General features: G+C 38.8%; 10 protein-coding genes across 17 annotated transcripts; 2 read left to right on the forward strand and 8 right to left on the reverse strand.

Annotated features, from left to right (window-relative positions):
- Positions 1–19,929: 19,929 nt before the first annotated feature.
- Positions 19,930–24,517, reverse strand: LOC127436203 (troponin I, fast skeletal muscle-like). Its single transcript, XM_051690222.1, has 8 exons — positions 24,139–24,517; positions 23,687–23,945; positions 23,026–23,058; positions 22,743–22,779; positions 22,477–22,605; positions 22,239–22,328; positions 20,421–20,597; positions 19,930–20,277 (listed from the first exon to the last, which is right to left on the reverse strand). Exons 3-8 carry the CDS (start codon positions 23,031–23,033, stop codon positions 20,188–20,190), a joined length of 531 nt encoding a protein of 176 aa, XP_051546182.1. The 5' UTR covers positions 23,034–23,058; positions 23,687–23,945; positions 24,139–24,517; the 3' UTR covers positions 19,930–20,187.
- A 136-nt stretch (positions 24,518–24,653) lies between these two features.
- Positions 24,654–32,109, reverse strand: LOC127436204 (troponin I, fast skeletal muscle-like). The gene is made up of 7 exons (XM_051690223.1): positions 32,014–32,109; positions 30,798–30,830; positions 30,661–30,697; positions 28,281–28,409; positions 27,725–27,814; positions 25,378–25,554; positions 24,654–24,941 (listed from the first exon to the last, which is right to left on the reverse strand). The coding sequence occupies exons 2-7, from the start codon at positions 30,803–30,805 to the stop codon at positions 24,858–24,860; spliced, it is 525 nt and encodes a 174-aa protein (XP_051546183.1). The 5' UTR covers positions 30,806–30,830; positions 32,014–32,109; the 3' UTR covers positions 24,654–24,857.
- A 19,427-nt stretch (positions 32,110–51,536) lies between these two features.
- LOC127436202 (troponin I, fast skeletal muscle-like) lies at positions 51,537–60,826 on the reverse strand. Its single transcript, XM_051690221.1, has 7 exons — positions 60,730–60,826; positions 55,444–55,472; positions 53,910–53,946; positions 53,657–53,785; positions 53,459–53,548; positions 53,201–53,377; positions 51,537–52,105 (listed from the first exon to the last, which is right to left on the reverse strand). The coding sequence occupies exons 2-7, from the start codon at positions 55,449–55,451 to the stop codon at positions 52,010–52,012; spliced, it is 537 nt and encodes a 178-aa protein (XP_051546181.1). The 5' UTR covers positions 55,452–55,472; positions 60,730–60,826; the 3' UTR covers positions 51,537–52,009.
- Positions 60,827–62,963: 2,137 nt separating this feature from the next.
- On the reverse strand, positions 62,964–72,643 carry LOC127436205 (troponin I, fast skeletal muscle-like). The gene is made up of 7 exons (XM_051690224.1): positions 72,577–72,643; positions 69,754–69,775; positions 69,520–69,556; positions 69,269–69,397; positions 64,274–64,363; positions 64,001–64,141; positions 62,964–63,280 (listed from the first exon to the last, which is right to left on the reverse strand). Exons 2-7 carry the CDS (start codon positions 69,759–69,761, stop codon positions 63,185–63,187), a joined length of 501 nt encoding a protein of 166 aa, XP_051546184.1. The 5' UTR covers positions 69,762–69,775; positions 72,577–72,643; the 3' UTR covers positions 62,964–63,184.
- A 6,943-nt stretch (positions 72,644–79,586) lies between these two features.
- On the reverse strand, positions 79,587–100,289 carry LOC127436192 (uncharacterized). Of its 2 annotated transcripts, XM_051690201.1 has the most exons (5): positions 100,252–100,288; positions 99,714–99,802; positions 95,818–95,904; positions 85,424–85,605; positions 79,587–83,527 (listed from the first exon to the last, which is right to left on the reverse strand). In XM_051690201.1, the coding sequence occupies exons 1-5, from the start codon at positions 100,257–100,259 to the stop codon at positions 82,655–82,657; spliced, it is 1,239 nt and encodes a 412-aa protein (XP_051546161.1). In that variant the 5' UTR covers positions 100,260–100,288; the 3' UTR covers positions 79,587–82,654. The 2 variants fall into 2 exon arrangements, with proteins under 2 accessions (XP_051546161.1, XP_051546162.1); XM_051690202.1 differs by lacking the exon at positions 95,818–95,904 and having other exon boundaries at positions 100,252–100,289.
- Positions 100,290–104,798: 4,509 nt separating this feature from the next.
- LOC127436193 (synaptotagmin-1-like) lies at positions 104,799–134,839 on the reverse strand. Of its 2 annotated transcripts, none has more exons than XM_051690204.1 (9): positions 134,724–134,839; positions 126,742–126,895; positions 126,349–126,515; positions 125,472–125,567; positions 120,526–120,693; positions 109,951–110,118; positions 107,596–107,713; positions 107,224–107,357; positions 104,799–105,820 (listed from the first exon to the last, which is right to left on the reverse strand). In XM_051690204.1, the coding sequence occupies exons 2-9, from the start codon at positions 126,863–126,865 to the stop codon at positions 105,581–105,583; spliced, it is 1,215 nt and encodes a 404-aa protein (XP_051546164.1). In that variant the 5' UTR covers positions 126,866–126,895; positions 134,724–134,839; the 3' UTR covers positions 104,799–105,580. The 2 variants fall into 2 exon arrangements, with proteins under 2 accessions (XP_051546164.1, XP_051546163.1); XM_051690203.1 differs by lacking the exon at positions 134,724–134,839 and adding an exon at positions 134,039–134,172.
- A 633-nt stretch (positions 134,840–135,472) lies between these two features.
- Positions 135,473–140,335, forward strand: LOC127435718 (cytosolic 5'-nucleotidase 1B-like). Its single transcript, XM_051689334.1, has 6 exons — positions 135,473–135,476; positions 137,410–137,466; positions 137,552–137,671; positions 137,754–137,876; positions 138,022–138,185; positions 140,189–140,335. Exons 1-6 carry the CDS (start codon positions 135,473–135,475, stop codon positions 140,333–140,335), a joined length of 615 nt encoding a protein of 204 aa, XP_051545294.1.
- A 155-nt stretch (positions 140,336–140,490) lies between these two features.
- On the reverse strand, positions 140,491–179,932 carry LOC127436191 (ras association domain-containing protein 8-like). 3 transcript variants are annotated; one of them, XM_051690200.1, is made up of 5 exons: positions 179,669–179,932; positions 152,080–152,283; positions 146,364–147,322; positions 143,980–144,115; positions 140,491–141,940 (listed from the first exon to the last, which is right to left on the reverse strand). In XM_051690200.1, the coding sequence occupies exons 2-5, from the start codon at positions 152,180–152,182 to the stop codon at positions 141,819–141,821; spliced, it is 1,320 nt and encodes a 439-aa protein (XP_051546160.1). In that variant the 5' UTR covers positions 152,183–152,283; positions 179,669–179,932; the 3' UTR covers positions 140,491–141,818. The 3 variants fall into 3 exon arrangements, with proteins under 3 accessions (XP_051546160.1, XP_051546157.1, XP_051546158.1); XM_051690197.1 differs by having other exon boundaries at positions 143,971–144,115; XM_051690198.1 differs by lacking the exon at positions 179,669–179,932 and adding an exon at positions 159,065–159,112 and having other exon boundaries at positions 143,971–144,115.
- Positions 155,128–205,987, forward strand: LOC127436201 (GTPase KRas). Of its 4 annotated transcripts, none has more exons than XM_051690220.1 (5): positions 155,128–155,146; positions 191,319–191,436; positions 191,766–191,944; positions 192,056–192,215; positions 204,042–205,987. In XM_051690220.1, exons 2-5 carry the CDS (start codon positions 191,326–191,328, stop codon positions 204,156–204,158), a joined length of 567 nt encoding a protein of 188 aa, XP_051546180.1. In that variant the 5' UTR covers positions 155,128–155,146; positions 191,319–191,325; the 3' UTR covers positions 204,159–205,987. The 4 variants fall into 4 exon arrangements, with proteins under 4 accessions (XP_051546180.1, XP_051546177.1, XP_051546178.1 ...); XM_051690217.1 differs by lacking the exon at positions 155,128–155,146 and adding an exon at positions 184,641–185,009; XM_051690218.1 differs by lacking the exon at positions 155,128–155,146 and adding an exon at positions 185,096–185,294.
- A 66,844-nt stretch (positions 205,988–272,831) lies between these two features.
- On the reverse strand, positions 272,832–285,416 carry LOC127435719 (zinc finger protein 469-like). Its single transcript, XM_051689335.1, has one exon. It carries the CDS (start codon positions 285,414–285,416, stop codon positions 273,948–273,950), a length of 11,469 nt encoding a protein of 3,822 aa, XP_051545295.1. The 3' UTR covers positions 272,832–273,947.
- Between the last annotated feature and the right edge of the window lie 2,942 nt (positions 285,417–288,358).

Consider the following 288,358-nt stretch of genomic DNA (forward strand, 5'->3'; position numbering starts at 1 on the left):
AATATTTAAAAAAATTGGTTTTAAAATATACACTGGTCTTTTGAAGTTCACACAGTACAGCTAGCATTTTGTATAATTATATAAATAACAGGCAAAGTCCACACCTCACATATTATTTGCCACAAACTAGATTTGTGCAGTGCCCAAATAGGAAATCACCTGTTAGATACAATATGGCAAGGACTGACAAAATGTATGTACCTGTATTGTAGTAGAGAAATTAATTAGATATTCATACCAAAATAGTTGCAGTTCATGAGCCCTGGTCACTTTTGAAAGAAGATAATTAGAAGATTATTGCCCAAATGACAAAATAAATGAAAGATTTAATGACTCCGCCATTCGAGTCTTCCACAGCTCCGCCCCTTGAGTCTCCCATGGCTCCGCCTTCCATGGCTCCGCCCTTCGAGCCTTCCACGGCTCCGCCTTCCCTGGCTCCGCTCCTCAAACTTTCCATGGCTCCGCTCCTCGAAACTCACGTGGCTCCGCATTCCATGGCTCGCCCCCTCGAGCATCTCCTGGCTCCGTCTTCCACGACTTCGTCCCTCGAGCCTCCCATGGCTCCGCCTTCCATGACACCGTCTCTCGACCCTTCCATGGCTCTGCCTTCCGTGGCTTCGTCCCTCGAGCTTTCCACGGCTCCACCTTCCCTGGCTCTGCTCCTCGAACCTACCGTGGCTCTGCCTTCCATGGTTCCGCCCGTTGAGCCTCTCCTGGCTCCGCCCTCAGAGTCTTCCATGGCTCCGACTTTAACACCAGAAACTCCACCTCCTACAACTCCGCCTGCTCCTACTCCTGTTGCTCCACTTCCTGACCCTGTCCCTGCTCTAAGGCCGCCTCCCAGGCCTCCTGGCCCTGTCCCTGCTCTGTGGCCGCCTCCCAGGCCTCCTGGCCCTCTCCCTGCCCTGTGGCCACCTCCCAGGCCTCCTGACTCAGCCCCTGCCTGTGGTCACCTCCCTGGCCTCTTGATCATCCGCAGACTGCTCCTTGGCCACCGGATCATCCTCCCATTCCTCCTGATTGTCCTCCTGGATCCTTCCTTGTCATCTGTTTCCTCCTGCCCTCCTCATCCATCTTTGGGCACCAGGAGTCGCCCTTTGGGGGGGGGGGTTCTGTCACGGATCCACCAGACTCCCTGTCTCACTCCGCACTCCGCTCACTCTCCCCTGAGTTGATCATCATCAGTGACTAATCAAGGACTTCATTTATACCCAGCTTTCACACACACTCATTGTCTGTTCTTGTCAGTGTTTACGGACTCCCTAGTTTTTTCTAGAGCTTCCTGTGTATATACTTACCCTGTTATTGTTCCCCTCGTCAGAGTTTTGTGTTGGTTCATCCTCCGTTTATTCCCCAGTGCTTGGACTCTCCTGTGTTGTTTACATTTCCTGCATATATCAAAAGACTGTTGTGAGCTTTCATCTGCACATCACTATATTTCCCTGTTTGGAATTTACTCACCTGCTGTCTGCATCATATCTGTTTCTGGATTGCCTCACCTGTTGTTTACATCACTACTTCATTAACCTGTTCAATAAACCCCGCAATTGAGTCCATATCCCTGCCTCCGTGAGTTTCTCAGTGACAGCTGCTGTGTGGTGCTGGAATAATACACTAGTTTCCTGCTTAACTTTTATGAAAATTAAATCCTACCATCTTTGATTTGATTGGCCACCTCAAACAACATTGATGAGCAGTTATAGACCACAAAGCATGCTTAAAAATGTTAATTTTATAAATCATTATGTAATCTCTTCAGCAACTTCATGACAGTTAAACAGCAGTGCATATTTGACTGCAGAAAAAAGATAATCAGTTATATGGGGGTCAGTGTCTATTGTGGTTACGGCCCTGCTGTCAGCATAAAGACTCATACTTCACACAGTTCATCTGAATATATATAAAGACACAGGGGGAGAAACAAAAAATTCACTGTAATCTCAAGGTACCACATTCACTGTAATTATAATGTATCACAGTCACAATAATCTTGAGCGCCACTCTCACCAAAATCTCAATATCACACTTGTAATGTGTAGGTACCACACTCACTGTAATCTCAGGGTACCACACTCACTATAATCTCAGGGTAAAACACTCACTATAATCTCAGGGTACCACACTCATTATAATCTCAGGGTAAAACACTCACTGTAATCTCAAAGTTTCACACTTGCTATAATCTCATGGTATCATACTCATTGTAATATCAGGGTATCATTATTGCTGTAATGTGAAGGTACCACACTCACCATAATCTCAGGGTATCATATCCACTCACTCACCATAATTTTAGGGTATCACACTCACCTTGATCTCAGAGTATTACACTTTCTGTAATCCCAGGGTACCACACTTGCTGTAATCTCAGAGAATCATACTCATTGTATTTTAGGTCTTCACTTTCATGATAATCTGAGGGTTCCACACTCACTGTAATAACAGGTTATAACACATACGGTAATATAAGGGTTCCACACTCCCTATAATCTCAGAGTATAACACACTGTAATCTCAGGGTAAAACACTCACTGTAATCGGGTTATAACACTCACTGTAATCTCAGTGTAAAACACTCCCTCTAATTTTAGGGTAACTCTAATCTCAAGGTATAACACTATAAATTTAGGACCTCACATTTATGTTTTCGCTGTAAGAGAGAACAAAGTATGAATCAGAAAGCAGAAACTAGTTTAATGCACATTATGCCTACATGGTATGATTTTTTTTTTACTTATTTCTATTGCCTCAACATAAAGCAATAAAGCACAAAGGCAAGGTATCATGTACTGACAGCGTAATGTCCAAATAATCTGTCCCCAGTGTGAAGAATGCTCTTCTCCAGAGGTTGTTAACCCTGCTGTGTTTTTGGAATAGAAATAGTGTGCAGGCACATTCCAATATGCTGAGATAACAGCACAGAGGTGATACTGTTTTCTAATAGGGAAATCACATGCCATGTGGTTCACTTATAAGTGGTTGAGTGGGTGCAAATGGGGTTGACATCATTGAATGTTTACACGTTTTCATTTTTATGGCCAAGACCAAACCTTTGTGAGAAATTTGGCATTTCAGAAAGACAGAATTTTGGTGGAATTATCAAACAACACCATATTTGGCTTGACAGAGTCTATTCTAAGAGAATAAGAGAGCATGTAAAGTTAAGAGGCTGCTTATGTTCACTGTCCGATCCTAGAGTTTTGATGGGAAACATACATGTTTTAGTTCTTGAATTAGCAAAGTAGCAAGCATAGGTGTGGGTTATGTACTTAATACAAGATTAATTGATTAAGAACAATTAATTTATTAGTTAAATAAAAAATGTCATCTTAGGAGGGCAGAGAAGCAAGCCAAAATATGGTCAGTTAGGATTTTATTAAAAAACGTATTTATTAAAATGCATTATTTTAATACCCATATTTATTTATTTTTACTTACTAAGAAGCATGGAAAAAGCTCATAGAATTTAACATTTATATTTAAAAAAAAAATTTAAACACTGAGAAGATGGAAAAATGAATTTGTCTGACTGTAATTCTCATGACTAAACCAAAGAAAACTCCATCTTTTATTCATAATTTTTAGGAGTCATAAGCCCATTAGATGATGAAATATAATTTGCTCTGCCATCGCGATTGATTGTTATCATAATATAATTCTGGTTAAATATTTAGTGCAGTTGGAAATATGTTGAAACCATCCAATTAAGGGAAAGAAATGTTAAATAACAAACTGGATTTCACCACAAGACCAAGAAAAACTAAGAACATTTCAAAGAGAGTCTCCCATGGCATCTTAATATCATCTTATTTTAGAATGCCATTAAGTGTTTGTCATTTTTGGTGCCCTTTTAAACCCCAACATACATATATTTATAGTCTGAGATTCAGTTTGAAGGAACAAGTATTTGTTAGCTTATCCAGAAATACATTTTATTTTGTGACTGTTTTAATTTCAGATTACATGAAGAAAGACAGATGGGCATTAATACTGGACCAAAATGCTACTTAATTTGAACTTTAAATATTCAGTTATAATTTACATATAAAATAAAAATAACATTTATTTCAGATATTTAATTATTTTTATTTTTAGATTCTAATTAGATAGATTTTTAGATTAAATTTTTCTTTTACTTGTCAAACAATGCATGTGTCACCTCAAATTACAGTTCTTTATAAAATGTTAACTGATAAAATGTTGACTGACATCAGATTACAAATGTTTCTAAAATGGATCGCATTTGCCAATGTCTTTTGAAACAATGCATGTGCACATACTTTTTTGTTTTACTTATTTATACTTGTTTCATATGTGGTAAAGAAAATATAAGTGACGTGGGTCCATCTGCCCTCTAATGGCCAAATACACAAACACAAGACCAGATCCAGCCACATTCCTATTATGCTGATGTAATCACATTCATTTTCCATGGGAAGAGAATATCCTTTTTATTTTACTCCCAGCAAGTGCAGTGTACACAAGCAAGACACAAGGTGACATTCTCATGGCCTGGACCCACAAAAATATAAAGTCTAGATTGGTAGATCAAGACTGTACAAAAATATTGTGATTTGGAAAATGCATCTGGTATCAGAATATCATCAGATTGTGTTACTGGAATAGTTCAGCCAAAAATGAAAATTCTGTTGTCTGCAGAACATCTGACATTTAGTATCATAAATTTCATGATGTGATGTCTTTGTTATGAATGGCCAGATGGTGGTAGAGTTAGGGTGACCATATTGTGGTTGTTAACAAATTACATTTATTGTAACGTATATATTTAAAAATGTATAATATTTTTATACATTTGAAATGTGTAAATCTTGTTTCACCCCTCACATGGCCTGATCTGTGTTTTGTTTTTGTATTTTCTGAATTTTTTAGCACTGAAGTACCAGCTTTACAGGTCAAGTACAGAGGTTGCACTCCAAATATCAGAGGAAGGGGTTGTAAAATTCTAATCATGGTCTATTTTATCCGTCCTATTAGTTTCCCTGATAAGTAGTATATTTCAAAGTCAACTTTTTATTTTTCCGCAACTTACATTATTTATGATTCTGGTTGAGACCGCAGAGCACGTCTGGTGATATCTTGCCTGCACACATACAGTGTGCAGCTGTGCGTGCAGAAAGCAAATGGGCGGGAAAGAGAGAAAGAGAGTTTTTGTTTTTTATAATTTTTTTTTATTAAAGACAGCACACTTAGGGTGCTTCTCAAACGGAAAGCTGCAGCTTAGTAAGGCTGTATCCTTCCTAGACCAGTCCTTCTGAGGCTGTAGGCTAGAATGAGTCAGTCTAGTAAGTGTGCATGGCGAACCATAAGATTAGAACCATGTGATATTTTACTTTGTTTAGAAAACCCATATGCTTCAGAAAACGAGAAATAATTTATGTCCTTAATCCCTTAATTATTTTAACAAAATGTTTTATTCACAAAACTAGAGTCACTCAAAAAAGCCTTTATATAAAACATTTTGGAATGCTGATCTTAGAATTTATATATAAACCCTTTCAAATATGAAGAAACAGAACCCTAGACTTGTAAAAACCATAAAAATTTTAAAGCTTTTCAAATTCATGTAATTGCCCTTTTATTAATTGTATTTATTTTTTCTTTTTGTGCTTTGTATCTTCTAATTTGTTGTATTGCCTAAACTACTTGCATTTTTTATTTTTCTACATATTGTCTTGGTGCAAATGTGAATAAAACTTGAAGAGAGAAAATAAAAAAGCAGCGTCATAAAGGTTTCCGCCTCCGTGGTCATGCAACTCGTTTTCCACCCTTTTTTTTTTTTTTATAATTTGGGACATGTGCAAAGGATTGTGGGTGACTGAAGGCCACAAAGGATACACCCGATGTATCCTTCAAAATATGGCAAAGAAGGCTGTGAAACGAGGCTGCCTTCCAAGAGTCCTCACAATTGAGATGGCCTTCAATGGTGCTTGATGTCATGGCAGCCGAGATATCCAGCCTTACGAGGCTGCAGCCAAGCAACCTTAGTCTGCCGCATGTGAACACAAAAATTGGTGCAGAGAATCAAATACACAGAATGTATGAGATTCCTAACTGCACGTAAATATGAAGAAAGCCAACTCCAGACATTTATAGCCAATTTTGAAATCCTGGTCTAAAAAAGAGGACCCTAAGTAGAGTTGACCAGCTCAGAGGAACAGTAGAGTCTCAATTAGACTGGCAGCAGCCCACAGGGAGCTGTCATTAAAATCCTGAGCCAAAACCAACACTAAAATCTCATATGGAACTCTATGCATGGCAAAGAGTGGGTACTGAAAACATCTTGTAATCCGAAATAACTCACTTAGACTGAACTAGCACTTGTCATAAAAACACAAGACATATTGTTAAAGGGCTAAAGTGTACATAACATAAACACTAGATTTGACATCTACAGGGTCAGTGTGTTGTAAGTGGTTGCCAGGGTGTTGCTACAGTATGTTGTTTCTTTTTTTATCATCTTTTCTCCCCATTTTGGCATGCCCAATTCCCAAAGCTCACTAGGTCTTCATGGTGGTGATGTTGCTCACCTCAATCCGGGTGGCGGAGGACAAATTTCAGTTGCCTCCACTTCTGAGACAGTCAGCCCGCGCATCTTATCACATGGCTTGCTGGACACGTGTGAAGGCAATCACGCTATTTCCCGCAATCACAGCACACAACCTATCATGCGTCCCAATAACAATTCCATTCTTGTTGAATGTATTACATGATTTAAACTAAAGGCTCTGATACAACACTGCAATGTACTTCTTCGTTCTTCGCTGAGAGCTAAAAAGATGGTTAAAACAGCTAAGCAATGGTGTACTGATTGTGAACATTCGGACAGTGGAAAGAGCATACTATTCTGACAAGAGACCACATGTAAATAAATGTGACATTAAAATGTGTTCTCAATTCCTCATTCTATAAATAGAATCCACATGACAGCAGTAAAATAAGCTGCTATAATCACTCTGTGATGATTTTAAGTGATACATATGCAGTAGATAGTGTGTAATTTGTCATGTTTACATTCTGCATTTATGGTGCTAATGCTAGTGCTAACACCCAGTGGGTGCACCGTTTACTATCTGTTATTGTGTTTTATGATATTTTTGTGAAAAGAGTTTACGTAAGGTCACAAAAAGTTCTTTATTTTTTTTTATTTTTATAGAATGACAAATACTACTGCAAAGATGTTTTTAAAGGGTAGCAACCATGCACTCCAATGAATTCAGTGTTCATGTCGACTAATCTTGACTGTGTGAAGAAATTAACATCTATGTCCATAGATTGTCCATAAATGTGACTCTGGTCCCTTCTTCAATGTAAGTCTATTGTTTTCTGCCATTTTATCGTACACCAGGCAGAAATCGTCTTAGAAAGGTATTAGCACTACTTTCCTCAACAAGTCACACATTTTTCATAGTACAAACTAGCAGGATAAATACATGTCAAAGTTTAACACATAGACCCAGTTTACACTATGTGTCATGGGTGATCGGATCACATGTGGGCAGGTGAGACACATGACTGTTTACACCTGATCACTTAAATGCATCTCTTGTGACCACTTGTGTCGGATTTGGAGGTGAGGGTCTCTGTTTCATGAGGACATACATCAATCACTATTTCATTGTGTTACTGCATGATATTGAAAGTGCAAAAGAAACAGCATGCTGTTTCTCCCAGATGTGGCTGAAATTTTATCTAAGCACAAACGCAACAAAATAAGCAAAATTATCAGTTATTTGAGTGGATTACCTGTATTAAAGGAGCTTCAGATATCCATGCTTCTCATTTGTTTCTCTGCATGTTGACAGCAGACACAATAAACAAAGGCCCTATTTAGGGAGGCTTCAGCCCACCCCAAATTTAATCTCAGCCCGCCTAAATATCTGTGACTCTCTGATCAGACGGATGCAAATCTGTGATCATACATTGTGAGCTCTAGTTTGCAGCACGAGACTGCTTTGGTGACTTTTCTTGCCTGTAAAGACTGAAAAAAAAAAAAGCACTATCAATGCAACAGAGTGGAAAAGCCAACATTAAATGCACACATCTTACAGTGTCATTGGGACTGAGCCCCCCTAAAATTCAAATCGTAGAATTGCCCCTGAAAAGAACATCCGTGAAGCTCTTGTGATTGTGTATGTATCAGCTTTTTTAAATTTTCAGATCAGACAGCTTTTTCCTTTTAAAGATGCTCGTAACCGGCAAACTTTAAATTCTTGTTTTAGCGTAGCGGTTGATTGACAGATGAGGGGTGGCTCTTCACTGCTGCCAGGACGCATACAGGATGGATTAGTGTTTACACCTCAAATGTGATGTGGACAACATGTGTTTTTGACCACATTCGTATGTGGGGGTTTTTATCCAATCACAAAATGCTTTAGACCCTGTTTAGACCTGTATTTAGTGTTGACCGCATGTGATCAGATCACCCAAAATGCATTTTAATACCAGGTGGAAACGTCTAGGTTACTGTCGTAACCCCCGGTCCCTATCTGTCACTCACTTGACGTTGTGTCGATGTAGTGACACTAAGGGTCACTCTTGGGAGCCCCAAACACCTCTGATGTTTTAGAAAAGGCCAATGAAAACACACCGGACCAAACTCTAGGCACGTATCGCAGACAGAGAATGCATGCAGGTCCCCAACCCTCTTGATGGAGGTGAGCGCAGTCAGGAGGGCCATCTTCAAGGAGAGGGCTTTCAACTCATCTGACTCTAAGGGCTCGAAAGGGGCTCCCTGTAGGCCCAGCAGGACCACAGAGAGGTCCCATGAGGGAATGAGGTATGGCCTAGGAGGATTCAACCTCCTGGCGCCTCTAAGGAACCTGATGATCAGGTCGTGCTTCCCTAAATACTTACCATCCACTGCATCGTGGTGTGCCACTATAGCGGCTACATACACCTTCAAGGTGGAGGGGGTCAGCCACCCCTCCAACCTCTCCTGCAGGAAGGAAAGCACTGATCCGACTGCACAACTCTGTGGGTCTTCACCTCGGGAAGAACACCAATTCGCGAATAGGCGCCACTTCAAGGCATACAGTCACCTGGTAGAAGGGGCTCTGGCCTGAGAGATAGTGTCTACCACCACGGGTGGTAGGCCACTCAGATCTTCCACGTCCCATCCAGGGGCCAGACGGGGAGGTTCCAGAGGTCTGGTCATGGGTGCCAGATTGTGCCTCGTCCCTGAGAAAGAAGGTCCTTCCTCAGGGGAATTTGCCAGAGAGGGGCTGTCGTGAGGAGCGTGAGTTCCGAGAACCAAGTCTGGGTGAGCCAGTAGGGCGCTACCAACAGGACCTGTTCCTCATCCTCCCTGACCTTGCACAACATCTATGCAAGTAGGCTCACTGGGGGAAACGCATACTTGCGCAGACCCCGGGGCCAGCTGTGCGCCAGTGCGACCGTGCCAAGGGGGGCCTCATCAGGGAATACCACAGCGGGCAGTGGGAGGATCCCCAGGAGGCAAACAGGTCTACCTGTGCCTCGCCTAATCAACTCCAAATCAGTTGGACCACCTCGGGGTGGAGCCTCCACTCTCCCCTGAGTGTCACCTGCCACAACAGCGTGTCTGCTGTGTGATATGAGTGGTCCGCAGCAACTTGAGCCGCTGCTGGCTCCAGAAGAGGAGATGGCGGGTGTGTTGCGACATGCGGGGCAAGCGCAACTCGCTGACATACCCGCAGAACGGGCGCGATGGGGCGGGAAGTGCTACGTCAGAGGGTTTCATGCTGCAGACCTGTGATCAACCTGGTAGCCCACTGTGGTCTGGAGCCCAGACACGTAAGGCAGTGATCGTGACCGTCAGAAGCAGAGAGATAACGACCGCAACCAGGAAGTGCACATAATCGGAAAGGCATCTTTAAAAAGATGCTTTCTGTCGGTGCCCACTCTTTTAGGGAATATATATTCTTTTAAAGGAGAAATATACTCTTTTAGCATTCAACACGCACTGCCGACATGCCTGAGGGGGAGAAGCCGCTGTGATGCGCTGTAAAATCCAGCAACTGCGGAGATCACTTTTTGCTTTCTCTTGCAGAGGTGAATGGATTGGCAGTGGAATACATCAACACCGCTCGGCTCCGAAGAACAAATCTGAATGAATGGTTGCACACCAGCTCCTTTTATACCCGTATGTCCGGAGGAGTGGCGAGCAAATTCCACTCGCTGTTTTCATTGGCCTTTTCTAAACATCAGTGGTGTTTGGGGCTCCCAAGAGTGACCCCCAGTGTCACTACATCGACACAACGTCAAGATAGGGAATGGGGTCTTAGGTATATCCGAGCAATAATAATATCTAATAAAACAGCAGCATCTGCTTTGAGAATTATCTACAGTAAGTTCATATTTATTGGCTCTACAGAAAAATTTATTATATAGATCAAGCCTATCAACTATTGTCAATTTCCTTTGTAAGAATCAACAACATTTTGTTTATATTGAGGAACAGCAGCTGACCACTGGTGTTCCTCAAGGATCAGTGCTTGGACCCCCTCCTCTTCTCGATATACATCACTCAGACCAATCATTGAGGCACATGGCTTTTCCTACCACTGCTACGCAGATGACACGTAGCTCTACCTGTAGTTCCAGCCTGATGACCCTACTGTCTCAGCTTGTATCTCTGCCTGCCTCTCGGACATTTCAGCCTTGATGAAGAAACGCCACATTCAGCTCAACCTTGCCAAGACAGAACTCCACATTATCCCAGCCAACTGTCAACCACAACCTCACTATTCATCTTGGTTCAACTACACTAACACCAACCAGAACAGCTTGGAACCTGGGGGTGGTAGTAGATGACCAGCTTAATTTTACTGCCCACATCTCATTAACCAGCTGGTCTTGCAGATTCATGCTCTGCAATATCAGGAATATCAGACCTTTTCTGTCTGAATATGCTGCACAGCTCCTGGTCCAAGCTCTGGTCATTTCAAAACTGGACTACTGTAATGCTTTGTTGGCTGGCCTCCCAGCTAACACAATTAAGCCACTGCAGATGGTACAGAATGCAGCATCACGTCTGGTCTTCAATCAGCCAAAGAGGGCTCATGTCACCCCACTCTTGATTTCACTTCACTGGCTACCTGTAGCTGCCCGCATCAAATTCAAGGCTTTGACTCTGGCCTTCAGGACAGTCAATGGATCCACACCCTCTTACTTCAATTCACTTCTCCAGGTCTATGCTCCAACTCGCACTCTGCGATCTATGAACGAGTGGCACTGGTGGTCCCATAACAAAGAGGCTCAAAGTCTATTTCATGATCATTTACTTTCTCTGTTCCTCTGTGGTGGAATAAGTTTCCAACATCCACACAATCTGCTGATACCATCGCAACATTCAAGAACCAGCTGAAAACACATCTGGTTCACTAGCATTTAACCAATCCACACTAATTGCACTTACTGTACACAAAAAAAAAACAAACAAAAAAAACGTATGTCTCTTTCTTCTGCACTAGCACCTATACTACTTCATCCTTGAGAGCTTGGCAGTACAACACTGTAGATGTTTGTAGAGCTGAGGAGGGCGGGGCCGGGCTGGAATGATGCACGCCCGGTCCCCAATCAGCCTGATGGGGTGCGCAAAGGATAAAGGCGGCCGGGGACGACAGTTCGAGAGAGAGAGAGAATGACAGGCAGCTGTACTGTGTGTTTATAGTTGTGTGATTTGTTTAAGTTATTTATTAAATTATTATTTATATTCTTAAGCCGGTTCTCGCCTCCTCCTTTCCACTGAACCCCCTTACACTTACCGGTATCTGGTACGCTCCGGCCCGGTCAGGGGCAACCTGTGGGAGGTCAGAGACCCGCACCACCATCCCCAGCTCCATCAAAGGGCACTGATCTCGGAAGTGGCCCGGGTCTCCGCACCTCCAGCAGGCCGGCCCAGGCGCTACGCCCGCACTTGAGTCGGTGGGCGCCCTCCCCTGAGGTGTTGCCTCCCACACCCTGGAAACTGGTCTCAGTGGCTGAAGTCCTCCTCGTCTGTGTGGGGCAGGAATGGGACCTGGAGAGAGAGCAGAACGAGAGGAGATAGGGGAGGGGAATGAGACAGGGGGAAGAGAGAGAGAGAGAGGGAGGGCTCTTCCGCCCTTGGGATCACCGCCATGTGGTCCTCCATAAGCCGGATAGCTTCCTCCAGCAACGCCGGGCGGTGGCACTGGACCCACTCCGCCATCCCTTTTGGCAGTTGATGTACTAATTGCTCCAGTACCACCTGGTCGATGATCCCGTCGACGCCATGGTCCCCCACTAGCAGCCATCTTCGGCAGGCATCGCGAAGCCGTTGGGTGAAGGCAAATGGGCGGTTGGAGTTCTCCAGCTTCAGGCTCCGGAAGAGCTGACGACTTTCCTCCGGACTCCGACCAACCCGTTGCAGGATGGCTTTCTTTAAGTCTCCATAGGCCAGGAGGTTCATCGCTGGTAGTTGTTGAGCCACGAGTTGGGCTTCCCCAGACAGTAGCAGTATGAGTCGGGCCGCCTACTGGCCGAGCGGCCAGCCCCAGATCTCGGCGGTGCGCTCAAAGAGATCCAGGAACGCCTCTGGGTCGTCCGCTGCCCCCATCTTTTGTAACGCAAGCGGGGGTAACGGCGTGTGGGTGTCCGGGGTCGCGGCTGGGGATGCCTCCTGGCTGAGAAGGCTCCGGATCGCCTGTCGGTCCTCTGCTTGAGCACGCATGAGCTCCACAAACCGGCGGTCTTGATCTTGCTGGAGCTCAAGCAGGGATTGCTGGTGGCTCCGATGTAGGCCAGCGAGGGCTTGGAGGATCTCCGCCAACTGGGAGGACTCTACGGGGCGACTTCCATCCATCTTCAACCAAACTTCAGTTCCCGGGTTTCAGCACCAGTGTAAGGGGGTTCAATGGAAAGGAGGAGGCGAGAACCGGCTTAAGAATATAAATAATAATTTAATAAACAACTTAAACAAAACACACAACTATAAACACACAGTACAGCTGCCTGTCATTCTCTCTCTCTCTTGAACTGTTGTCCCCGGCCGCCTTTATCCCTCACGCGCCCCATCAGGCTGATTGGGGACCGGGCGTGTGTCATTCCAGCCCGGCCCCGCCCTCCTCGGCTCTACACTCCTCCCGGCGTTGCCTCAGGCCGGGGAGCCCCCGGCATAACGTACATCCCCCCCTTCCTCTCCGGGGGGCGTGCCTTGCGCCCCGACTGCCAGCGGGTCATCCCCGCCTTCCTCGACCTGGGAGGAGACAGGAGGGGAAAAACAACAAAACAAAGTGGCGAGGGAAAGGCCAACACAGAGCGACAGAGAGAGAGAGAGGAGAGAGAAAAAGAAACTCACCGGTTCTCTGATGCGCCGTCGCGTGGTCCTCGATCACTACTCCACCCTCTCAGGCGGACGGCAGCCGCTACTCCCTGGGTGGACTGGAGTCAGACCTCCGAACCCCAGCAGACAGAACGCCCCTCCGCGTTCCCGGCGTCCCGTGGGGGCAGCGGCCCTACCACTCCAGGCGGTCGGGGAGTCGCTTCCCTCCTCCCCCCCCCGCGGACGGCAGTCTTCTCTCGAACCCTCCTCATTCCCGGGGGATGGCAGGGCACTCCTCCGCCCCCGGCAGCGGCTCCCTCGCTCCAGGCGGACGGGGAGTCCCGTCCCCACTCGCCTCGCAGACGGCGGCCGTTCCCCGCATCCGGGTGGTCGGATGTCAGCGGCGCTCCCCTGGGTGGACGGCAGTGTCAAGGACTCTGCGACGGGAATCCCTCCTCCTTCCCGGGTTTCGGCACCAGTGTAAGGGGGTTCAGTGGAAAGGAGGAGGCAAGAACCGGCTTAAGAATATAAATAATAATTTAATAAACAACTTAAACAAAACACACAACTATAAACTCACAGTACAGCTGCCTGTCATTCTCTCTCTCTCTCGAACTGTCGTCCCCGGCTGCCTTTATCCCTCGCGCGCCCCATCAGACTGATTGGGGACCGGGCGTGCGTCATTCCAGCCCGGCCCTGCCCTCCTCGGCTCTACAATGTTGTTGAACTTTGTATGAAAAATTGCTTGCTATGTTCCTCATTTGTAAGACACATTGGATAAAAGTGTCTGCTAAATGACTAAATGTAAAAAAAATTTAAAAAAATGTAAATATATATATATATATATATATATATATATATATATATATATATATATATATATATATATATACACACACACATTTCAATCAAGCTGTTTCTAATAAGTTCATGTGACTGAAAAAGGACAGAGACCACTGATGGGTCATGACTGACATAATAATGTGCCAGTTTTTCACAGGCATACCAGGAAACTAGACCCAGTTAGCCAATTCAACACTCTATGTTTACATTTTGCATTAGATTGCTCACTGCAATCATTTCTTTATATCTTGTTTTCCAGCAAAAATATCTAAACATCAAGATACATTTACTTAAGAAGCAAAATTACAAGATATGAAGTCCTGTTTTCTAAGAAATCTTACAAACTCTTGTGAGTTTTTTGTATAAGCAAGAAAAACTTTTTGCCAATTTGGTAAGAAAAATAAATTATATTCCCCTTTGAATTGTCTCTGCTTTTCTTATCCCAATGGCAAATAGTTTTGTCTTGTTTTAAGCATAAACCCTCTTAAATGTTTTAACATTTCTGTAAAATCAAGACTTAATATCTTATATGATTTTGCTTCTCAAGTACAGTAAATATACAGTATCTTGTTTTAAGGATGTTTAGATATTTTTAATTGAAAACTGGACTAAAAAGTATTTTTGAAGTGTATTATGGATGACAGTGCTAGTAAAAATATCAAAATGTTGCTCTTAAATTGAAATTGAACTCTCCTAATGGTCCCAATGGAGACCAGATTCCATGGTGGCCATTTTCCAAATGTCGTAACCCTTGTTTAAGGTTTCAGGGTGTCTAAGTGGAAATGATGTGCCCTCAAGATAGTTTGGCATCTTATTGCATTCAGAGCAGCAGGGTCAGGGGATATACTTAGCAAATGGACTCCTCAGTTGAACATTTGAGCTCCTTGGAGAAACCTAAGCGGGACTCTGAACCATATATGGAGGCAATGGACACTCCAGAAAAAGAAGATTGCTAGGTGTAAAAGTGCAAGCCTGAAATAGTTTGAGTGTTGTAGTGAAAGTGCAGAGGGTGTTCCTAAACAGAAAATTAAGTAATGTTTTAGGTTAGGGGTGTGTTGTCTTTGGGAAAAGGGAAATGTTTATGTCTAAGATGTTATATGTTATATGCGGGAAAGGCTGAGGTGATTATGATAATGACACACAATGGCAATGGAGTTTTATTTTTAATATCTTAATATTAACCAGAAATTATCCACAAAATGTAGTGGGTTATACAAATGCCAATAGCATTCCCAACATTAAGAAACCCAACAATAACAACAACAAAAAATGAATAAACTGGGTATTATGAAATAAACACACTTTCTCTCTCTACCTGAATAAAGGTTGTGCTTGCTGACCTGTACTTTAAGTAGCACGAAGTAAATACTTACATGCAAGTAAACATTTTACTGTATTGCAATAGTGTAAATAAGAAATTAGAGTGTAAACTCAAACAAGATTAGAGATGGCCACTAATAATTTTCAAAAGCAGGAAGATCCAAATCTTGCAAACAAACTACTTTTCAAGATATTCAGTTATTTAATTGTTTGTCAGGTTGAAAAGTAGAGGGGTTGCTTTTAGAGCAGTTTTTCTATCTTGGAAACAACGTAGCCTACACTTTACAATGTCAATAATTTAGATATACTATGATTAAATTTCTGTAACATAATGAATAAGTATAGGCTTCAAATATGGTAATCAGTTATAACATCACTTACAAAAAGGTACCAAAAGTACCATGGTATTGCAATGTTTTGATTTGTTGTTGTTTTATTTTTTCATGTTGTCATGGCAATTATATGTTTTCCGGACATGTGCCATGGTAAAATTATTCTATTCCTAGGTATTCTTTGAAGTTCCTTGGATTATTATGTAAATACAATGGTATTTGAATATGGTAATTATTCAGTATCTTGGTATATATCTAAGTACCATTTTATTACCATTTGATACATCAAAGTGATCAAAGATACCAGTCCTTTTTTAATATGCATTGTAGTAAATTGTTTTCTCAGCCATCAATATTTACATACTTTTTTGTACCTGATTAGAGAGCGATTATGATTTACTTTGCCAAAATAACATACATTTAAATAAAAAATAAAAAATAAATAAATAAAAAAATAAAAACACACAAAGGAAATGCATATTGTTAGCCAAGTTAATTCTCATTAAGCACAGGTCTGAACTAAACTTAAGAATGGAAAACTTTCATCCACACATTCAAAGGTGAAACTAACAAACTTTATTTAAAAAAGGTATTATCAAAGTCTCTTTCAAGGCAAGTCAGTCCATTTGGCGGCCATCTTGGGAACGCTCCCAGGGCAGCTACTTTCTAAGAATAAAGGTACAGCTCCTATCTGCTTGAATGTGGATAGACCGAAATCTCCAAAACTGTTGGTCAAGATTACGATCAAAGAACATTTCTAATTAGCAGTATAATCTGACAACAATGTTATAAATTGTGCTTCTTTAGCTCAGATCATGCAACAACAACAAAAAACGCTATTTTTCAGACTGGCTCAGCTACTGCGCATGTGTGTTCTCAATTTAACTGACAGGTGATGTCTGTATCTAAAAGGTAATTAGATCTTTTACCTGTAGGGCGGGACATCCTTTTCTTCACCCGCCATATTGAGTGTTCTAATTTCACCTATTCATTTTAATATAAGTGGTCTGTCCTAGCCAAACTGTCTCTGGTGTTATCACTGATGTTTATAATAACCTAGACTTAAAAGTACCAAAACATGGACATTGTACTATGGTATTCTTATAAGTGTCTTGGAGTACCATGTAAATATTGTGGCACATTAATGGTAACCATTTAGTATCATTATTTATATCCAAGTACAATGGTACTTGATACAATCAAAGTGATGAAAGAAACCACTCCTTTTTGTTATATGCATAGTTGTAAATTGATTTCTCAGCCATTAATATTTACGTAAATGTTTAGTCCAGGATTAGAGAGTGATTATAATTAACTTGGCTAATGTAACTAAGAAATCTCAAATATACAAAAAAATTAAGGAAAAGCCATTTTCTTAGCCCAGATCATTAGCACAGGTCTGAAATAAAGGTCCTTGAGTGGTATGCTCAGTCTTTTTTGTTCTGGTGAGAATCCTGGCAGCAGCATTCTGAATGAGCTGCAGCTGTCTTTTTGGTCTTTTTGGGAAAGCCGTTGAGAAGTCCATTGCAGTAATCCACTCTACTGGTGATGAATGCATGAATAAGTTTCTGTAAGTCTTGACTAGATACAAAACATTGAATTCTCGCTATATTTTTGAGATAATAGTAGGCTGATTTGGTTATTGCTTTGATGTGACTACTGAAACTAAGGTCTACCTCCAAAATGACACTAAGATTCCTGTGGCAGACACACCTCTTGTTCATTGGGAAAGGAGGAAGCAGGAACCGGGTTATAAAACCAAAAGACTTTTAATTAAACAAAACACAACATAAAACTGCTTTCCAGCATAACACAAAAGTGCACACACATGAACACTGCTTTGTGTGTGTGTGTGTGTGTGTGTGTGTGTGTGTATGTGTGTCTCTCTCTTAAACTGGTGACCCCAGCTCCTCTTTATCCCTCTCCCAGCTGATTGGGCTGATTCAGCGCCGGGCATCCATCGTTACGGCCCGGCCACTCCCTCCTCCTTGCCACACATTATTCAGACCAGGAAAACCTCCGGCCTGACTTACTACCCCTCTCCCTTCCTGGAGGAGTGATGTTGCCCTTTCGGCTGGTCTTCCCCGCCTCCTGGGAATCTGAGTAGGATGAGGGGAGGGAGAGGGAGAGCAGGAGAGCCCGAGAGAGAGAGGGGGAAGAGAGAGAGGAAAAACAAAAAAAAACTCTGGTTCCCAACCACACTGCCACATGGTCCTCAACCAGCTGCACTGCCCCCTGGCCGGATGGCAGCTGCTCCTCCACCCCCTGGCAGATGGCAGCGGGTTCCTCAGGAACTGGGTTATACAACCAAAAGACTTTTAATTAAACAAAACACAACATAAAACTGCTTTCCAGCATAACACAAAAGCACACACACATGAACACTGCTGCGTGCATCTCTCTCTCTCTCAAACTGACATCCCCAGCTTCTCTTTATCCCTCACCCGGCTGTTTGGGCTTATTCTTTACGGCCCGGCCACGCCCTCCTCGTCATCACAACTTACTTGATTTTTTGTCTTTAGACCCTTGGAGTCAAGGAATTTGTTCACCTTGGGAATTTCACCTTTGTTGCCAAATACAATGACCTCTGTCTTGTCTGTGTTTAACTGAAGGAAGTTTTGGCAATCCAACTGTTAATTTCATCAAGACACTGGCACAGGAAGTCTATGGGGCTGTAGTCACTCGGAGATAGGGCTAGGTAGATCTGTGTGTCATCTGCATAGCTATGGCATGCAATTTTGTATTTTTTTTCATCATTTGTTCCAGTGGGAGCATCTACAGGTTAAATAGAAGTGGTGCAAGAATTTAGCCTTGTGGGACTCCACACATCATGGATGTCCACTCAGATTCATAGTTTCCTACGTATGTTCACAAAGTAACCCCTCCCATCTAGATGAAACAGCTGAGGGCCATCCAAGAGAGCCCTAACCAGTTTTCCAGTCTGTCTAGAAGTATTTTGTGGTCGACAGTGTCAAATGCAGCACTGAGATTCAATAAAACCAACACTGATATTTTGCCTGCATCCGTATTTAGCCGGATATCATTTATTATCTTTATGAGTGCCATCTCTGTGCTGTGGTGCTGTTGAAAACCAGAATGAAAATTGTCCAAGTAGCCATTTGAGATTAAGAATTTGTTCAGCTGATTGAAAACAAAATTTTCAATGATCTTGCCTATGAAAGGAAGATTTGAAATTGGCCTGTAGTTGTTTAAGATGCTGTTATCCAGATTGCTGTTTTTTAGAAGGGGCTTGACAACTGCAGTTTTCAGAGACTTTGGAAAAGTGCCTGAAAGGAGTGAGGCATTCACTGTCTCTAAGAGATTGGTCTCTACCAGTTAAACACATTTTTGAAAAAAGATGGTGGGAGTGTGTCAAGACAGAAGGTAGATGTTTTAAACTGCTGTACTGTTTCTTCCAGGGTTTTGCCATCAATTGCCTCAAAATAGATATACTGTCTAATTTCTGAAGTTGTTGTGGTGGGTGCTGTCCAACCTCAGCGCAACATGAGGACGAGCTGATTACCATTCTAATGTCATTGCATTTTCCAAACTCGCTGCATTTGCTGTCAGAGTGTATTTCAGAGTATGGGTTCTTTAGCTGATCAAGCTAAAAAATGCTATCTTTAAGGCTGATTCAGTGAATGCACATGCACATTCTCGAGTTGACTGACAGGAGATGTCTATTTCTAAAAGGTAATTGGCTCTTTTACCTGTTGGGCGGGACTTCCTTTTCTACATCTGCCATATTGGGTGTTCCAATTTCTCCTATTCATTTTCATACAAGTGGTCTGTCTCAAAACATGAACATGGTACTATACCATGTTATTCTTATACGTAAGTACCTTGGAGTACCATGTAAATATCATGGCACATTAATGGTAATCATTTAGTACTATGGCATTTATCAAGGTGCCATGATACAGCTGTAGTACATTTTTGTAAGGTTGTATATTATAATATTGTAGTAAGATGCTTTGATAAATCAACAACTTTTTAAACCGTATTCTATACTTTCAAAATGTATATTCCTTTTAGGACCTTTCATCAAATGCAAACAAATACTGCTGAAAATGCAGTATTTATTTATATACATATGTCTAAATGAAGTAACAAAAATCTTAAAACATCTACAATTGTTACATAAGCATTTTATTGACGCATACTTACATGTTAATGCTATCGCTAAGCTGTTCAGTACTACGGAACTCTAATTGTTGTGAGCAAAAACACAAAGAGGCATGTATGACGTACACACTAATCTTTAATGCCATACAACACTGTGAGTAACTATGTAAGATGTTCAAAATAGTTCAGGAAAAAAGTATTTTTATTGGAACGAGAGGTTGAAAGGGTAGAAAGATTTTTGTCCGAGAAAATGTAAGACATATGAGAGAATAAACACAACACATCTTAAGCCTCGGACTCAAACATCTTCTTCCTGCCATCCATCCCAGCCTTATCCTCGATGTTCTTACGCCAGTCACCGACTTGTTCTACAGACTGGAATGCAAAAACAAACATGAATACAATGTGCTGAAAGGGAAATTAAAGGTCTCAAAATATGATTACAATGAATTTGACTTTGAGAAAGTCTGATACATGCTAAAGCAAAGAGATTAAATATTTATGAATCTGAAACCCACCTCTTCTTTGGCCTCCTTCTTGACTTGTTTCAGGTTGGCTCTAAGATCCATGGACACTTTGTGTTTGGAGCCGAGCAGAGCTTGAAGCATAGCATCAGCGGACATACGCACTTTCTTTAACACGGGTTTCTTAAACTTGCCCTTTAGGTCGACCACCTTAATTTTCAGATCATCAGTCTGATTTGAGAAGGAAATGGATGGATAAATCAATAAACTGATGGTGTTAATGGTATAACATGAAGGGCGTAACCCTGATAGCACACGTACATCACCCAGACGTCTTTTTGATGTGTGTGTTTACATTTGGAAGATGTATTTTTTAGGTTGTTTGCTCATCTGCAATACGTCTGTTTAAGATTATTAGCTAATGTTAATTTGCTTTCCAGATGAAAAGGTGTAAAACAGACATCTCGGATATGTACTTCAGCTATCTTGGAAGCCATTCACAAACAAAATGTACACTACCTATAAAAATTTTGTTGCAGGCCCTGTGAATTTAACTACGACACTGGTGTTATGTTATGTAAGGTGGTGTTATATAAGGTTTCTTGTTTTAGCTCGATAAGGACACTAATGAGTAGCGATTAATATGGGTTTTTCAATTGGCGATGCTAATACAATACCTAGAGAGCAGGGAGGTCAATGACTGATATTTAATGTAGATATATACACTCACTGAGCACTTTATTAAGAACACTATGGTCCTAATAACGTTCCCAACATGGTCTTCTGCTGTTGTAGCCATCCGCCTCAAGGTTCGATGTGTTGTGCATTCTGAGATGCTATTCTGCTCACTACAAATGTACAGAGTGTTTATCTAGTTACCATAGCCTTTCTGTCAGCTCGAACCAGTCTGGCCATTCTCTGTTGACCTCTCTCATCAACATGGCATTTCCGTCCATAGAACTGCTGCTCACTGGATGTTTTTTTGTTTTGTTTTTGGCACCATTCTGAGTAAAGTCTAGAGACTGTTATATGTGAAAATCCCAGGAGGTCAGCAGAAATACTCAAACCAGCTCATCTGGCACCAACAATTATGCCACGGTCGAAATCACTGAGATCCACTTAGATTTTCCCCATTCTGATGATTGATGTGAACATTAACTAAAGCTCCTGACCTGTATCTGCACGATTTTAGATAATTGCATGAATAAGTAGGTGTACAGGTGTTCCTAATAAAGTTCTCAATGAGTGTAGCTATATAATACAATTTAATATTAGCTAATGCACAAAAATAGCTAAAATGACACTTATTTTACACAATATTTACAATATTTTTTTCAAAATTATTTTTTTCAATGTAAATTGACAGGATCTTGGTAGATTTTGGAAATGAAACAAAGGGGAACGACCACTACAACTTAATAGGCCAAGTGGATACGGTTATCGGTCAATTCTAAAACTCTCAAAAGGGCCAAAAAATGGCTGACATATCAGTCTATGAATATAAATGAGTCCTGATGTGCTTTTCCACCAACAGGTCGAACTATTCTGAGCACAGTGAATAACGGTTCCAGTAGCATTTCCACTTGAACATGATTTGGTATGGTACGAATAAAACCGTTTCTGGCCCAAATTTCTCAGAACGGTTAGCTAACCGTACTCTGGACAGAGAAATGTTTTGGTGGAATGTTTTGTGACGTGGCGACTCGCGATTGGTCACTTGCTCAGTCTGTCCATTCTAATCCTGATTTCGCAGCACCACATAGGAAAAAGAAACCACAACCGTGCTAACAAGCCCAGAACAGTACAGAATGGCACGGTTGTGCAACGGGATCCATTCATCCCTGATGGTAGAATAGTGCCTGCAGTCTTTACCTCCTTGTTTGTTTTGGCAACCTTGGCTTCCATGTCATATCTCTCCTCATCAATCTTGTCGATCTGTTGGTGCAGCTTCTTGCACAATTCCTGGGACAGAAAAACAAGACTGTTAATATAAAAAAAACCACATTCTAATTCAAAACATAAAACCAGTCATCAATATGGTTGCTAATTGGAAGCCACTGCTTAATGACTGTCCAATTTTATAGAGCTGCTTATAGAACTGAATTCAGACCTGCAGATCTTGCACAGATACCGGCAGATCCAGAGAAGAGCAGTGCTCGTTCATGTAAGTCTCCTTATCGACAACCAGCTGCTTGGCTTCAGTCTCCAGCAGCTCCAAGGCAATGGAGAGCACCAGGCTCTAAGAACATAGAGAAAGACACTAATGTAAATACAATAAACAATACACTTTCAACACATATTTCAAAATATAGCACTTTAAGGTGATTTATCAAAGTTCATTTCAATTTCTGTAGATGTTAATTTTGTTAATCTCACCTTCAGATGCTGCCTACGGCTAGAGGTCATTTTTTTTCTGTTAATAATAAAAATTAAAAATAAAATAAATCCAGCATGAGTGCCAGATTAAGATCTATACACTAATACACTTAGATACAGTCTTATGGATTACTCAGAATACAAGAGAATGCTTGACCAAAACTACTATTTGAAGTAAAGATTTTGAATCGTACTAACATTCAAGGGATTGAAGTTTTACGCTAAGCAGCATTTTAAACCAATAAAGAACCCATTACAACCCTACATGAATCAGAATACTTACTCTGACATCTTGGAGGTTTAGTGTCTTCTCACCCTGCATGGGATAGAAATCAGTCATTAGATTTGACTGGCTAACTTTCTCATTTACAAAGCAGTCCAAACCAGATGTAGCATTTAAGTAGTTTAAAACTATATGCTTTATCTTACCCTAAGATCACAATTTATGCACTTTATGGGAGCAAGACAAACTCTATTGAGTCCATTGTCAAATACAATGCAATTTATGCAGAATACACTGGCATTTCAACAAAAGCAGATTAAAATAGAAATATTTGGAAAATATTTTAAATGAACTTTTCAAGAGAAAAAACTCAAAGTAGAATTTAAATAAAAAAACAAATCCATACAATTCACAAAAAAAAAAAAAAAAATTAAATTTAAATATTTCCTTTCATCAAATAAAAAAGAAAGCACATACAAAAGGCAACAACAGAACTGCCAGAAAATAAAACTACAAATAAAAAATAAAATGAATAAAACCTTTACCAAGTACTTCATAACTGCTGAAAAAAGCACAACTAAAAAATGATATTTTTGTTTTTTTTTGGTTTTTGCCATTCTTTTTGGCATTGTTTTTGTGCTTCTTCTTAATCCTTGCATGCATGTTCACATTTATTTGCATGCCTTTGTCTTGTACAGATAGAGAGTGGATTGAAGCTCACCTGAGAAAAGAAGAGGGCAGGACACACTTGGAAGAAGAACTGGACAGACTGGTGATCCCCAGAACGAGAGAGAGAGAGAAAAAAAAAAAAAAAAAAACTAGGATATATATGGTGTGTTCTGATGTCTCAGCAAATTTTAGGAGTCCTGTTTAAGGAAGTGGATTCCACCCCAGGCCAATAGGCCAGCGAGATCCTGAAATATCCGAGCCCATCCTCGGCAAGACTCTTAAATCTCCCTTCATTCAAGACTTACTCTTATCTGTAAATAGAAGCAATGCTTAGTACATCAAGATATATTACAATCAATTATGAAAACAAAAACAAAAAAAACAGTAATGTATATCTGATCAAAGGAACAATAGCTTTGAAGTAGATCAGAGTGTTGTATTGTCCTTAATTAAAATAACATAATAGATATTTCAGTGAGAAAATGTGCATTTTAAGTAACTCACCAAGCAGCAAAATAAGATGCCTCCATAAAGATTAGCTGAAATGACACCTCTCTTTTTTGTAGATGTTGTGTAGCAACACTATATTGGTAACAATAATAAGCTATTTTTGTTTTAAGCCTCTTTACATTTAATTTGACAAATAAAGGAAGAAGATGATTGACTGACAGACAGATAGACAGACAGACAGACAGACAGACAGACAGATAAGAAAGAAAGAAAGAAAGAAAGAAAGAGAAATAAAAAGTAAAGGGGAAAAATGAAAAAGAAAGAAAGATAGAAAGTAAAGGGGAAAATTTAAAAAGAGAAACAGAAAGAAAGAAAGAAAGAAAGAAAGAAAGAAAGAAAGAAAGAAAAAAGAATGGCTGTTGTAAAGATAGCACTACTGTCTCTACACATTCATTTTCTTAACAAAAATTAAGGTAGCTGTTCACACACACTCTCTTAGAACCAGTAATCTTAGAGCAGAAGGAAGAGAAAGACCCAAATTTGTGAGGAAAAAACTAACAAACATGAGAGCGTTTTTCCTCAAAATGTATTTAATGGTAGTGGCTCTGCAATGATACAGATTTCTCTTTCAGGACATACATACTGCTGAAAACAAATGCTGGTTTGAGGCACTGACACCAGAAAAAAAAAACATACAACTATTGCAAAAAGATGAAAGACTGCACAGCTCTGAAGAACTCCTACGACAATCAAATGAAGAAATGTCCAAGAATTTAGGCCTCGCCCTCAAACATCTTCTTCCTGCCGTCCATACCGGCCTTGTCCTCAATGTTCTTACGCCAGTCAACTTCTGGGACCTGCATCACAACAGAGAGAGATTGAGTGAACGAATAGTCACATAGACAAATATGAGATTAATTTGATTTCTACCACCATTCATCTAGATTCATTTTATATTTATACTGCCCTTTAAAGACTCCTTATACTAAAAGACATGGGTCACTGACAATTAAGATGATAAAAATGAGAATCTTTTACAAATTTAGTTTAAAATGATTTTCTTGTATCTTGAATACATATGAGTGTACATAACTTAATCGTTAATTTCATAAACGTTTTCAAACATATTTTTGAAGGTATTGTTTGTTTTGTTTTTTTTTTACACTGAAATTTGTCTGTGCTGTTATACGAAATATCAGACCTCTTGCTTACCCAATCAAATTAGTGGAGGTGGAACTAACTTTTATATATTTTAAGTACAAAAGTATAGTTACAAAGTCACATTTCACCCACCTCTTCTTTGACCTCCTTCTTGACTTGTTTCAGATTGGCTCTCAGATCCATGGACACCTTGTGTTTGGAGCCGAGCAGAGCCTGAAGCATCTGATCAGCGGACATACGCACTTTTCTCAGGGCGGGTTTCTTGAACTTGCCTATCAGGTCCACCACCTTGATCTTCAGATCCTCAATCTATATACACATTAAATTGGGATTAAAACAGAGCTCAGATAACCAAATAAGCCCAATATATAGACTCAATATATACTGTATATACATTATATATTCAGTACTGTGCAAAAGTTTTAGGCACTTGTGAAAAATGTTGCATAGTGAGGATGTCTTCAAAAATAATGACATAAATTGTTTTCATTTATCAATTAACGTCGTACAAAGTCCAGTAAACATAGAAAAAAGCTAAATCAATATTCGGTGTGACCACCGTTGCCTTCAAAACAGCACCAATTCTCCTAGGTACACCTGGACACAGTTTTTCTTGGTTGTTGGCAGATAGAATGTTCCAAGCTTCTTGGAGAATTCACCACAGTTCTTCTATTTATTTAGGCTGTCTCAATTGCTTTTGTCTCTTTATGTAATCTCAGACTGACACGGTATTTAGAGGGGGACTTTGTGGGGACCATGCCATCTGTTGCAGGGCTCCCTGTTCTTCTATTCTGTTCTATTTGCAAAAGTAATATTTGGGAGTCTAACCTTTATATTTCCTATTGACACACTAAAGCTGAAAATATAAATAACCATCTTAAGACAAATGTTTTTGTGTAGCATCTTATGTGCCTAAGACTTTTGCACAGTACTGTATATACAGGCCCAGTTCTACAGGGGTGCCAAGCACCCTCAAATGTACCTTAGAGCACCCTCGGTTGCAGACCAGGGCAAACTGCTGCCTGCGGGTCGATTTATCATGAACGTTTTTTATTAGATCTTTCATTTATCTGAATTTGGGTCCTATCGCGCATCCATAAGCTTTCAATATGCTCAGGTTTGCCAGATAATAGATGCAGCACCCCAGTCAGAGATTTATACTTGCACAAATAGGAAATATTTCGCCTTATGTCATACTTAATTTATGCAATGTGGCAACCATGCATGCGAAGGCACGCATTTTCTCCCCTTCAAAACAAAACAATAAATGCTCAACAGTGCAATATTATGCTCAAAGAAAAGTGTGATGCAGACACTCCGTGTCCATTCATGATGCTGTGTGTGCTGTTTAGTGCCAAGTCTGCAAAAAAACCTTTTCAATGATGAACTAAAGTAAAATCGAAATAGATCTTCGCATCATTTGCACGCAGAGGGTACACGCGAGCAAATCCAAGTGAGAGAGGAAAATGTTTGTTCTTTGTGTTATTTGTTAAATGCTGAAGTCCCTCACACCTGTATGTGAATGTTACTCTGGCAGTAATCATTTATCAGTGTCATGCAGCCTGTTTTATTCAGTTGTGTGCTGAATGGGATGCCAAATAAACCATTGACGAGACTCAGATCATGACCCATGAGCATGTAAACAGGTTGATAATGTTCTGAGAATAAAACAAATGTGTCCACTTTACGGCCAACATTAAAATAAGCCTTGAGAATCTATAATTTCCAAATATTTTATTTTACTATTAAACCAGACTCCTGATGTAGAGTGTTAAATTGAATACTAAATTACCAATGCATTGAAGTATGGTAAAATAAACAATTAATAACTCAGTTTTACTAACACGTAATAGAAATATAGCAGCAAAACTTCAAGCAATCGCAGAATGGTCCCATCAGAATACACTGCAGAAAATTGTGCATCATTCACTGAGTGCATGAGTGCACTACTACTTCTGAGCTTAAAAGATACAACTATGCAGACATTTTTATCTTCTCTCTTTCATGTTCTACTTAACGGCTGATGTGGCCCCTGTACCAAAACAATTGCACACCTCTGCTCAATTGAATATGTAAGTCTAATACCGTAAATTGGCAAGCAGATTTCCTTGAATCCCATTAAACACACAAAAATCCCTGCAGTTTGTGAACATACAATCACTGTATCAAAACATATAAACGTGTATGATTGTGCAAATCAGTATGTCCTAATCTGCAGGCACAGCATTGCATGTGAATTTTCATGTGAAAAAAAAAAACGAAGCAATAAATGTTTTGTACATAAAAAAAACTGTTATTTATGTTGTTTTAGTAGCATTTAAACATGATTTAATATATTTAAAAAATTTGTAATTATGATACATCTCCACTTTATACAGACCACCCCCACTATTTTCAGAAGCACCCTCAGTGATTTTGATCTGGAACCGGGCCTGTGTATATACTACATTATAGTCGATATTTATTTAAGTTATAATACCTCTTTCCCTGCCTTATGTGCTTTGGCCTCCAAGTCGTATCTCTCCTCATCAACCTTGTCAATTTGCTGGTGTAGTTTCTTGATGTATTCCTAAATGGAGATTTGTAAAGAGTCAACCTCTAATCATCCTTTACAATGTAATGTCAAACTCTCTCATTAGTCTAAACCAGAGTTTCCCAACCTTAATTTCTCTGTTTTATGAATCACTGGACTAAACAATTGCGGTAAGTACACATATATCACTGAGACATCTGTGAAATGTCATATTTGGGAACAAACATCTGAGGAACATCTTTAAAAAGACAGATTCACATGCATTAAAAATGTATACAACCATGCTTTTATTGGACATGTATAATACCACTGAAAGTAACATTATATTACCATCTGATGTATCTCTGTTTTTTATCTCCTGATGAAAATCTTTTAGATGAATTAAACACTTTAAATAGACGTCTTGGAAACATATGTGTGCTATGAGGGAATGTAAATGCATGTGCTGTGTTTCCTGTAACTTTTTAAACATGTATAATGTAGGTTGATTGAGGTGGTAGACCTGCAATTCCTGTGTAGATCCGGGCAAGGACAGAGGGGGGCAGTTTTCTGCCATGTAAGCTTCCTTGTCCTTAATGACTTGAGCGGCTTCTTTCTCCAGAAGAGTCTTAGCAATGGCAAGCAATATACTCTATGGGTGCAAAATACTTCATTTAGATCCTGAACTTCACACCATTGTTGTAATTCAGTTACAGTGCTGTGCTTGGTAGGGATGGGCGTATCGATCTTAAAGCACCAATACTTCAAATACTCTGAATCAACCTCTACATTATAACATAAACATTAATGGTTGAATTCACTGAACAGTTGCGGCACTTTTGCATGTGGTATTTCAGCTCAAAAACATGCATCTTATTCACTTACACAATCTACAGTAGTTTAAGCAGGAGCAATCAGTGCTGAAATAGTGCTGCGTCTTGACTATTTAAAGTCATTAACATTTCTTACCGCACAAACACAGCCCTCTCCTAGTGGAAGCCTTGAAGGTTAACTAAAAAAATGAGTAACCCGGTGGGCTCGCAACAGGGAGATGAGGCTGTAGTATTTAAATCAAAGTCATTGAAGAAAATGCCTCAGGAGTAAGCTTAATAAACTGCTTTTGTGAGGAAACAGCTCATCACTTAATAAACTGACTTCCTCTTTGCTAATCTTCAACATGTTTGTCATTAAATACAAATTTGGATTGAATTATATGTGGAGTTACTGCAAAAAAAAAAAAAAAAAAATAGCTGTTTCATAAGAGGTGTCAGGGACAATTTTGCGATATGTTGGATTCATTGTAAGTTACTTCCCATTTATTTTTAACATATCCGTGAATGGTTATTTAGTGTCGTAAAACTCTGAATGCAGTTCAGTGATGTTAGGGTCATTATAAGACCGGCTTAAAAGGCTCACATGATTCAAGTTGGCCATGACCATTTAGCTCTAGAGGGAGAACTTGTATTGAAATGAATGGGAGAAATTGGAATGCTTAAAATGGTGGATTTAGATAAGGAAGTCCTGCGTTGCAGGTAAAAGAACCAATCACCTTTTAAAAACAGATATCACCTGTCAGTTAATGTTAGGGTCATTATAGGATTGGCTTAAAAGACATGACTCAAGTTGGCCATGACTAGCTCGTGAGGGAGGACTTGTATTGAAATGAATGGGAAAAATTGGAATGCTCAAAATGGCTGATTTAGAAAAGGAAGTCCCGGCTTACAGGTAAAAGAACCAATTAACTTTTAAAAACAGATATCGCCTGTCAGTTAACTCGAGAACGAGCATGTCTATTAGCTGGACCAGCCTGAAAAATACTTATATTTAAATAAGCACAATCTTATTTTTTCAACTTTTACTGCTGATTTGAAATATGTTCTTTGATTGTAATCTTGACAAACCGTTTTGGAGATTTTGGGCTTTCAAAAGTAGATAAGTTCAAGTAGATAGGAGCAGTACTTGTCGCTTGGATCCATAGAAAACACAGTAGCTGCCCAGAAGCATTTCCAAAATGACCACAGAGTGGACTGGCTTGCCTTGAAAAGCCTTTCCAATAATACAGGCATGGAGGTTACTATCTTCTCTTAATCCTCCTTTCTATGTTAATTAGGCTCATTATAGACTGCGCTTCATTCAGTAACTATTTGCCCACCAATAAACATTGTGCTATTACTACCTGAGGAAAGCAGGCGGTAAACTGAATTTTATTTAGAAGAGATGTTTGTGTACATTTTCTATCAATCATGGAGGTAGTAATTCATCAAATAATTTAGCACTCAGAACCAACCTACAAGATCAGAATTGTGCCATGCAAATTGTGTTCACCACATGTTTTGTGGGTGCATTTGCGTCGTTGTCTGATCTACATAATTACTTTTGTGAATCGGGTGCTAAACCAGCGTAGACAGCTCTTGCAAATAACCGGCGCTTTTACAGGGCGCAGTTCATTCTTAGTGAAATCTCCCCAAAGAGTTTTTTAACTAGTGATTTCATTGTACATTTATTATGATTTTTGCCATTTTTTTACCAAGGCTACGGCTACGACAAATTATGTATGAAAATTAATGTGTACAATAAGCTTGAAAGTGATAAACGAAGCAACACCTGGGATTATTTAACTCCACTAAGTAACAACAAAGCTAGTGTATATGTGACATTTATTATAATAGCCACATGTTCTGTGATTGTTGTTACTAAATGATAGACAAAAACGGACAAAATTTAGAAGTATCAATATGGGAATCAATACGAGATAGTACTTCAGTGTTGGATCAAAAAGAAAATAAGTGGAATCACCCATCCCTAGTGCTTACACCCATTATACACACAGGCAAATCTGCAAACAGTGATAAGACACCATTTTTAACAAATCCTTAATTCTTCCTTCATCAAGCTTTGTTTACCTTCAGATTGTGCCGGCGACTCGATGTCATCTTTTTTCTGTAATGAGACAATGGAAGAATTAGGATTAGACAAAACAGGAAGAGATTCACATATCTTCAATAGCAAATATAAATTACTTAGACATTTATATACTCACTCAGACATCCTGGCCACCTGTTTTATTCACACCCTGCATAGACCATAAACACAATTTATTTGACTTTTAAAGCAATCAACAATAACAGTATATTTGGGCATGTTCATCAACATAGATTTCCAATACTTGTTATAACTGTAATTATATATATATATATATATATATATATATATATATATATATATATATATATATATGTATGTATGTATACAGTATATCTATCTATCTATCTATCTATCTATATATATATATATATATATATATATATATATAGAGAGAGAGAGAGAGAGAGAGAGAGAGAGAGAGAGAGAGTGTCATATATAGTGTGCTCTATATTTTCTGCCTTCCTAATTCGAGACCAGTGCTTTGAACCAAACTGGAAGTGTCTTTGTAAGCAAGCCCACGGGAGGGGTGTGAATTTCACTGTTTGATATCTAGTATCCTATCCTTTCAGCTTCTGAAACAATATCTCCAGATGCCAGCAATTTAGACCTTATGAAACAGTGTCTGCAGACAGCTGTATAAATCATTGCTATTTGATTCTGCTGTTTCCAGATGCCTTTGGATTTACATATACATATCTTAGAGCTGGAAAGCATTGCTCAGTTCAACAGAGATTTCTACGAGAGGGTTCAAATTGGATGAATCTGCATGCTTCAAAGATGATTTTGGCATGTACGTTTGTTCTTTAAAAACCAAACCTATTAGTTAAGGTAGAAATATAATTCTGCCATCGCCCGAGGAGCATTTTACAAACATTCATGCCAATATAATATACATTTTTAACTTAATTGGTGCCAAGTTCACATTGCCAGCCTAACATGCATTGCAAGGTATTCAACTTATCCTAACGTCATGTATCATAACTCAGCAGCAACTAAATAAAATGTATGGGAATATGACAACAAAACATGCTATTATTAATGCATGTACTATTGGGATTAAATAATTAGTGCAAAATACTCAAAAATGACTAAAATAATCTTTTGACAAAAAAGGTTTAAAATCATCCAGAAAGCTATAAACTGCGTACAGAAATTTTTTGGGGGGGAAACCGCTTATTAGAAAAAAAGATACAAATCCAAAACAGGAATTTTGTTGTCGTAATATTCCAGGGAATAATGCCCCAAAAAGCAGTTAGTCAACCAAAAATGAATCTTGCGATGAGAGGCCAAAACAAAAAGTACAAACAGTCAAATAAGTCGGTTCTCCTCACCTATATGAGAAAATACGGCAGTGGTGCAGACCTGAAGGGAGGTCTGAGGGAGGCAGATGAATCTTAGTGGGACTGCACTTAAGTACGATATATAAGCCTGGCATCATCATATGTCTCCCCCTCTTTATGGTAAGGCACTAAACACAGTTGGCTTGCCAGACCCTAGAAATATCCACTTCCAATCTCTGCCAATTACACTGCTTAAAATAGACTAATGAGAAAGACAAAATTCAAGATGTCTGTAAAATGAAACTAAGCAGGAGAATCAGGGTAAGCGGTTGTTAGATATGATCAGAAACGGACCGCTAGGAGTCATTCGTCTACCGAATGTATTGTTTAACATGCAGGGTATTATTGTTGCTATGGGTCTGTTATGAGGGTTGTTCCATTTTTGGTTTTCATTGATAAATCCTAATTTGAATTTTGTTTGAAGAAGAGACATTCTGCCCTGTAATGATCAAGTTTAATATAATTTTATTTCAAAACAACTACTGACATTTATTGTGTTTTAAAGGTTTTTTAAAAGCGTTCCCTCTTCCCACTTTGACCTAACATGATCCTCAAGCCATACGCTGCAAAGTCAGCAGTGCCGACTAATAAACATAAGATCATTTACAAATACTAACACAGTTGTTAAGCTGGTAGTGTACTATTTTCAGAAAGCTCTTTAGAGTGCATCTCTGTGTTAGTTATAGTGATGATTTAGATATATAGAATATGGTATATATCGACATGTATATTTATCACAAAGTGTTATCGTTTCTAATTTTGGACTGTGGAATTGCAGCTATGTGCAATTGTGTGAGTTATTTTGAAGTTATTTTCAGCAGGGAAAGATTCTCTTCAACCAAGGTAAATAAATATAAATGACATAATAGCATGCTGAACTAAATTCTACTGCCTAGCTTGTTCTGTACCTAACATGAGAATTTATTTAGTCACATTTAAATTATTTTCATGACATAAGTGGATCCTTACATTGTCATCGATTCTTGGGTTTGTTACTTAAGAAAAACACTTTTAAGTAGTTTCTGATCATCAGTGGTAAAAAAGTAAAAAGTGTTTAAGTCAAGTTAATTCAAGGATAAATAGCATGGGAAATGTGAACTCTGAATCCATCAGAATACATTTCAAATCACGAACAAATAGCAACAGACTGTTTAGACTTACCATCAGCTTCAAAGTGTCTTACAGAATGTCACATTATAACAGAAGAGGAAAAGTGGTGATTCTGGTCCCATTCCTCTGATGATCTTCCTCTCTTTGTTACCCATCCCTCATTAGTGCTGATGATGTCTACGGGGTAAAAGAAGTGATGAGTGAATCAAGACAGTGGTTGCTGCATTTAGAGAGCACTCAGCTAGTTGTTAGCGTATGCTACTTTACTAAGGGTTCACTAAGGTACCTTGTTACATGGCTCTCTGGAAATGCTCGATTCTGATTGGTCAATCGCATCATCTAGCAGTCTGATATTTCAGAGTAAAAACTGCACATCTGGAAATTAAGAGATATCAGAACAGTCATCCGGGTATTGCGAGTCATCTTTCCTACTTCTCGTATCACTCTGCGACCTCTGCAAGTGAATAAAATAATTTCAACTCAAAGCAATGTTTCTTGTCTATTTGTTTATTTATTCGGCAAGTAGTTGTGTAATAAGCAGGATAATGAGCAGCCAGAGCAGAGGGTCATTTTCGCAAAATAAAAACCAACAGGACTCCGATGCACACCAGAGGTGCAAATCAGCTGTTCAGTCATTTCTTTCTTCTCACATAATAACATAACTTCAACGCAAAGCAATATTTAATGTCCATTTATTTAATTATTTGGTAGGTAGCCATGTAATAAGTGGTTGTCCGATGTGGTAATAACGACTCTCATAATGACGACATTCCCAGGGGCACTTGAAGGCAGCTATTTACACCCCAGTGCAAATAATGGCAAATATTAGGCTACTTGCCCACCCACCACCATTTGCACCTCTAATTAAATACTAACAGTATAGGGGCATCACTGCAGTGTGTTTATTGTGTTTATTTAGAGTCCCACAGACACCCTACTCTCTACACCAACCCCTACCCCTATAACTAACCCTAACCTTCCTTTACAAAATTAACCATAGTATCACCATGGTATTTTGTAGTAAAATCATAGTAACCACAAAATGAAACATGGTTACTATATTAACACCATAGTACTGAAGTAATACCATTGTTAATTGCATCAAATCTATGGTTTCTGCCAAAAAACATGGTTACTACAGTATTACTATAGTAAAACTACCTTTATTTTCAGTTTTATGTATTATTATAAGTAGTAAATAGAAAAGTAGAAGTAGAAAATATTAAGAGAAGAGACAGTAAACAGAATGGGAAAAAGAGTGCGACAAATGCGGAATCGAACCTGGGTCGAAAAGTCTCACTGGCATTACACTCCACAGCACTTACAATGTAGTTTGTCATATGTATATGTTTCCAATAGACTACTGGGATGCAAATAGCTGCGCTGTGTGGCAGGTGTTATTTACACCTAGGTGCAAATTGTCACTCCGATAAATTAATCATAGGTGACCAATGTTAAATCCCTCAGTGAAACATAAGCAGTAAATACTTAATGCTCCTTTAAAAGTGACATACTACATCATTACGCCACTCCTAAAGTCTAGTGCACACTAAATAACTTATGACTGTCACCTTTGATGTTTTGAGTCTGTGACTAGAAGTCTCAGATTGCACATGACCGTCAGTCATGTAGTCCACACTTTTGTGACTCGCTCCAACAAGTCATAGAAGCTACGACAGAAAAGTCAATGAAATATAGAGAGAGAGCACAAGAGGAGAGCAAAGCATAAAGTCTTGTAGTGTGCACTTGAATTTATAAAGAGTGACACTGCGTTCAATTGATACTTCTCTGAAAAGTAACCAGTTACATACTTGGGGTTACTTTTGCATTTAAAAGTGTGTGGGTAGACTATATTATAATGCCATCTTTACACTGCAAAGACAGCACAAAAGCTGCATCTTGACAATGTTGTGGCACAGCTGACAGAAAATAACACAGCAAGCATGAAATGTCTTAACAAGATTTCACAACTTTGCATTTTGGTTGCAGTTAGGTTATGCTGAAGTACACTGTAAAAAGACATGCTGTTTAATTGAATTACCAACATGATCAATACCAAACTGTAACTTTAAGAAAAAACATTTTAATCGCAAATACTTTTTATGCAACGAAGATAAAACAGTTTTGGTAAAGTTGTGAAAATACTGTAGCTTACCTTCCAGGTAAGTTTTCTTTAAGTTGCCTCAAAACGTGTTTTACTATGAAAACAAAACTGCAAAGTTTGTGAAATATTTTAGTTAGGTTTTAAAATAAAGCAATTACATTTTTTGTGCATTTTTTTCAAAAAAGAACTGAAAAGAATTTTGTTTATATGAATGGACATTAAAGGGATAGTTCACCCCAAAAATGAAAATTCTCTCATCATTTACTCACCCTCATGCCATCCCAGATGTGTATGACTTTCTTTCTTCTGCAGAACACAAATGAAGATTTTTAGAAGAATATCTCAACTGTGAAGGTACATACAATGCAAGTGAATGGTGACCAAAACTCTGAAGCTCCAAAAAGCACATAAAGGCAGCATAAAAGTAATTCATTTGACTCCAGCAGTTTAATCCATGTCTTCTGAAGCAATCCAATCCATTTTGGGTGAGAACAGACCAAAATAGAACTACTTTTTCACTGTATATCTTGCAGTCTCTAGGCACGATCATGATTTCAAGCTCGATTATACTTCCTAGTGCTTGACGCATGTGCAGAGCGCTTGGTGGCACTAAGAAGTGGAATCGAGCTTGAAATCATGATCGCCAAGAAGACTACAGATGTCAAGATTTATAGTGAAAAAGGAGTTACATTTTTGTCTGTTCTCACCCAAACCCGATTGGATCACTTAAGACGACATGGACTAAACCACTGGAGTCATATGGATTACTTTTATGCTGCATTTATGTGCTTTTTGGAGCTTCAGAGTTTTGGTCACCATTCACTTGCATTGTATGGACCTACAGAGCTGAAATATTCTTCTAAAAATCTTCGTTAGTGTTCTGCAGAGGAATAAAAAGTAATACACATCTGGGATGCCATGAAAGTGAGTAAATGATGAGACAATTTTCATTTTTCGGAGAACTATTCCTTTAATGACCAAAATACAGCAAGGACACAAACTTTGTGGAGCTTTTACAACAGTTGGCAATTCTTTTCAGTCTCAAGTCCTACAAATGGCAATTTACGACAACCCTTCCAAAAAATTCGCTTAAGTAAATTGTGATTAACATGATTCAAAATATGTAAATGGAAGAGACGCTTCTTTGAATGGGTGCTGAACACATACATTTGTCACTCGCGCTACAGCGGCAGAAGCGGCGCGAGCAAAGAAGACAGGAGGACCGTTTCCAGATGTTAAACACAATTACCTCACGACAAATGATAACAATACCTTCTTAAAAGATAATAAAATAACACATGAGTAATGTCGTAATAACATTTAGGTGTTACTAGAGGTACGGTTAATCAGATTTACCCAGGCTATGACATAGGCCTAATTTGAATTCAGAACAGCCAGCGAATTAATGAGAAATATTACAACACTGGGGTATTTTTGTTCGCTTTCACTCTCTCTGCCTCTTTCTTAGCCTATATTTCTAATATTTTATTGGTAGGCTACTTTACTTTTAAAGAAAGTAAGTGGCAAAACACCTCGGCTGTGAGAAAGACACGATTCATTGAGCAGCACAGGCGGGGGCTTTTGCCCTCATCATTTAGTCAACTAACAGCTGACAGTAACAGTAGTTTTAAATAAGAAACAGTACTTTGGTATTATGCATCACACACAGGCATGTCTGTTAATGTTGGTGTGTATACTGTATTCGTGCCCGGATACAGAAGGAGCGCGTGCAGAATTACCTGCAGTTCGAACGATGACCAATAGATGTCGTCATAGACTTATTCACTCTCTACTGCACTTCACTATACTTCTGGTCAATTTCATAATCCCTACAGGAAAGCATCAAGAACGTCAAAACTTCACAACCAAATGCCCCAAAGTAAACGTTCTTTAACTCGAAACACATTGCCAACATGCATTAATATGGTTGTTTCCTTTGACATATACATTCAGTGGCAACAGTTCAGTGGGTAGTTTAGCTGGCCTGACAAAAAACAGCATTCGGCTCACCTTCTAATTAAACATACAATTAAAGCTGCTGTTCACAATTTCGAAAAATGTTTAGTTTTCAAACAAATCGCTTTCAGCTGCTTTAACTGTTTATTAAATACACTGGATACACATTAGACGTGATTAGTGATATGATGGATCTATGCATCTCACACTAGTTTCCAAACAGATTAGCTCAGAGGATTGTAAAGAAGGCTTTTCCCCTTAACAAAATGTACAGTGGTTGTACCAAGATGTTATTAGATGGTAATAGCCTGGTACTTGTTTTATATTTAATGGTTCTGAATAATTATCATATTCATTTTCCGTGGTATAATATGGAAGAATAGCCTACCATTGTATTATTATGGTGTTTGTGTGTTTATGTGTGTGTGTGTGTGTGTGTGTGTGTGTGTGTGTGTGTGTGTATATATATGTATATATATATATATATATATATATATATATATATATATATATATATATATATATATACATACAGTTGAAGTCAGAAGTTTACATACAACTTAGCCAAATGCATTTAAACTCAGTTTATTCACAATTCCTGACTTTTAATCGTAGAAAACTTTCCCTGTCTTAGGTCAGTTAGGATCACTACTTTATTTTAAGAATGTGAAATGTCAGAATAATAGTAGAGAGAATGATTTATTTCAGCTTTTATTCCCAGTGGGTCAGAAGTTTACATACACTTTGTTAGTATTTGGTAGCATTGCCATTAAATTGTTTAACTTGGGTCAAACATTTTGGGTAGCCTTCCACAAGCCTCTCACAATAAGTTGCTGAAATTTTGGCCCATTTCTGCAGACAGAACTGGTGTAACTGGGTCAGGTTTGTAGGCCTCCTTGCACACACATGCTTTTTCAGTTCTGCCCACAAAATGTTCTATCAGATTGAGGTCAGGGCTTTGTTATGGCCACTCCAATACCTTGACTTTGTTGTCCTTAATCCATTTTGCCACAATTCTGGAGGTATGCGATGTTGCTTCAATATATCCATAATTTTCCTTCCTCATGATGCCATCTATTTTGTGAAGGTGCACCAGTCCCTCCTGCAGCAAAGCACCCCATCAACATGATGCTGCCACCCCCTTGTTTCACAGTTGGGATGATGTTCTTCGGCTTGCAAGTCTCACCCTTTTTCCTCCAAACATAACAATGGTCATGATGGCCAAACAGTTCAATTTTTGCTTCATTAGACCAGAGGACATTTCTCCAAAACCGCCATAAAAAAGCCAGACTACAGTTTGCAAGTGCACATGCGGACAAAGATATTTTTGGAGAAATGTCCTCTGGTCTAATGAAGCAAAAATTGAACTGTTTGGCCATCATGACCATTGTTATGTTTGGAGGAAAAAGGGTGAGGCTTGCAAGAAAAAGGGTGAGGCATCTTTCTTGCTGAGCAGCCTTTCAGGCTATATCGATATAGGACTCATTTTACTGTGGATATAGATACTTGTCTACTTGTATCCTCTAGCATCTTCACAAGGTCCTTTGCTGTTGTTCTGGGATGGATTTGCACTTTTCACACCAAACTACGTTCATCTCTAGGAGACAGAATGTGTCTCCTTCCTGAGCGGTATGATGGCTGGGTGGTCCCATGGTTTTTATACTTGTGTATTATTGTTTGTACAGATGAATGTGGTACCTTCAGGCATTTGGAAATTGCTCCCAAGTATGAACCAGACTTGTGGAGGTCCACAATTTTTTTTCTGATGTCTTGGCTGATTTCTTTTGATTTTCCCATGATGTCAAGCAAAGAGACACTGAGTTTGAAGGTAGGCCTTAAAATACATCCACAGGTACACCTCCTATCAGAAGCTAATTGGCCAATTGTCTAAAGGCTTGACATCATTTTCTGGAATTTTCGAAGTTGCTTAAAGGCCCAGTTAACTTCTGACCCACTGGAATTGTGATATAGTCAATTAAAAGTGAAACAATCTGTCTGTAAACAATTGTTGAAAAAATTATTCATGTCATGCACAAAGTAGATGTCCTAAACAACTTGCCAAAACTATAGTTTGCTAATATTAAATCTGTGGAGTGGTTAAAAAATTAGTTTTAATGACTTCAGTCTAAGTGTATGTAAACTTATGACTTCAACTATATATAACTATATAATACTATGGTACCAGAATTATACACCACTGTTTTGTAAATGTCATGTAGTTGATGAACTGGACAGTTTCCACCTAAGTGGGTCATACCTATTAGCTGAAATATACTACTTAGCATATATACCACTACTACTATTTATTATTATTTCCTTTTAAATCACCAAACAATGATTTGGTTATCTGTTTGTGTTCTTGAATCTGTTAAGCGAAACTGGGTTTTCAAGTGTTGTTTTGTTGTTTCTGTGTTCAATTTTCTAAATGATTTTGCATGCTGAACTATATTATATATTGTTTTAGCTAGCACCACAAATAATGTTGATATTCAACTCTGAAAAGGATAAACAGGAAGGCCTAAACAATATTTGCAATAGTTTAGCTTGGGATGTTAATGATTAATCGATTCATTGTCATTAAGAATTTGATCGATTATGCATATCAATCGTCCATTAATTAATTAAATTAATTTGAAAATTCATGCCAGCAGACTCTGATAAGGCTGTCTATACAGTCATCCACAGCTAGAGGGCGCTGGCCACTGCATGTCACGTTTTCTCTGCATACCAGAAGAAGATGTGCAGATGAAGATGAAGCAGATTTGATTTAAGACTCTGTTAGGGTGCAACAAGAGGAGACACCTGTGAGAAGTGGAACTCAAAGCTAAGTCCACTGGAGGGTGGTGGTTACACTAATTGAAGTAGCTAATAGCTACTTCTGGGTGATAGACAATGGAAAAGGATTTTTTTATTTATTTTTTTGGAGTGATGATGGAGGACATACTGATAGCATGGGAGATAGCGATGAGGAAGGGTTTCAGTTAGTCCAATCCAAAGGCTCAAAGAGCAGAAGTGGGAGAGATGGATTTAAGGCTAGCTGTAGTGAGGAAGAACATAAGTGTAATAAAGAGAGAAGGGTTGGAAATGAATATAAAGTAATCATCAAACCAAACAGAAACAATGGGTCAGAGAAATTGAACTCGATTAAACTTGCAGATTCACTTTGAAACAAGATAGGAAATATTTTGAATGCTAAGGTTCTTGCCATTGGAACTTTACTAGTGATTTGCAAATCAGATGCACAATTAAAAAAGGCATTGTCAATTAAACATCTAGGAAACTGCCCTGTGGAAATATATCAACAAGGAGGAATCAATAGTTTCAAAGGAGTGATTTATGGTGTCCCACTAGATAACAGTGTGTCAGAAATAATTAGAAACATCAGAGGAGGAAATGTGACTGAAGCAAAATGATTTCAGGTGTTTAGAGAGGGAAAGAAAGAAGACAGTCTTAGCGTGTTGTTAACATTAAATGAAGATGCAATGCCAAGTAGAGTTGGATTGGGCTATCTGAGTTTTCAGGTGAAACCTTATGTTAGACCTCTGCTCCGCTGTTATAATTGTCAGAAATTTGGCCATGTAGCAGCGGTTTGCCGAGGAAGGAGAAGGTGTGGACGTGTAGGGGAAGATCACTCACATAGAGAATGAACTTGTGTTGTGCTAATTGTGGTGAGGAACATAGCGCTGCATTTAAAGGATGTAGACATTATATTAAAGCTATGGAAGGACAACGTGTAAGGAATACAGAAAATATTTAATATGCTGAAGCAGTGAAGAAAGTAGGAACAATTCCGAAGAATGTCAATCAACAACATAATGCCCAGAAAACTCGAGTACAAAGAGTGCAAGCACCTCCAGCTGACAGTTTAATTGTTAAATGCGTAGACTTCCTAGCATTTATTACTAATGTGTTGGCAGGTTCTACATTAACAAAGACTAGATCAGATCTTATCAAGCTTATTTCTTCAGCTGCTGGAAAATATCTACATCTCAATGTCCCACCTAAGTCCCTGTTTGAATTTCTTAAAAAAAATCAGAAGGCAGGGTTATAGGAACACAGGGAGAAGGAGATAACCATAGGAGAAATGTAGGAGATTAATGGCATTCCATTTACTACAATGGAATGCTCGCAGTTTAATAGGAAATGGACAAGAATTTAAGAAATTAATTTCCTCTAGAGATTTTGATGTTGCTATCATTTGTGTGCAAGAAGTATGGTTAAAATCTTGTTTGGATTTTATTATCCTAGTATATATAGGAATTTGATTAGACAGAGTAGATAAGACAGGAGGAGGATGTGCAGCGTTTATTAGAAATGGTATTCAATACCGAAAAGTACCAATTAAAACTAATTTGTAAGGTATTGTTGTAGAATTTTGGGATACATTGGGGAGATTCAGTGGAGTTAATTTTTACAACCCATGTTTACGTTTAAATATAGAAGATTTTGAGAACATTATGAATCAGATTTAAACTCTGGTTATATGGGCTGGTGACTTCAATGCGCATAATAGTCTCTGGGTAAAGGACTGATACAAATGGGATTATAGTGGAATCATTCCTTAACCAGTATAATATGGTATGTTTAAATGATGGAAGACCTACTTGGTTTCAGATAGATACTAATAAAATGTCATGTTTAGATTTGATATTAGTTTCTGGAGAACTAGCGGGCAAAAGTTAATTGGATGTTTTAAACCAAAGTAATTTGGGTAGTGATCATTTCCCAACTGTGAGCTCTTTTGGATGGCAGTTGAAAATTGAACAGGATGATCCAGTGGAGAGGTTTAATTTGTTTAAAGCTGACTGGAGAAGTTTGAAACCGTATGTGATGAACATATGAGAATGTGAATCAGTGGAATGATTCATTGAACAATCTTTTATTACAAGCAGCATCAGTAGCCATACCTAAGTATAATAACTCAAAAGTAAGAAGAATTGTTCCCTGGTGGAATGAGGAGTGCAATCAAGTAATAAAAAATTGATATAAAGCTTTTAGAATACTTGGGAGATATCCCACTGTAGAAAATTTTATTAAATATAAATATTTAAGGGCATTAACAGGAAAGTGATTAAAGCAGCCAAAAGAAACAGTTGGAGGAAATATTGTAAGAAGCTGGGAATTGATACTCCAATTACAGAAGTTTGGAAGGCCATAAAAAGAATGAATGTTATAAATAGGAAATATGATATTCCAGTTTTAGAAGGGGGATTATAATGTAGCTATTTCTTGCCATGAGAAAGCTCATTTATTTGTTGAAGTATTCGAAGAAGTTCATAGCTCAAAAAATATAGAGCCAGGTAGTCTTTTACTAAGAAATACATTATCAGAGAAGGAAATATTTCCTGAAGATAATATGGTCACTACTCTTAACCCTATTAATATATGTATATTTCTCATTAGAAGGACTTAAGCAAGCTATCAATAAGGGAAGTAATTAATCCAGGTTGTCTGGATGGACTTTTATATGAGATGTTTAAACATTTACCTGACTCATAGCACTCACATCTGTACTGTGTAAAATTATGGAAACCACCCTTTCCATAATTTATTCTGTAACCACCCTATACATAATTTTACACAGTACAGATGTGAGTGTGAATGTGACTTTTTTTAGACATTAAATATATTTTAATGATTTATCAAAATGGGCTTAGAAAAATTAGATCAACATTAGATAATATTATAGCAATAGAACATGAAGTCAGAAGAGCTATGGCTAATAAGGAAAGTTTAATAGCTGTATTTATAGATATTGAGAAGGCTTACAATATGCTTTGGAGGTAGGGTCTGCTTGTTAAATTAGCAAAATATGGCACTAGAGGAAGAATGTATTGGTGGATAAATAATTTCTTTCAAAGTGGGTAATACGCTATCAGATATTGTTCATATAAGTAATGGGTCCCCACAGGGAAGTGTGATAAGTCCAGTAATGTTTAATATTATGAATAATACAATTTTTGCAGATGTTGGTCAAGGTATTGGGACCACACTATATGCTGATTATGGGGCACTTTGGGCGAAAGGAAAAAATAGATTGTATGTAATGAAAAAGCAACATGGAGCATTAAAGAAGGTGAAGACCTGGGCAATAAAATGTGGTTTTAAATGATATATTTCTAAGACAAAAGAAATTATTTTTAGCTGGTCTAGGAAAAAATTAGAAGGTAATTTAACATTATATGGTTCTCCAATTGAAAGAGAATACACATTATCAAAATAATAGAAAAAAAAAACCCTAACAGAGTTATAAATATCATGCAATGTTTAACAGGCTACGAATGGTGGGCAGATAAGAGTACTCTTTTACTTATCTATCAAACTATGATTAGGTCTATTTTTGATTATGGGTGTCAAACTTATGGATCAGCTGCAGAATGAAATTTAAAAAAGTATGTACAGGCAAATGCACTACGAATATGTAGAAGTGCTTTTAAAAGTACTGCGATCCCTGCACTATTAGTTGAAATGGGGGGAAAGCCATTATGTATAAGAAGAAATAAACTAACTTTACATTTTTGGAACAAACTCAGGGAAAGAACTGAGGATTATCCTGCTAACAGAGTACTATATGAATGTTTTGAGTTGGTCAAATCAAAGAAAAAGTTAGTATGTTATATAAGGCAATGTTTAATACGGGCTGAAAAGTTTAAGATTTTAAACATTGCTCCTGCTAACAATCCTGGAAGGGCTTTCAAATCAATCAAGTCAAATCACTTTTATTGTCACACAGCCATATACACAGGTGCAATGGTGTGTGAAATTCTTGTAGTCCCAGGATGGCTACTGCCTAAGTAGATGTGGATTTTTTCATACTTGATAAAATTCATGATGATGAAGTAGATCTGTCTCCCAAAGAAATAGCTGATGATGATTTTATATATATATATACACTATATGGCCAAAAGTTTGTGGACACCCCCTTCTAATTAACGAATTTGGTTACTCCATTAAATCCAGTAAAGAAAAATCTTAATGTTTCTTTATGGAATGGCTTGGGCTTTGTGTGCTTCCAAATTTGTGGCAGCTGTTTGGGGATAGCCCTTTTCTGTTCCAGCATGACAATGCCCCTGTGAACAAAGTGAGGTCCATAAAGAAATGGTTTACTGTGTCTGGCGTGGAAGAAATTGACTGGCCTGCACAAAGCCCAGACCTGAACCCCAGTGATCACTTTTGGGGTGAACTGGAACAGCAAATGTAAGTCAGGCCTCATCGACCAACATCAGTTCCTGACCTCACTGATAGCCTTGTGTCTGAATGAGTGCAAATCCCTGCAGCCATGTTACTACATACAATATAGTGTTAAATCCTCCCAAAAGAGTGGATGCTGTTATTACATCAAAGGGGGAAATTGATGCCTAAGGTTTTGAAATCAAATGTTCGTCAAGTACATATGTTGTCCACAAACTTTTGGCCATATAGTGTACATATATACTAAATGGAATTCAATTATTCAAGTTTATACCGATGGATCCAAAGATCCTGATATTAATCAGACTAGTTGTGCTATGTACAGGTGCATCTCAATAAATTAGAATGTCGTGGAAAAGTTCATTTATTTCAGTAATTCAACTCAAATTGTGAAACTCGTGTATTAAATAAATTTAATGCACACAGACTGAAGTAGTTTAAGTCTTTGGTTCTTTTAATTGTGATGATTTTGGCTCACATTTAACAAAAACCCACCAATTCACTATCTCAAAAAATTAGAATATGGTGACATGCCAATCAGCTAATCAACTCAAAACACCTGCAAAGGTTTCCTGAGCCTTCAAAATGGTCTCTCAGTTTGGTTCACTAGGCTACACAATCATGGGGAAGACTGCTGATCTGACAGTTGTCCAGAAGACAATCATTGACACCCTTCACAAGGAGGGTAAGCCACAAACATTCATTGCCAAAGAAGCTGGCTGTTCACAGAGTGCTGTATCCAAGCATGTTAACAGAAAGTTGAGTGGAAGGAAAAAGTGTGGAAGAAAAAGATGCACAACCAACCGAGAGAACCACAGCCTTATGATTGTCAAGCAAAATCGATTCAAGAATTTGGGTGAACTTCACAAGAAATGGACTGAGGCTGGGGTCAAGGCATCAAGAGCCACCACACACAGACATGTCAAGGAATTTGGCTACAGTTGTCGTATTCCTCTTGTTAAGCCACTCCTGAACCACAGACAACGTCAGAGGCATCTTACCTGGGCTAAGGAGAAGAAGAACTGGACTGTTGCCCAGTGTTCCAAAGTCCTCTTTTCAGATGAGAGCAAGTTTTGTATTTCATTTGGAAACCAAGGTCCTAGAGTCTGGAGGAAGGGTGGAGAAGCTCATAGCCCAAGTTGCTTGAAGTCCAGTGTTAAGTTTCCACAGTCTGTGATGATTTGGGGTGCAATGTCATCTGCTGGTGTTGGTCCATTGTGTTTTTTGAAAAGCAAAGTCACTGCACCCGTTTACCAAGAAATGTTGGAGCACTTCATGCTTCCTTCTGATGACCAGCTTTTTAAAGATGCTAATTTCATTTTCCAGCAGGATCTGGCACCTGCCCACACTGCCAAAAGCACCAAAAGTTGGTTAAATGACCATGGTGTTGGTGTGCTTGACTGGCCAGCAAACTTACCAGACCTGAACCCCATAGAGAATCTATGGGGTATTGTCAAGAGGAAAATGAGAAACAAGAGACCAAAAAATGCAGATGAGCTGAAGGCCACTGTCAAAGAAACCTGGGCTTCCATACCACCACAGCAGTGCCACAAACTGATCACCTCCATGCCACGCCGAATTGAGACAGTAATTAAAGCAAAAGGAGCCCCTACCAAGTATTGAGTACATATACAGTAAATGAACATACTTTCCAGAAGGCCAACAATTCACTAAAAATGTTTTTTTTATTGGTCTTATGATGTATTCTAATTTTTTGTGATAGTGAATTGGTGGGTTTTTGTTAAATGTGAGCCAAAATCATCACAATTAAAAGAACCAAAGACTTAAACTACTTCAGTCTGTGTGCATTGAATTTATTTAATACACAAGTTTCACAATTTGAGTTGAATTACTGAAATAAATGAACTTTTCCACGACATTCTAATTTATTGAGATGCACCTGTATATTTCTCAAATAAGATTAAGATATGGTAGTAGACTATATGATGATTTAACTGTTTTTACAGCTGAAACAGGAGTCATTTTGTGGGCATTAGAATGGGCGGAGGATGTTAGACCAAACAGGATGGTTATTTGCTCTGACTGTTCTTCAGTTTTAACCTGTATAAAGAAAAGACAATCCACTGCAAGGCCAGATCTTATTTTAGAACTGTTTTTAAGATTGCACTGGATTACTCATTTTTTTATGGGTACCTGCACATAATGGAATTAAGGGCAACGAAGAAGCAGATAAACTTGCTTAAGAGTCATTAAAACAAGTGAAAGTAGGCATTAGAGTGGAATTCGGAAGAATCGAATTAAGAAGTAAACTAGTGTCAGGTATTGGGATACTATGGCAGCAACACTGGGAAGAAGACAGTAGGGGGAGACATCTTTTCTCAATACAGCCACATGTTAAAACTCATGGTAGATACATTTCAGGAAATAACCGATTCCAGCACAAGTATTGTTGTCCAGACATAGGTTTGGCCATTGTAGATTGAATACAAATCTTTATATTATAGGAAAACATACGGATGGATTATGTGAAGTATGTAGAGTGTCTGAAACTGTATCCCATGTATTACTTGAATGTTTGAAATCTGGTAAAGCGAGGAAGGAATTATATGATAAATTAAGGAAAATTGGTGTAACCACCTGTTCCCTATCCACACTTCTTGGCCCAAAGGACAAAATATCTGAAATCTAAAAATATGTTAATAGAATTTTTAAAGTCTTCTGGCCTTAGTGCCAGGATTTGACAAAATACCTTTTTTTTTCATGAGGTTTAAAATGTCCTTTTGGTGGCGGTAATGCGATGAATGGCATTCAATCTGCCATAAAACTCTAGAAGAAGAAGAAGAAGATGATGAAGCAGGTTCAGTGTAAACCATTTTGGAGCGTTTTCTATAAATGAACATTATGTTTTCTGCATACACCGTGATAGTGTGTTAAAGTACAACATGAAAGCAAGCACAGTTAATCTGTTGGTATCCTTGTTTCCTCTCAACCTACAATTACGTCAGTGATCACCCGGGAAAGCACATTTAGCTAACATCTCACCACCTCAAGAGAAAAACAGTATGTACCGTTTTTACGCAGCATTTTATGATTTGACTTCTTTTCAAATAAAAAAAAAAATAAGTCCAAAGATCCAAAATATTCCAAGATCCACAATGTGAAGTTTTAATGAACTCAAATATGTATCTAGTATACTAAGTTATTATTAACAGTAATTAATTAACAGTAATTAAACAATACACAAATGTGTACCAAATATAGCCTAAATGTATTAAAATACACTGAACTAAGAATATTTAAAGAGCTAAATGCCAATATTTGAATTTTTTTTAGTTTATTCATTATAATTATATTTGAATAGGCTACATGCAAATATTATTTGGAGCCCTCCACATGTGTTTTGAATTACGGAAAATGTATGCATGCTTACATAAATTTTTAGCAAATGGAAACCAATGAAATCATATCCGAAATAAGATCCTCACAGAGGGGTTTGGTTTCTAAGTGTCAAATCATCAGTTCATAAGTCATCGAGCAACACGCTATTAGCTGCACTGAACTAGTTTATGCTTATGGTGGCAAATTCCATAAAGAGTATGTAAATGAGGTCAGGTCAGCACATTACATTCATAATTCATAACTATCAAAAAACTTAAGTATTTGTCACAATGGTATGTCAAGTAATGCCAATTAGCTACACAACACTCCATAACATTACATCAAGTCCACAACACAGTCACACATTTGCATGACATTTAAATATGTCCTGACAAAAATCATTACAATGGCAATAATAAAGTATATTTATTATCGCAGTATTAGTATCTTCATCATCACAGGCCTACCAGACATTTACTACGACAGTAGACAAACACCATTTGAAGGTATGTATGCAATCTTGCTCAGATTACATGGCCAAATATGCTATTGTCAATTTTGAGAAAATAGATTATTAGCTGAATTACATGTTTAATCCCAGGAGCAGGTGTTTGCCATTAGGTCCAGCACAGAAAGAGCATGTTAAATCCTTCAGATCCAAGGAAAGATTCTGGGGAGTCAACTGAAAGGTGCACACCCAAAGGAGATGGCAGCGAGAAGGATCTGTACATGCTGTTGAAAGGCAATGAGGGTTTTTAATGGCATTCTTTGATGGCTCAGCAAAACCTCAGATTTCTCTTTAAGGAACTGCTGTGTTGCAAAGCCTAGTGGATCATAGCACACATATGAAATTCAAGCCACAAATACCTTCCATGTTCCGTTCTTATAAATAACTCAACCTTTTAAATGTTATTCTTATTATTTATTTATTTATTTATATAGTTGGACACTTTTAAAAAATGTACCACAACTTGACTAGTAATGTCTACATTCAGTTAGTACATTAATAAGATGGAGGTCATTATAGTTTAAGATGAACAAATACACAGCATTAGAGTCAGACTTCAGTGCACACTTCTTTGAGAGATGTTTTGGGTTTTACTTACCCAATCATCCATCAAGAAATGGTACTATAGGACATCATTCTGCAAAAATTATAAAATATTGTATTCAAATTTGAACCTTAAACTGAATATTAACTGTATAGCAAAGATACACATTTGGAAAAACAACATAAGGAACCTTACCTTTGTAATAAAAGAACAATTTTGCAGCTGACTGAAAACTGAAGTCAGTTATATAGAATGGTAGTTTAGAATATATTGTGTGAACTGTACAGTTTAATTTTAAGAAACTGAAGAAAGACCACTTAAGCAAAGTTGTTTAAAAAACAGAAATTGCAAAAATTATCACTATTGGGCTAGTTATTTAGAAAAAGGCATGATTTTGACAAAACAGTTGAAAACGTCATACAACTAAAGCAAACTCATTTTGGGGGTAAGAGTTTTTTGATGCGTCATCAGTGTTGGGTAAATTGCTCAAAAAATGGTAATCCACTACAAATTACTAATTATCTCTCAAAAAATTGAATCAGATTACGACACAATGGAAAAGCCACAGTACAATGAAAAGAAGCCACAAAACAACGAAAAAATCCATGGCACAACACAATGAAATAAGCCACAACTCAACAGAAATAAGCCACAACACAACAGAAATAAGATACAACACAACAAAATAAGCCACAACACAACAGAAATAAGCCGCAATGAAATAAGCCAAAACACAAAGAAATAAGCCACAACGCAATGAAGTAAAGTCACAACACAACAAAATAATGCCACAACACAATAAAATAATTGTGCTGAAAAAAAAAACATCATTGTGTTGGGGCTTTATTTTATTATGTTGTGGTTTCATTCCTTTGTGTTGTGGCTTTATTTCGTTGTGTTGGGGATTTATTTAGTTGTGTTGTGGCTATTTTGTAGTGTTGTGGCTTTTCTGTTGTGTTTAGGGCTTTAATTTTATTATGTTGTGGTTTAATTCCTTTGTGTTGTGGCTTTATTTAATTGTGTTGGGGATTTATTTAGTTGTGTTGTGGCTTTATTTTGTAGTGTTGTGACTTTTCTGTTGTGTTTGGGGCTTTATTTTATGATGTTGTCGTTTAATTCCTTTGTGTTGTGGCTTTATTTCGTTGTGTTGGGGATTTATTTAGTTGTGTTATGGCTTTATTTTGTTATGTTGTGGCTTAATTCCTTTGTATTGTGGCTTTATTTTGTTGTGTTGTGACTTTATTCTGATGTGTTGTGGCTTTATTTCATTGTGTTGTGGCTTTATTCTGTTGTGTTTTCGCTTTATTTCTAGTTGTGTTGTGGCTTTATTTCTGTTGTGTTGTGGCTTAATTATTTTGTGTTGTGGCTTTATTTCATTGTGTTGTGGGTTTTCTGTTGTGTTGTGGCTTAATTTTGTTGTGTTTTCGCTTTAATTCTGTTGTGTTGTGGCTTAATTTTGGTGTGTTGTGGCTTTTCTGTTGTATTGTGGCTTTATTCTGTTGTGTTGTGGTTTTATTCTGTTGTGTTGTGGCTTTATTTAGATGTGTTGTGGCTTTTCTGTTGTATTGTGGCTTTATTCTGTTGTGTTGTGACTTTATTCTGTTGTGTTGTGGCTTTATTCTAGTTGTGTTGTGGCTTTTCTGTTGTATTGTGGCTTTATTCCATTGTGTTGTGGCTTTATTTCATTGTGTTGGGGCTTTATTTTGTTATGTTGTGGCTTAATTCCTTTGTGTTGTGGCTTAATTTCATTGTGTTGTGGCTTTATTTAATTGTGTTTTGGCTTTTCTGTTGTGTTTTGGCTTTATTTCGTTGTGTTGTGGATTTATTTAGTTGTGTTGTGGCTTTATTCCATCGTGTTGTGGCTTTATTTCGTTGAGTTGTGGCTTTATTTCGTTGCGGGTTTATTCTGTTGTGTTGTGGCTTTATTTAGATGTGTTGTGGCTTTTCTGTTGTATTGTGGCTTTATTCTGTTGTGCTGTGGTTTTATTCTGTTGTGTTGTGGCTTTTCTGTTGTGTTTTGGCTTTATTTCGTTGTGTTGGGGATTTATTTAGTTGTGTTGTGGATTTATTTAGTTGTGTTGTGGCTTTATTCCATTGTGTTGTGGCTTTATTCCATCGTGTTGTGGCTTTATTTCGTTGAGTTGTGGCTTTATTTTGTTGTGTTGTGGCTTTATTTCGATGTGTTGTGGCTTTATTTCAATGTGTTGTGGCTTCATTTAGTTGTGTTGTGGCTTTATTTAGTTGTGTTGTGGCTTTATTTCGATGTGTTGTGGCTTTTCTGTTGTACTGTGGCTTAATTACGTTGTGTTGTGGCTTTATTTCATTGTGTTGTGGTTTTTGTTGTGGCTTTATTTTATTGAGTTGTGGCTTTTTCATTGTGTTGTGGCTTTTTTCGTTGTGTTGTGGCTTATTTCTGTTGTGTTTTTAGCTTTTATTTGCTTTGCTAATTTGTTTGTGTTGTGCACTTCTTGGCTACTCTATCTGTCACAGAAACACAAACAGGTGTACATTTGAATATAATTCATGTTTTACATTTATTGTACATCATTTTAGAAATATGTGTAACCCAAGTAATGTAAAAGTGATTGATTGAAAGTCAGTAACTGTAATTATATTTGAAGAGTTAATGCTTTACATTTTTTGGACTAAAAATTAATTTAATTACAGTAATGAAATACTTTGTAATCTAATTATTTTACATTGGTATATCTAGAGACTATAATTGGATTTATAGTACCAGTCAAACGTTTGGACACATGACTTAATATTTTTTTTAGGATCTTAAAGACCTTTTGATATGCAGGCATAATTGCATAATTGTTTGTATATATGAATTTCTTTACAAAGCAAACATTTTTTTTATTTTTTTTTAATGGATGAGTTGGAACAGAGCGAATGAAAAGCAGCCAACAAGTGTCCAGCATACATAGGAACTCCTTTAATACTGTTTAAAAAAAACACCTCAGAATGGGCCTCATAAAGTTGTTTGAGAGTATGAACAGAGGGTGGCTACTTTCTGGAGACTAGATTATCAACAAACCACAGATACTTTTGATTTGTTTGACACTGCATAATGCCCATTCTTACGTTTGTGTTATTTTATAGATTTGATGACTTCACTTTTATTCTAAATTGTGAAAAATAGTAATACATAAAGAATGAGTAGGTCTGGTACTGTCAGTCAACACGAGATGATGACAGGACACTTATCATTGGTTTCCAATTACAGTGTTCTTCAAGATTCAGACTCAAACATCTTCTTCCTGCCACCCATGCCAGCCTTATCCTCAATGTTTTTACGCCAGTCACCAACATCACGCAGTTCCTTATCCTGTGAAGAAGAGAACAGAGAGGGAATGAATAGAGTTTTGCATGCTTTGTGTGACCTGAAAAATGTATGACCCTGGTACAAAGCAAAATACACAAGTTGCACTTTTCCATACAACAAAATAGTCAATAGTAACTATGGCAGTCAAGCTCCAAAAAGGATGGAAAGTACCATAAAATTGGTACATACAACTTAAGTCACAGTGATTGCTAAGTAAGACTTGTGGATCAACATCTTTTGATATTCCTGGAACAATATTCCAATCAAAGAAACATAGGCCCTATTTACACCTTGCATTAACATGCGTCTCCACTGTGATCGGATAGAATTGTATTTTACAAAATGTAAAACTCTACTTACATATGATCAGAAGCTGATGTGGTAATTGGAAATTATTTTAGCAACTGTTTTTGTTTTTTCACTTAGCAATAGCAGAATAAACAGAAAAAAATACATAAAAAGAAACCCCAACACAGCCCCTAACCATATCCTACCACTAAAATTACTGGAATTACTGGAAAATGATAGGATGATGAGACTGGCGTACAAGTCCATAAACCTAGCCTAATCCTAAGGGGCCGTTCACACCGTACATGTCCTTGAGCTAAAAAAAGACGTCAATCTAGCGCATATTTACATTAAAAAAATAAATAAATTGACAAACAGTGCGGATAGTGTAAACAGTCCCTAACCCTAATGTTAACCCTAATAGAGATGTGCACGAATAGTTTTTCACTATCTCGAATCACTAATCAGTTATTCTACATGTGCAATAGAGGTCTTCAACCCGACCAGAGACCGATGGGACCCAACAAACAAGACTGTGAGTAGTGTTTGACGCATTTCTGTTGCAATAAATGTTCTTTATTCCCGAGTCCCTACTTCCAACGAATAGCTGTTTGAGAACCCTTGCTGTTATCCTAATATTACCATGCACATCCCTATACCCTAACCCTAAAATCTGATTGGTGGATAGGAATGTTGTTTCAGGACCAACAAGGATGTTGACCCAGGAACATGTGATATTTGGCAATTCAAATTAACAATGCTTCAAGCCAGAGTCCAGAAGGTTACGTTCTACACTCAAATCTCACTCACCTCCTCCTTGACCTCCTTCTTCACTTGTTTCAAGTTGGCTCTCAGGTCCATGGATACCTTGTGTTTGGAGCCGAGCAGAGCTTGAAGCATAGCGTCAGCGGACATTCGCACTTTCTTCAAAGGAGGTTTCTTGAACTTGCCCTTCAAGTCGATGATCTTGATGTTTAAATCTTTGACCTAAAATACATACAGTAAACAAGAATCTAAAAATGACCTCGCTGATGTACCAAATAGAAGAAACACCAAGAAACAGCTTACCTCACTGACAACCATGTTGGCTTTGTGCTCTAGAATATATCTTTCCTCATCGATATCATTGATTTTTGAGTGTAACTCTTTGCAAAGCTCCTATTGACAGAAAAAGGTTAAAGATCAGGCTCAAGCTTTTAATGTACAATTTGCATTCACCAGCTTTATTTTAATAGTAGTAATAATTAAATGGGAATTAAATGGGACCTGCAGTTCTTCCTTGGAGCTTGGGTATGACAATGCGGGACAGTGTTCTTCCATGTACTTCTTTCTTTCCTCCTTCTTTTCTATCTCTTCTGAATCCAGTAAGTCTTTTGCAACTTGGAGCATCATGCTCTACAAGCAGATGTGATTCAGTGAGAACCTTAATCATATTTCAGCTGTAGTTATTCTTTTAAATTGAATTATTTGCTGTTGTTTTGGTTCAACACTAATCAGCTACCAAGTTAAGTGGTCCTACCTTCAGGCTGTGTTTTTTACTACTAGACAACCGTTTGCTAATAAAGAGGAGAAATAAAGACATGTTTTACATTTGGATATTCATATCTTTACTGTGCTATCTATTGTAGTTCAAATTTACTTTGTTTACACTTATGTACAACATTTACAGTGCTTGTAAGACAGTACTGTACTAAAATTCCTGAAACATTCTAGTTAGGGGTCTATTTTAAGCCCCTAAAGACGGGATCACACTACACAACTCAAAGTCCGCACCCAGTGCATATGCAACAACTTGTTGTCTTTTGTTTTCGGTCATGCTGTTGCACACACTACATGACTGATCACAGACTGGGTGTGTCAACTATGAGACCATTCGTCCTAGGGATGTACGATAAACGGTTCTGATGCTGCTAGTCAACACTGGAATTACTAGTCGGTCAAAACGGTTCAACATTTTTACACATTTATGTTTGGCTTTATATTTTTACAAAGGCTGCGCTTAAATTACTGTCAAGTTAATGTTACATTTTAAATATAATTAATACAATTATTAAAAAAGAGGATATGGAGCAGATGTATACAAAGTCTAATTTCACCTAGGGGCTGCGCGTGCTTCTTCCCTCTCTCACAAAAATATTTTCTCTGGGAAGACGAGTAAAAAATCTATGGAAATCACTTCGGTTACTGTGTTGGTGTGGGAAGCGGATTTCATAAACATTGGCTTGTAAGTCACTATGGACGTTTTCAAATTTAAGTCTTGTTTAAATCTGTGTGTGCTTGCAAATTATTTTCCTGCCGAAAATGATGTTGATTCAACGAATGCATGCCATGTTCTAGATTTAATAAACAATGATCATAATGCTAGGCAAGAACGTCGCAGATAAATGCCCTTTTCAACTGAATTTAGGGTCGGATTTGGCTGTTGTTGGAATAGAATAAGTCTTTTAAATGGGTCGCATAAACACAAAATGTTTCATACTTTTTAGACTAGTCGACTCACTTAAACATCAGTGAAATGAGTTGTTCTGCACATCCCTAAATCTTCATAGACTGAAGCTAAGAGCCCAAAAAACTCATTTCAATACTTTACCCAAGGCTGCATTGAGTAAACAATGACAATTTAATTGCTTTATTTACTCATTGATTTGTTTGCCGTGGGACACAAAGACAGTTTTTTTTTTTTTTTTAAATGTCTGAGTTGCGTCTCCAAAATATTATAAAAGCAACATAAAATGATCATTAAAATAATCCATAATGTTTGTGCGCTGTACTCCTTATCTTCAAATGCCGTGTGATTTAAATATAAGCCTTTTATGCAGCTATCAGCGTCCCTATCCACTGTGAAACTCTTTAGCTGCCTTGCAAGCACTGGGATTTCTTTTAGGAAGTGCAAATCTAGTTTCCCCATATTGTCAGTGTATCCAAATCAAGAAATATGGAATTTGATCACAATACATTTTCTTTTCACATTTTGAGAAGAAAAGTGTTACCTTCTCAACTTCTCCGTTTTTAAGAAATGGAATAATATGTGGCATAATAAATGGCATACTTACTCCGACATGTTGAAGATGTTCTTTTGCACCTTTTTCACAGGAAGACAAGAGTTTAAAGAGTTAAAAAATCACATATGTTAATCTTATAACAGGAGGACTATTTATCTAAGGCCAATACAGGTGCATCTCAATAAATTAGAATGTCGTGGAAAAGTTCATTTATTTCAATAATTCAACTCAAATTGTGAAACTCGTGTATTAAATAAATTCAATGCACACAGACTGAAGTAGTTTAAGTCTTTGGTTCTTTTAATTGTGATGATTTTGGCTCACATTTAACAAAAACCCACCAATTCACTATCTCAAAAAATTAGAATATGGTGACATGCCAATCAGCTAATCAGCTCAAAACACCTGCAAAGGTTTCCTGAGCCTTCAAAATGGTCTCTCAGTTTGGTTCACTAGGCTACACAATCATGGGGAAGACTGCTGATCTGACAGTTGTCCAGAAGACAATCATTGACACCCTTCACAAGGAGGGTAAGCCACAAACATTCATTGCCAAAGAAGCTGGCTGTTCACAGAGTGCTGTATCCAAGCATGTTAACAGAAAGTTGAGTGGAAGGAAAAAGTGTGGAAGAAAAAGATGCACAACCAACCGAGAGAACCACAGCCGTATGAGGATTGTCAAGCAAAATCGATTCAAGAATTTGGGTGAACTTCACAAGGAATGGACTGAGGCTGGGGTCAAGGCATCAAGAGCCACCACACACAGACATGTCAAGGAATTTGGCTACAATTGTCGTATTCCTCTTGTTAAGCCACTCCTGAACCACAGACAACATCAGAGGCGTCTTACCTGGGCTAAGGAGAAGAAGAACTGGACTGTTGCCCAGTGTTCCAAAGTCCTCTTTTCAGATGAGAGCAAGTTTTGTATTTCATTTGGAAACCAAGTTCCTAGAGTCTGGAGGAAGGGTGGAGAAGCTCATAGCCCAAGTTGCTTGAAGTCCAGTGTTAAGTTTCCACAGTCCGTGATGATTTGGGGTGCAATGTCATCTGCTGGTGTTGGTCCATTGTGTTTTTTGAAAACCAAAGTCACTGCACCCGTTTACCAAGAAATTTTGGAGCACTTCATGCTTCCTTCTGCTGACCAGCTTTTTAAAGATGCTGATTTCATTTTCCAGCAGGATTTGGCACCTGCCCACACTGCCAAAAGCACCAAAAGTTGGTTAAATGACCATGGTGTTGGTGTGCTTGACTGGCCAGCAAACTCACCAGACCTGAACCCCATAGAGAATCTATGGGGTATTGTCAAGAGGAAAATGAGAAACAAGAGACCAAAAAATGCAGATGAGCTGAAGGCCACTGTCAAAGAAACCTGGGCTTCCATACCACCTCAGCAGTGCCACAAACTGATCACCTCCATGCCACGCCGAATTGAGGCAGTAATTAAAGCAAAAGGAGCCCCTACCAAGTATTGAGTACATATACAGTAAATGAACATACTTTCCAGAGGGCCAACAATTCACTAAAAATGTTTTTTTTTATTGGTCTTATGATGTATTCTAATTTTTTGAGATAGTGAATTGGTGGGTTTTTGTTAAATGTGAGCCAAAATCATCACAATTAAAAGAACCAAAGACTTAAACTACTTCAGTCTGTGTGCACTGAATTTATTTAATACACGAGTTTCACAATTTGAGTTGAATTACTGAAATAAATGAACTTTTCCATGACATTCTAATTTATTGAGATGCACCTGTAAGTCATAACACTTTGCATAACATAGTTCAGACTATTAAAGCTGATGTGTGTGATTTTTATTGATGTTAAAATATTTTCTCCTATCTCAGCTTAATATGTAGACAACTATTCATAAACCTTTTGTAAGTTGATTTCCAGAAAAAAAAAAAAAAAAAAGTGTAAACACTATGTCTCTTTGACACTTTCAAACATTGAACTGTTTATCTTAACAGCCTGTTCAGCCCGACATAGCTCAACCAGTAGCGTGAGATTGGGGTGGGACTATCTGTTTGTTTGATATATTGCAGAAGGGGGTGGGGGGGGGATGGGGATTCCGATTTTTTTTTTAAACAATGTATATTTTCCCAATCTGTTTCACAGAAATTACACACTTCATCTTCAAGTATTCATTTAGCCAATGCATTTATTCAAGTTAATTTAATTATAATAATTAATAACATATTTTTTTATTTATATAGTGCCTTTCAAAAGCTCAACCACACTTTACAATCAATTAAATTAATGCAGGAAAAAAACAAAACAGGGTTGAACCCTGCAAATTTAAGTAACAACCTAAGGTTAAGCCCCTTGCGCAAGGGATAACCCTTTTCAAGGGTTAAACCTTACAGCTTTTCAGTTACTGACCACTACATCGTACCACCTCTAAGTTCACAAAGTGTACATTATTCCATAGCATCTAATCCATAAACGTTCAGGGGTGCATTTCCTGTATAAAGACATAACTCATTGCTTAACCACCATAGTACGATGCATCGTTGTAGAAATTAACTAGCTAGTCACGACGAAACCGTGGTAAATATTTAGCATATCCATCGTTAACTACGTTGGTTGAGCTGTCATTCATGACATTACGTTTGGGGTGGAGTAATAACTTCTAAAAATATAAAATTATAAGATCTCATTTACACGTACACCAGAAAGCCGTTTAATGCAAGAAAGCTGCTGATGACACAAAACCATTTTGTAATGCGACAGACTTTCACGCCTTAAACGGCTGCACTCGCATTTACATGATGTTTAAGAACGCCGCTTTCTCCAAAACCCCGGAATAATTAGTTTTCTTAAATGCATGTAAACGTTGTCAAAGTCTTGACAGAATGAAAGATGTAGTGGAACAAAAGATATAGAAGCCTCAGCAATGTCAAATTATGTCCACACAGAAAACTAACAATGAACTATGCTTCTAAACATAGGTGGAGAGCTGTACTTCCAACCACACAACTTTACAATGCAGTTTGCAAATGCTCACTGGAACAACGGTTTCTGGACACACCAAATGAACTACACTGGTAACAATGGAAATTGCGACCATAGTTGGATAATGATGCTTAGAGCATCTTACTCAGTGTCTGGCAACTGTGTACATTTTAAGAAGTCCAAATGGTTCCCATTCTGCCTTTGACTCATACGAGAGGATGTTTTCAGAGAGGTCATTGCAATATGACCTGAAGGCCTGTACACATTCGCTGCAGACACAACTCTGTCCTCAAGAATGTCTTTGGGATGTCAAAGGTATGACAACACAGCTCTGTTATAACTGCCTCCCCTTTATTCCCCTCTAAATGACTGTCTCAAATGTCAGTCTTAATACAACCCGCTCTGAGAGACAGAGTGGACAAGTTGGCTAAGTGATAACTGAATGACAAACTAATTGACTGATTTATTACACTCAAATGGACACTTAATTCCTCAATGGCATATTTAGAAATCTGCTAAGACAACAGTCATGTCATGTAAGGCTATTTAAAGGAGGACTATTCTAAGGACCAATGGAAGGAGAGATTGAGGATATGATTTGAAGAAAACACATGGCAGAATAGATCTCCAAAGAACTGGAATTAACTTAGGATATATTGGGAAGGCCCTTGTGTATCCTAGCGTGAGAGTCAGGAAGACTGTCAGGACTAATCAGCTCTCTGAAGAAAAAAAAAAAACCTTTTCACTAGATTGAAACCATCACACATGGTGGTTAAGACTGACAGGAAGGTATTTTTTGAATAGACTGCATTGACTTTCTGAGGAGAGTGTAGGGGAGAGCGGGGCACACACTAAAACTGGGCTAGTTGTTACACACATGGTTTAAGAGTTTCCACACAAACTGGTATGAAGAAACTTGATTTGTTTAACCGATGCCATATCAAATTCATGTAGAGAAAAACTTGTGCCAAAATTAAAAAAAGCCTTGGAAGATATCAACAAAAGTTCATTTAAGAGTAGCAAAAGTAAAGTTTCACATGAAAGTTAATCTTCATCTCTGTTTATAGTAATTATTTTTTTTTTTAAATGAAGCAAACATGGTATTATTTTAATCCCCAACCTGTTAGCTAGCATCTTCCTTAGTTGTTTAATGCTTAGGTAGCCTAAGTGACTAGCCAGGTTTAAATCCCAGTTGAACAGGCCAGGCACGTTGTAACACTGCATTCCAACATGCCCCTATTAGAACAAACTATTTACGATTCCATGCAGTCAACAGTGCAATTCATGTAATTCCCCTTTATGTGTGTGCGTGCGTGCGTGCATGTGTGTTGTGTCTTCCTCTGTTAACTTGCTTTATTTTAGCCTATTCTGTGGCTTTGTTGTAGCCTATTCTGTGGCTTTGTTGTGTGTTCATTGTCAAGTGTCAAAATTAAGCCATATTTTATATGGCAAAGTTAATGAGTTGGTTTTATTGACATAATATTTAAGTTTATCTTCTATGAATTTTAATTAGATTATATACAGTTGTTAGAAGTGGTTTTAAGCTGTCATATGTTCATGTTACAATGTGCCCCTCACCTGTTACAACATCCCCCGCCTATGGGGCATATTGTAACATTTCACTTTTTCTCTCCAGCTACAGTAGATAATGAAAAAAGTATACACTGTATTCATGAAACCAGACCACATATTTGTACCAGACATGTGTCAAATTAATATGAAAAAAGAGAAACACTTTTAAACTTAAGTGCATTTACAAAAACTTGAGAAAACCAAAAAGTGTTAGTTTGTGCCCCACTCTCCCCTATTGTAAATTGGTTGTTATTACGACCCAAAAGAAGGTGCTGACAGGTGGAGCAAGACTTCAGGATCAGTCTCAAATGTATTGCTTGTGTTGGTGTTCACTTTCAAATGGTCACATCAACAGTCAGTATATCAATCCCTGACCCCTCCTTCTAGGTTGCCATTCAAAATGGTTTCTTTGCTTTTTAGTATTTCATTCTGGTAGAAAAGACTTCAAGTTAGATCGAAAAACAGAAATTTTTCATGAATTAGTGCAACCAAATCCTTTACGATATCATGTTCAATTAAAGATGTCTTCAATAATTTCAAACAAACAACAATTTTATATTTGCATATAATTGGTCCAATTCCACAACAGAAACAAATCCATCACTGAACACAGAATTTACATTTATTTTCATAGCAGAAGCTGTCAAGATCCAATCTTTATGACAATCTGCCCAATCACCTGCTCGAATTCTTATTATAATTGATAATTTAAATAATCTATAATTTAAAAATTCCAACAAGCATGGAATTCCCCAAATCTATGGAATCTAGATAATAAAAAACAAGATGCTAAATCAAGGGCACAGCTCTCACCTTTCAAGAAGAACAGAGTAACTTCTTCCAGGCTGTCTTCTGAGGAAAGATGGCTGTCAAAACGAGACACAGGCAGCAGACTTGTTAAGAAGGTATATATTGCATTCTCTGATCACTCTGCAAATCCTTGGTATCTCTTTATGGAAGTGGATTATCTACTAAACCAATGGGCTGACAAGGTCATGAAATATGGCACTATCCCTGCTTCGCTGTTTCATCAGTATAAATAACCTGTCCTTCAAGATAGTTGTTCTTGAATGTCTTTTTATTCTGACAATGACTGTCTCACAAAGACCTCTTTGTTTTTCTATCTATCTATCTATCTATCTATCTATCTATCTACAGTGGCAAGAAATAGTATGTGAACCCTTTGGAATTACCTGCATTTATGTATAAAAATGTGATCTTCATTTAAGTTACAATAATGAACAAACACAATCTGTTTTAACTAAAAACACACAAATTACTGTATTGTTCTTGTACATATTGAATACATATTTCAAACATTCACAGTGTAGGTTGTAAAAAGTATGTGAACCCCTGGGTTAATGACGTCAACAAAAGCTAATTAGAGTCAGGAGTTGGCAAACATGGCATCCAGTTAATTAAACGAGATTGGAGGTGTGGGTTAGAGCTACTTTAGCTTATAAAAAGTACCCAAACATTTATTCACATGTAGCATCTGCTGACGTGGACCATGCCAAAAGAGATCTCAGAATTGAATTGAATTGAATCTCAAGAATTGTTGCTTTGCATAAAGCTGGAAAGGGTTACAAAGTTCTCTCGAAGAGCTTGGATTTTCATCTGTTCACAGTTAGACAATTTGTCTATAAATGGAGATAATTTAGTGCTGTGGCTACTTTCCCTAGAAGTGGCTTTCCAGCCAAGATGACTTAAATGGCACACCGCAGAATGCTCAGTGAGGTAAAAAAAGAACCCTGGAGTGACAGCTGAAGACTTGAAGGAATCATTGGAACTGGTTGTCATCTCTGGTCATGAGTCTAATATATGGAAAACATTAAACAGGCATGGTGTCCATTGCAGGAGAAAGCCGCTACTTTCCAACAAAAACATTGCTGTACGCCCGAAGTTTGCCAAAGACCACCTTGACACTCCACAACGCTTATGGGAAAATATTTTGTCGACTGATGAAACTAAGGTTGAATTATTTGGGAAGAACACGGAGCACTACGTATGGCGTAAAAAGGGCACAGCATACCAACATGAAAACGTTATCCCAACAGTGAAGTATGGTGGAGGGAGCATTATGATTTGGGGCTGTTTTGCCGCTTTGGGGCCTGGACCACTTGATGATTTACCAAGTTTCTCAAGACATCCTACAGAATAATGTTAGGTCGGCTGTGCACCAGCTGAAGCTCAGTAGAAGTTGAGTGCAGTGAAGCAGCTGGACAATGACCCAAAACATTAAAGAAAATCCACATTTTGGAGTGGCCCAGTCAGAGCCCAGATCATAACCCAAAAGATGCTGTGGAACGGCCTCAAGAGAGCCATTCACATTAGACATATTAAGAATATGGCTGAGCTGAGGCAGTACTGTAAGGAAGAATGGTTCAAAATTCCTTCTGAACATTGTGCAGGTCTGTGGAGGTGGGGGCGTGGTTGAGCGCCGGCTTGTGAATGAGAGATCGGGAGATGAGAACGGTAAGGTTCATCACCTGTCATTGATTAGGTCTAATCCGCAGTTACCGGAAATGCTTGGTTGAGGTTATTGCTGCCAAAAGGACCGACCAGTTAATAAATCCAAGAGTTCACTTACTTTTTCCCCAGCATTGTGAATGTTTAATGGCATGTGTTCAATAAAGACATGAAAGATTATAATTGTTTGTGTGTTGTTAGCTTAAGCACATTGTGTTTGTCTATACTTGTGACTTTGATGAAGATGAGATCACATTTTATGAGCAATTAATGCAGAACAGCAGCTAATTCTTGCCACTCTCTATCTATCTATCTATCTATCTATTGTATCTATAGAAAGGTGTTTATATTTTACCTGTTCATATTCAATCATAATAAAATATTATGTTATCTGCTTAAATTTAGCCATAAACCAAATGGATAAAACAAACTGTAAACAAATACATACTTGTTCCAAAGAATGTGGCCAAAATTATTATCAAAACAGCCAGTTTCTTTTGTACTTGGTCTCTTTTCTTCTTCATGTGTTAAAGATTATTACAGGACTTGTCTCTTGCATTATTTTTTAATGATTCATTGTGTAAGAAAGCAGTACATATACCTAAGCATGCTCATTTCGGTTTGGATTCTTAACAGATATGATATTTGGTGCACATTCACTTTGGTTAACACTTTCTCTCAGAATGCTTTAAATTACACAAATGTTTACATTTCATACATGTGATAACCATAAACAAGCTAGAGACTAATTGGAAGGCCGTTTACAGAGCAGAATAAAATTTCTTTATAACTAATAAAATTAAGACTCCGTTTCAAACATCTTCTTTCTGCCATCCATGCCAGCCTTATCTTCGATGTTCTTGCGCCAGTCACCAACATTACGCAGTTCCTTATCCTATAAAGAGTAAATAAATGTCATATTTAGTCAGAAAACTGACAGTGAGACAATAGATTACAGGCTAAAGATCAGCATCTTCCAGAATTTAGATGGAGGTCTTTGTGTCAAAAGAATTTTGAAGGACAAAGAAATTTAAGGAAATGGGACGACATGATCAAACGGGAAATCGACATGTTGCTACCGAATGTTCATGTACTCTCAAATTGAACCCATTCTGTCAAAATTACTACAACCATCATTCCCCATCAGACATTTTTTCATCAAATCACAGGCAATCACCTTTCCGTCTGGTGCTATTGTTAGAGTGTTGCGCAAGCAGCCTCTGAGACACGATGCTGATCAATGATACGAAGGTTGCATTTTCCCTCTAATATTACAATTTACTCCACTGAGTTAGATTTAGAGCTGGGGTTTGGGTGTAGGGTAAATAAATTTTGCATTCCCATTCACTGTATTACATCATTTACCACTAAAAATATAACTCACTTTTGGCACCACTCTGTGGACATTTCACCCGAAAACTGGAACTCACGCATGCTAATACATTCAACAATAATTTCAGCTTCGGCCACTGGGGGCAGTGATTCGAATTTCGCTAACCACAGACCAATTTGAGCAGCAGAACTTTCAACCTACTGTTGAATTCACAGTGTGATCAGAATGAAAGGAGAAAAATGCTGTTTCTATCTGAGATGCTGTTGAAGATGTGAAACTCACCTCCTCTTTGACCTCCTTCTTGACTTGTTTCAAGCTGGCCCTCAAATCCAGAGACACCTTGTGTTTGGAGCCGAGCAGAGCTTGAAGCATTGCGTCGGCAGACATGCGCACCTTCCTCAAAGTTGGCTTCTTGAATTTTCCCTTCAAGTCAATTACTTTAATTACTTTCTAGATTGTCCTCAATCTAGAGTCAGTAAATGAGGACCATGTCATCAGTACAGAAGCCAAAAGACAAGCAATTTGGGTTGTGCTAAAATGTAGATGCTGTCTTACCTCCTTTGCACACTTGTTCATTTTTATTTCCAGATCGTATCTCTCCTCGTCAATGACATCGATTTTGTGGTGAAGTTCCCTGCACAATTCCTTAAAATCAAAAATTATTTAAGACATTTAGTATTAGTAGTAAAGTAGCTTCTTTGTGACAGCAATGGTAAAAAGAGAGTGTTGCCACCTTGTGGACCCATTAATAAGTGCAAATAACTCCAGACGTGCATGCGCATTCTGACAGTTTTTATTTTTCAGTCTTCAGTGTTTTCACTCGCATCGCCATATCTTTTTAGCAGATAATGCGATGTTTAGCGTATTAATTAAAATTTCCAAATAAAAAACATGTTGCTCGATTGTGCCAGATCTGATGATGAGTCATGATTGCTTTTTGACATCTGTCAACGTTTAAGGAGTGGGTAGATGACATGAAGCGATGAGGTTAGTTAGGTTGATGTCGTTAACTACTTTATGTTGTTATGACAACCAACAACTGTACAAGTTGAGCCTGAACTAATTTTTATTCTAACTAAAGGCCGATTTATACTACTGCATCAAGCATACGCCATATGCTATGCGTAGCTTACCATGTATCCTGACTTGCATCTCTCCAAAAGTGTAACAACGCATTAATGCAGACCACAACAGCTGTAATTGGTCTGCTTTGTAACCAGAGACCATACCCCAGCATGACAAAAAAGAGATCTGAGGTAGCCTTGGATTTTTTCTAAGATTATTTTAAGATCTATGCATCATATCATATTGAATTTGGTCTTGAGAGCACTGTTTTAATTGGGAGCATCTGTTGTTTTTCTATTCTATTTATGTTTTATGTTTCATGTTACAACCAAAAATGATACAAAAAGACAGAGCACATAAAGGCCATGTCCACACTAATAAGTTTTCGGTTGAAAACTAATTTTTTTCTCTACGTTTTGGCTTTCCGTCCACACTGAGATGGCATTTTTGAAAGCAAAAATAGAGCTCTTCAAAAACTCTCTCCCAAGTGGATAAATTTGAAAACTGTGAATTCACGTTGTAGTGTGGACAGGGAAAATGGAAATATCTGAAAATGATGGCGTATTTGTTGTCATGTGATGCAGTAATGTGGAATTATGTGATCTATTCAATCTAAAACAATCAAGATGGCGGCCCATGTTGTAGTGAAGTTGTTGTGCTTGCTTTCCACTTTGGTAGCATTGTTAAAGATAAATATTACTTTGTACAACAGTCACATTACATTCCTTCAAAGGCGATGGGAAGTTTACTCGGAATTGCTATCTGGCGACGGAACACGATGACAATTGCGTTTCAGACCGTACATGGAATGATGATTTTTCACATATGCAGTAAGGGGATTTAAGAGTTTTCATCCGTTTCAGTGTGAACGAGAAACTTTTGGAAAACGCTTGAAATCGGCAGTGTGGACGGACAACGTTTAAAAAATGAAAACGCAATCTTCAGATGTATCAGGATTAATGTGGACATAGCCTATAAGCTTTCGCTAGGTTTTTATTTGTATATATTTGATGACAGAATATTTGTTGTATTCTACTCAAGACTGTTCCAATCTATATGTTTTGACTATATGGTGTACAGTAAAATAATTATATTTAATAAATTATGAAAAAAGAACACTGCAACCACCAGTCAAGAGTTGTTTTAAGAGTTATATTGCCTATATGCATTGTAAAGTCTAGTTTCTAAGCTTTTAAATGACACCCAATTTGTGTTGGTCAAGCATAGTTATTAATTACTGATGAAATTATGATTTTTTATTTTTTTTCACCACGAAGCATCAAAAGCCAAAATATTTATTCATTATTATTTAAGCGACTCGAGAGCAAGCATACTGCATATGGCCTTAATTATAACACATAAAATGGTTGTTGTTCTCCATCTGGATCACTAGTTTCGGTAATTTTTACTTTGCTTCTTATGGAGGCTGGATCTAGAAAACAGTCCAACAGCAATCAGAATAATTGTGGCACTGCCCAGTGGTTGGTCAGGAAAAATGCGGATGGCCATTTGGACACTAAATGAAAAGGTTCTACAAAGAACAGTTAATTGGTTCGAAACATGGGATCATGACATTTTATGAATTTTTTTTAACGGCCACAACATTTCAAGCATAGGTGAAATAGTTCATCTCAACAAATATTTTATCACCCAAAGAAACTGAAAAAAAAACCAAAATAGCCATCACAGTATTCAAATTATATAATGCAATATAAATGATTTAATAGAGCCTATTAGTATTATTTAATTAATTTCATTTTAAGCCTAAAGAACCCTTTTGTCCCAAAACAGATTTCTGTTTTATATAGAACCTTTTTGGCATAAAGAGATTTTTGGAGTTGCGGAAACAATCCTAGGGTCCCATATAGTAGAACCCTAATAAACTTTTTTTTTTTTTCATAAAACTTATCATTCAAAGTCTCAAGATCTACTCACAATCAATTTTTTGGGTGTATTTATTTATTTCAACATTTTTCCTTTATTTAAAAAAAGGGAGTGCTATATCACAAAAAAAAAGAGTCCCTGTATAGATAAGTCAGGCATATGAGGTATCATTTTAAAGCTTGGAATCTGAAGTTTTCAAATATAACCATCACTTCTGCATTTATTTTACATAAAATAACAAAAAAAGGCTCAAAACACTCGCATCGCAAATTAGCGTCATGGGGTAGAAATATTTACAGCTGAAGTCAGAAGTTACACTTAGGTTGAAGTCATTAAAACTCATTTTTTAACCACTCTACAGATTTCATATTAGCAAACTATAGTTTTGGCAAGTTGTTTAGGACATCTACTTTGTGCATGACATGAGTCATTTTTCCAACAATTGTTTACAGACAGATTGTTTCACTTTTAATAGAGTATATCACAATTCCAGAGGGTTAGAAGTTTATATACACTAAGTTAACTGTGCCTTTAAGCAGCTTGGAAAATTCCAGAAAATTATGTAAAGCCTTTAGACAATTAGCCAATTAGCTACTGATAGGAGGTGTACTGAATTGGAGGTGTACCCGTGGTGTATTTTAAGGCCTACCTTCAAACTCAGTGCCTCTTTGCTTGACATAATGGGAATATAAAAAGAAATCAGACAAGACTTCAGAACAAAAAATTGTGAACCTCCACAAGTCTGGTTCATCCTTGGGAGCAATTTCCAAACGCCTGAAGGTACCATGTTCATCTGTACAAACAACAGTATGCAAGTATAAACACCATGGGACCACACAGCCATCATACCTCTCAGGAAGGAGATGCATTCTGTCTCCTAGAGATGAACGTAGTTTGGTGCGAAAAGTGCAAATCAATCCCAGAACAACAGCAAAGGACCTTGTGAAGATGATGGAGGAAACAGGTAGACAAGTATCTATATCCACAGTAAAACAAGTCCTATATCGACATAACCTGAAAGGCTGATCAGCAAGGAAGAATCCAATGCTCCAAAACCGCCATAAAAAAGCCAGACTACAGTTTGCAAGTGCACATGAGGACAAAGATCTTACTTTTTGGAGAAATGTCCTCTGGTCTGATGAAACAAAAATCAAACTGTTTGGCCATAATGACCATAGTTATGTTTGAAGGAAAAAGTGTGAGGCTTGCAAGCCGAAGAACACCATCCCAACTGTGAAGCATGAGGGTGGCATCATCATGTTGTGGGGGTGCTTTGCTGCATGAGGGACTGTTGCACTTCACAAAATAGATGGCAATGAGGAAGGAAATTATGTGGATATATTGAAGCAACATCTCAATACATCAGCCAGGATATTAAAGCTCGGTCACAAATGGGTCTTCCAAATGGACAATGACCCCAAGCATACCTCCAAAGTTGTGGCAAAATGGCTTAAGGACAACAAAGTCAAGGTATTTAAGTGGTGATCACAAAACCCTGACCTCAATACGATAGAAAATTTGTGGGCAGAACTAAAAAAAGAGTGTGCGAGCAAGAACGTCTACAAACCTGACTCAGTTACACCAGTTCTGTCTGGATAAATGCAACTTATTGTGAGAAGCTTGTGAAAATTCCTTTATCAGGAATGTGACTGTACAGATTATTTTGTTGCCGTAGTACCAATGTTCGAAAGATTTTCAAAAGAATCACAAAGTGAAATATATTTTCTATAAGTCATTAAATACAACCATCTCTTTTATGCTCTGATAACTGCTGCTGTAATACCCAAGTAGCCTAAAACTATATATCTGCAAAAATGTTTGCAATTTTTTACTTGTCTGTGAGCTTGTTTGGCTGAATAATCCAATGTTATATCTTAGATGTCCAGAACAAAATATGCCATCCAGCAGGAAAAGTATGCTAAACAAATCATCAGAAAAATATGTTTTCAATTAAATGTTATACATCATCGCTAGGAGGAGGAGGATCTCAGCTTTCTAATGACACCTAGATTGAGCTTCTTGTCCACTCACAGGCCGAGATATTCAATGAAACAACGAGGGTGGTGCTTGAACTGAAAATTAGTCTGAATTTCTATGGACGAGCACATATGTGAGGGCTAAAATGTGTTAGAGAGCCACTTACATTTCAGATCTGTTTAGTGTGATGGAATGTGGTAGAGAAAAAATATTTTTTCTAGTGCTTGCTGCAATCTAGTGGACTTTTCAAAGTGAGGTAGAGTGAACATAACCAGAATTACAATTAGGGCAACAACAAAAATTCTGTAAATCATAATATTATAACCACATTCTATTTTATTTGGGGGGTTCTCTTAAAAATGAGACCAATTTGTTTTGCAATTAGTCAACAGTATGTGTGAATGGTGATCTTTTAAATTTGAGTGTGAAAAATTGCAGGCAGCAGCCCAAAAATGCACCAGAAAATAAAACGTAGACCGGAAAGTAGGGGTGAAAGAGGCAATGGGGCCTGGACATGATACAGGCCAGACTCAAACCTGGGTCCCATGAGCCAACGCTCATGTAATTTCCCAAGCATGTGCACAGCCCCCTGTGCCACAGCTCTGACCTGGGTTTGTCTAATACCTGTAAAGCTTGCATGGATCCTGGAAGAGACAGAGCTGGGCAGGTCTCAGCCATATATCTCTTCCTCTCCACATCTCTGTCCTTTTCTTCCTGTTCCAGTAAACCTTTAGCAATGGACAGCATCAAACTCTGGGAGACAGAGAGGCAGTGTTTTAATTATTACTCACATAGACCTAATTACTTGAGCAAACAGTTCACATCTGAGTGATGGATTCAATTTAGAGACATTTTAAAACAATACCCAATCGTACCTTTAGATGATGCTTGCGACTTGATGACATCTTTTTCCTGGGTGTTTTGAAATGTTGAGATTGACCATGAAAATACATTGTGTTTAATTCAACTCACATTGTTTTATCATTTGTAAACAGAACTTATCCTATCCAATATACTCATTTGTTATATAAATACACATCCGCACAACATCCATTTCCTATTAGAGATAACAAAATGGTCATCTAAATAAATCTTTAGTTTTTACTCACTCAGACATTTTGCTTGTATCCCCTGTGAAATAAAATGCACAAATGACAATAAAAAAAAACACTAGTTTTAATATTACTGTGAATAATAGTGTGATATTTTGCATGCGTATACAACATTTAAATTAGAGAATTTTTTGCCATGTTATATTCTTAAATGGTTTATTAAAATGTTAATCAAAACAACAAAACAGCCAGCAATGACCTTCATATGCACATTGTGTAAAATGTTTTCAATTAATTTGCTCATTCATTCAATCAGTCATTCATTTGTAAATGGGGTTAATTTAGATTCATTAAGATTATTTCTTAATTTAGATGTTACCGCATGAAGCTCAATTTTAGGTTACTTGACACTTTTTTTTTTTACAGTGTAAATATATATTTAGATTAGAGGTTGACCGATAGTGGATTTCACCGATACCGATAACTAAGGTGGTGGAAAAGGCCAATAACCGATTAATCAGCAGATTGTTTTTGCAATCAGTTTATAGAATGTTGAAAAAGTTTTATTTCACCGCTGCCGCTGTTATATTGTATAATCCTCCAGCTCTGGCCACAGAGTAAAAAAAAAAAAAAAAAACTATCGGCATAAATTTTTGCCGATAATCAATAGTTCCAAAAAGCACATATCGGCACCGATTAATCGGTAAAACCGATATATTTCTATCTCTAATTAACACTGGCGGCCAAAAGTTTGGAAGAATGTACAGTTTTTGCTCTTATGGAAAGAAATTGGTACTAAAGTGGCATTCAACTGATCACAATGTATAGTCAGGACATTAATAACTTGAAAAATTACTATTACATTTGAAAAAAAAAATTCTAAACTTCTTAAACTACTTCAAAGAGTTCTCATCAAAAAATCCTCCATGGGCAGCAATGACAGCTTTGCAGATCCTTGGCATTCTAGCTGTCAGTTTGTCCAGATACTCAGGTGACATTTCAGCCCACACTTCCTGTAGCACTTGCCATAGATGTGGCTGTCTTGTCGGGCACTTCTCACGCACCTTACAGTCTAGCTGATCCCACAAAAGCTCAATGGGGTTAAGATCCATAACACTCTTTTCCAATTATCTGTTGTCCAATGTCTGTGTTTCTTTGCCCACTCTAACCTTTTCTTTTTGTTTTTCTGTTTCAAAAGTGGCTTTTCATTGCAATTCTTCTCATAAGGCCTGCACCCCTGAGTCTTCTCTTTACTGTTGTACATGAAACTGGTGTTGAGCGAGTAGAATTCAATGAAGCTGTCAGCTGAGGACATGTGAGGCGTCTATTTCTCAAACTAGAGACTCTGATGTACTTATCCTCTTGTTTTTTGTACATCTGGCCTTCCACATCTCTTTCTGTCCTTGTTAGAGCCAGTTGTCCTTTGTCTTTGAAGACTGTAATGTACACCTTTGTATGAAATCTTTAGTTTTCAAACTAAAGGGGGGGGGGTTCAAGCATTGTATAGCCTTCATTCCTCAAAACAATGATTTACTGATGAGTTTCTAGAGAAAGCTGATTCTTTTTTTGCCATTTTTGTCCTAATATAGACATGGCAGTATTTGCATACTGTGGCAACTCAAAAACAAACACAAAGACAATGTTAAGCTTCATTTAACGAACCAAATAGCTTTCAACTGTGTTTGATATAATGGCAAGTGATTTTCTAGTACCAAATTAGCAATTTAGCATGATTACTCAAGAATAAGGTGTTGGAGTGATGGCTGCTGGAAATGGGGCCTGTCTAGATTTGATCAAACATGTCATTTTTCAAATAGTGATGGTGCTGTTTTTACATCAGTAATGTCCTGACTATACTTTGTGATCAGATGAATGCCACTTTGGTGAATTAAAGTACCAATTTCCTTACGAAACAGCAAAATCTGTTCATTACTCCAAACTTTTGGCCGCCATTGTAGATAACATCAAAACTAATTGATTATCAATAACATGAATTTCCTTCCTAATCAATTAAGTATTATATTGATTTTAGATAATAATCAAACTATATAGAAGGATGGAAAAACACTAATTGTATACCAATCTATTTTCAAATCTATTCTTATAATTTCAGAATGCACTCTGCAATGCCAGGTTTAATATTTTGTCTATGATGATCATTGTGATAATGTGAGTGAAAATGTGGTTATGGGTTTTTCATTTAACACACTTGGCACACCAAATTTAAGCCATTGCATCATTATGTTCAAAGCATCAAAGAGGTCCCTGTGCATCATTCAAGGCATACCAGCCCAAGCCTAATATTTCTTTCAAGATTTGCTTTTACACGAAGATAAACATTGGCATATTTCCATCCAAACCTAAAAGCCAAAAGAGTTTCCATAACTCAGATCAACATATTATCTTTCAAATAACAAGTGTGTACCCCAATACAGCTCTACGATAGTGATTTTCCAAAAGCAATTTTCAATGCTCCCATTAAGAACATGGAATTAATGTCTCATGACAAATTATATTTGAAAGAGAACATTATAGAGCCAGATAATTGATTTCCTAATTGGATCAATGTAAGTTTGAAAATGTTCAATGATGTATTGACAGTTTTCTCAAATTATGCCCCACATGCTTACAAAGAAGACAATAAAAAAATAAAATAAAATAAAAAAAAAAAAACACCCGGATATGCACAAAAGCAACTTTAAAATCTGAAAATTCATTCAAATCAATCATCTGCCAAGATCAACCATTTATTTACAAGCCACAGTGCAGCTGGTCAAGATGCACAGAGACAAACACACAGGTGATAATCCAAAAGGATAAAGCCCAGAACAAGAGGGATAAGCAATAGGAAAGCCAGAAAAGAGAATATAGGGGTCTCACCTTTGAGTTTAAGCAGATTCAGCAGGAAGAATGGAGCATAGTGTCACTTGTATATATTGCATTCCCATATGGCCAAGGAAATCCCTTCTCTCTCTTTATGGCAGTAGATCCAGTCAGAGAACCAATGGGCTTACAAATACTGGAAACATCATATCAAATCCTTCATCTCCTCCCCTCACCCCAACTATATAAATAACCCCTCTAGATTCTGATTTTTATTTTTAATCAAACAAACACCAGTCCACAAAGTTGAGAGAAAGGGCTATTAGTGATACAAATCTGAGATAAACAGACACCAGAGGAAGTGATAGAAAGTGTTATTTTTCTTTTTAATAAAAATGCGTTTTCGGGTTTCACATAAGTTTTGTATGATGTATCAAGAAAGAAATGCCTGTATCAACTGTATCATATTAATTCATGTTTATATATAAAATATTGAATATAAATATAAAGACCAGCACTTTTCAAGCAACTAATTTGATGACCCAGAACCTTTTTATTGAGTTGTGGATTTATTTTTTACAAAAAAAATATAATTTTTTTTTTTTTTTGTTTAAATACAGACTTTACTTATTGACCTGTTGATGAATTCATGATTTGTCAGAGACAGACAGTGGAAGAAGTAGGGCTGGGTATTGATACAGATTTTCTGATTCGATTCAGATTTCGATTCGATCCGATATCGATTCATATGGGTATATTTTAGTTATAATGTCCCTTTTGCTTACATATGAAATCAATTCTCTCCCAGCACTAATACTCTGAATTATACAGGGGACCTTCTAATAGGTACAATATGAAAATATAAATTTTACTAATAATATTTTATTAGTTTTTAATCATTTTGATCATATTTTAGTTTAAAAAAAATTACAAATCAATGAAAATCAATCAAAAAATATTATATTATATTGCATATATTATATTTTGTTACATGTTTATTGTTTAATTGCATAATGTGTACAATTTACTGGTATTTACATTGATTTGTTGAACATGTGCTAAAAACCGGTACTGTCTCTTTAAGGAAACCATGTGTTTCTCTAAAGAGTGTCTGTAGATGAGCACATGTTAATGAGATTCGAATGGCTTTTTCTCATGTGCTATGCCTGATTAGAATTAAATGTTTATTTATTTATCACAGGGGTGGGTTACGATTTCTGAGGCCCAACCCGGGTCCCCATTTCGAAAAAATTTGCTTAAAAAAAATCACAAAGTTGATTTTAAATCATAATTTCAAATTCATCAGCCATTGTAGCCAAGTACATTCAAAATGTTAAATTAAATAAAAATCTAGTTCAAGATAATTAATGCAGACAAAACAGAGATAAAAAAATAAAATAAAAACAAATCTATATTTACCTACATATATTTTTAAAAAAAACTTTTTTCTTTCTTTTTTTTTTTTTTTGTAAACAGTGTGTGCAAAACGACTTCACCCAGTAACAATTTGGAATTACGTTGTTACAGTACATATTAATATTATAACCCAACAATTATTTATTGTTGCCAAGTTTGTCATTATAATATGAGACAGCATTATTATTATTATTACTTTGAGGATTTTTTTGTATACAATAGAAATATATTTCTGTCTGGAGCTTATATTCTGACGCTGCAGTGTATTGTTCATCATGTTGCAAAAGGCTGTATTTTATGTAAGCATTGTAGGCAACATTCGTAACTATAACAGTAAACACAAACGGCATGGAGGCCCCTCAGCACACTAGAGCAGAAGGGAAAAAAACATTGCCGTTTATCAAGCGCTGAAACTTTGCCTGGTGCAGCACAATCTAGAATAATGTTAAACATTGTAACAGTCACCTCTTTGCAACCTGAACTTGTTCAGAACGTTAAATATTTGTGACACCTGCGCTAAAAGCAATCTAGACGCAGCGCAACGACTGAAACAGAACGCAGGTGTCTCGACATGCATTTTTGAAACCTGAAGTTCTTATTAACATAACGCAGTGTCTAAAAATGTGCCAGTCCTGCATGAGACACTGAAGAAAGAGCGAGACACAGTGCAGCAGTCAAGGACATTTGTCCAGCGTGGGTTTACAATAGAAAAACAATGGAAAACAGAGCAGATGCATGCAAAAACACTTTCTGTGTGAAAGGCCCTAACTCATCTGTTCACGCGTATCTGTGTGAGTGAAAGCGCGTGGGCAAAACAAGTTTGGAAGGCCTGTATATTTGTTCATAAATTACAATTAAAACCGCTACTGTTTTATCAGAAACTGACTGTAAAGAACAGAAAGAGTATTAAAAGAGAAGTTATTTATTGACAAATCGGTTGCGTGGATCTCGTCTTTGGACACACATTACACGGAACAACATTTACTCTCAACACACAGTGATAGGATCTCATTGCTGAATACTCCACAACTAAACTACATTCACCACTATACAAACTCATTCACTGGTGATTGAAATCTAAACATTTACTGGCCAGTTGTCAAATATATACGTTTTTAATCTCATTGCACGAAATTTGGTTGCAAATGATTTCCTCTCATTGTAGTAGAGGGTTGCGCACAGAGTAAAAGATCGATCTTGGAATTTAAGAATTGATGCATCGGAAAATCAATATTTTTACCCACCTCTAGGCAGAACCAATCAGAATTTAATCCAGAAGAGTTGCCATTAGCATGTTGCTACACTAACAACACTATACTCTATCACACACAAATATTAGGTAAAATAGTTCATTTTTAGGTATCATTAACTATTTCATCTGCCTAATAACCTCACTGATGTTCTTTGTCTCAAAACAAGAACAAGAATTTGTGGATTTAGATACAACTTGTGACTCATTATTTGATCAGACTGATCTGATCAGACATTTTTACACAAAGTTGGATTAGAAATACAAATTAACCAGATTTATTTCCAAGATGATAACAATGTAGCATCTGTGTAAAACATTTAGCATTGCGTAAAGCATTCGGTTTCAAATACAATTTTAAGTGTGATAGTATTCCATTCCGAGCATAGTCATCTACTCATATCATTTTACACTGTGCAACCAGCAACATTCAGTTGTCTCTTAAAACAGAGAGATACAGGTCTAGATTGGAAACAAAGTCCATTTCGAGGCATGTCAGTTCACTCGGTAGCCATATTGGGAACTTTCACAGGCAGCTGTTTTCTGTGGATACAAGTGGCATAACATTTCAGATCCTATCTTCTTAAATTGGGAAACACTAAAATCTCTTAAAAGGTTGGTCAAGATTATGAATGAAATAAAAATTTTCAACTCTGCAGTAAAATCTGACAACAATGGTATCATAAATTGTGCTTCTTTTGCTCAGATGAAAGAAAAAAAAAATGCTATTTTTCAGGCTGGTCCAGCTAATGCACATTCTCTAATTAACTGACAGGCGATGTCTGTATCCTAAAGGTGATTGACTCTTTTACTAGTAAGATGGGACTTCCTTTTCTACATCCGCCATATTGGGTGTTCTCCCACTTATTTTTAAAAAAGTGCTCTGTCTTGTGCTAAATAGTCTCTAGTGGAAACATTTGTGCTTATTCAGTACATGAGCCTGCAGGGAGACTGAATACATGAGGAGTGGCAGCTTTCATACTATACTATTTCTGTTTCTAAATGGCCAGGCTGAGTGCTGATGGCTACTTGGGAGTATCCCACCCCAGGCACTCAAATATAGTGTGATAATTGGTACAGCTGTCGAGCAAAGAGGAGGAGGAACTAAAGGGAATGTGAAAATGTTGCACTTAAAAGAAAAGAATGGAGCAATTTAAGAAAATTAAGCAATAGGTGGACATATACAACCCCAATTACAAAAAAGTTGGGACAGTATGAAAAATGCTAATAAAAACAAAAATTTGTAAATTATATTTACCCTTTGCCTTATTGAAAGGTTTTGTCTTGCCCTTTACGCGCCGAGATTTGACCAGATTTCTTGAATCTTTTAACTGTATTGTGCACTGTAAAGGGTGAAATGCCCAGAATCCTTCCAATTTGTCTTGGGGGACATTGTTCTCAGAGTGCTGGATTATTTGCTGAAGCATCTTTTGGCAAATTGACAAATCTTGAACGATCCTTGCTCTTGAAGGACTAGGCTGTTTTTGGAGGATCCTTATACAGTATACAGTATTAAGACACAATTGCCTCACCTGTTTTAACATCTCCTGTTTCACATCCCCTTGTTATTTCAACTTGTCAGATTGTTATTAGTCTTAAATTGCCCATCTCAACTTTTTTGGAGCGTGTTGCAATCATCTGATTTGAAATTACTGTACATTTTCAAAAAAACTATGAAATTCACAAGGTAAAACATCATATAATGTGTAGTTGTAATGCTTTCAATATAGCAAAGGCTGAATATAATTTACGTGGGTATAGTATAATAGTATATGCGGTAGTTACATATGTTTAGTTATATACTGACATCTTACATGACACAAACACTCTTAACCTGAACTGCTTGCTGATGCTTGTAGCTGGAATGATCCATGAGGTTCCCACTCAGCATCTTAAACTTGCTGGGGGGGTGTCATGGTGTTCTCGGTCCTTTAAAATAGTATATGCGGTAAATAGTTTTGAGAAAAAAGGCTTTAAATACATTAACGTTTTTTTTTTTTTGTAATGCGACCAGAATTTGATCATTTTTGGTTTTAAATATGTTTTTTTAAGTTCACACAGTACAAGACAAACACTGTCTGCATTGCTAGCAATTTGCCTGTTTCAGTCATATTTTCTTTCTTTTTTGTGCTGAATCAAAAGAAAAGTATAATTTGAATTTCTTCTCATCGTTGATGTATCTGTAATATGACATGACATCAGCTGGCTAGCAAAAAGAAAATACACAAAATTATTAAAATCTCAAATGACACTGACGAGCGGTGTTAGACTACTGAGCGTGGTAAAAATTTAACTTTTTTTTAAAACCTTTATGTTATTCCTACAACAGCTTAATGACAATTAAACAGCAGTGCATAATGAACTGCAGCAGAACAGCAACAAGGATATCAATTATTGGGCGGGACAATCTGGCCATACCTTGGGTCCATGTATATTGCGGGTACGGCCCTGCAGAAATCTAAAGCTTATAATTTTACAAAAGCAATTCATCAATTACACATTGATTCCTCTGTTAAAACTTGTGTATTATTTGAGCTTAAGTTGTTTAAATAGCAGTTTTTAAGGTCGTTTTATTGTTTACAGCGTTGCGGCGTCATGGCAGCAAAGTTGGAAAATTGTATATAACTTTACACAGAAAAGGTTAGTTAGCGATTTTATCACACTAAAATCATATTAAATGATTTTACATGATTTACCATGTAAAAAAATTTCTGCAGTTACATTCCCTTGCACTATCTGTATATAACAGATTTGTATTTGTAACATACAGTAAGTATATATATTGTCTTATTGTTTATTTCTATATATACTTATATTTTCTATTTGCCTTTTATTTCTTATTCCATTTTTTTATTATCTCTGTCTTGTTGTATTTTTTGTGCACTGGAAGCTTCTGTCACCAAAACAAATTCCTTTTATAAGCATATTCTGATTAACATATATATTGTTTATATCTTGTGGCTTTACTTTTGAAACAGTGAGTATTTTAAAGTTTACAGATTGGCTCCACTCACTTCTATTGTGAGTGCTTCACTGTAACCCCAGTGTTTGCTTTTTTTAAAGAAAAGGAGGGGCAAGTCTAAATTTATTTTTGTGGTAATCAACATTGTCACCCTTGCAGCTGATCAAGCTTGACTTGTATCAAACCAAGAATATTCCTTTAAAGGTTCTCCAAGTGATACGGGCTGTTCTGGAGCTTCTGCTGGGTTTACACTGTACAGTTTTCCAGTTTTTCCAGTAGACCTGTCTGAAACAAATTTATGTGATCGTAAAATATTTCTCATGTTGTAGGGTAAAATCGTCCGCCTTTGATCGCTTAGTGTGACATGTTCACAGGGAGCCGATGCGATCAATCTTGGCCATGCTGTGTGACTGCTCCCATGACAGCCTGAGTCAGTGCTGTCAATCAGGAAGATTGGGACCAAAGTCTTGGCTACGATGTCGATGTGCATCATAATAGCCATGTTTCCACTGCTGAGCCCAATGAGGGCGTGCTAGTGCATGCCAGGGCCGGTTGTGTTCCCACTGTCACTTCTAGGGCTTCATCGTGCTGCCTCTGGGCTTTCTCGGGGCCAACGGCCCCCTTGGGCCAAACAAAGCCAACTGGGGAGTGAGGCGGGGTCAATGTCAAAGACGGAGTTTCACCGAACTTGTCATATTGTGTATCCAGCGCACAACAGTAGAGGTTCGGGAAAAATAAAATAAATTGCAGGTACAGTACAAATCCGTTAAAACACACAATGGACAAAGCGGTGCCCAAAGAAATACTTTTCCATGTTCGAGGTCATGGTCGGTGTGCTGGGACCACGTCCCGCTGTTAGTGGCGAGACCACTCGGGACACCATGGCAGTTACAGTTGGTGAGTTGTCAACTCTAACTTATCTTGCTTGCTAGCTAATGTTTACAAAGTATATAAACTCGATATTCTAGATAACTAGATAATATGATACCTAGCTTGAGCTTCCCTCTTGCTTGTGAAATGGGTGGGGTGTTTGACGTTGGCATCAGGGCGGCATGTTAAAGGTGGGTTTTAGAGCAACGCTGCAGGGCTATTGGCCCAATGGTCGGAACGCAGATCGATTTTGGTCTTGCGCTCATGGTCCAAGGCTACTAGCCCCAGCTGGCCAGTTGAAAGCCCTGGCTCGATAGTGGAAAAGTGGCTATACAGTCTTAAAAAAATGTCACACAATGTGCCATGGTTTTAACCCAAGATCTTCCTAGGATCAAATTGTTCAACTGACAAGCAACAGTCATAAAGGACCGTAAAAATCTTACAGTGTGCACCCAAGCTTAAGCCACTGAACTAGACACGCTCTCTCTTTCCAAAACCTACCCTACGAAGATACCTCAATTAACAGCTTCAGCAAATCAGACATCACATGAAAGTCATCAGTGCATCAACTTCTCTTTAATATCAACATATACAAAGGCATTTGACTTCAAAAACGTGAAACGGAAAATACATTTTCTCACAATATTCTGGTTTGTAACTCATTGAGAATGTTTTCTAGGCCAATAAAGTTAACCTGAGAGTTCATGTTGTTAGACCTTTACAAGGAGAGACCAACCATCCAAAAATATATTTACATAACAATAAACCAACAGTAAATTTAATCTGAATCTAAATATAGCTTTGCTAATGTTTTAAGCTAATAGCAGGCCTGTAGAAGATGGGTAATGATCACACTGATTAACTTTCACCACCACACTGATTGAAATACAGGCGCTGTTCACTGTGAGCACTGCAATGAAACCTTTTACAAGAACTTAATCTGATTAAACTGATCTCTGCCAAACAATCACAAAATTACACCAACATGGAGCATTTCCTGAACATGTCAAAGCATTAAGACGACATTTTGTCTATACCTGATGTGTGCATACAGTGTGTGCGTGTGAATGTCACAATAATCACACTGGACAATTTAAAACAAAAGGCACCAAACTCAGGAGGTTCTTTCTTTACCAAACTGCTCACTAAATTTTTAAATATAATAACTGCTGACAAGCATAAGCCATGTTAAATATTTGAGGGTAATTTCCCAGTAAGCACACATATGTCAACGAGACATTTTTGAAAGATCATCATCTGGAAAGCATTGCGTTTTATTTTAAACGCAATTCACATACAATCTAAATCAAAAACATTGTAAAAACATCTGCTGAATGTCACTCTAACACCCAATTCTCACTGGAGTCAAGCAGTGCATTGCATACGTAAGATAGCTTCATTGATTGTAACGGGAACTAGATACTTTTTTGGAGTTACAATGTGGCGCATGCTTCCAGTCTAGATAGCGCCCGCTATAATTAACTAAGCAAACTAGTTGTCAAGTTACGGCTTGCTGTTTACTTACAATATAGGTAGCTCCATTGATAACGGGAATTAACTAGTTGTCACGTTATGCCGTGCCACTTGTTTCTTGTTTCCAGAGCAGATAGCTTCGTTGATTATAACGGGAACTTGCTAGCTTTGTCGTGTTATGATGTGCAGCTTGCTTACAATATAGGTAGCTCCACTGATAACGGGAGCAAGCTAGATTCCACATGCTGCTTGCTAGCATAGCTAGTTTTGTCGCATTACAACATGTCGCTTGCTTCCATCACTGAGTTGTTTATAACGGAAGATAGCTAGTGTTGTTGCATTACAACATGCCATTTGCTTCCAGTACAGGTATATCTCAGTCGATTATAATGGCAGCTAGCTCGTTTTGTTGCATTACGACATGCCACTTGCTTCCATAGCTCAGACGGTAATAACAGGAGCTAGCCAGTTTTCAAGTTACAACATGCTGCTTAGTTCCAGTGTAGATAGCGTGTTGATTATAACAGGAGCTAGTTACTTTTGCACTTTATGATGAGCTGCTTGTTTCCAATATAGGTAGCACCGTAAATTATAACAGGAGCAAGTTTTTTCAAGTTCCAACATGTCACTTGCATCCAGTGTAGAAAGCTTCATTGATTGCAACAGGAGCAATCTAGTTTTGCACATTTAATGTGCAGCTTCCTTCCAGTGTAGAATGGGTATAACATACAACAGGGAACATCTTAATGACATATTGCAGGTGAGCTAATGCTTGAAAATGACATCAAAATGAAAAAGAAAAAAAATGCATCCAATAGATAGTCTCGGAGATATATGTATGCTATCAAGGTTGTTACGTTTTTCTTACTGGCTAAATCAAAATACAATAGAAACCATGTACAACAATCATCATAGATGAGCATAAACATTATCGTAATCAAAAATAATTTGATCTACGTTCCCTGCGCAACATTAAATCAAACTAAGCCACGTGTCAACAAACTGAAACTTTTTACATGTGCATTTCCTTGTAGTTAGTGCAATATAAAGCCTTTGCAATTGAGCATTTCTCCACAATTCAGTTTAAAGCCCAAAGTATGCTTTGGATTTCCATTGGCCGCTATGCCTCAAGCATTGTGAACAAAACATACATTTTGTCATCAGCAGGTCTTCTGCACATCGTTGTAGTGAGCATGCATCAATCGTGTGCGTTCAATGGAGTATACTTTGAAAAGTAAAACACATGACTGTACGAAAGACAGAACAGCAGGCAAAAAACAAAGCATACCCTAGGCTCAATTCATAGTCCAAATACCAACACTCCGTAAAAGGTAAAAAGTGGGCTAGTTTCAATGCTTACACAATCACAAAATTCAAATTTTTCCAAGCACTGAAATATTCATATATAATGAAATATTTCATCAAGTATTCTGAATATTACACTGGAAAAATTAAATTACTCCTCACAGAGGACTACTCTTACTGTGCATCTTTTCAAAATATATTACCCTGGTTACACACAGAAATATCATCAAATTGTCCTATGAATAATGAAGCAAACAAAGTTTGTGCTTTGTAATAGCAGATGCCATGACTAATCATGTCCAAACCTTAATGGAATACTTCATCCAAAAATGAAAATTCTGAGGAATTTATATTGTTGGGTTAACTATTTCTTTAATCTGTTATGAATGTGTCAGAAATTTTAGTTATTACAGTGTGATGTTTCATTCTCAATAATGATGATTTGCCATAATGATGATCAGTCATACATGACATTGTTTGGACTCCTGAACACTACCACTAAATTCTCCCTCAACATAAACCTGCACAGCATGGCTATGTACCCACACAAAGAAAAAAAAAAGAAAAAACAGTAGATATCTTCCCAGACACATCCCATTGTTTAGCAGCTGCGCAAAGCATGTTTGTTTTTAGTTTAGCCAGAGGCAAAATGAATGACTCAAATTCTCTGGTCTTGCTTTCTAATTTGGCCACTCAACAATTTCAGAAAATGTTCACAGTTAGTACTCACACCATGACATCTAGCTCAGTTAAAACACAAATAAAAGCTGCCTTTCACTATTAACAGAGGGAATAATGTACAAAATAAAAGCACAAACTACAAAATTTCAAAAAAATGTGGTTTCCCAAGGTAGGCTCTATCAGGTCCAGGCCACTTTGCGGGAGATTGCCTGTTTAAAACCCTCTGGGTCCACGTTCCCGCCTGGTCTCAGGGCTCCTTCTAGACTCACCAGAACATTCTGATGGGACTCACGAATATTGACAGGGTGTTTGGCTCTGAGCAACTCGTAGGCAGCGATAAGCCTCATATTTTGCTTGACCATGAGGTACTGAATAATGCAAGTGGGGGCGAGGGAAAACCCGTCGCGACAATGGACCAAGACTCGCTTCCTCTTTTCCGTTGAAGCATCGATGCATTCGTTGATGTCTTCGAAGCAGCGATGTTTGAGGGCTAGCCCTTCCTGAACTGTCTCCGGGAGATCGCTCATGTCCACTTTGAGACGAGACCAAGTATGCTTCACCCCCCTTGAGCAAGTGCAAGGAATAAGTCTCAAACATGTTTCCCCAGGCAGACTGCTCATGTCGATGATGCTGTCAATGTTGTTGCGGCACAACGTACGTCCACTATAAGCTGCATTCAGGTTTCCCACATAAATATAGTCCGTAACCTTGGAAATAACTGGATCTGAGTACTGGAAGTGCTCAGAGACACTCTGCTTGGGCTCTGGTGTCTCAGGCCCCGTCTTGGCACCGCCAGGAATGGCTCTGCGACTGTAGTTGCGCATTTTCTTGGATCCAGAGCGGGACGGAGGGTTGGAATCGGACTCTGAGCTGCTGTTCCATGGAGGGGAGAAGAGAGAGAAGCGACTGGAGGACTTGCTCTTGGTGAGGTGCTCCACTGGACTGGACAGGCCAGAGCTGGAGGTGGTAGTGGAGCCAGAGGCGCAAAAGAGAGATGCTCTCTCCAGGGAGCCTGTACTGCTGGCTGCCCCGGCACTATGGGCCTGCTCCATCTGACAGAAGTAAACATACAGATAGACTTTAAAACAATAACTAATCATAGAAATCATGCAGAAGCTCAAACAAGAGAGTTTTACACTCGCAACACTGCAATCACAATAATTAATGTTTTAAATTTGAGTGTTTCCACTGTGTCTTAAACAGTGAGCCACCTACACAGAACGCATTTTTGGACACCACAGGAGCACTTCTGATATGAAGAAAGTTGTTACGTAAAATTGTAGGTTCTGATATGTGTTTTTATGATGCCTAATTTGGTCAAAAAGAGGCAACATCACATTTCCTTAATGAAAAGACCAGTTTAAACCTGCCTTAGGAGGTTTGCTGGTTTCCCAGCATGACCAAACTGGTGTTCAGCTGGTTAGCTAGCTGATCTCCCATAACCCTCTTCCACCAACATGGTTCGGGGGCAGGTTCCCGAGTTGGTGTGAATTCTTGAACTGTTCTGCACGTTTCAACGGCAGAAAAGGCCTTACCGGGATGGAAAAACTGGTTCTGCACTAGCCCCAAAAGCTTGCTGGTCTCTATTCAGTAGCCAATAACGTCAGGGGGCGGAGGGTGGGATAATGTTTCATCACCAGGTAAAGTTTTTCAAACAACAACAGTTTGGCTAGCTACCATCTGCAGCAAGGAGTACTCCTTCACTCTATAATAACAATTAAAAAACCAACATTAAAAGCATTGAAGGAACGCAGAGGGAACGGGCACTCTAATTGTGATATGGTCTTCTACGGAGATAGAGATATAGCAAAGGGGGGGGGGGAGGAGTCTACAAGGATATGTGGCAAGAAATTATGCACACCGGCTTCAATCGGACGATTGACCGAATCATAAAAAAAAATAAAAAATAAAAAAAACAGGACCATAAAAAGGACCTAAACAAAAGGGACAGTGGAGAAAGCAACTATGTCATGGATACCAACCAGTCAGCTAATTAACCAGGGTGTTGAATTCAGTCAGTCACGATTGAGATTAACACCGAATCACCGGTGAACTTTATAGCTGATCACAGTTATTACATTTGCCAACTATGTTGGCTTTCCTTACACTCTTCTCATCTTATTTTGTGCATTTTGTTCAATAAGGGGACTACTCAGCAAGGAAGATCACATCTATTCATTAAGTAAACCTATGGAATTCTCAATCAAGACATAACCTTAATATTATACACTATGGCAAAACCATCTGCTACATCAAAGTAAACGATCCCACTGTCACAGTTTATAGTACTTGGCAAGTTAAGCCACGTTAAAACGTTCATACGAAATAAGTACGTTACCTGTCATCCTGAGTGTAGATGTCGTCTCTGGCAATCTTGTTAAGCAATGTAATAACACTGGATTGCATTTCTTTTAGTGTTTAAATTTGTCCTCAAAAACACGAGTAAAAGCTGCACACAAACACTGCAACGTGCCATGTTTGTTTGTGGGGAGGTGAAGTAGTCACGTAAAACTACGCCTTGGCCACATAACCCGTTGTCACTGTTCGGTTATCAAGTCAGTGGAAAAGCACGGCCGGTTTGCGATAGGCTCCAGATTGCCCTGGCCATGAACCAGCCGAGCACAGGCTCGGCACGACAACCATCGCCATTTTGGTGGAAAAGGGCTACCAGTCCACCCAGCTGACAAGTCCCCAAACCCCCAACAAAACCATCAAAGTAGGGTTAGGGTTAACCTTTACCCAAGCTGAATAGTGAAAACCAACCTGGTGGCCAGCTAAGATCAGCAAACCAACAGTAAATATTGCAATACCTAATGGTTTCAAATATCATTATATGAATGTTGACAATGGATAAAATAACCAGCATAAGCAAGAAATGTTCTGACTTCTGGGCCTCTTTGCTCACTGCTTATTAAACCTTGTTAAACCTAGCAACAACTTTCCCTTACCTGAGCTTTGAGGTTGTTCTTCCATTCCTGTGTCTCCAGAGCTTTGAAGCGTCCATTGCTGTCAGAGGACACAGAGAGACACAGGGGCCGGTGGGTCCTGGGGGGCAGCTGGGGGGTCAGGGCCATGGCAAGCAGCCGGGAGTCAGGCTGCTCGTTCCTACTCATCAGATCTGGACAGGAGCCTTAGACACACATCAGACACAGTAAAGGCCGGTTTATACTTCTGAGTCAAGCCTACACCGTAGGCTCCACACAGTGGCCAATGTGATGGTATGCTTTTATAGCTCTGCGTTTGTGTGTATGTGTCGTTCTGTGAGTTCACAGTCAAAAGGGTATTGAGAGAAAATGCCTTCATTTCTGAAATATTATGTATTTCATAAATAAACAAAAGCAATGACATTTATGGATTCCGAAGCACTTATTAAATTATTGCACCATTAAAAAGGAGTTTATCAAAGTATGTGAACATATTGAGATTTAGGTACTGTTCATATTATTTATTATAAATGCTATGCAGAGAGAAAATTAATAAGGTATATACTGCATGTTTTCTCTTGAGTTGTTTAAACAGTGGCAAATTCTCAGGGCCAGCAAAGCCCTCTCTGCTGTCCCTGACGAAATGAAATTTATTGCAAGCAACATTTAAAATCGCAAATATTATTAGATAGATTTTTCCAGGTATTATAGACCTCCTTGGTAGATTCATATGAAAAATGATGATTTTTGAATATCTGTTCGGGAGACGTTCATTTCACAACACAGTCATGCTGCAGTTCAAATTAGGCTTGCTTGAGCATTAAGTGTCGTTTCAAGTTCTGGCTTTCGTGCGTGGATGTGTTTTTAAAATGTCAATTGGTATTACTAGTTAGCTGCAATATAATGTATGATGCCCAAAGGCATTGGGTGTCTTATTCATTGTGAAACTATGTTTTCTTAATGGCATGAATCACACTGAAGGACTAGACTTTAAATGCATGGCCCGCCGCTGTGTTTAAATAATATTAAATAAATATCTTGGTATACTTTGCTCCATGTTGAAAATTTCTTATCACATTAATTTATAAATACTTGACAAACACAAAATGGGTGTCATTTTCAAGCTTAGGAGCTGGACTTTACAAAGCATATAGGCAATATATACTCTTAACGGGTGCTTTTTAATTTGCTGTTAAATTAGAAGTGTTCTGTTTTCATAACTTATGAATTATGATTATTTACTGTACACAATACTGTTAAAACATGAAAAACAACAACTCTTAAAACAAGAACAACAGAAATAAATCACTTAAGGCTAATACATAATTATCAAGATATACCTGTATATCGAATGTCAAGTGGCAGAAAAATATCAAGATATCATTTTTATAGCCATATTGCCAAGCCCAATACACACCTGAGTGAAAACACACTCATTCACATGCTTCATGCCAATTTAGAAAGAAAACTTTTAAAATTCTTTAATGATATAGATTATGATAAATTCTGAGACTCTCAGCCTCAGAAACTGCTGGAAAAAATAAAAAAAAAAAAAAAAATCACAAAAAAACTTGAGCCAAAACTTAACATTTTTTCTTATTTACACCCTGATATCTCAGGGTTTAAATAAGGTGGCTCAGAAAAACTGCTTTTGTTTTGTTCCCAATCATGGGCCTGTAACTAAGTGAAATTTTGTGTTGATACAAAGCAGCAATCAAAAGTTATAGCATTACAAATATTATTTATCCTAATGTCCAAAAGCCTCTCCAAACAAATAAAACAATGTACATAAGAACTAATTACACATGCAAACACAACAATGACTAAAGGTTTGCACAGCATGCAGATAGGACTTTAGTAATGAGATTTCACAGAATGAGTTTCATTCTGTGTCATTTGAGCAATCATTGAGTCTGTGTCATGTACTTGGCGCCATCTCCTGGTGGCCATATGTAATTGATCACATGACTCTCTGCCCAAATATAGAGGACTATCACCACTGGTTGGAGCAATCGGATTCTGAACCCAATTCGATTGGTTTAGCATTCCATGACGCTACAGTATTTCCAATGACGTCCTCTGATCCAGGAAATTTAACGTGTTTGTAGCCAGATAGCAAGAAGATGTGTGCACATTGTGCTTCGTGTGCGTTATCTAATGATACTTGCATCCGATTACATTGTGTGTGGACTCGTTTTAAAGATAATCATATCCTCTAAGTAATGGTATGTGATATTTTATGTTTGTTTATTTTTCATGAAGTTAAAAGTGAAAATATGGCATATGAGCAACACCTGCTCACATGAAACATGTATGTCAAAGACATGTACTTGGGTATTACTTGCTATATTTTTGTTTGTTAGTAAAACAAATAGGCTGGTTGTATTCAACTCTTTCGAGAACTTTCCAACAACATGACACATGGCTATTTGATCAGTTTTATGTTTTTACAGATTACAATAATATGTACAGTTTTTTGTTTAATTATTGAAACGTAACACTTCTGATTGTCTGCAAATTTCAAAACACTTAAGTTTTGGTGATAATGCCTACATGCAATGTTAAGTAGAGCTTCTAAGCTTTAAAACAATACCTATTTTGTGCTGGTCAAGACTGTAGTTATTAACATTTTGATAATTTGTTATCAAATTATCTGTTTTTGACTGAAAACGTTTGTCTAATTGCATTGTGTTTAAAGGATTAGTTCACCCAAAATTGATCATCCTCTCATGATTTACTCACCTTTAAGCCATCCTAGATGTGTATGTCTTTCCTTCTTCAGCATATCGAAATGAAGATTTTTATAAGCACATTTCAGCTCTGTTGGTCCATACAATGCAAGCGAACAGGTGCCATGATGCTGCTGGCTGTTTGAAGGTCCAAAATGCGTATTTAGGCAGCAAAAAATGTATCCACATGACTCCAGTCAGTCGATCAATGAATGTCTTCTGAAGCAAATCGATAGGTTTGTGTAAAAAATAAATCGATAATTAAAACATAATTAACTTCTAAAAAAACGCTTCCTGCTACCAGTCGACCCATCACAGAGCTGTTGCGTAACGCAAGCGCAATGGCGCATTTACGCGAGAAGTCAGAAGCGTGCGCTTTGTATACAACAAAGGAGCGAATGTCACGTGAGAGTTAGCTCATTTCAAACACAATACAGCAGTGGGGAAAAGCAACGATTTAAAGTTTAAAACTTTTTAATTATTACACAAACCGATCGATTTGCTTCAGAACCCTTACAGAAAAATCACATGAATTTCATGTTTTCACATGTGGAAATCTTGGGAAATTCATGTGGTTTTTCTGTAAGGGAAGACATTCACTGATCGACTGGAGTCGTGTGGATTACTTTTATGCTGCCTAAATATGACTTTTGGACCATCAAACAGCCAGCAGCAACATGGCACCCGTTCACTTGCATTGTATGTCAAACTGAGCTGAAATGTGCTTGTAAAAATCTTCATTTCGATATGCTGAAGAAGGAAAGACATACACATCTGGGATGGCTTAAAGGTGAGTAAATCATGAGAGAATGATCATTTTTGGGTGAACTAATCCTTTAAACACAATGCAATTAGACAAACGTTTTCAATCAAAAACAGGCATATATGTTGTAGACCGCAGGAAAAAGAAGAGTGTTTAAGTTTTAGCTTTGGTTCTGTGAATGAAATGAAGAAGAGTTGATAAAATGACTTATTTCCACTAACTCGTCTCAGCCATTCTGCAAATGAGTTTTGTCAGGCAAACACATTTTTCAATACTGACAGAGCTTCTCCGTGTATGCCACTAACGTCCAACTAATTTATAATGAAAATCATTGTCAATTAGGGCTGAATGATTAACCAAAATAAAATCAAAATCGCAATATGACCCAGTGAGATTTTCAAAGCGCAACCTTTACAAAAATCGAGAGTTCATGGCAAATTTGCCAGCAAACTCGCCACTGCTAATTTTTACATGCAAATGAGCTTTGGAGCAAACTTGTGGCAAATTGTTGCCAAAGGTTTGCCAGAGGTTCATCACTTCCACCGAAGAGCTGCAGACTTCTGGCAAACATTTGCGGTGAATCAAAAATGAATTTGCATGTGAAAATAACAAGCGGCAAATTTGCATGGTTGTATTGTCTATATTGTGTAGTGCTTTCTTATATACAACAGGATCATTGTATTACACATGTGGTTTCAGAGCAGTTCTGTGCTCCATTCACACAAACTCTTTCTATCTGGTGCCCTGAGTGACATATTTAAAGCGCCCCAGATTTACTTTAATTGCACATTTGTGTAATTCCACATACCTCTATGTTTGGCCACTACAATTTCCTATACACGTTTAAAATAACCCCATGAGAGTGGGTATTTGTTGACAGCAAAGCAGATGAGAGCATTTCACTGCATTAAAAGGCTGTTGTCAACTCCAAACAACAGAAACTTCTGTCCCTTCAGTTTTCAAAATAAAAGCTTCTGCCGAAATTGGTTTGAATAAAGGCTTGAGGGTTTACCGGGACTGCATAAGTTAAGAAATACATTACTATTAATAATAATAATAATTATTATTATAATAATAATAATAATAATAATAATAAATTATAGTAGTAATGATTATTATTATACAATAATACATTTCTATAATAATGTCTTAACATGAATATTATATTATTGCAATAATATTAAAGTTGACTGGGTTTCAAAAAAATAAGTGAACTGACCCTTTCACAATTTCGACAATTTTTATTTTATTTTTTACAAAGCAGACAGATGCAATGTGATTGTGATGCTGTCTAACACAGCCCCAGCCCCCCCACCCCCCTCCCCTCCCTTCCCTTCCCTTCAATGTTTTATTTAGTTTGGTTCTTTTTAGAGGACTGAAGTGTGAACACCTTTTCTAGAACAGCATTTTTGGTCAGCAGCAAAGCATGGGCAAAACATGGATTAATTCTGGTTAAAAGGAATCACACGTTTTGGAAACAGTGACTTCTCTGATTGGTGTATCTTGCTTTAGGATTGTGGGTAGTGTAGTACTTTACCAGTAATTAAGCAAATAAATATACTCTTATAGTTTTATTTCTCTATTTATATAATAGTTTGATCTTGTGATACTTTCTTGTCAGCAATAAATATCAAATACCAACTTAAATCAGTTTTTGTACTGGCTACTTTAGCAGACTGAAGATTAATAATCGGCTTGTTTTACATGTTGGTTAACACTTTAAAAGGTAAACAGGTCTAAAACCAACTTATCATTGTGGGCAAGTACATTATTATAACTCGCAATGCAAAAGAGTCCCACTCCAGCCATGCCCTTCAGTGGACAACAGGCTGATGAGAAACTGTTCTTTAGATTTCCCTATAAGGCACCCGCCTGTCTGTCAGTGAGTGTGATCAATAAGGCCCCTCATTAATGGAGCTGAGAGCATGTTTGATCCAGAGCAACACGACTCAGGCATTAATACTCCCACATATCTCACTTCAGAGAGCCATTCCAGCATTCTATACTTCAGCTGATTGACTATGTGCATGGTTGTTAACACGACACAACACTAAACAGCAGTTGTGACAATTTCAAGCTGGATATTCGTTCAGCTGCAAATTAATTTGAAAGATCTGGACATCAGCTGGTGGTGTAATATTCTTAAAATAAAAGGGTAGTTGACATCAGCACAGAGAAAACATATCGCTTTGCACGGAAAACAGAAAATAAATAAGCTTTGCATTTACTCAAAGCCATTCAGAAATATCAATCAATTGAAATATTAGCCATTTAAACATAGTCCCGTATAATGAGTCCTTAATTTTGAATTTACAAGCATACATAATTGGTACCCCAGATTCTCATTATGAAATACGCAATTAAGAAAAATAATTAATATTTGTATTGTATTTTTCTTTACATTCATTAAAATTGTTTATATTTTTTTATATAAATTACTTCATATTTTATTATATTTATTTTGGTGTATATATATATATAAAGTCAGAAGTTTACATACACTTAGGATGAAGTCATTAAAACTCATTTTATTAACCACTCCACAGATTTCATATTAGAAAACTATAGTTTTGGCAAGTCGTTTAGGACATCTACTTTGTGCATGACACGAGCAATTTTTCCAACAACTGTTTACAGACAGATTGTTTAACTGACTACATCACAATTCCAGTGGGTCAGAAGTTTACATAAAGTTAACTGTGCCTTTAAGCAGTTTGGAAAATTCCAGAAAATTATGCCAAGCTTTTAGGCAATTAGCTTCTGATAGGCTAATTGGCTAATCTGAATCAATTGGAGGTGTACCTGTGGATGTATTTTAAGGCCTACCTTCAAACTCCGTGCCTCTTTGCTTGACATCATGGGAAAATTAAAAGAAATCAGCAAAGACCTCCGAAAAAAATTGTGCACCTCCACAAGTCTGGTTCATCCTTGGGAGCAATTTCCAAATGCCCTAAGGTACCACGTTCATCTGTACAAACACTAGTACGCAAGTAAAAACACCATGGGACCACGCAGACATCATACTGCTCAGGAAGATGATGCATTCTGTCTCCTAGAGATGAACGTAGTTTGGTGCGAAAAGTGCAAATCAATCCCAGAACAACAAAAGGACCTTGTGAAGATGCTGGACAAGTATCAGGTAAACAGGTAGACAAGTATCTATATCTACAGAAATATTATTCCTATATCGACATAACCTGAAAGGCTGCTCAGCAAGGCAGAAGCCACTGCTCCAAAACCGCCATAAAAAAGCCAGACTACAGTTTGCAAGTGCACATGGGGACAAAGATATAACTTTTTGGATAATTGTCCTCTGGTCTGATGAAACAAAAATTCAACTGTATGGCCATAATGACCATCGTTATTGTTTGGAGGAAAAAGGGTGAGGCTTGCAAGCCTGACCTCAATCCGATAGAAAATTTGTGGGCAGAACTGAAAGCATGTGCGAGCAAGGAGGCCTACAAACCTGACTCAGTTACACCAGTTCTGTCTGGAGGAATGGGCCAAAATTCCAGCAACTTATTCTGAGAAGATTGTGTAAGGCTACCAAAAACATTTGACCCAAGTCAAACAATTTAAAGGGAATGCTACCAAATACTAACAAAGTGTGTATTAAACTTCTGACCGACTGGAAATTTAATGAAATTAAAAGTTGAAATTAATAATTCTCTCTACTATTATTCGGACATTTCACATTCTTAAAATAAAACAGTGATCCTAACTGACCTAAAACAGGGAATGTTTTCTAAGATTAAATGTCAGGAATTGTGAAAAACTGAGTTCAAATGTATTTGGCTAAGGTGTATGTATACTTCTGACACACGCACACATATTATATATACAGTGGTGTGAAAAAGTGTTTGCCCCCTTCCTGATTTCTTATTTTTTTGCATGTTTGTCACACTTAAATGTTTCAGATCATCAAACAAGTTTAAATATTAGTCAAAGATAACACAAGTAAACACAAAATGCAGTTTTTAAATGAAGGTTGTTATTATTAAGGGAAAACAAAATCCAAACCTACATGGCCCTGTGTGAAAAAGTGATTGCCCCTAAACCTAATAACTGGTTGGGCCACCCTTAGCAGCAACAACTGCAATCAAGCGTTTGCGATAACTTGCAATGAGTCTTTTACAGCGCTGTGGAGGAATTCTGGCCCACTCATCTTTGCAGAATTGTTGTAATTCAGCCACATTGGAGGGTTTTCGAGCATGAACTGCCTTTTTAAGGTCATGCCACAGCATCTCAATAGGATTCAGGTCAGGACTTTGACTAGGCCACTCCAAAGTCTTCATTTTGTTTTTCTTCAGCCATTCAGAGGTGGACTTGCTGGAGTGTTTTGGATCATTGTCCTGCTGCAGAACCCAAGTTCGCTTCAGCTTGAGGTCACGAACAGATGGCCGGACATTCTCCTTCAGGAATTTTTGGTAGACAGCAGAATTCATGGTTCCATTTATCACAGCAAGTCTTCCAGGTCCTGAAGCAGCAAAACAGCCCCAGACCATCACACTATCACCACCATATTTTACTGTTGGTATGATGTTCTTTTTCTGAAATGCGGCGTTACTTTTACGCCAGATGTAATGGGACACACACATTCCAAAAAGTTCAACTTTTGTCTTGTCAGTCCACAGAGTATTTTCCCAAAAGTCTTGGGGATCATCAAGATGTTTTCTGGCAAAAATGAGACGAGCCTTAATGTTCTTTTTGCTCAGCAGTGGTTTTCGTCTTGGAACTCTGCCATGCAGGCCATTTTTGCCCAGTCTCTTTCTTATGGTGGAGTCATGAACACTGACCTTAACTGAGGCAAGTGAGGCCTGCAGTTCTTTGGATGTTGTTGTGGGGTCCTTTGTGACCTCTTGGATGAGTCGTCGCTGCGCTCTTGGGGTAATTTTGGTCAGCCGGCCACTCCTGAGAAGGTTCACCACTGTTCCATGTTTTCACCATTTGTGGATAATGGCTCTCACTGTGGTTCTCTGGAGTCCCAAAGCTTTAGAAATGGCTTTATAACCTTTTCCAGACTGATAGATCTCAATTACTTTCTTTCTCATTTGTTCCTGAATTCCTTTGGATCTCGGCATGATGTCTAGCTTTTGAAGATCTTTTGGTCTACTTCACTTTGTCAGGCAGGTCCTATTTAAGTGATTTCTTGATTGAGAACAGGTGTGGCAGTAATCAGGCCTGGGTGTGGCTAGAGAAATTGAACTCAGGTGTGATAAACCACAGTTATGTTTTAACAGGTGGGGCAAACACTTTTTCACACAGGGCCATGTAGGTTTGGATTTTGTTTTCCCTTAATAATAACAACCTTCATTTAGAAACTGCATTTTGTGTTTACTTGTGTTATCTTTCACTAATATTTAAACTTTTTTGATGATCTGAAACATTTAAGTGTGACAAACATGCAAAACAAAATAGGAAATCAGGAAGGGGGCAAACACTTTTTCACACCACTGTATGTGTAATATATATATACACACACACACACACACACACATACATACACACAGGCAGGCAAAAGTTTGGAATAATGTACAGATTTTGCTCTTATGAAAATAAATTGTTACTTTTATTCACCAAAGTGGCATTCAGCTGATCATAATGTATAGTCAGGACATTAATAACATGAAAAATTACTATTACAAAATGAAAAAAATGTTCAGAACTTCTTAAACTACTTCAAAGATTTCTCATCATAAAATCTTCCACGTGCAGCAATGACAGCTTTGCAGATCCTTGGCATTCTAGCTGTCAGTTTGTCTAGATACTCAGGTGACATTTCACCCCACACTTCCTGTAGCACTTGCCATAGATGTGGCTGTCTTGTCGGGCACTTCTCACGCACCTTACAGCCTAGCTGATCCCACAAAAGCTCAATGGGGTTAAGATCCATAACACTCTTTTCCAATTATCTGTTGTCCAATGTCTGTGTTTCTTTGTCCACTCTAACCTTTTCTTTTTGTTTTTCTGTTTCAAAAGTGGCTTTTTCTTTGCAATTCTTCCCATAAGGCCTGCATCCCTGAGTCTTCTCTTTACTGTCGTACATGAAACTGGTGTTGAGCGAGTAGAATTCAATGAAGCTGTCAGCTGAGGACATGTGAGGTGTCTATTTCTCAAACTAAAGACTCTGATGTACTTATCCTCTTGTTTAGTTGTATATGGGCCTTCCACATCTCTTTCTGTCCTTGTTAGAGCCAGTTGTCCTTTGTCTTTGAAGACTGTAGTGTACACCTTTGTATGAAATCTTCAGTTTTTGGCAATGTCAAGCATTGTATAGCCTTGATTCCTCAAAACAATGATTGGCTGATGAGTTTCTAGAGAAAGCTGTTGCATTTTTTACCTAATATTGACCTCAAGACATGCCAGTCTATTGCATACTGTGGCAACTCAAACACAAACACAAAGACAATGTTAAGCTTCATTTAACGAACCAAATAGCTTTCAGCTGTGTTTGATATAATAAGTGATTTTCTAGTACCAAATTAGCAATTTATCATGATTACTCAAGGATAAGGTGTTTGAGTGATGGCTGCTGGAAATGGGGCCTGTCTAGATTTGATCAAAAATGACTTTTTTCAAATAGTGATGGTACTGTTTTTTTCCATCAGTAATGTCCTGACTATACTTTGTGATTAGTTGAATGCCACTTTGGTGAATTAAAGTACCAGTTTCCTTCCAAAACAGCTAAATCTGTTCATTATTCCAAACTGTTGGCTGCCAGTGTGTGTGTGTGTGTGTGTGTGTCTATATTATATATATATACAAATATTATTGCTTGTGAAGAGTACTTTTTAAAAATTATATATTTAAGAGGTAAGTAAATATTTTACGAGCTGTGACATATGGTATTTGAATGTAAACAATACAGAAAACAATATACAATATGCTGAACAACCCAAACATACACAGTGCAGCAGGGTTCTTACCAGTGGCACATGCTGAACGAGAAATAGGTTGGAGCTGCAAACGATTGTGAATCTTGAGAGAGTTCAGCAGATTTTTTGCAATCATGCCTGGATTAAACAAACAATTAAATTAAATATGAATCAATAACTCTTAAGCATACCCAGTATGAATCATCGGTAGGATTATTTTTTATCAAGCAATGTAAAAGAAAATTGCATGTATATATAACTTGCAAGTACTAATTACTTTAGCATAATGCAAAGTAATCATACATTTTCAGTAATTTGTGGCATGGTGATGAATAAAAATATGTTTGCACATGTCTATAGCTCATTACGATAAGATGCAAGCCTTTATGCTAAACTGTGAATTTTGTTATAAGTCCTGTCAATCAATTATGCATCACTATATTAATAAGGTATCCAGATGTCTGGTGAGAATAGTCATATTCAACTTAACCCTGTAATGATGTATCAGATATGATACACAAAGTTTGACGGCTCCTGTTTCACTCTCTGTTGAAGCTGATGAGCCAAACAACCTATGGTATTTAAGTTACACATGTTTATGGCACCATCTATGGTTATTTGTGGGGGAAAAAGTTGTTTCAATGTTTATATCGATCTATTTAAAATGGCGGCGGACCTGCACGAAAAGTGACTTATGTTGGGATAAATGACAGCTTATTTTAACAAAGTAAAACTGACAGTAATGATTATATTGTTACTAATATTTTAAAATGAGTATTTGCTGAATATAAGCAACTTGTGTTTGGTTAAAATTTTGCATATTATTTATTGAAAATCCCCCTTTGAAATCCATGTATCGAATATGCTATAACAGGCTTTTGAGGTATATCTCTCAATCACCATTCCATTCCGTTCATGCCCACCACCAGAAAAAAAAAAAAAAAAAAAAAACACAGAGCTCTGAAAATTCTGACATATACTTTTTGTAACATATAAAGTGTGAACTAATATTTGTGTATTTTTGTATATGCAGCCTGCTCTGTCATTACAAAGATCTCATTATTTTAAATTACAAGCTATTATGATGTCATCTTACTATAAGTTCCTGAGACCCAGAGAAAAAAGTTTTACAATTTCCCTTTTTTAAATGTCAATCTAGTGTTTGGTGCATAAAATACATATGATAAAAAATTGTATTCAAAATGTTTTAATCATATTGTATTTGATGTGCTGAACTGAACCATGATACATTTCAATATTTATAGACCAAGGAGAGGAAGTTGTCATGACCAAACTCTCAATCATTTGGTATCTCTGAAAAGCCCAGGGAGTCCTCTAATAATACCCCAAGATTTACCATTGTAGCATGTATGGGCTACAATAAAAACTTAAATAACAAATGTCCTACATAGTGCCGGACCGATTTATCGGTCAGCCGATATTATTATATTATTAAGTGATTTTATATTTTTTTCTGGGGCTTAAAGTACAAAATTACCAAGTTGTGTAACTGTCCAGAGACAAATAAATAAATATATAAATCAAAGTCTCATTAAATATATAAAGGCCGATATTAGCCTTTAACCAATATATCGGTGTTGGCATATATGTTTACCAATATGTGCAGATATGAAAACTTTTTTCAGAACATATAATGCAGAAAATGATGCTTGAATTGGTGTCATAACATAGTTTGTCCAGCAGAGCACACTCCGACTCAGTTTACAGAGCTGACTCTGAGCTGACGGTGGTTCTGCAGACAGTGCAGAGTTAAGTAGTGTCTTCTCTGTAAGTTGTTAACTAGTTTGTGAAACACATACTGGAAAGTTAATAAACAATGATCCCATCATTTTCCCTTTTCAATATTACTAATATAACATTAACCCTGTCCCTGACAACCATGTCACTCATGTTTATCACATCTGTTTGTTATGTTAGCCAGCTATAGTTTGTCAGTGCAGTCTGTAACATAGCAGATTGAAAAGGTAAGAGCATCTTTTATAGCTTAGCAGACAACAGTGTGGTGGTGGATTTTGTCTGTTGAGTGTTGATTTCACGCTATGTTGTTACCTAGTTGGTGAGACGCAATGCTGGAAAGTAAATAAAGTCCATCTTTTGCTCTCCGTGACAACGAGCTTATAGCTAACTAGCTAACCATGTAGCTACTTTCATACCTTGTCAGCTGAGTGGAAGCTAATGTGTAAACATATATTCACCAAACTGTTTTGTATTCACAGTTTGGTACTCCCTTCAACCAGACAATTCCAGTCATTGCATTTACAAAATGTAATATTTAAAAGTCTGGTTTTCCACCGTTGAAAGTTTCCCCTGAACTTGTATAGCAGAATACAGTGGAACACCGCTGCCGCTGTTTCTCTTGTCTCGGCAGGTGTAAATGCTTCTTGTTTTACAACTTGCCCCTAACTGACTGGCAGTATTAAAATAGTCAGCATTTGACTGATACTAAACAGTACCACTGATGTTTATTTAGCTATTTATTGTATTTTTATTTATTCTTTATTTAAATGGTCAGCCATTGACTTATACTAAACATACAGTACTGATTTTTGAGCTATTTTAGCTAAAACGAATTACTTGTTTTTAATTACTGAGTTCAAAGTGATTTTATATTTTTTTCTGGGGCTTTAAGTACAAAATTACCAAGTTGTGTAACTGTCCAGAGACAAATAAATAAATATATAAATCAAAGTCTCATTAAAAGCTAAAATTCTTGAAAAAAATAAATGTTGGCATGATTAGTCCAGAATAATCTTTTATTACTTCTTTTTATTATTCATATTTGAAAACACTTTTGTCCACCAGATCAAAGTCATATGGTGTAACCAACATGTAGGTTTCCATTTTGTTGTCATGTGACCAAAAAAGGCACATTTTGTTTAGGTCATATGGTGTAACCCTGAGAAAAACTTCTTGATATTCTTGACTCAAAGATTAATATTTGTAAAACTTTTGTTTTTGTTTTTTTACCTTGAAAATATGTTTGAAAACTTTTTTTTTTAAAAGGTGCAGTATGTAAGATTCAGAAACCCTTGTTATTAATGACACCTGTGGCCATTAAGTGAACTACAGCCAGCTACCTGCTGCTCGTGCTCGCGCACACACTCCATGGTGACGCGAGCATCGACCAAAACAACGACATAACGTACAAAGAGACTGAATGTGATTCACCGACATCATGTTGACAGATGAGGTAGCATAATTAAAATGACACAGTTATGAGACTAAACTAAAACTACTTATCAGCTAACATAGAATACTGATACACACATACAGATACATAGTACTGAACTATACCAGACAGTTTACTATTGCATGGTTATGTTGCACTATTGTACATTTTGTATGTCATATGTTGTACTACGATCAAGAAACCTGCATATTTGCTTACATTTATCCTGTATACCTGACTTTTAGTATAAAGAGAAGATCATTGAAATTATTTGAAAGTTATGAAGCAAGGTAGCTTCCAATCCGACAGCATTAGCAGGCAAGATCAAGTTAGCTAAAATTACACAGATCAATCCTTATGGCACTATATTTCACTTTTAGTAATATGAAGACTTCCAAAATATTTTAGAGCCGAGAACAATTCAAATTAACTTGTTTTAAATTTTTCACTGTGCAAATCATTCTAAAGCAGCTTTACAGAGAGTAGAATAGTTCAAATTGAACAAACCATTTACAAACATGACGTGTAGGTGAATTTCTATTCACTATATAAAGAAATTGCCATTACATTTTAACGACTTTGAAGGATTCTATAATTCATGACTTTTTTCAGGCCTGGAAATCACAATTTATAAATCCTCAGATATTTCCAGGTTGTCAATGACCTGGGAATCTTGAATAGATTGGATAAGGATAAACATATTTCTGAAAAGACACAATTGTCATTCCCAAACAAGCAGATTTGAAGCACATCTCACCATTTTGTTTGGAATGCTGTTTCTCATCCAGCTGATGGGGTGCCATGAAGTCTTTGCTCCATTTCTCCAAGGTTTCCATCTTCCACCCCCTGTAAATAATGAAAATCCATTACTAATCATATTAATCATAAAAGCAGTGTGAAGTATGCAGATGTTGGTGAGATCTCAGTGACTGCAGTGAGAGGGGACAGACAGACACCCCCGCACTAAAGCATTCCAGGACTTGAGTCTCTAACAGCCTCCAACCGTTATAGAAATGCATGGCGTGATATCACGATTCACATACGATTTTCATGCTGTCGATTATAAACATGCTTATATAAACGCAGTGAAAGGCTCTGATAAAATCATCTCTGCGTTAAATGAACGTGTATGTATCATGTGTCTGTTCAGCACCATTCTCCACCGGTGGTTATGTAGATGGGTTGTCTGTATCAATGCATGTACGCGTGTTAAGGTCATAACATACATATACAGGACAACTATAAAATCTGTAGCCAGAAAAGACATTATAAAGAAGAATGTTTTAAACACAAACCCAGCCATTCATCTTTGCAGCACTCAGCTGAATGAAGCTCACGTGGACAAATGACGCCACGGGAGCGACGAGCTACGCATGCTGGGAAATGTGGTCCACATATGCGGCCCGGTGTGAGATTGATTACTGTTGCTGTAAGCTACTGATTACGCTTAAAATACATCAGCTTTGAAATAAGAAGTAATACGTTTTCCAACAGATCACGTAGTTTTATTCAAATCTTGTTAGTTGATTGTTTGAGCACACACAAACATTGACCTTATTCAGAGTAGCGCCATCTTTAATTTTTGACGAGAACCACAACGAGGCTTTGAAGAGACTTACAGTATCTTCAGTGTGTTGTACTGCCCTTTAAAGTGTTTTAGATCGTTCCGCTGACTAAACGTTGACAAAAACATATTTCCAAGAAATTTCAGTTGACAAAAAACTCCCAAAAAGTTAATTAGATGTAATCTAGAAGCATTATACAGTGCATGCCATTAAAGAAACTGCAAGTTTATCCCTCACAGCCTTGTTTTCATTCCCGTCAAAAGGTCCATAGATTCTATGTTTTCTTTATAACCATAATGTGGTTTGTGCCACTGTACAGTGATGGAATCAGATGGTAATAGGTCTATTTGGTACATGATAAAGTTGTCAAACCCAGTCTCATATTTGCCAGCCTGATGACAGTCCAAAAATCATGATTAAATGCTGCCTTCACATGCTATCATAAATAAGATGATTGCACATGAACGACCCTCACGTTGTAATTATGACTGGGAAACTAGATAATTTTGATACCCGAGTTTCCGAGTTGGGAGTAGAAGTAAACTTTTAACATGGCGGAGGAGAGTACGGTTTCTGTAGTGAATGACAGGTTTTATAATTTTTTTTTAAATACAGCTAATTTTTAGCACTTACTGTTTTGGTTATTTTAATGTATGTATATCAGCAACCATTTGATGCATGTTGTACATTTTTACACCCTGAAAATAGCTTGTATTTTGACCAAAATTCCATTGTCGTCAGCAAGCTAAAAAAGATATGTATTATGGTGTCAAAATAAAAGTTCCTAAATAAATATGTTTGAATTAAATAAGTCTTGGTGTCATCTCCCTTACAACAATCGAGAGTTCATTGCAAATTTGCTTCAAACTTGCCACTAAATTCGTCACTTATTTTTACATGCAAATGAGCCTTGCGGTAAACTTGCGGCAAATTGTCTATTGTTGCCAAAGATTTGCTGCAGGTTTACCACTACCAGTGAAGAACTTCAAACTTCTGGCAAACATTTGCTGTGAATCACAAGCTTATTTGCATGTGAAAATAATGAGTGGCAAATTTGTGGCTAGTTTGCCAGAACTCTAAATTTTTTGTAAGGGATGTTTCCTGTTCTTTCTGACAACAAAGCACTTGTACATGATGTATTCATAATTATCGCTTCAGAAATGGGAAGTAAAATGATTCCGATTGCACGTGAAGGCAACAAAATAATTCTTATAAGCCAAGATTTACGACATCTTATGTTTTCACAGTCTCATATAAATTATTAGTTGTCATGAGATTGGCTTGGCTGGGCTACTGTATATCTCAGCAACCATACGGTTTTGAGTCAAAAGTTAAATTGCACTTATCCCTGTTTTTCCTTTGTAGTGGTTTTGTAACATGCCTGCTGTTTTAATTATTCTTTAATTAGTCTCTCTCTCAGCTTTTTGTAGCCAAGACTACAGCATACAGAAACTTAATTAAATAAACCTATCCTGGAAAATATTACAACAGTAAAAGTCAAAAATTATGACAACAACACCAGTTTCCCTTATACCATGCTTCTGAATGATTATTATTTATGTAGCAAGGAATATAATGTACATGGTATTCCAGGGTACTTCAAAGAATAACCATAGTACAGTGTCTACAAACCAGGTACTTTTTTGTCTTGACTCATTAACCCATTACAGTAAAGCACTACTCTAAAGAAGCCAAAACTCCCAGTTAAATGTCTTTAAACATCATATCTTTAAATGTCCAAACATTCAAATCTCTTACCTTCAGATATCTTTTGTTGCTGTTGCAGATGCTCGTGTCAGAAGGCAGCTTGGAGACAGCTTGTTTTCTGCACTCAGGACAAGCAGAGCAATCAGTTGTGACAAACTATCTCTCAGAACACACTGTGTAATGGAACAGCTTCAGGTGGCTGCCAGTATCCAGGAAAGCCCTCCTGAGAGTGGTCACACGCTGCTCTTTAAAAGCAATACTACAGTAGTAGTTCATGCTAATCAGCAGTCATATTTTACAGAAAGCATCCTCCTTCAAGATCCTTTCCAGTATAACTAAAGATTATTGTTCAAAATAGAAATAAAATCCAAAAAATAAATTGTTTGCTTAATTTGAAAGTAAGGTGTCCATAAAGATTGCTTTGAGAAGTGAAATTTTACAATACTTGTAATTGTTTTGAACTAATGTTGATTAATTTAAGGTTTGATCATATTTTGCATGTTATGACCGAGCAATGAGACCAATGGTAATGGACCCACATAAATGCAGGATAAAGATGAAGATGTGGCCTAATATCAGTGGGTGGTATAACGCTTCTATTTGCATAAGAAATAGATGGTCCTTGCTCCTTTGCCATTCAATTGCAGACAAGATTGGAATTACTTATGACCTGATTCTCTCATCTGCTTAAGTATGGCTGCACACACACACACACACACACACTATTATTCAGTGTTTCAGAGGTGGGGTTTCCTGACCACAAAGAACAAGATTTCAATGACATGCAAATGCAAATGCGAAGATGTGTTTTATAATTGTGCTTAAGGCTGAATCATTAATAATGGGAGTCATCACATCTTTATTACCATTTATGGTTGTTTTATGTAGTCAATGTGTCTGTGTAATAACCACAGCAGATACTGTACATAGGATAAATGTATTAACATTACAGTATTATTACAATCAAAAGCTGTATGTCTTACAAATGCAATGTTGATCAATTCATCAATTCAATTTCAAGCAGTTTGAAAAGTTAATTTCAAGTTAAACAATTTTTCAATGTTAAAATACTTTCTTCTGTCCCATCTTAATCTGCAGAGACAGTTATAAGTAAACCATTTTTAGGTTGATTCGCGAGTAAACACTGTGGCATGCTGTTGACAACATGATCACACAGGAAATCAACATGCTGTTTCCGAATGTTCAGTTACCCTGAAATCGACCATTCTGCTGAATTACTGACAAGCACAATCCTTTATAAGACATTTTTGTATCAATTGAAATGTGTTTACCTTTCCCTATGGCACTCCTGAGAAATCTCAGAGACACAAGTTCTGGTCTTGTGAAAACCAGGAAATAATCGTGTTCACATAAACAATGGTGAACTTGATTCAGAGGTTGAATTTTCACTCTAAAATGACATTTTTACTCCACTGACGGTTAGGTTTGTGGTTGGGATTTGGGAGTACATTTAATAAAATATGCATTCTTGTTGACTGTTTTTCATCATTTACAACTGAAAGTAGAACTAGCTTTTGGCACCACTCTGTGGATATTTCACCTCAACAAAACTTCCAGCTTCAGCCACTGGGGGCAGTGGTTATAATTTTGGTAAGCACAAACTGATTTCAGCAGTAGAAATTTCGACCTCCTGTCACTGAATTCACAGCGTGATCAGTCTAGTTTACAATAATTTTGAGTCATTCCTCAATTTGTAAAAAAAATTTTTTTAAATAAATAAAAAAAATAATATGTTTGCAGTAAAGTACTAAGGGGAAATGCATTCCAGAGAGTTTAAAAGCAGAAATGTTTATCTTGTATTTTTTTAAAAAAAATCATCTTCTGATATTATTGCATGTATCATTTGAATGCTAACAGTAGGACTGTAAATTTAATGCATTAATTCAGTGCGATTATTTATATAAAAAAATAATGTGTTAAAACATTAATGCAATTAATCATGTCACTGGAACGTATTACTGAATATTCCTTCCATCGGAGCAATTCAAGTTGGAAGAACCACCTATTTTCAGCAGGAGGCAGTAAGCAAAACTCAAGCCGTGTAGGCAACACCCAGCTGTTCAGACAACAAACCACTCTCATGGTAGGTTCCACTTAAGAAGTGATCGTCCATATGCCCTATTCTCTTCGAAGTCTTTATCATCCACTCTGAGGGCATAGGATGGCTTAAAGTTGTGGGGCTCAAAAATAAAATTGTACTTGCTTGTTTTGATGGTTGAGGGTACACCAGTAGGAATATTCCTTTGACTGAAGATCAAAGCTGCACTGTGATGCCTCATAGTAGGGGAGACTCCAAAGGTCATGCCAACTGTGTTTATCATCCCTACAGATCACAGACCTGTTCTGTGGTTTCTCTTGTAATGGATAATGGAGATCATTCCTACCCTGAGTGGCCTAGGTTGTTATTTGCAACTGGGGAAACTTTTGGGTCTGTAAGGTAGAAGATAAATGTATAAAACCATCTATCACACGTGGCTTTGGTAAGTAAAGCCAACTAGATGCTTTATAATAGAACAAATTAAAATTGTCAGTAATATGTAAAAATCTAGTTTTATTTGTTTAAAATGTTCTGAAAATTGTAAACAATTTATATTGATTGAGCTACAGATAAAAAAATGAACATCTTGAAAAAGGTACGTTTTCCCCACTTTTCTACCATTTTCTAGTGTACTTGTTGCATATGTAAAATACAGGTAAATAATGTACCTGAGCACTCAAATCATGACTGTGCAAAAGCAACTAATGAATTCTGCATCCTTTAAAACATTCTGTACATTTGCACCAAGGATGAGAAACCTCATTAATGCGCTATAATTGGCCCACATGTGTGCTGACACCCTTAATTTTACACCCTTATCTCATACTTACTATAGTCGCAAGAGAAATCAATGTGTGTGCATGTGTGTGTGTGTGCGAACATGACTAAAGCTGATACAACTGTCTTGCATCTGCATTTTTAAAACCCCAACACTAAACATTTGATCATTTTATTTCAAGCCTCAAAACATGAGAAGTTTTTTGCAGTCTTCCACATTTGGAATTCTACATCTTATTGGGTAACTTTTTTTTTCTTTTTTTTTTTTAAAGTGTTTAACAATATCTTCAAAGGTACATTAACAATACAACTGTATTTTTAAATTCTCCTAAATACAGAGTCACCAGCATATAGGAAGGAGAGAATATTTATGTTTGGATAGCAATTTTGTACAGTATAGTCTGAGCATTGCACCTCCAAGCAATGTGCTAAAATTCAGTTAACCATGGTATTAACAACATAAAGGAATGGCAGCTATACCTGGTGTGATTACATTTTCATGTTAGTAAAGGTTTCTTAGAAAGTTTTATTTGTGAATGGGATCTTCAGAGTGTGTTTTAAGGCGAGCGTTGTGTCCACCTGTTCAGAGGAGTGTAACGTGTGCCACTGGGCCACAGGTTTGCGTGGGTTAGACAACATATCCGCCCAGTGACGCAGCTGGTTTCCCGTAGAATCACAGCCTAGATAGATCTTACCAATGGCATCATTCCTACTCATTTTGTCATGATCCCACACAGAGATGACCAGCTGGACTTTCTGCAAGAAGGATAATGAGTGAATCAACAAACAATTATACACAGAACAAAGGGATGTGGAAAAAAACAGATGCTGAAAAATACATCCATCCAACATATCACATCCATATATTCATCTATCCATTACTTCTAAACATCCATCCATCCATCATATCTAAATATTCCTCTGTCATATCCATCCATCCATCCATCCATCCATCATATCCATTTATTGAATCTACACATCCATCCATCCATCATATCTAAAAATCCATCCATCATATCTAAACAGCCACCCATCATATCCATCCATCCATTATATTTAAACATTCATCCATTTATATCTAAACATCCACCCATCCATCACATCTAAACATCCATCCATCATATCTTAACATCCATCCATCCATCCATCATATCTAAACATTCATTCATTTATATCTAAACATCCATCCATCCATCATATCTAAACATCCATCATATCTTAAAATCCATCCATCCAGTCTTAACATCCATCCATCCATCCATCCATCATATCTTAACATTCATCCATCCATCCAATCTTAAAATCCATCATATTTAAAATCCATCCATACATCAATACATCCATCATATCTAAACATCCATCCATCCATCATATCTTAACATTCATTCATCCATTCATCCAATCTTAAAATCCATCCATCATATCTAAACATCCATCATATCTTAACATCCATCCAATCTTAAAATCCATCCATCCAACATATCTAAACATCCATCATATCTTAACATCCATCCATCCAATCTTAATATCCATCCATCCATCATATTTTAACATTCATCTATCCATCCATCCATCATCCATCCTTCCATCAATCTTGAAATCCATCCATCATATCTAAAAATCCATCCATCCATCTTATCTAAACATCCATTCATCATATCTTAACATCCATCCATCCAATCTTAACATCATCCATCCATCCATCATTTCTAAAAATCCATTCATCCATCAATCCATCCATCCATCCATCTTATCTAAACATTCATCCATTTATATCTAAACATCCATCCACCAATTCATCATACCTAAACATTATCCATCCATCCATCCATCCATCCATTCACCCATCCAACATATCTAAACATCCATCAGATCTTAACATCCATCCATCCATTGCATCTAAATATCCATCCATTCATATCTAAATATCCATCCATCCATAGTATAAAAATATCGATCCATTCAACAAATTCCAACAGCCTTATGAGTTAAAGTATACAATTGCCTAAATTAAACAAGGGAAAACAGTTTAATAATTCTATTGTCATAGAGACAAAGGGCATATGGCATCATTACTTTTATGGCCAGTAAACTGATCAATCGACATTAGCAGGTTTGGCAAAAAGTCAATTTTGGACCAGTTTCCAGGTATCACTCACCTGAATCTGCTCAAAAGACACTTCAAAAGTGAATGACTCATTGAAGTATGGATTTAGTGTTTGCTTCTTAACTGATGTCTTTTTCTTCTTCCATTTCTTCTTATCTAGAATCAACTGAAGTTTCACATAAGGGTCTACAGAACAAACCAAAAAAATCTGAACTAATATTTCTTTTATGTGAAGCACAATTTCTCAAGCTGCTTGAAATGATGCAACTGCTAAAAGCAAAGCTTGTGGGGTGTCATAGGACAGAAGTACAGGAGTATTTGGGCTTTTTAACAGTATAAGTTCTGTTACTGCAGTACAGTAATTGCAATTTGACCAGTAACTGGACATTTGAGGATGATTATTTACAGTATGCACATATCTAACCTGAAGAGCCTCCCTGGTCCATCCTCTTCAAATTCTTGGCTTCCAGTATGACCACAGTGAGTTTACTGCTAGTTGGGACATAGCGAAGAGAAAAGCAGATCTCTCCTAGATGCTCTTGCTGTCGTATGGAAACATTTGAAAAAAGTAACAGACTTGGTAATGATGACACCTTATGTTCTTAGCTGATGTCTTAGCAACATGTTTCTAGAGGCAACCTAGATTAACCCTTGTAATTTGTATTAAGGTGGTGTAGACTAGTGGTTGCAGGTTTAAAACTGAACATGGGTTGATCCTTAAACCATCATCATTGAGCCATTGGGCAAGACTGCTGTTGTAATTTAACAAGATGTTCTATGGTGACATTGTGGAAACAAATTCAACTGGCTCTGGCCATGTGGTGATAAAATATTATATTTTATCAGAATTCTATATTAGCTAGAGTTGTGCTCAACATTTTGCATACCCTTGGAGAATTGGTAATATATGTACCATTTTTAAAGAAAACATGAGTGAACAGGCAAAACACATTTATTTTATTCGTATGGGATTCATATTCAACTGTAGGTTATAACAGAATAGCACAATCATAAAACAAAACATGGCAACAAAGAAAAAAATGAATGACCCCTGTTCAAAAGTCTGCATACCCATAGTTCTTAATACTGTGTATTGCCCCCTCTAGCATCAATAAAAGCACACAGTCTTTTGTAATAGTTGTCTATGAGGCCCCAAATTCTTGCAGGTGGTATAGCTGCCCATTCGTCTTGGCAAAATGCCTCCAGGTCATGCAAATTCTTTGGTTGTCTTGCATGAGCCGCATGTTTGAGATCTCCTGAGAGTGGCTCGATGATATTAAGGTCAGGAAACTGTGATGGCCACTCCAGAACCTTCACCTTTTTCTGCTGTAACCACTGGAGGGTCAACTTGGCCTTGTGCTTAGAGTCATTGTCATGCTGGAAAGTCCAAGAGTGTCCCATGCGCACCTTTTGTGCAGAAGAATGCAAATTATCTGCCAGTATTTTCTGATAACGTGCTGCAATCATCTTGCCATCAATTTTCACAAGATTCCCCGTGCCTTTAGAGCTCACACCTTCTCAAAACATCAGTGAGCCATCACCATGCTTCACAATGGGGATGGTATTCTTTTCTCTATAGGCCTTGTTGACCCCTCTCCAAACACAGCGCTTATGGTTGTGACCATGAAGCTCTATTTTGGTCTCATCACTCCAAATTACAGTGTGCAGAGGCGTGTCAAGATGTTGTCAGGAATATTGTAACTGGGCTTTTTTGTGGCATTGGTGCAGTAAAGGCTTCTTTCTGGCAACTCGACCATGCAGCTCATTTTTGTTCAAGTAACGTCGTATTGTGCTCCTTGAAACAACCACACTGTCTTTTTCCAGAGCAGCCTGTATTTCTCCTGAGGTTACCTGTGGGTTTTTCTTTGTATCCCGAACAATTATTCTGGCAGTTGTGACTGAAATCTTTCTTGGTCTACCTGACCTTGGCTTGGTATCAGGAGATCCCCAAATTTTCCACAGAAAGGGACCCACAAACACAAAATTTAGGGTTCAGCCATATGCTTGAGGCAACATTTAAATAAATGTCAGAATTTTCCACTTGTTAATAAGTGACTGAACGGTACTGACTGGCATTTTCAAGGCTTTGGATATCTTCTTATATAAAGTTCTATTACCTTGTTACGCAGGTCTTTTGACAGTTCTTTTCTGCTCCCCATGGCTCAGTATCTAGCCTGCTCAGTGCATCCACGTGAGAGCTAACAAACTCATTGACTATTTATACACAAACACTAATTGCAATTTAAAAAGCCACAGGTGTGGGAAATTAACCTTTAATTGTCATTTAAACCTGTGTGTGTCACCTTGTGTGTCTGTAACAAGGCCAAACATTCAAGGGTATGTCAACTTTTGATCAGGGCCATTTGGGTGGTTTCTGTTTTCATTATGATATAAAAAGGAGCCAAGCAACTATGTGATAATAAATTACTTCATATGATCACTATCATTAAATAAAAGATCAGTCATATTTTCAAAATCAATGCCAAATTTCTGCCAGGGTATACAAACTTTTGAGCACAACTGTATGTCCTTACAGCAGCAGTTGAAAATATTATTTTCAAAATATCAATCTAATCATTTCTTTGTTGTTAGGGGCAAGATAATCAAAATTGTTTGGGACCCCAAGCCCAAAATGCCACAGAAAGATGCCTTACAAAAAAATTACATTGAATTTACGTATATGGTTGAATCTAAATAGTTGTTTGGCGCACATCGTCTTAACTGAATGAACTGACTCAAACTGTACCTAAACTTTGATCAGTAGGTGACCTCTAAATACCTCATGTTTAGATGCTTCATTCAGATCTCTCCACTCCTCAATCACATGATTCCAGTCGACAGTGGACAGATTCAGTCTGATCTCACCGATGATGTCGTGTTTGGAGAATCTGTTAAAGTCATACACCTGCATCACCAGTGTTGACTCAATCAACTCCTTTTGAGAGATCTACAAAGGATGAAACAGTACAGCTTAGTTAGTTACAGTAAATGGGCAATAAACTTTAATGAGTTCAACCAAGCAGCATACTGTAAACTGCCATGATATGCATGCCATTTGTTATTACAGACAATACTGTTTTTGTAGCTTCAGAGCTAACTCTAAATATTCAAGTGTGTTCACTGGTGATATACAGGTAAACTCCAATCATATCTAAATAAATCCATGATACCTAAACATCCATCCATCCATCATCATATCTAAACATCCATCCATCTATCCATCAATAGTATCTAAACATCCATCAATCCATCCATTGTATATAAACATCCATCCATTCATTTCTAAACATCCATTCATCCATAGTATCTAAACATCCATCCATCCATCATATCTAGACATCCATCCATCGTACCTAAACATCCATCCATCCATCCATCCATCCATCAATCATCATATCTAAACATCCATCCATCGAATCTAAACATCCATCCATTCATATCTAAACATCCATCCATCCATCCATCATCATATCTAAACATCCAACCATCCATTGTATCCAAACATCCATCCATTCATATCTAAACATCCATCCAGCCATCCATAGTATCTAAACATCCATCCATCTATTTATCATCCATCATCCATCCATCCATCTTATCTAAACTTCCATCCATCGTATCCAAACATCCATCCATTCATATCTAAACATCCATCAGTCCATCCATCCATCCATCCATCCATCATATCTAAACCTCCATCCATCATATCTAAACATCCATCCATCCATCCATCCATCATATCTAAACATCCATCCATTCATATCTAAACACCCATCCATCCATGTATCCATAGTATCAAACATCCATCCATCCATTTATCCATCTATCCATCCATCATATCCATCCATCCATCATATCTAAACATGATGGACAAGCATTTGGTCTGTCAGAGGAAAACGTCATGGTTACTTGTGTAACCTCCGTTCCCTGAGATGTTGTGTCGATGTAGTGACACTAGGGGTCACTCTTGGGAGCCCGAGACACCTCTGGTCTTTGATAAAAGGCCAATGAAAATTGGCGAGTGGTATTTGCATGCCACACCCCCGGACATACGGGTATAAAAGGAGCTGGTATGCAACCACTCATTCGGGTTTTATGCTGAGGAGCCAATATAAGGTCCGGCCATTTCAGCAGGTAGTTCAGCGTTGTGGCAGGAGGGACACAACGTCACGTTCCCTCCATCAGGGAACGGAGGTTACACAAGTAACCATGACGTTCCCTATCTGTCACTCACTCGACGTTGTGTTGATGTAGTGACACTAGGGGTCCCTATACGAAACGTCACAATTGGCTGAACTGTGTTACGTGAACTGGCGGTGTGTGGTGGGCAGACTACTGTGTGCCTCATAGCCAGCACACCAGGTCAACACGTAACCTCCCCCAACATAGTTATGAGTGTCGAACGGCCCTTTGGGTACAAGTCGACTAGCCAAAAGATAGAGACAGGCTTAGCCCAGTCATGGCCTCTTTTCCCCTTCTTTTTTCCACTCCCTAAAAAAGAAGGGGGATTATCCAACTGGGCCGCCAGGTCTAGTTGGGGGGTGTTCCTCCCAAGGGGAAGACACCGCAGAGACCACACCTCGCCCAAAGAGAGGGGGGATATTTAAGTGGAAAAATACGTCACACAGTCTTTCCAACCATGTGGAGAGTCTTCAAGGTAGATCCTGCCCAATGTGCGATGAGTTACTACAAACATGGAGACTGGGGCAGAGGGGCTCTGCCCAAGGAAGATGCAGTTTGCCAACAGGGAAACGAACTAGCGGAAGATATATATCGCATGGGGTTAGCCTTACAGGGAACCGCCACATGCGGAGCACCTACCCCAGAACAGGGCTCTTAATTAGCACGTGTAATGGGCCGGCAGCGAGTCTCTCCGAAAACTCGACTGCCACAGGGCAGTCAACCAGGGAACAAAGTTTGTGAACACTACTGGGAATTAATGGCACATGTCTTCAGCTCCAAGGGAGGTGGAAGGCGCTATGTGCAAGCGATACACCCGGCCAGCTATCCCGGGCTTATCCGCTTGTGTTGCGTGCCACTACCTGGGACGAAACATGTTCCACCCGGAGGTTGTAGAACCTTGCAGTGGTGTTGGGTGTTGCCCAGCCCGCTGCTCTGCAAATGTCTGTTAGCCCTACTGGGGGCGGCATGTCCTGGGTGAGATATGCCATAGTTATGGCATCAATGAGCCAGTGGGCAATCCTCTGCTTGGAGACAGCGCTTCCATTCCGCTGTGCACCAAAGCAGACAAAGAGCTGCTCAGAGATTCTAAAGCTCTGCGTGCGATCCAAATAGATGCGTAAAGCGCGCACCGGACACAGCAACGACAGGGCTGGGTCTACCTCCTCCTGGGGCAGCGCTTGCAGGTTCACCAGCTGGTCCCTAAAAGGGGTGGTGGGAACCTTGGGCACATAGCCTGGTCGGGGTCACAGGATCACGTGAGAGTATCCCGGACCAAACCCCAGGCACGTTTCGCTGACAGAGAACGCTTGCAGGTCACCTACCCTCTTGATGGAAGTGAGTGCAGTCAGGAGGGCAGTCTTCAAGGAGAGTGCCTTAAGCTCAGCTGACTGCAAAGGCTCAAAGGGGGCTCTCTGTAGACCCTGAAGAAATACAGAGAGGTCCCATGAGGGAACAAGGCGCGGTCTGGAGGGATTCAGCCTCCTGGTGCCTCTTAGTAACCTGATGATCAGGTCGTGCTTCCCTAAGGACTTACCGTCGACTGCGTCGTGGTGTGCTGCTATGGCGGCAATGTACACCTTCAAGGTGGAAGGGGACAGCCTCCCTTCCAGCCTCTCCTGCAGGAAGGAAAGCACTGATCCGACTGCGCATCTCTGGGGGTCTTCGCATCGGGAAGAACACCACTTAGCGAACAGACGCAACTTAAAGGCATACAGAGGCCTCGTAGAGGGGGCCCTAGCCTGAGTGATCGTGTCTACCACCGTGGGTGGTAGACCGCTTAGGTCTTCCGTGTCCTGTCCAGGGGCCAGACATGGAGGTTCCAGAGGTCTGGGCGCGGGTGCCAGAGGGTGCCCCGTCCCTGAGAGAGAAGGTCCTTCCTCAGGGGAATTCGCCAGGGGGGAGCTGTCGCAAGGAGCGTAGGTCCGAGAACCACGTCTGTGTGGGCCAGTAGGGTGCTACCAGGACGACCTGCTCCTCGTCTTCCCTGACCTTGCACAGGGTCTGTGCAAGCAGGCTCACTGGGGGAAACGCATATTTGCGTAGGCCAGGGGGCCAGCTGTGTGCCAGCACATCTGTGCCGAGGACAGTGGGAGGATTCTTGGGAGGCGAACAGGTCCACCTGTGCCCTTCCGAATCGACTCCAAATCAGCTGGACCACCTGAGGGTGGAGTCTCCACTCTCCCCTGAGGGTAACCTGCCGTGACAGCGTGTCCGCTGTAGTGTTGAGGTTGCCCGGGATGTGACGGCATGCAAATTGTGACATACAAAGAGAGCGCAGACCGCCTTGGCGGTTGACATATGCTACCGTTGCCGTGCTATTTGTCCGAACTAACACGTGCTTGCCCTGGATCAACAGCCGGAACCTCCGCAGGGCGAGCAGAATTGTCAACAACTCGAGGCAGTTGATGTGCCAGTGCAGGCGCAGGCCCGTCCCGTGACCACGACACACCTGGAGACCAGTTCTAAAGGAACACCTGCTCGTAGAAATGAGAGATCGGTCCAAAGGCTGAAAAGACGGTAACAGACCGGTGTGATGGCCACGCGATATGTCCCGTGGTGCCATGCCCATCTCGGGACTCGAGTCTGGAGCCAGTGCTGAAGCGGCCTCGTATGCATCAACCCGAGTGGGGTGACCACCGCCGAGGACGCCATATGCCCCAGGAGCCTCTGAAAAAGTTTCAGTGGAACCGCTGTTCAATGTTTGAACGCCTTCAAACAGACCAGCACTGACTGGGTGTGCTCGTTCGTAAGGCGCGCCGTCAAGGAGACTGAGTCCAACTCCAATCCGAGAAAAGAGATGCTCTGAACCGGGAGGAGCTTGCTCTTTTCCCAGTTGACCCGAAGCCCTAGTCGGCTGAGGTGTGAGAGCACCAGGTCCCTGTGTGTGCACAACATGTCTCGAGAGTGAGCTAGGATTAGCCAGTTGTCGAGATAGTTGAGAAAGCGAATGCCCACCTCCCTTAACGGGGCAAGGGCAGCCTCTGCGATCTTCGTAAAGACGCGAGGAGACAGGGAAAGGTCGAAAGGGAGGACTTTGTACTGATACGCCTGGCCCTCGAACGCGAACCGCAGGAAGGGTCTGTGTTGAGGAAGGATTGAGACGTGGAAGTACGCATCCTTCAGGTGTGCCGCAAACCAATCTTGATGCCGGACGCACGCCAGAATGCATTTTTGCATCAGCATCTTGAACGGGAGTCTGTGTAAAGCCCGGTTCAGTACTCGCAGGTCCAAGATTGGCCACAACCCACTGCCTTTTTTCGGTACAATGAAGTAGGGGCTGTAAAACCCTTTCTTCATCTCGGCTGGAGGGACAGGTTCTATCGCGTCCTTCCGTAGGAGGGTAGTGATCTCCGCACGCAGGGTGGCAACGTTTTCGCCCTTGACCAAGGTGAAGTGAATACCGCTGAACCTGGGCGGGCGCCTGGCGAACTGAATCGCGTAGCTGAGTCGGACGGTCCGGATCAGCCATCGCGACGGATTGGAAAGCGGGAGCCACGCATCCAAGTTCTGCGCGAGGGGGACCAAGGGGACAACGTTGTCAGATGTACCGGCAGGTGGGGCCTTGCAGCGGGGCGGAGCGCGAGGTGCCACACCACGTCGTGGCCGTGCTGAGTCTAGGGACATCGAAGCACTTACCTGGCTCCTTATGACCACCCCCGGAACAGCCTGGGATGGGGGAGGAAGAGGCCTGCTGGAGCACCAATCCTGCAAGAAAAAGCCCATGGACGGTAGTCATGGTGACGACCGTACACACTGGATATGTGACCCAGGGAGGAAGGAAGCCACTCTTTTGCTGAACTGTTGAGTACCGCAGCCACTTGGGCATGCGGCGAAATCAAACAAAAAGGCAACAAAAGATTTTCCACCCGGCCCTCCACCGGGGGATGGAGTGGTCTTCTTACCAGCTCCTCCCTCAATCCTGGGTTGCCCATCTCAGGGGCGCTTTGAGGACCTCCGTGGTTTTTTCGGCGCCGGCTGTGAGACGGATGGAGTCGGCTTCCTGCGGTGGGCTCCATGCCGGGGCCGGGCCGAAGGGGTGGGCTGCGGCGCAGCCGGTGCAGTCACCGCAGGGGGACGCCCTTGGCGATGAGCAGACGGGGTGCGGGATCTTGAGCCGCGCCGGGGCAGGATGTGCTGGATTGCCTCCGTCTGCTGCTTCACTGCCGAGAACTGCTGGGCGAAGTCCTCGATGGGGTCGCCGAATAGGCCCGCCTGGGAAATGGGGGCAGCAAGGAACCGTGTCTTGTCGACCTCGCCCATCTCGACCAGGTTGAGCCAAAGGTGGCGCTCCTGGACCACTAGTGTGGCCATCGTCCGCCCGAGAGACCACGCCATGACCTTCGTCGCTCGGAGAGCGAGGTCGGTCAGCGAGCGCAGTTCCTGCATCAAATCTGGGGCAGAACTACCCTCGTGCAGTTCTTTCAGCACCTTGGCTTGGTGGACCTGCAGGAGAGCCATGGTGTGCAGGGCAGTGGTGGCTTGTCCAGCATCACTGTAGGCTTTAGCCGTCAGGGACGACGTGAGCCTACTGGGCTTGGATGGGAGCTTAAAGCGTCCGTGCCAGTTGGCGGCGCTCTGCGGGCATAGGTGCACCAGGACCGCCTTATCCACCGGGGGAATCGCCGTATAGCCCCTGACTGCCCCGCCATCGAGGGTAGTGAGAGCGGGGGAACTGCGGAGTCGGGGCCGGGCAGTAAAAGGTGCCTCCCACGACTTCATCAGCTCCTCATGCACTTCCAGAATGGCACTGGAGCGGGGTGTGGCTGCTTTGAGCGGTGCCGCTAGCCCAGAAACCAATCATCAAGCCACGATGGTTCAGGGGAGAGCGGAGGGTTCCACTCTAACCTGACACTTGCGGCCGCCCGGGAAAGCATGTCCGTCATTTCGGCATCAGCCTGTGACTGGGCAATCGTCACTAAAGGGGGAAGCCCAGCTGAGGCTTCTGTGTCCGACTGGACAAGCCCACTCTCCGATGCTGTGCTCGAGAGCTCATCATCTTCGCGGACTCCGAACAAGAAGCCAGACTCGCCATGAGATGAGCCGGTGAACTCATCCGGAAGCCTGATTGGGGCAGACGAGCATGCTGGGGAATGGGAGGTCCGCGGGGGGATACCCAGCGGAGATGATCCCATTGGGGTCCCCAAATCGCCCCCACTGCTAGCCGCGCTGGTCTCATACCCGTAGGTAGAAGGACCGAGGCGGGGAGCCGCTGGGGTGGCTTGTTTTCTTACGAAAGCAAGCCGCGACCGCAACGTTGCCATGGTCATGTTCTCGCAGTGAGAACATGAACCATTCACAAATGCTGCCTCCGTGTGGGTCGCACCCAGACACGAAAGACAGCGATCATGACCATCCGAAGTTGAGAGATAACGACCGCAACCAGGAATAACACACAATCGGAAAGGCATCTTTAAAAAGATGTTCCGTGTGTGCGCTCTTTTAGAGAAATATATACTCTTTCAGAGGAGAAAAAGCTCTTTCAGAAAATATACTCTCTAATTTTTCTGCCGAAGCGCCCAGGGGCGTTCTCTGCAGTGCACCAGTGCAGAGGAGGGAGAAGCCACTGAAATGCACTGTCAGATCCAGCAGATGTGAATGAACAGTAGTATTCAGCTCAATGAGCATGACCATTTGGCTCCGAAGAGAAAATCTGAATGAGTGGTTGCATACCAGCTCCTTTTATACCCGTATGTCCGGGGGAGTGGCATGCAAATACCACTCGCCAATTTTCATTGGCCTTTTATCAAAGACCAGAGGTGTCTTGGGCTCCCAAGAGTGACCCCTAGTGTCACTACATCGACACAATGTCGAGTGAGTGATAGATAGGGAACAACAACTCTTAGCTGTGTTCTTACTGGGACATTGGACTGGGTAGCTGTGTTAGCCAGGAGATTTTACTGCACTTCAGTGACAATTAAGGTAAAACTTTGACTATTAGTGAATACTTTAGGGCACTCCAGCTGAAGTTTCAGGCATTTGACACTTTTCTGACTTTGAGTTGCTAATTTGTTGGCTATCATCCCTCAGGTCAACTAGGTAACTTTACAGAAGTGCTAGATGTATTGCTATCCTTATTCCCTGAGGATAGCACTCCACTGGTGGTCCTTGGGGACTTTAACATCCACCTGGACAAACCTCAAGCAGCTGACTTTCTAGCTCTTCTGACCTCAATTGACCTTACAAGATTGGACACCCCTACAACTCACAGAGCAGGGAAAAAGCTAGATCTCATCCTTACATGTAACTGTGTCACCACTAATCCCCTTGTTACTCCTCTACATAACTCTGACCATTTCTTCATCCAGTTTTCTCTCACTCTCCTTTCTTCTTTACCTCTCACTCCACCTAAGGTCTCCTTCCACCGCAACCTTCGCTCTCTCTCACTCACTCGCTTCTCTTCCATAGTCCCTGCATCCCTTCCCTCCACTAAGCATTTATCTTCACTTGATTTAAATGAAGCTACAAATGCTCAGCATTAACTTCTTGTCTTGATAGTGTCTGCCCTCTCACCACCAGGCCAACATGTGCCACACCTTTCAGCCCCTGGCAGTCAGAGACACTTTGTGAACACCGCACCGAGCTGAGGGCTGTGGAAAGAAAGTGGTGCAAGTCAAAAGACCCTGCAGACCTGAGCAAGTATCAATCACTTCTCTTCTCTTATTCCGCCAGCATTTCTAGTGCTAAAATGGATTATTACCAGAATAAAATCAGTTACACTTCAGATTCACATAAACTATTTTCAGTTTTCTCATCTCTTCTCTATCCTCCTCCACCATATCCTACTACTTCTCTGAATGCTGATGACTTTGCCACGTTTTTTACTGACAAAGTAGCAAGCATGAGCAGCCAGTTCTCTACACCTAACACCCACAGCCACTCTCTTCCAACATCCCATCCTCTGTTCTCCTCTTTCTCCCATCTCTCTGAGACTGAGGTCTCCAAAGTGCTTCTTTCTAACTGTCCTACCACCTGTCCACTTGACCCTATCCCCTCACATCTTATGCAAGCTGCCTCTCCATAAATCTTACCCGCACTCACACACTAGGGGTGTAATGATCCATCGATTCTGGATCGATGCATCGATCCAATAACCAACGATACAATGTTATCGATATATTTCCATCAGGTGATGAAGCAACCTTATTACATTCAATTCACTTTATGAGCGCTAAATACGCTTTTCATGTGGGACAATTATGTGCGCAGGGTCTGCGAAGCCAAATTGCACTATGCTATCTGTGCACGCGCGTCAACCGGACTTCCCACAAAATGCGAGCTCCAGTGACAGGATCAGTGCGAGCACGTCAACCGGGCGATCCTTAAAATGCGAGCTCTCATGACAAATGCAGAGCTGCTCGCATACACGATTAATTTGGGTTTCCATCGATATCATTGTGCATATGACCCATTTGAATTTTACAAGAGAATTTGCTTTTTTAAAGTACCATAGAGAAGTTCAACCATCATGTGAATGTCTTGACAATGCCGACATTCTGAACAGCATTAACAAGGGAAAGAGAAATCACCTGCTGCCCAGCACTAGCATCAGTTATAAAACTTTACACATCTACACATCAACACCCTTACTAACTTTTATCCTGGTTAACTGTAACAGAATTTTTAATTACAACTGTGGAAGCTGTAGCCAAGAAAATCACAGATAGCATGGATAGTTGGAAACAAGTCATAGGTATGTAAGTATTTTGCATTGGACTAAACTGAAAAATAAGCTGTAATCAAACGAGTGATGATCACTTGTGTGTGATGTTACTTTTTATATTATTATCTGTATAATTTTTTTCAACATCTGAAGTATCTTATTTTGTCCCAATGTGGATACTAAATTTGCACTTTTCAGAAAATTCAATAAAATATTCAAATTATATTTTGGTTGCATTTGAGGACAAAAATAAATAAATAAATAACTGATTGTGTAAAATAGGCACATAATATCGGAATATCGATCACAGGGCCCTGAATTAAATCAAATCGGAATTGTATCGTGGCAGACTTTGAAGTATCAGCAAATATCGGGTTGCAGGCCAAGAGAATCGATATTAGATCGTATCGTGATGAAACGCCCGATTTACACTCCTATCACACACATTATCAGCACATCTCTCACAACAGGAAACTTTCCTAATGCATTAAAGCAGGCTCGAGTAACCCCACTGCTCAAAAAACCAACACATAACCCGACAGTAGTCGACAACTACAGACCACTCTCTCTCCTATCTTTCCTGTCAAAAACTACTGAGAGTTGTATTCAACCAGTTGTCTGCTTTTCTCTCACAGAACAACCTACTTGACAGACATCAATCTGGCTTCAAAAAAGGACACTCAACAGAGACTGCCCTCTTGTCAGTAGCTGAAACCCTGCGACTGGCAAGAGCTAACTCCAAATCATCCGTCATCATCCTCCTTGAATTGTCTGCTGCTTTCGACACAGTGAACCACAAGATTGTCCTGTCCACCCTCTCTGACCTGGGCATCACAGGAACTGCGCTTGGATGGGTTGAATCATACCTCATTGGCAGATCTTTCAAGGTCTTCTGGAGAGGAGAGGTGTCCAAGTCACACCAGCTGACCACTGGTGTTCCTCAAGGATCAGTGCTTGGACCCCTCCTCTTCTGGATATACACAACATCACTCGGACCAATCATTGAGGCACATGACCTTTCCTACCACTGCTACCCTACTGTCTCAGCTCATATCTCTGCCTGCCTCTCTGACATTTCGGCCTGGATGAAGAAAAGCCACCTTCAGCTCAACCTTGTCAAGACAGAACTCCTTGTGATCCCAGCCAACCCATCTTTTGACCACAACCTCACCATTCATCTTGGTTCAACTACACTAACACCACCCAGAACAGCAAGAACCTGGCAGTCGTGATAGATGACCAGCTTAATTTTACTGTTTTATATTCCATGAGCACTTAACTAATCCACATTCATTGCACTTACTATTGAACTTAACTTGCAATTACTGTAAAAAAAAAAAAAAAAAACTCTTTCGCTGTCTCTTTCTTCTGCGCTAGCACCTATACTACTCCAGCCACCTTGAGAGTTTGGCAGTACAACACTGTAGATGTTGATTCACTGCTGATATACAACTACAGTAGACTCCTATACATGTCATTTCCAATGAAAACTAATTTAGTATTCTGGCTTACCTGATATTTGAAATTTTCATTGAACACAGGGTTAAGAGTTTTTCTGAAGACTTTGGTCTCAAATGTTTTGGACTTGTTGGGAAGGCAGTAGACTTTCACATAAGGGTCAGATGTCCCTCCTGAATCCATTGCTTTCAAAGAAGAAGCTTCTTTTATTCCTACAGTCAGCTAAAAGGAAAGATGATGGTAAAAAGTGGCTCTAAAAAATATTTGATATGAAACTATTTTCAATGAATGTTAACACTTTGAAACTGAAATCACTTTTTCAACTCCACATAAGCTATTTGTAAGGCAAGTTCAGGTTATTATGGCACAGAATGTAAACATGGGAATATTGTACTTTTCTACAGTTGTTTCTCAAAATATTGGGGAAAAAATGTACATTTTCTGTTTGTGCAATGTTCTGATTTTTCTGATTATGTCCTCAAGGGACATTTTCAGCAAATGTCTAATATTTGTTATTTTTTTAGGCTTCCTCTTTTAAAATGGTGTAGTTATACCTGGTAGTGTTGTAAAATGGGGTGCGTTTTAAAGGTAATTTTTTCCTCATTAAAAAAGTTTTACTCTTAAAGAAATTAATAGTCATTTTTAAACATAGGTATAAAATCATGAGCACTCACATGAGATTAAGACTCCAGTCATATCAGTAACCTCATAAAAGCTGTTTTATTCTACATGGAGAGGGTCTCCTCATGAGGGCTGCCATGTTAGAATCACATGACCAGTCAAATATTACTCGCTTAATCTCATGTAACCGGCTTTATGGCATCATTTTAATATCACCAGAACTTGAATTTGAAAAAGCCTCTGTATTCATGATCTTGAAAGAAGACTGGGTGTAATCTGATGTCATCAAAAATATTTGCTGCTAATTTTTAATATTTGAAAATGTTTTGTGTGAATTCACCTAAAAAAAAAAAAAAAACATCAGGCTGTGAAATTCAAGTTTTTATTATTCAAGTGGTGGATTTCAGGTTGTGAATTTCAGGTCTCAATATTCAGGTTGTTGAATACGGGTTGAAAAATTAACGTGGCAAAATCCAAGGATGACATCCGGGAATGCAAGGAAGAGCAAATGAACGTTGATGTAATCCATCTCTCCCTTGGATAATCGCAAAGCGATGGAAACAGCTCAAAAGTCATTTTAAACGAATACAGCAGTTAATATATATAGCCTACATTTTTAATAATGTGCAAAACATCTTTTCTTTGCTCTTTGGCAATTCACATTGAATGAATCTGCTGAAAAGGCCATTCAAATTATTCACGTGCACACGTATGCCCAGATTACACGATCCCGTTGATCCATAACTCAACGGTCAGCGGTGCATCACCGTAAACATCTCTCATTCAGATGTTTCAAATGTTTTTGTGTTGTTTTGTGGTCTGATTAATTACAAAATGTCTGTGATGATCACGTCTGTATGAATGTGAGAGCTGCTTTTAACTCATGAAGAACAACTGAGGCAGTGTTTATGACTAATGTACATTGTAGTCTGGCAGCATGAATAAAGTCTGTGCTTCATAATATTATGTGTTGTTTATTTATCAACATTAGTATATACACATAACTGTACATATACTGTAAATTGACATTATAGTGCTTTTTTATTATTATTATTATAATGTGTTACAATCATGACATACCATAGTCTGGGTGTTATGAACTTCTATACATGAATGAATTTATGAACATATATACTGTATTTGATACACAGATAACTGAAATAAAGAAGAAACATACAAGTGTTATATTTCTGTTCTCCCCCTTCATCGCTGATTGACTTGGGTGAAATGAAGCCGTGACATCTGAAAGATAAAACTTTAATGAAAATAAAATAAAATGTTGGCTCTGGTAAGTAAACAGCAGTATCACTTTTTCAAGATTTATAAATAGAAACAAAACTTTTGCTGGCTTTTGTCGCATCCTGCGCAGCACACTGTCTGAAAGTAAATGGAATTTTGGTCACAAAGGCAGCGTGATCACACAGTGACGTCACATGTAACAGGTCAATATGCTCATGCATTACAGTGAATTTATTTATTTATTTTTGGGATATGCATGAATTGAGTGTATAGGAAATTAATATAATAATACCTGATTAATAATAGCTACAGGAAATGACAAAGAATACTTCATAAACCTATTATTATTATTACGTTTGTGTGTGTGTGTGTGTGTGTGTGTGTGTGTGTGTGTGTGAGTGTGTGTGTGGGCAGGTTTAAGTGGTTTACAAGGACTTTTTTTTTAAGTTACAAACTGGTAATTACAATGGTATTATGCTATAAATGTGGTTTATGAGGACATTTCTAGTGTCCCCATAATTCAAATCGCTTAAAAAAAACATACTAAATGATGTTTTTTTGAAAATGTAAAAATGCAGAAAGTTTTTTGTGAGGGTTAGGTTTAGGGTTAGGGTTAGGGGATAGAATCTATAGTTCGTACAGTATAAAAATCATTATGTCTATGGAGAGTCCTCATAATGATAGCTGCACCAACATGTGTGTGTGTGTGTGTGCGTGTGTGTGTGTGTGTGTGTGTGTGTGTGTGTGTGGTAAAGGATACAATGCAAATGCACATATTACAGAACACTTCTGTAAAGTATATAGATGGAGCCCAGATTTGTATTATCATGAAGATAACGTGCTCTGCCTGAAAATAAACATAATAAATAAGACACTGACAAATCATCAGTAGTCTACAAATCTACATATGAGGTTAGACTATCCAGCATTTTGATAAAAATATTAAAAAGCGAGATGGCATGCTAACTCAAGCAATCCAGACTGCTAATGTAAACAATTAGGAACAGAATGTGTGTTGTACATTCAAAGGTCACTATATTTTCATTCTGCACTTGTACAGATGTGCAAGAGAATGTGAAATATAATTATAATAAATATAATAAATATTATCAAACAGCCAAGACATGCAATACACACTTACAAATGGGTAAAGGTGGCTGTTGTTTCAGTCAGCCACAGGTCTGTATTGTTTCACTTATTTACAGTAACAATAATCAGTACCTGATTCAGATTACCTTGGATGTAATGATTAAACACACTCTGTTGTTCTCTGAAGGCAGAGAAATTTACTATATATACTGTGTGTGTATGTATATATATATATATATATATATATATAATCTTTTATTTTTAGATTTATTATTTAATACTTCTCGACTACCATTTTTTTATTTATTTTTTTCAGACTTGCAGATAAAAAGAAGTACTTTGATTATTCATTTCCACAGGTAAATGTCCTTTGGCCATATATGATTATGAAATAAGTTTCTTGATAAAACTTGCTGTTAGGTGAAGGATCCAATTTACTGATAAAGTTGATCTTTTCTTCAAAACACATTAATGAAACATTATAATAAGTTTCCCTAAAGTATTCCTTTTTGTGTTTTCACAATGTTGTTGTCACAATTGTTTAAAATTACTTTTGAGCTGTTTCCATCGCTTCGCGATTGTCCGAGAGAGATGGATTACATTGACGTTCGTTTGCTCTTCCTTGCATTCCCGAATGTCATCCTCAAATTTTGCCACGTGAATTTTTCAACCCGTATTCGCGACCTGAAATCCACCACTTGAATAATAAAAACTTGAATTTCACAACCTGAATTTTTTTTAGGTGAATTCACACAAAACATTTTCAAATATTTAAAAAGAATAGCAAAAATGTTCGATAACATCAAATTACTCCCAGTCATTTTTCAAGATCATGAATTCTGAGGCTTTTTCAAATTCAAGATCTGGTGATATAAAAATTACACCATAGTCTTGATATTGGACACTTTCACTCTTGGATTAAATTAATCATGGCTGACTGTTTATAGTGAATTTCTACAATGGCATCTGTAGGTAAAAACTTTTGATTTTGAATGATGCCGCATCCACGCAGCTAGGTGTCACTGTAGGTCCAAGATGACACAAACACAAAAGTAACTGAGTGCACCTTCAATACCATAATTGTTTTAGATAGTCCGATAATCTGTTTAACCGATATTTTTAACCGATATTTAACTTTTTTTACTTTATCGGCTCTCAGTTTCTTTAATATTGGGTTTACCGAAACATTTAGACACAAAAGACTTTAAGTCTTAAATATTAATTAAGCGAGGGGCTTTGCACAAGTGTATATTACAACTAAAACTAGTTAAATTAATTCTATGTAGACACAATTTTACTTTGTGCACAATATTACAGGTAGTTTTGTAAAGCAGTTTACCTTCAGAGGTTAGTGATACATGATTAAGTTGTTATTGTGTCTAAAAGCAGAAATAAAAGAAGATTTAAAAACTGGTTATGCAAATTGATTATCGGACACTCCAACACAAAAATAAACAGTATCGGTCATTAAAAACCAATGTCGGTCGATCTCTAATCAATTTAACCGATTAGAAATTAACTATAGGGTAAAATTACTGTTGTAAATCTATTTTAAAATTATAAAGGTGACAGTAGAATTTGAAAGTTGCTATGTCAAAAATTTAAAGGATTTACAATACAAAAAAAAATTTGAGGTTAGAAATTCATATTTCATTTCTGGTTTATAATTAGATTTGCGATCATGTTAATGAATAACAACTATGAAATTTGATTACCAATAAATTCATACACAAAATGGAAAACATATATGTTGCCTATTAGTGTTACAACCAATAAGATGAACAGCACTCTTTGAAGTTGTAGATTTCTAAACTAAAATTTCTAGCAGACAAATATGGGAATATTTATCAGAGTTTAAGAAACATAAAAAAGCACTGAGTTACAGACGTTGAAACGAAATGTGTTATAAGACTCCCTGGTCTCCCCTTAATGAATGAATGTGCAATAGCAATTCTATTTCACTAATTAGGCTATAAATCCTGCCAATTGAGGGAGCTGTTGTAAACACAGCGAATGTAATACAAGCTCTCAAATGGTTTGTGAGCTGCCACCTCTGATCTGGATGTGTTAAACTCCAGTGAATACAGAAGTCTTCCTCTCTGCTCTTCAGCTGAACCGTACTCCATATCTTCTGTTTCAGGCTGGACCTGTTAATACATCCAGTATCCCATCAGTGACAAGTCCAACCAGAAGAAAACTAGAAGAAAACTCATAGGTTGCTTTTTCATACACCAGGAGAGGTACAAAAAATTAAATTCTCTAGTCTCAAACTTGTATGACTTTCTTTCTTCTGAAAAACACAAAGAAAGATATTTTGATGTATGATGAGGTGTTTTTGTCCATACAATACAAGTCAATGGGGTACAAAACTTCCAAGCTCCAAAAAAGACATAAAGGCAGCATAAAATCCAAATGACTGGAGTGGTTTAATCCATGACTTCTAAAGCGATACGATTACTTTAGGTGCGAAACAGACCAAAATTTAAGTCTTTATTCACTATAAATCTCATTCTGCGCATGCGTCAAGCGGGAGGAAGTGTAATCGAGCTTTACATCATGATCGCACCTAGATCACAGATGTCAAGATTCATTGTGAAAAAGCAGTTACATTTTGGTCAAATACCATTTGTATTTCTTCAGAATACATGGATTAAACCACTATGGAGTCGTATGGATTACCTTTATGAAGCTCCTTTTTGCATCTTAAAAGTTTTGGACCCCATTGTCTTACATTGTATTGTTATAAACATTGTATCCCCATCAAAATATTTTTGTTTGTGCTCCGCAGAAGAAAGAAAGTCATACGAGTGTGAGACAGCGTGAGGGTGAGTAAAGGATGACAGGGTTTTCATTTTTGGGTGAACTATTCCTTTAAGGTGAAGATCTGAACTTTCAAATCTACAAGCAGTGGATGATCCACTCTCTCACCAGTGCTGTAGTTGTTATTCCTGTCATCCCTTTCATACTGATTTTCTGGTCCAGCTTCTTCCTCTTTTTCTTTCCTTTGCAGCAACATTTTACGCAGCAGCACAGCACACAGATTAGAATGACCAGGATGATGGCCGCAAAAATGGTATAGATGGCCCATCTTGGCACTGTTGTAAAAAAAATAACAACAATATTCCATTTTACATCAAAGTAGCAAAGCCGTGGTCCAGTAGAGCACCATGACACATCTGAAAGAAGACCACAGCTAGGAGAATTAAGGAACTTAAACTTGTAGCAAGTGAAAATTGAGATGTAAGAAATGTGCACAAGGAGCAGAATTAGACAGGACCCTCAAAGCAGGTGCTGAGACAAGAGTTCATATGATATACTCACAAGGAATCCTGTCCAGTAAAGAGGTCAGGAACCCCAGAGCAGCTGTTGTGGTGGTGTGTGTGTTAGTCACAGAAGTCGAATTTGTCTTTGGTCTTGTAGGATTTAATGGAGGTCTTGGAGTCATGGTGAAATGGATGAGATGACCAGTGGGTCACTATAAATATAGAAAAGAAAGTGGGTGGCAGTCGTTAGTAATGGTTGAGTTATGTTGTTTCATGTTGCCCTCTACTGGTTAGAGAGATACAGCACCATTTAAGACAGCCTGAAAAAAAAAAAAAAAAAAAAAAACCTTAAAGGGATAGTTCACCCCAAAAATGAAAATTATCTTATTCTTTACTCACCCTCATGCCATCCCAGATGTGTATGACTTTCTTTATTCTGCAGAATGCAAATAAAGATTTTTAGAAGAATACTTAAGCCCTGTAGGTTCATACAAAACAAGTGAATGGGTGCCAACATTTTGACGTTCCAAAAAAGCACATAAAGGCAGCATAAAATAATCCATATGACTCCAGACATTTAATCTATATCTTCAGAAGTAATATGATAGGTGTGGGTGAGAAACAGATCAATATTTAAGTCCATTTTTGCTAGAAATTCTTCTTCCTGCCCAGTAGGGGCCTATACATGAAGAATGTGAATCACCAAAAACACAAGAAGAAGAATGTGAAATTTAGGGCGAATTCCAATCGAAAGTGATCATCCCTATGCCCTACTCACTACGACGGACAGAGCTCTTGATGTGGGCACTCTGACGGGAGCATGGCATTACTGTTTGAATGTACTCTTCACTAAAATCTTATGAAAGGGCCCTTTTTGAAAAAATGAACTTTCTTACTTTTGTTTGGAACGACCCTTTGAGTGGCATCCCCTTTTCTGAAGTGCCCTTCAAGGGCGCAAAAATGCCGTTTGGAAAACGGCCTTAAAGTGAAGATTGATTGAGCAGGGAGGAGAATTTATAGTAAATATGACTAAAATATTGATCTGTTTCTCATCCACACCTATCAAATCGCTTCTAAAGACATTGATTAAACCACTGGAGTCGTATGGATTACTTTTATGCTGACCTATGTTATATTTGGAGCTTCAACATTTTGGCACCCATTCACTTGCATAGTATGGACCAAAAGAGCTGAGATATTCTTCTAAAAATCTTAATTTGTGTTCTGCTGAAGAAAGAAAGTCATTCACATCCAGGATGGCATGAGGGTGAGTAAATGATGAGAGAATTAAAAACATTTTTTGGGTGAACTATCCCTTTAAATGCTGAGGGATTTCATCAAACACTCTTAAATATTCAGGTCTTTAGAGACCCGGAACCTATAGTTATCACAAATGGACCTACAACATGCCCAGGTAGTGAAACATATTCAAAATATTTTCAAGACAATTAGAATATAATAGAATAAGTTATTTTGAAATATTTTGATGTTTTATTTTTCATATATTTAAGAGATGATGCAACAAATCAGGACAAATCTAGAACAGGATTCATTACTTCAACACTGAAATATCATGAGATGCAACTGGCTGTCAAACACATATTGAGCTACACATAAACATATAAAATACACAAAAGCTACAAATAAACATAAGCTACACATAAGTATTTTCTCAGGCACTTATTGAGTCTAAATAGATTCACACCTTACATAATTTTAGTAGTACACCCAAATGACAATTGTCATATCATACTGTTGTACTTGCTATAGTTTACTTCCATGTTGTTTCTTCATCAAATTTTACAACCATGTTAATTGTAAATGAAGTCAATCACTGAAACAACAGCACCACTTTGAGTAAGAAATAGCATGTATAATATGTAAGTGTACATGCATATGGGATACAGATAATTCATAATTGTTGCACGGAAAATCAATGTGATATAGTATTTATTTGTATGAATATAGTATATATGTCTTGTAATAAACAAAGAAATAGATATCATATGATAGTAAACTTACATAGATATGAAATAATAATAAAAATATAATTTTCAGAAGTGCAAAAAAAAAAAAAAAAAAAAAAAAAACGACACTATTACATATCTAGGATTTCTAATGACCCTATACACTTTTGGTATAGGGATACTAATTTTAGTGGGATAAATAAGGGATTTACCAGCATTACAGTGTATACTGGATTCCAGGGTTTCCTGCTGTTACGTCATCATGAAAACTAAGCTGCAATATTTGATAGAACTTTACACAGATAAAGTAAGTGATTTAATCACACTAAAGTCATAATGTTTATGGGTCATTCTACAGAAACAGTAATTTTTGTGATAGCAAAATGTCTGAAAATATATTTTTATATTTTTAAACTATATGTTACAATATTGATTAGCCCCTTGGCTGTATGAATCCACATAAATGTCAGTTTGACATATTTTTTTTTTTTTTTTTTAAAGAAAGCTTGTGCAATCTTTGTCACTGGTGTTACTTTATAATTTTAGAAAATTAAATATTTTTTTATAATGTTTGCACACGTAGTTACAGGCAAAGAGGGATTATTATAATTTAAAAAATAAGCGTTTTATTAAAAGAGGTCAAGCTTTTATTAATTTAAATTAGGTTTGTGAAGAGTGTGATTGTGTGACATTTGCTCATTTGCACCATCATATCTTTGTTATAAAAATAAAAATATTTGAAGGACAGTCGTTTAATATGGATTAATATAAAATAATTTTTATGTCAGATATGACAAAAAACACTTTCAACACCAGTGACATAAAATAATGCTCCAAAGATTGTAATCATCCAATATTAATGACTGAGATGATATAAAAAAATAGAATATTTGTTATAAAAACTATGATTAACGCTGACACTTAGAAAAAGATCTTTAACAACTGGGTTTGAGTGTTTAAAATAATAATAATAATAATAATAATAATAATAATAATAATAACTTTAGGAAACCACTAAAATCTAAAATAAAATAAAAAAACCTTCTCAAGCTCATATGCCATTGTCTGCTACTACTGTTTTGCTGTACTAAGATGGGGAGACTTAGGACTGTCCTAAGCTACTAATAAAGAACAAAAAACATGACACATTTTTACCTTTCTATCCACCACCTCTGTCCACATGCCCCATTATGAAATCCCAGGACCCCTGCTCAGTCTGAAATGATCATTTGATCAGTGTCAGGGGCACTGGAATTAAAGGAATAGTACATCCAAAAATGAAAATTCTCTCATCATTTACTCACCCTCATGCCATCCCAGATTTGAATGACTTAATTTCTTCTGCTGAGCACAAGCAAAACATTTTAGAAGAATAATTCAGCTCTATAGGTCCTCACAATGCAAGTGAACAGTAATCAGGCCTATGAAGCTCCAAAAATCAGATAAAGGCAGCATAAAAGTAATCCATACGACTCCAGTGGTTTAATCCATGTCTTCTGAAGTGATCAAGTTGGTTTTGGGTGAGAAAACACCTAAATGTAACTCCTTCATTACTGTACATCTTGACAGCAGTCTCCTTGACAATTATGATTTCAAGGTCGATTACGCTTCCTATGGCGCCATCTAGCGCTCTGTGCATGCATCAAGCACTAGGAAGTGTAATCGAGCTTGAAATCATGATCGTGCCTAGAGACTTCAATGACAAGATGCACAGTGAAAACGGAATAATATTTTGGTCTGTTCTCACCCAAAACCAACTGTATTGCTTCTGAAGATATGGATTAAACCACTGGAGTTGTATGGATTACTTTTATGATGACTTTATCTGCATTTTGGAGCTTAAAAGGGCTGATCACCATTCACTTGCATCGTATGGACCTACAGAGCTGAAATACTCTTCTAAAAATCTTTGTTTGTGTTCAGCAGAAGAAAAAAAGTCATACACATCTGGGATGGCATGAGGGTGAGTAAATGATGAGAGAATTATCATTTTTAGGTGAACTATCCCTTAATGGAAAGTACTGTGGTGGTTTTTGTGGCTATTTGGTGTTTTGGAAGAAAATAAAATGGAAATCCTAAATATAAATTTTACCTGTTACTTTTAAAAAACATATTATTTAATGGTCTTGCTATGCATTATTATTTCTGTTTAATCTTATGTTGTCTTCACAAGTTAGAGATAAATACTTGTCCCTCCATTTTAAGGTCTTAAAGTCACAGGACGATCTTGTGAAGCAGCAATTTTCCATTGTTTTTGTTTGGTCTAATAACACTTGTTGAATTCAGACTGCGCATTGAGACAAACGTAACTAAGACTATTCAATAAATTCAGTGGTGTAGTCAGGGCCATACGCACATATACACCGTGTGCTTATTTTTTCCCAGGGCTGTTTGTTTGTAAAGACTTCCAAGGATCAGTATTAACGTATACCCTCGGTATATGCATATAGTCCTACCTTAGCTTCCTTTTAACTGTATACCATGCTGTCTTTTGAAACTGGTGATTTTTTGTTGTAACTGATGCATTATAACTTGAATTCTACCATTCCCCGCTCATGACAACCGCTGTCACTGCCATCATTGACTGAGGGAATTCATGGCAGTGAGTGGAGAGACACTCTCACGCTGAAGCAGTATCAAGTAAAATTAATAAAAGGAAAATATATGTTGCCATTTTCACCCGCAATGCTTCTCCAGTGGGCATGCTCAGCAGCAGATGCAACAATACAAAGTTCCTAGTGCTTAGCCTTACAAGGTTCCCACAGATTCTGACCCATGCATTTTTAAGACCTTTCCATGACTTTACCAGATGTTTATGACTACTGGATAACATTCTTAAAGTTATGAGTCGAAATCACAGTTTTTAAATTCCCTGACATTTTCTGATTTTCCATGTCCATGGGAGGCCTGGCTTTATAGATTTAAAACAGTAAAATTGAGGTTTCCATTTCACTGTTCACAATGTTTCCACAGAAAATCCACTAAATGGGGGACTGGGTAGCTCAGTGGTAAAATACGCTGGCTACCACCCCTGGAATTCGCTAGTTCGAATCCCAGGGCGTGCTGAGTGACTCCAGCCAGGTCTCCTAAGCAACCAAATTGGCCCGGTTGCTAGGGAGGGTAGAGTCACATGGGGTAACCTCCTCATGATCGCTATAATGTGATTTGTTCTCGGTGGGACACATGGTGAGTTGGGCGTGGTTGCCGCAGTGGATGGCGTGAAGCCTCCACACATGCTATATCTCCGTGGCAACGCACAGTTGACAGTCTCAGACACGGAAGCAACTGGGATTCATCCTCCACCACCCAGACTGAGGCAAATCACTACACGACCATAAGGATTTAAAAAGCACATTGGGACATGGGCATTCCAAATTGTGAGAAAAAAGGGAAAAATCCAAAAAAAAAAAAAAAAAAAAAAAGGTGGACAATACTATGCAGTTATTTTGCAAAAAATAAATAAATAAAATAAAAAATACAAATTGTCAACTAGTAAGGTTAATATTGGTAAGGTCAATATATAAACATACAAAATTCAACATCCTTATGAAAATATTACATATATATATATATATATATATATATATATATATATATATATATATATATATATATTTACATATCATAAATACACATCAGCACTGAGCATCAGTGATCAAACTGAGCATGCTCAAAAGCCTGTAAGTTCTACACTGAAAACACTGAAAAGTTGACTACTCATTTGATTGAGTAAACTCGTTTCCTCAACTGAATTGAGTAATGGCATCTCCAAAACTTATGTAATTAAGTTCAATTAACTTGCTGTTCATATAGAATGAATTTAACTATTTAGGCTAAGTTAACTAGATGCAAGAAGACTTAACTCCTATTTGCTATTTAAATAGTGTTGTTTCTAATGTTATTAATCATTTTTATTGAATTGATTTAATTTTAGATCAAACAATAGCACAGCTCAAATAAAGATCATAACTGATTCTATGTCAGTCATTAAATAAACTTAATTCTCCAAAGAAATGAATTTATACCTTACATGCACTTTAACTGCACATGTATAGAGAATTAATCAACAGGGTCCAACGTGACCAAATGGGACACTGCTAATAGTGACATCACACAAAACAACTATTTGCAACAAAACAACATAAATAATACTACAAAAGAGCTAAAACTTCTATAAATTCATAATTACAACTATTTAACTGTCCCCATAACTTCCCTTTGACCAAGGAAACATAATTAAATAATTCAAGCACAAAGCAATATGGGTAGTATTAACTTCACCACCAAACTTGACATCCAATGTGCTTACTGTTTAAAATGTTAAGTTGCTCTGACTTAAATGGCATAAAAGTTGACTTTATTGATTGTTTTAAGTAATCTCAACTTTTTCTTCATTAGATAGTTCAATCAACATTTAAAATTTAGTTTATCTGACAAAACTGAAGATAGATTTTTTTTAGAAAGAAGTTTTACATAAGGTTTTACAGGTCTGCCTTAAGGTTTTCACTGTATACACTACCACAAACACTTGGTTGCATGACAAAAAGAGGATATTTCGTCATCATGAAAGTTAAACAACCAAGGAGTGTTGACAGCCCTCTGCAGTCCATTAAAACTGGGTGTGCTTAAAAGTTTACAGATAACATTATTTTCCAGTGAAACATTGTTGTAAATATGGAACAATGTTGCCTTAGGGATGCAAAGAAAACATGAGGCGTGCAAATTCAACATTTTCTCAAGCAAAACTTTTGAAATACCAATGTCAGGTGAATGAAGTAGTCAAAGCACAGTTTAAAGACCCAGTTTAGTTCATGTATATCTCAAAAGAGGATATTCTTGGATCAATCATTTTGAACAATACTTTTTTTATTATTATTATTATTATTTATTTATTTTTTTTCAAAATGAAAATTAAATAAAACATATTAAATGGTATAATGCAACTATAATAAAACATCTACAAACTTTGGACACTTTTGGATACTTGTCATGTCAAACCAATAGGCAATTGTTAGAGCTTTTCTCGGAACTAACTTCACATTTCATTACCATTTCTTCCAATTACTTTTAACCAATTGGTGTCAAGGTGATTTTTAGTGGATGTGTGAAGTCAGTTCCCCTCATGTTCACACAAGTATGCTACCAGAGTAACCACAGGTGTAATTCATCACATTAACTACTGTATGAATATGTTCCACAAAGTCTGACATCCAAAAAATGCCTAAATACTTCTTTAAGAGTATATCTATTGCTTTACTTTAAAAGTGCGTTTGTGCTATATTTCTTTCAAGTAAATGCCACTTTTTGGGGCCTTTGTACAAACGCACATTAAGAAATGACCATCAAGAACAATATTTTTTAAAAAATGGAGCCTTACGGTGCACTCACTGTTGTAGAATTAGTTCGGTTTGGATCTTGACTCCTTGGTTGAAGGATGAAAACATTAGGATGATTAATATTCCGAATAGTATGACCACATTCCTTATCCGTGTGAATGAGGGATCCACTGTATACCAGCCAAAGAGAGAGGAAGTTACTGCCCTCTAAGCTGATTCAGCTCAGGAAAGAACCATTATAATGTGCCATTTGTTTACTAAGAGTAACAAATTTTAGGGCTTTAATCACTAGATCAAGCGAGAGCTGTATTGTCAGTACAGTCATCTGTTGCACAAATCTCTATCCATTTGTCTCATGCCATTCACTGAAACACATTTATATAACTCACAATGTTCACAATTTATATATATATATATATATATATATATGAGCCCCTTGAGTTTAAGTGGCGGCCAATAAAACAACAATAAAAGAAGGTTGTGTAGATCTTGCTATCAGTTACAAGATCTGTTCCCGTTGACATATTACCATGTTAAAAAGTACATTTGAAGATTGTGCGGATTTTGCAGAATGCCATTCAATGTTTGCTCAATACAAACACTCACACTATTTACAATTAAGTTGGACATCTGTGACAACTAAGGTGAACTGGAATATTCTTACATTTCTTATGTCTAACATTGGACCCAGAAGAAAATTTCTAGAGAAATAAACAAAAGTGCATAGCTGAACTTGCCTTATGCAGTAGGTCACCCTTCACACCCAGTTTCAACTCTTCTCTTGGGTTTTCTTGTCCAGTTGTGTCCAGTTAAGTCATTTTACTTCACTGGAATCCCAAAACAGTTGTGAACTTAGACCGCTCTTCTAAAAGTGTTCTTTCAATATGGAAAGAATGTAACACCACATGCCACACCTCAATAATACACAAAACTTCATATGCTCTTATGGGGCTCATGCACACCTACGGTACATGAAGAGTAACTGGTGTGGAAGAAGAATGACAGATAGTCAAAGACAACATATGAAAATACATCTTTAAAGAAGAGCTACAAATTATATTCAAATGCAAGAAGGAATGAACATGCAGCTTCCTTCTAGCTCTGGAAATGCTAGCTGGGATGCCCACTGAACGCAAATATGACTGTAAATTAGAATAGAAACCAGTCTAGTTGCATTACTGTGTAAATATCAATATTAGCCTGTCACTGTATTTAAAGACATCTATCTACAGTATATATCCATGTCTCTGTCTTTTGCTTGTTTAAACCCTTGCTGAAACCTTAAAATAAAAGGCTACCATGGTTTTACAATAGTAACACTAACTGTAACTATGGTATTTTGAAGATTTGTGTTAACACTAAAAAGAAATATCTCTTTGGCTGAAACTGATTCAACTGGACAGCAGTTCCACAAGTTTGAAATTCATTTTCTTAACTTAAAATTACTATGTAATCTCAACACAAACACATTGTGTAGAAAGAACCTATGGGTAAACCCAACAAAATCAGGCATGCCAATGTAACTCAAATAAATCTTTTATATTTTCTTATGTACTACCTAATGAAAGTGAATGCTAGTGTGGTTCAGTTATGCTAAAGTTAGCACAGCATTTGCTCAACGAAGCGAGCAATCAATTTCTTGTGCTACATCTACCTGTCTTCATCGTTAGCTCAAGCTCCACTATTCACCATAATGTTAACCCTCAAATCTCCAACATAACAGAAACTCTTCTAAATCTCAACATAACAAAACATTAAGCACTAACAAGTATCCCCTTTAAATTCATCTTGCACAAAAACACTTAAAATAACACTTAATTTTAACGTTTACTCTCCATGTCGAGACTCATAAAAAGCATGCTGGGAAACTGAAATCACCTGCCCAGTTTCATCAATGCTACATTAACACCATAAAATGTATTCATGTAGATCCAACTCAATTAGATTAAGTAAACTTCGATTTTACAATTTTAAATGGATAGAACACAATGAAATCAAGTTGTGACAAAATGTATATATAAACATATGGCAACTATGATCTTAATACAAATACAAACTGCACTTAGACTACTATGAACAATGTCAGAGACTATTTAGCAGAGACGGGCCACTTCTATTAAAATGAATGGGAGAAATTGGAAAGCCCAACGGACAACGGATGTAGAAAGGAAATCCCGCCTTACAAGTAAAAGAGCCAATCACCTTTAAGATACAGACATCACCTGTCAATCAACTCGAGAATGTGCATGTGCATTAGCTATGCAAGCCGGGGAAAATGCGTATTTTTAGCGCCATCTGATTCCAATGTTGTCAGATTTTATTGCTGATTTCAAAAATGTTCTTTGATCATAATCTTGACCAACTGTTTATGAGATTTCCGTGTTTCCCCTTTTAAGTAGATAGAAGCTGCACTGTCATGGATGGAAATAGCCTCCCGAGAGCATTCCAAAGATGGCTGACAGTGTACTGACTTGCTAGAAAAACTTTGACAACGTATAAAATGTTCATAATTGATGGTAATTTAAAACATTTTAAACCATTTCATGTTACCACATAAGTTGTGTATTGTACAAACACACTTTACGCACAATTATGACCAAATGGGTCATTCCTACAATTCAGTGATATTTCGGCTTTGAAACTTTTTAAAAATGACATTCTTTTATAAGTATCTTTGTGTTTCATTATTAAAGGGACATGTTAAATATTTAATCAATCATACTGGTCAAGCTAGATGGGCAGGGTCAGGTTGGACAATAACGGGGTGGACATTCAGTGGACAAATTAGCCACTTCATGGTCTGTGAATGATGTCTAGCAAACATATTTGTAAACTTATATTGATGATTTTATTTCTGTTTACATAAATACATTGAATTTTTAAAATTACATTAATATTTTTTCCCATAACAGGGTGGATATGTCATGCCTGACCACATATGACTAACACCACAAAATAAAGGAAAACAAAAGAATAACGCACTTCAAATACCTCAAATTAATTTAGCTGAATGGCTGATGTCACCTCCAATGTGTGATGTCATTTCATAACATATATATTCAATTAAAGGTCACAGTATCATGACATTGAATTTGGACACGTGTTGTGTGTTGTAGTTACCCGCAATCTTTCCTGCACTTCCGTGTCTGTTTATTTATACAGGATAACAATTTAGAAGAGTATGGAAGATAACAAGGTAAAGTCAAAAGTCACTAAATTACATAAAAGTTATTAAGCTGAAGTTAATAAGCGTTGACCTCGATGTGTTTAGATTATTTACTTCTAAGAGATTTTAATAATTCGTTAGATTTACTCTTATTCATGATTGTGTCTGTTTCTGCAGAAATGCAAAGGCCCACTTCTAATTGCTTTGCAATATAAAGACATATCTGACCTGGATTAAATCTCGACCTTGACAAACAGATGCAGAGCCACTAGCCAAAGGAAGAGCATTCACTTTTATAAAGGTAGACAAGATCAGCATTCATGATCATATGCATATCTGAGATCAATTCTGCGTATGAAATTATCAGTTCTCTTTGTGGAATATTGGTTGTGCAAACAGTGAATGAGAAACTTGTGAGCCGGAACAAGACAGAATCTTTGCTTTTTGAGGTGATCCTCATTGCAAAGGAGTGTTCAGAACAAATCAAAATTAAGATAGTTGAGAGTGTAAAGCATTATGGTACGATTGTTTTTTGGTAAGGTTATTTTAATATGCAATTATTGTTAAAACATTGATTATGATTTTGCTTTTCCATCACCAGGTCTAGAAATATGCCAATTTTACTTCTGCAAAAAGGAAGAACTCATAAATACTCTTCAATCACTCAAAGTTAAGCTGTTCCTCTCTACTGACAGGGATGATATCTATAAAGCTCTACATACAGGTAAAACAACTCATTTTGCATGAATCACAGAATTAAATAGATTTGTATGGCATTGATTTGAAGGATTTGTCATTTGCATTAGTCCACAAACTGTGTGAATCGGTGCTGTTTATATAACTAATCTTTGCTTATTTTGTTGCTTTAGGAATTCCTGCCGCTTTGCTCTACGATCAGGCTGATCAAAATGTACGTGATCAGCTAAAGGTCATTTTCTCAGGTGATGTCATTGGGTTCTCAGAGGATTCACTTGATAGACTTACAGATTTTGGATTCAGTGAAACCCAAATACAGACTTTCAAAGCTGCAAAGGTAAATCGTGAATTAGATTTTGTGTGAATGTTTATATTTATTTATGGTTTATTATTATTATTATTATTATTATTATGAAGGATATGCTAATTATAGACCTCTAGATAGTAATTGGTCATTTTACTCATTGCAACAGAGTGTAACTGTGACCGATAACTTTTTAAACGGTTTGGTTCTGAAAGTATTTTTCACGTCCATATCCTCCATTGGCATTTAAAAAACATTAATAAGAGGTCTAAAGGCCCGGTCACACCAAGAACAATAACTTTAACCATACAGTTTTAAAAAAATTCTATGTCTAGAGGAACAGTATCATTGGGAACACTTTCAGAGTGATTTTTTTCCAGCTGATGAATGCTAAAAACATTGACAGCCAAAATCCATCCAACTTTAAAGGGCTTGAGCATTTAAAATGGCAGACAATAGGGTTTCCCCTCGGAATGAATGGTGAAAAGTATTAATGGAGATAAGATGATGAAAAACTAACACTAGCTGGTAGTATAAAATTACCTCAGGTATCCAGTGCTAATGTCGACAATGTCTTGCCTCCTTTGAAAATGTGGTGAAAATGACAACCCTGGCTAAATGTGTTACTTGAATTTGTACTTGTAAATGCAGTGAAGATCACAAACACCACTAGTGATGGAAGAAGCGAGGCTTTTCCAAACTTTGAATCAACTGAACCAATTGCTTCACAAAATGATTCACTGCTTTGAAGCGCTCAAAACTGCACGCTGAGGATATCTGCTGGTTAAAGCCATTTAAATGCAACAAGAAAACTATAACATGTCCTACTAAACTGAACGTAACTGCAGCACACTTAGAATAAACAAAACGTTATCGTCCATTGGTGTGGATGCTGATATAGTTGTCATTATAGTTATTGTTTTTGGTGTGAACGGGCCTTTAGACATAATCCTTTTAATAAGGAAAACCAAAACCAACCATCTCCGAGATGAATCACACAACAAACTTTGATTTGAAAGAAAAAGAAAGGTCTATGAAACAAAGATAAAGACAGGTACAAGACAGTGTAATTTACATGTTTCATGAGGGAATGTTACAAAATAAAGCTTATATTAAGACTTATATTAAATATAAACTCCTTGGTAACACTAATCGCGTTTCCACTATCAGGTGTGCTAGTGCGTGCCAGGGCCAGTGCGTTCCCATTATCAATTCTGGGGCTTCATCATGCCTCCTTGGGGCCAACCGATTACACTTGGGCCAAACAAGGCCAACTGGGGATTGAGGTGGGTTCAATGTCAAAGGTGGAGGTTTGCAGAACTTGTCAAGATATGTATCCAACATACAACGGTACAGGTTCAGGGGAAAAAAAAATTGCAGGCACAGTACAAATCCATTCAAATGCACAATGGACAAAGCGATGCCCAAAGAAATGACTTTCCATGGTTCGGTGAACTTTCATAGATGATGTGCTGGGACATCGTCCCGCTGTTAGTGGAGAGACCACTCGGGACATCGTGGCTGGTACAGTCAGTGAGTTATTGCTAATTTATCTTGCTAGCTAGCTAATGTTTACAATCGATATAAACTCGATATTCTAGATAACATGATACCTCAGCTTGAGCTTACCTTTTGCTTGTGAAATGGGCGAGGTGTGTGACATTGGCACCAGGGTGGCGTATTAAGGGCGGGTTTTAGGGCAACACTGTGGGGCTATTGGCCAGATGGCGGGAATGAGGTCCGTGCTGGCCAGCTGATAGCCCTGGCCCAATAGTGGAAAAGTGGCTACTGAATTCTCTGATTGGTGGAGCTCTCTTCAGGATTATGAGTAGTGCAGTTCTTCAGTGGGAATTTGGCTATCAAACCCTATTTTTTGAAAATGAGGTTGAAATCACATTGACTTGTGGATTCTACAGATGTATGTATCATTGCTTAATAATATCAGAGCTCATGGTAGATTCTTTTTAAAAGGTTTACGCATTATCGTTACAAATCTATTTCTCATATCTTATATTAACCCATCCCTCTCTTGGCAGACTTGCATGAAAGAGTTTGCCATTCTGATTGGCGAGATGAGGACGAGGTTTGGCCGTGAAAACAGCCCTCTCTGCACTTGTCTTATAACAACATGGGGTTCTAGAAATGTCTGTGCCTCCCCGTCTATTGGCTGTACAAACAGATAGTCCCGCCCCAAACTCACACCATTGGTCGAGCCAATCTTGCTGTTTTTGAACATAAAAACATGTCCTGCATGAAAGCCATGTACTGTTACACTGTAATTCCCTTTTTTTGTGTGTGAAAATGTTTTGTTGAAAAATAAGGAGAATTCATATGGGCTATATTGGGTTTAATACTGGTTCAGGCACTATGGAGTAAAACATATAGTCACTAATAGTTAAATGAATGTTTTTTTTGTTTTTTTTTAAATAATGGTACATAGTTCACATCAATGGCTACGCCATTAATAAATTGCACATAATGTAAGAAACAATCTGAAACAAAAACAAAAAAAGTTTATACATTTCTACAATCTACAGAAATAAAATGTAGCCTTAAGGAAAAGACAATGGCATAAGAGCAAAGGCTTGGCACATATGTACATTAGAAATACCAGTATCTAATTCATAAGAGTTAACACGATAGCCCCATTTTTAGATGTGATCATAACACTATTTATGTTTAGTTACAGCAAAAGAGCTGTGATTTGTTTTTGTGTTTTTTATTTTGGCCAAATTATGTACCACAAATACTGTATATGGTAATGACATTGTGTAGCTAGAGTGAAAGTTTCCAAGCAATATTACTTATGCATTTGTCCATAATTGAAACGGTTTATGCACATTTCTCAACAATAACAAAATAAGGGGTAAATATAATAAAGCAAGGAATACAAAGATATTTTGTTGCAGTCATGCAATACAATAATGCACATTAAAAAAGGTGTTCATCTTTGGCTCAACATAGTAAAACACTTACACAGAATGATAAACAGATGTTTTACAAAACAAGATAATAAACAAACCATAGCATGCATTACAAAAAGCTTAATATCACAGGTTTGAAATTATGATACTTTATACTGATGTCTCTCCACCAATTTGAAAGTTGCACATGCATTCAAAATCTTTTTAGAGGCTAAAATATGAATGAAATAATACAAAAATATACTTATATTTCTAAAGTAATTATCCTTCATCTACCCAAGTTATTGAAATGACAACCATTTCAGTAGATAATATACTGATACTATACATTTGAAATTAAAAAAATATTTTTTTGTATTTGAAATAATATCCAGCTCTTTTTGGTGGATTGGTGATCAAGTATTGCCAAAATGTTTGGAAGGTGTTTAGAAATCTGATATATGGTCATATATGAACATTTTATCAAATTAGTTCATATATGTCAGCATATACTATATGGTCATATTATTTTAATTATTTATATGTTCTATTACTATAGATGTTACATATGGGAAAACAGACATTTTTTGTAGTATTTTGTTGCATATATGTACAAATGAGAGCTTTTTACAGTTCTCTTAATACTGGAATTTGTACAGCATCTATTGTCTTTTAGTTCTTGAAGAAGCAAAGGATCAAATTCAGGCAAAATCTTCCTTGGAGAAGTTCTTAAAATTTCTGCTACTGAAGGGATTTGCCATCCTCAAACGTAGATGCCCTCAGGATTTAAAGCCGATGATACTGGACTCTGTAGTCCACGAATGCTGCCAACCACTAGATGAGACAAACCCAGTCGTTTCAATGAACCAGTTGATGAAGCAAAATCTGGGGATAGAAAAATTATTAAGGTGTGGATGTTAAGGAATACCATCTAAAATCTCTTTAATTACATGCATTATGCTTACTTTGTTCATAATGTTCACAAGCATAATGTTATTTTGACATTATGCTTACTCTGGACTCTTTTTTCCATGGAAGAAAGAAAAATCATTATTGACTCATAATTACTTGATTGGACAGCCAAGAGTTCTTCAAGTATTCAGTAGTATGCTAGCATTTCATTTCGAACATAGTCAAACTTTTGGGTGTTGAAAACTTTTACCTTAACCTACTCCAACCACAAGGTGGCATTTTGGATAAAGCATAACAGAAAATCCACACTGAACTGTATGACTTCTAAAAAGAAGACTTAAAACTCTAATTTTATTTCTCTCTTCTCAGTGATTGACGTCATTATAGTAAGAAAGAAATGACAGATTGCTTGTACAGAGTTAAGACCATTTTAAGTAAACCAATGCAACACTAATCAGTCACAACTGGGACGAAGCAGTAGTTCTGAATCACCCTCAACACTTTATGGTTTACAGCAAAAGGTTTTTAACTCTGTACTGCCCACAAAAAAATAAAAATCCCATTCATTTTTGCCATAGACAAACTAGCTAACATGTATAAACCTTTGAAGACAAACCTACCATGAACTCCAAGATAGTTAATCAATATTATATCCTTCTTTAGAAGCCACAAGTGAGAGTTCAACTTCATTTAAAAAAAAAAGAAAAATGTTTGACAGTCAAATTTCCAATAAAGAACTACCCAACTCATAATCCTGAAGAGAGATCCCACAATCAAAAAAAGTCACTGTTATTATGGAAAAGGAGCAGGGTGTATCGTTGCTGCTGGCGCTGTCAATGACGAAGACGATGACGATGAAGAACCCAAGTGCAAATTTATTAATAAACGTGAAAACCAAAAAACCCTAATTAAAAACATGAAACATAAACGACTTAACTAAACTTAACTTGACATGACATGACATGACTTGACTATAGACCTGACATAAACATGACTTGACATGGCATGGCATGGCATGGCATGGCATGGCATGGCATGAACTATCCAACAATGTTACAATCACATTACCTGACAAAGCACAATGGGAAAACATGAGGGCTTAAATACATGGACATGGGAGAACACATGACAAAGATAACCAATGAAAAAACAGAAATGATAACAGGATAACAAGACAATAAACCAACAATGAAAACAAGACACATGAACATGGAGGGAAAACAGGACATCACCTGACTAGGGACACATGACATGAAACAGGAAATAAACTTTCAAAATAAAAGACATGAAATACGTGAACACACACATTAAACATTACACAGGTACCTCACACTCCCAAGAAGCATTGCGAAGGTCATTATTGAGTCATTCTACCTTACACTCTCAAACTATTTGGATATTTGTTTGTATCTGAATAATTCACAATAAACCTAAAATATATTGTTTTATACTTGTAATCAACCCCTATGCATCAGTAGTTTTATATTGTACTATTGTTTTACATTCAATTATGTCATTTGCAATGTTATTGGATTGTAGTTCATTTCCTCATAAAAGATGTTAAGGACACTTAATCTTTTTTCCAATTTTGGTGTTCCTTTTTGCTCAAAATCATGCTCGTATTGGATTATCTCAGAATGGAGAAGCCTTTGGAGAAAATGAATGGGGAAAATACCAGAACTAAGGCCAGAACCAGAAAAAGTGGGCGGTCACTGTTGCGCTCTATTGGAAACTTTTATCTAAAATTGCTTTACCATCTTGAAAAGCAACGAATGTAAGAGACAGCATGATCAAAACGTTTTTTATTTATGCACATGCACAATTTACATATCTTGCCACTGCACTAAACTGAAACCAGATGTGGTCTTGCCGTTAATGACATTAATAAAACACTCATTATTCATTATTGAGGTCTTGTCGTCATTCCTGAGTGCTTACACTAGTCATATACTATACAAACAGAACATAATTCCGGCTTTAGTTATGTTGTTAAAAAACATTACCTTTGTCACCTGTTGTGTTGCTGGAGTCCTCATCGCTGGGGTCCACGGGTAGAACCGTGACTTTGGTCCCTGTTTGTTGGATGAACTGCTGCAGGTTTACCTGCCTCAACTCTTTGGTCAGCTGTTCTAGCTCATACTGACTCTCCTGGGGAAGAGAGGGTGGAGGGGTGCTAATGAAATGTTTGTCCATTACTGCAACTGGCAAACTGTCTGCACTTGTGCAACATTAAATGCCTATAAACAGTAATAATGCTCTAATGTACTTCCGTAAAATTAGCTCATATTTTTGAAAATACTTGCGTCATTTGTAGGTTCTGAGTGATTGCAACAAGTGAGAAATGTAATAATGCTTCTGACAGAACTCTACTGTAAAGACCAGCTTAGAACAGCATTTCTATGGTGGACCAAACCTTGTGCTGGTTTTCAACCAAGGGGTCAATATTTGGTTGGTTAGCATCAGTAGCACCTGAAGCTAAATATACATTATTACTATTGCATAATGTAATATAATTGGGGGTGTTGTCTGGGCTTCATAAATTATATAACATAAATATTACTTTTCGTGTCATTCTATCCCTGTGCAATAATTTTTAATGAAAAATTCTATATTTTTAAAGCCTTAAAAGTAATCATATAGCCCCATTTTATTATATGATTTCAAGTTAAATATCAATAAATTACTACTTAAGGTGTAGGCCTATCTGTCATAAGAATACGTACACCTTAAGAAGTATGACAATTTGTATGACAGTTGCTTATCATAATAATCGCAATTATTTATTAAAAATTATTGTCAGCCAAATTTCATAATCGTAACAGCCCTAGCTGCAATGGGGTCTGAGTTCTTAAGGAGCAGTGGTGTGAACAACAAGGGGTCTGAGACCACATTAATGTGAAGAGCACCAAAAAAGAAACTGGGTCCTCTTTTAATTCCACTTAAACTGTGAACACCAAAAGCACTGAGGTCATTTGCGGCTGGTTCCCTTTCTGGTTCACTTTAACCAAACTGTGTTTGGTTCACTTAAAAGGTACTATATGTGAAACCACCTTAGACACCGTTTCAAGTTGAAAAAACTTCCACTGTTAAAAATGCATCTCAAGACACCTACATCTTTTCATCTTTTAAGAATGCTTTAACCAGTAGTTACGTGAATGCTACACATACTCAAGAAAACACTTGCGCACCTGGTGCCCCTGCTGGTGGATGCCATAAAAACATTATAATGGAGTTAAAAAGCATCTTTCTCCATTGACGGCCATTCAAATATAGCTATATATTCTGATTCTGAAGAAATATTATTTTGCAAGCAAAATATAAGTCGCAAATATTTCATAATATTATAGTAGGTGTTTTTCCAGTGAACATTTTTTTTGGGGGGAGGGGGGGGCGCTCTGAAATGCGTGAAATGGACTTCACAGCTCAGAATGGTCACTAGTGACGGGTTTGGGACAGTGCATGCTCTTGGGGTGCCATTAGCCAATCAGCATGGTCAGCATGTAAGGACATAATTTTCTTGCGGCTCCAGATAATTCAAACTACTTGTTTGTGGAGCTGAGTGCCCATGAGCAAAGATGGCTGAATTCAAGTCATGTACTACTAGGGGATCATGTGCTACCTTAGCAACTGCCATTGAAATGAAAAATGGCTAGCTTTCTCCAGATATTACAGACCTACCTTGGGGAAAACCAGCACATCAACAACCACAACCCAACATATGCCGGTCTTTTTGGCAGGAAACATGAGCACTAGACCATCAATAACTGTACACTCAATAATGTTTTGTGTTTGTTGCACTGACACCTAGAAACTTAGATGCAGGATCCCGCAAGAGCAAATGTTCTCAGATATCAATGTCATTGTACAGTGCGCTATTTGCAGTCAGACATGATTAATTTATTCCGTGAGTGAAAGGGTCCAATTACAGTGGATTATTGAGATAAAGCGAGAAATATTCGGCTTTTCATATGATCTCAATATGGCACCGCTCATGAATGTGAATAAAGCAACTTTTCCTCTAAAGGACAGTGTATACTTAGTTTTTCCACGTGCCATTACATCTTTCGCATGGTCGAGCGCTTTGTCCTTTCTAAATATGCTTTTTTGCACTATGACACTCTTTAGTACAGTCAACAGCAGGCGCATGTGCCAACGATACACACAGTCGAGGACTGTCTGAGTGTCTAGAAAAACGTGTACGTCCTGTACTAATATCGAAATTTATGCCACGTGCACTGTGTGCAAGACGTAGCGGCACATGGAAAACATACATTTTAAACATATAACAACATTTTAAACATTGCTGACTTCAATTTAAAATGTAAAATTTCAGTATTTCATATCAACCCCCATAGCTCAAATTAATCAGAGTTTATGTTTGTTAACCATGACGTACCTGTAGTCTCTTGAATGACTCAGTAATTGAGCGGTCCACTGCTCTACAGCTGTTCTCAAGCTGGGCCGTGTGCTGAGACTGAGCCTTAAGTTCTGCTTTCACCCTCTGAAGTCTTGCCTTCACCTCACCTTCGGTGGCCTGCTGCGTCTCTCTGATCTCCTTATGCTGCAGTTGAGCCTCCAGTTCTGCCTCTACACCCTGCAGACACATCAGCCGCTGCTCTAAATCTGTCTCGCAACTGCACAGACGACTGCCCAACTCCTCCAGCCGCTCCTGCAGCTGCCTCTCGCTCTCCTGCTCAATTTGGAGCTCGGTGGCCCAGAATTCCTCCTCCTCAATCTCCACCTTGTTCCTTCGCACCTGCTTCTCCAACCTTGCAATCTCCTCTGTCACTTTCACATACGGATTGCCATCCTCTACAGTTTTCTCATTCAACATCTGAAGCTCTGCCTCATATGCTTCCATCCTGCGGTCTAGAAATGTTAGGGTCTCCCTTTGAAGCTTCACCAGTTGGGTAAGATCCTCCATGCGGTTGCCTGACAACCGAGGGGACATTGATGCTGTATTATAGCCACTGTTCACTACAACCACTCTGTGTTTGCCATTACTGTCGCTGAGTCTGCCTCCACTAAGTATGTCCCGGAGGCTGCGGGGCACACCTGTGAAGGTCAAAGATTTGCGGCGTGGCTCAAGCCGGCGCAGGGAGCGGTCACCTGGAGCTCGAAGCTTGGCCATCAATGGAAGACTCTGCCGATGCAAGCCACGCTCTGGACCCCTAGGTTTCAGACCTTTGGATGGGTGGTACTCATTCAGAGAGGGGCCCGTGCGGTGCAGGACAAACTGCACGTCGCCGGCATATTGCCCCCAAGTGTTGAGAGAGGCGACCGGGCTCTCGTGAGGAACAAGATGCCGTTCAGTGTCCCTCCATTTTTCGATCAGTGTGTAGCGCCCCGTGCGACCTACAAAAATGGAATTTAAGGAATCAGTGACAGGCAAATTATTTGCTGTTTTACAGCTTCATAAAACTTGAAACAGAACACACTAGTTGTAGGTACAACTTTTATGTAACTTCTTTTGTCATTTTAATGCCTGACAGCCACTGATCAAAGTCAAATGGCTTTGAAATGATATGAGGGTGAAAAATTATGACAGACTTTTCATTTTTGGGTGGACTATTCATTTAAGATTACAGTACTAAACTAGATAGTTAAAGTTTGTCAAGAAAAACTTTAATGTTGGCTTGACAAAGTCTGAAAGCTTAAAAAGTTTTAAAAACTTGAAGTTTGAAGGTTAAATAGGCCTAGGTTAAGAGTCAGACAGGCAGATAGATAGTCAGATAGACAGAAAGTTAGACAGATTCAGGTAGACAGACAAAACTGATAAAGACAGTGCATTACTAAGTGGCTGCTAAGGTGTCGAAAGTGGTTGCTAGGTAATCTGGCTGGTTACTAAGGAGTTTTGGCTGGTTGCTAGAAATTTCAAGGCTGTGTTAGCTTGACAGTGTTTTGGCTGATTGCTAGCCATAGCTAGAGTGTTCTGGTTGGTTGCTAGGCTGTTTTGGCTTGTTGCTAGTTTGTCCGCTACGGGAAAACCGTAAGCTCAATCAGAAAAGACATGGCACACTAATGCCTAATTTATACTATGGAAGAAGCCAAACTTTTTTCTCCTGGACGAACTAAAGCACCCTAGGCGAACGAAGCTGACATTTATAGTACGTGCGGTGTCATTTTAAAATTAGTCCGTTGAGGGTAATGTCACAGTGTTTCACGTACTGTTCCAGCCACGGAAGTAATGGCAATAACGCAGGTCTTTCTCTCTGTGGAGTTCCATTTGATAATTTATGTCTTGGTTTAGGTATTTTGAAAAAACCCTAAACTAAGTCTATAGATTAACAGTATGTTGGTTTTGTCATGCCAAATAACAAGACTGCCAATCATGTCAGAGTCATGGCCTAGCGGTAAGCACACATGCTTTCACTCACTTGGCTGTGCTAATACAGGCAACACTGTTTTGAATTCAGATGCGGATTTCCCAATTCGCCCACAACTTTGCCGATCATTTCCAGTCCTCAATTTGTATCCATAGAAGTTGAAAAAAACCCCAAAAAAACAATAAGTCTTCTTGATATGGTTTGTGCACCTCAGTGGAATCGAAGCTAATAGGCAACTGAAATTTTAAGAAATATACTTAAAAAAAAAAAAAAAGGACAGCTAACTCCTGAAACAGAGAAAGGGGAGTTAAGTGTTCTTTCTTTTTCAAGAATGAGTCACATTTTCCATGTCAGCGGGCACTTTGGTTGAGCCAGGGTTTCTCACTAGTTCAAGAGGGGGCCCTTAGATTATACCAGTCTGAGTGCAGCTGAAAATAGAATCAAACGGTGACGTCAACTAAGACAGGTTTAAATCAAAAACAAATTGCTCTGGGTCCTGCTGGTGTTGTAATTAACTGAAATCTGCTTCTTAGAAAAAAACATTTGTGCTTCCCTGTGGAACTAATCTAAAATATGGCTGATGTCTTTGACGTCTGAAGCTGTTGGAAAGCCAGTACATACTCTCTGATATTTAATCTGCTTTTCAATTATAAAGTGGGTAATGATTACTGAATTAGCCTGGATGCCAGATGGTTTCAGCATTATTCAGAATTTATGGTATCTGTGTTAGCCACGATGATCTTATAATGAATTATAGCTCCAAGTCTTCCATACCAGTGTTGGGCAGTAAGTAAAATGATCAACAGTGACAGTAGCTCAACTGTAACTCAAATAGTTTTTCCAATATTAGGCATATTTCTTCCAACAAATAGTGGTACTGTGCTATATCATGCACACTCAGGTTTATAAATGAGCGAGCTGAAACGAAAAAAGATTAATCTAGCACGCTTACAAGCACACCAATACGCTGATTACTACCAAAAATCAGCTCATTCAAAAGGTAAATGTTTTTACATGCAACTCGTAATTGGTTAATGGGCAAAAATCGACATGTGTCAATCAGTTTATTCTTATGCCATTTATGACCTTTAAGGGATTTAAATGGCCTTACAAAATGTAGGCTTATTAAGCATAATCAGTGTAGTAACATGCAGTAAATGTGCTCAGTGTTAACACTATACATTAAGGTTGTATTTGTTAACATAATTCAACTACATTAACAAACATGAACTAACAATGAACAATGAACAATAAAAATGTCACCCTACTTGACATCCTCATTGTTTTGTACCAGATAAACACTGTTCAGATTTTTGAAATAGTTTTTTCCAATTAACACTTTTTATTGATTCACACAATCGAAACAGAAAAGCAAAACATATATTCACAGAATCAACTTTTAACCCCCATTATTCCCTTTCCCCCTCCCAATCCCCAACCCCACCCTGACCCTCAACAAGCTTGAGTATACACAAAAAAAAAAAAAAAAAAAAAACACAAAAAAAAAAACATATATATATATATATATATATATATATATATATATATATATATATATATATATACATACACACACACACACACTGCTGGTCAAAAGTTTTGAAACACTTGACTGAAATGTTTTTCATGATCTTAAAAATCTTTTGATCTGAAGGCGTATGCTTAAATGTTTGAAATGTAATTTCATTTAACAATAGGAGCGCTCCACATCGAGGCAGCCATCTGCGGCGCCATCATGATGTATATGATCCAATACCAAGTTTAAATCTTTCTCCCATAATCTCTTGAGGGAAGTTGAAGCTCAGTCCCCCAGACTCTGAATTAGCAGGGAGTAATACACTGATGCCTCATGACCTTTTCCAAAAGTAGTTATCACCACTCCCAGAGTATCTGCCGCTCTGGGGGGGGTGTATGCTGCTCCCAAAAATAGTACAGAGCAGGTGGCGCAGCTGTAAATACCTGAAGAATTGAGACCTGGGAATCCCAAAATGTTGAACCATATTTTCAAAGAATCTCAACACTCCACTCTCATATAGGTCACTGAGCATATTAACGTCCCTCACAATCCACTCTGTCCAGCAGAAAGGGGACTTATTAATACATAATTTTGAGTTCAGCCATATGCTCAAAGCAACATTTAAATAAATGTCTGAATTAAACACTCTGGACACTTTTGTACATATCACGTGCAAATGCGAAATAACGGGGTGTAACTTAACTTCTCCGGTTAGTTTGATAGAAAGGCTTTGCAATGGCGAAATACGGGCAAGAACTTCCTGTTCATTACAAAACCAGGGAGGGTCTGAGACCGAATGCGTAATAATAAAACGAAATCTTGGGTAGGCCTAGCCCACCTTTGTCAATCGGCCTATGTAACTTACTGAAGTGTAATCTGGGACGTTTACCATTCCAAATGAAAGACTTCGCTATGCTATCAAATTGCTTGAAATAAGAGAGGGGGACATCTATAGGGAGAGATTGTAGCAGGTAGCTGAATTTTGGAATACAATTCATTTTAATAACATTAACCTTCCCAGTCATAGATAAATGTAATGAAGCCCACCTGTCCACATCGCTCATAAACCTTTTTATTAAAGGGTCAAAATTAACTAACTAAATTACACAAATTTGCTGGGAATAAAATACCCAAATACTTAATGCCCTGTTTGGGCCACTGGAAGGCCCCGGCTGAAAAGCCGTTACCGGGAAGTACCCTGTCAGAGCCAAAGCTTCGGATTGAGACCAATTGACTCTGTATCCTGAGAACTAAGAAAAGGAATTAACAATTCTGTGGAGGCAAGGCACAGATCTAGTAGGTTCGGAGACAAGTAATAAAATAAAAAATTATAAGTAATAAGCAAAAGCTTATGCGCCACACCTCCCGCCACCACCCTTGGAAAATCGTCCTTCTTTCTTATCGTGGCTGCTAATGGTTCCAGGGCAAGACAGAAGAATAAGGGGAAAAGAGGGTAACCCTGCCGGGTGCCCCTATCCAGAATAAAAGAATCCGAAATTAATCCATTCTTTTGTAACGCCACTACCGGGTGTCTATAAAGTAACTTAATCCACCCAATAAAAGTATTCCCGAACCCGTACATTTCCAAAATCTTAAAAAGATAATCCCATTCTACCATATCAAACGCCTTTTCGGTGTCAAGTGAGATGGAAGCGACCGGAGTCTGATCGTTCGTCACTGCCCACATGACATTAATGAAACACCTAATGTTATCAGAAGAGCTACAGCCCTGAATGAACCCCACCTGATCTATATGTATAAGAGATTTCATAACTTTACTTAATTCGTTATTGTATAATTTTTGACAATATTTTAACATCTAGCTGGATCAGGGAAATTGGATGGTAACTCTTACACTCATTTGGATCTTTGTCCTTTTTAAGAATCAGACTGATCCGGGCTTGTGTCATGGTTGGTGGAAGCTTTCCATCCTTTAATGATTCCGTATAAACTTCTAGCAAAAGTGGAGCCAGTTCTGTAGCATAAGATCTAAAAAATTCAACGGCAACGCCGTCTGGCCCTGGAGCCTCAGGTTTTTTTAAATAGTTTACCATAACCTGATATAAAATTAAGCTATGTAAGTTATATAATTGTTATCCAATTAAATACCTTGTTAGCTACTTTTTGTTATTAAGCGTAGCTAACACATTTTTCAAAAGGGTAGCTTGATCTTGTGGCATTGCAAATTACATTTTTAAAGTAGCTTCTTAAAATATGAAGGACAATATTAAAGAAACAGCTTATTTCTCTGTTATACTGAGACTTCTTACCAATGGCTTGAGCCAGAGCAATGACCACTTCCTGGCAGGTGGTGGCCTCTGTGACACCACAGACCACACGCTGAACTCCATCGACCCATACCTTCAGCTCCATCCTGGGTCAAACTCTGCAGTGTCTGGGGCTGCTGGTCTGATACTTCATTCCTCCTTGCTCCAGGGGTCCAGCGCTACAGATGTCACCCTCCCACAGCAATTCTGCACAGAAAGAGAATAAACACAATGCAGGATGGGTTAGGAAACACTTGGGGGTACTATAGAATATGCATCTCACTGCCAAACTTAGATGTTCTGTGGCGGGACATATAAAAGGGTTTGTCCTTTTGTTTTTAATAGCTAATAGCATTTAATTTACATCACAGCTTTGAATCCTGATTTGCTATTGCCAGGGGCAGTTGGTATTAGGAGGAGGGAAATTCTCAATCTAGATATCATTTTACTGGACAAATATTTGAATACAAGGTGAGTTATCAATGTTTTGGTCCATTTCCCAATAAAGAAAGACTAAAAATTTAGAATGCATATCTGCTAAAAGTTAATTTTTTCAATATTCAGGCGTACACTTAAAGGTAGCCACTAACTTAATTACATTATTAGCTTACAGTAGCGTGACAGTTCAGCTATTTTTACAATAGTGTAGCTTCTCTAATAACAAGCTACTTTTTCCAATATGTAATGACGTCATATGACAAAACAACTTGATTTTTGTCACATTGGGTGCTTTTCAATACCCTAATTGATGCTTGCTTGTTTCATCGCTTGACCCGGAAACGGATCAAAATCCACAATCATGAGTAAGTAATGTATAAATTCTTTAAATGTAGAGTGAAGCTTCTTCTGGATGCTTCCTCTGACCTCTGTCAGAGCAAGCATCCTGAGGAAGCTTGAGTAAGGATGCACAGATGGATCCTAAGCAGAAGTTTTTTTTTGTTTTGTGGAAGCACCTAAAGCATACATAAATTCTCCTCCCTCCCTCACACCTGGAAAAACAGTTTCAATTCACATTTTACATTTGCGGTTTAAATAAACCATAACATGGAGTGAACATGGGCATCACATTTACAAGGTGGAGAACTTTGAGGGAATATTTTGGGTTCGATGGAGACGCCACACTTGCTGAGCTGCTTCTCGATATGTAAGCTTCACTCAAAGTATTGCCAGTGCCACACAAGTTAGATAATTACTGTTGTTTGGGCATAGCTGCCGTTCAATCCGGCGATGTTATTGGATGACCCAATTCCTCTGCAACACTTTCTGTCCAGTGTGTATATGTTATAGTGGTCTTGTTCATTACGACATTAAATGTTTCTCACCTTTTACTTAGTATGGTCTATTTGTTCATAGGGAATCAGTGAGTGCGAAAGGGCGTGATGAGTCTAAGGGGTTTTGGCAAAGGTTATTTGAAAACATACTTTATTCTTGTAATTCTATTTGGTGCCACTAGTAGCGCAGAAATACATACTTAAGGGTTTATTTAAAGTAGCTCATGAAAAAATTCCTTATGTAACAGTATTAAAATAACTGATTTTAAATATAATTAAAGGTGCTGCAATTTGTGGGCCGCAGACACATTCTTTGATCAGCCAATCAGGAGACGTGCGGATGCTGATGTGCTTTCTGCCTGTCAATCATTTTGCACATTCTCATAGTGTAATAGATGAAGCGGATCATTCAGGTTCAATGTCATATTCAGATTCAAAAAGCTGTCAGCTAAGGGCACTATTTTGCTACTGGTGTGTTTGACAACTTTGAGAAGATGCACTCGGTTTCTTTGGAGGGTGTGTTTTGGAAAGGGGGCCATGTCTAATTTAACAGCACAGTCTTGTGGTACTTACAGAGCAGCTTAAATTGCTTACAGCACCTTTACGTATCAAAAGTACAAGTAAATGGCATAAAAAAGTATGGCACAGCTGGCCATTGATTTATAAACAAAACAGATTAAAACTTACATGAACAGTTCTCTTTAGATTCCTAAGTGGAGATAAAACACACGCTGTCCTTGGTTACATGTTATTTTTATACAGATTTGCAAATCGATTCACAATATTAATTGTTCAGTCCGCATATTTTACTGATTGAAAATAATCGAAAAATGAGTCACCAGAAATATTTATACTCGAGTAAAGTACAAATATTCCAAAAAGGTAATTATCATTAAATCATTGTTTAGTGCCAGACAAATCTTGTAGAATTGATAGCAGATTTATAGTAAAATAAAATAATATCATTTTATAGTTACTGTATATTATTGCAAACACTATCTTCTCTTAATAGCTTCAGTGTAGTCTTTAGGTCTGCTAGAAGTCAGTACAGGCCAAGTTAGTAAAATCACAAAATAAAATGTGACCCATGTTGATAAATCACTTATATAATAGTAAACAACAGGGATATAATGGGGTCTTTAAAATAAGTTTTACTTTATTTTTTCATAGCCTTTTTTATACGTTAAGACATTGTGTTGTGAGGGCTTCTGAATTCATTTATTCCCACAACATTTATTTTACACTCAACTCTATGGTTTTAATGAGGTGTCACAGTGGTCTAATGTGTGATTCGAAAAACAGGAACAAATTTTATCCTAATTTCTAAACCCTTTTTTGGTGAGGAAACAAATATCCATTAACTTTGTACAAAAATGTTAAAATGCATCTGTCTAGTAGGAACAATAGAGAAGTGTTGTAACAAGAGCCTTTCCTAATCAGGACAGCTTTGTAAACGGAAATGACTGTGCCACTAGCAGGAGACCTCTGGGTTTCCAGATGAACATATTTCCTTCCTCATATCTGTAGTAGAACAATCAGCTTTTCTTTGTTTTTATCAAAGAAACACAACTCTACCTTCTACATTGAGGTTAAATCAATCTGAAACAACAACTTATGCATGGTCTTAAAATAGCCTATTTTCCAAGAAATGAATTATCTGTGCCTGTTGTGGAGGTGTGCGGAGGGTGTGAAGCGTAGGAGCAAAACATGAACAACAGTTGGCTGCAGTGTGGATGTCTTGTGGGATACAGTGAGACCAGCTGGACCTTACATTATGTTCTTCCCACTTCTGTGAACAGGTAAAATTTTAGCATAACAAGCTGCAAAAAACAATTGTCGATTTTCAGCTTTTCATGTAAAATTTACATAAAACAGTTTATTCTCTTAACAAAGATAATCTCAACATGCGCTGTGACAGACTGGGTGTTCATCCACATATTTTTCTGCAAAGTTTGGGATATTGCATAAAAAGTGCTGGATGGAAACACTAAGATGCAAATAAAAACTCCAAAATGTGCATAAATAACAAATACACTCACTTGAGGTGAATACATTTTTTCTTCGATAAGAAAGCATGCTCATAAACTCTGATGGAAACACCTCTATCGAAAATACTTTCATCATTCAATAAACAGAGTATCATTGCATAGCATCTTAAAAGTTGTTCTGGTTGTTCTGAAATGCCAAAGCCTCTCACCAAAATGATAAGCCCCTTTCCCACATACAGTCCCGGTACCCCCGGTACTTTCTAGATGACAACTATAAACAGTGTCTACCATATCTCTTCTGACATGGTTTGCATGCGCAATTCAATATCAACAACAACAACACCGATGGAGCACGCCAGTATCGGAGCTACAATTTTGTTAGGGCTGTTTTACACAAACTGTGTCTTTAGTTACAGTCTTTACACTGGGCGCATGAGCCGCATGGTGCTGCGTCTGCAGTGCGTCTGTAGCTGCAGTGAAGAGGAGAGATGAGCACATGCTGAACTCAGTGGAAAACATGCACTATAAACCTATTTCAGTCATGCCAACTCTCGAACAGATTTAGCATGTGAATGTGGGTATGACATATTGAAAGGATATTGGTCTTGGTGGACTAGATCTGCTATGCTGCTGCAGAGCATGTATGGAGACTTGTTACTGCTAGAAAAACACATACATTCTGAGTTAGCATGTGGACATGCTGTTGCTGCAGCACAATGAGACAAAACGCTTAACAAAACAAACAATCCCCCAACAAAGCAGGTAAGCTGCACAAATACATAACACATAAATACAAAACACAACCTCCCAACCAGGCAAATCTATCGCCATGACTTGTGTACTGCTGCTGCTCCAAAGAGCCATGAGTTTTTGCTAGCTAAGTGTGCCTTGGCCACGGGCCAAATGGCGTAATACTAATGAATAGGGGTGTGACGAGATCATGTGCCACGAGATCTCGCGATATTAAAACGTGACGATATTTCTCGTTGAGGTGAAAAGCTGTCTCATGTTATCAGCATGACAGAGTGTGAGGGTGAAATTAGCATAGAAGATGCCCCTGCCACTTTTGAATCGTTTGTGTGGTAGCATTTTAGGTACCCGGTGGAAACAATAAACGGCAACAGAGTGACAGACTAGACACAAACAAAGGCTGTGTCTCGTTTGGAAGGCTGCGTCCTCCGGAGGTTGCATTTGTTTCATTTTTTCTATTGTCAATGCCTTTTATGTATATGCACTTACATTTATATAATTGTTAACCTTTTTTGCATTCCCAATAAAAAATAAATAAATAAATAAAAATGAAACGAGACAGCCTCGATGACGTATGCGGCCGACAAATGCAACCTCCGGAGGACGCGGCCTTCCAAACGAGACACAGCCAAAATGTAAGCACTGTAAGAAAATAGTGCCGTACACCGCAGCTAACAAAAGCACTATGCAAAGACACCTACAGAACCACCGCAGCTCTCAACTAAAATCAACCAGGTCTGAAGAGACTCATGTGAAATCATACAGGAGAGAAGCCAGTCAGTTGAGTTTGTGGCAAAACCTTTTACAGTGCTTGCATATTGTTCTGTGTTTTATTGCATATGATAATTCATACTCAGAAAGTAGAACTGAAGTGACATTCATTACAAGATGTTTTGCATTTTGTGACTTTCAGTCAAATAAAAGACTATTTTTCCAGTCATATACACTACCGGTCAAAAGTTTTGAAACACTTGACTGAAATGTTTCTCATGATCTTAAAAATCTTTCGATCTGAAGGCGTATGCTTAAATGTTTGAAATTAGTTTTGTAGACAAAAATATAATTGTGCCACCATATTAATTTATTTCATTATAAAACTTAAAAAAAATTTTTTTTTAAGTTTTTGAAATTGATGACTTGGACCAAATAATAAAGAAAAGCAGCCAATAAGTGCTCAACATAGAAAAGCATCCCAGGGTGATACCTAAAGAAGTTGAGAAAATGTCAAGAGAACATGTCTGCAAATTCTAGGCAAAGGGTGACTACTTTGAAGATGCTAAAATATAACACACTTTTGATTTATTTTGGATTTTGTTTAGTCACAACATAATTCCCATAGTTCCATTTATGTTATTCCATAGTTTTGATGACTTTACTATTATTCTAAAATGTAAAAAAAAAAAAAAATTATAATAAAGAATAAGTACAACTTTTGACCGGTAGTGTATATAGTGTTAAAATATCATCTCGTCTCGTTCTCGTGAACCCAGTATCATGTATTGTCTCGTCTCGTGAGCTAAGTGTATCGTCACACCCCTACTAATGAACTAAATTTCTATGTGTGCTTTGGCCTGCTTAGCTGAAAAGCTTAAACGCAAGTGACCTAACTCATAATGTGTACCTGAGCAAGGAAAGCCCAAAGATTATTTAACTAGTGACTTAAACTAGCTGTGTGTGGATTTAATTTAATCTAATGACCTAAGATATTGATGTGTGCCAGACAGATTTGGCTCAGGTTTACATTTTCTGAGTAAATGTAAAACAGGCTTTAGTTCCTGCAGTGGAAAAAGGCCTATTGACTACTATTACCTCCCAGAACAGTCTGACATGCTTTTGTTTCCGGAAATAAGGCATCTGCGGCTAGAGAACATTTGATCAGAGAGCATTTTATCTGCACAATCTAAACTGCAAGTAATTTATCACACTTAATAAAAGAGCCGCAGTGGCTTCAACTTCCATTTTCATTTCTATATTGTGCCAGTTTCTATATAAGATTTTGTTCTTTTACACACTGGAAACGCTGTTTTATCCGCAAATTGTTTCGTGATAACTTGGATAAAACCATGATCTGAGATCTGAGACTGCCGTAGTATCTATTTGCAGAAATATCGAAGATGTATCATTAATAAGCCAAAGAAATAAATCAACGTTTCATTAATCAAACAAAAAGGCATAATGAGACAGTGGTGTTATCAAACAAGAGTAAAATCCAAAATATATTTGTACTGTCCAAAAGATAATTTAGTCTTTAACAAACATTTCCCACCCTCTCTCTGACTTTTTTGAAATTCAACAGTAAATTTTTTTGATGCTGTGGCTTTAAGAAATACCCTACTTGGATGAGAAATAATCAACAGTACTTTAGTCCGCTCACACACGCGCTGTGGGCTTGCTGTGACAGACATTTTGACAGATTCATGAAACAATCTGCGCAGAAATCTGATCTATACACCATTAATATCTGACTGCAATTAAACTGTCAGACAATAAAAAATGTCGAAAATAAAAAATGAACTTCAGTCGTTCATATATAACATTAATTTCAATAAATGGTCTTTTTTGGACTGTGGATGAAGTTTTGAGATCTGAAAGTTATAGTGCAGTATGTTTTCATAGGAAAGTACATCAAGCTCTTTTATTTCAAAAGTTAAAGGAAAATTTGTAATCTCTTGATATTACCCATTTTTACTACTTTTCATCCTTTCAGCCTTTTTTGATTGACTTGATAACTGCAACAATGCAATTTATTACCCACAATATTTTATATATATATATATATATATATATATATATATATATATATATATATATATATATATATATATATTTATACATTTATAAATTTTATAAAATTTGTACTGTATACATTTTAAAGGGGTCATGTCATGCATTAGCCTGCTTTATTATTTTCATTGTGATTTAATTATAATGTTAGTAAAGGTTTTTGTACAAAGAAGTCATAATGTAGTATTACATTACCTTTTTCCACCCTGTCTCTAACCATCTCTCTGAAACACTCTGACATTTCTTTGTTGCATAGCTGCTTCAATATAATTCCCTTTTAAGGAAATACAGGATGTTCGCCAGTTGACTGGGGGAGGGGATCCCTCTCGACTGTTTCGCTGCTTAAATATGTGAAAATGCGCGTTCATTTTATCCAAAAAACAAAACCAAAATAAAAAAATAGGACCTCATGGCTAATATGAGGCAGTTGAGACAGCTGGCAACATTACAAGCATATACTTTATCATTGTCTTTTGTTGCACTACGCGTTCTTGTCACATAATAAAATAACTTAATCTCAAATTAACATTTTGTTAGCAATTATGTATTTCTTTGGTAACTGTGTAATAAGCATGATCTGCTCCACATTGGAGTCCTGATCATGGTTTATTTTGCAATAAAATGGCTGACTATACAATTCCTTACATATCAAACACAGACAGATGAAACAGTAGTATTACATTTGTTACTCACCAGCATTACTATCATGTCCAATTTAGTTGTCACTGCTCCATCTTTCAATATAAGTTTCTTTGCAAAGTCTGAATCATAACAGTTCTCAAAAGAATCCTTACTACTACTGTAAAACTATTGTAACAATTTCAAAACACTTTCAGAGTTAGAGTACCTCAACCGCTCTCTCTCTCTCTCTATCCATTCACCCTGATGATTACATATGTTGTGGAGGTGGGGATATTCAAATGACAGTGCACTGTGATGTCACAATGCGGCCAATTTCAAAACGAATCGTTTTTGCAGGGTGAAAACAATAAATGCTCTTTTCGGACTGGAGAGGAAGTTTTGAGTTCTGAAACTTACAGTATGTTTTTAAAGTACAATGACCTCTTATATGTCAACATATCAAGGAAAATTTGATTTCTCATGACATGACCCTTTTAAAGTATTTCTTTTCTCCGTATTTCAAAATGTTTGAAGAAGTCTGCTTAGTCTACTTTCATACCATTTTTTGTCTACCATTCTGCAGCTTTTTGAAGTTAATATAAATACATCCATTCTTTTTATCTGTTCATCATGTTTACAGAGCTTTGAGCTTTGGCTCCAGAGGAGGGACAGAGACGATTTAGTGACTGTATAGGACACTGCACTGGAAAAGTAAAGTCTTGCAGCAGCCAAAGACCACAGCATAAAAGCAAAGCCTTCACTCTGAATAAAATACTATTCCAGTCCTACACTAATAAAATTTGCAAGCACACAAAATTATGCATTACTTAGAAAAAACGATGTGTAGTCCTCTAAAGACAACTGTCTCCAAGTGTTTAAATCAGGCTATTCAAACAAATGGCTTGCCAAGTTTTTCCAACTAAAATCTTCAATTGATGATTCTCTGTAATTCAAAAATATGGCATAGAAAAACAGGTAGCTGTGGAAACTGATCTCTGATACGATTAACAATACAAGTATGTGCATAGTAATCTATGTAATTATACAGGCATTCAAATAACTTACAAAGATACAAATTTTGAGCTCAAAAAATAAAACTGCACTGTAAAACTTGATTAAGACAAATGAGCTGAAACTCTGAAAACTTATAAAAGTATATTACAGAAGTAAATGACAGAAATTATTGTGACAAGTTAAATTAATGCAAACAAAGATGTTGTTTATTGGAAATAGCTGGCTTTTCTTCTTCAATCAGAGTTGCCTGATGTTGGCCAAAATATGTTATGCTTGCTGAGTATGATTGTTTACATATTTTAGACAAATAACCAATTGCATATTTTTCATATGAATTGTTGACAACCCAGATATAAACACATGATATGTGAACCAGGGATACTACAAAATCTGCCAGTATGAACCCATAATTCTTCATTATGCTGCATTAAACTAAGCAGCTCATATTTTTGAGAATTGCACATATACTTTGGGGTGTAAAAAATTTTTTTATCGTATTGTGTACATACATCGTAAAGCCAGAGGTCAGGTTCCTCAAGTTTTTTTTTTCCACCACTAAATAACATTGAAAGACGTTTTTTCCTTACTATAGTCACTTTAGCTTGATCACTGGGGGATTTAAGACATTAAGGCATGATTTTCTATACAGCTGCTTTGAAACGATGTTTATTGTGAAAAGTGATATACAAATATAAATTACTTGAGTGTAGACAAACACATTTTTCTCAAGAAAAACATAAAAATTTTGAGTTCATATTAGTTTTTCTCATTACAATAAAACAGAATAAATGCAGTTCTATTGTTTAATTTACTTTATTATAGAACTCTGCTTTTTGTTGCCAATGTCAGACATGTTGTGTCATTTATGACCTAAAAGACATTTGTGTTGAATCCTTGAATAACTTTGAATGAAACATTTGTGGGCTCTGTTTTTTTTTATTTTTTTTTTATCGTATTGTATCGTATCATATCGTGAGGCTTTGTATCGTATCATATCATGACATTTGTGTGTCATTACATGCCTAATACTCAAGTATTCCCTTACGAAACATTTCGTGCCTTTCTAATACATTTTTATCAAGTCATCCTCATAGCCAGTCGTAAGAGGTACATTGACTTGAATGTCTTTGGAGACATATGGTGCAGTGGAACCCCTATAAGAGTGCTCTCCAATCTGAGCCAAAATGAAAAAAACATAATGGAACCAAATGGAAAGACTGGAGTCAATATGGGGCTCTTGCCAAAATTCTAATTATTGATTTATACAGGGTTAGGAACAGTTCAGATTTGTGGCTGCGAATTCAGGGAATGCATTAACATTCAAATCACATTTTAAATTGGCCCATCAATTTATACTCAGAACTTGAACTGGCTGAACTGAACTCAACATGAACTGATTCTTCATCTACACTTTTTAGGTGAGGGACTCAGCAAATACACTCCATTCACATGACTATTAGTGGGCATGAAACAGAGTAATGCTAAAATAGAAATCGAAGCAGGGTTTAGTTGTTTACGACTGCAAAGTAAAGTCCTTGCCCCATTAATATTGAATTCAATTGATGTGTGGTCACATATGTGCATATACCGCCAATTTTACAACGTCTTCAAATGTGGCTCATCCTATCAGAATTCAAATAATTTTCACTCCATTTGTACTTTTTGTCTCTGTGAGCTGATAAAAGCTTTGTCCTTAATTTTGACTGGCCTTTAGCGTCCATGACAACAGATGGAGTCCTGTGGCCAAGTCAGATGTAAGACATTGTAAGCAGTTTTATGCATCCTCTTCCTTACGAATGTTAATTCAATCTGCTACATTTACATTACAAAATTAGTAAAATACAAAAGCAACAAACTACTTTGACTGTTATCATGCATCCCGTGCAGCTTTTACAAGACACAATGTCAAATTGTAACTTTTGGAGACCCCCATTCTGTGTCTTGCGTTTTTGCACCCATCTGCACAATTTTTAATTGTTGGTCTATGTAACCATGCACTAGATGGACGTCTTTGATCATTTTGATGTGTTTAACTGCTTGTGAGCCAGACACAATATCAAGCTTTGCAAAGGAACTGTTATTGAAAGATGGGGCAGTTAAAAACACTATTGGACCCAACTGCAAAACCATATGTAACCAATTTCATTCACAAATATTTCAATTGTCATGACTGTTTGATAGTTTATGGTGCCACTGTGCTTGAGTGAACAGTTTAATATATTCGGATGCAATGTGTTGGATGTGTGTTATGTGTAAACCCTGAAATATAGTTTTATAATGTTGTGGAGCTGGTTCATTCTCTTCCAATTGAGTTTCAAATATATATGCCTGTATTCAAAGGGGCTGCACGATGTTGGCCAATCATAACAGTGGGCGTTTACGTTGAAGTTTTAAGGAGGCACTGAGGTCAAAACAGAACATTTCAGCCAGAGACAGGATAGAAAATGATCATATATTATGACTGTTTTGGTGCAAAAAAAAAACTTTATCAAAAACATTATCAGTGGACCTCAGGGAAGAAAAAAGAATTATAAAAAAAAAGAGTATGTCATGACAATGACCCCTTTTAAATGTGTTCTCAGAATCTAGGACTCGTAAATAAAGACCAATACATGGCATGTTTGTTTGTGGGCAGGTTATGAAGTAACATAGTCAGTTACGTCATTGGTCTGCATCCAATGTTCGGGTATACTTCGTTTTTTTACTAAGTTTAATGCGTTCGACACGTGCACCAGCACAGACGAGGACAGCCCGATTGACAAGAAAAACCAGCCCGCAAATGGACAGTCTGTGCAGACTGTTATGATGATGAAATTTGAATCACGCATACTGTGCACAATCCAATCCGGAATGTGGAAAATCGAAGTATACTTTGGCCTTTAGTGGAAACATGGACTGATTCTGACCAGCACCCTTTTGGTGGAAAAATTAATGTGGTCAACCAATAGAACGATAGTGGGCATTTTGAACCCTTTTGATCCGGCCACTGAACACACTCATGGAGAGTCTCTGAGTGCCTCCCCACCATGCAATCCATTCAATCATCTACACATCATGCTGAGCACAAGTGATCACTTAGTGAGTCTAAAAAGAGCGCTGCAGAAGTCAATCAAGCACCATTTGTGAACATCAGAATGGAGCACTTGGATAAATGACAAGACAATGTCCATTTGGTGACTGCACTGCTGGATCCAGCTTTTCGACAGTTCTGACGTCATTATGCCACATGAAGGCTAAACTAATAATGCAATTTATATTTAGAATACTAAAAAAGCAATAACTTAAGTAATTTAAATGTAACAACTAGTTAATTAAGTATATTCGGTGTGATCTCATTAGTAAACGTAATATCAACGTATTGTCAGCTTCTAAAATTAGAGCTGTCAAAAATAAATAAATATGTTTAATGCTGTTCAGTCTTAACCAGTTTTAACTATTGGTTCCATTTGGTCTCATAGAGCCAATTTACTACATAAACTATATTTTTTCAAAATTATTTTTTACTTATTTTCCTGGTGAAATGAACACTAGAGGCGCTACAACAACAATGATTTTTGTTCCCTTTAACACATATAGGGCCCTATTTTAAGAGCTGAAGCATTACACAAAATGCAATGCCTTAAGTCATAAGTGCAAAGTCAATGGGCATGGCCATGAAGTTTTGGTATTTTCGTGCAAGCATTCGCTAAGTCTATGCACGAGTGGGTTTGGCGAAATCATACACGCAACCCGCAAAAGTCTGGATCAAGTGCAACAAAAAAAGTGCATAATTATTCTTCTCAAAACAGCTATGACAGTGATTGTCAGGGATTAATTTAATGTTCCACTATATTTTAAAAGTTTGGACATGAACTTTATTACCACCTGCTGGTGGAATCTCCAAGCTGCAAATGCAGGAACTGAATTTGGACTTTGCGCTGATTTAAGACGTGGTATTGAAACGTCTTAGTGCAATGACCAAATTCTTCAAAGAGCACACAAATTGACACATGAGCCGAGTGACACAGAAGCACCACAAAATGACGTGGTTGCTTCAGCAATTACATTTTTCATCTCACCTTTACTTTTTATGACACTATCAGTTAGGTTTAGGTTTAAGGTTTAGGGTAGAGGTCAGTTTTGTTGATTTAAAACTCTAGAGAACGTTAACCTTAAAAACCTCATCGGTTTGGAAGAAAATTTAACTTAGCACCACTCAGTGGATATTTCACCTTGGAACTGCTGCAATGCATGTAAGGAGCCACAAAACATATCATTTTACATATCACCCTTGCAAAGGTTTCGAAAATTTCTGTTCTGACCAGTCGTCAAAGAATTATTAAATATTTGTATGGCTAAAGTTTTGAATGGGTAAAGTGTTTTAGTTTTAGATGCAGTCAATACGTTGATATTGTACGTTTCAGGTTCTTTCCAAGAGACAAATATGAATGAGATCACCCTGATATTGTTTCTAATGTTATTGATGCTAACCATCGATAATAAATGTGGAAAATCAACATTACAGAGAGAGTTAAGAAGCAGTATCTTCCCATGAATATCAGGTTCATTCCAAGGCTTTCTCAAGCATGGAGCAATGGGAGTTCTGGCTTTGCCTGAGTCATTCGGGCCCTATTACGCAAGCTTATCCTACCAGGCTCAATGCAAGACTGGCTAACTGGAAGTAAATTGCAACTTGTTTAAGCCAAGTCTCTCTATTACTATAGCTCGTACTTCTGCTATGTTTGAATTATAGATACGTCAGATGCACTATATACAGTAAGGGCTGTGATTTAATCAAATAAATAAATATTTAAATACATTGTTCTCTGTAGTGTATTATACATATGCTAAACATGTGCTAGGCTAATGAGCTGAGCGTGTTATATTTACAGCGCTCAAGATTCACTTATTGCACATTTGCGTAATTCCGAATATACTTGGCCGCTAAAAGTTACTATCCAAATCTAAAGTAAGCCCATAACATTGGGTGCTTGTGGACAGGAGAGTGTATGAGAGCATTTCTTTACAGTAAAAGGCTATTGTCCGTTCAACTACAAACAAAACATCGTCCTTCAAAGTTCTGCCAAAATAAAAGCTTCTGCCAAAATAAAGGCTTAACCGGACCGCACAACAATGCCGCATGCAAGTGTAAATTAGTACACAAATATGCTACTGTTTTATAATAATAAGAATAAGAATGATCATAATAATACACAAAAATATATTTCCATAATAATTTCTTAACTGTAATAACTTATTATTGGGTTCCAAAACATTATGCTGAAAAGTGGGCTTAGACCCTATTACAAAGAGGACAAAAACAGGTACACAGTGAACAGATACAATGTTTTTTTTCGCCCTCTGTGTTTAACTTTTTTTTTTTTTATTATTTAGTCTGGTTCTTTTTAAGAGGACTCAAGTGTGAACACCCTTTCTTGAACAGTATTTCTATTGGCAGTAGAGCATCTTTGCCAATGACTTAATTTTGGTTAAAAGCAAATACTTACTAGTTTGTTTCTAGTTACTAGTTTCCCCAAATGTTAATAATCATATAATAATTCAAATCACAGTTCAAATCACAATATTTTTTTGTCCAAATCGTTCAGCCCCAGATTGGGTTAGGGAAAAGTTTAATAAAATATGTATTCCTGTTGAATGTCTAAAAATACAAATCGCTTTTGGTGGTGGAAACTGGAGCTCACACGTGACAATAAGTTCAACAACACTTCCATCTTCGGCTACCAGGGGCAGTGATTCAAAATTTCAGTAAGCACAGGCCGATTTCAGAGGCAGAACTTTTCACCTTTTGTCACCAAATTCACAGTGAGATCGGTCTAAATAGTAAGAGTATTATGGTACTATGGGATTTGAACAAACCTATAACCCCAAGTATTAAACTTCAGCACATAATTTGTCCTGAAATGTTTTTGCTATGGGCATGAATGATATCTCAGATCATGTGGCTTATTAAGGAGAGGTGTGCTACTAACAATCCCATAGATTTGCATTGAAGTCAAAACCTGAGCCAAATCTAGAAACCAGAATATCATCAACACTTGTTAGTGGTTTCTTTGGAATTGGGCCAGTAAGCACTATGTAGAACTACCAAGCAACTGCAAACCACTTAGCACCTTAGCAACCACATAGACGTGCCCTGGCAACCACCAACAAACATCCTTGTATTATGGTAGCAGGTTTAGCATGGGCAAGCACCACTCACATTTTCTTCCAAGTGGAGATGGAGATTTGTCAGTGCATTTTGGTTTAAATGACAAATATAAATTTACAGTACTTTCATGTATAGATTTTCTATTCTATTCCTATTCATGTGACATGAAAAACCTCTTAGTGCACTATGTCTAGAGTCATGATTGACACTAAATACCATACACTTCTAAACACTATGTTTGCTCTTTTTACATTTATGAATCTAAACTAAAAAATGAAATTAACATCACTGAATCAACCTGAACACATTAGATTACATCAACAAAAAAATTTTTTTTAGGGTTATGGAAGATAGCAAAGCAGTCCGAAGGTAATTTATTTTAGATATAAAACCTTAGAAGTGGACCATACCCATAAAAAGAGATCCGCACAATGTGCAACGTTCGGATTTCAGACACAACCTTTTTCATTCACTGCATGTTACTGTATTACCATACAATAGAAAAGTGTATTACTCCAGCTTCGATATTTAGCCACTTTTTCACAATAAAAAATAGTTACTGCAAGAGTAATTTCTTAATTTCTGTCAACATATCAACATGAGAGTTGACATGATGTAAGCTCCTGTTGATTTGTCTCTAGCAGGCTTTAGTGAACAACATTCAATAGAACGTTTAGTACAAAAGTATGCACATTTACAGAAATATTGATAGATTCTCATATGTTTACTTCATAAAGAATTATAATCCATGTCCATTTTCACTAAATTATGCGCTACGAAGGGCTAAAGCACGTGCTTTAATACTCTAATATGGTTTCAGTTACATTCACCCATATACTATCTATATAATACGCCCTCTATTATGACGGTAAAATTTTGGTTTAACTCACTCCATGTAATGTGTTTCAAAAGATGATCTCCACACTCCTTTTTGGCAAAAGGTAAAAAGAAACATGAATTTGAATATACAATATATATACACTTTCACAAACTATATATAGCGTGTTACTTTTCCTTGCTGGTTACCTCCTTTGTACATTTATTAATGGTCCATTCACAGAACTATTATAATTACGAGTGTCCGAATAAAGTGCGCATCACCTGTTGGAAACTCAGAATTGTATGAGAGTTCTCTCACTTGTATTGAATGAAAAATTGGTGCTGGAAAAAGTACTTGAAAGTCATGTGATGGATTGTGATGCCTGTATGAACCCAGTTTAGTCTGTTCTAATTGTGATTTTCAGAGCTTATTAGGCTGGGTTTTCATTTCTGTAGATGAATCACGTCATCACCAGGAATTTCGTCTTTTCATTTCGTACATCTGGGATATTACAGTATTAATGATAATGTTAAATTATATTTAGTCTTTGGTACACATGTTACTGATGGTGACCTTGTCAAACTTGATGCTCTGTAAAAGCAACACATTTTAGGATCACAATGTTTTGTAGATTTTATTGTAGACTGACCTTTTGTTGCAATTTTGCGCTGTTGTAAAACCTTAAACCAGCAAGCATTTTTTTGTGGGGAAATGTACTGTTTTGTTTTGTACTGTGACTTGACTTGACTTGTCTTGCTTGACTGCATGCTCTGCTGTCTTGAGACTTCACTAGGGACTTGAAGGTAATGACTTGAGGCTTGCACATGTGCTAGTTGCTCCCACCTGTGCTTTTTTCTCTACTCCTGTCTCTTTTATCTATACTCTATTGGCTTTCATACCATCAGTACTGAGAGAAGAAAATACTTTCGTGCTATAAATGTTGCCTGTTGTTTGCAGACAAAAATCAAGAAGCTGGTATAAATCTCTCTTTCTAAAGGTATACATGAACTTTTAAAGCACACCTAAATAAACTCATCTGAGTTGTATTATCCTCATTGTTCATGTTTGCAAGGCAAGCATCATTATTACTATTGCTCATACTTAAGGCTGAGTTCATTTCAGTGGTTCGTAACAGCTCGCTGGGTCTAAACACATTCTTACTGCCACTGATCTACATCACCAGTAGGTTTGACCTGGAGCTCCACCTACTTTGAGGCCAACAGCTTATTCCAGTTGCACTGTTCAGTCAGCTAAGATCAGTCAACATGAACACACCACCGTGCAGAGTTATTAGCGAGCTGGTGCAAATTTACCAACATCTGTAAGATTGTTCGATTAGAGACATTTTCCAAGAACATGTCATGCGATTTTGTCCGTGACATCCATGCACAACCCACCACACGCCCCACCAAGAGCAAGAACCACATTATATCGGCCACGAGGAGGTTAGCCCATGTGACTCTAACCTCCCTTGCAACCGGGCCAATTTGCATGCCCTGGATTCCAACTCACGAGTCAGCGTCTTCACTCGCTGAGCTACCCAAGCCCCCTACTTTAATTCATCACTGAGTGGTTAAAACAGCTTATTTTACTGAGCTCATGTGAATTCTACTCATAGAATGAGGCATAAAGTAACTTATAACACATTTTAATGTCACATTAGTTAAGGTTTTACATGTAATCTTGTGCGTCCTCATATTTAAATATACTCCTAAATGCCTCCCCCAGCATCGTGGCCGGTGTCTAAATGTTTGAAAACAGTATAAAGTTGCTCGGCTGCTTCAAACTTCTTTTTACCCCTGAACGAAGAATGACGAACAACTTCTCCAGAAGTATATCAGGGCCTTTAGTGTTAGGGATATAAAAAAAAAAACTAAACCCAAGTACTGAACATTGTAACTCGTCCTGCATGTTTGTGTTTTAAACATGTACCTTAACTTTTGCAACATGTTGAGGAGAGGGGTTTATTATTACCCTTTAAACAGGATTTGCTTTAACCAAATCTTGAGTACTGTTTTGTATTACAGTAATCAATTACTAGATTTGTATTTTTCCTTCATCTGAAGAAAATGTGAGTGGTATATTGATATGCGGTTGCTAGGGTGTTCTTTGTGATTGCTTGGTGGTTGCTTACTGGCCCAAGTCCAAAGAGCCCATCGAAGCCTCTATGATATTTATGGTTTCTTACGTATATAGAATAACAAACCCTCACAACATTCCTTTTCATGGGCAATTTACATGTGTTCAACGAAATCTTCAAGTGAGCTCTTGACAGAGACCAAAACTGTAAGCCTTCGTGGAAAAGGATCAAATTAAAAACAAATGATACAAACTTTCAGTTCCAGCACAAGCAAAAGCATCTATTCAAAAGCAGAGAGAATCAGCTAACTTCTCATAGAATGATGGTGCGTTGTTGCTGTTGCAGAGCTATTTTAGACTGAACTTTTATTTCTCTTGTGCTGGCGCTAGATGCCATGCTTCATGTAATTACTAGCAGTTTATGCACTCTGCAGTAATTGGTTGCAGGCCTTTGTTGAAACTGTTCCAATAGTGAAAGCATTTAAAGAAATACATGATAGAAAGCACTATGAGTGGTGTATAAGATTTCGCCATCTTGATTTCTCGAGTTCTCGAGTTGCCATGAGAATGTGTTGAGCTTCACTCTAGTAACTACTTAAAATTATGTGGAGCTTTTAACTTGGCAAACTACAGTTTCAAAGTGGTTTCCCAAACACTTGTCATTTCATATATACATTACAAGGAGAGAGAAGGCTCGCACACAATGATTGTGTGCAAGCCTTCTCTCTCCTTGGATTATATTAAATTTTTTGAGCTTACACACCAAAGCTACTTGTACACGTTTTTTCAGAATTTGGCACAGATGTTTTTTCAGCTTTTTTCTGCTGTTTATTTACCACTATATGTACATTACTAGATTTGCCATAGTATCATAATTTTCACACCGGTGCGGTGTTCACGTTCAAACCGACTAACGCTCGTATTACCGCTGGTTGGACGCTAGGTGGTAGGCTAGGTAATTTTCGTTAAGCAATAGCCTACACAATAACGCAAGGCAGCTTGATTTCAAACTTTGAACTTTATTTTTTATTTATTTTAACTAAAATTTCAAATGAAACTGAAAAAAATTTAAGTGCAATTAAAATGTGTGTTGTAAAACTTTTTGAAAGATGGCTTTTCAACAGTTGTGAAGGGCAACATCTCTTTGGCAAAGAACCAATTTAATCTGTGCATTCTCTCCATCATGGGCTACCGGTCGGGTATTTCATTGTTCGGGCAAATACATCACTTATTGTGAGTTGTTGCAGGTTTAATATTGTTTTTTGTATTACCTTTCATCCCAGGACCCAGTTTAGCTGCTTCAGAAGAGTAATGACTTTGAATGTGTGAATAAATTCGTTTTGCTCCCACCTAGGGCTGGGCGATATGCAAGAAATATGTTCACGATATTTTTATTCAAATATATATATCACAATATCCAATTGCATCATCAACCCCCTGGCTGAGGGATCAGTGAATATTCTTGCTTTAGTGATTTTGAATTGAAAATTTAATTAATTTATTTAAAAACTAAAAACTTAAACCAAGACATTTCTAAATTCAAACTGCACTTCAAATGAAATGCAAAAGCAGTTAAAATAACGAAGTGGTAAAAAAAAAATCCATATATAACCACCTTTCCTTTTAACGTCAGGCAAGTATCTGTCTATGACAACGGTGGAAAATTACCAATAAATATTAAGATCTAAAAACAATTCTAAATGTAAACATAATAATTATAATGATGATAATAATCAATTAAATTTAAATCATGGTTCGAGGTGAACGTGTTTTTGTAATATTTTATGATTTAATCACAGATGTACAGCTATATATAAAGTGACCCTGCAGAGTTGTAGTCACAACGAACTGCTCTGTGGAAATAAAGCTAACTGAACTCAGAGCACCTCCTGAGCTGAGATGTTCTGAGGTCATTTACAGCATTCTTATAGATTATACTATACATTTTTTTTTTTTTTTTTTTTTAATTCAGAAGACTGAAACAAAGAAAGACTGAGAATCATTTACATATTCACTGGCATCCAAAAGTTTGGAATAATGTACAGCTTTAGCTGTTTTGTAAGGAAATTGGTACTTTAATTCACCAAAGTGGCATTCAACTGATCACAAAGTATAGTCAGGACATACTGATGTGAAAAACAGCACCATCACTATTTTAAATAAGTCATTTTTGATCAAATCTAGACAGGCCCCATTTCCAGCAGCCATCACTCCAACACCTTATCCTTGAGTAATCATGCTAAATTGCTAATTTGGTACTAGAAAATTACTGTCATTATATCAAACACAGCTGAAAGCTATTTGGTTCATTAAATGAAGCTTAACATTGTCTTTGTGTTTGTTTTTGAGTTGCCACACTATGCAATAGACTGGCATGTCTTAAGGTCAATATTAGGTCAAAAATGGCAAAAAAGGAACAGCTTTCTCTAGAAACTCATCAGTCAATCATTGTTTTGAGGAATGAAGGCTATACAATGCTTGAAATTGCCAAAAACTGAAGATTTCATACAAAGGTGTACACTACAGTCTTCAAAGACAAAGGACAACTGGCTCTAACAAGAACAGAAAGAGATGCTGAAGGCCAGATGTACAACTAAACAAGAGGATACATACATCAGAGTCTCTAGTTTGAGAAATAGACGCCTCACGTGTCCTCAGCTGACAGCTTCATTGAATTCTACCTGCTCAACACCAGTTTCATATACAACAGTAAAGAGAAGACTCAGGGGTGCAGGACTTATGGGAAGAATTGCAAAGAAAAAGTCACTTTTGAAACAGAAAAATAAAAAGGTTAGAGTGGGCAAAGAAACACAGACATTGGACAACAGATAATTGGAAAACAGTGTTATGGATCTTAACCCCATTGAGCTTTTGTGAGATCAGCTAGACTCTAAGGTACGTGAGAAGTGCCCGACAAGACAGCCACATCTATGGCAAGTGCTACAGGAAGTGTGGGATGAAATGTCACCTGAGTATCTGGACAAACTGACAGCTAGAATGCCAAGGATCTGCAAAGCTGCCATTGCTGCACGTGGAGGATTTTATGATGAGAACTCTTTGAAGTAGTTCAAATTATAATATTAATTTTTCACATTATTAATGTCTTGACTATACATTGTGATCAGCTGAATGCCACTTTGGTGAAAAAAGTACCAATTTCTTTCCATAAGAGCAAAATCTATCCATTATTCCAAACGAGACTTCCAACGTTCCACAAGACTGCACCCCTCCGAACAAACAGCGCGTCAGACATGCACATAGATGGCTTTTCTGTCATCTGTTCTTAAAAATATAATAAAGTGTGTTTCTTCAAGCGCGTGTCTGTGTGTCTAACTGCATTTCTTGTGTCATTCCGAATCCGAGACGTCTTACAGTTACCCACCATGCACAGTATATTCACTACCTGCAATTAAACGTCTTCTGTCAGTGCGCATACATTGCTGCCTGTGTAATTTGATACGTTGGTAAAGAACATCTGGCTTTCAATGCGTTATTTAGGTTCATTTATCATGGGTCCCAAACTCTTCATTAGGCAACTATTCTTTATTTAAAGCTATTCTATTCGTTAGTCTATTGTATTGAAATTGGAAGTTCCATTCATAATGTTTCCACTGGTATAAAATTTCACACCTGTGTTGTCCCTTGTGCCGAGTAAAACCGGCAACACCGTACACCGTGGCAACCCTATACATTACATAAATTAGTAAACTCAGATTAGCTAGTGACTAAGCCATTGTTGAGGCTTGAAGGCATGCAGCAGGTTATCTGACATGGGCCTTGATTGTACACCATAAAAACCGATAACACTGAGGTTACACATTCCACACAGCTGGGCATTCTGTGAGCCCTGAACGAGATAAGACATTTCTAGTCCCCTCTCTCTAACCGGCGAAGCCTGAGTTCATGATCATCGTACATGGTTTCTATGGCTAAGAAAAATGTTAGAGATTTTAATGTTATTTTGACATTTCTGGTTTGATACTACAGCTAAAATAGTTTTTGTGAATCAGAGGAACTGTGCTACTGATTCTGAGCTACTTTTCATTTCGCCAATCTTGGAACCTGGTCTCATAGAATCACGATACTATCCCTACATTTTTGCTAAATTATTTTTATTGTTATCGCGGCAGTTTCCTGACTAAACAAACACTAGGTGAGTTGCAACTACTATTTTTATTCACTTTTACTATAGTGCACATTTTCATGCTTGCATTACATTACCAACTACATGTACAAGCTTGTTCTAGTATGATCAAATTGTGCAGTACAACTGATATAGCATTGCACTTGTGATGCAAAGGTGTATGAGTCCTGAAGAACACGCAAGTTGTCATGTGAGAAAAAAGTGTAATAAGGTGCTTTCACACTTGGTTCGATTGCTAGGACCGAACACGACACTTGTGTTTGTCTGCCATGGATGCACTGCATGTGCAATGATGTGTTGAATGTTAGTGCTTGTCTGTCGCGAGCCCACGGATGTATTGCAAGAGATGTAAGGAATGTTAGCTGGTCTCTGGAGGCGATTTATTTGGACACAAGCAGGCATGAAATGCATTATACCATAATAATTTCAGTCGGGAGACTGCAAAGACACAAATTATATGCCATTAATAGTGGTTCACTTCCGCGATTTGGTATGACTGCGCTCATATCAGCAGCGGACTGTACTGGAGTTCACATGAATGGTACCTCAGACCACCTTTTCAATTGGACTTGAAAAACAGAAAACAGAAAACTTGTGAAACAGTGTTCACATCATCCAAACAAACTGAATGTTGACGTCAATAGAAACTGGGTGTGAATCAAAAGTTCAGTTTTTTTACTAGGGCTGTCACTATCAATAATTTTTGTAATATAACGATTATTCTGACAATTAATTGAGTAATTGGAAACATTATTTAATATCTCAGATTGCAAGTTTTCGAGGTGAAGTCACGTACACGTTTGATGTACATAGAGTACTGAATAACAACAACAAAATGATTGTGCAAACAATATATAAAGCCAACAGACACCCAAAGCAGATCTATAATATAAAAAAATTATGTAAATTAAGCTGATAAACATTGTCTACTCCAGGTGTGCCCAACTTTTTTTAAATGCAAGATCTTCTTCTTCATCAACTAGTTTAACGTGATCTATACCTATTTCAGTTTAGTACTCAAACATGGGAAAAACGGCAATGAAAATAAAATATTTTTTCTTACACAGCTGACACCTCTTGTCGTTATGTGTTCGGACCCTTGTCCGTGGACTGTGTCACTTCTGCCTTATTTTCGACTTCTCAATTCAGCAATTTTGTAATCGAGGAATTTTTTTAATCGAGTAATCATATTAAATCGAGTAATCGTGACAGCCCTAATCTTCTGATATCTGATTACATCGTCAACCCCACCGCCCCCATTGCCGAGGGATTGCTGAGTATTTTGAATGCATTTCACTTCAACCAGTTGATTTTGCTTTAAAAATTACACTCATTTATTGAAACACGAAAAATGTAAAACAAAGATATTTCTAAATTCATATTGCATTTCAACTAAAATGAGAAAGCAATTTAAATAATGAAGTGGTCAAAAAGCTGTATATAACCACCTACCCAAATTAATTTCTCCACCAGCCCCATTTTCCGTAAAGCAATTATCCGTCTACGACAACAGGTGGAAAATTACCAATAAAAATTACGATTTAAAAACAATTTTAAATTAATGTAAATATAATAATAATAATAATTTAAATATAAATAAACCACTACCTCTGGAAGGTTCAATACAACTCAAATCGTTGTTTTGGCTACTTCACTTAGTCTGTGCTTAAATGAATAGTTAACACCAGTTTTCATTAGGTGTAACCCTAAAAATTCCCTTGTGTTCCCCAATTAATGCTGCCTAATAGTTTCCACTGTGTGATAGAGCCTTTTTGGGTGATGCGAAGAGATATGGCAGCTTGCCCGTATCTCTTAGGGGTGTAACGATTCATCGATCTGGATCGATGCATCAATCCAATAACCAACGATCCAATGTTATCGATACAACGCGTAAATTTCTACATATAATTTTTTTTAAGATGTACCTTTATTTTAATACTCTCATGTCAGCCACATCCATACGCATTTCCGTCAGGCGGTGAAGCAACCTTATTACATTCATTTAACTTTATGAGCACTAAATATAATTAATAATTAATAATTTTCCAATAATTTTCTTTATTTATCACACATTTGCACATATACAGTGAAATTCTTCTTTTTCACATATCCCAGCTAGGCTGGGGTCAGAGTGCAGGGTCAGCCATGATATGGCGCCCCTGGAGCAGATAGGGTCAAGGGCCTTGCTCAAGAGCCCAACAGTGGCATTTTGGCAGTGCTGGGGCTTGAACCCCTGACCTTCTGATCAGTAATGCAGAGCCTTAACTGCTGAGCTACCACTGCCCCCTAATATGCTTTTCATGTGGGACACTGATGTGCTCGGGGTCTTTGAAGCCAAAGTGTGCTCTGCTATCCGTGCGCGCTCATCAACCGGGCTTCCCGCGAAATGCGAGCTCCTGTGACAGGATCAGTGCATGTGCATTAACCGGCTGCTCCTTAAAATGCGAGCTCTCGTGACAGATGCAGAGCGGCTCACATGCGCGATTCATTTGGGCTACCATCGGTATCGTTGCGCATGCGACCCATTTGAAATTAGTACCATGGAGAAGTTCAACCATGTGAAACATCTTGACAACGCCAACATTCTGAACAGCACTAACGAGGGAAAGAGAAACACCTGCCCAGCACTAGCATCAGTTATAAAACTTTGCACATCTACACATCAACACCCTTACTAACATTTATCCCAGTTAACTGTAACAGAATTTTTCATTATAACTGTGAAAGTTGTAGCCAAGAAAATCACGGATAGCTCGGATAGCTGAAAACAATTCATGGGTATGCAAGTACTTTGAATTGGATTAAACTGAAAAATAAGCTGGAATCAAACGATTGATGATCACTTGTGTGTGACGTTATTTTCTTATATTATTATCTGTATAATTTTTTTCAACATCTTAAGCACCTTATTTTGCTGTGTATTTCCCAATGTGGATACTAAATTTGCACTTTTCAGAGAGCTCAATAAAATATTCAAATTATATTTTGGTTGCATTTGAGGGCAAAACTTTTTTTTTTTTTGATTGTGTTAAACAGGCACATAATATCGGAATATCGATCGCAGGGCCCTGAATTGAATTCATTTGAAATTATATCACGGCAGACTTTGATGTATCGGCAAATATCGGATCGCAGGCCAAGAGAATTGATATAATATCGTATCGTGATGAAACTTCCGATTTACACCCCAAGTAGCTCTCCCACACCTGGCTCACCACCTGCGGGTGAAGTCTCCATTCAATTTCAAAGCCCTACTTTTAACGTTTTCATATTTTGATTAGTATCTAAAAATGTAAGTGCATGATAACTATTGGGCTACTATTTAATATATTTGGCAACTTCCCAGTTCCATGGTTTTGTCATTTCCCGATATTGTCGATCATTACAGGATATTTGTCAGATATCATCGATATCCGATTACATCGTCCTATTGCCCAGTCTTAGTTTGAAGGTAGGTTTTGTTGATTTAAAGGTGCACTCAGTAATTTTTTCCTCAATTCAAAAGTTTTACTCCTAAAGAAATGAATTGTAATTTTAAAATATATATATATATATATATATATATATATATATACAATCATGAGCACTCATGAAATGAAGAATCCAGTCATATCATTAACCTTATAAAAGCTGTTTTATTCTACATGGAGAACAACACCGCTACATACTGATCTGCCGAACACAGAGGAGAACTTTGTCCTCACCAAACCTCCCATCTGGTAACAGAGGAAGGAAAACAAACCTTCTTTTCCCACCCCAGTAAAACAATAACATATAGAAGATGTGGAGGAACGTGAGTGAATTCAATGTGAAGTCTAAAAGACTTGCTCGTAAATCCCTTTGGAGTCCTAAAATGTACTTTTCTACACTTAATTCTTTCAGATAGTTTGGCACATTTAGCCTCTAAGAGTGAAAACAATGTAGAGCTTTCATGGAAGGTAACTGGAAGACAAACGTTTTGGGGAACCGTGAGGGGAATAAAACCATGCCAAGTTTTAAACAAAGTTCCCAGTCTGACGAAGTCAAGACCAAGTTGGCAAGAACAGTCTACCTACTGTGGTATTTGACTATGGACTAGAAACTGCCTTTGCTCTTGTAAATCTTTCTCAGAGTTTGTAGAGTCTCAGCTGAGGTGCTTTTTAATAAACTTGAGAATAGACTCCGGCCCTCCTCCCCATAACCCACCTCCACACCCACAGTTAGGACGTTGAGACTGGCAGAATCACTAACATCTGGATGGCACGTTTAGCTGGATATAATACTGCCTTTGTTCTTTTCCATGGTTGTGATCAGCAGGCTAGATTTGAAGAACCAGCCAAAGCGCAGAGTTACGGAGGTCCTGGATGAAGTGTCATTATTTATTAATAATCTCTCATCTCACCTCTTTCAATGAAGTTGCTATGCATACCCACTGTGAACCATTTGCTTACTTTCAAGCCATTAGAAAAACTACACAACAAAGACAGTACAGTTATGCAACTCTTTAGATTGACTGCAAAAAAAACAACAAAAAAAATAGTATTGCATAATTTTAAGGAATTTTGCAGTAGGCAACATAATATATGCCATAACATGATATGATATAAGAACAATACCCTCGTGAGGAATAATCTTTTCTTTTTAGTCCCACTATACACTCATAAAAATATTTCAGTCTATTTTCAAGATTTACGTATTTCAGTGGTATGACATGATATGATATAGATGACATTTCCATCAAACTTAATTGAGTGATCTTTAACAACAAGTAGATATTATGAATGTAATAATAAACGTAAATACTTCACTTTTATGCTTAATTTATAATAATATAAATAGATTATCTTTTTTTTTTCTCCCCTTTTCTCCCCAATTTGGAATGCCCAATTCCCAATGCGCTCTAAGTCCTCGTGGTGGCATAGTGACTCGCGTCAATCCGGGTGGCGGAGGACAAATCTCAGTTGCCTCCGCGTCTGAGACCATCAATCCGTGCATCTTATCACGTGGCTTGTTGAGTGCATTACCGCGGAGACCTAGTGCGTGTGGAGGCTTCACATTATTCCACGCACAACTCACCACGCACCCCACCGAGAGCCAGAACCACATTTTAGCGACCACGAGGAGGTTAACCCAATGTGACTCTACCCTTCATAGCAACCGGGCCAATTTGGTTGCTTAGGAGACCTGGCTGGAGTCACTCAGCACCAGTGCCAGATTTAGGCATGGGCGACATGGGCAGTTGCCCAGGGCGGCATCTTGTGGGGGGGCATCATTGGACAAAATGACTGCATATTTTGCCAATTACACATATGTAAAAAATGTCTACAAATAGTAATAATTTACAATGGAATGATCCTTCAAGTACAAACATGCGAACCTTGGTAAACCTTGTTATCTGGCAATAAAAAACTGAAAACAAGAAAAGCAAATTATATATCAATTATTGTATACTACAGTATTTAACCATAATTTACTACATGTATTTAACAGTTAATTGCAGCCACATACACTGCACATTTATAGTTTAAGTTTTAAAGATAAAGTTTAATTTAAACTTATTGACTTAAACACTTGAACAATTTACAGTAGTGTTGCAAGCATTTTTGCACACTCTTAAACTCAAATCATTATGCTTTGTATTGATGTTGTTTGGTATGATGTTGTTTGGTTGTTTCTGTATACAATAAACTAAAGACAGAGTTCGAAATACTGTTATAATGCTGCTATAAATTTTTAATAACAAAGCAATTACAATACATAACATAAATCGCTGATTTAGCTACCGATAAATCATTAATGACGTCTCATCAAAACAAAATATTTGAAGTTTCATTATCAAACGGCAATATCTCAGCTTGTAAAGCTAAAAGATGTATGATATACAGACTCTTCTTCTACTGCTGATATTTATTATTATTATTATTATTATTATATTATTATTTCATTTCACTAGATAATACATATATCATCATGCAAAAAAAGGTACTTTCTTACCTTTTATTTCTAAATGTAGAAAAATGGTAAATTTGTCCAGTTTCGCTCGAGCCGACCTTACATTGACCAAAGTTTGTTTTAATACGCCAGTAGACTATAACATTCTCATTTGTTTTCAAATTATCACTATAAAGCTCTGTTAAATATAAACTAGTCGTTCTTATATGATGTTTATATACAGCGTAAAAGTCCGAGAAAATGAGTGGATTTCATCCGTAGTGCTCTCCGCCCCACAGGAAAAAGTTTTCCCGCTGTGCTTCGGTCGGTCTATCCGAGACATATGTGGAAATTACGACCGACCATCTGATCAGCCCTCAGTGTGATCTCTAGTTGCTACGATTGGTGCAGTTAAATGAAGGACTTCTCAACTGTCCAATCACGAACAGCTTTTAAGCAGGTGAGACGAGAGATGCCACAGGAGGCGGGACTTGTCGAAATACGGGTGCAATGTAAATGGCTAATAACAGTTTGCAATGAGATACCGTTTTCTTCCTCCAGGGGGCGCATGACGGCCCAGATTGCCGAATCATCCATAGAGCTTCATTCATATAGCACGGTCGGTTATGTCGTATTGGAAGCAAGTTTACGCTATAAAAAGTACAGTTATGTAAATATATTAATTCCCAAAATTCATACATGACATAAAATGCAAATCTATCCCAGCAAAAAAAGATTTAAAAAGTAATCATAAACAACTGTGATTGGTCCATCATCAAAAGCGGTGATAAAAGTAAAAGGTAACACGTGACGATGCCGGTACGTCTGTTTCTGAATAAGGCGTCTGAGAAACTTTAAATAGCCATTAAACTGAAAATACCTTGTGAAGACTAAAAAAAAAGGAGATCTATTTTTTAACCCCATCGTGTCTGACCAATGAGAGAAAACGCCTGGGCCGCCAAGCCCCGCCTATTTTAAGAGCCTATTTGTTGGGGAAAACAACACAAGGAGGAATCATGGGCCATTTTAAAGCAAAATTCATTCTGAGTCAGAATATAAGTATATGTAAATGTGTGTATTTTTGTGATATACAAGAAGTTAGGGTCCAAAAGTCTGAGACCACATTGACAATCTGGGATTTAAAATCCCATTTAAACTTGGAAATAATCAGAAAGTTTTAGGACTTTGAAAAATGTTCAACAAAGAAAGGGTATGACATAAATAAAGGAAGAAATATTTCAGATTCTGCACTATTTCTAGCTAAATATTTAAAGGAATAGTTCACCCAAAAATGAAAATTCTCTCATCATTTACTCACCCTCATGCCATCCCAGATGTGTATGACTTACATTCTTCTGCTAAACACAAACAAAGATTAAAAAATATAAATAAATAATGCAGCTCTGTAGGTCCATACAAGGCAAGTGAATGGTTACCAGAACTTTTCATCTCCAAAAATCACATAAAGGTAGCATAAAAGTAATCCATATGACTCCAGTGGTTAAATGCATGTCTTCAGAAGCGATATGATAAATGTGGGTGAGAAACAGATCAATATTTAAAGGTGCACTCAGTACTTTTTTCCTCATTGAAAAAGTTGAACTCCTAAAGACATGAACAGTAATTTTGCAATATATGTAGGAAATCATGATCACTCACATTAAAATGAAGACTCTAGTCATATCAGTAACCTTATAAAAGCTGTTTTATTCTACATGGAGAGGGTCCGCACATGGGGGCTGCCATATTAGAATCACATGAGCAGCCGAATACTACTCACTTAATCTCAGTAACCGTCCTGTTATTGAACACTTTCACTCAGGGATTAATCATAGCTGACTCTGAATACTAAATTGCTACAATGGAATCTGAAACTGAAAACTATTGATTTTATATGATGCTGCATCCCAGCCGCTAGGTGTCAGTGTAAGTCCAAGATGACACAAAGACAAAAGTTACTGAGTGCACCTTTAAGTCCCTTTTACTAAAAATTCTCTTCCCTGCCTAGTAGGTGACGATATGCAAGAAGAATGTGAATCGCCAAAAACAAAGAAGAAGAATGTAAAAGTGAAAGTGGAGATTTATAGTAAAAAAGGTCTTAAATATTTATCATCCACACCACTTCATATCACTTCTGAAGACATGGATTAAACCACTGGAGTCATATGGATTACTTTTATGTGCTTTCCATTTATCTTTTATGTGGTACCATTCACTTGCAATGTATGGACCTACAGAGCTGAAATATTCCTCTAAAAATCTGTGTGTTCAGCAGAAGAAAGCAAGTCATACACATCTGGGATGGCATGAGGGTGAGTATATGATGAGAGAATTTTCATTTTTGGGTGAACTATCCCTTTAGATAGTTAGCTAACGCAGAATCTTAAATAGTTCTTCTTCATTTTACGTCATAACCTTTGTCCAAAATTTGTGACATTGACCATGTTTCTGTAGAATAAAAGTTATGGATCTTCAAAAATCTACAGTTGAAGTCAGAAATTTACATACACCTTATCCAAATACATTTAAACTCAGTTTTTCACATTTCCTGACATTTAATCCTAGAAAACTTTCCCTGTTTTAGGTCAGTTAGGATCACTACTTTGTTTTAAGAATGTGAAATGTCAGAATAATAGTAGAGAGAATGATTTATTGCAGCTTTTATTTCTTTCATCACATTCCCAGTGGGTCAGAAGTTTACATACACTTTGTTAATATTTGGTAGCATTGCCTTTAAATTGTTTAACTTGGGTCAAACATTTTGGGTAGCCTTCCACAAGCTTCTCACAATAAGTTGCTGGAATTTTGGCCCATTCATCCAGACAAAACTGGTGTAACTGGGTCAGGATTGTAGGCTTTCTTGCTCACACATGCTTTTTCAGTTTTGTCCACAAATTTTCTGTTGGATTGTGGTCAGGGCTTTGTGATGGCCACTCCAATACCTTGACTTGACTTTACTGTCCTTAAGCCATTTTGCTACAACTTTGGAGGTATGCTTGGGGTCATTGTCCATTTGGAATACCCATTTGTGACTGAGCTTTAACTTCGTGACTGATGTCTTGAGATGTTACTTCAATATATCCACATATCTTTCCTTCCTCATGATGTCACCTATTTTGTGAAGTACACCAGTCCCTCCTGCAGCAAAGCACCCCCACAACATGATGCAGCCACACCCATGCTTCACGGTTGGGATGGTGTTCTTCAGCTTGCAAGCCTCACCCTTTTTCCTCCAAACATAACAATGGTCATTATGGCCAAACAGTTACATTATTGTTTCGTTAGACCAGAGGACATTTCTCCAAAAGTACAATCTTTGTCCCCATGTGCACTTGCAAACTGTAGTCTGGCTTTTTTATGGTGGTTTTTGAGCAGTGGCTTCTTCTTTGCTGAGCAGCCTTTCAGGTTATGTCGATATAGGACTCGTTTTACTGTGGATATAGATACTTGTTGACCTGTTTCCTCCAGTATCTTCACAAGGTCCTTTGCTGTTGTTCTGGGATTGATTTGCACTTTTCGCACCAAACTACGTTCATCTCTAGGAGACAGAATGTGTCTCCTTCCTGAGCAGTATGATGGCTGCATGGTCCTATGATGTTTATACTTGCGTACTATTGTTTGTACAGATGAACATGGTACCTTCAGGCATTTAGAAATTGCTCCCAAGTATGAACCAGATTTGTGGAGGTCCACAATTTTTTTTTTCTAAAATCTTGGCTGATTTCTTTTGATTTTCCCATTATGTCAAGCAAAGAAGCACTGAGTTTGAAGCTAGGCCTTAAAATACATCCACAGGTACACCTCCAATTCAGTACACCTCCTATCAGAAGCTAATTGGCTAATTGTCTAAAGACTTGACATCATTTTCTGAAATTTTCCAAGCTGCTTAAAGGCCCAGTTAACTTAGTGTATGTAAACTTCTGACCCACTGGAATTGTGATATAGTCAGTTAAAAGTGAAACAATCTGTCTGTAAGCAAATGTCATACACAAAGTCGGTGTCCTAAACAACTTGCCAAAACTATAGTTTGCCAATATAAAATCTGTGGAGTGGTTAAAAAATTAGTTTTAATGACTTCAACCTAAGTGTATGTAAACTTTTGACTTCAACTGTAAAATAAATAATTTTAGAAATTCATGTTAATATTTCAATTCAACTTCTCAGTCAAACTGCTATGCTGATAATTTCATTAAAATTGTTAAATCAGAAACTACAAAATAGAAGCATTTTCAAACTATCGAATCCCACTATACATATGTACACACAAAATATACACATTTAAGCTTTTTTTTATTATTATTATTTATTTGGATACACAAACAAGATACAACATTTATGAAACAAATAAACCAATAAATGTCATTCACAGACTGCTCAGATCTAGATAAGGCTTAAAAAGAAAAAAATAAATAAAATGTTTAAATGTTTGATGAAAGAGGCCAATAGTTTCAAACATCTACAAACACATGGACATACTGACCCCTTGTGCCTTTTAGTATTCTGAGTTTACGTTTTACTAAAAACGAAAGCCTTAAACTATTTCCAAGTTCATAATGAGTTAAAATATGTTTCATGTCAAATAGTAGGATGATGCTGTTGTAACATCGTGAATTACTGGCTTCTTTTTCCACCCAGTGTGTTAATAGTGTTGCGTAATAGTTTCATTACTTTTGTTATTAAAAACCTCATGAATAAAACGTGAACTCCAAATCAAAACTGTGCTTATAAATAAAAGACCTTGTGAGAGTAAACCCCAAGCATGATACATGGAAACAAACGTAGCCTACTAATCATAGTTCAATATTTATAGCTTTAGATAACACACGTATTACGCCCCAGTGTTTTTATGATCAAACAATAAACACGTAGGGCAAGTCATTTGTATTGTCTGTCGATAATTGCAGGCGATTGGCTACTTGCATACGGTGTGCAAAGACCCCCGTTGTGATTGACGAGAGAAGCGTCCAATAAAAATCCACGTTTGCGATGACATAAGCACGTACACGTTCCGGTTATATTTAGGGCCTATTTAAACACCACTCCAGTCGTTCCAAAACTGCCCGTAGCGCTTGTCAAAAGCCGGTCATTATGTAGGGTTGAATATGGCGTAGCACATTGACGTGTTCAATCACTCTGTAGTTAAATTGCATTTGTATGTACTTCTCATAATCATATTCAACCTGAAATTAGTGGCGTTTATTATTAATCATATATTGAACAAACCCTGCACATCTCACTGAAAGGACGCCGATCCGGATTGTTTCAACAGATGTTTCAACTCTAACAATGCAAGATGCATGCTGATGCTCGAAAGAGGCTGCTTGGCTCCGAATCACTCATCCTTTTAACTTCCTCCACCCACTGAAAATACACGTAAACAGCAGAAAATCGTTTATATTTTGGGGTAAGTGATCATTTAGCAACACGCAACAGTGTGTCCGCCCATATTTATGTAAAGCGCAGCCTCCGCGCGCAGGCCATGTATCGTAGAAAGGACAGAAGAACATATATTTACTTACCGTGGTATAGTTTTTTTTCCGATCAGATAAATCATTTGAACCACTCTGTTGCGATGGTAAACGGTTGTAAGGACTTTAACATTATATTTAAATGTATAATAACATAATGGCTTGGTCATGAGAAACGCTTGATTCTTTTTCAGACGCGGAACTTAAAGCAACCCCAAAAGGTAAAAACAATGGAAAAGCTCTTTTAACACAAAGCAGAAAATCATAAACAGTTCTATAAAGAAAGACGCGTATGGTCGATTCAACGTGAGCTTTTGTTTAAATGCGTATTTTATCCAAGTGCTTTACTTGTCATAGCACGCCCAAGTGAATTCAGGCCCTACATTGCAATGGCGCTTGAGTTTCTGTATTAACAACACAACTGTAATGTAAAGTTTATTTTCATGTCGTAAGTATAGATTTTCACTTCAAAATGTTGTATTTAAGACGTAGGAAACGATAAACAAATGGTGTGAAATCGTGGTAGTGTGCCATAGTTCAACGTCTGTTTAATCGAGTTAACTTAAATGAAACTTAAGTTAAACGATTTCGATAACTACTAGGCTATAAAGAACTACTAGAGCAGTACATCTGTGTATTATGAGATATAACTTAGTCACAAATTGTGGTATTCTGCCATAGTCTATCGTCTGTGGAAGCAATTCCGTTTCTGTTAAAAGTTATGAGGTAACGTTTTTAACGTTAACGTATTTAATATATATATATATATATATATATGGGGAGTAGTGGAATACATGTAATGGGAATACGCATTTAAAATACAAAATATAAGTAACTGTATTCCACTACAGTTACAATTTAAATCATTGGTAATTAGAATACAGTTACATTCAAAAAGTATTTTGATTACTGAAGAGATTACTTTGCATTTTATTGTCATTTGTTTCATTTAATATTTAGTCCTTTCAGATGGAGAACATTTATACATATAAATGATGTGATCCAAAGTGCATTTGAACAGTGGTGAAACACTTTCTTATGATGTGTTACATTCATACGAGCAGACAGAGAAGTAAGTTTGAAGTAAGTTTGGAGCAAAAGAAACAGAAATAAACATTGTGTAAATTGTCAGCTTTACGCTAAGCTAAAATGCTATTTCTAGTCATTTTACACGCACGTTACCATGCACGATCATATTTTTATATCAAGAAAATTCACGTTGGATCATAATTTCTTCTTTTTTAGTAAGACCTTTGATGTTAGGGCAAAAATCATATTCTTGATGATAATTTTTGTATTGTTTTCCTGTAAAAATATCTAAAAATCCTTAAAACAAGATCAATTTGATTTATCTTGTTTTAGAAACAACACTGCATGAGATATTTAGGTTTTTCAGAGAATGTATTTTTAACATGTGTATTTTGTCTTACTGTACTGGCAGAGTTTTTATAGTCAAAACAAGTGAAAAAAATCTACCAGTGCTGAAGAAGTAATCCAAAGTATTTAGAATACGTTACTGACCTTGAGAAATCTAACGATATACGTTACAAATTATATTTTACAGCATGTATTGTGTAATCTGTAGTGGAATTCATTTCAAAAGTAACCCTCCCAACCCTGTATATATATATATGTGTGTGTGTGTGTTATATATATATATATATATATATATATATATATATCTATCTCACACATAGATTCTGTTTCGATTAATCGGTTTCATTTACAGTAATGAAAATGTAAAGAAATAAGCTGGGACGAAGTTATAGATGAGGATATTATTAATACCTTCAAAAAGTGCCAAATTGTGTTATTTTGCATTAGTAAATTTTCTGTGGAATCGATTGTTTCAATTAGTTGTTAAAATGTAGTAATGAAATTAAAGTTTTAGAATATGTAAGTTATATAAAAAAAATAATACACAATCATGGTATTCTGACATAGCCTGTTGAAATAGATGCTGTTTCGATTAATCGGTTTCATTGAGTTAGGTATAGAAAAGATATAGAAGAAAGTTATGACAAAGTTATTGGGGAGCATATAATGCGTGTACAATGATCAGCTACAACATTAAAACCACCTGCCTAATATTGTGTAGGTCCCCCTCTTGCCGCCAACCCGCATCTCAGAATAGCATTCCGAGATTATATTCTTCTGATCACAATTGTACAGAGCGGTTATCTGAGTTACTGTAGACTTTGTCATTTCGAACCAGTCTGGCCATTCTATGTTAACATCTCTCATCAACAAGGCATTTCTGTCCACAGAACTGCTGCTCACTGGATGTTTTTTGTTTTTGGCACCATTCCGTGTAAATTCTAGAGACTGTTGTGTGTGAAAATTCCAGGAGATCAGCAGACACACAAATACTCAAACCAGCCCATAATCAGCCAATCATGTGGCAGCAGTGGATAAAATCATGCAGATATTGGTCAGGATCTTCAGTTAATGTTCACATCAACCATCAGAATGGGGAAAAAATTGGATCTCAATGATTTGGACCGTGACATTATTGTTGGTGCCATTTGGGCTGATTTGGGTATTTCTATAACTGCTGATCTCCTGGGATTTTCACACACAACAGTCTCTAGAACAGTATCAATTCCATTTGTTTCGTTAAGTAGACAAAATAATCTATGGCACAGTTAGAAAGGTGTGGCCTTATTTACATTCGCATGGCGAAATACAGTCATCTCATTGGGAAACTGTGCAATGGACTTCCTGTGGTGGAGAATTTCCCCTTGTGGATTTCGCGTGTAGTTCAAGTTTGGTTATCTTTGACGGGCTTGTTCGCCGCGTTGACCATTAGGAAATTGCTTGGTTTGCCAGTGACCACTGTGTGGGCGGTTCTTCACACACAGCTACACTGGATATGTACAATGGACAAGGATATAATTTTAGCTGCATGTTTCTTTTTAACTTCACATTCCCAAAGTATAAAATTCAACATTAAAAAGAGGCTGCTTGGCAATTAGTTTTTGGCTGGTTTGCGCTCCACATCCGTACACGCTGCCTTAGCCTGCGGAATATCGCCATATCGCGAAAGTAAATGTGACCGCACCTTTTATAGAGAGATTTTGTATCGCTTTCATTAAGTTATAGCTATGATCTAATTTGTAAACCACATGTGTTAAAGTTATACTGCTGGAGACCTATATAATGATAAATAACTTAAAGTCTAAGTTGTGGTGATCTATCATAAGGAGCGGTCACACATGGCGAAATTCCATGGACTAAGATGACGTGGGCAGACGTTGAGCGTGTGTGAAACCAGCAAAAATGTAATTGTCAAGCAGCCTCTTGTTTTTTTTTAATGCTGCTCTTTGTACTCAAACTTAAGTTAAAAAGAAACTTGCTGCTAAAATGATATCCTTGTCCTTTGTGAATATTTATTGTAGAGGTAAACCGATATATCGGTTTTACAGATTAATCTGTACCGATATTTGCCTTTTGGAACTATTGTTATCGGCAAAAATCTATGGCGATTAGTTTCTGTTATTTTTTTTTTTTATTCCACAATAAACCTCATATGGTGAAATATATAGGCTATAAAAAAAGGTAATTTGTTAAATGCTTGCATAAAGAGCATTATAACAGAGCCAATTCTCTGATATTTTCTTAAAAGTCCCCGGTGTATGGGCTTCTTTATAATATAAAGTCCCACCTTATACACAGTCTTATTTTTCCTGATTATTTTTGGATTTTTTGTTGCGCGATAAACTTAAGGGATTTTATTCATTTTGGACTCTTGTAGCCATGATGTCTGTACCCGTCATAGTAAGGAAATACTAAAAAATATTTTATCATTTTATAAATCAATTAAAAAAGAACTATTGGCCGATTGATCTTATCAGCCTTTTCCACTCCCTTAGTTATCGATATCATCAAAATCCAATATCGGTCGACCACTAATTGAGTGTAGTTGTGTACTAGGCACCGCACACTGAGGTCACTGCCAAATGATGCAACTTCCCATTGGTCAATGTGCCGAAATTTGCCTGTCAAAGTTCACCAAAATTGAACTCCACACGAAATCTGCGAGGGGAAATTCTTCACAACCGGAAGTCCATCATGCGAAAATCACGATTGCACAGATTCTCATTGAGATTACTGTATTTCGCCCATGGAATTTCGCCATGCGACAGTATGTCTAAACGTGCCTTTGTTTATTGTCTGTAGAATCGATGTTGTTTTGATTAATAGTTGAAAGTTATAGTAATGAAAATATGTAGTAATGGAATGAGGTAAAGTTTTAAGAGTATTAAATGATATACAGGTATAAAACTTAAAAAAATACACAATCATGGCATTCTGAGCTTATCGAAATCTGTTTCGATTAATCTGTTTCATTTACGGTCATGAAAAGTTATATAAAAAAAGCTATGACAAAGTTATAGAGGATATAATTCACAACTTCAAAAAGTGCCAGATTGTGGTTTTCTAGCATAGTACATAATTTTTTGCTTCCCATTTAGATTATTCATTTTTGATATGTTAGAGTATCAATAAGCATGTAATACCTTAATAGTGATAAGGTAAACTTATGTTGGGGTGCTACAGTAGTCCTGGTTTTTAAAGCAATCATATGAGAATTAAACTTTTAAAAACTAGTATGTTGCTTGTTGAAATATGTGGCGTAGTGGTTAAAGATCTGGGTGGGGGTGCTTTCATTCTTGGTTCGATTGCTTGGACCGAACCCGAGTTTGTTTCCTCCCCCCTGTCCCCACTGGTCTCTGTTCACATCGTATTTTTTGGGGTCCGAACCGCGGTCCTATTACCTCAACGTGAGGACTAGCGGCAGCTGTTTACCACTGTAACTGGGCAACAACTCAAGAAGACATCAGTATTCGTCTCTTTGGATTTACCACCAAAACTTTCATGCACAAAACGACAATTCTGTTTGTCTGCCACAGATGCATTGAAAGTGCAATGATGTGAAGAATATTAGCGTTTGTCTGCCCCGAGCCAGCGGATGCGTTGCAAGAGTGAAGAATGTGAGCTGCTCTCTGAAGGTGATTTATTTGGACACAAGCTGGTATGATAAATTCATTAAACCATAATAATTGCGATCAGGAGCCTGCAAAGTCGCGAATTATGTCATCAATAAAGGTTCACTTCCGCAATTTGGTACGATAGCAGCAAACTGCACCTGTGTTCACATGAACTGCACCCCAGACCACCTTTTCAAGTGCACCCATGAAACGCATCTGAGTTTGGAAAACAGCATTCACACCACCCAAACGAACCAAACTTTGACATCATTCGAACTTGGGTGCGCACCAAAAGTGCTAGTGTGAAAGCACCCTTAATGTCTTTAGGTTCGAGCTCCAGAGGGGTTTATCAATGTATTATCACCACTGTGCCCTTAAGCAAGACACATTTTACTTTGAGGGACAGAACCTGTAATCGAACAATAATGACCATGTTCACATTCACTTAAAGAAACCGTTTATTCCAGGGTTTTAGCAGAAAGCAGCTTTCTGAAACGTCATGCAAACAAGAATGCTGATTTCCTTACGCCGTTTAAGGGATTAAGAGAAAGCGGTTTAACATACCTAGGTTTCTCCCAGAGAACGCAGATTATTGTGGTCATGTAAATGCATAAGCAGCATTCAGATGGGTGTTTGAAGAGTGCGTGTTCGTGGAACAGACCAGGACAACAAACGTCATAGGATGGAGCCCAACATCAAGTCATCACAGTGGAAAGAATTCAGCATTTCTGGGAGTACAGTGGGAAAATCACATACACAAACTATACCCATTTATACACGTGAATGTAAAATATCAACCGTCCCTAAAGTCCGCATATATGCGCTTGTACATTGGGGGAATCCCGGAGTTTAATGTAAGAGGGAAACCCTACTACTGCGTCGCAATTCAGCTTCAGGTCATGATAGAAAGTTAAGGAAACAAACGTAGTAACAACTCTGGAATATCTGGAATAAAGCAAATCAACAGAGCAGTGAAGTCCTCCTCAGATGCCACGTGTGTTAACGATGCTGTGGAGAAAGCTGCTTACTGATGGAGTCATATGTATATGGTAGTAAGAGTATGCTGCTTAAACAGTGCATGTAAATGGGAACGCTGTTTTCTTGCAATAACCCTCTTTCTCACAGTAAGCCGCTTTCTGTCGTCCATGTAACCATAGTCAATGTCAGGAACATGTGTTTATGCCTTGAAGTGTTCATCAATTTGGTATAATTGGTCTAAAGTTGCCTAATTGTGTAACTTTTTTTCTCCTACAGGTGAAAAATGACGGAATATAAGCTTGTGGTCGTGGGGGCTGGAGGTGTCGGCAAGAGCGCGCTTACCATACAACTCATCCAGAACCACTTTGTGGATGAATACGACCCAACTATAGAGGTGAGGCTCGTGTTCCTGTTCTGAAAGTGAGAGGAAAAAGTGAGTCGCTTCATGTGGCCTTTCGACAGGCAAACAAAGCTTTGAATCTCACCCACATGTGACTATGCAAAAAATTTAGTGTTAAAGATTCAACAGTGTGATCAGGTTTTTCTGGTTTAAAAGTAGGTAAATTACAGTCTGCCTTTCACTTTTCTGGCGTGGCGTCCTTGCATGTAAAGACTATGTTGCCAAACCAGTTTTATATTGAAGTGCCATTTAAAGGCCCGTTTTTACCTTTTTAGATAGCTTTTAGTGTTATACTACTCTGTTTATACTGCTCTTCTGTGCAGGATTCATACAGGAAGCAGGTGGTGATTGATGGAGAGACATGTCTACTGGATATCTTGGACACTGCAGGTCAGGAGGAGTACAGCGCCATGAGGGACCAGTACATGAGGACAGGGGAGGGCTTCCTCTGTGTCTTTGCCATTAATAACACCAAGTCCTTTGAGGACATTCACCACTACAGGTGAGGGAGGGTTAGAAACTGAATGCTTTGGTGTCAGGTCTGTAAAGGGTTTAAACACTTATGTCATATTACTTTATACTCCAGTAATGTATTGTTTATCTGATTTTACAGAGAGCAGATAAAGAGAGTAAAAGACTCTGAGGATGTCCCCATGGTCCTAGTGGGGAATAAGTGTGATCTTCCATCCCGCACTGTGGACACCAAGCAGGCTCAGGATTTAGCACGTAGCTATGGCATTCCATTCATAGAGACCTCAGCAAAGACAAGACAGGTACAGAAAACATGATCATGTAATAAAGTGGTTTAATGACTGTTCAGATTCATCGGAAATGGAAAAAGTAAAAAAAACAAATAGATTTTTTGAAGACCTTGTAAGACTTTCTTTTTGAATGTACTAAAGCTGATAGAATACAACATGGAATTTAGTTTGACCCCATTTACTTAAATGTCCCTGGCCTTATTTTGTATAATTTGTTGGTTAAGCTAAAGAGGAAAAAAAATGCAAAGCAATATGCTTTCAGCAAAATGTAAAAACTTTCTCTGCGTCTGAAATGAATTTTCTGCTGGTGTTACTGAAACCTTTGAGGCGGGAAAAAATATTAACCAATAATATCATAGCCTAGCATGTGCGATCGAATCATATCAATGCAAAAAATCAACTCCTACCCAAAACAAATTTCAGCTGAAAGATTTAGCCTCGCACAGAATTTCATCAAGTTGGGAAAGTGTGCAACACTTACAATAAGTTTCTATGTGTTAACATTGGTAAATGCTTTTGCTATCATGAACTGATGAATGAACAAAATATTTTTTACAGCATTTATTTATCTTGGTTGTTAATTTATAAAAATACAACTGGTTATCTCAGTTTAGAATGCATTAACAGATGTTAACATATGCTACGTTTGGTTGTATATGTTGAAATTAACATTAACCAAGATTTATAAGTGCTGTAAAAGTGTGTTTTCTTTTTTTTTTTTTTTTTTCCCCCAATGTTAACTAATTAATGAATACAACCTTGTTGTAAAGTGTTAGCAGAAAGTCAAATGTGTTGACAAGGCGTTTTCATGTTGTCTTCAATGCCATACTAGTGTATTGTGGTGTTGAATGGTTTATCGATAATCCAAGTCATGTAAAACCAAAACATAAAAAAAACTAGGGCTGGGTAAAATATTGATTTTCCGATGCATCGCGATCGCACATGGATGTGCTAACGAAATTACGCACGTCTTCTCTCGTTATATGTGCTTACTGGCTGATGCCCCTAGTCTTAAAAAGACCATAACTAGGGATGTTCCGATCGGTATCGGCCGATATTCATGTCCTATGACTCGATCGGTAATTTGGCCTATCACATAAACCGATTGCTCATGTCGCAAAAGATGCGCGGCTCCTTTAAGACTTCAGCAGCACTGTGATGGCATCACGGAGTGTGGAGAATACTGGCATAGTGTTGTAAGACAACAAACTTGATTCAGCAGTGACGAACAATAGGTTGGGAGAGGTTTGGTGAATATGAAAAGTTTGTGTACTGTTAATGTGATGTTTCACACACTACAAGGCAAAGGGAAAAGAGCATGTGCTGTGAAACGGTCCTTATTATTGTTCATGGCAACAGCTTCTCAGTCTCCGCCGGTCATAGGCATCTCAGTAATAACACGAGTTACAAGATGTGGTGTAATTCAAACATCTTTATTAAATATCTTCCCATTAAACGGCATTAACAATAGTAGCACCTGTAGAATCCAGAAACGTGCTCTTTCTCCGCTTTCCTTTCATCTCTTACCCTCATGAGAGAGCGCGTGTTCCCCTCATTAAAGTTCAAGCAGCAACAAGTGAAAAATGAACTATTAATAGTCATCCAACTAAATGAAAAGGCAGGAAAGGAATTTATAAATATAATAATTCTTTATACAATATTAAGATACCATAATATAAAGTATTACATATAATTCAGAAACTAAAATAGAAATAAAATAAGGAATTAATAATAATGATATGAAATAATGACAATGAATCAATAACCAAAAATGTCACATTGTTTAATTGCACCTATGTGTTATCAGTTTGTCTTCAGTTTTTTTTTTTATAGGGCTGTCTTTCTTAATATAGAGAATATTTTGTTAGCCTATACTTGTTTTAAAGCTCTTTTTAATAAGCTTTTTTTTTGGTCAGCAAAAACTAGGCAAAGTAATATTGCTGGGAAGAGGAAAATTCAATGAATACTGACAGTGTGCAGAAAGCTTACATATAGCCAGTTATGACAGAGATCATGATAAAAGGCGAAATGATCGGTATCGGCTGATCAGGTGACAAGAAGATCGTGATCGGTTTTGGCTGTAAAATTCCTGATTGGAGCATCCCTAACAGTAGCAATTAAGCCTATCCTATCTGCCAACAACCAAGAAAAACTGTGATCCAGGTGTACTTAGGAGAATTGGGGCTGTTTTAAAGGCAAAGGTGGTCACACTGAATATTGATTTAGCTTTTAATGTTTACTGGACTTTGTATGACATTAAGTGATAAATGAAAACTATTTATGGCATTATTTTTGAAGACATCCTCACTATGCAACATTTTTTCACAAGTGCCTAAAACTTTTGCACAGTTGTGTGTGTGTGTGTGTGTGTGTGTGTGTGTGATGATATTATTATTATATAATATACATACATACATACATACACACACACACCAGAACATAATACATACATACATACATCAGCCACAACATTAAGACCAGCTGCCTAATATTGTGTAGGACCACCTTGTGCCGCCAAAACAGCACCAACCCGCATCTCGGAATAGCATTCAGAGATGATATTCTTCTCACCACAATTGTACAGAGCGGTTATCTGAGTTACTGTAGACTTTGTCAGTTCAAACCAGTCTGGCCATTCTCTGTTGACCTCTCTCATCAACAAGGCATTTCCATCCACAGAACTGCCGCTTTTTCTTTTTGGAAACTGGATTTTTCTTTTCTTTTTTTTTGACACCATTCGGAGTAAATTTTAGAGACTGTTGCATGTGAAAATACCAGTAGATGAACAGTTACAGAAATACTCAACCAGCCCATCTAGCACCAACAATCATGCCACGGTCCAAATCACTGAGATCACATTTTTCACCATTCTGATGGTTGATGTGAACATTAACTGAAGCTCCTGACCCATATCTGCATGATTTTATGCACTGCTGCCGCACGATTGGCTGATTAGATCATCGCATGGATTATTGTTGGTGCCAGATGGGCTGGTTTGAGTATTTCTGTAACTGCTGATCTCCTGGGATTTTCACGCACAACAGTCTCTAGAATTTACTCAGAATGGTGCCAAAAACAAAAAACATCCAGTGAATGGTATTTCTGCAGATGGAAATGCCTTGTTGATGAGAGAGGTCAACAGAGAATGGCCAGACTGGTTCAAACTGACAAAGTCTACGGTAACTCAGATAACCACTCTGTACAACTGTGGTGAGAAGAACATCATCTCAGAATATCACCCACTAGCTAAATACAATTCAGATATGTAGAATTTTAGGAAAACTGGCCTGTATGTTCTGTTGCTTTACACTGGGTTTATGGATGAGTTGATTCTTGGTTTCTTGTTTGGCTTTATGAATAATCAATCAGGTGCATCACACAGTACAACTGATCTGGCTCTGGGTTTATGCCAGGTCTCTCTTGTGCATTCATTATAATATGCCTCTGTGTTTGATTTCACCTTGAGATAGATAAATCTTTTATGAGCCAAAAATGCAATTTGGATTAATTGATTAAGGGGTCAATCACTATAAATCCACTTGAGGTATCCGATCACTCTGTCTGGAAATCTGTCATGTTTAACTATCAGGACAGACACTGTATCTCTCTCTGCAGTGCTGAATCACAACTCCTTATGATGCTGGGATACAATTTAAAAACTGTTGATTTAATTTATTTTCCGAGTCGTGACCTCGGCTACCCGCCACTGCTAAAACACAGCATTTAATATCCACAATTCTAATTCTCGCTGCAAGTTGCATTAGTTCTGTGTTGTGGCATTAATTGCACTGCATTAATGGCTGCTGTAATAACAGATTCACTCTGGTTCTTATTTGTTTGTGGGTTTGTTGTGTTTTTATTTCTCATTTACACTTTTAAAGAGAAGTAATGCATAAATGTATCTTGGGGAAAATTGTATGCCATTAAGTAACCTGGCCTTTTTTGTGAGAGTTTATTTTAAAAGATTAATTGTGCCAGATGTCCTCAATTCCCAGAATTTCCCAGAAACAATATTAATTGTGCCAGCTCTGAGGAAATCTTAATGGGCTCCACTGTATTCCCAAAATCCAATTCAGACTGTTTTCCCTTCTCGGTTTAGACCGCAATATGTTCCTTTTGCACTGAAGGTAGTTGTGTTTTGCACTGCAGAGAGTGGAAGATGCCTTTTATACTCTGGTACGGGAGATCAGGCAATACCAGCTGAGAAAAACCAGTAAAGAAAAGACGCCACAATGCATCAAGTTAAAAAAAATTTGTTTTGATGTGAAAGGGGTAAGTTTGTGCAGCGCTGCCCAACTGCAACCCTTGGATCTGAGAAGACATGTCTGGGTCATATTTCATCCCAAAATCAAATTATTTTTTTACACAAAGAGAAACCTTTTTTTAGGACCATTTAAGATTTTTCATTGCAGTTATCAGAATGAGATCTTCGCGTAGCAATAATGAGATTTTTGTTTTAGTCGAACAAAAAGTTGTCGGAATGAGGTGGTTCTTTTTGCGTTGCATTAAATTGGAATGTGGTTCATTTTGCGATGCATTGAATCGGAATGAGGTGGTTCTTTCGCAGTGCGGTAAAGCAGTATTAAGTGGTTCTTTTTGCGCTGTAGTAATTGGAATGAGTGTTCTTTTAGACTTGCTGTAAACAAGAATTATTTTTTCCCCGCATTACAGTAATGAGAAAGTAGGGGAGAATATGTGGAAAAAATTTCATAAAAATATTGTCTGTGATGATAGGAACCAAGGCAGTCACAAGGAGAAAACACACAAGGAAGCAGGAGTGGCATTCCAAAGATGTTGTTTATAGGTGCAAAATGTGCCAAATCTGTGTTTAAGCAAAATAAAAACAAGGTCATTTTAAGAAGTCTAAACTAGAACTGTTGGGCACTAAAAGCAGCATCCACTCCCCCGTAAAATGAAATGTGATATTCCCGCCTTTACCAGTTGGGACATACCATTTTGTTTAAATAAATTTAACCCTCACCTCCACATTCATTCATACACACACACACAAACAATTCCATTGAATTAAATAAATGAGTGAGTTCAAAATGAAAGCAATAAATACACACAATAAATAGGATGGATATAAACAATATTATTTGCACATTAAAATAGATTTCCTTAACTAAAATGAGCACCAACCCTCCCCCCAGACTGCGACTAAAATAATTGATTGCGACAATTTAAAATCTAGTCGCTCTGGTTGTGTGCGTTCATATGCTGTTTCATCAGATATCATCTTGTGAGTTATTGAATACATGTTTAGAGCATGCACCACCAATGTGTCTCGAGCTGCTTTACACCCGTTCTGTTGTGACCGCACGCAACAACAAACCCAGCGCTAGAGAGTAGTGACCAAATGACTCTTTTGAACCAGTTCTTTTTCATGAATCACCTGAAGAAAAGAACTGAGGGTTTGAACTCGAGCTCAGGTTAGCAGTTTGAATCGGAGTCACTTTCTCAGCGAATCAGCCGCCAGTGCGTTCATTGCTGGGAGCGCAGACATTTTAAAATAGGAGTTCCTTGTGTATTTTGGGCTTCATTATAATTAAAAGGCGTGCGTGCGTGTGTGTGTATTAGGGATGAGCGCTACGACTAATTTGACTGTTGTTTAAACGGAAGTTTTGTAACCGATTAGTCTAAAGAGAAACCAACCTTCAAAAACAGTTAATACAATTTTTTTTATGCGACCCATTTAAAATACTTAATCTATTCCAAATCCAATGCTAAATTCCACTGAAAAGGGGGCATTTATCTGTGACGTGCTCGCCTTGAATTATGATCATTGTACTATAAATATAGAACATGACACACATTCACTGAATCAATGTTTGCAAATATTTAACGGGCATATTTATTGAAAACAATTGAATGAATAGTGCAGGATCAATGGAACAACCCTAATAGCCTGTTCTAAATGGAAATGACCAAGTAAAAGTTACTTAACATATTAAAACTGTCAGGACATTGTTGAAAATAATTAGCAGGTAGGCTAAGCCAAATCTATGAGAGAAAAATGCGCTGAAAAGTTGCGTGTATTTCACGACGTGCAGTCGTGCATTAACCATTGATCTAATATGACAGCTGTTTGGTAAAAAACGTCAACCAATAACAGTTACGATGTAAAAAAAAAAAAAAAAAAAAAAAAAAAATTGTAGCCATAGGATAGAAAAAATAGGCCTATGATGTAGCCTACAATAAACCTATTGTATTCTAAACCTGATGTGCACACAGTATAAAATATAGTTTAACCCGTTAAGCAGTCAGCACCTCGTTGAAATTAGCCTTAATCAGCAGATTAAAAAAATTGCATACCTATTCTAAAACTAAAATTTTCTAGGCTACTTACTCAAAAGCATAAATTTGAGTAAAATTAACACGTCGACTTGGTCTGGTGAAAGACGGGACTTGACTCGCCTGAGGCGGCTATCCTGCACTTGAAAAAGCCCGCTCAGCGGAAAAATAACATACAAGCATGCACAGATGTTAAGAAGACTCAAATGTGAAAACATCCTTAGGGACTTTCAAACATTTGGAAAGCCGATTCCTGCACCACCAAAGTGATTTCATAACTACTTGAGTTTGCTTGTCTAGTGAGAGGACATTTTCCTGCATGCGCCGCGAGAGAGAGAGGAAAGAAGCACGCGCAGCCTGAAGTGAAATTAAACTCTGTATCTGCTCCAGATATCCTTTTTTTTATATTATTCTATTTAAAATATGTAATTTTAATGTGACAGTAATTTAAGTGCAGCCTCTGTAAAAATATAAAGCCAAACGTAAATGTGTAAATTATCAGTTTAATGGGGGGAAACATTAACCAACTAGTAGTTCCAGAGTCGACTAGCAGCATCAGAACCGTTTAGTCGACTAGTCTCGTACATCCCTAAAATTATATATATATATATTACACACACATACATACACACACACATACATACATATATACAGTTGGGCTCAAAAGTCTTCATTCCCTGGCAGAAATTGTGAAATTTTGGCATTGGTTTTGGAAATATGACTGATCATGCAAAAAAACTGTCTTTTATTTAAGGATAGTGATCATATAAGCCATTTATTATCACATGGATGTTTGTCAGGTAACCTCAGGAGAAATACAGGCTGCTCTGGAAAAAGACAGTGTGGTTGTTTCAAGGAGCACAATACGACGATACTTGAACAAAAATGAGCTGCATGGTCGAGTTGCCAGAAAGAAGCCTTTACTGCGCCAATGCTACAAAAAAGCCCGGTTACAATATGCCCAACAACACCTTGACACGCCTCACAGCTTCTGGCACACGGTAATATGGAGTGACGAGACCAAAATAGAGCTTTATGGTCACAACCATAAGCGCTATGTTTGGAGAGGGGTCAACAAGGCCTATAGTGAAAAGAATACCATCCCCACTGTGAAGCATGGTGGTGGCTCACTGATGTTTTGGGGGTGTGTGAGCTCTAAAGGCATGGGGAATCTTGTGAAAATTGATGGCAAGATGAATGCAGCATGTTATCAGAACACACACACAGTTGAAGTCAGAAGTTTACATACATTTAGGTTGAAGTTAGGTTAATTTAACCATTCCACAGATTTAATATTAGCAAACTATACTTTTGGCAAGTCGTTTAGGACATCTACTTTGCATGACATGAGTAATTGTTTCAACAATTGTTTATAGACAGATTGTTTCACTTTTAATTGACTATTACAATTCCAGTGGGTCAGAAGTTTATATTCAATAAGTTAACTGGGCCTTTAAGCAGCTTGGAAAATTCCAGAGAATGATGTCAAGCCTTTAGCCAATTAGCTTCTGATAGGAGGTGTACCTGTGGATGTATTTTAATGCCTACCTTCAAACTCCGTGCTTGACATCATGGGAAAATCAAAAGAACTCAGCCAAGACCTCAGGAAAAAAACAAAACAAATGTGGACCTCCCACAAGTCTTGTTCATCCATGGTTGCAATTTCCAAATGGCTGAAGATACCACGTTCATCTATACAAACAATAGTACACAAGTATAAACACCATGGGACCATGCAGCCATCATACCACTCAGGAAGGAGACACATTCTGTCTCCTAGATATCAACGTAGTTTGGTGTGAAGTGCAAATCAATCCTAGAACAACAGCAAATGATCTTGTGAAGATGCTGGAGGAAACAGGTAGACAAGTATCTGTATCCACAGTAAAATGAGTCCTATATCGACATAACCTGAAAGGCTGCTTAGCAAGGAAGAAGCCAATGCTCCAAATCCACCATAAAAAAAGCCAGACTACAGTTTGAAAGTGCACATGAGGACAAAGATCTTACTTTTTGGAGAAAGTTCCTCTGGTCTGATGAAACCAAAATTGAACTTTTTGGCCATAATGACCATCATTATGTTTGGAGGAAAAAGGGTGAGGCATGCAACCCGAAAAACACAATCTTAACAGTGAAGCATGGGGGTGGCAGCATCATGTTGTGGGGGTGCTTTTCTGCAGGAGGGACTGGTGCACTTCACAAAGTAGATGGCATCATGAGGAAGGAAAATTATGTGGATATATTGAAGCAACATCTCCAGACATCAGCCAGGAAGTTAAAGCTTGGTCGCAAATGGGTCTTCCAAATGGACAATGACCCCAAGCATACCTCCAATGATCCAAAATGGCTTAAGGACAACAAAGTCAAGGTATTGGAGTGGCCATCACAAAGCCCTGAGCTCAGTCTGATTTGTGGGCAGATCTCAAAAAGCATGTGTGATAGTGATGGGTCTTTTCATGAATGATTCGTTCATTTTGAACTAATCTTTTTTGTGACTCAGAAGAACAATTAGTCTCAGAGTTATTCGTTCATTTTGTGTTGGTCGCGCATGCTCATTGCGCAACCTCCGTTCATTTGTTACGTGAAAACCGCATAGGCGCTGTACAGGAAACAGAAATGATTAGTTCACCTTTCAGCGCTTTTGGTCAGAGTCGTTTGTTCTTTTGTCACGTGACAGCCTTATACAGCTGTATAAGAAGATTCAATCCAGAGGTGAACATCTTTCTGTTTCTCACAATTTGTCCTTGGCTGCATTATCAGTTTTTCCTTATTGGGACTATAATCAAAGTTTGCTTAAGTAGATGTGTGGGGGGGGGGGGGGATTTGGCTATTAAAAATGTAACATTTTGATTTTTAATTCTGCTTAAATGAACGAAATGACTTGAATAAAGGTTCGTTCATTTTGCTGAACGAGACTCAAAGATCCAAGTCAGTAAAAGGATCCGATCTTCCCATGACTGATGTGTGAGCAAGGAGGCCTTCAAACCTAACTCAGTAACACCAGTTCTGTCTGGAGGAATGGGCCAAAATTCCAGCAACTTATTGTGAGAAGCTTGTGGAAGGCTACCAAAAATGTTTGAGCCAAGTTAAACAATTTAAAGGTAATGCTTCCCAAGGCTAACAAATTGTATGTAAACTTCTGACCCACTGGGAATGTGATGGAAAAATAAAAGCTGAAATAAATCATTCTCTCTACTATTATTTTGACATTTCTTATAGTAATGCTAACTAACCTAAGACAGGGAATGTTTTCTACGATTAAATGTCAGGAATTGTGAAAAACTGAGTTTAAATGTATTTGGCTAAGGTGTATGTACACTTCTGACTTCAACTGTATATACTGTATATGAGATCCAGTTTTTGACACTTAGGACAATTGAGGGATTCATACACAACTATTACACAAGGTGCAAACATTCATTGATGCTCAAGAAGGCAACACACTGCTATATGCATACTATACTTGTAAATATCTGCTTATGTAGATTCTGAAGAGCAGTACTAAAATGTTTTATCTCTTATTTGTACAAATTATGAAAGGGGTGTGAACATTGAGACAAAAGGGGAATGCAAACTTGGGTATTTTCTCAACTATATATACTGTTTATTAAACCTCCAACTAATGGGTTATCAGCTGTCTTCTGTTTTCTATCTAGTTTCTGAACAACAATCTAAATTGAGCAATTATGATTTGGCAACTAAAAACAGCCATTTGGCTCTTTAATGTTTGTCATTTTTCATCCCAAGTCTTTTTTTTGTTTGTTTGTTTGTTTGTTTTTGTCTGGAGCCCTGCGCATGCTTACTTGGAGGTTTATGCCCACTCTAGGAAAAACCAGGAAATTTAAAGTCAGCAAACCCAATATAAATATTAAAAAATGGTCCTTGCACACTGAAATCCGACCTCACAGGATCTCCATCACATTGTCACAATGCAACAAATCTTGATGTTTTGCACAAAAAGAAAATTATTTACACATTATATTTAAACCCATATATCCTTACAATAAAATGAATAGTGACTTTTTAATCTGCCTAACATCTCATTTTGTTTCACGGAAGAGAAAGTCATACATGAGGGCGAGTAAATGATCAGATTTTTCATTTTTGGTTGAACTATACCTTTAATTAGTGATGGGAATCGTTAGGAATTTAATGATTCCGCCGCTGATTCCTCATAGAGATTCTTTCAGTACTTTCGAGGAAGAATTATTTGGAAATAAGACATGCAATTCATATGGCATATAGTGACGTCAACAGTCTGTTGCCAAATAATGAGATCATTTCAGATTTCTACAGAGCAGATATAACACATCAGATATACATTTTAATACAATTCTTTAAAGGCATATTTGCCTAATCTAGAGGCATAAATGCAATCCAATAATGAATCCTAACCATATACTGAACTAAATAAAAATTCTGAACAAGGAAATGATAACATTTATATATGGTATTTAATTATTTTATGCAGTGCCACTGATTACAGCAAAACTTGTGTGTATCTTTAACTGCACATTGTCATATGAAGAACCAGTTACTGCACTGCGTGATTGTAGTCTGACAGGTCTGAAGTAGAACATCCAGAGACAGTTTTGACTGTGTTATGTAGCCTAATGTTGTGGTTTATGCTTGAGATTTTAACATTTCATTGTGAGTTGGACATTCATAACTTGCGCATCAGTATATGATTAATTCAGTAACCGCTTTGATGTATGAAATGCACTGCAGGGAATACTGTCAGTGTTTTTGACAGTGTTGGGCAAGTTACTCAAATAATCCATTACTAATTGCTTCTCTTAAATGTAATTGGAATACTTATATTTCATTTAAAAAGTAATCACATTACTTAAGTTACTTTCTAAATCACTTTTCCTAGAAAAGTGTTTGGTTTTCTGCTCAAATTCAAAATGTCTGTTTCCTCATTCATTGTTGCACATCAGCTGTCACAGAAATGCAAACAGACGTACATATGAATTAATATTTTAGATGTATAATACATATTACTAAAGTATTTAAATGTAATTACTAATAATACTTTTAAGCAAAGTCATTAGATTACAGTATCTAATGACTTTGTAATCTGATACACCCAACACTTGTTTCAGAACGGTGTTTGATCCGCATTGGTGGAAAATTGCACGTGCGAGAACCGTTAACGGAACGGGAAGTCATGGAAATCAAGCGTTTCTGTAAAAAAAAAAATAATAATAATAAAATGGAACCGTTTCTGTGTTCCCAACCATACTTTAATGGTCCTAAAATAGGAGATATATTCATGCAAAATATAATCCATATTTTTTCTTTTCATTTTTGGGGGTAAATATGACCCAGACAATTCTTCTTTACATTCACCCCTATTCCAACCATTACCTGGGATCTTTTGAGTGAGTTTGGTGGACATACATAAGTGATCTGAGAGCAGTTTTGATGATGTGTCTAAAGTTTTGGTTTTGGTGGTGAAAGTTGACCATACAAACTTGAGATTTTATTCTGTTTCTAGTGTTTAATGCTTACCTAAAGTTTTTTTATTTTATTTTTTTAAAGGGTGTGGACGACGCATTTTATACATTAGTCCGAGAAATCCGGAAACACAAGGAGAAGATGAGCAAGGAAGGCAAGAAGAAGAAAAAGAAATCCAAGACAAAATGTGTACTAATGTGAATAAATCTTCCCTGTCATAATAGACTCAAACAAGTTTCAGAACTGCATTTTGTACATTACACTAAATTATTAGCCTCTTCAGAATACAGAATGGATCCCTATTTTACTTGCTTTCTTAAAAGAAATAAGCTTTATTTCTTGTTTGGTGCCAGTTTCCCCAAAGTGTTGGTCCCTAAACACCTTGAATAGCTTATTTTGTAGGGTGGGGTGTTAAAACTGGATCTAAAGTTGGTTTAACTTTTAGTAGTTTTAGTTTTTTGATGTGGACTTTATACAAGTGTGCTTTGAGAGAAACATTCTGTAAGGCTGGTCATGTAGATGTTAAGCATGTATGTCACTTAACTTTACAGGGAACTGAAACTTTTAGGGAACTTTTGTTTAGGACCAACACTTTCTGGGGTAAATTGATACATTCACCACTGTGTATGACCCTGCCTTGGGATGTCACTTCCAAAAATGACCTGCATGTGAACTTCCATTGTAGTCACATTAATTCACCCTCAAGCCATGGTAATGTGTATATATGGTGATATCTTAACCGTTAACCTTTTGTTTCTCTGTTTGCATGCTGTGTTCTGTTCTTTAAACTTCCAGGGAATGGTAAAACAACGTTTGAATACTGTATAATAGCCACTGTTACAAATATAGAGCATTTTCTCAGCATACAGGTGCTATTTTGTCTCTCGCCATTTTGTAATTTTATTGGTTTAATGAATTCAGCTCTGCTGGTTTAGACCAATCCAAAATTGACAATAACATATATTCCACTGCTCAGGATTGTGTTAAAGTAGTTCACCCAAAAATTGCCAATTGGGACATAGTTGCATGGGACAACGGTGAATTGTACTATTTAGTGGGTATTATAGAAAATATTTGACAGCAGAATGCCACAATTGACCAATAAGAATCACATTTTCCAGTAAGCCTTGTAAAATTATGGCAGAACTTTCTTTTCTTGAACGATCTACACTAGTGAAAGCCTCCTAGTGCTCACTCCTGCAGTCAGAGGTGGATTTTATGTATGAAGATTTACCCTCTTGTGCCCAGCCAAACAGCGCCTTAGAAGTCTGATTAATTACACTGACATTTTCTTAAAAGCCTGCTTTTTTTTTTTTTTTTTTTTGGGTTTAATTGATTAGTGAACATAACCTGCCACAAGTAATTAGTTATTGTAATGCAAATGCCTTGTTTGCTTATGCTGCCATGAAAACATTAGTTCAGCAGTTTTAAAGGCACAATTATAGTCCAATGCTTTCCATGGAAGGTATAAATTGTGTATGTATGCTCTCAGATCCCAAGAGGCAGTTTGGGGTTAGTTTACTATGGTAAAATGTGGATTGCAAGCTTCATTCTGGAGGGCAAGTTTTCAGCCATCACTCAAACCAAAGAGAGTGATATAAAGATGTATTTTGTGTGGCAATACTTGTGATGTCATTTATAGGAGATAAAGCATAAAAGCAGAATGTTGCTTTTGAACTGTTGGTAAACTGTTTACCATGCGTCCTTAACCATTACTACTTTTTATTTTCTAATTATTGATCCTGTAACACAATTTGACTGTATGATTAATACTGAGTTTTGAGAAGAATTCTATAAAGACTTAAATCGGGGTTGTCCACTTTTATGCAAAGTTACAAGTATTTTAAGCGATTTCTGTTCCCAGTTAATAGTAGTCTGTAATGCTGAATTAAAATCTGTGTGTGCCAATTGCCAATTGCAAATGTTGAGAATAGGGTTCACATATATATGGACCTTGTTTTAACAACTTTTGTATGGTTGTGATAAAGATTAATATTTTGTAAATTGTGCGTTTTTTTTTTTTTGTTTTTGTTTAATAAATGAATGATACTTAATATAAATTGAGGGTCATGTGTTAACGTCTTTGCTTATCTAAGATCATCTTTTGCCTCATGTTCTGGTAAATATGAATGTTGAAGAAAGCTGTTCTCAGATCAGCACAGTTTTTAAAATACAACCACATCTGTTTTTCCTCATCTCACTATTATTTAATGTGTAATTAAAAGTATGTAAAATGTATGCTGGACTCTGCTTTTCTTAAGAATGTATGCATTATAAAGTTGTGCAAACATGTTTTTGTGTGTGTATATTCAGGTATATATATATATATATATATATATATATATATGTATATATGTTTGTATCTATATACAGTACATATATTTTATTGTAATGCAAAAAAAATCCCCTATGACATTTAATTGAAGTATGTATATAGGGGAGACCGGGGTTGTCACACAAGGAAGTTGTTACTTCAAGGAAGGAACAATTACTCAGGTGGCATATATTCCTGCTGACAAAAATATACCCAATATAATTTCTAATGGTTTCCACTACAATACCATTACAGTACAAAAATTGTTTAGTGTAGTGTGTTTTTGCCCATATTCCATTTGAATTTTATGGTTTTTATTTGTTTACATATAAGATATGTACTGGGCCCTAAGGGGATCCACTAGACAGCTAGTAGAAATCCACAAGGGACCATTGCAATTTCCATTTAAATATGAACTCCATTATAACCATTAGAATTTCTGTGAGGGCTTCTACTGTTTTTTGGTAGCTGTATCACAATGTGGAGCTGTGCATGTTGACCTCATCACTTGATGGTGCACAAAACACGATGATGGTAACAATTAACAGATTATTATTATTATTATTATTATTATTTTTATTTATTTTTTGATCATGAACAGGACATTTTGAGTAGAAAATGAACTTCAGACTTCTCAAAACAAGAAGTTACCAAAAGTAACAATAAAATCAACAATAAAAATGGTGTAAGTAAACTTGCAAACAGTGAAAATATGCAAGCTCATTAATTATTCAAGAACGATGCATGCTTGCAACAACAGCTTTGAAAAGTTAAATAAATTCTACTTATTTTATTCACACTCTGAAATTTACTTAAATTAGCGAATAAATATGACAAGGTTTTCTACTTTAGGATTCATACATGAGGACACTTCGTAAAAATGACAAAATGACAAATAATCACAAATAATATTTACTTAAGCTAAACAATACATGTTTGAATTAAAAACAAATGTAGGATTTACTTAATATTTTCAAGTCCATCCTTAAACTAACTTATTCAATGTAGAAAGTACTTTATTTAAAAAAATAAAAAAAATTCAGTGTGTCAACATATTGCTATTGGGGTGTGTAAACTTGTTCAATGAACTGTATCATTTTTCCTGGGCAATAATGGCGGAAATGTAAAAAAAAAAAAAAAAAAATGTATTTATTTATTTATTTTAGCCAAGAGGGAAAGGTATGTGGCTATGCAGAAATTGACTTTCAAAAATAAACCATTACTGAGAAATATTCACTGAAGTTAGAAAAAAAGAAAAAAAAAAAAAATTGAGTGACAAAAAAGTGTTTAAAATAGTGACAACTTGCCGGTCACTCCTATATCATGGTAGTATTTGTTGTACTGCCTCAAATTCATGCTGAATTAAATTCACTTTGCATAAAATGTAATTGTATTTTTACTGTAATACTGCAAAAAAAAAAAATTGTTTTTACTAAAATAAACAAAAATCAAATTATAATCACTGCTGAAAATAATAATAATAAAAAAAATACTCAAATGTGAAACATCCGGATGCATTACGATAATGTGAATTTTGGGGAAAGACTGCTTCATTGTGCGATATATAATATATTTTCTTTATGGATTTTTATTTATTTATTTATTTTTTCTTATTTCTGTTCTTTGGTTGAAATGTGACTTGTTTTTGTTATTTTCACTCAAATACATCTGTGTACATGTCTTCTGTGTGCCACAAAGAGGCAGTATTCTCTCATCCAATAATACAATCATTTCACAGAAGGTCTTCTGTAATGTCATCCTAACAAAATTAAAATTACAGGCACTCTCAATAACTCCCTGATTTAATCCAGGGCACGGTATCATTTCTTAGACGTAATTACATTCACCATGTGAAATTAAATATCGAGCTTGCTGTGGATTTGAAACCTACCTTTGTCTCTGGTGTCATGATGAATAGGTTGTTCCAGATTAGTTTAGCTGCTGGCGAAAAGGACAAATTTTATAGGATAAGCCATTCGCTATTAATAATGCAGTTTTCAAAAGTGACTCTGGTGCTTAGAAGTCATCTTTAGCGTCTTGAATACCACTTTACACCGAATACCAAAATATACGTCAATGACGTAATTATGCTTTGTGGAAACCACTATGAAACTGCATAGCTGGGGCCAAATGCAGCATGACTCAGTCCACAGCAGCACCGTTTGTTACACTTCCTTCATCTCTGAACTAATGGTGTCCTAACTCTTGAAAAATATGTCTATGACCAATGTTGTTTATTTTACATCCTTGTCTTTTAGTGGAAATCAGGTGACCTTAATAATCAATCATTATCTTCTGGTTCTTAATTGGACTTGATTGATAGACGGGATTTTTCGGCTGCTTTGCTGTGCTAAGGTTACCTTACTTTAAATCAGTGATTCTCAACCAGGGAGTTCTTGAGAAGATTTGGATTTGGCTTTGTTAAACCTATAAAATAGAAATTGCAACTTAAAAATATAAAGGTCAAAGGGTTAAAATAACTTAAAAGAATATCCTTTTTGGCTTAACAAGTTCAGTTACTTTTTCAGGAAAACAAAATTATATGTATTGCACTGAATTGTTTTTTTTTTTTTTTTTAATGGTTTAAGTTAATTCAATTGTGGACACTGGTTCCACACAATGAAAATTAGTTTATTTCATATGAAATGAAAATGAAGGCTCTACTCAAAAATTTTGTGTAGCAAAAACTTAACTGAATTGAGTTAGCCTATAAATTGGATCTGTTCAAATAACTCGCTAGCAACAAACACATTAGATAATACAGTTTATATATTTTTATACTGTATAGTAAGCGTGGTAATTTACAGATCCCCAATCAGTAATTTTACTGATGACCCCTCAGTATTTACTTCATGAGAAAAACAGTACACACTGATTTTTCAGAAGTAATGTACCTAACCTCGACCTAACCATTTGCTCCACTCTTCTCCACAATAGTAACCTCCAAAAAAATTCAACATGACAAAAACCCCTCTAAATCCCAGCATAACACGCTAAGTTTCCCAAAAGCATTGCAAGCTTAAGTTGATCGTAGAGACCATTAGTTTCTACGATCTATTTAGGCTTACGATGATTTTGGTAAATGTAACCCAGAACAGTATACACTAACAATTCTCATACATATCATTTTGCACAGAAATACATTAAAATAACACTTAATTTTAAAATGTACTCTCCCAATCCCGTCCCATACAAAGCATGCTGGGAACTGGAAATCCCCTGCCCAGATTTAGCAATACATTAATGCAACTAATATTATTCAAATAGTCCCAACACAATTGGATTAAGTGAATAAAGATGTGCACCTGCCTCCCATGCCGGCTGAAGCCAGTTTGAATCCCGCTCGAAGCGGGTTGAACAGGACAGGTTACATATACCAATTTTTGTCCACTAAAATGCTCTTTAAATTGGGAATGTCCCCTCCACCATATTGTAATTCCACTTCCATTAAACTATAAATAGCAAATTATCGATGTGTCTGGTACTTTATTTCCTTTCCCAACCATCAATTGGTTGTGAATGAAGTATCTTTATTTATTTTGAAAGTGTCTTCATTGCTTTTATCCATGGCAAAAGCAGTCAAATGTGTTTAGACTGATTGTGATGTTAAATAACAGTTAATAAGGTAAGGATGAGCACTCTCCTCGTACTTTTATTCCCAAAGGAAATAAGGGTGTTCCTTGTAGCACTGTGAAATTAATTTGTCTACTAACAACGTCCAACAGTCTATGTAGATGGATTACAGGAGATGTGTGTCATTTTTGTGATTTTGTCATAAACACATTTCCAGCACACTCAAATTCTGTATTGTGTTTGACCGAATTCTGAGGTGGAAATGATGGTGATGGAAATGACATTGTTAAAGTTTTTAAATAAAACGTTCTGGTTACTTTCGTAACACTGCTCCTTCGTGAAGACGCGAGGGGACAAGGACAGGCCGAAGGGGAGGACCTTGTACTGGTACGCCCGGCCCTCGAAAGTAAACTGCAGGAAGGGTCTGTGTCGAGCTAAAACCGAGATGTGGAAGTACGCGTCCTTCAGGTCTACCGCTGCAAACCAATCTTGATGCCGGACGCTCGCTAGAATGCGTTTTTGCGTCAGCATCTTGAACGGGAGTCTGTGCAAAGCCCGGTTCAGTACTCGCAGGTCCAAGATTGGCCGCAACCCACCGCCTTTCTTCAGTATGAAGAAGTAGGGGCTGTAAAACCCTTTCTTCATCTTGGCCGGAGGGACAGGCTCTATCGCACCCTTTCGCAGAAGGGTAGCTATCTCCGCACACAGGGTAGCGGCGTTCTCGCCCTTCACCAAGTTGAAGCGGACGCCATTGAACTTGGGCGGGTGTCTGGCAAACTGAATCGCGTAGCCGAGTTGGATGGTCTTGATCAACCACTGCAATGGGTTGGGGAGCGCGAGCCACACCCCCAAGCTCCGAGTGAGGGGGACCAAGGGGACAATCGCGTCAGACATACCATGGAGCCTCGCAACAGGGAAGAGCCTGAGGCGCCACGTCGAGGGGGCTGGAGCCCCGACTTCGTGGCCGTGCTGAGTCTGGGAACATCGAAGCACTTACCTGGCTCTGGATACCCACCATAGGGCCGGTCAGGGAGGGGGGAGGAGGAAAGTCGTCTCCGCAGTCCATCTGAACCGGCCTGGTGTGGGCGTGTTTGTGCCACAGATGGGCGCGCAGGGGTGGGGGGGCTGCCCCTGGAGTGCCATATCTGCCATAAAGGAACGGTGGCCAGTGGTCGTAATAACGACAGCCGTGAGCACCAGATATGTGCCCAGGGAATGAGGAAACTGCTTATTTTCTGAACGTGTAGGTGCCGCAGCCCTTCAGGCATGCGGCAAATCAAAGAAAAGGCAAAGGATTCTCCTCCTGGCCCTCCACCAGGGGATGGAGTGGTCTGCTTACCATCTCTAGGCCTGCAGCAGGTCTCCACGTGCCTGGGTCACCCGTCTCAGGGGCGCTTTGAAGCCTTCCTCGGGTTCTTGGCAGCCGGCCGTGAGACGGGTGGCGTCTGTTTCCTGTGGGTGGCTCCACGCCGGGGCCAGGCCACGGGGGCAGGTTGCGGCAGAGCCGGTGTTGTTGTGGGAAGAGATGAAAGTCCTCAGCGGTGTCGCCAAACAGGCTGACCTGGGAGACGGGGGTGTCAAGGAACCGTACCTTGTCAGCTTCCCACATCTCGACCAAGTTGAGCCAGAGGTGGTACTCCTGGACCACCAGGGTGGACATCGCCTGCCCGAGAGTCCGCGCCATGACCTTCGTTACCCGAAGAGCGAGGTCGGTCGCAGCTCCTGCATCAATCCCGGGTCAGAACTACCCTCGTACAGTTCTCTTAGTGCCTTGCCTTGGTGCACTTGCTGGAGAGCCATGGCGTGCAGGGCGGAGTCGGCCTGTCCAGTGGAACCGCAGGCCTTAGCCGCCAGAGACGATGTAACCCTACAGATGCTGGACGGTGGTCTCAGGCGGCCCCACCAGGTGGCAGCATTTTGCATGCATAGGTGCACCGCAACTGCTTTATCCACCTGGGGAATCACCGAGTACCCCCTGGCAGCCCAACCATCGAGGGTAGTGAGAGCGGAGGAGCTCAGAGACCAGGTCCGGGCAGTGAAAGTTGCCCACCACAACCTCGTGAGCTCCTCATGCACCTCCAGGAAGAAAGGGACCGAGGCGTGGCCGTGAGTGGCGCTCCAGGCCCAGGAACCAATTGTCAGGCTGCGAGGGTTCGGGGGGTGGAGGATTCCACTCCAGCCCGACACACGCAGCCGCACTGGGCAAGCATGGCTGCCAGCTGCGCGTCAGCGCGTCAGCATCCACTTCGCGAGCACCGAAACGAGATCGCGAACTCACCCTGAGATGAGCCGCCGGTCTCGTCCCAGCGGGGCAAATGAGCGTACTGGGAATGGGAGGTCCGTGGGGAGTTACCCGGTGGAGTGGCTCCCATTGGGGTCCCCAAATCGCCCCCAGTGCTAACCGACGCGGCCTCAAACCCGTAGGTAGAAGGACCGAGGTGGGGAGCCGTTGGGGTGGTCTTTCCCTCTAACGAAGGAAAAACCACGACTGCAACGTTGCCATGGTCACGCTCTCACAGTGAGAACATGACCCTCCACGAACGCTGTCTCCGCATGGGCAGCGCCCAAGCACGTAAGACCACGATCGTGGCCATCGGGAGCGGAGAGGTAACGACCGCAAGCAGGAAATACACACAAACGGAGAGTCATCTTTAAAAAGACGCTCTCCGTTAATGCCACTCTTTTAGAAGGGAAAATATACTCTTTCAGTGGGAAGCATATACTCTTTTAGCTGCTGAAGTGCCCAGGGGTGTTCTCTGCACTTCACCAGTGCAAGACGGGGAGAAGCCGCTATAATGCGCTGTAAATCCAACAGCTTTTCGAGGTGAATGTATCGGCAGAGTAATTCAGCTCGCTGAACACAACCGCTCGGCTCCGAAGAGAAAATCTGAATGAGTGGTTGTGAGCCAGCTCCTTTTATACCTGTATGTCCAGGGGAGTGGCATACAAATTCCACACGCCAATTCCCATTAGCCTTTTTTCAAAGATCAGAGGTGTTCGGGGCTCCCAAGTGCGACCCCCAGTGTCCCTCTAGTGTCACTACATCGACACAACGTCGAGTGAGTGGCAGATAGGGAATGGTTGACTCCTTTGTCTTGCTAAGGCTTGTTTCACATTTTATGTATCCTAATACACACAATTAAATAGTATTTTAACATAATTTGTCTCATATTTCAAAAAAATGTATTAGATGCAAAATTGTTTGGTGTGGTGGAAATGACACCACAACTGAGGAAAGTCGTAATTTTTGACAAATTGACAGAAATCTCGTTTACACAATAAATAATAAAATGATTTGTTTATATGACTCTTTCTTTAGATTATTAAAGATTTAAGCATGTAATAATTTGTATTTTTTATGATAGATTTTAATAGTTTAATATAGAAAGTCTGGGTCTGGGGCAAAGCTAAAACAACAAAATCTACAGCAAAAGGCATTTAAGAAGTACCAAAAATAAATAATGAATGCCTGGTTTCCAAGTCAGTTTTAACATGACCAAAAATTAAAAACGAACAGTTGAAATCTGTTCGTTTTTAATAAAAATCAAACCCTGGGACATGAAAGTGCCCAAAGTCAAGCCATTTTGTGAGGTCTGTAAGCAAATTAGACATGACTATAGTATTGTTCCCTGTAGTTGGTTCTTCAATTACCCTATTAACAGAGCATAATAAACTGACTGTCACATCCCCTTGGTAAACTTTACTAGGAATAATAGAGGCACCTCTCTACCCAAAGAGTACCAAGTAAGTAAAAAAGGGTGACTCCATTAAATTATGCGTAAAGGGGCTATTTCAAATGTCTTTGAAATGTCTGTGCCATATACCTGCGCCCTGTCAGGAGAGAATAGTGAGAAAAATATAAGCCAGAATAGTCACTGTAAATCCTCCTCTTGAGTCTCCTGGGTCCACCTTAGGCCAGACGCTGTCAATCAAACCTCCTCCACAGCTGTAATCTGCAGACAACAATGAGAGGCCTGCATGACAGATAAAATTGCTGAAACTGAACAATTCTCACTCTCACTGCCTCTGGTGGGCAGAATGGACAGTGAAATGTTAAAAAATTGATAGCAGACTAACAGTTTCACAGACTCGCAGCTCTCTCAAACACTTCTGTGAAATCCCAACAAACCGAGACAAAGATATTTGTTAACATAGCAAAATGTGCTGGGATAAAAAGTGAAGTTTGAATGGACTTTCTTCAAAAGTCTTGACCTTCTTGCAAGGTTGTAATGAGGCCTGTAAGAAGATATGTTGAATCAGTCATCTTAAAACAATGCAAAATGAAGCACATAAATATACAAAATAATAACGCATGGCCAGGAATCTTCATGTAATCTCACTGCTATCCAGAAGAAACTTTTGAGATATTAAAGATTTTTCTTTCTTATGAGTACACTTGGGGGCACAATTGGCAGGAAAGGCAAAGATATACTAGTAGTTCAGCTATGCAATAACCAGAGCTTGTACGAGAAGTGGAGTTGTGTATGACAAAGGTTCATATTTTCCTTTTATTGTAGTCCATAAAGCAGCATAACTGGGTTATCATTATGTGATTCACAACAAAAACACCATGCATTTTTAAACACCTAGAGGCCACAACTGTGTGACGAACTGAGATAAAGAGAGATTTGGTGAGGGTCACGGCTTTTTCTTTCAAGATTAAGAGTCATCTGCACAGCAGTGATAAGAGAAGACTTGCAGTGTAAACGGGTCATATAATACATATTTTTAATTTAGTTTTGTTCACTGAGGTTTACTTATAGTATTAGTAAAGGGTTTGTTTGTTTTTTTTGCACCAAAACAGTCAAAATGTAGTTTTCACAACCATTTTCTACCCTCTCTCTGACCCTTAAGAATTCAACAAGCTGTTTCACTCTACTAAGTCCACACTAATATGTTTTCTTTTGAAAATGCATAAATTTCGCACGTTTAGGCCTTCCGTTCACACTGAGATGGCATTTTTGTCCAATGAAAATTGAGCTTTTAGAAAATGCTCTCCCAAGTGGATAAATTTGAAAACACCGTCTGTGTGGACAAGGAAAAATGAGATATCTGAAAACGATGATGTATTTGTTGTCTTGTGACGCAGTCATGTGATCCATTCAAAACAAAACAATCAAGATGGTGGCTAATGTTGTAGCGGCGTTGTTTTGCCTACTACCCACTTTGATAGCGTTGTTAAAGGGATAGTTCACCCAAAAATGAAAATTCAGTCATTGTTTTCTCACCCTTGTGTTGTTATAACCCTACATGACTTTCTTTCTTTTTCTTAACACAAAGGGAGATTATTATTGAAAATGTTCACAGACAATTTATCTTCTGTGCGCATTCATGACAGGACATGAGAGCAACAGTTCACGCAGTACCCTTGCAACATTGGGGCGTTCAAGCGAAAACTTATGTTGTTTATCTAAAAACAGGTCCTCCACAGCGATAGTGACAACAGAACACATCACAGCTGCACACAAAACAGAGAACAGAACTTACTAAATATGTCTGAAGAGTTTGTAGTTGAAGAATTGATGCATTTCTACACCCAGCATTATTTTTATATTTATTATAGCCCTAAGTTTTTGGACCGGTGCCAGTTCACAGTGGACAGAGTTACCCGCGCGATGCCGATAGATAGCAAGCAATCGGTAGTATGTACCATCGCTCTTCACTGCTGGATAGGACAAAAACTCATGGACATGGGAAAGATACCTTTTATCACGTGTCGTTTACCATCAGGTTAGGACGCAGTGTGACTGTGGCTGCTGTAGCCTCCTCTATGTTTCTGTTTGATTTCCGAGTATTCCGTTAAAAAAATTAAGGCTGGGCATAGAAATGTATACATTCTTCAAATACAAACTCATCAGACATGTTTAGTAAGTTCTGTTCTCTGTTTTGTGTGCAACTGTGTTGTGTTCTGTTGTCACTATCGCTGTGGAGGACCTGTTTTTAGATAAACAAAATGAGTTTTCGCTTGAACATGAACTGCTGCTCTTGTGCCCTATCATGAACGCGCACAGGAGATCAACGGTCAGTGAACTGTTTTCACTAAATAATACATTAGATTTCCAGTTGTTTCTCACCAAACCTTATCGTATGCTTTCAACAATCATGAGTCTCATGGAATAATTTATTAGACTTCTGAATTATACTTTTGTGTCCTTTTGAATCTTGAAGAGGTGGTCATAATAAACTGCCATTGTATGACATCACATTTTTCACAATTTCTCCCTTAGTGTTAAGAAAAAGAAAGAAAGTCATCTAGGTTATAACAACACAGGGTACATAATGATTTAATTTTCATTTTTGGGTGAACTAATCCTTTAAAGATAAATGTTACTTTGTACAACCTTCACATTTCATTCCTTCTGTCACAAACACAAGGACTCCTCCTGCTCACCACCAGAGGTCCCCCTCACCTGAGTTCTGAGGGCACCTCGAACTACACTTCCCAGCATGCCTACCTGGACTGATTTACACCTGTTCCCTATTTCATAGACTATTTATGCGCTGTTCTAACAATAGTCATTGCGAAGTCTTCTTTTGTTCCTGCTGACATTTCTGAGTGTTTACCTCTGTTTATACTGCCTGCCTGTGTTTGACTTCTGCCTGTTACCCACTGTTTGATACTCTGCTGCCTGCCTTGTTTACCCATTGTTTACCTGGACTCTTACTGTGTTTGTTTGCTGCCTGCCCTGACAATTGCCTGTTTATTAATACATCTCTCATCTGCCTACGCTGTTCCATTACTGGTGATTTACCCTGCCTGTCTGTTTATGAGTTGCACATTTACTATTAAACCGCATATGGATCTTAACCTCTGTTCTCTGGAGTCTGCGTTACAGAAGACTTCACCAACTACAGATCTAGCGGTGCTCCAGCAATTGTCTACTGAAGTTTTCGCTCAAGATAATGTGTTGACTGCCCACCAACAGCAACTCACCTGGCTGACTGCTTCTATGGAGAAATTAGTAAAGCTCTTTCAAAACCTCCACATTCATGCATCGGACCAACCGCCACACGCATCTCAACCCATTCTGGTGAATAACCCTCCTTCTCCGAACACCTCCACCGCCAATCCACATCTTGCTTTTCCGGAGAAGTTTGATGGCACATCAGCTAGGTGCAAGGGGTTTCTGATGCAGTGTTCGATGTTTGTAAAGCAGCAATCCAAGCTATATCCCACTGATGACAGCCGCATCTCTTTTGCTCCTTGTTAACCAAAAGGGCTCTGGACTGGGCTACCGCTATATGGTCCTGTGAGGGTTTGAGGTTCACCACTTTTGATGATTTTCTCCAGTGATTCTGAGAAGTATTCGAGCATCCCAAGGGAGGAAAGAATGCTGGTGAGCTGTTACTCTCACTCCAACAGGGGAAGGACACCACTGCCGAGTATGAGCTGACATTTTGCACTCTCGCCACGCAGACTGTATCACACTCAAGTTGCCTTTCCAAAGGGGACTCAATCTGGAACTGCAATCCGAGCTGGCATGCTGCGATGAAGGGAGAACCCTGGGCCAGTTTATCGACCTAGCCATTCGCCTTGATAATCTCATCCGCTCTGGAAGACCAGTCCACTTCTCTACTGTCACTTCAAAGACCACATCCAGCACTGGTGGAACTGAATCCATGCAGATTGGATTCATCTGATGTCAGAGGAGAGAGAAAGCCGCATGAAGTTCCATCTGTGTTTATACTGTGGTCAAGCCAGACATCTACGAGCAACCTGTCCCTTTCGGCCAGTCCAATCATCTAAACCGGCAGTGAGTGTAGTCTTGACTCCTTTTCATTTCTTCCTGTATTGAAGTTCCTGTCACTATAACTGGTTGTCAGAACAAAATCACCACACAAGCCATGATCGATTCTGGTGCCGCAGGCTATTTTATTGATGAGGGCTCAGCCAAGAGGTTCAAGATACCACTAATCCCATGTGAATCTCCTTTGGCAGTGGCAGCGTTAGATGGATGCCACCTGGGAACTGGCCATGTTCACTTCACTACGGACATCACCCTTCAAGTTGGCACTATTCACATTGAAAGAACATGTTTCATTCTCCTCACAACCCTGTGATACTTGGACTACCATGCCTTCAACAACACAATCCTCAAATCTCGTGGCGTGAAGGACAGATTTCCCGGTGGGACTCAACTTGCTTCTCCAGCTGCCTAAAGCCTGTTTCCATCGGTTCCACTACTGTCACGGAGGTTCCCATACTCCACGGAGTATGATGACCTCATTGAAGCCTTTAGTAAGGCCAAATCCTCTCAACTTCCTCCTCACCGTTGCAGTGATTGTGCTATTGAACTGTTACCCGGCACTACATTACCACGAGGTAGGATCTTTCCTTTGTCTGAACCCGAGTCTGAGGCTATGAAAAACTACATTGAGGAAGATCTGGCAAAGGGCTTCATCTGACAATCCATCTCACCATTTGGCAGCTGGGTTCTTCTTTGTTGGCAAGAAGGATGGTGGGCTCCATCCTTGCATTGATTACCGTACTCTCAATGACATTACGGTAAAGTTCCGTTATCATTTACCTCTGGTCCCAGCAGCACTTGAACAGTTACGCACCGCAAGATACTTCACCAAGCTCGACCTTTGCAGTGCATACAACCTCATACGCATCAGGGAGGGGGACGAATGGAAGACAGCATTCTCCACCAGCAGTGGCCACTATGAATATCTGGTCATGCCTTTTGGATTGGCCAACAGTCCTTCAGTCTTCTAGTCATTCATTAATGATGTCTTCAGAGACATGCTTTACCGGTGGGTTATTGTCTACATCGACGATATCCTCATTTATTCAAACTCTCTGGAAGAACACATCACCCATGTTCGAGCAGTCCTTCAGCGTCTGATCCACCACCAACTCTACACCAAAGCAGAGAAGTGTGAGTTCCATCAGACCTCTGTGTCTTTCCTTGGCTAGGTCATCAGCCCAGAGGGGGCTCGCCATGGACGACAGTAAGTTACATGCGGTACTAAACTGGCCTCAACCTACTTCCGTGAAGGAGTTGCAATGCTTCCTGTGATTCATTAATGTCTTCAGGCGATTTATCCGAAATTTCAGTTCAGTTGCTGCCTTGCTGACGTCCATGTTAAAGGGAGGGGGCTTCAAACTGTGTTGGTCTGCAATGACCCTCCAAGCCTTCAAGAACCTGAAGTCTCGCTTCACCTCCGCTCCCATCCTGCACCATCCTGACCCCAACACTCCTTTCACAGTTGAAGTGGATGCCTCTAACATGGGAATCGGAGCCATTCTCTCACAATGTCATGGAACGCCCCTGAAACTCTACCCTTGCACATACTTTTCCCATAAGCTATCTCCTGCTGAGCAAAACTACGATGTGAGCAACTGAGAATTGCTGGCTATGAATGCGGCTCTAGAGGCATGGCAACATTGGCTGGAGGGGGTGAGACATCCTTTTCTTGTATTAATAGACCATCGAATCCTCTAATATTTACACTCTGCCAAAAGACTAGGTGGGCGTTATTCTTTACTCAATTCAGTTTCACCATTACCTATCGTCCAGGTTCCAAAAATTCCAAAGCCGATGCTCTTTCTCGTCTGTTTGAGTCTGACACTCAGAACCAGACATCTGAACCCATCATCCCCACGTCTCTAATCTTGGCTCCGGTTTAATGGGATATTATGACCGAGATCACCCAAGCTCAGATTCAGGACCCGACTCCTCCTGACTGCCCTCCTGAGAAAATCTACGTTCCACGACTCCTTAGGAAAAAGACCTTAAAATGGGTCCATACTACCACCAGTTCCAGACACCCAGGTATAGCAGCCACACTACAACTGCTTTGGAACCGTTTCTGGTGGAACACCATCATGCAGGCAGAAACCATTGCCTATGTCAACAACTGTCCCACCTTTGGAGCAAACAAATCCTCCAGGCAACTTCCTGCAGGACTCCTCCAACCTTTGCCTATTCCCCATCATCATTGGTCTCACATCGCCATTGACTTCATCACTGATCTCCCTGTCTCTCAAGGTAACAACATCATTCTTACTGTCATTGATCGATTCTCTAAGTCATGTCGATTAATCCCTCTGCCCAAGCTCCCCACAGGCTTCGAGACAGCAGAACATCTTCTGCATCAGGTGTTTTGCTTCTACAGACTACCTGTAGACATTGTCTCTGACAGGGGTCCTCAGTTTACATCCCGGGTCTGGAAGGCATTCTTTCAACAACTCAACATCAACATCAGTCTCACTTCAGGTTACCACCCTCAATCAAACGGCCAGACCGAGTGCTTAAACCAGGAGATCACGTGCTTTCTCAGAATGTATTGTCACCAGAACCAGGCTGACTGGAGCTGTTATCTACTTTGGGCCAAGTATGCTCAGAACTCCCTTCAGAAGCCATCCACGGGCATGACCCCCTTTCAGTGTGTGCTGGGATTTCAACCCCTCTGTTCCCCTGGTCTGGAGAACCCACAGAGCCACCGGCCATCAATGACTGGCTTCGGCAGAGTGAAGAGGTGTGGGACCATGCTCATCTCCACCTCTAAAGAGCTGTTAGAAGGCAGAAGGAACAGGCCGATCATCAACGACGCCCCAATCCCGTCTACACTCCCGGCCAATGGGTTTGGCTGTCCACACGTGACCTTTGTGTCTGTCTGCCTTGCAAGAAACTCAGTCCCAGGTATGTGGGTCCTTTCAAAGTTATTAGACAAATTACTCTGGTGTCTTATCACCTTCAACTGCCCTCTAACTACCGTATTTCTCCCACCTTCCATGTTTCCCCGCTTAAACCTGCTGGTGGCCCGAGGGAGGAGGAGGAGATCGATGATCCAAACCCCCCGTCCATAATCGTGGATGGCGAGGAGGCCTATCAAGTTAGAGAGCTCCTGGACTCCAGACATCGGGGTCGCTTTCTTCAGTACTTGGTTGACTGGGAGAGGTATGGCCTGGAGGAGCGATCCTGGGTCAGAGCTGATGATATTCTTGACCCCACACACACCACTGAATTTCACAGGATGAAAGACCTGCCCATCAACCCAGTGGAAGATCCCGGCGTCGAATGCCTCCTCGCGTCAGGAGCCGCTTGCGGGGAGGGGTTCTGTCATGAACTCAAGCACTCATCCTGCTCACCACCAGAGGTCCCGTCACCTGAGTTCTGAGTGCACCTCGCCTGTCTGTTTATGAGTTGCACATTTACTATTAAACTGCATATGTACCTTAACCTCTGTTCTCTGGAGTCTGCGTTACACCTTCAAAGATGGTGGAAAGTTTACTCGTGAACATGAGGACAATTGTGTTTCAGACTGCACATGGAAAAGACACAGAGCCACGCTTCTTATGTTTTTCTTCGCATGTGCAGTAGGGGATTTAAGAATTTGAAGATGTTTCAGTGTGGACTAGCAACTTTTGGAAAATGTATACAGATCAATGTAGACGTTGCGCAAGACAAAAGCTGTGAATTTATTTTTGGGTCAAATGTAGTTTTTAGCTGCGCCATCTATCAATAACAGCCTCTTTGCAAAGCCTACATCACATTGTGCTAAAATATTCAACAACAATTAAGATCTGATAGAAATAATCAGGAATCAGAACCAGAATGAGCTTTATTGCCAAGTATGCTTACACAAACAAGGAATTTGTCATGGTGACAGAAGCTTCCAGTGCAAAGAGAATGCAACCATTTATACATACATACAAACATATACTTTTAAACATATATAGATATAGTGGCAGAAATAAAAAATAAGATATAACAGATAAATAAAAAGAGAAATATACATTAGAGCAATATTGTTGTTCGAATATTTTATATTCAGATATACAGTTATGTGCAGGTGATGTAATGCATTGAAGAAGAGATAGGATATGTTAAAAAATATAAATTAAATATAGATATAAGTAGGAATGGATGGATTGAATATTGCACATGGTTGTGCTGACAAAAAGGAAAGTATTTGGGGGCAGTTTTAACTGTTCATGTGGTGAATGGTCTGAGGGATGGCCTGGCTGTTCTGGTGCTCAGTGCTCTCTAGCGCCGGCCAGAGGGCAACAGATTGAAAAGGACATGTGCCGGGTGAGTGGGGTCCAGAGTGATTTTACCAGCCCTTTTTGTTACTCTGGATGTGTACAGTTCTAGCAATGTGGGAAGGGGAGCGCCAATAATCCTCTCAGCAGTCTGAACTATCCTATGAAATCTTCTGATATCTGACTTAGTAGCTGAACCAAACCAGACAGTTATTGAAGTGCAGAGGACAGACTCAATAACTGCTGAGTAGAATTGTATCAGCATCACCTTTGGCAGGTTGAACTTCCTCAGCTGGTGAAGGAAGTACAACCTCTGCTGGGCCTTTTGCAAAATGTAGTCTATGTGGGTCTCCTACTTCAGGTCTTGTGAGATGGTAGTGCCCAGGAATCTGAATGACTCCACTTCAGCCACAGTGCTGTTCAGAATGGTGAGGGTTAATGCTGGGGTGTTCCAGTCCACTATCATCTCCACTGTTCTGAGCATGTTCAGCTTCAGGTTGTTTTGACTGCACCAGATGGCCAGCTGTTCATCCTCCCTTCTGTATGCAGACTCATCGTCTGCATATAGAAGGAATCATGTTATGATCATGTCAGAGGAATCATGTTAAATCATGTTAAAAAGGAATCATGTTAAAAAGACAGTCTTTCCTAACACTGGGATCCCTTGAAAGAATATGCATAGCTGCAGGTACTACACACAGCCAGGAACAGCATGAGGTTTGACAAAATCTCACACATTTCACTCTTATTATGAGTTCTTCTGATATTAAGGAATAATAGTATTGTTTATTATTTGTAGGCAAACCCGAAGTCTAATTCGCCATGGGTTCCCTCAGGATTTTCCTATGGGTTTTTATAATGGAATTTTTGAACTTATGAGTAAAATAATGTCTGTGGTAAACATTACTTGACGATACGTGGATGTTTTGTTCTACAACATAAATTACACACAGTCATACCTCAGATGTGAATTTCAAAAAGTCACTCTGGTGTAAACAAGTACAATTTATCCACAAGGAACAACTTTCTTGGTACCTATAGCAATTACCCTTAAAAGGAGCTGCCTGACTTGCAGTTCTTTGCAGTATATTTTTTATTTTTATTTTTTTGTAATGGGGCATTCAGTAGTTATCTAGCTAGTGTTAGCATTGCTCTTCTTCGTGTATTTTAAGTACCGATATGAAAGTGGTGTTAGACGCTGTACTGCCATCTATCTACCCGGATCAGCATGATCATCTCTGCTGCCCCTGCCAGCTCTGTAATAACATTTGCATCTGGAAAATGTCAAAGTTTGAGGTAATTTCTAAATTTATTTATTACTACTATAATATAATTGCTTTGCAAACTTCAGAAATAAAGCAAACAGACTTCTCGAGTTAAGGACAGATTATTATTGTCCCTCATATCAATAATCTTTGGAGACTGCCTACATTTCACGTTATTTCTAAAGACAGTTATTAGCTTTATTAGAAAACTGTTTTTGATTTTTTTGATGATCAAATTTAGCATGTCCGTGAATACTGTATTTGAAGGACTTGTTTTGTTTCCAAGCAACCAAAGTCATGGTTTATACAAAATCCACAACAATCACTGTGCCAAGATACTTGGTGCTAAATGAATGAAGTGGAGGTAGATGTGCCTCCCTTACTATAGCTGTGATAACAAAGAAAAGACAATTACACGTTGCTTTCCGGTTGTGTATATAAACACAGCTGAAAACTGTCCATTACTAACATACATTGACTAAACACGTAATTTTAAAATGTTCAAGGGAAACTTGAGTTTTCTGTAAATTCCATAATACTATTTTAGAGAGTTGTCTAAACAACTGATAATTCCTCGCCTGTCCAAGAAAAAAGAAGCAACATTGGCGTCACTACTCAGGTTTTTCTCCATCATCAAATCTTTCCACCTTGTGTATGCCATACTGATGTTTACTCTATTTTTTTTTTTTTTTGCCTTTGCCGGTCTTTCTGTCTTCTTGCTTTGGACCTTTTTTGCTTCTTCGGCAGTACAGCTACTGAATCTCCTGTTGTCTCCACTTCTAAAGCAGAATAATAAGTATGTTCCATTGTGTTCTTTTCACTCTTTGCATCATCAAACAACACTGCGCTAAGCATAGCCAAGCATATCTACCTAGGCGGCAGCCAATTACTTAGAGGATTCTCTTCTTCGACATTTAGTGAAACACAGCGGACCATGTCATTTCAACATGGCGAAACACATTGAAGGGTGTGACCCACACCATGTTTAATAAAAACACTTTTTATAGAAAACTATTATGAGTACAGTCTTCATCTCATGTGACTGTACACCATTCAGATCACTCTTCACAAAAACACAATTCATTTGTTAATGTGTAAAACTTTTTAAATTAGCCCCAAATTACTGAATGCACCTTTAATACAGCTTTTATCTGATGGTTTCTCAGCTGCTGTGCAGGGCTGGCCCTAGCATTCTGGGTGACCTAGAAGCAGATTTTCAAAATGCCTACAGGTAGGCTACACCTAACCAAACACACCTATCGACAATAACTAGGCAAGCATCAAATTGTGCAAAATGTAATTTATTCAAAAGTATATAGATTAAAAATGCAAAACTATCAACTATAGTTAAATGGCACAGGTATAACTGTATCAGAAGTACAAAAATAAAAGAATAATTTTTTAACTAACCAAACACACCAATAACATGCACACATTAATAAATCTTTAATAAAATTCCAAACTGAGCAAATGATTAAGAAAACAATTAATTAACAAATGACGGTAAGTTAGATGTTATTTGCACTAGGGAGGCAAATTCTGGCAAACTCTTTTAACCGAGTAACCACCAGCATTAACCAGTTAATAACTGATAAGCCATGACAAGCATGACAAAGGTCTATGCTATAGCTGAAACAAAACAGGCTCACATAAAAGATGTGCATATTCAGCAATAGTTATTACACAAACATTGAATGAACAACCACATATTTCCTTATATTTAGTAACAAACACTTTGAATAGATCGCTTGCATGCCCAATTAACCTAGGCGATAACTTTTGGCAGTTTAACAATGGAAAAATAAAAACATAGCCAACCCACATATTGTGCTGCTGGGCAATCCTAATCATTTTTGTTTAGAAAAATCAACATATCTACATGGGCAAGGGTCATTACAGTATGTAGCCAGATGATGTCTACATCACGTCTACATCCCTAATTTGCACGCTGATAGGATTTGCAAAGCACTTTATTATTGTGTATTATAAAACAGGATATATTATATAACATGTTCAGTGTATGTAGTAAAAGTATTGTGACGGTACTTAAAAACATTACTGACAGTGGGATAAAGCACACCTGATTTAATCGCAGAATAGTGCCTCGTCACTGCTGTGTTAAAATGCAGAGCACAGCTCTAGAAAGACGGGTCTCTTCCCTGTGTGCACACAATAGTGTCATTGAGGTCCAGGGAATGGGTAACCACGTCGCTGTCATGACTCTTGCTCTCTGCCGACCCTTGAGATGCTGAGCCACTGGATAAGCCGCCACCTCATGCGCCCTGGACCAGGAAAGGTGCACATGTGGCCGCCCGCCCTACTCCCTACCTAAACCAAACCCTTTTCTGTACTGCCCAAGCTTCAGTGAGCCCCCACAATCACGGCGAGGACACAGTGTTTACTTTCATTTATCACACTCCCCTAAGACACTTTATTTACACCTTTTGCGTTCAATTTTTATTTAAAATGACTGAAATTGTTGAACTGCCATTATAATGTTGCCACACCAGTTCTGATATTCAAATGTAAAAATGTAGCTTTGACAGGTTTCATTGGACTATTGGTGTGCATATAGCCAGGCTTTGAAGCCACTGCTATTTATACTTAGTGCAAATAATTATTTGGCTATATTGCACCTATGGTAGGGGGCCCCCTGGTGGCCGCGGGGCCCGATGCAACTGCTTATGTTGCTTATTATGTAGGGCCACCACTGCTGTTATGGCATAATGGGATAGTAAAGTGTCCACTGGTTGCACACGTTTCAGAATCTTTGTGGATGCAGTAGGTCATCTGGGTATCGTTTGCCTGAATACTGAAGATCTTCCTCATTTGACATTAGTTGCGTCCCAAATCACATACTTCTGCACTATTCTACACCAGTTTGTAGTGCAAGTAGTGTATTCATACTGATAAATGCAACAAAAACATTACTATAAAGCCCAAAGTATGCTTTGGTCGGATGTGAATGCTGAGCGTCCGAGTACAGGACGCGTGGCACAAATCTCGTCATCAGAACGCACGCAGCCTGATTTTTCTAACTGCGTTTAACTACACATGCACCTGTAGTTATTTGCACTAAATAGTGGGTCCACAAGGTGACAATTGCTGTCATGAAGAAGCACTTGAAGAAGATGGAATCACAACTAAACATCAGGAAATGAAGGTAAAAATGTGCCAACCGCCTGTGTGTGCGCACAGTTTAAATGGAGTATACTTTGACAGGCTCACGTTCAACTGGTGCTGAGCATTTGCATCAAAATGGAAGAATAACTAGGGCTTAAGTACACGGATGATGTACATCTTCAACTGAAAAAACAGTGTGGAATGTTGGACACTGCATGCACTCAGCAGTCGTGGCTCGCCTTACACAACAGATGGCCTGACAAAACAATTGTAATTATTGGTGAATGTGGCAGTTACTGAAACTTTTGTGAAGACAACATCTTTCAAATGTGAGTTGAATGCTTTACCATCACCCATCGCTGTGTCAATATGTACTTTATTTGAGATATAATTGTTGATTTGAGGTTGACTAACATGCTAAAGCTAGTGGAAACACATTGCATGCATTTGAAATGTCACGTATATACAGGGGGGCAATTGGCTGGTTAGCAGGTCCCCGTTAGCCCCTTCTGGTAGATGCAGGAACAACACCCTCTGGTGCCTAAGAGCATGTTTCACCCTTGATGGCCATTCAAAAACAACCATGTATTGTAGTGCCTGACCGATTTATCGGTCGGCCGATATTAGCCTTTCACAGATATATCGGTATCGGCGTATATGTTTTCCGACATGTGCAGATATGAAAAAAAAAAAATTTTCAGAACATATAATGCAGAAAACAATGCTTGGGGTGATTTACAGTTGGTGTCATAACGTAGTTTGTCCAGCAGAGCATGCTCTGACTCCAATGTTTACAGAGCAGAGCTGTTGACGGTGGTTCTGCAGACAGTGCGGAGTTAAGCGGTGTCTTCACGGTAAGTTGCAAACTAGTTTGTGAAATACATACTGGAAAGTTAATAAACAATGATCCCATAATTTTCCCTTTTCAATATAACTAATATAACGTTAACCCTGTCCCTGAAAACCATGTGACTCGTGTTTATCACATCTGTTTGCTACGTTAGCCAGCTATAGTTTGTCAGTGCAGTCAGGAACATAGCAGATTGAAAGGTAAGCATCAGCGCATCTTTTTGCAGCTAGCAGACAACACTGTGGTGGTGGATTGTGTCTGTTGAGTGTTGATTTCACGCTACGTTGTTATCTAGGTGGTGAGACGCAATGCTGGAAAGTAAATAAACAACGTCCATCTTTTATTCTCTGTGAAAACAAGCTTATAGCTAACTAGCTAACCACGTAGCTACTTTCATACCTTGTCTGAGTGGAAGCTAATGTGTAACATGTATACCCTCTTCAACTAGACAATTCCAGTCGTTGCATTTACAAAATGTAATATATAAAGTCTGGTTTTCCACCGTTGAAAGTTTCCCCTGAACTTGTATAGCAGAATACGGTGTAACACCACTGCCGCTGTTTATCTCTTGACTCGGCAGGTGTAAATGCCGAGAAGCTGTGCTTCTTGTTTTACAACCTGCCCCTAATTGACTGGCAGTGTTAAAATTGTCAGCATTTGATTAATACTAAACAGTACTACTGATGTTTATTTAGATATTTATTTTATTTTTTATTTATTCTTTATTTAAATGGTTAGCAGTTGACTGATACTAAACAGTACTGATGTTTATTTAGCTATTTATTTTATTTGTATTAATTTTTTATTTAAATGGTCAGCCATTGACTGATACTAAACATACAGTACTGATTTTTATTTAGCTATCATTTTAATTTATTCTTTATTTAAATGGTCAGCAACTGACTGATACTGAACATACAGTACTGATGTTTATTTAGCTATTTATTGTGTTTTTATTTATTCTATATTTTCTCAGCATTCATTTCTAGAATTGGTTGACAATGTATAATAACAATGTAAAATATTCTTTGATAAAAATATTTGTTTAAGAAAGCAGCCTTCTGAGTACCTTTGCATAGTCATATCGGTGCAAAATTGGTGCACAATCCACATAGAAAAGGTCTGTTTTCATTCCAGCTCAAACATTAACTATATCGGCCACCATATCGGTAATCTGTGAATTTTCCTCCTCTAAAATCGTTATTGTATCGGTCTAAAAATTCCCATATCGGTCGGGCTATAATGTATTGTGAAGAAACATTTTGATCACAAACATTTATTACATTGCTTCTTTTTCCAGTAATTGATTTTTAGTAATTATTACTATTAATTTTTTAGTAATTAGTTATTTAGTAATTAGTAATTTAGTCATTTTTTGCCTAATTTGATCACCCAGACCACACTTACATTACTGCAGACTACCATTACCGTGTACACATTGTGTTACGAGTATTTTGAGTACGTAATTTTTCTGCGGCTGCAGAACAAGTTACATGACAACTGGTGCCAAGATCGCACATACTTCTGGGGGAGTCAGGGTGACTCTGCGCAAGCTGAGCACTGGAATAGAGATGAATGTGAATGCTAACTGATAGCTCTCTCCAAATATTTTAGAGCTCCTTGCTTCCGTCAGCTGAAAAACGACTAATGCTTATGTGTAGTAAAAAAAACAACAACAACAACAAAAAAAAAACGTTTGTGGTACATTTGACATGATACTACACTTTGAAAATTCATACTCTAAATAGCTGAGTGCATAATGTAAGTGCATACTACTTTTAGCATTCTATCTAAGAGGGAAGTAAATACAGTATGTTCGTATGTGGGGCATGATTTGCTACTTGCTATTGCTAGTCAGTTGCAGGTGGTTTTAGGGGGAAGATGACTGTCATTCTAGAGAGCATTTTATTGCCCAAAAATTTACATATGCAATTGTAACTGATTTCATGGATGGTGACAAATGAATTTTTTAAAATACAAATATTCCTTGTAGAATATCAATATAGTTGATTGAATTATGCAAAGAATGATAAAAGAATGAGCAAAATGCTGTTTTAAAATAGTTTTTGATGTATATCATTTCACACCGTAGGACGTCAACTTCCCAAAAGTACAGTATTTCATGTTAATTATGTATTATATATGTAATTGCATAACTATGGATAAGGTTTCTGAAAGCAAGGGAACATAAATGAACTATTTCCAGCTACATCAATACGATGTGTGGGTTGAATGGCTTACTTAAGTGCAGGTTGAGTAGCAGGAGGGGGGTTGCAGGAGGTGTTGGTGTTTGTGTGAATTGAAGGACACCCACACTGACCTTCACTTCACACAAACACCAACACCTCCTGCAACCCCCCTCCTCCCCCCTCCTGCTACTCAACCTGCACTTAAGATCTGTGAAGATGATGTGAGCCGCGTCTTTCGGAAACAAAAGACGAGGAAGGCTTCAGGCCCAGATGGCATCTCACCAGCGTGTCTTCGATCCTGTGCTAACCAGCTGGCCCCCATCTTCACACAGATCTTCAATAGATCACTGGAGCAGTGTGAAGTCCCATGCTGCTTCAAACGCTCAATCATTATTCCTGTCCCAAAGAAACCAAAAATCACAGGACTTAAAGACTACAGATCTGTCGCCCTGACGTCTGTGGTCATGAAATCATTTGAGAGACTGGTGTTGGCCCACCTGAAGAACATCACTGGACCCTTTCTAGATCCCCTTCAATTTGCTTATCGAGCAAACATGTCTGTGAATGATGCAGTTAACACAGGATTGCATCATATCCTGCAACATCTGGACAGACCAGGGACATATGCAAGGATCCTTTTAGTGGATTTCAGTTCAGCTTTCAACACCATCATTCCAGCTATACTCCAGAATAAATTACACCAACTATCTGATCCCATGTCTATCTGTCAGTGGATTACCAGCTTTCTGACGGACGGGCAACAGCTTGTGAGACAGGGGAAACTCACTTCTAGCACCTGTACAATCAGCACTGGTGCCCCCCAGGGATGTGTGCTCTCCCCACTACTCTTCTCCCTCTACACCAATGACTGCATGGCCAAGGACACCTCTGTCAAGCTCATGAAGTTTGCAGATGACACCACTGTCATCGACCTCATCCGAGATGACGATGAGTCTGCATACAGAAGGGAGGTTGAACAGCTGGCTGTCTGGTGCAGTCAAAACAACCTTGAGCTGAACATGCTCAAAACGGTGGAGATCATTGTGGACTTTAGGAGAAACACCCCAACACTGACCCCCCTCACCATTCTAAACAGCACTGTGGCAGCAGTGGAGTCATTCAGGTTCCTGGGCACTACCATCTCACAGGACCTGAAGTGAGAGACCTACATTGACTCCATTGTGAAAAAGGCCCAGCAGAGGTTGTACTTCCTTCACCAGCTGAGGAAATTCATCCTGCCACAGGCGCTGCTGATACAGTTCTACTCAGCAGTCATTGAGTCTGTCCTCTGCACTTCAATAACTGTCTGGTTTGGTTCAGCTATGAAATCAGACATCAGAAGACTACAAAGGACAGTTCGGACTGCTGAGAGGATTATTGGTTGCCCCCTGCCCCCCTTCAAGGACTATACACTTCCAGAGTGAGGAAAAAGGCTGGAAAAATCACTCTGGACCCCACTCACCCTGCCCACTACCTTTTTGAACTGTTGCCTTCTGGCCAGCGCTTCAGATCTCTGAGCACCAGAACCATCAGGCACAGGAACAGTTTTTTTCCCTCAGGCTATCCATCTCATGAACAGTTAAATTGCCCCATTGAGCAATAACTATGTGCAATACACAGTTTAGTCTTTTTATATTTATCCAACACATCCAACCTCTTCTGCCATTTCATTCCTCTGAAAAACCAACAACAACAAAAAAAAAACATTTGCACTGTACATAACAGTTCCCTATCTGTCACTCACTCGATGCTGTGTCGATGTTGTGACACTAGGGGTCACTCTTGGGAGCCCGAGACACCTCTGGTCTTTGATAAACAATTGGCTAGTGGTATTTGCATGCCACTCCCCCTGTTCATTCACCTCTGCTGGATCTGATGGCGCATTTCAGCGGCTTCTCCCTCCTCTGCACTGGTGCACTGCAGAGAATGCCCTTGGGTGCTTCGGCAGAAAAAAGAGAGTATATTTTCCTAAAAGAGTATATTTCTCTAAAAGAGCAGCACACATGGAACATCTTTTTAAAGACGCGTCTTTTTAAAGATGCCTTTCCATTTGTGTGTTATTCCTGGTTGTGGTCGTTACCTCTCAACTTCAGACGGTCATGATCACTGTCTTTCATGTCTGGGCATGACCCACGCGGAGACAGCGTTCGTGGATGGTTCATGTAATCACTGCGAGAAAATGACCATGGCAACGTTGCGGTCGCAGGCTTGCTTTTGTAAGCCTGAGACCCCTCTATGAGGTGCCTGTATGCCTTTAAGTGGCATCTGTTCGCTAAGTGGTGTTCTTCCTGACGGGAAGACCCCCAGAGATGTGCAGTCGGTGCTTTCCTTCCTGCAGGAGAGGTTGGAAGGGTGGCTGTCCCCTTCCACCTTGAAGGTGTATGTAGCCATTATAGCAGCACACCATGACACAGTGGACGGTAAGTCCTTAGGGAAGCACGACCTGATCATCAGGTTCCTGAGAGGCACCAGGAGGCTGAACCCCTCCAGACCGTGCCTCGTTCCCTCATGGGACCTCTCTGTAGTTCTTCAGGGTCTACAGAGAGCCCCCTTTGAGCCTTTGCAGTCAGCTAACTGCCCGCCTCGGTCGTTCTACCTACGGGTATGAGGCCAGCGCGGCTAGCACTGGGGGTGATTTGGGGACTCCAATGGGACCGCCTCCGCCGGGTATCCCCCCACAGACCTCCCATTCCCCAGCATGCTCGTCTGCCCTGATCAGGCTTCCGGATGAATCTGCCGACTCGTCTCACGGTGAGTTCCACCTCTTGTTCGGAGCCCATGAAGCTGATGAGCTCTTGAGTGCAGCATCGAAGAGCGTGCTTGTCCAGTCGGATGCAGAAGCCTCAGCTGGGCTCCCCCCTTCGGGGACGATTGCCCAGTCACAGGCCGATGCGGAAATGACAGACATGCTTTCCCGGGCGGCTGCGAGCATCAGGCTAGAGTGGAACCCTCCACTCTCCCCCGAACCCTCGCAGCTCGATGATTGGTTCCTGAGCTCACAGCGCCGATCAAAGCAGCCACGCCCCGCTCCAGTGCCTTTCTTCCCGGAAGTGCACAAGGCGCTGACAAAATCATGGGAGGCACCTTTTACTGCCTGGTCCCAATTTCTCAGCTCCTCTGCCCTCACTACCCTTGATGGGGGGTCGGCCAGGGGCTATTCGGCGATTCCCTCGGTGGATAAGGCGCTCGCGGTGCACCTATACCCACAGAGCGCTGCCACCTGACGTGGATGCCCAAAGCTCCCGTCCAAGGCCTGTAGGTTCACGTCGTCCCTGATGGCCAAAGCCTACAGTGCTGCTGGACAAGACGCCTCTGCTCTGCACGCCGTGGCTCTCCTGCAGATCCACCAAGCCAAGGCGCTAAAAGAACTGCACAAGGGTAGTTCCGCCCCAGATCTGATGCAGGAACTGCGCTTGGCGACCGACCTTGCTCTCCGAGTGACGAAGGTCACGGTGCGGCCTCTCGGGCAGACGATGTCCACATTAGTGGTCCAGGAGCACCACCTTTGGCTCAACCTGGTCGAGATGGGTGAGGCCAACAAGACACGGTTCCTTGCTGCCCCTATCTCCCAGGCTGGCCTATTCGGTGACACCGTCAAGGACTTTGCCCAGCAGTTCTCGATGGTGAAGCATCAGATGGAGGCTATGCGGCATATCCTGCCCTAGCGCGGCTCAAGATCCCGCACCCCGCCTGATCGTCGCCAAGGGCGTTTCCCTGCGGTGACTGCACCGGCTCCGCTGCAGCCCGCCCCTTCGGCCCAGCCCCGGTGTGGAGCCCACCGCAGGAAGCAGACGACACCCGTCTCACGGCCGGCCACCAAGAACCCACAAAAGGCTTCAAAGCACCCCTGAGACGGGCGACCCAGGGTCGACGAAACCCACTGCCTTGGAGATGGTAAGAAGACCACTCCATCCCCCGGTGGAGGGCCAGGAGGAGAATCTTTTGTTGCCTTTTATTTGATTTCGCCGCATGCCCAAGTGGCTGCAGTACTCAACAGTTCAGCAAAAGAGCGGTTTCCTCGTTCCCTGGGTCACATACCCGGTGTGCACGGCCGTCATCACGACCACTGTCCACCATTCCATTTTTTCAGCCCTGCACGCCCAGCTGTGGCACAAATCCGCCCCCCGATGTGACAGTCTCCACGGGTCACGAGGACAGGTCTCTTCCTCCCCCGTCCCAGGCTGTTCCGGGGGTGTTCACAAGGAGCCAGATAAGTGCTTCTATGTCCCTAGACTCAGCACGGCCACGACATGCTGTGGCACCTCGAGCTCCGCCCCACCGCGAGGCCCCACCTGCCGGTACGTCCAACGAGATTGTCCCGTTGGCCCCCTCATGCGGCGCTTGGATGCATGGCTTGCGCTTTCCAATCCGTCGCGATGGCTGATCCGGACCGTCCGACTCGGCTACGCGATTCAGTTCGCCAGGCGCCCGCTCAGGTTCAGCGGTATCCACTTCACCTTGGTGAAGGACGAAAATGCTGGTGCCGCGGGACACATCGCGTGGTCATCACGCCGGTCTGTCACTGCCTCTTCAGCCCTTGGACCGACCTCACGTTTCTACGGGCAGGCGTTCCCTTAGAGCAGGTCTCCAGGCGTGTCGTGGTTATGACAGATGCCTCGAGGGCCCGTGGCTGCGTTGGCACATCAACTGCCTCGAGTTGCTGGCAATTCTGCTCACCCTGCGGAGGTTCCGGCCATTGATCCAGGGCAAGCACGTGTTAGTTCGGACAGACAACATGGCAACGGTAGCATATGTCAGCCGCCAAGATGGTCTGTGCTCTTGTTGTGTGTCACAACTCGCCCGCCGTCTCCTCCTCTGGAGTCAGCAGCACCTCAAGTCGCTGCGAGCCACTCACATCCTGGGCGACCTCAACACTGCAGCGGACGCTCTGTCACGGCAGGGTACCCTCAGGGGAGAGTGGAGACTCCACCCTCAGGTGGTCTAGCTGATCTGGAGTCGATTCGGACAGGCACAGGTAGACCTGTTCGCCACCCAAGAATCCTCCCACTGCCCGCTCTGGTACGCCCTGACCGAGGCACCTCTCGGTATAGACGCTCTGGCACACAGTTTGCCCCCTGGACTGTGCAAATATGCATTTCCCCCAGTGAGCCTACTTGCACAGACTCTGTGCAAGGTCAGGGAGGACGAGGAGCAGGTCGTCCTGGTAGCACCCTACTGGCCCACCCAGATGTGGTTCTCAGACCTCATGCTCCTCACGACAGCCCCACCCTCTGGCGAATTCCCCTGAGGAAGGACCTTCTTTCTCAGGGACGGGGCACCATCTGGCACCTGTGACCAGACCTCTGGAATCTCCATGTCTGGCCCCTGGACGGGACACAGAAGACCTAAGCGGTCTACCACCCATGGTGGTAGACACGATCACTCAGCCTAGGGACCCCTCTACGAGGCGTCTGTATGCCTTTAAGTGGCGTCTGTTCGCTAAGTGGTGTTCTTCCCGACGGGAAGACCCCCAGAGATGCGCAGTCGGCTCGGTGCTTTCCTTCCTGCAGGAGAGGTTGGAAGGGCGGCTGTCCCCTTCCACCTTGAAGGTGTACGTAGCCGTTATAGCAGCACACCATGACACAGTGGACGATAAGTCCTTAGGGAAGCATGACCTGATCATCAGGTTCCTGAGAGGCACCAGGAGGCTGAACCCCTCCAGACAGTGCCTCGTTCCCTCATGGGACCTCTCTGTAGTTCTTCAGGGTCTACAGAGAGCCCCCTTTGAGCCTTTGCAGTCAGCTGAGCTTAAGGCACTCTCCTTGAAGACTACCCTCCTGACTGTGCTCACTTCCATCAAGAGGGTAGGAGACCTGCAATCGTTCTCTGTCAGCGAAACGTGCCTGGAGTTCAGTCCGGGCTACTCTTACATGATCTTGAGACCCTGACCAGGCTATGTGCCCAAGGTTCCCACGACCCCTTTTAGGGACCAGCTGGTGAACCTGCGAGAACTGCCCCAGGAGGAAGCAGACCCAGCCCTGTCGTTGCTGTGTCCGGTGCGCGCTTTACGCATCTATTTGGATCGCACGCAGAGATTTAGGATCTCTGAGCAGCTCTTTGTCTGCTTTGGTGCACAGCGGAAAGGAAGCGCTGTCTCAAGCAGAGGATCGCCCACTGGTTCATTGACGCCATACCTATGGCATATCACGCCAAGGACTTGCTGCCCCCGGTAGGGCTACCAGCCCATTCTACCAGGGATGTAGTGGCCTCCTGGGCCCTGGCCAGGGGTGCCTCTCTAACAGACATTTGCAGAGCAGCAGGCTGGGCAACACCCAACACCTTTGCGAGGTTCTACAACCTCCAGGTGGAAGCGGTTTCGTCCCGGGTAGTGGCACGCAATACAAGCGGATATGTCCGGGATAGCCGGCCAGGTGTATCGCTTGCACATAGTGCCTTTCAACTCCCCTTAGCTGAAGACGTGTGCCATTAACTCCCAGTAATGTTCACAAACTATGTTCCCTGGTTGACTTCCTCCGAGCCCTGTGGCAGTTGAGTTTTTGGAGAGACTCGCTGCCGGCCCAGTACACGTACTAACTAAAAGTCCTGTTCTTGGGTAGGTGCTCCGCATGTGGCGGTTCCCTGTAGGTAACCCCATGCAATGCATATCTTCTGCTAATTCTTTCCCTTTTAGCAAACTGCGTCTTTTTGGGCAGAGGCCCCTCTGCCACAGTCTCCATGTTTGTAGTAAATCCTCCCCCATTGGGTAGGACCTACCATGAGACTTCTCTACATGACATACTTCCGACATAGTTCGGCAAGTTCGCCATGTGACGTATTTCCACTTAAATATCCCCCCTCTCTCTGGGCGAGGTGTGGTCTCTGCTGTGTCCTCCCCTTGGGAGGCACACCCCCTGACTAGACCTGCTTGGCCCAGTCGGATATTCCCCCTTTTTTTTGGGAGTGGAAAAAATAAAGGGGAAAAGAGGCCACGACTAGGCTAGCCTGTCTCTATCTTTTGGGTAGTCGACTTGTCCCCAAAGGGCCGTTTGACACTCATAACTATGTTGGGGGAGGTTACGTGTCGGCCTGGTGCGCTGGCTATGAGGCACACAGTTGTCTGCCCGTCACACACCGCCAGTTCACGTAACACAGTTCAGCCAGTTGCGGCGTTTTGTATAGGGACTCCTAGTGTCACTACATCGACACAATGTCGAGTGAGTGACAGACAGGGAACGCCATGGTTACTTGCGTAACCTCCGTTCCCTGATGGAGGGAACGAGACTTTGTGTCCCTCCTGCCACAACGCTGAACTACCCGCTGAAATGGCCGGACCTTGTCTCGGCTCCTCAGCATAAAACCTGAATGAGTGGTTGCACGCCAGCTCCTTTTATACCCGTATGTCTGGGGGAGTGGCATGCAAATACCACTCGCCAATTTTCATTGGCCTTTTATCAAAGACTAGAGGTGTCTCGGGCTCCCAAAAGTGACCTCTAGTGTCACTACATCGACACAATGTCTCGTTCCCTCCATCAGGGAACGGAGGTTACGCAAGTAACCATGACGATTTGTATTTGCACTGTACATAACAGATTGTATTAGATTTGCACTACCCATGTGTATGTGTGTATGTATGTATGTGTGTGTCTGTAAGTATGTGTATAATTAGTTTTATTTTTTATTTTTTATTTTTTATTATTATCTGTGTCTTGCTGCTGTTTTTGTATTGTTTTTGTATTGTTGTACACTGGAAGCTCCTGTCACCAAGACAAATTCCTTGTATGTGTGTAAGCATACTTGGCAATAAAGCTGATTCTGATTCTGATTACATTCATATGCAATCAATACAGTTGCCTTAAAAATATGGCTCCACTTCTCTCCGTGTTTACAGTCTGTTGAAATTAGTTGATCATGAGTAATGTCCTTACATTTCAAAACAGCTAGTCACACCAACAGAGCTCTATCACTCCCATCACCACCACCAATTAACTCAGACACAAGTGAGGATGGTCTCTTAGTTGGACCTAAGTGTTATCCACTTTTGAACCATGTTGTTTTGCATGACAGTCTTGCACTGATGCTTTGTGGAAGTCGTGATTGCCGAGGAAGAGTTTGTGTGTGTGTTTCATTGTAAGAGCATGTGCCCCGGGGGGCAGGGCTGGCCTCTGCCTCTTTCTCTTGCTCCGTGCAGCCTCAGATGGGTGATTCATACTGGTTCCTTGCTGGCAACAGGAGGGACATCATGCTCTTTTTTTATTACTCTCATCCTTCACCATCAGTTCATCAATCCGAAAACCGGCAGCTCTGACCAGTGGCTGTTCCTCCCGAGTCCCTAGTCACCTCTTTCTGCGATGAATGACAAATTGCGCTGCCTCAGATGAGCACAAACATGGAGGCAGAGGCCAGTCAGCCTGCAGATAGTGTCAGGGATAAGGTCCTTCAAGATTCGAATGTAAAGATACTGCCGTATTATCACTCTCTCCTTCTTATTTTCCCTATTTCTCAACTGGACGGTTCTTTACAATTTGATTTAGTTCAACTCGTTTAAGTTCAGTTTAGTTTGGTTCAGTTGTGTTAGCATGATTGTTGCCAAATGTTGCTAATTCAGTGCAGTGCACACACATACTGTATACATATATCAATAAAAGGTCATGTCTTCTACACAAGATCATACATATACGCTTATTAAAATGTTCAACATTAGTCCTTCTTTCCTTCTCTGTTTTCCTCCCTTTGATATTATCACCCTTGGGTAAATCAATTCACATCCAGTTTTGATGCATAAAAACCATATGACTAAACAATATACAGTATTACCCATAAGAAAAGCAATATGTAAGCTTCTTATGAGAAAATTCCATAACCACACAGGAACACCTGTCAATAATGATATAGTATCAATATGCGATACAAACACTTTATGATTTCAGATATATTTTCATCAGCCAGTTTCCAAAACCACTGATGCAACTAATTATGCATTTGGTAAGACAATAGCTAATAAGATGAATCAGATGCAGTCATCGAGGTAAATACCTGAAGGACACAAAATCCTTGAGGATAAATTACTTCTTTACAAACATTTCCATCATCTTGTGACATTCTTGTGACCCGAGTTACAGTGACTGGAATAATAAAACAAATATTGTTATCATAATATCTGTGTTCATAAACCTGGTTATATTTTGTTACTTTCCTCCAGGTCAGATATTAAAGTGACAGTTAATCTAAAAATGAACATTCTGTCATCATTTAATCACCCTCACCCTCTACTGTTGAATACAAAAGGTGAAATTAAACAGAATGTTGATGTTGTTTTTTTTCTATACAGTGAAAGGGAATGGTGACCAGGGGCTGTCAAACTTAAAAAATTACAAAAAGCCATAAAAATACTAAAACATTTGGTTTCTTAAGACTATTAATGGCAAATACGTTACATTTTTACATTTACATTTTTTTTCTCTCAATGCAATAATATGAAGATGGGTTTCAGCTAAAGCTTTAGACCCCGTTTCCACCTGGTGTTAAGATGTGTTCCAGGTGATCTGATCACATGTGGTCAGTCCTAAATACAGGTCTAAACAGATTCTAAAACGTCTATAGCTCGAATCACAAAAACCACATACAAATGTGGTCAAAAACGCATGTGACTACATCACATTTGAGGTGTAAACGCTAATCCGTCCTGTATGGGTCCCGGCAGCAGCAAATTAAGTGCCACCCCTCACCTGTTAACCAACCGCTGCGCTAAAACGAGTTTAAACTTTAAAAGGAAATAACCGTCCGATCAGAAAATTAAAAAAAGCTAATACATACACAATCACGAGAGCTTCACGGATCTTCTTTAGTGTGTGATATCAACACAGATGAGAAGCACGAACACCTGAAGCTCCTTTAATACAGGTAATCCACTAACACAGGGGTCGGCAAACTTTTTGACATGGAGTGCCATTTTTTATTTTCCTGGTCAATGGCTGTGCCGATCCTTTTTTTTTTAAATTTTTGTTTTTTTTATCGTTTATTTTTCATTACAAATGATATTATCAGCATAACAGTTTGAGTGAAAAATTTGTGCAAAACCTGATGATTATGATATAATCTTGATTCTGCATGCAAATTTTCACAGAGCATCTTGTGAAAGTGCTTTAATGAAAGAAAACCTGTCCTTTTGTACAAAATGAGTTAACCAGTTAATGTCACAAATTCACTTATTTGATTACTGATCATGAATTTGTGTGGAATCTTACATAGTTCTTATATTATGTCATACATTTTTCAAAATCACGCAGAGCTGGGTAATCACTAGCATGCAAGCAACGAGCGAGGTGCAGACTATTTTATTTATATGAAGTTTTTCGCTCCTGCATTCCAATCTACATCTTGATGTAATCCTTCCTCATGATCACACAGCGTGTTTTCATCAGATGAATGGGAGGCTAAACACTATTAAAGTATGACAAGACTCACGCTGCGCGTGCAAGCTATTCGCGAATCACAGGCCAATCAACTATTTAGCCTTTTTCGGTGAAACACATCTGCAATAATCCTAAAACTTATTTCCACTGTAATCATCGTGAAAACTGATGATTACAGCCTTTAATTTTAGTTTGCTCCTGCTGCGTCAATGGTCTCTACTTACAATGTGTTTTTACAGCGGTTGAGTATTCTAACCAATCACAAACATGTCTGTTGAGCAATGAATCGGCAATGGCCAATCAGAGACGCTTAAATGAGTCCTCCGTCCTATCAGGAATGACAACTGATCCTAAATGCGTAAAGTGGCACATGAAAATTAATACTGAGGAGACATCACCTGACACTCGAAAAGAAGCTGTAAAACAAAAGCGAAACACACTTTTAGAATTATTTTGGATTTATTGTCTGTTGTGGCGCACACAATTGCAATGTAAATGGTAAATACACTGCAAATCAGCAACGCGACCAAACTAAAACGCTCCCTTTCTAATCAAGGCATAGATGCGGTGTAAATAATTGATTTATTATGCCGATTAGACAGCTTTGTTTTTAATGAGAGCATTCGCGAGAATGCAGAACTCTGGAGTGTCATTGAGCTCAAACAGTATAAACCTGCAGTGAGTAACAGCTCCAGTCATTGTTATGAGAGATTTCGTCTCGTTGCTTGATTTCTGTGTACAATTGATAATTTTTTTTTATAACAGTTTAGTTTTGACATTAAAAAGTACGCCAATGTGAATTAGATTTGTGTAAAATAGCAATAAAGTAATTCAGCTTAACTAATCTAAGCTTGTTTTGAAGGTGTAGCCAACATAAAAAATATGACACGAATGGCATATTTCACGAATCACCATCATCTCGTCTGCCCATAGCAGTTATTGGTAGATTTAAACTAATAGCACAAACTCCAATGTTTTTTAATTTTCAGAGTGCAACCACTGAGGCCAAATATTATCTAATGATGATCTTACATGAACAAGATCACCAATGAAGATCTAACGGAAATGAATGGGCACATGTCTCACCACCACGGCAATTACTGAACACACTTGGTCAATTTAAATTGGCTGTTAATAATTCTGAATATTGAGTGTCATATTTTTTACTGTACGTGAACCAATAATTTAAGGAATAAAGACACATATTGCACAGATGGTAAGTTTTGATTTTGCGCCACCTTTCTCAGGCTTTAGAGGTGTGATAAACGTGTGAGAATGTGTAATTATCAACATGTTACATGATGTCACACAGGCATATTGAATCAAGTAAAAACTTATTTTGTCAATAGTTCAGAAAAAAAAAAAACAACATACAGTATATTTATTCTATACCATAGATACTCCTTTAAAATAACTTTTATTAGGCCTAACATTAGACATTATTTAATGCTTAAAAGATACTTTAAAACTGGAGCACAGCTCATGTACCACATTAAAATCTGCTACTCTGAAGAACCACACGATTGCATACTTTGCGACAACATGGTAATTTAATCTTTTAGTCGACATTAATAATCGCGATTACAGTATTGTGGGCAATAATCGACAATTAAGATTTTTGTCATAATCCTGCAGCCCTAGTTCACTCAGATTGAAATTTCTTTCATCATCACTCACCCTCATGTTGTGCCAAATATGACTTTCTTCTGTGGAACACAGAAAGAGATGTTGGGCTGAATAACAGAGTCCCTCATCATTCACTTTTAAATGCATTGTTTTTTTTAATTATTTTTTTTATTATACAATGTAAGTAAATGGAAAGTAAATAGTCATTCTGCCTAACATTCTGCTGCCAGTTGCAATGTAACCGGAGTGCTTCAGGGCGATCCTCGCTGTGCATTCAAAAGCGTAGAGCTGTAAGATAATATTGCGGGCACATATCTATGGAAGCCGTGGATTGCCAATTAAAAAAGAATGAAGAAATAAATGATCAATACATTAATTTGAAAATAAAAACTTGGATAAATAAACCAATTTATAAATGGACAAATAAATAGACACATTTAAATGTGTTTATTTAATTCATGTTTTAAAATGTAATTATATTTAACAATAAAATTCTGCATTAATAAATCATGTATTTCATGTTTTAAATGCAATTAAATGTAACAATAAAATAGCACATTGTCATTCTTAAATTGTGTTTTAAAAGCATTTGGCAATTGCTTTTCTTAATTCATTTGCCAGTTGCTTTTCATCATCTATTTGCCACTGGCTTTTCTTTTCCATTTGCCAATTGCTTTTCTTTATCCATTTAACAATCGAGTTTAAAAATGCCATTGGACTGTTGACACGTGGGAGCAACCGATGAACTTTCGACTCAGTTTTAAGACACACCCCCTCTCCCATGTCCTACTCGAAGGAGATGTAAGATGGCCTGTCATTGGATGTTATTTATAGAAGTACGAGCAGTTTGTGCGTAACAGACGTTAATGGTCTCTTGTCACCACTGCTGTTAAATGCCGAGCACGGCCCTCCTCGAGGGTGCACAATGGAAGGGAGCCATTAAGGTGCCGAACCGCTGGAGAAAGCCACCGAACCTCTGGGCTGCAGCAGCCGCTGGATCTTGAACCTACCTGAGGCAAATGCTACTCTGTGTGCTGCACAGAGAAGCGTTTGCTGGCAAATGAATGAAGAAAAGCAATTGCCAAATGCTTTTTTAAAACAAAATTTAAAAGGTGAATTTTTATCAAATTGATACGTTTGTGTAAAAAATCAATCAATTATTAACTGGTTTTAAGATTTTGCAAAGTAAGCGCGTCAGCAAGTTCACACGAGAATTCGGAAGCGGCACTTATTTACAACAGAAGAACGAACGTCACAGAAGAACGAATGAGTTTGGCCATTTCAAACTGCATCAGAGCCCTGGATGGAAGCGCCAATTTAAAGTTAAAAAAACGTTTTAATTATCGACTTGTTTCTAACATAAACCTATCGATTCACTTCAGAAGACATTCACTGATCGACTGGAGTCGCATGGATTACTTTTATGCTGCCTAAATATGACTTTTGAATATAAAATATAAATACCTGTGTATTTCCATTATAAGGACCTGACAGAGTTCTATCTTCTTTTAAAAATCTTCATTTGTGTTCTGCTGAAGAAAGACGGTCATACACATCTGGGATGGCATTAGAGTAAGTGAATGAGAGAACTCCTATTCCTTTAATGCAATTTTTTTTTTGTTTAATATAATTACACTTTTAAATGTGTCTATTTATTTTAGGGCTGGGTATCGCCAGCCACCTCATGATATGATACGTATTGCGATACACATGTAACGATTCAATATATCATGATACATCACGATATCTTGGTTCGATTTAGCTTTGAATTTCAATTAATTTGGGTATTGTTCAGTTATAATGTTTGCTTGCATTCAGTATGAAAGAAATTATTTTTCAGCTAATGCTGTTATTCATTATACAGGGGACCTTATAACTTGTTAAATTACGGAAATATCAATTGTAAAACTTTTATTTTATCATTAGTTTTTCATAATTTTGGTGACATTTTAGCTTTTTTAAAAATGTAGTCCATGTATTACATCAATAAATATGGTGTATTGAAATTGCATATATTATATTGCATATATACAGTATATTGTTACATGTTTGTTGTTTGTGTGCCTAATTTGTACTATTTACAAGTATTTACTTATATGTGCTAAAATGGTACTGTTTCTTTAAGACCTGTGGCAGGGACTTTGACAGTAATGTTTGTTTGGTCGAATGGCTTCTTTACAGAATTCATGCTATGTGTTATTAGAATTAAATGTTTCTTTTGTTGTTGTTGTTTTTAAAATTTTCTCCCCAATTTGGAATGCCCAATTCCCAATGCGCTCTAAGTCCTCATGATGGCATAGTGACTCGCCTCAATCTGGGTGGTGGAGGACGAATCTCAGTTGCCTCCGCGTCAGAGACCGTCAATCCGCGCATCTTATCTCGTGGCTTATAGAGCACGTTACTGCGGAGACGTAGCGCGTGTGGAAGCCCACGCTATTCTCCGCGGCATACACACACCCCACCGAGAGCGAGAACCACACATTATAGCGACCACGAGGAGGTTACCCCATGTGACTCTACCCTCCCTAGCAACCGGGCCAATTTGGTTGCTTAGGAGACCTGGCTGGAGTCACTCAGCACACCCTGGATTCAAACTTGTGACTCCAGGGGTGGTAATCAGCATCAATACTCGCTGAGATACCCTCTTTTGTTGTTTTTGATAAATAACTGACTGCAGAGAACAGAAAGGTTATTAAAAGAGACATTATTAAACAACATATGGTTTGCTTGGATTTAGTCTTTGGACTCACATTACACAGAAAGTGTCAAAACTTTTACTTTCAGTATGCAGTGAAAAGATCTCAGAGCTGAACTTCTTCGCCACTACAACACTCAAATACTGGTGAGTGAAATCTAAAAAATTAACAGCCAGTGGTAATCACAGATGTTTTTTGTAGCAAATGGGAAGGATTTATGCACATCTGATTGTTGGGGTTTGCAGACAGGAAAGAGTGATCTTGGCATTTTAAGAATCTAAACTGGGATCGTACAAATTAAAATCAATATTTTTGCCCGGCCCTAGATCCAAATGAGTGAGAGGTCCAGCATGTCCATGAGAGAAACCGTGAATCCTGCAGGATCAGTTTGTCTCTTTTGTGCCTCATAGAAGAGCCTCTGACTGCTCTGAAAATATCACAATATATCATGATACATGTATCTAATTATCGATACAATATCGTGAGAAAAAGTATTGCGATATATCTATATTTGATTGAATCGACACAGCCCTAATTTATTTGCTATTTATAAATTTGTTTATTTATTCAAGTTTTTATTCTCAAATTAATAGATTGATCATTTATTTCTTCATTCTTTTTTAATCTGCACTTAGTGTCTTCCATACATATCTAGTTCATGGCACAAGCAGTTTAAACCTTTTTTACAGCACCTATTTTTTTAAGCAGTGTCAGAATCAGCAATCGCAGAATCACTTTAATATCTCCACAGCATCACACAAATACAGGAATATTCCTCACAGCTGAGGATTTCATGTCCAACAGTGATCGTCTTGGAATTTGTTGTTGATACAGTGCTTTACACAGTTCAGCACAGCAAGCTATCATCACACAAAAAACACTCTCTAAGAAGTTGCATCTCTCAATTAATTTGAGAATTGCATCTCCCATTAAAACCACCACCCCTAAAAATATTAATGTTATTAGTCAACCCCACTAATTGACTAGTCAGTTGTTAGACGACTAGTTGATTAGTCGACCACCCTGGCACATCCATAATAGCAACTCGGGAGTCAGAACAGTCTGAAGGTCAGTGCCAAGTTTTGTGAATGTAGCTCTAGAAGGAGATACGATCGATCATTTTGGTCTTTGAGAGTAGACTGTACAATACCAGTATGTTGGGTTTGTCAAGCCAACATAATTAGAAGGGTTTTCTTAACTTAAAGGGTTTCTTGCAAATGTGCCCTCTTTTTTTTTTTTTTTTTTTTTTCCTATGGAAGAAAGCATTTCATACAAAAGAAAGCAAGTTTGGAACAACTTAAGTGAGTAAATGAACTATACTTTTAAAACAAGATAAATGTACTTGAAAAGCAAAACTGTGTAAGATAATAAGATTTTCAGAGAATATATCTTGAATTAAGTTTATTTTTCTCTCACCCCATTGGCATTTTTCTTTTTACGCAAAAATATGCAAACTTTTTGTCAAAAGGTTAATTTAAGAAGTTGTATTCTTTTCTAACACAATTGTGCCTTTACGTAAATTTATATTGATTTAAAGGTGTTTAGATACTTTTTTTCAAGAAAAGAAGACAAAATACTTAAGAAAATTAAGAAATAATAATAAAGGAAATTATAATTTTTATAATTATTTTTATTTATTTATTTTATTTTTTTGTAGTTTTCGTGCAGAGGTACATTTGACCAATGATTTTTTTTGTTTGTTTTTTTTTATGTGCGCCTGGTCTTTGTGTGTTCACACCCATGTACATGCACACGTTCTCTTCCTCATTCCAGTCATGTCACAGGCTAGACACTCCATTGTCAAAAGACGCTTTCATCTATTGGCTTCAAATATGGCTGTCATCCAGTCCAATTATACACAGAGAAATAGGTATCGTTACGCCTAAAGGATTGATTGAAGACAAAATAGAAAAGGGAAGAAAGGAATGCCGACGTTGATTCAAGGACACACACGACTAAAGAAAATCAAGAACTCTCTGAAATTTCTTGTAAATGTGCTTTGGAGATTTACGGCATATCTTCATTTCAGATAGTACCTGATATCATGATCAATTGAAGGACTTCTCTATGACTTACATTATTTCCAGAACCAAAAGTGTTATGATCATTTCCAACCATACAAGCACCACAAAGGCAGTACTACAGTGATACCACAGATGACAAAATGCACTGATGCAACTTACTCTTAGGGTATGTTCGTAATGGCATACAGTTTTAACAGATAGTATGCCGTTTGTACACAGTGAAAAGTGTACAGATTTTTTTTTTTGTATGCACTTTGTGAAAAACTGTATCCCAATTCAATGTAATAGAACGTGATCTTCCATTTCTAGTGTGACATATGAACCGGAAGTAAATCAACCATGCATCTCTTTCATGGCTCATTTGACTAGACTGCCAAAAGTTAAGAGTTTATTGTTGCATATTGCATACTGTTTTTCATACTACTAAATACTAGGCAGTATGTAGTCTGTTTACAGCTTGGTAAACAGTACGGTAGTATTCCATTCCAAACACAGACTATGTTCAGAAAAGCATACTGCCATGTAGTAATGATGAACTAATTGATAAAATATGAATATAAATATTAGCAAATTAAATTAAAACATGTAGACTTTAAGTGTTTCTAAAATCACTGATATTTCTCTCTTCTTACTGCTGTTATCCAGTGCTCTATATTTCTATCTTCTTTTGCAAAGCTGTGAAAGTGTAATTGTTGATTTTTTCTTTTTCTGTTGGAGCAAACAGGTAAGCAAAAATAAAATTAGCTGTGGTCTTCCATTCACCACCATTCAAGTTTACCCTGCTATGCATCTACTTCCGCTCTCCAATCTAAATATGTGAAAAGGGTCCATTGCCCCGCAGCATTGCCCTAAAAGCTGCCTTTAACACGCCACCCTGGTGCCAACTTCACACACCCTGTCCATTTCAGAAGCAAGAGGGAAGCTCAAGCTGAGGTATCATGTTATCTAGTTATCTAGAATAAGTTTATATTGTTTATAAACATTAGCTAGCTAGTAACAACTCACCGACTGTAACTGCCATGTCCCGAGTGGTCTTTCCACTAACAGCGGGACGATGTCCCAGCACGCTGTCCATGATCTCGAACCCTCATTCGGCCTGATAGTGGAAATGCGGCTATTAATTCCATGCAGTCAGAGTTTGACTTAGAAGAAGACCTGCCATTAAAATGTATTGGGCTTAAAGCTACTAAAGCTGGCTCTACATTAGCAGACTCAAAACAACTCGTTTTGGCTGAGGTTGTCACACATGCAGACTGTTTTGCTTAGATCTCACTCTCTTCAGTCAGAGGTATGACACACTTGCCAATTAAAAATGGTGGAGGGGTGACACACATAACAACTCACCACAACTATCTCTCTCTCTCCCTGTCACGTAGAGCTTGCCAAAATAACAAAAGTGCAATTGCAATAGAGTGATTTGGGGCATTATCAGACCTGTAGCTTGCTCGATTGTTCCGAAACAGGGGCTAAAATAGTTACAATGTTGCATTTTCTTCATAGTATAGCTGGCTTTCACAAGGTTATATTTTAAAATGCACCAAAACTGTAAAATGTCCGTTAAGATTGTTTTTATCTGTCATTAGTTGCTTTTGCATTATTTCTGCAGAATGACACAATCACTATGGATTTTAATCAGCGTTTGTGATGATATGCAGCGTGATTAAAAAAAGTTCCAATCAGCATGTCATTGTCAGTTCTTCTCAGTGACAGAATGATTTTTTCAAACAAAACATATGTTTTTTCAGTGCTTGTAAGGGGGAAGTCACCCACTGGTCCAAGGATGGTATCCAATGGCGTGGAATGAAGGTCTCCTGCGTGTTCTGTCTTATCGTGAACGACATTAAATAATACTTTGATTATTTGATTTGAGTTCCATGTTTTATTAATTTTATCATTAATTATTTTCTTTATTTCATCTGACTCCAATTATGAAAAAACCTCGTTGACGTATCTATGCTCTGAATTTAAGTTTTGTATCTTATTATTTTTAAATTTTCTCTTCTAGACTGCATTTGTTATTTCAATGTTATTTGGGTCCTGTGCTGGCCAGACACAGGTCCTTTAACTACAAAACTCATCAGTTTCAGATATTAGTAAGTTTTAGACTAAGTCCTTATAGGTTCTCGGCTTTATCCATTTAGTCTTATTTGGCTAAGTTCATATAGATTCTCGACTCACCGTTTAGCCCCAGTCAATTAAGTTCTGTTTTACAGATTCTTGGTCCTACCCTTAGTATTCCCATTTAATTCTACTTGGCTAAGTTCTATTATAGATTCACGGTTTACCGTTTAGCCCCAGTCAGTTAAGTTCTGTTTTACAGATTCTTGGTCCTACCCTTAGTATTCACGTTTAATTCTACTTGGCTAAGTTCTATTATAGATTCTTGGTTTGTCGTTTAGCCTTTTACGTACTTAACTAATGGGTTACTTCTGAAGTAGCTAAATTAAGCCAACTCTGACCATAGATTTGTAGTTAATAAGAAATATACTAGAAAACAGTCCTTCAGAATGAATCATAATAATTTATTTACCAGGTAATAGTAATATATTCAAACAATCCAATTAAAATATTAAATCAAACTCAAAGCTATCAGTGAACCAAGCATAATAATATAATTAAAGTTGCATTCCATTCAAACATTTACCAAACATAAGAAATTCAAATTGCAATTACCTGGTAGAGAAAAAACTACACACAATGTTTACTGTGTGGATCATCTGGCTACAGAGACCTTGATAAATATAAACTACATGCAGTGGTACAGCATGGGAGATCTGCTTACAGATTCCCTGAGCTTCTTGCCAACTTTACTCAAATACCCAGACAGAATAAACATTGTGTACCAAATGGTATTATCCTTTGAACACTGAGAATATGGGGGTGAATGGGTTCTTGACTTCCTGGGGTTTAACCTTGTTAACATACGGGAGATTATTTAAATTGTAGGTCAAGGAGGGGAATAGACCTCCAGAATTATGCAGTATTTGGCAAAGACCTTATAACTTTGTTACCATTAGTTTTGTCAACATGGGAAAGAGACCACTATACCAGTCGCACAGAGACCTCTTAAATGATATCAAACATGTATGATTAGAAAACCTTTTACATTATAGAACAGGATAAGTCATAACTTAGTTTTTGGTGTCCTTAAAGTGATCTGAGGTGAGAGAGAGAGAGAGCAGATATGAGTGTGATTTGCGTTTTGTGGTCCTCAATCAGTGGGGTGTGTTTTCTCATATGGAGATGGTCTCTCTGTGTGAGAGTTTTATGACGTTGATTCTCGCAGAGTTCTTTGACTTTCCCGGAAGTGATGCAAATAATTTTGTGCCAGTCTTACAGTGCTTGAAGCCATTAATTCAGCCTAGAAGTGCTAATGGGTGCTCTGTCTCCCTCTGCCTGGCCGGTGATTATGTTAATGAAGCTAACACCTGAAAATAACTGGAAAAATCAGTGAGTGTAGAGCCAGCTTTAGACTCACGTAATACAATATATTAACAGCTGTGTTTACATTAATATCATGTTGACAGCTGATTTTGTCCTGTCTGTTTACACTCTCGTAATACATTAACGGCTGTGTTCACATTTATATTGCATCAAGAGGGGCATTTTGACTGAGAAGCACATTTGACACATTTGACGCAGAGCACGGGCAGACATATGCATGTGAGCGTTTGAAAGTAGCCATCTGTAGTGAAACAGTGTGCGGGTACCAAATTTTAGTCAGTACTCGGTACTGCTGGTTAGGCTTGGGATCGATGCCTTTTTCACCCATCCTTGCTTTTGAAGGACTAGGCTCTTTTTGGAGGCTTCCTATGTACTATGACAGTTGCCTTACCTGTTTAACATCTCCTGTTTCACATTGCCTTGTTATTTCAACTCGTCAGATTTTTATTAGTCTTAAATTGCCCCTGTCTAAACTTTTGTGGAGCGTGTTGCAATCATCTGATTTGAAATTACTGTACATTTTCAAAAATCAAATAAATTCACAAGGAAAAACATCATATAATGTGTAGTTGTAGTGCTTTCAATATAGAAAAGGGTGAATATAATTTACAAATCACTCCTTTTTGTTTTTATTAGCATTTTCCATACTGTCCCAACTTTTTCAGAATTGGGGTTGTAATACCAGCTGTAATTTCTCCTTGACTAAAAAGTTTTATATATATATGTCTGTTTACACTCTATACCACTTATATATATATATATATATATATATATATATATATATATATATATATATATATATATATATAATTAAAAATTAAAAATAACAATTTTTCCAAAATGATAACTAATTTATTTGCTGAATTAAATGAGTGAAGTCAAGTGAACACAGTAAAATACTACTGTTTGAAACATTCATTGTTCATATTGGTTTGGAATAGCGCACTACCATACTACTCTTATGAATTCTGCAGTATGAATACTCTGCACATTGTGTGAATTTTCTGTAGAATATAATACCCAGCTACATTTGTCAAAATGAGCAGTACTCAATGCACAGCAATGCACTCAATTCAATCTTTCAGTCTTCCATTTTCACAATAGGACAAATTAACCATGAGTGTGATTTTTTTTCTTCTCTTCATACTCTCTTTGACTCATTATTTGATCAGACTGCCAGAAGTCATGTGCCAAAGTGACATGTTTTTAAAGAGGCCCTATTATACTTTTAGGGATTTTACCTTTCCTTTAGTGTGTAACATAGCTCTTTGTGCATGTGAAAGGTCTGCAAATTTACAAAGCACAAAGTTCAGTTACGAAACAAAAGGGAGTTATTCTCTTCCACAGACAATACTGCTCAAGAACTACAAGAAACGGCTGGTTTGTAGTCCAGCCATTTCTTCCGTAAAGTATCTACGTCACTATGTAACACATTTGCATAATGCCCGCCTAAGGGCTACTTTGGCCCGCCCTCAATCAAACATATAGCCGAGGCCAGGATGAGTTGGGTTAGTGTTGTCGCCATGTCGAGAGGACGCTGTTTTCTTCACTGCGAAAGCAAAACCTCTTTGTTTGGACTTCCAAAGGCATACGAATTGAAGAATCAGTTGTTCAGATTTATTCGAATTATTTAGCAGTACAACCACAAACAATTTTCAAGACGGTTACTCCTGAAAGATGGTGCAGTTCCCACTTTGTTGGGACAATCTGGTGCTTCAGGATCACAACCTGTAAGTATGTTTGATTATTTGTGGATTTATCTGCTATCGAGAGTTCAAATGTGGAGTTTTGTGTTGTAGCTATGGTGTAAACCCAGTGCACTGCTGTAGGCCTCTGCTAACCTGCTATCTAATGTTATTGTGTTGAAATAGTTTTGCTAATCAGCTGCGGGCCCACTTTTACCTACAATTGTGTAGAATTATGCAGATTGTTTGTTGTTCTTACTATCATGAATAGTGATCAAGTGTGGGATGGATTTATTTTTACAAACAGTAATTTTACGTATGCAATCCACGGTAGTGCTCGGCTAACTTACTATGTAATGTTATTGTTTTGGTTACGGTTTACTTTTCAGCTGTGGGCCGGCTTTTACCTGACAAAATGGTCAATCTCAAGAGTCTTATATAATTCGTCCTGGTTACTTTCGTAACCTCCGTTCCCTGATGGAGGGAATGAGACGTTGTGTCAATATTGTGACACTAGGGGTGTAGGGCTTTACTGTTTGTTTAGATCAGTGTTACTATCAGAAATAATTAATAATTATTTCTTTAGTTATTAATTAATATTTAAATTAATTAATTGAATCTAACTCATTAAAACCTCATATGGGGCTCCAGTAAATGTATTGTGCTACGTCTAGGAGCAAGTTTGGTTATTAGCAATAATTAATAATTATCAAAGATAATTAATTACTAAAATCAATAGAACATTGATGAGAATCAATGTTAGCTTTTTTTTTAATCCTTTAAATCAACAATTATCAAAGATAATCGTTAATTGTTAACATCGATGAAACAATTAAAATTAACACTAGCTTATTGATCATTCAAATTCAACAATCATCAAAGATAATTATCAATTATCAAAAATCAATAGAATATTAATAAGGTCGATCCTTTAGTGAGCAAGGCTTCATGGGATTTGTAGTCTTTTTTGGACTCCCTTTGTTTGATTTTGGTGCGATTTTTATCAGTATAATTTACGACTTGGAATGTGGGGCTTGAGTTAGGTTTTTACAACTGTGTTAGGCCTGCCTTTGTCTTCTATCTGAATACATGAGGCCCAACAGGGGTCACTCTTGGGAGCCCCAAACACCTCTGCTATTTTTAAAAAAAGCCAATGAGAATTGGCGAGTGGAATTTGCATGCCACTCCCCCGGACATATGGGTATGAAAGGAGCTGGTATGCAACCACTCATTCAGGTTTTGTGCTGAGGAGCTGAGACCAGGTCACGGCCATTTCAGCGGGTAGTTCAGCATTGTGGCAAGAGGGACACAACGTCTCGTTCCCTCCATCAGGGATCGGAGGTTACGAAAGTAACCAGGACATTCCCTATCTGTCACTCACTTGATGTTGTGTCGATGTAGTGACACTAGGGGTCCCTATACAAAACGCCACAACTAGCTGAACTGTGTTATGTGAACTGGCGGTGTGTGACGGGCAGACGTGTGTGTGCCTCGTAGCCAGTGCACCAGGCCATCACTTAACCTCCCCCAACGCTCTTATGAATGTCGAATGGTCCATCAGGAACAAATCGACTGCACAACTATAGGGACAGGCTAGCCCAGCCGATGCTCTTTTCCCTCTCTTTTCTCCCCAAAAAGAATGGAATTTGTTAACTGACTGGGAGACATAAGTGTCTGCGTTGGGGGGTGTCCCTCCCAAGGGGAAGACACCACGGAGACCACACACCACCCAAATAGAGGGGGGAGGGGGTATATTGAATGGAATACGTTACATGGTCTTACCGAGTCTTGTTGGAAGTATGTCATGTGGAGAGGTCCCATGGTAGGTCCTACCCGAAGGGGGCGGAGTTTCTACAGAGCATGGCAGCCAGGGGCAGAGGGGCCTCTGCCCAAGGAAGACACAGTTTGCCGCCAGGGAAACGATTTTGCAGAAGATATCACATGGGGTCACCTTCGGGGAACCAGCACATGTGAAGCACCTACCTCAGTACAGGGGCTCATTAGCACATGTACTAGGCCAGTCAGCAAGTTTCTCCACAAAGTCAACTGCCAGAGGGCTAAGGAGGAATGTCATCCAGTGATCACAGTCTGTGAAAATGACTGGGAGTCAAGAGCGCACGTCTTCACCTCAAGGGAGGGGAAAGGTGCTATGCACAAGTGGTACACCCGGCCAGTTGTCCCGGAACTTACCTGCTCATGCCTGCCAATAAACGGGACGAGACCGGCTCAACTGTCGGGCTGTCGCGAGGAGCGTGAGATCCAAGAACCACATCTGGGTGGGCCAGTAGGGTGCTACTAGAATGATCTGCTCCTTGTTCTCCCTGACCTTGCACAGGGTCTGTGCAAGTAGGCTCACTGAGGGAAATGCATATTTGCATAGTCCAGGGGGCCAGCTGTGTGCCAGCGCATCTATACTGAGGGGTGCCTCGGTCAGGGTGTACCAAATCGGGCAGTGGGAGTATTCCCGGGAAGCAAACAGGTCTACCTGTGCTCGACTCCAAATCAGCTGATGACCTGAGGGTGGAGTCTCCACTCTCCCCTGAGGGTAACCTGACGTGACAGCGCGTCCGCTGCAGTGTTGAAGTTGCCCGGGATGTGAGTGGCTCGTAGCTACTTGAGGCGCTGTTAACTCCAGAGGAGGAGACGGTGGGCGAGTTGTGATATACAATGGGAGTGTAGACTGCCTTGGTGGTTGATGTTCACTACTGTCGCTGTATTGTCCAACACATGCTTGCCCTGGATCAACGGCCGAAACCTCCGCAGGGCGAGCAGTACTGCCAACAACTCTAGGCAGTTGATGTGCCAACACAGCCGCGGGCCAGTCCAGGAACCTGTAGAAATGCAAGGTCAGTCCAAGGGCTGAAGAGGCATCAACAGATCAGCATGATGGTCACGCGATGTGTCCCGCGGCACCATGCCCATCTCGGGACTCGAGTCTGAAGCCAGTGCTGAAGCAGTCTGATATGCATCAACCCAAGCGGTGTGGATGCCATATGCCCCAGGAGCCTCTGAAAAAGTTTCAGTGGAACCGCTGTTCTCTGTCTGAACACCTTCAGACAGTTCAGCACTGACTGTGCGCGCTCGATCGTGAGGTACGCTGTCATCGAGACTGAGTCCAACTCCAAACGAGAAAAGAGATGCTCTGAACTGGGAAGAGCTTGCTCTTTTCCCAGTTGACCCGAAGCCCCAGTCAGCTGAGGTGCCGGAACACAAGGTCCCTGTGTGCGCACAGCAACTCTCGAGAGTGAGCTAGGATAGTCATTGAGATAGTTGAGGATGCGGACGCCCACTTCCCTTAGCGGGGCAAGGGCTACCTCTGCGACCTTCGTGAGTACGCGAGGGGACAAGGACAGGCTGAAGGGGAGGACCTTGTACTGGTACGCCTGGCCTTCGAAGGCAAACCGCAGGAAGTGTCTGTGTCAAGGTAAGACCAAGAAGTACACGTCCTTCAGGTCTACTGCTGTGAACCAATCTTGATGATGGACGCGCGCTAGAATGCGTTTTTGCATCAGCATCTTGAACGGGAGTCTGTGCAAAGCCTGGTTCAGTACTCGCAGGTCCAGGATTGGTCGCAACCAATTGGTATGATGAAGTAAGGGCTGTAGAACCCTTTCTTCATCTCGGTTGGAGGGACAGGCTCTATTGCGCCCTTGCTCAGAAGGGTAGCGCACGCAAGGTAGCGGCGTTCTTGCCCTTAATCGAGGTGAACCAGATGTCGCTGAACCTGGGCAGGCACCTGGTGAACTGAATCACGTAGCCGAGTCGGACGGTCCGGATCAGCCATTGCGACGGGTTGGAAAGTGCGAGCCACGCGCCCAAACTCCGGGGGGAGGGGGACCAAGGGAATTATTACGTCGGATGTACCGGCAGGTGTGGCCTCGTGGCGGGGTGGAGATCGAGGTGCCACGTCGAGGGGATTCAAGCCTCGTGGCTGTGCTGAGTCCAGGGACATCGAAGCATTTACATAACTGCTGCCACCCACCATAAGATTGGCCGAGGAGGTGGGAGGAGGAGTCTTGTCCCCGTAGTCCACCGGACCCAATCCCGTGTGGGTGTGTTTGTGCCACAGCTTGGTGCACAGGGGTGGGGGGACCGCCGCTAGGGCGCCATACCTGCAAAGATGGGACGTGGACGGTTGTCGTGACGACAGCCGTGCGCACTGGACATATGACCCAGGGAACAAGAAAACCGCTCTTTTGTTGAATTTTTGGGTACCGCAGCCTCTTGGACATGCAGCGAAATTAAATGAAAACGAAACAAAAGATTCTCCTCCCGGCCTTCCACCGGGGGATGGAGTGCTCACCAGTTCCAGAGAAGCGGGTCTCCTTGCCTCTGGGTCGCCTGTCTCAGGGGCGCTTTGAAGCCTTCCTTGGGTTCTTAGCGGCCAGCCGTGAGATGGGTGGCGTCTGCTTCCTGCTCTGGGCTCCATGCCGGGGCTGGGCTACGGGGGCGGGCTGCGGTGGAGCCGGTGTTGTTGTTGCAGGAGAACGCCCTTGGCTACGAGCAGATGGGGTGTGGGGTCTTGAGCCGCGCCGGGGCAGGATGTGTTGTATGGCCTCCATCTGCTGCTTCAACGCTGAGAACTGCTGCTCAACGGTGTCACCGAATGGGCCAAACTGGGAGATGGGGGCGTCAAGGAACCGTGTCTTGTCAGCCTCTTGCATCTCAACCAAGTTGAGCCAAAGGTGGCCCTCCTGGACCACCAGGGTGGACATTGCCTGCCCGAGAGACCACGCCATGACCTTCTTCACCCTGAGAGTGAGGTCGGTCGCCGAGCACAGTTCCTGCATCAATCCCGGGTCAGAACTACCCTCGTGCAGTTCTTTTAGCACCTTGGCTTGGTGACTTGCAGGAGAGCCATGGCGTGCAGGGTGGAGACGGCTTGTCCAGTGGCACCATAGGCCTTAGCCGTCAGGGACGACGTAAACCTACAGGCCCTGGACGGGAGTTTCGGGATCACCGAATACCCCCTGGCCGCTCCGCCATCGAGGGTAGCGAGCGCGGGGGAGCTGAAAGACCGGGACTGGGCAGTAAAAGGTGCCTACCAAGATCTTGTCAGCTCCTCATACGCTTCCGGGAAGAAAGGTACGGGGGTGGGGCGTGGCCGTGGGTGGCGCCCCGAGCCCAGGAACCAATTGTCGAGCCGCAAGGGTTCCACTCTAGCCCAACGCTTGTGGCCGCCCGGGAAAGCATGTCCGTCATTTCCGCATCGGCTTGGGACTGGGCGACCATTCCCGAAGGAGGAAGCCCAGTCGAAGCCTTTGCATCTGACTGGATGAGACCGCTCTCCAATGCTGCGCTCGATAACTCATCTTCTTCCCGGGCTCTGAACGAGAGGTCAAACTCGGCCTGAGACGAGCCGGCGATCTCGTCCGAGCGCCCGACCAGGGCAAGCGAACGTGTTGGGGAATGGGAGGTCCGTTGGGGGATACCCGGCGGAGGTGGTCCCATTGAGGTCCCCAAATCGCCCCCAATGCTAACCGGCACGGCCTCATACCCATAGGTAGAAGGACCAAGGCGGGGAGCCGCTGGGGTGGCTTGCTTTCTTACGAATGCAAGCCACGACCGCAACGTTGCCATGGTCATGTTCTCGCAATGAGGACAAGACCCATCCACGAACGATGTCTCCACATGAGCAGCGCCCAGACACGTAAGACAGTGATTGTGGCCATCAGAAGCGGAGAGATAATGACCGCAACCAGGAATAATACACAAACGGAAAGGTATCTTTAAAAAGACGTTCCATGTGTGCCGCTCTTTTAGAAAGAAAATATACTCTTTTTAGAATATACTCTTTTAGTTGTTTCTGCTGAAGCGCCCAGGGGCGTTCTCTGCACTCCACAGGTGCAGAGGGGGAGAAGTCGCTGAAATGCACCGTAGAATCCAGCAGATGAGGTGAATGAACTTCGCGGATGAATTCAGCTTCAATGAATAGAACCGCTCGGCTCCGAAGAGAAAATCTGAATGAGCGGTTGCATACCAGCTCCTTTTCATACCCGTATGTCCGGGGGAGTGGCATCCAAATTCCACTCGCCAATTCTCATTGGCCTTTTTTAAAAAAAGCAGAGGTGTTTGGGGCTTCCAAGAGTGACCCCTAGTGTCACTACAGCGACACAACGTCGAGTGAGTGACAGATAGGGAAATATAAGTACAAGCTGTAATGCTACGGTCGCTATTGGTAGTCCACGGCTAACTTGCTCACTAACTCTATAATACCCCTGGTAATGTCCAAACGGGAGTAAGCCTCTGTTCTCCGTTCATATCTCGGGCGAAAAAAGTTTGGCTACACCCATTCCTGCAAAATATGACTAATTTAGATGCACTGTGTGTCTTTTACTTTGTTAGGTTCACAATAATCAGCAGTGTACTTGTAAGAAAGCTACAAAATTAAAACTTACCACTGTGAAACATTCTGCTCAAGTCGTGCTTGAGAATGTGGTTTGGGTTGATCAGCTTGTTCTTCCAAACTTCATTATTTCATTCATTATCAGACTTGGGCTAGAGCTGGTACGGCAAAAACCGACCATAGTTACAGTAATGTTTACAGCTGCGCACGAAGACTCAGGAGCTGAAACTCGGTTATGGTAAGGGGCGTTACATTTCCAATACACACTCTAAGCCGTTGACCAATCACAACAGACTAGGTCAGCTGACCAATCAGAGCAGACTGGGCTTTTCGGAAAGTGGGACTTTAAAGAGACAGGAGGTAAATCAGAGCATTTGAGCCAGAGGAAGAAGAGAGGGGAAAAGAAATGTACGGTATGAGAAAAATAATGTGTTTTTTGAACATTAAAGCATGTAAACCTATTCTAGTAGACCCCCAAAATAAAATTATGAACCTGTAAATTAGCATAATATGGGCTCTTTAAACATTGTACGCCATTCAAACTATAGGCTATATTATACACATACATTTCGCTAGTATATATATATTATAACAGTCCGTACTGTTTTACATAATATTTTGAGATACTAATAACGGCAGTTTATACTGCACAGTATAGTTAGTAATCTAGTATTCCATTTCGAACATAGCCACAGCCTTTGAGGCTTAACAAAGAGTCCCTCTCTCTATTTAACTCTGCACTAAAGATGTTGTTACAGATCATCTAATGACACCAGCTGATGTGCTATACTCATCACCTTTGGCCATTTATAATCATCACAGACATGCCACTCGCTGGATTTAACGTGTAATTGGCATGAAGCAAACCAATTTGAGCTGATTTACTGCTGTGGCATGAAAGAACAAATCCATTCATAAAAGTCTCAATCGAAAACCCCAGTGTTTTATCACTGGCTATCATTAGACATTCTTGTTTGTCTTGAGGTGATTGAGTGCTTCCATCTACCACCCTCTAGTCTGGATAGCAGACACTTTTGGGTTGGTAATAGGGTTTTTTTTGTTTCCACTTAGTTACTAGATCTGCACTGATTGGTGGACAGTGTGAAGGGGAAAACATGTTTTTTCTTTTTTTGGGATTTAGCTATTTTGCTGATGGGATAACTAATTATTCTGATTAGTTATAGACTGATTTATCTACTGGCAATATTCATATATTGACTGATTAATCTGCACATATTTGGCCATTTTGAAATTATTGGCATTTGCTGATAGAGCTGCACTTTGTTGGGCAATTAACAGAAGTGTTAACTACTTTCTCTCTCTCTCTCTACTTTGTAATTTTTTCTTTAGAAATTAGCCTATCAGTATAACAATTTCAGAGAAAATTTTAATGTAAAAATAAACAAATTACGGAATTTCTCAGTATTTGGTATGTCCCACTTTTGCTTTAATAACAGCATGTGCTCGGGCTGGCATGGGCTTCACAAGCATTAGGGATGGGTATTGATTTAGATTTCTCTATTTTATTCTATTCTGATTCAAAAGCTCTTGATTTGATTTGATTCCGATATTATTTGATCCCATTCTGATTCGAGTATATTTCAGTTACAATGTCCATTTTGCTTACATATGAAAGAAACACTTTCTCAGCTAATGCTGTAAATTATACAGGGAACCTTCTAACTTGATACATTATGAAACATTTAAAAATTTACAACAGGGCCAGAACTATGCAGTTTAATTGCTATTTATTTAACAGATATAATAATCAATGCAACCATAACTGAAGTAAACTTGAAAGTAAAAGATTGATATTATGATTTTAAGAGTCAATGTCAGGCTCTTGTATTATTGTATTAGTGAACTAAATACTGCAGAATCTTCCTTCTTTTTAATTTTTTCTTTTAACTTTAAGGTGTTTAGCATTTTTCATCTGATCGTTTTATATGAACAATTTAAAAGATTATCATTAGACCATGCTTGTCTTGAGGTGATTGAGTACTTCCATCTACCACCCACTGGTCTGAATAGTAGCAACACTTTTGGGTTGGTAATAGGTTTGCATTTTCCACTGTGAAGCAAGTTGAAGCTGTGTAATTTATGTCCCTTTATACTCTATTGTGTAGCAACAAAGTACTCAAGGTGCTCCTAAAGATATGATTCAAATCGATTGGTGGTAGGGCTGGGTATTAATACAGATTTACTGATTTGATCCCATTTCACAAGCTCTTGATTCGATTTAATATCGAATCATATGGGCATTTTTCTGTTACAATGTCCATTTTGCTTACATATGAAGTAAATTCTCTCTCAGTTAATGCTGTTAATTTTAGAGGGACCGTCTAAGCTTCTGGCAACTCTTGTAGGTACAATTCTAAAATATACATTTCACAAATTATAATTTCATTAGTTTTTCATCATATTGGTCACATTTTAGCTTTTGAAAAATGTTCAAATGTATTGTACACTGATGAGCCAAAACATTATGACCATATTCTGTTCATTGAAGCTGAATTCATCCGCAAAGTTCATTCAGCTCATTTGCTGGAATCTACAGCGCATTTCAGCGGCTTCTCCCCATCTGCACCCGTGGAGTGCAGAGAACGCCCCTGGGTGCTTTGGCAGAAACAACTAAAAGAGTATATTCTAAAAAAAGAGAGTATATTTTCTTTCTAAAAGAGTGGCACACACGGAACGTCTTTTTAAAGATGCCTTTCCGTCTGTGTGTTATTCCTGGTTGCGGTCGATATCTCTACGCTTCTGACGGCCACGATCACTGTCTTACGTGTCTGGGCGCTACCCACGCAGAGACATCGTTCGTGGATGGGTCTTGTCCTCACTGCGAGAACATGACCATGGCAACGTTGCGGTCGCGGCTTGCATTCGTTAGAAAGCCTGTTAGCACTGGGGGCGATTTGGGGACCTCAATGGGACCACCTCTGCCGGGTATCCCCCCACGGACCTCCCATTCCCCAGCACGCTCGCTTGCTCTGGTCGGGCGCACGGACGAGATCGCCGGCTCGTCTCAGGGCGAGTTTGACATCTCGTTCGGAGCCCGGAAAGAAGACGAGTTATCAAGAGCAGCATCGGAGAGTGGGCTCGTCCAGTCGGACGCAAAGGCTTCGACTGGGCTTCCTCCTTCGGGAGTGGTCGCCCAGTCCCAGGCCGACGTGGAAATGATGGACATGCTTTCCCGGGCGGCCGTAAGCGTCGGGCTAGAGTGGAACCCTTGCGGCTCGACGATTGTTTCCTGGGCTCGGGGCACCGCCCACGGCCACACCCCGCCCCCGTTCCTTTCTTCTCGGAAGTGCATGAAGAGCTGACAAGATCTTGGTAGGCACCTTTTACTGCCCAGTTCCGGTCTTATAGCTCCCCCGCGCTCGCTACCCTCAATGGCGGAGCGGCCGGGAGTATTCGGTGATCCCCCAGGTGGATAAGGTGCTTGAGGTGCACTGGTGTCCGCAGAGCGCTGCCACCTGGCGTGGGCACCCGAAACTCCCGTCCAGGGCCTGTAGGTTTACGTCGTCCCTGACGGCTAGATCCTATGGTGCCACTGGACAAGCCGCCTCCGCCCTGCACGCCATGGCTCTCCTGCAAGTACACCAAGCCAAGGCACTAAAAGAACTGCACGAGGGTAGTTCTGACCCGGGATTGATGCAGGAACTGCGCTCGCCGACTGACCTTGCTCTCCGGGTTCCTTGACGCCCCCATCTCCCAGGTTGGCCTATTCGGCGACACCACCGAGGACTTTGCCCAGCAGTTCTCAGCGGTGAAGCAGCAGACAGAGGCCATACAGCACACCCTGCCCCGGCGTGGCTCAAGACCCCGCACCCTGTCTGCTCGTCACCAAGGGCGTCCACCTGCAACTACAATACTGGCTCCGCCACAGCCCGCCCCCGTGGCCCGGCCCCAGCGTTGTGCCCAGCGCAGGAAGCAGACGCCACCAGTCTCACGGTCAGCCGCCAAGAACCCGAGAAAGGCTTTGAAGCGCCCCTGAGACAGGCAACCCAGGGGCAAGGATACCCGCTTCTCCAGAGCTGGTGAGCAGACCACTCCATCCCCCGTGGTAGCCTGGTGCGCTGGCTACGAGGCACACAGCAGTCTGCCCGTCACACACCGCCAGTTCACGCAACACAGTTCAGCTAGTTGTTGCGTTTTGTATAGGGACCCCTAGTGTCACTACATCAACACAACGTCGAATGAGTGACAGATAGGGAACGTCCTGGTTACTTTCGGAACCTCCGTTCCCTGATGGAGGGAACGAGATGTTGTGTCCCTCTTGCCACAATGCTGAACTACCTGCTGAAATGGCCGGGACCTGGTCTCGGCTCCTCAGCACAAAACCTGAATGAGTGGTTGCATACCAGCTCCTTTTACCCGTATGTCTAGGGGAGTGGCATGCAAATTCCACTCGCCAGTTCTCATTGGCCTTTTTAAAATGGTGTTTGGGGCTCCCAAGAGTGACCGCTAGTGTCACTACATCGACACAATGTCACGTTCCCTCCATCAGGGAACGGAGGTTACAAAAGTAACCAGGATGGTATCTGGTACCAAGACATTAGAAGCAGATCCTTCAAGTCCTGTAGGTTGCGAGGTGGAACTGCCATGGATCAGACTTTTTGGTCCAGCATATCCTACAGATGCTCAATTGGATTGAGATCTGGGGAATTTGGAGGCCAGGGCAACACCTTGAACTCTTCATCATGTTCCTCAATCCATTCCCAAACAATGTGTGCAGTGTGGCAGGGCGCATTATCCTGCTGAAAGAGGCCACTGCCATCAGGGAATACCATTGCCATGAAGGGTGTACCTAGATTCCAACAATGTTTAGGTAGGTGGCACGTGTCAAATTGACATCCACATGAATGGCCAGACCCAGGGTTTCCCAGGAGAACATTGCCCAGAGAATCACACTCCCTCCACTGGCTTGTCATCTTCCCACAGTGCATCCTGGTGTAAACTGTTCGCTTACCATCTAATCTACCCAGACCTTGACATGTGGCCTTGTTAGGAGATGATCAACGTTCACCTGTGAGTGGTCAATGTTTTGGCTCATCAGTGTATATTCCATCAATAAATGTCGTGAAATTGCATATATTACATTGCATATATATTTTTGTTACATGTTTATTGTTTACATGCATAACATGTACTATTTACAAGTATTTACATTGATATGTAAACTCAGCAAAAAAAGAAACGACACTTTTTCAGGACACTGTCTTTTAAAGATAATTTTGTAAAAATCCAAATAACTTTAATATCTTTATTGTAAAGGGTTTAAACAAGCAATACTTGTTCAATGAACCATAAACAATTAATGAACATTCACCTGTGGAACGGTCGTTAAGACACTAACAGCTTACAGATGGTAGGCAATTAAGGTCACAGTTATAAAAACATAGGACACTAAAGAGGCCTTTCTATTGACTCTGAAAAACACCAAAAGAAAGATGCCCAGGGTCCCTGCTCATCTGCGTGAACATGCCTTAGGCATGCTACATGGAGGCATGAGGACTGCAGATGTGGCAAAGGGCAAAAAATTGCAATGTCCATACTATGAGATGCCTAAGATAGCACTACAGGGAGACAGGAAGGACAGCTGATCGTCCTCGCAGTGGCAGACCACATGTAACAACACCTGCACAGGATCGGTACATCTGAATATCACACCTGCAGGACAGGTATAGGATGGCAACAACAACTGCCCGAGTTACACCAGGAACACACAATCCCTCCATCAGTGCTCAGACTGTCCGCAGTAGGCTGAGAGAGGCTGGACTGAGGACTTGTAGGCCTGTTTTAAGGCAGGTCCTTACCAGACATCACCGGCAACAACGTCGCCTATGGACACAAACCCACCTTCGCTGGACCAGACAGGACCACAGTCACGGTTTTGTCTCACCAGGGGTGATGGTCTGACTCACGTTTATCGTCGAAGGTATGAGCGTTACACTGAGGCCTGTACTCTGTTGTCATTGCAGGCAATCTCAATGCTGCGTGTTACAGGGAAGACATCCTCCTCCCTCCTGTGGTACCCTTCCTGCAGGCTCATCCTGACATGACCCTCCAGCATGACAGTGCCACCAGCCATACTGCTCATTCTATGCATGACTTCCTGTAAGACAGGAATGTCAGTGTTCTGCCATGGCCAGTGAAGAGCCTGGATCTCAATCCCATTGAGCACATCTGGGACCTGTTGGATTGGAGGGTGAGGGCTTGGACCATTCCTCCCAGAAATGTCTGGGAACTTGCAAGTGCCTTGGTGGAAGAGTGGGGTAACATCTCACAGCAAGAACTGGCAAATCTGGTGCAGTCCATGAGGAGGAAATGCACTGCAGTACTTAATGCAGCTGGTGGCCACACCAGATACTGACTGTTACTTTTGATTTGGACCCCCCCCCCCCCCCACCTTGTTCAGGGACACAGTATTCCATTTCTGTTAGTCACATGTCTGTGAAACTTGTTCAGTTTATGTCTTAGTTGTTGAATCTTTTTATGTTCATACAAATATTTACATGTTAAGTTTGCTGAAAATAAAAGCAGTTGAAAGTGAGAGGACGCTTCTTTTTTTGCTGAGTTTAGATCACGCGACTATCTCTTTAAGACTACCGGCATTAGCCAGTGAAGCAAATCAATTTTTTGGAGTTATGCCCACACCACTTTAGTGTTCCTCAACCCTTCTCTTCTGTATAATGTAAATATATATATATATATATATATATATATATATATATATATATATATAACTGCTTACTTGCCAAAAGTGTATAGGGTCAATAAATCCCCTTGATATGTAATAGTGTCTGTTTTTTTGCACTTCCATAAATCATAGTTTTTATTATTATTTCATATCTATATTAAGATTACTATCACAGGATATATATATATATATATTTTTTATTTTTTTATTTTTTTTTATTACAAGACAAATTATTGCTAAATTCATACAAATGACTACTATATCACGTTGATTTTCTGTGACAATGGTGAATTATCAGTACTCCATACATGTGTACACATACATATTATACATGCTGTCTCTTACTCAAGGTGGCGCTGATATGTTAGACTTGATTTACATTTGACATTGCTATTTGATGAAGAAGCAACGTGGAAGTAAACTATAGAAAGTACAACACATGAACAGTATGATATGACTGTTGCAATTTGGGTGTACTACTGACATTTTGTAAGTTGTGTGTCTATTTAGACTCAAAGTGCCAGAGAGAATAATTTGTGAATATTAATAAATGTGTAGCTTATGTGTTTTGTGTAGCTCAATATGTGTTTGACACAGCCAGTTTCATCTCATGAAATTTAATTGAGGAAGTAATGAATCCTTTTCTAGATTTGTTGCATCATTTCTTTGATATTTGAAAAATAAAACAGAAATATATCAGAATATATTCAATTTTCTAATTGTCTTGAAAATGTTTTGAAAATTTGACACTATGGACATTTTGTAGATCAATTTGTGATACATATACGTGCCGGATCTCTAAAGACCTGAGTATGTAATAATGTTTGTCGAAACATCCATGCATTTAAGGGTTAGAGACATTTTTCAATGACAAATGGATTGCTTGGATCTCGTCTTTGGACACACAGAATGAGTCAAATGAAACTTTTACTCTCAACACGCAGTGAAAGTATCTTGATGCTGAACTTCTTTGCCACTATACTACTCAAACACTGGTGAGTGATATCTGAAAGTTTACCAGCCATTGGCTAATCACAGACATTTTTACTCGCATAGTACGAAATTTGATTGCATATGCAAGTGATTTACTCACTTTGTAGAGGGTTGCCGCTTAGAGTTAAAGATCGATCTTGGAATTTAAGAATTGAGATTGTTTAAATGAAGATCGCGATGCATCAAAAAATCTATATTTTAACCCAGTCCTAATTGGTGGACTGAGTACAAAGAAAAGGTCTTTTTTACTTTTAGTGATCTGGCTTTTATCACTTAGACAGTAATTATGCAGATTGCATGGGGTGATTTAATTATGCCCCAAGATGGAAAATAATAGTAACAGCCTGTTCATGAACAGCGTTTAATTGTACACACGGTAATTAACACTAGCGAAAGCGGCTGTTACTCGCTACCAAGTGTCTATCCACGGCAACACATATTGCACATGCTTATACAAAGGAAAAAAAGTGTCACTATGGAAACAAGAGAAGGAATTCTAAATGCAAGACTCTTGAGATACTGAAGTGAAGATAAAAAAAAACAGGCCAAGCTTGGTTGTGTCTGCCACACTGGCAGGGTAATTTACAATGTCGTCTCCATCTCCGGGTCTGTCTGTGACACAAACAACTGGATAAAACAAACCTAACTGTCTGTCAGCTTTCTCGTTTAATTCCTTCCTGGGAATGGGGCCCTTTGGGCGATAGATTTGGCATGTTCATGTATTTTAGCTATACTTTAAATCTGTTTGTGTGTATATATATATATATATATATATAGCAGCACCATTACAGTCTGCGTATTTACTGTAAACATACGCAGGCATCTGTGACAATGTATATGTGCCTTTCATCGCAGCCCACATTACACCACTTTAGCAGAGGCAATCTATTTTAATAACAGCCGCCACAGTCTTACCTTACAATGATAAATGAAAATCTAAATGACTTGGGACAGGAAAATTCCTTCGGGAGGGAGAGCTGATAGAGATATTCATGTATATGTGTGTGTTCGCTTGCGTGTGTGCTTGCGCATTCACAAATTTGGCACTCTTGAGTTACTCGAATGCCAAAAGAGTCTCTTCCAAAAGCATGGACAACATTCTCCCTAGTGCATACTGTATAAACCTTGCACCCTTTGAGCTCTCAAACATGTGGCTGTAAGGAACAAGCTAATGCTACTTGATCCTGCAGCACATAGCGTGTTAGGAGACTTTGAATATAAATGTTGAGCTTTGTGACACAAACAGCAGAGGCAGGTGAATTCACTTCTTATTTTCTGTAACCAATGTTTTTCATTTACGATGGAATGGCTTGGTGATGACACAAGTAGGGTGGGGGGGGGGATGGAGAGATCCACATACACATTAAATGAGAAAGACAGAGAGAAAGAGAGAGAGAGAGAAAGAGAGAGAGAGAGAGAGAGAGAGAGAGATACAGCGGGAGGGGTAAACCTGCTCTCCTGTAAGGATGATGTCAGTTTCTGCAGCTGAGCCCCAATCTATACCTTACTGAGCCGAAGACTCACCAACTCATTCCCCCATCTCAAATGGGGGGAGAGAGAGAGAGAGAGAGAGAGAGAGAGAGGATGAAAGAGAGAGGGAAATAAACAGATGAAGGAAAACAAGACAGGTGGTGGTGGTGGATTGTACAGGTGTGTATCAAAGGTCCCTTTTTGCTTCTCAATGACTTTGTTTTAACGTCAGTGTCTACATCTAAATTATAGTTGTTTTAGTGTTGTCTGTTCTGAATCATTTTGTGTCAGTAGGTTGTTGAGGCTTTTAATAGGGATTTATTACCAAATATATTACTCTATGCTAATGATATGCTAATTTCACAGATAAAGTGTCAGCCATCACAAACGTTACTAAATGTACTCTTTAAATATCTAATGTTTAGTGCTGTTAAATGAGTAGTTGTGTGACTTAATCTGGGTAATTTGGTATAGTTTATATACAAAATCTTACAGCCTATATTTAGTATAGATAGTGGTCTATATACTGATCCCAAATCTGAGAGTAGTAGCTAGACAGGCCTTGTATTTGTTTTGTTTTTTAAAAAAGCAAGAGGCTCTATTCTGTAACTCTTAAAGGACAAATATGAAACTGCTATCTGAGTTCGTCTCCAGGGATATCCACGAATGTATTAGAAAATTTAGTTCAACCCAGTTCTTTCGGTGGAGTATAGAGACAAGACTAATACTCAAGCAATGAGTGTAATTAATTTATAACTGTGACCTATGTTTGGTATTTGCATTAAAAAAATCATTATTGCTAGTGAGTGTGTGAATATCCTCTGCATGCTAACAGGTACCCCTGGATTTTAGCACTTTGAAAATGCTTGAAAGCCTGTAACTATCCTTTCGGACTAAAATACGGCATTAAGTTCTTACAGTTGCCGGTGCAAAAAAAAAAAAAAAAAAAAAAAACACACACAATGTACTAATAAATTATAATTTATAACTAATTTAAAACTACTCTCTATATTAAATATATTGCTAAAATATATATTATATTAATACATAAATATATATTAATGATGTGTGTGTGTGTATATATATATATATATATATATATACTTTAGAACATTTTTTTTTCTGAAATATTGTTTATTGTATTTATTTTAAATGGTCAAAACATTGATAAAAATAAACAAAATTGTACTGGAAAAACGAAAATAGTATTTACATATGTATTTACAAAATATATTTTGTAATTTTTTGGTTTATAACTTACTGTAGATTAAAAGTAACAAGAGAATGAAAAAAAATCAAGAATTATATTTCTCAGAAGTCTTGTGAATGTGAATCACAAACAGATGGATGTTTTTTCCTGTTATGTATTGTTTATCTTGCCGAATTTGTCACTGTTCCGAGCCGGCAATGTTTGTTCATCAATAGCTGCTCATTGATTCTTAACCCTCTCGTTCCTCTAATTGATGTAATTAAACATCCACCTGTCCTAAGTAGTGTGATGTCTACCTTGAATCACATCGTTAATCTAAGTGAGTCAACAGCAGCAATGAGATTTACCATAAAATATGCCACGGCCTGTGTCATTTGTGAGCTGCTTGACAGTTGGATTCCCTGATATTTTCAGTTGTCAGTCAGCATGCTCTACCCTTGTCAATTGTGATCTCTCTCTCTCTCTCTCTCTCTCTCTCTCTCTCTACTCTCACTCACTCACTCACTCACTCACACACACACACAAACTCACTCAGACACATGCAATGCAAGTGCAAACTGCTCTACAGCTAGTTACACTGGAAGAAAAATGCCTTAGGGGTATGACAGTTAAGGAGAGGATGTACCACTGGTGAAATATGAATGGTTGCACTGTTTCAGGCGATGTATATTAAGAATTAATGAAGTATCACATATTACCTCTGGGAAGAGAATAAACTGCGCTGCTAACAAGCCAAAACGGCCATTTCTCCAATTGTGAACTAATCGTATGCAGTTATACAGTATTTCTCTCATCCCTTTAAAATGTAGTTTATAAATGTATTTCAAATCACTAAGAACCTGTGCGAAGGAATTATTTTAACTTAGAGGTGTTTAACATGTCCCTTCAAGATGAGCCTTATCCAGTTCTTTATGGCACACGGCATTAATAATGAATTGAGTTTTACCCCCAGGCTTTAGATTTGTTTTCAACTGAACTTTTTGCAAGAACAATTTGAGAGCTCATCACCGCATATCTTTGGCAATCTAAATGCAGAACTTGTGCTAGATGGTGGTGTCAAGGGCTGCAACTCATTACGGAGATGGTGCTCAGGTATCTACGTTACAAACACCCCAATCTCAGAGGTCACATGGCCTGATATCCAACTGGTTTGTTTTGGGGTGGCTGCAATCATTTTAAAATCTACCTAAAACATTAAACAGAGACCCCGAGTGAACCCTGTGTAACTACATGGCCTCTTCAATTGCATGTTTTGAAATGAAGACATGCACTCAAATTCTCTTGCTCTTTGAGAGCTCAAGGGTTTTTTAGCTTTGCTCTGTTCTGCATCATGCGCTGACAGCAGGTGGTATCAAATGCGACCTATGAGACTTCTCACGATTTCAAAAGAACAGTGTTCAGATGTGCATTTTCAAAGCCCTGTGATGCAAACACAGCCCCTCTCAAAGCTGTAAGTAAACACAGAGGAATGGTTTGACTTCACTGTTGAGGGACAGTCACTTGAGTTTTCTTTACTGCACTTGTTCTTTTGTGTTGAAAGTGTTTCCTCCTAATGCTGACAGGCGAGTCAAAACTCACAAAGCAAGGAGGTTCAAATAGGTAGGGCTGTAGCATGGAGCATAATAAACAATCTTTGGTAACACTTTCTATGAAGCCTGTGTACATAGTGCATAATAAAGGTATTCAAAAATATATATTTTGATCCATTATATCTTGTCATTATTATATTCCTGGATTATAATAATGAGAGTGTTCAGGAAACCTGTTTGAATGACCTGTTTAGTCATTATTTTTGCAATTCCTTTGATGGTGATGCTAACAGCCCAAAAATGACTCTTATCACCTTTTAATTTTATACCAGAACACGATTTATAAGGTGTGTAATAAGACATTATGAATGCATTATAGTCCTCCATTTACAGACAGCTTGATAATGTATAATGCACATATTTATTTAGATTTATTTTAAATATTTTCAGTGGAATTTGAGTAATTGTTACTTAAATTGAGGTTTCATTTAATTTCAGCAATTTTGCATACCTCTCATTTGCCATCATTAAATTTTGTTACAAATACAATATATTGGTCACCTTGATCTCTAGATATTGGTATCGGCCAGTGAAAAAACATATTGATCGATCACTATTAAGTATTATAAAGAATTATAACTGCCGTGTTTATTAGAACATTAAACTGATTTTACGTTGAATAATAAGCTATTATGAATACCTTTTATAATGCATTGTACTGTATATACAGGCTTCCTAGCCAATTTTATAGTCATAAAACAATCAAGGAATGGAAATTAAACACATTTGAATGCTCAGTGGGACTGATTTAGATTTATCTGTCTGTCTTTTGTTTGGTTTATGATTACGCACTATTTGCTTGTAGCGATGCTTTTCATTGCTTTGATTCTGACAAAACACAGTCAGAGCTCATGCTGGTTTAAACATGGGTGTTCTCCATTGAGGCATTACCTTTGCCGCATTTCCTGTTTATCCAGCGCTGGGACACTTCTCTAAACCTCATCTTTATCTGTTACTCTTGTAAATAGCTGGCAGCCTGGTATTATCCCCCAAATGAATCAAATTAAAGGCAAAATGAAATTTTTTCTTTTAAATATTGTGTTGTGGTACAGGGAGCTGGCGGCTCTCCCTGAACCAAATAGATTCACATTTATCACTTTTTCTCCCACTCCCTCTCTCCATCTCTGACATCAGGGCAATGTGATGGAATGGCCAGTAATTTTCCATCAGTAACAAAAGCTGTGAGTGGCACTATGTGGTGCTGAATGGGGACTGGGGGTTGCTGGGATTGAAAGGTGAGATTGAATATGGCCTATGTTCCCTTTAGACTCCATGTCATTACCGCTGACCAGTCGCCCATTTCTATCTGGCCCTGATCTTCAGCCCTCCGTGAGTGGCAGCGCGGCGAAACTGATGCTATTTTCAGGGCCAGCCACAGTGATAATGTCACTCTACTTCAAAGAGCAAAACTGTCTTGTCTCCCCGGAGATTTCGCTCACAGATGAAACGATCAGAACAGGCCTGACAATGAGCTGTACAATTATTGCTTGGCACCAACAAACAGCATTGAGAGAAAATTTTATTAAAAGTTTTCTTTTTCTCGAATGATTGACAGCCAAATGTTAATTTTTCTTACCCACAAAATTAAGTAAACTTAATTTCTTAAGATATATTCTCATTCTATCTTGCTTTATGAATGTGTAGATTTAGAACAACAACAACAACAACAACAACAAAAATGCTGATTAATAAAATGATTTTGGCAAGGTGACATTTGTACTGATTAATAAACGGCTACCAGACCTTGAAGAAATCTAACTTGTCTTGATGAAAATTTCACACTTTAACTTTTTTCTGCCTTGTAAGCTTCTGTTATTCACTGCCGAAATTTTCAATTCTTTCCTTCTTTCTTCCTTTTTTGCTCCCAGGTACCTCCAACATCTTAAAAGCCAGGGAGTTCTCACACTGCTGTGCTCCCATTATAGCTGTTGTGTCTTATGGCTTTTTATTCCTATGTGAAGGTGAATAAGGCTCATGTAGGGATATAAGCCACTACACACACAGTGATGAATCAACGTGAAATTAAAATTTTATGGTACAAAGATGTTCTCCTGTTGAAATCCATAGACTAAATGTTATACTCGCTTTGCACTTTGCCTGGTTTTCTGCACAACAAACCAGCAAGACTAATCAAAAACAGCCAAACTTTAGTTTCTATTGTTTACGATGTTATTTTGCATAACCATTAGAAGCTCTGTTTAGATAATTGTGGAGCCATTGCTTATGAATGATAATGGAATGATGTGCCATTTTTCTTTAGCAGAGACATTACCATTTACTCTAGACAAAACATGCACAAAACACAAGAGTTATTCATTACAAAAATGCTCATTAGATCATATTTTGAAATTACTGGAAGAAAGGCAAATGTGAATAAGAATGCAATTAACCTCTGGACGTGAACTTCATGACTGAATGCGTAAATACATACCTTTATACTTGTTTTCACAATTTCTGTGACACATATTTTATATGTCTTATTTCTGATCAAAGCTCTCAATTCTCCTTGCTATAACCAGGTTGTCAACCCTTGATGCCACTATGATCTTTACCTCTTCATTGTGATGTCAATTTAAAATGATCATTAAACGTGAATTCAAAGAACGCAATGCAGTGCTTGACTGATTAAAACATCAAAGCTTTTCACCATTTCTTATTCATCCATTTCTTTTTTCTTATCACAAATGCTGCACACAGATCATTATTTTACAGTGAATTTTGCAAGAAAATTAGTAATTTCTTGCTGGATTAAATATCTTGCATTTTTGTATTATTTTCCTTGAGGCTCACTTATAATGTTAGTATATATATATATATATATATATATATATATATATTTTTTTTTTTTCTGAACCTCTGTCTGAAACATTCTGTTTCTGTGTACTTCAAATTTATGACACACCCACTGTTATGATTGACTAACATCTTGACTAACCCCCCCCCCACCCCCCACCCCCCACCAAGAACACAATAACGTCAATAACTTACTTGACATCTTAATCTTTTCATTGGTTAAAAGCAACCTACAGTAACAATAGTACCACTTTCCAGTTGCTCTCTCTCTTTTACCGCAACAATTATGTATGTTGTGGAGACATGGCTATTCAAACGAGCACCACATTGTGATGTCACTATGTGGTCAATTTCAAAACTAGTTGTTTTTTGTAGGGTTGAAACAATAAATGCTCTTTTTGGGCTGGACGGCAAGTTTTGAGTTGTGAAACTTATATAATGTTTTTATAGTAGAATGACCTCTTCCTATCAAAATAAATAGGAAAATGTGATTCCTCATGTCATGACCCCTTAAGAAATTGTAAGCAATTTTTGTTATAGTAATTATTATTCCAAGCAATTATGTGCAGATATTTCATGGAGTAGATAATTTCAAACAAGACCAACATAAAAGACAAATAAACAAAAGGAGTCGATGCAAAAGTTTTATTAACCAAGTTTATATGATACACTTTGTGATCCACTCATGAGCCTTCATGAGGCTTTTTATTTCCCTTTCCTTATTCTCTTCATCTTTTATTAAAATAGAACTTTGACATAATGCATTGCACTGGAAATATTCTACCTACAATATTGTACAATATAAGATACATATAAACATAAAAAAGCACCTTTTTGTTCTAGTAAATAGGAATAATTAAAGAACTGGGGGACAGATGATCATTTGTGGGGTTTGTGTATGGAAACATCAGTGCATGGGAAGAATTCCTAAGGGTTTCATGCCCAATAATTATCGTTAGCACCTGAGTACATATTATTGATTAAATCAAACTAAATTCAGTTTTGGAAAAGAAAAGGCTATTCCTTTGCCTTCTGAAAAGATCAAATTAGGACAGAAATCAACCCTTTCTTTGGATTGATCTTGCACAGTAATTTTTTGTCATTTCCTCCGAAACCGTCGAGTACCAGCAATGATTTGATTATATAATTGCTATATGTTCCCTTCAGTAATAAGACATTGCGTTCACATTACACAAATAATAATAAAATAATATAGCACCAATTAGTGTTGATACAAATGCTAATACTAATGAGTGTCTCAGCAATACAGTAAAGTAAAAGAGTATGAAAGAGTAATGCTCTGAAGCATATAAAATACACTGACATGATCCAGACTTAGGATGTCCTTTGGTCCTGTTGCTAGAAAAACATCTTAGAACATTTAATTGTAAAAGTGTCATGCATTATTTGGAAAACAAATATTTTCAGTTCATTTTCAAGTAATTTTTTTCCTAAAAACTATTTAATTGTTGTTGTTGAAATACAGTCTCTTAGAGATAATGCTCAACTATAAAATAGAGAAAATAAACTTATTTGTAACCAACAATCATCCTATATTTATACATTTTATTGTTGGTCTTCACATATATGTAAATACACATTTACAAAAGGAATGCAATAAAGTGACTCAACATGGAGTTAAATGATTTCACAGAGCAGGGCCATACAATCCTTGTCTCATGAATAAACTGCCTTAATCACATGCCTAGTGGATAATTTAATTACCTCCTCGTTTATAGCATCCATTTAATCCTTAATTAATAGATTCAGAAGTGTCCTTCCTTAAAGGAATTTTAAAGCTAGTCAGTCTTTGGCCAAACAGCTGGCTGAGGAGGTTGTTTTGTGACTCTGCAGTACGATATGAATGAGTCTCTATGGATCTGCCCCCTGGTTTGGACCGTGATTTATTAAATGAATTGTTCAGGGTAGACATCCTGGAAGAAGGGGAATGAATGGGTCTCACAGAAATGTTCTTTTTCCCTTTGCAATCCCCATTAAAGTGACGTACAATCTCCACCTTTTTTGGTGAAAAACTATCTACAGAACCTTTCTTTAGGTGAAGGCCCAGATTAGAAGACCCTATTTTGTTTTTGGAGATGATTTTATTGCTGACTGTGTCATCCTTTACTGATGTAAGTACTGGATAGTCATTGTGAAGCTCGTTTTTTCTTTGCCCATCAATATTTTCACACCTATTGGGTCTGAACTTCTTTTTGACCCTTTGGTCAATGCCAAGATTTTCCCTTGCAGTTGGGGATGGTGTTCTCTGAAAACTGAGAGGTGACTTTAGTTCTTTCCTCTTCTTTTGTTGCTTGGTCGAGTCCTTGTCTTCACTTGGATTGGAGTTGTGAGAGATATTGGTGTGACGTAATAGTGCAGCATCAGTTGTACGAAGGCACCTTGGGTTATTTTCAAGGCTTTGTTTCACATTATCCACAGACTTGGGTGCAGTTATATGCTTAACCAGACGAATAGTTGGCTGTTCACTGTTATGCGCTGTGTGAGCTTCTTGTTTAGTCTCATTTCTCTTGGTAGAAAATGAATACTCGATTGTTTGATCCTGCATTAATTGGTTTGTCTCAACTGAAGACTGCTTCTCAGATGAGAGGTCAAAGTCAATGCAAGATGAGAGGCCTTGGATGTCTTGTTGTGGTAGGCTTACATTCATTTGACTGCACACTTGTATGTATCTGCTTGAGTCCCTTATTTCCACCTGTTCACTTGCATTTTCAAGGTTTACAGAGGGATATGTCTCCACCGTGTCATTTCCACTACATTTTGTATTGCTCTCAATGATGTCATTCTCTGAAGCTAGCAATGTAGTCGGAATTGCACAAAAATCATCTTCCATTTTTACATCACAAATTTCTGTCAGAGCTTCTTTATCAATTGTATTGACCTCCCTGGTCTCACACTCTTGCATTTTATGAGATGGGGAGTAGTTATCGTCCTCTTTCTTCAGCTCTGATGTGATAAGACTCTGTTCAGCAGAGTTTGTTGCCGATGGACACTGTGTAATTTCCCTGAAAACCTCAGGGAAGTCCTCAGCTTCATCTTCAATTTTCACACTGGTATTGTTTGTTTCAGTAGAATGCTCATCAGTACTATTCTTTGGAGTTGTCTCTATGATGGGCAACACTGACTTCATGCCTTGCATGTCAGTACTCTTGTTTAAGCTGAGTGACGGCATGGCGACAATGCCTTTGTCTGAGCTGCTCTCGGTTGCCTTCCTCTTGTTGCTCGGTGGCATGTCAGATTTATCAACATTTGAATTAAAAGGCGTGCAAGGCCTCATGACTCCCCTGAACTTGAAGATCTTGTTCCCTCCAGCAAGGTGTTTTTCCATATGACGGTCAAACTGTTCCTTCTTAGAAAAGGTGTAGTTGCAGGTACTGCATATGAAGGACTTCTTGATTACATGCATAACATCTGCACAAAGTTCACAAGTATACAGTGTAGTGTGTTTTGAGTCTAGCTCATCTGTCTCCTCATGCTCCTTTTTCAGGTGATCTTTAAGCTCCTTTGCCTCTGGGTAGGACAGTGGACATTTGTGACACAGGAAAATCTTTTGCAAGCTGTGAACAACCAAGTGCCGCTGAAGCTTGAAGGGCTTTGGAAACTGCTTGCCACAGTGGTGACAGTCCCTTGAAGGATCTTTGCAATTAGGATGTATCTCAGCATTTTTTAAAGAAGTCTCTGCTTTAGGTAGAACATCAGGCATTGTCAGTGCACAATGTTTACCTCCTCCCCCAATATTCATTTTAATCTTCAGACCTGTGGAATCAACCTCTTCTGGAATCTTCGGCTCTTGCCCATTTACTAACAAAGAAGCTCTTCTCTCCAATTTAGATGATGGTTTAACAGTGTCTTCTTTTGCAGGTTTGCTGGGTCGATGCAGCATAATTGAAGATATGAAGTTCTTCACAGCATTTTGCTGCATAAAACACCCAGGAATATCCAGGAGGGAACTTTGAGTCTGTCCTTTTCGCGCAAACTGTGTGGCATGCTCTCGCAAGTGCTCATTGTACATCCAGACATCTGAGATTTCTTTCAAGCACATGCCACAAGTCCAACCGCCTGCTTTGTTCTTGGCATGTTTCTCCCTGAGATGGTCCCGAAGCTGTTCACGGGAGCTAAATTTGCGTTGGACACACATATAGCAAGTTGGAGGAGGCGATGGATTGTGAGAGAGCTTGTGGAAATCTAGTTCACCTAAAGTGAGAAACCATGTGAAACACACCTTGCATTTGTACTGCTTATCCTTGGGTTTCAGTCCAGGTTCAATGCGTTTTCTGCACTTCCGCTCTGTAAGTTTTTTGCAAGATCTTAAAGGATCTTTCAGTTCAGGGCTTGCAATGGTCTCAACCAATGGTATATCCTTCCCAGGCTCAAAAAATGGTACAGGAAGCTGAATTAAAGTATCAAGGCTTGGTATCTCAATGCTAGGGGAGTGAGAGGCCTTTGGTTGGCAATCTTCCTGAGGAAGTGTTGACACTGTGTTCTCTGTGACTGTGCCTTCTGATTCATCCTGATGGACCAAGGGTTGTCTAATTGTGTCAAAAGTAATGCCAGTTAATGCATTTTCCTCATATCCAGCCTGATGATCCATTAGGTCATCTTTTAAGTGACAAGCGTTCTCTATGGAGCTCTTGACTGAGCTTTTGTGACACATCTCAAGCATGTTAGCATCATCAATTGATATGGTTTCATATTCGCAATGGTCATTTGTGTCATTGGTAAACATCTGGCCCATCTTGTTTTCTTTAGACTCCTCACATTTATCAATAAAGACACTAATGGGAGGATGGTCTAGAACTAAACAGGACAGTTGTTTTTGCTTTTTGTTGCTTTTACCATAGACCCTTGCACATTTTTTCCTTTTCCTGTCATCATTTCTTGGAAATAACTGAGAAAAAGTGCTTTCGTCATCAAATAAAGCCTTCAGATTAGGTCCTAGTCCTGGAGTACCTGTAAGTGCGTGGCTGTCTTCTGTGAGAGAACAAGTGCTCTCATGCTTGATATCCAGAATGGAATCCACAAGTGGATAGTGGATATCTTCTGTGTGAACATATTTCGGTTGAATATCACAATACATTTTCACAACATCATCATCATCACATGTAACTTCTTTCTTATACAATTTGGACCGTTCTGTAAAAGTTTCTTCCTTTTGCTCTTTGGTGCTGACAGTTCCAATGCTCGTATGCTCTTCTCTCACAGTGACATTCTGATAGTCGTGGCTGCTATTTGGGCCCTGATTTTCAGTTGACTTAGGACAGTTTTCATGCAGCATTGAGGGGACATCCGGAGAGACAGATTGCAGTATATCATTTTTTAGTATGTTGAGTATTTCATTTGAAAAAGAGTCTTTCTTTACCAGTTTTGGAGCAGACATTTCACTGCTGATTTCCATGGTATTGTTATTCTTTACTTTGCTGATGTTATTAGCTTTTTCATTTACAGTTGTTGCTTGATCCATAACATGACTTTCTGGGATCTTTGACACATCCGCATTACTTGCAATTTCTTCAAAAATCAGAGGTGGATCTGCCTGATGTTCTTGTCCAACTTGGATTTCACTTCTGTTTGCATGCAAAAGAACCGCTGGACCCATATCATCCATGCCATCTTTCAGAGCTTTTTCGATTGGGTGGGACATATGGTAAGTAGGTATTAAAACTTGACTGCTCATATTTCCATTTTCAATGGAAATCCCTTCCATCTTTACTACATGCTTCATGGCTGTGTGTCTTTTAAGTCCAGGTAGAGTACGAAAGAACATTGCACATATTTCACACTGAAATTTTCTTTGAACTGCATTCTGTGTACCACCCTTTCTCGGTGAGGTTTTTGTTTCACTTGGCTTTGAACACTGTCCTTTGTTTTGGACAGGTGGGCATGTAAGATCTATCAAAGGTTTAGGTGTTTCCTTAATATCTAGCATAGTGGACCTCTGCAAAAGTGCATCATTCTTATTGGTAATGATCTGATTGCCCAGCATCTCAGAATCTGCTCTCTTCAGAAGTTTGAGGGGTAGATCCATGTAAACAACTGTTTCAAGTGGACCACCATTCATATCATTTTGGAGAAGTTTTTTTAGTTCAGAGTCAACTGGAGTGACGTCCTTAGCATAATTACTGCATGTAGCTGAGACAAATGAAAATGTAATATCAGTTTGGTCAGTATTGTCATTTCTAGAGGTTTCTGGTATATTAAGTCCAATAAAGTGACCCTGAATATCTGGCTCATGTCCATTTGCATTATGCTGTGTGTTGGATGGCAATGGTTTATCAAGAGAAAGAGCACAAGAACTGAGAATGTAATTGTCTGTGGAGCATGATTTAATTTCAGACTGGTCATCTCCTTTGTTTAAACATTTAGAGGTGAAGTTGTAGTCCCTAAAACATGTTTCACTGTAATGCATAGGGCTTAGTTTCAAATCATACAGTGAACCTTTATGTTGAGAGACGTCCAATGCCTCAGGATACTCAGAAGTATCACCAAAAGATTGGTTTGAGGTGCTGTCCACAGCCAACTGTGTCACAGGGCTAGACATTTTACTCTCTGTGATTTCTACTAAATCCAGATGGGGAATAAATGAATTATCTATTCCTGTTGCTGCTGAATCAAAAGTTTCTAATGACCTGCCAATATTTATGTCCTCTGAGTTTTTGTCTTCCAGGGCTGGTCTGGTTTTCCTCAGTGCAGGGCTTACTGTGTTAAAATCATTCAAGCCACCTGGCACTGGACTGTTACCTCTCAGCTCAGAAGGGCTTTGAATAGAGTTGTGAGAAAACTGTGGGGGATGATTCACAGATAGATGTTCAGGAATCTGATCAATGTTCTTTTGCTGATTCTCTTCACATTCTGGTGCAGGAAACAATGTCATTTCAGGTGTGGCTCTTTTCACACTGTCTGTAAATTCATGGTCATCTTGACCCACAGGGAGATGTTTAGGAGAAGCCACTTGTGTATTAATTTCACAAGTCCCACTATGTTGTGGAGGGGTCAAAAAATAGTCCTCACTGCAAGGAGACTTGATGTTTGAAAGCAGTGGCTGGATGTCTGTATCGGAGAGATTGTCTGTTGCTCCCATTATTTTATTACAGGAATGCCCATTCTCTTTATAAATGGGTTCTGGCACCACGATTAGAACTGACTCATCACCATCATATTTTTGCCTCTCTTCTTTTACGCACATAGTTTTTTCATTTTTTAGTGTGGCTGTGGATGTTGAGAGGTGAGATATTTTATAGTCTTGACTCGAGTCTTTTACATCTTTTACATCCAACATTGTTTCAGTCTCAGTATTATCAGTTTGTATGACAGAAGACTCACAATGTTGTCCATCAGTGCAGACTACAGACTGTGTGTCTATTTCCTTGGAGTCCACATAGCATTTAGTTTGAGGAATCTCAAAGGAGCTCTCAGTAAGCTGTTGTTCTTTAACTAATAAGTCGCCATTGTGAAGAGTGACATTACTACTCTCCATGAGGCTGGCTTTGGCTCCATTTTCTGTTTTTGACCTGACAATGTCACTGGTTGATGACTCTTGTAGTTGATCTGATAACTTGTTTGTCTCCACTAAGAAATTTGTCAGCTCTGCTTCTGAGTTTTTAAATTCCATTTTTTTAGACTTATCACTGTGTTCTGAGTTTTCATTGTCTGATTTTTCATGCTCCTCAAGAACCCCACATTCTTGATTAGGTGATGACTGAGGTGATGTGAACCCTGAAGACAATGAATCTGAGATCACTTCCAGGCTCTTCATCAGATTTTCTGTGTACATTTCATGTTCAAGCATCTCTTCTGACTTGCTGGTGGTGGCAATGTCCAAGAACTTGCTCCTCTCAGTTTTGTCCTCTAGATGCAAAGGTGGACAGTTTTCTGTGTTCAGATCAGTCAGCCCCATGCTGTCCTTTAAATCCAAATGGTCATGTCCTGATTCGGTTGGTGTGTTAATAGTAGAGGAATGTGTCGGAGTATGAAGACCTTGTTGAACACACATCAACCCAAACTGGAGGGGGCTAGACCATGGTAAGTCTGATTCTGGGAACATTGGTGCATGCGAGTCTACTGATGTAGCAATCGGTATGTTCTCTGAGGGACAGTTCATCTCCAAGCCATTGTCTTCATCTTCACTATCAGGGTCAAGTCTCAGTGGAGAGAATTTACTCATGGTCAGCTGTTTTGGCAGCTCACTGTCTAATGGCGGAGGGCTGCTTAGCTTAGCTGTTTGGAGCTGACTCTCAAGCTCTGTAACAATCCTTTTTATTTCCAGATCATCAACTGACACGCTGTTGTTGAGATTTGGATTATAGTCCATTAATCTTTCAGGCAAAGAGAAGGATACATGGCTAGAATTGGTCTCATTCTCATTGGAGTCCGAGTCCTCTTTGTACTGAGAAATCTCATCAGGAAGCTCAGGAGTAACGTCAACCATCAGATTCCAGTCTCTCTGCTCCAAGAATGGTGAGAATGATGATTCAAACAGTTCCTTCTTATCTGTAGTGGTTTCCAAAGGACTAAAGCTCTCTTTGGCAAGCTGAATCTCTGGATAAAGATTGTTCTCAAAAACTCCCACTGAAAGGTCACCAAACATTGATGTTGTGTCAAAAGAAAGGGGTGACTTTATTAGACTCTGATCATGTTCTGAAGTGTAAGGCATGAGACATTGACCATCCTTCTGTGCAGAAGTATCATGCATTTTAGAAGGCAATAAACACACTTTGTCCATGAGTGAACTGCAAAGAGGTGGAGGATCAGAGAATAGACCACTCGAGCTTCTCTTGGCTTCTTCACTGGATGGATTGTCATTGCTGCTTGTCTCCAAAATGGGCGCTGAGTATTCAGAACTGTTTTTTCTCTTTTTGTGGGATTTACCCTTTGATGTAACAACATCTTTTTTTAGTTTAAAAGCATGGCTAGATTCCCTATTGTTGGTGGTTTCCATTGGATTCAGTGCTATGTCAGACCCTCTGGGTGATGTGATATTTTTTGGATAATCTTTTTTGAATGGCTCTTCTGTGGTTGCTAGAATTCCTGTCTCAAAACCGTAGTGGTCCCCTTTTTCCTCTATTTCTAGAAGGGTGGTTTTGAATCTTGCGAGGCTGACAGTGCTTTTGGTCATTGTATGCTCAGATGCAGTCTCTTCAGTTTTACAGATAATGCTTGAGCATTTTGAAGTAGTGAACCTATCCTTGTGTTCAGTGAGTAATATCTTATCAGTGCTGTACCTTTTTGTGTTTTTTGTAAAGGTCAAAGCCAGTGATGTGCTTGACTCTTTCCGTATTCTTGGCGGAGAGTCCTCGTACCCATTTTGCTCAAGGGAGTCATGATCTTTCCTTTGTACTTCCATTCTTTTCTCAGATTCTGAATCTGTATGATCAGTACTTTTGGGGCTGTTAATGCTATCGCTACAGATACTTATAGATGTGCTTAGTTCACTGCTCGTGGAAGACCTACTGCTCCGTCTTCGCAGCCTCTGGTGACCAGGAGTTTCTTTTATCAATGATGGAGAGGCATCCAAAACTTTCTTGGCTTCAAAGCATTCATTTTTGTTTTGTTTCCATGAACTTTCCCGGCTCTTGTCAGCATGAATCCTCCCCTTGCACTCTTTAGTGTAAGTGTACTTGCAGCGAATGCTCTGACTGAGGCGCCCCTGACTGGCTATCTTCACAGGCTCACAGTCCTCATCTGAGTCTGAAACATAGTCATACTCCCTGAAAGTAGGGTTCTGCACTGCAGGAGTCACTCTTTCCATCACAAGTGAAAACTGCATGTTTTTTGTGCCTTTTACATGCAGTTTGTGCAACTTGTTCTTTTGTTGAACAATTTTGTGAATAAGCTCTTTGCTCCAGCTTCCCCCACCAGTCCTTTTTCTTTTTCCCTCTGTTGCTATTGGTTTCTGAGCTGTAGGACTTTTGGTGGCAGAGGTGGATCTAGGACATGTTGTTTTAACTAATGCTGTTCTGCCTTGAAAGCTTTTAAGCCCAGATCTTGCAGAAAATTTACCTGATAATAGAAACTTAGAATCATAATTTTCCTGGTCTACTTTTTCTGATTTTGTTTCCCACTCAAATTGTTTGCTGGACTCTTGTGACTTTGAATCTGTTGTTAAGGTTTCCATTTTAAGATCTTCCTCATTTTGCATTGACTCAAATTTATTTTCTTTGAAAGAGTTGTCTGTGTGTTTTCTGTCCGAACTAAGGCTGTCTAAATCTGTGTCAAATGGATATTTGCTATGTGCTTGAGGTCTTTCACTGGACATTGACCCGTTGTTAGTTCTAACTTCGAACATTGTTGAGTCTTTATTTGTCAGAGTCTGTCTTGTTGATGTGCATTTAGTAGTGGTAAGATCATCATCAACAAATGCATCAATAAAGCTGCTATCAATCTCTGCATTGTCTGACTGATAACCTAGTCCATTTAAAGCCTCTATGATAAGGCTATCCAATTTGGGATCTTCCATCTCTAAGTCAGGCAAGGGTGCAGATGGTAGCATCAGTTTCATTGGATCATCTTTTATATCTCCTTTGGTTTCATTATCTGGTAATATCTCCCCATTTTTGTTAAGTCCAAGCAGAGACAGATGCAAGTCTGAAGAGCTCCGTAAAATTGCATAACTGGATCCTGATGACATGGCTTTTGTGTGGTCTGTCTGATATTTCCTTGCATCCTCCACTTTTGGCACATCTTTTAAGTCATTTTGTGCAAATGTATGCTGTCCACAGTACTGCTTATGGTCAAGAAAAGAGGCAAGATTATTAAAATTCTGATCACATTGCTTGCATGTCAAAAGCACATCCAGTTGGTCAAGGTTTGCTGTGGCTAATGATGTGGTGAGTAGTTGGTGGGCGGAGTATGGAGGTGGAGGATGGTGCTCTGTTCTGTAGGTGTCTAAACAACCTTTCCCATTGTCCATGGTGGGCTTTGAATGCCTGTTATTTGGTATGAAATTTAAAATGTTCTCTTTGGCTCTGTCTTGTTTGTAGTACAAGCCTCTGGATGTGTCGGAATGGTAATGATGCTGGTTAGTGTTGAGGTTATTGGATGATATCAGTGCTTTATCCTGTTGCTGGTGATAAAACTGAGGGGACAGAACCTTTGAAATTTGGCTGTCATCAGAGTTACTATTTACAGAGTTTGTGGAGGCTGGTGAAAGTGAAGAGCATGTACTGCTAGAGGCTGGATTTTGAGTGGGTGAATGTGAAGGAGAGTCATATGGAGACACCATCCTTAGCCCTATGGGTGCTACATGTAATTGAGGGTAGGTACAGTTTCTTGATGATGTCACAGGCACTGTGTGGTTCATGCCAAAGTATAATGACTTATTCTTGGCATCACCCACCTGGCCTTGATTTGTGTCCACCTTATTTGTGAAATGACAGGGTGGAATTGTATTGCAACCTTGCTTGACACTGTCTTGCCTTTGATTTGAGAATCCCTCATTTGTCTTTTTGCTGAGAAAGTTGTTAGAACATTTTTGGTTGCTAGTTTTGTGTGGCTTATTATCATCTTGCCAGTCTGATGGGCCTACCAAAAAAGTGAGCTGCTGATTGCTCAGTTGTCTGGAAAGATCAATCCTGTTTTGGTTTGGCAAGGCAGTTGTGAAGCGTGTCTGCTGCCAAGGCATACGGGCATTAATGCCAGTGTTTTGTCTTTGTTCTGGTGCAGGCTGGTACTGAAAGGGGTAAGGTGTAGGATTCGGGTCTATAAATGGCGGTGGAAAGGCTTTGTTTGGTCCTTCCCATGGGTGTGATACTCTGCTGTGGTGTTTACAGACACTTTTGTCAACAGGCACTGGTCCAACGTGAATACCATTATGTGGAGAACTAATTACATGTATCTGGGAACTTGAGCCTTGTGCAGTATCCCTAATATGATGTGCACTGCCTTGAATAAGAACTCTCTGGCTGGAGGTGCCATTTTTATGATGGCAGCCTCTTTTGCCCCCTACTGCAAGGCCTGTGTCCCGGCTGTCTATTGGGCTAAAAGAATCAGATTTATCTGGAACAATTTTACTCTGATCTGATTGGCGAGTGCTTAATACCGAGCTGTCATCATTTGTGGGGACAGAAGGTGGCACACCATGTGGAGTCTGCATATACTGGGGAGGATTAGGGTGTAACGGGTATGACTGTCTGTCCTCTGATTGATCATTACCAAACTGTGTGCTAGTTTGCATGACCTCATGTCCCTCCCCAGAGGACTGAAAGGAAAAGGAATTATGTGAAACCTGATTAGAAATATCAATATAGTTTTTGGACTGGGTATTCTGATCACAGGGAAAGGGATCTGGAGCTGTCTCCTCTAACAATGGGTATCCATACTGAAATGGCAAAGACATAAAACTACCATTGGCCTTGTTCAAGTCCACAAGGTTGTTTGGCTTTTGTGAAGTAACACCAAAACTAGCACTTCTAAAAGTCCTATCTGGAGACTGCCAAGTGTCCGTTTCACTCAGCTGAAAGTCAGGGAATACATTTTCATTGCCAGGTTGTGTGCTGTTGCTCTCGATTGGGCTGGGCTTCTGTTGCTGCTGTTGTGGGGTGGTGGGTTGATTCTGGAGAGAAGGCCCTCCAGGTGTGGAGCCAACCACCTGTGAGGTATAGCTTTGAGAATTTAGGTTGGGGGAGCCCTCCTGGAAGCATCGGTTGTAGTTTAGCTCCTCCTGTTGCAGTTCAGCCTCACGCTCTGGAATACTTGGCACATGGAACCTGTAGCTGCCTGAGACAGGTCCCCTGCTGGACTCAAGCTTCTTTGGAGGTGACACTTTTTGCTGTGGATAGGCTATCCCAATTGTTGGATTTGAGCGTGGGTTTGTAATACTCAGTCTGTACAACTGCTGCGGGTTACCACGCTCTCCTTTCCCTGACTTTCTACTTTTGTCTCTGTTCCGACTTTTGCCAATGGGTGACTGAGGGCTGTCCTTACCGCTAGGCCATGTTCTGTTGCTACTAAATGAATGATTTTGCAGTGACTTAAAATCAATTTTTCCAGCCTGCTGTGGCCGAATAACGGCCTCACGTTGCTGCGTGCTGTCCCTATCTTTTTCTCCAAACTTAGCAAGATTGTTCAAAGCCTGTTGCTCTAAACTCACATTTTGAAAGTGCTCAGGGGACTCTTTCAAACTTTTGTGCTCCACAGCCCTCTTATCCTGCTGTTTGGACTCAATATCCAACTCTTTGGCAACCAAGAACTGTTTAGTCTCTTCAGTCATGATGCCAATGTGGCTAGTTCAGCGCGCTGTTCCTTATCTGCACAGGCTGTGACATGGACATGTCATGTTCCAGTCTGAATCAATAGGCCTCCGGTAAGAGAAGCTCAAAGCTCAGGAATATTTCCCTCTCTCTTATCTCTTCATCTCTTCCATGACTGAATGCTCAGCTGTCATCATCTTGGAGTTCTGGAACTGGAGGAGAAAGGATAGGAAAATTAATGCCAAGGTTGTCTGTTTAGTTTGTGGATTACATATTTGTAAAGAATAACAGCAGATGTTGTAAAATCCGGAGAAGGGAAGAGCAATTGTCACATTAAATAATACTACACTATACTGCAAAGGGAAATCACAGTAACAAACATCTATTTTTTACAACTCAAAAATTAGTTATACATTTATTTCTGTCCTGTAAAAGATGGATTTAGCTAAACTTTGCTCTGATTCAGAGAAAGCAGAGTGAAAAAAAATTTGATAATCCACATTTGGCTGGACAATAAAATAAAAATAAATTGAAGCCATTTTTCTCAGTTTCAGTGTTGGCATAGTTACTGTGTTTGCCTTTATAGGCTACTATACCATACTTGTTTATCAGGAATAAAAAAAAAAAAAAAAAAATACTATTTCAAACGAAGGCAGAAAACTGTCACATAGGAGAGGTAGGATATTTTAGGAGCACTGGGATAAATACAGAGACCACTTAAATCCACTTCTCACCTGAAGAGGGCAGAATTGCACCAGTTATACCATTTATAGTACACCTCATTCAGATGTAATAGATCAACCAGAATTACAATTTAAAACATGAAACTGTACACAAAGTGTACCACATTAGTTATCTCTTTATAAAAAATGTTTCTTAACACCAGTTAAAATACTTTTAATTGTGTATGACCTTCTTCGGGTGCTCCAGACATTGCTTATATTCAGGTTTATTTTGGCCAAGGGCATTTCATCTGTGGCCTGAATATAAGCAGCTGAGAGTTTGGCAGAAGAATGTTATTTCTCTGCTCTGAAAATCTGTGCATACAGAGTCTTTCAACTAAGTACCTTTAGCAGATGACCCCCCCAAAAATTTACTGTCTCCCTGGACATATAAGCTTTTTAAGAAACCCAGGTATTTAAGGCCATCTGGGGAAGGAGTGAAAGAAGATCACAGGCCAATACGTGCCTTTCTTTCTCTCAAACACACACACACATACACACACACATACACACACACACACGCACACACACACACGCACACACACACACACACACACACACACAGGCTAGGAGTAAAAACTGTCATATCATCCTATGATAAAATAAGTACATAAATGCAATGCAGGGCAAATATGAGGAAAATGTGACTTTTAAAGGAATAGTTCACTCAAAATGAAAATTCTTTCATCATTTACTCATCCTCATATTGTTCCAAACCCATATGACTTTCTTTCTTTCATTTAATGAAAAAAAAAAAAAAAGATGCAGTGAAAGTGAGTGGTGACTGAGGGCTGTCAGTTCCTAACATTCTCCTTTTGTGTTTCACAGAGAAAAGAAAGTCATATGGGTTTGGAACAACATGAGGATGATTTTAATTATGACATAATTATAATTATTGGGAGAAATACCCCTTTAAACAATTTCGTTTTATTGGATCATTCTATCAGTTCATTCTTAAAGGCAACAAATTCTGGACTATAACCCACAACCTAATCACATGATCTACTTTACCCTCTGGCACACATGACCCATACATAATGGTATGGTACAGGCCCGAAATTAAAGAGCTCCAACAATAACTATGGCAAGAAATACAGTGGAAAACAGCGGCTGAGCTACTTTTACTCCCTTCACTTTCACTTATTCTCACCGTAACCTTCCATCTCTTTCATACCTCCCGCAATAAATACATTACTGTTTACAATTCAGAGGTGGTTGGATTGCAACAGCAACAACAAAAAAATGCTTTAAGGAACAGTGAAATATATTTTGACATCTAGTTACTTCCAGCATCGTAGAAGCCAATAAATTACAGTTGGCCTCTCACATAGAGTTGTTCTGCAATTAGTCTTTCCATCCTGTCACATTTAATATGCTCAGTCAGTGCAATTAACTTATTTTACATGGCCATAGTCTACAGTCCTGGGCTCATCTTTTGATAAAATGGCCTGGTATGAGAGCTCTGCTATGACTAGTTTTAAAATGTGAAATATGGATTAGATCTCATATTTTGAATCAAATGGGGCATTTTGACAGACGGGTAATTCATAACTCATAGCGTATTTTGTGTATTTCACAGGTAAATATGACTGATAAGGGTGGAGAACAACTTACCTGGACTTAGAGTAGAGCACTGAGGCACACCTAAAATACACAGTGACTCTTAAGATATACTGATTTTTGTATCCTACTGGCCTGGAAACGAAAGACCATGTAAATCCATCTATCCCCACTGTTTCAATCCTGAAAACAGGCTAATTTAAAAATGGTTGCTCTTAACCAAACATATCAATATCTGCCTTTTCATAGATAATAAGCTCGTTTAAACATTGAATGTAGAAGACAGTTAAAGGTTGAAGCTGTCCAAATAGTACACAGCTGCAAATTCTTTAAACAACTAGAACGGCTACTATTCTGCAGTTTTGGCTGCCATAGGACCATCCTTACCACTGACTAAAAACTTGAGTCTTAAATCGAAAAACAATTGCATAGCTATGCCTTTTTGTTGCTGAAGAAAGGATTGAAATCCAACTTAAAATTTCTTGCAGTAACATAGCTGAACCCAAGGTTGCTTTGGAAAGAATGTACTGTAGGGACCAACTAAACTCCTCCTTTACAAGCCCAATCTGATCATATCCAAACTCTTAAACTGATAAAATGAATTCAGAATCCTGTATTTAAGATGCCTCTTGTGACAGTGAAAAATGCAACATATTTGGTTAAATTAACATCCTACAAAG

The sequence above is a fragment of the Myxocyprinus asiaticus genome, chromosome 46 (assembly GCF_019703515.2).
Source record: "Myxocyprinus asiaticus isolate MX2 ecotype Aquarium Trade chromosome 46, UBuf_Myxa_2, whole genome shotgun sequence".
Lineage (NCBI taxonomy): Eukaryota > Metazoa > Chordata > Actinopteri > Cypriniformes > Catostomidae > Myxocyprinus > Myxocyprinus asiaticus.

Coding starts and splice junctions, on each gene's coding strand:
- LOC127436203 (XM_051690222.1), bottom strand. Junction 22,606..22,742: donor GCCGTAGGCAGCATCTGAAG/GTGAGATTAACA, acceptor CTATGTTCTTAG/AGCCTGGTGCTCTCCATTGC. Junction 22,329..22,476: donor TATCTGTGCAAGATCTGCAG/GTCTGAATTCAG, acceptor TTTCTGTCCCAG/GAATTGTGCAAGAAGCTGCA.
- LOC127436204 (XM_051690223.1), bottom strand. Junction 27,815..28,280: donor GATCTACACAGGAATTGCAG/GTCTACCACCTC, acceptor ATCTCCATTTAG/GAATACATCAAGAAACTACA. Junction 24,942..25,377: donor AGAAGGAGGTCAAAGAAGAG/GTGGGTGAAATG, acceptor GTTGTGATGCAG/GTCCCAGAAGTTGACTGGCG.
- LOC127436202 (XM_051690221.1), bottom strand. Junction 53,786..53,909: donor GTAAAAAACACAGCCTGAAG/GTAGGACCACTT, acceptor ATCTGCTTGTAG/AGCATGATGCTCCAAGTTGC. Junction 52,106..53,200: donor AGAAGGAGGTCAAGGAGGAG/GTGAGTGAGATT, acceptor TCTTCTTCACAG/GATAAGGAACTGCGTGATGT.
- LOC127436205 (XM_051690224.1), bottom strand. Junction 64,364..69,268: donor GATCCATGCAAGCTTTACAG/GTATTAGACAAA, acceptor TTTGATTTTAAG/GAATTGTGCAGGGAACTTCA. Junction 63,281..64,000: donor AGAAGGAGGTCAAAGAGGAG/GTGAGTTTCACA, acceptor TACTCTTTATAG/GATAAGGAACTGCGTAATGT.
- LOC127436192 (XM_051690201.1), bottom strand. Junction 95,905..99,713: donor ACAGCATTCCAAACAAAATG/GTGAGATGTGCT, acceptor TGTTTAATCCAG/GCATGATTGCAAAAAATCTG. Junction 85,606..95,817: donor TCGTTCAGCATGTGCCACTG/GTAAGAACCCTG, acceptor TGTGTGTCTAAG/GCTCCTGTCCAGATCTGATG.
- LOC127436193 (XM_051690204.1), bottom strand. CDS start 126,865: ATGACTCCAAGACCTCCATTAAATCCTACAAGACCAAAGACAAATTCG. Junction 126,516..126,741: donor TTTACTGGACAGGATTCCTT/GTGAGTATATCA, acceptor TTTTTACAACAG/TGCCAAGATGGGCCATCTAT. Junction 105,821..107,223: donor TGTCTTTTGAGCAGATTCAG/GTGAGTGATACC, acceptor TCCTTCTTGCAG/AAAGTCCAGCTGGTCATCTC.
- LOC127435718 (XM_051689334.1), top strand. Junction 137,467..137,551: donor TATAAAGGTAGACAAGATCA/GCATTCATGATC, acceptor TTGTGCAAACAG/TGAATGAGAAACTTGTGAGC. Junction 137,672..137,753: donor TGAGAGTGTAAAGCATTATG/GTACGATTGTTT, acceptor TTCCATCACCAG/GTCTAGAAATATGCCAATTT.
- LOC127436191 (XM_051690197.1), bottom strand. CDS start 152,182: ATGGAGCTGAAGGTATGGGTCGATGGAGTTCAGCGTGTGGTCTGTGGT. Junction 147,323..152,079: donor TGCTCTGGCTCAAGCCATTG/GTAAGAAGTCTC, acceptor CCATTTTTGTAG/GTCGCACGGGGCGCTACACA. Junction 144,116..146,363: donor AGTCATTCAAGAGACTACAG/GTACGTCATGGT, acceptor TCTCTTCCCCAG/GAGAGTCAGTATGAGCTAGA.
- LOC127436201 (XM_051690220.1), top strand. CDS start 191,326: ATGACGGAATATAAGCTTGTGGTCGTGGGGGCTGGAGGTGTCGGCAAG. Junction 191,945..192,055: donor GAGGACATTCACCACTACAG/GTGAGGGAGGGT, acceptor CTGATTTTACAG/AGAGCAGATAAAGAGAGTAA. Junction 192,216..204,041: donor CCTCAGCAAAGACAAGACAG/GTACAGAAAACA, acceptor ATTTTTTTAAAG/GGTGTGGACGACGCATTTTA.
- LOC127435719 (XM_051689335.1), bottom strand. CDS start 285,416: ATGACTGAAGAGACTAAACAGTTCTTGGTTGCCAAAGAGTTGGATATT.